Source organism: Plectropomus leopardus, chromosome 11 (genome assembly GCF_008729295.1).
Source record: "Plectropomus leopardus isolate mb chromosome 11, YSFRI_Pleo_2.0, whole genome shotgun sequence".
Lineage (NCBI taxonomy): Eukaryota > Metazoa > Chordata > Actinopteri > Perciformes > Serranidae > Plectropomus > Plectropomus leopardus.
Genome location: NC_056473.1, coordinates 15,616,054 through 15,894,475, shown reverse-complemented (window position 1 = coordinate 15,894,475; position 278,422 = coordinate 15,616,054). Strand labels below are relative to the sequence as shown.

The 278,422-nt window shown below is 39.3% G+C and overlaps 7 protein-coding genes across 15 annotated transcripts; 3 read left to right on the top strand and 4 right to left on the bottom strand.

The window, feature by feature from the left end:
• Positions 1-61,798: 61,798 nt before the first annotated feature.
• alx1 (ALX homeobox 1) lies at positions 61,799-67,836 on the bottom strand. The gene is made up of 4 exons (XM_042495471.1): positions 67,632-67,836; positions 66,908-67,212; positions 66,385-66,513; positions 61,799-62,140 (listed from the first exon to the last, which is right to left on the bottom strand). Exons 1-4 carry the CDS (start codon positions 67,819-67,821, stop codon positions 61,799-61,801), a joined length of 966 nt encoding a protein of 321 aa, XP_042351405.1. The 5' UTR covers positions 67,822-67,836.
• A 5,648-nt stretch (positions 67,837-73,484) lies between these two features.
• On the bottom strand, positions 73,485-114,445 carry lrriq1 (leucine-rich repeats and IQ motif containing 1). Its single transcript, XM_042496379.1, has 20 exons — positions 112,939-114,445; positions 111,604-111,756; positions 110,428-110,578; positions 109,732-109,925; positions 108,277-108,404; positions 107,944-108,017; positions 107,418-107,511; positions 101,061-101,240; positions 96,803-97,258; positions 96,118-96,301; positions 92,732-92,857; positions 91,431-91,520; positions 90,373-90,506; positions 89,437-89,508; positions 89,224-89,312; positions 88,171-88,272; positions 81,194-81,308; positions 79,460-79,520; positions 78,768-78,888; positions 73,485-74,502 (listed from the first exon to the last, which is right to left on the bottom strand). Exons 1-20 carry the CDS (start codon positions 114,436-114,438, stop codon positions 74,369-74,371), a joined length of 4,158 nt encoding a protein of 1,385 aa, XP_042352313.1. The 5' UTR covers positions 114,439-114,445; the 3' UTR covers positions 73,485-74,368.
• A 49-nt stretch (positions 114,446-114,494) lies between these two features.
• Positions 114,495-118,390, bottom strand: LOC121950131 (capping protein inhibiting regulator of actin dynamics-like). The gene is made up of 8 exons (XM_042496051.1): positions 118,143-118,390; positions 117,303-117,396; positions 116,982-117,064; positions 116,755-116,875; positions 115,600-115,751; positions 115,403-115,477; positions 114,853-115,002; positions 114,495-114,521 (listed from the first exon to the last, which is right to left on the bottom strand). Exons 1-8 carry the CDS (start codon positions 118,242-118,244, stop codon positions 114,495-114,497), a joined length of 804 nt encoding a protein of 267 aa, XP_042351985.1. The 5' UTR covers positions 118,245-118,390.
• A 17,248-nt stretch (positions 118,391-135,638) lies between these two features.
• Positions 135,639-162,207, top strand: slc6a15 (solute carrier family 6 member 15). Its single transcript, XM_042495826.1, has 12 exons — positions 135,639-135,777; positions 138,508-139,030; positions 145,919-146,076; positions 147,649-147,775; positions 147,913-148,094; positions 152,847-152,957; positions 154,733-154,974; positions 155,542-155,740; positions 156,983-157,175; positions 157,663-157,822; positions 158,631-158,793; positions 160,854-162,207. The coding sequence occupies exons 2-12, from the start codon at positions 138,730-138,732 to the stop codon at positions 161,232-161,234; spliced, it is 2,217 nt and encodes a 738-aa protein (XP_042351760.1). The 5' UTR covers positions 135,639-135,777; positions 138,508-138,729; the 3' UTR covers positions 161,235-162,207.
• A 335-nt stretch (positions 162,208-162,542) lies between these two features.
• On the bottom strand, positions 162,543-199,113 carry lrrk2 (leucine-rich repeat kinase 2; the record flags this gene model as incomplete). Its single annotated transcript, XM_042496050.1, has 52 exons — positions 162,543-163,222; positions 164,879-165,011; positions 165,118-165,186; positions 166,715-166,941; positions 167,452-167,604; positions 168,027-168,217; positions 168,389-168,461; positions 168,865-169,058; positions 169,622-169,834; positions 170,030-170,130; positions 171,159-171,329; positions 171,439-171,599; positions 171,993-172,183; positions 172,597-172,709; positions 172,910-173,056; positions 173,254-173,445; positions 173,536-173,682; positions 173,795-173,949; positions 174,055-174,242; positions 174,551-174,639; positions 174,967-175,168; positions 175,257-175,475; positions 176,219-176,346; positions 177,100-177,323; positions 177,543-177,724; positions 177,859-178,045; positions 178,183-178,276; positions 178,738-178,886; positions 179,812-180,062; positions 180,167-180,363; positions 180,461-180,533; positions 180,762-180,877; positions 182,192-182,380; positions 182,537-182,801; positions 182,998-183,168; positions 183,726-183,854; positions 184,494-184,633; positions 185,068-185,212; positions 186,163-186,290; positions 187,571-187,695; positions 187,913-188,042; positions 188,682-188,788; positions 188,992-189,071; positions 189,165-189,325; positions 190,165-190,284; positions 191,364-191,495; positions 192,835-192,969; positions 193,187-193,324; positions 194,461-194,549; positions 196,218-196,327; positions 197,120-197,205; positions 198,990-199,113. Coding segments are annotated over 51 exons (7,626 nt in total), but the record flags the coding sequence as incomplete, so codon positions are not given.
• A 1,839-nt stretch (positions 199,114-200,952) lies between these two features.
• Positions 200,953-210,749, top strand: LOC121950659 (proton myo-inositol cotransporter-like). Of its 3 annotated transcripts, none has more exons than XM_042496735.1 (11): positions 200,953-201,006; positions 202,783-203,255; positions 204,432-204,591; positions 205,144-205,352; positions 205,507-205,615; positions 205,789-205,952; positions 206,264-206,378; positions 207,302-207,427; positions 207,805-207,923; positions 208,309-208,461; positions 209,406-210,749. In XM_042496735.1, exons 2-11 carry the CDS (start codon positions 202,811-202,813, stop codon positions 209,630-209,632), a joined length of 1,827 nt encoding a protein of 608 aa, XP_042352669.1. In that variant the 5' UTR covers positions 200,953-201,006; positions 202,783-202,810; the 3' UTR covers positions 209,633-210,749. The 3 variants fall into 3 exon arrangements, with proteins under 3 accessions (XP_042352669.1, XP_042352670.1, XP_042352668.1); XM_042496736.1 differs by having other exon boundaries at positions 200,959-201,006; positions 202,786-203,255; XM_042496734.1 differs by lacking the exon at positions 200,953-201,006 and having other exon boundaries at positions 202,404-203,255.
• A 4,568-nt stretch (positions 210,750-215,317) lies between these two features.
• kif21a (kinesin family member 21A) lies at positions 215,318-275,830 on the top strand. 7 transcript variants are annotated; one of them, XM_042495775.1, is made up of 35 exons: positions 215,318-215,704; positions 237,255-237,477; positions 240,953-241,135; positions 242,292-242,432; positions 242,711-242,842; positions 242,955-243,125; positions 244,149-244,264; positions 244,770-244,965; positions 245,054-245,243; positions 245,454-245,520; positions 247,322-247,525; positions 248,162-248,233; positions 250,576-250,663; positions 251,452-251,566; positions 252,835-253,023; positions 253,650-253,849; positions 254,455-254,562; positions 254,697-254,765; positions 254,896-255,035; positions 255,400-255,544; positions 255,918-256,112; positions 256,358-256,459; positions 257,510-257,675; positions 258,333-258,353; positions 259,078-259,135; positions 260,286-260,340; positions 260,433-260,635; positions 261,289-261,402; positions 266,129-266,265; positions 267,793-267,967; positions 268,637-268,801; positions 269,909-270,026; positions 271,087-271,257; positions 271,660-271,859; positions 272,523-275,830. In XM_042495775.1, the coding sequence occupies exons 1-35, from the start codon at positions 215,661-215,663 to the stop codon at positions 272,611-272,613; spliced, it is 4,764 nt and encodes a 1,587-aa protein (XP_042351709.1). In that variant the 5' UTR covers positions 215,318-215,660; the 3' UTR covers positions 272,614-275,830. The 7 variants fall into 7 exon arrangements, with proteins under 7 accessions (XP_042351709.1, XP_042351708.1, XP_042351711.1 ...); XM_042495774.1 differs by having other exon boundaries at positions 261,277-261,402; XM_042495777.1 differs by lacking the exon at positions 248,162-248,233 and having other exon boundaries at positions 261,277-261,402.
• Positions 275,831-278,422: the final 2,592 nt, after the last annotated feature.

Sequence of the window (278,422 nt, the reverse complement as noted above, 5' to 3'; positions counted from 1 at the left end):
TAATATGTGTATGATCTCTAAACTGGTAAAACTTTTTTTTAAAGCTGTGGATACCAATACAGGGAATCATTTGTGTGGACTCACACAAAATTCCAATCAATAGCAACATGCCCTCCAGGTTTATAGGTTAACTATTTAGCACTGTTAACCTTTAAAGGTCTCTCTTGCTATGCCATCACTATTTACGTAATATATTTAGCTGTCTTACTGATAAAAAGGTAATGTAATTGCCATGGCGCCAAGGTGGAGCACGGCGGGGAGCGCTTACCCTGCATGAACCTTCGCATTGTCCACATACAGTTTGTAAAGACAAAAGGGGTACACTGACAACCTAAACTGGGTAAAGAGCCTGTTATTATTTAGTACTCTTCTTTTCCAATGTCTGTCCTGCATAAGACTAGTTCCTAGACTCTCACACAGAATTAGATATAAAGTTCAGTTGGGAATATCGGCTGATAACTTTCACTAGAATCACAATAAACATTATTTCTTCTTCTGCTTCATATAAGTTTACTTACATTTACAATAGGGACAAATGACTTGTATGAAATGATGGATAAAAACAATGTCTACCTCCTTGCCTCTATACACCAAATTACACCTTTCACTCATACAGTCAGCCTTTCTGAGATTCTCAAAGGGAACGTCAGCTTTACATGAATTTAATTGCGTTTATATGTCATGGGGCAACATACTTCCTGGTCAGCCTGCATTTACTCCACTATATTACAATGTTTAACTCTCCATCCCAAACCAATTCTCCTCTGTGACTTTTTCTGTCTTTTAAAACTTCTTGAGTTATGATGATAGTATATTAACCCATGGACATGTACTTGTTCTGCACTCATGGATAAAAATAGTTGAAAAAAAAAAAGAAATTTCATAAGCCTTGGTTACAAGTAGGAGGTTTGGAGTTTGAAAGGCATGGGCGTCAAGCAGGCAGGGAGGGTCTTTCTACTGTTCACAACATGTGTTTATGTGTAAGATCTCGACTCATATTTTGGAAACTCTGCTCCATTAATTTTGATTAATTGCACGCCTCATCACATTAAAAATTATTCCATTTTACTTTACCATTTTAATTCAATCAGCACAAAAGCTAGCATCAACATAAAGAAGTAAGGAACAACCTAGTCTACCTCCCAACTCATTAAGTACCGATACTTGGTCAGCAGCCTGTCGGCATCAGACACTAAAGCACAGAGGCGGCAGTATGAGATGACTCGGGTGGTGGCATTTGCTCACAATCCAGGCAAATACCATAGTATAAAGAGCGAGAACGTCAACGGTGGACAGGAGTCGAGGTGAACATAATTCACACACAATTCACATAATTTCTGTACTTTCACTTTGGAGCATGCTGTTCAATGTGAAACCAAAGGTCAGTCTAGTTATTTTAATAACAGCGTAGTGTGTATGTTTAGCTAATGCTAGTGACATACGTCATGTTGCTAACAGATATAACATTAGCTACAAGGGTAGTTATTTTAAGCAAAACCCTGATGTTTCTTCTACATCTAACCATGTTTTTGTGTTGGCTAAACCCATTTTCTTATTTTTTTAATAAGACTGTATTCTAAGTTTATGTTCATTTAAATATTTTTTTGGAAAGACATAATGTAGGTAACAAGTGTAAAGCGTAAACCTGAGCATCCAAAACTGTCACGGGAGGGGTACCTAGCACATAATATTTTGATGGCACCTGCTACTGACCAACCGTCCATATTGACGAGTGAGTGGTGACTATGTGTTGGGTAGAAAGGAAAATCTCGTCAAATAAACCAAGAAAATGTATGCAAAAAAATACAAGGAGAGTAAAATGATTCAGACTGCAGTCCACAGTCCAACCTCTTTTAATTTTCCATGAAACACACAGGTACCCTTAAGTCTTTTTCATGCACAGCAGGCTGCATGAACATGATGGTATTTAAAAATAGCTGCTGTCCCTGAAGACGACAAAGACCCGACCGTTACCTCCCACTTCTCTCCAATTGCCTGACTGTGACGCTCTGATTAGCTACTTAAGTAAACATGGAATTTTATTTTTTATCTCCTCACCCAACGCATTCTCATCCCAGCTAATCACACAGCACGTTCTCAAATGACACAGTCCAGCATCATTCTATGTTGACACGAAAAGTGGCTTTTGGCATTGCATATTTACACCGAAATCACTAAAAGAACAGAAGTACTGGACGAGTTTGGAATAAGAACAGGCTCCCTCACCTCCTCATAAACCTGCCCCCTGATCTCTACCTCCTCAACACTTGTTCTGTGGTTTTCTCCACCCTCATCAACATTCTCCAGAGTGCCTGATTATGCCTGTTTTATTGTGTTGAAGACTTTGTCATGTTGAAGACCACGTTTAAATTCACTTGGGGCACAATCCACCACCTGTAAGAGGAGGGTAAAACTGTCACATGCACATAGATTACACATGAAATCTGTCAGTTGCTTGAGTGTATGTCCATGATGCAACTTGTGCCCTCTGGCAGATATTGGATTTTGTACTCAAAGGGTGATATAAAACTAGCATAACCTCTTTTCCTTTCAAATCTTTCCTCTTTTGGAAACTGCTGTAAGGAGTCTACTCTATTTTTTATCATTCATGTTAGTTTTAGATGACAGCATCATTTGGTCATTTGAATTTGAAGAGTCTGTGCAGTCAGGATAATCTGGCTAATTAGATCAATGCAGTAAGTCTAGTCTATTTCCTGGTCATTTATTTAAAAAGCAGATCCTCAAAAGACAAAGAAAATAATGAATTGCCTGCAAGATCAACTCTAGAAATAGTTTGACCAAAATTACCAAAACACCAAAATTATAGCGCAAGAGTTAAATTGGCATTTTACATCAAATTCTTGACTAGTCATTAACTGTCTTTGGCGCCACTTTTGCTGTTGGGTATTGAAGCCTGAGTTTTTTTATTCACAGGGATAACTTTAATTAGTTTAGTTCATTATCTGAAACTTTGGCCATGTTTAATAAGAACATCTATCAATGTAATATCATATAAACTTATACAACAGAAAATAAAGAAAAGCACAAAAAGGTCCCCTTTAATGATTTTACTTCAACTCTTGTCTCCAAACTAAATTCTCCTCATGAAACAAAGTCAGACAATAAAAAATTCAAAGTTATACTGAGTTCATGTGCAGAGGGCAACTGGAGACACTATTCAGAACATTCTTCATGAATGTTCTGAATAGTGTAATGTTTTCTTAAAATTTTGGCCCTTTTGGACTTTTATTTCTTCATCTTCTGCACATCCGCTATGCTCCCACAGCAATATGAGCAAAGACACTCTTTTCTTATTCTAGAAAATAAGATGCGGAAAAAAAAACTAAACATCTTAATGGCAACTTGGCCACAAAAATGCTCCAAGCACTGCTAGTCTTAAGCTCAGCAACACCGAGATATTTCCGTCATTGCATCTCTCAGGAGAAAGGAGACTTTAAAGAATAAGCTTGGCTCTGAGAAGGTTTGAAGTGGCAGACTACTGACGACCAATATGCTCTGTGTTAGATCTGCCGTGCCTTTGATGGTGGGCAAGAGGCTCTCTTGTTTCCTGTGCCATGTCGAGGCTAGATGACAACACTAATCTAAGGCACACTTCCCCCTCCCCAGAGCTGGCACTTTGAAGACCCCGGACTGTTTGTGAGATTAATGTGATTTGGGGGAAATTTCCTGGGACGGGTCCTGTTATTGTCGCAAACACACCCAAATAACCTATGCATACTGTATGGTACTGTACACACATGCATATACTTAATGCACAAGCAATCCACTGCATAAGTAAACACAAACACACACACACACACACACACACACACACACACACACACACATTTTTACAACCCTCAACCCACAGCCGCTGTTTCTTTTACTGTGCATTGCCATGGGAACTGAAAGCACACTCAGCTTCTTGGCAGTTGTTCCCATTTCTGTATTTTAAAACGGTGCAAAGGTCCCCATGGAAAAATCTCAGCAAACTCTTGTTACATTCACTGCAGCCAAAGTTTCTCCGTGCTCCCCACTGTCAATCATAAGTTAGAAATTGGCCCTGAAATATAGCCCTGTTTATCATAAAGAAGCAATATTTTCTAGAGTGAATTTCTCAGAGATGAGATGTGCTGGAATTCATCTCAATTTCAAGTCCAGATAATCTGTTTTGTTTTGCTTTTCTGTCTCTTTATCTTGACAGGCAGGGAGGCTACATTGGATTTACAGCAGAAATTGACGTTGTGTTGACTCTGACACAAAGAGCTGCATTCCTCTGGCTCTGGACGTATGACTGAGCAGGGGCCCGGCGCAGCCTGGTGGGCTAGGCTCTCTTTCCAGTTGCTCCTGTGCAGTCATGGGCAGTGGTTTCTTGTGATGCTCCCAGTCAAAAAGGGCTTATGGGGAAGCAGCTATAGACTTGTGGGAGGAATGTAAAAGATACCAAATGAGTTAGCTTGAGACCTCACAGGTATTTATACAGAGTCATTTTTATGGCTTGTTATTGTCTGGAGATGTGCACAACCTCTGGGAATATGCAGTGAATGTCTGAGAGGAGTAAAGTTTTATCTATTACTCAAACAAAAGGTTTTCACTGTTTTACCCGGGAAGCACGGAAAGATGGTGACCGACATTCCTATTTGCAATAGCACAGTTGCACTGAGCATTTGAAAATACAGAAAGACCAAAGAAAAACACCACTTTATAACAGTTATTACGACAAATTAAGAGCGATTTGGACTCTGTCATTTTTGCCAACTGGGTGTAGTTGGTCTCTCAGATATAAAGCAATACATGTACAGTTATTTAACATTGTAGTTTGACCATCAGGTAGAGGAAGTGGTTTATTTTAGTTAAATGTCAGAGTCACCCTCCATTGCATTTCTTGTTGAAAGCATAATTCATATCGGTTTCAAATTTTGTTGTAATACAGTCAGTAGGTGGCACTTGAAGAAAATTCAGGGGATTACCAAAATCAGAGGGATTCATCCAGTGGCGGTCGTGAATCTACAAATTTCATGGCAGTCCATGGTTGGTGAGGTATTTAGTCTGTATGAAAATTTAAAAACAAACTGCAATTTTTCTGTGCAGCCGTATTCTGTTTCAGAGTTGGTGGGCAAACTCCTCCTGGCTGGTAGCAGGCAGCACAGGAAATGAGGGAAGTGGTGTGTTTGTGCAGGGAAAGAGGTCATTGCTTACAATGGATCCTGGCTGTATGTTGTCTGGAGTTGGGGAGGGGGGCACTGTAAATCAGCAGTTGCTATAGAGACACTCACATACAGACATACAGTTTACACACACAAACTTACACTTAGACTTTTTTTTCTGTGAAACCATAAAACTTTTTCCCAGAGAAAGTGTGATATAGAGTGGTCATGTGTTTCTGCCCAAAGCAATTAGACAGACACTGTGAAGCAGTGATCTGTTGTATTTTTAGTGCTCCCTCACACAAACACACACACACACACACACACACAACTTTCACTGAATGGTCTAAATAGCCTCTCAAGTGTCTCACGCCACGTGACAAATTTTGTAAATGCACAGTTCGGTTTAGACTAAACCGTTGGGTACAGGATGTATCCGCCAGAGGTAAAACTTCATTTTAGTTCACTTATTTAAAATGTAAACTAAAACTATTTGTAAAGTGGCTTTGCTCTCAAAATATATCTTGACATGTGTGTCGAAAGAATGTTCATAAAAAAATGAAAACCTACTTAACTGGAGGGATCCTGCCCCGAAAAGTAGAGTGTAGAGTATGATCAACAGCATTCACACATAATGAAACTCCATGTTTGATCATAATACAGTGCAGCTAATAATGCACTCACTTGTAGGTACCTAATGGCTTTTTTTCCAGATTAGATACATGTCATGCAAATCCACACATGGCCTTTTTTTAGCTTATATTCATTTTTTTTTTCATATTAAAAGTAGGGCTTCCCTGAGTGTCAGATAATTCACTAAAAGTAAAAAGCTTTTAAATCAATGATTCATATTTACTGACAACAGATACTGATGCAGACTGAGTGTAGTCACCAGCAGGAAGAATGGACGTTAACCTTTTAAGTGCTGTGCATGCCATTATACAGGTCACGTCATTTCATCTCTCAGTCTGGCATGAATTAGATTAGTGATCACATGCTTGAGCACCATTCCACTATGTTCTCATATGCAGAACTGCCTTTGTCTGCGCTCCCCATTATATCATCATTAACCTCATTAGGAAATGTCTTAAAAGGCAGTGGGGAGATGAGAAGTAGGTTAATTTGTTAAGATGACCACATCTTTCAGAGTCTCTCTTCCCACTGTATCACTGTCAATATACAAGGCACACTTTGTGGCCTGTAGTGCGCTCCTACAGCAAATCACCTGATTCTATTGCTGTGGAAATCCCCTAAATAACCTTCTCATCCATGGTTTAGAAATATTCTTTCGTTAAACTGGAAATAATTAGGTGTACAATGAGATGGCCAGATTTTAAAAAAGTCCCCAAAGATTCAACAATAATCAAGAATAGAGACTTCTAAGACTCATCCTCATCAACCAAGTTATTCTGATACGTCCATTAAATTTCGTGATGATTCGCAGTAGCTACACATTTACTCTATTTGGTTATGGAGGAAATGGGACGCTGTAAAAATCCCCCTTAATGTTAACCTATTTCAGTCAGGCATTTCCTGCAACAGGCCTGTGACATTTCTCTCTGACACAATAGGCTGGACTGCACATTACCTTGGTACAGCAGGGAATTACCTCAGAACAAGAAGTTCAACTTTGAAAAGCTGGAAAATGAGAGATAAGCGGCTCAGGGTGGAGTTAAAGCTAAAAATAGTAGACCAAGGTAGAGATGTCATGCACTAGTGCCTAGTGCACGTCCTTTCCACTAGCCAACAGTTTTTCAAGCTTGATGTATCTTTCATCATTGAGCAGGATGACACAAAAGATCAGGATGAGCTTTTTGAGTCTCTGCAAGAGTTTCGGACACTGCCATCAAGACCTGGCACACCTTCACGTAGTACATCATATATTGCTTTCGGTCTCAAGTGATTAAATGAAAGAACAGTCCCAACAGCTGCTGACGAATCTCTTTCACCTGCCCCATCAATGGCCAGCAGGAAGACACAGAAGAGTCAAGTGCAAGGTAATGTCAGAATCAGATGAAAATACAAAATCTTGTTGTTTTGCCGCAGGTGGCAGGAACATCATGAATATGACCTATGGCACTCAGGAGACTAAAAGTAATCGATCCATCCCACCACATGCACTGAACACATTCCATACAAACAGGCCACAAATACAGTCCTTCCCTTAGTACATGTCGCGTCAAGGCTCTCGACCTCACAGCTTTTTCCAAACACAACTACTATCAAAGTGAAAGCCACTGAAAATCTATACTTCAGTTACATTAAGGATTATCAGCAAAAACAGCAGAAAGTCTTACAAGTTCCTCACTGAAGGTGAAAGTTCCTCACTGAAGGTGTAGGTTGTGTAAGTTCAGCCAGTTTTCATTCTGAAGTCATCATATATCACAGTTTTTGCAGTGATTTCAGCAAAAAAGCCACCTTTCGCGGCTGTATAATACACTGCCGGGCAGCATCAGCTGAGAACACGGCTGGACAGAACTATTCGGCAGTGTTATAATACGCCACCAGATGGCCAGATGGCACATGCTGGGGCAGCATGATACGTACATGGGTGGTGTCAGGTGATAACCTGTCACAACATACCCCTTGATGGCGTCAGGTTGACACGCTGCCAGTAACAACATGAGATTAGGAGCACAATGTTCCCTATAGGGCGGGTGGGAGGAGTGGTGGATGGTTCCAACAAACAATTTTTAAAAGACCAATTAGCAATTCAAAACTACTTTATGTCTTTCAAGGGACAATTGTCATGATTGTGTTATAAGACTTTCATCGCCCTCATGACCATGACACCTGGTAAAAATCATTGCTGTATTCCTGGAAACTCTCTGCAGGAATGTAAGGTTTTTTTCCTTTTAAAAATGTAGTAATGTCCTCAGTGTTTCCATTAGCTCTGAGCATCCCATTAGCTCTCTCCAGGGAGACCTGGTATGTCGTAAACATCACCCCCTGCATGACCGATGATATCACCGTCTTTCTTATCTGTCCATTCCCTCCCTTGGACTTCAGTCAAAACCTCACATCTTAATTATTACTTTGCTGAAGCCATTTCACAGTGGAGATGAACACCCCCTGCAGACAGTAAACAAACAAGTGGGCTACTTCAATGATGCATCATCACAAAAGTTGATTGCTCCACAAAATTGGTCGCTGCCAACAGTAAACAGCAATTACTGCACCCACGGCTTTTTATCTCCTTCATACATATAATTCAAGAACTCCTTCCCCACAAAAGCTTCATTTCTATTAATGTGTCTGTAAATAGGAGTCTCAAGGGCCTTTGAGTAGTTTATTATTGATTTGATATTATTTTAGAATCATCATACCACTAAAGTGTCTTGGAGTTGTATAAACAGATCCGGAAAAGTAAGAAAAACCATCTATGGGAGACAAAGCCAACTGTCTAGGACATGTAAACACTTCCTCTGATGGCCTGTACAGAACACAAAGAGGGAATTTTAACTTTGGACAGACAATGCACAAACCTTTGACGGTAGAACAATACGAGCCAGCTGCCTACTGGTGAACAATAGCTTTAAAACGTAACCCTTTCCTGTTGCCAAAAAATCTGCTTACAGTCCCCTGAAACCTGTTTGTCACAATAAGAGAGCAAGGAACTAAAGCTGGAATGTAATCGCCCTCTCTGATAACGTGAGAAGGAAACAGATTAATCTAAAGGAACTCTCTGTCGCAGAATTTGTACAGAGAAGTTTGGTTTCAGGGTATAAACATTTGCTTTGTCACCATAACAGAATAATTCAAGAGACACAAACTGCATATATTGAGCATATGGCCATTGTGCAATGCTTTCTAGAACAAATGGCAGTTGAAGTTAGCCACAAACTACAAACATTTGGCAACCTTTAAAGGAAATACAGAATATCAAAATATATTAAAATTGTAGGCAAAATATGTAAGAGGATCTGGACGAAAAAAATTCAAAATGATGGATGATGTATTTAGGTGTAAAAGGAGAGGGGATTTATGGATGCCTTTTCTCCACCAAAATTAGTGCATGTACAGGATTCGTATAATAACAAATGAATTAGCGCCCCATGAAACCTCATGCTATGTACTCAACGTAAAGCTACATAGCTTTGGTTTAGGTATGCAAAGCTGTGATTTAGATAATAACAGTTTCTTTGCTTAGGTTTAGAGAAAGACACGTGGTTAGGTGTCTTTATTTTTGGGCAAGTAAAGTTACATAGGTTAGGTTTAGGAAAAGAAACATGTTGATGACATACTATAAAATAACAATCACTTGGTTTCACACGGTTCTGAACACCAGTCTCTTGGAGGTAAGTCCTGTGTTGTTTGACCCATCCACCACCCCAACATGGCTCCTTAGACTTTTGGGCCTACTTCCTTCTTTTCTCCAGTCAGCTCATTGGTCACATGAACAAAGCAATCCAGATTATGTGGGTTATATGCACAAATATATACTGGCTCATGATAATGTGGGTTATTTATGTCATGCATTACTTTTCTGAGCCATATAAATACAGAAAGGGGGATCCGCTCTTACAAAAATTTTAATTTTATGACATATCAAACTGACTAATTAACTGACTGATTAATCTGTAAAGTCTTAGCCTTACTAAAACTGTTTTGGTAAAATAGAATTCACATTTTTTTAACATTTCATAAGACACCAGATAATGGGATGTCCATATTTACTCTCCTGAGTTTATAATAGAGGAACACGATCTCTTACTGGTAAGAGAAAGCATTGATGTTGGACAGATGCCAAAATACAGGGGATCTCTACATGCTCTCCGCTTTAATAGCTCAAAAAGTGTTGGCACTCTGCCTGCAAAATCATACTGCTAATGAGATTGTACACCACATGTGTGTTTTCACCTCTCACTCTCGCATTGTCTTTGCTCTGCTTTATTTGGCTGGAGTGCTGGGATATGACGTCATGGCAGACATAGGGAGCACCTGCCGATTTACGTACCAAGCCAGGGAGCGAGCTGATAGATTCATGACCCCTATCAGCCCTTATGTGGAAGCATCTGGATGCTGAGACGATCCTGCTGCCTCTTTAGGTACACACAACCCCTCCACGTAACCACTGTGGCGGTGTAAAGCACTTCTGTGCAGTGTTTGTCAATATATGAGTGGAGCTTCTGCAGTCCTCCTGCAGTCTATTTCACGCACTCAAACACTGCAGATACACTCCCTCAGCAATCAGAGGAAGCTGGTAGCAGAGGTGCTTTGATTCCAACAGGAAACACCCTCCATTGTTCTTCACTGGTAGCTGACCCACACCCACAGACTGGCCTCACATTAAAATGTCAGTTTTACACCATCTTTCATTATTATGACAGGCTCCAATGTTCTAATATAGCCTTCGTTTTCCCGTTTCACATTCCATTTCCATTCTGGGCATATAGCTATAAAACAGACAAGCTTTACAGAGATTGTACAGTACAAGTTTGGTGTCTTGGGACATTCAAAAATGTCTGCAGATTTGGCTGTGGTGGAATTAATATCTAAAACGTTTTTAGTTCAGACACATTATCCACAAATAGCAAATTGCAGTTTTTATTATTAATATGGTTTTTAAATGGGCTATAACGTTTATATTGTTCTTTTTCTTATCAAGTTATGCCCTTTAATGTTCATGTTGTAGTGACAGCAGAGGATGGAAAAGAAAAGAAAAAATTCTGTTCCTCACAGAATTGTGGTGGTGAAAGCTTGGTGACAGTGATGTATGGGTGTAGTTTGCAAGCTACAAGTGAACTGTAAATGTTCTTGCACGAGCCAACCACAAGAGCCTGCTGAGCCAAAGGTGTCTATTGTTAACAATGTTGCTACTTCAAAGACTTTCTCACTGCCTTTGGCCTCTTGTTTAGCAACAAAAATCCAAATGCCAACTTAGAACCAATCATTAATCCCGATTGTTTTTCCGAGAAGCAAATTTGTGAATCCAAGGATAATGAAGGGAAGACCAGCCCTACTCGCCCTTATGAGTGGCTAGTACTCATTGCCTTTATTGGTTGAATTGGTAAAGTTTAGGCAAGAGGAATAGGGTTGGTTAGGGTAAGAACACTTTAGATCCACAGTCTACACATCAGTTTTTAATTTTTTTTTAATGAGGTAAATTTAGATGCTTGTTGATATTGATGAAAGCTGCTTGAAAATTATTGTAGCTCATTATAAAGCTAGCTGGAGTCAATTAGCCTTTAGCTAAATTCATATAAACAGATATCTGCATATTTATGCAGCATATGTAGCCAACTGTACAAGACTTTGGTATCCGAAGTGTTCCATTTGAAGTTCAAGTAACTATTGACCAATCACATTTGAGCGGGCCTTTGGTTGCTTACAGGCAAACTGTGACAATGCAATGCAATCTTGGAACCATAGATTATATATGACATCACCCACTGGTTTGTAGACTCCCATTTTGAAGCCTCAAAGTTTGGAATTGCAGCCAATGCCATCTTGTTGGGGTTTTGTTGGGTTTTTCTGGAGCCAAAAGTGACCATATATGGTAAGAGGTTGGAGCTGCGGAGCAAGGTGTGGATGTGACTGAGAAGTCAACTTCAGCCACAAAGGTTGCAACTCGCCTTGAACCTATTAACTAACGTCTGTCTACAATTTATTTTTATTGGATTTCGTTCTAATTTGTTTGCATTTAGATATGCATATATAAAGAACACCTGAAATGTTGTCTGGAAGTGTCTCAAGTCGCCAATCATGCTATAAACTATCTTTAACTTATATTTCAAAAAATCTTGTAGTTATATGTAATGAATTGAGTAATGACTCCACATAGGCCTGTATGTATGTTAGCACATATTAGCAACTCTTCAAGCAAGCTTTAGCTACTTTATTTTGAAAGCAGTTGGCATGCCTTACTGTCAGTTAACTACTACTAAGCAGCAGTTTACTGCTACTTGTGTCACTAAGTGGCCAGGTTGTTAACCATTTGTTTGAAGACATATTTGTACTATTGATTCCAGTCTCAAAAAAGGCTGCCAACCATGCCTCTTTAACGGCACAGTTTATTCTCCAGCAAAGCAAGATAACATGAAATTAATGTTGCAATACAGCCAAAATGAATGCTTTACTTTGGACTCCCTGTGCATCCCAAATTTTACTGACTGTTTGCATTTGGTCAACAGACAAATTCAGTGTTTCAAAAATAATTAATTTTCACAAGCTAAGCATGATTTAGACTAATTTGCCTCTTCAGGAAGATACAATTTTTGCACAAAGAGATCACAATAAGAAGATGCTAACTGATTTCAGTAGAAGACTTTGCTACAAATGTAGTTGTAACAATATGTATTTTTTGTGTTGGGGATATATTGTGTGTATTTTATAATGTTTAGCATAAAAAATATATAAAGAATACAGCGACATCACTCCAAGATTTCATTTTAAATAAATCAGGTAGCTGCCTTTATGCAAAAACACTACAATATTTCTCCAAATTTAATATATAGTAAAATGAATGTAGTCTTGCAAACACAGCACGTTCTCATTTGCATTCCACCCTTGTCTTTAGGCTAAGAATCAGTCATCTACATCTTGACAACATCCTTCAGAGGTATGGCCAATCAAGCAGCTTAACTCATCACGCTTAGATTGCAAGGGACAGAGTGCGTATGCTAGGCATTGATTGCCTACAAAAACCCTCTACAGTACATATACTGTAAGTGGGTAAGTACGCTTCATGGAGATTCTGCATTAGTAAAATCTTAATCCACTGGAGGTGGCAGTAGATTTAAAGAAGAAGACTTGATGATGATGCTCCTGGTTAACAGCTTTATTATTCAGTTTTGCCTTTTTGTCTTTAATTAGTTTTAAGCTTGTCAAGTCAACGTGGAGTTTTTGACAGTTGGACAAGTTAATTTTGCAAGAGAAAACGCCAAACTGACCGCTTGGATCAAAAAGGTAATGTCATCAAAGCAGAAATGCAAAGATGTGAAATTTTCTTCATGCCTAAAAAATCCTAATAGCTGCACAGTGGAATCCAAGTTGGGAGGTCGAACCATTTCATTGACGGTCAAATAGTACTTGGTGCAATACAGCGAGACAGTTATGGCTATCAGACTTTCTTTGCAAATAGGATTAGAGAGATTCAGAACTGCGCAAGGATCCAGGACTGGTGGCTGACTCCTTGTCCGCAAAATATTGCTGATGTCATCACCACAGGAGCCAACCATCAAGACCTGGGAGAGGATTCAGAGTGCCAAAATGAGCCAAAATTCTTGAGGTTACCAGTGAATGAGTGGCCAGTAAAATCAGCCAAGGACCTTGCTGCTACCCGCGTCAGTAAGTTGAAAAAGAAGTCATCCATTGCTCCACTGTCAATGGCAAAGGCAAAGAACCAAGAACCAGAACAAAATCACAGCTAAGTCCAAATATAGCAAAGAAGACCCCCTGCTGGATCAAATGTCAGAGGCCTTCTGGATGTCAAGCTGCTCAGTGCTCTAACCCATCTTGTCAGTTGCATTGATCTGGAGAGTGGCAAAAAGTTCAGTGGACAAAATCAAGCCATGAACAGTCCAAAGGCAGTCTCTTCAGCAGGAGTCATTTCAGTAAGAGAACAAGAAGATGCCCATAAGAGACATTTTCCACGCATAAATACACGAGAGCAACCTTCTCCAGCATGACCACAGACAGGCTGTTGGTTTGTGATGGCCGAGTGCCAATCTTCAAAAGAAGATCAGGGTGGTGTCCCTATCTTGACCTATGACGCCTGGGTGTCCACACTGTGAGCTCAAGAGGCCCACAGAGTCATGAGGGAGTGGTAACAAGGGGAAGAGGAATTGCTCAAAAAGTGATTGATGGTTGCATGGCCTGCAGGAAAGCAAAAGCAAAGACATGTCATGTAATGGGTAACTTACTTACATGACAGTAGTACTCTTTGGACCTTACCAAGTAAAAGATGACATCAAGAGTTGAGTGACACTAAAAATCTGGGGAGTCATCTTTTACTGTATAGCCAGTAGAGCCACCTTCACAGAGTTGGTAAACGTCGGTCAACTGAAAGTTTCTTGATGACCTATCAAAGGTTTAAAGCCCTACAGGGACATCTGGGGAAAAACTGATCTGATCCAGGCATCAATTTCATTAGAGTAGAGTAAAACCTGTGTGGAGGAGCTGTACAGATTCCTGGATGGCCTTAACAAAGCAGCCCTGAGGGAGACAACTGCCAAAAATAGGATGAGGTAGATGTGAAAAATGCACCCAGTTGATTCTCCACACAGGAACGGAGCTGCAGAAGCTGCTGTGGGCATGAAAAGAGAGCACAGAATCTGAGCTCAGCTACAACGAGTTTCAAACAACTCTTCACATAGCAGCCAACCTTGCAAATGAGCACCCAATTGATGCCAGAGTTCAGAGCCGAGAAGACTGTATTCAGTATGTTACACCTAACAGTCTTCTACTCGGAATCTCAACATCTCAAACTGGAGATTTCAAAACCTTTAACTTTTCTAGCTACCTCTACAAAAGACTTCAAGCAATGCAATCAGAGGTGACCAAGTTCTGGAGACAATGTGGCCAACTTGCCGGTCCTAACCTGTTTGTAAGGCTACAACTTAACATTGTCTGGTTACGCGACCAGAATGCACTGCGAGGACAATTCAAGCTTGGCAGAGTTGTCAATATCAACCCAGATAACAAAGGCAAAGTGAAGGACGTCAGCGTCAGAATCTTCCCAAGCTACTGTGTTCCTCCGACAAAAGCCCTGACAGTGAAAGAAAGCTGTTCATGCTCTGATGTGAAATGAAACAGGATCCAGGCGACTATCCTTCACAGGGAGGCTGGTTGTCTTACTACCTGCTGAGGAACAGATCAGTCAAGTCATTGACACATCTTAAGGTGACTGAGAACTGGGACCACCAAGTTTGCCTTGAAAACTGATAATCTCTCCCCAATATTTCCATGGGAAGATCGAGTGGGAGTTGTCAAGTCAAACAGGAGTTTCTGAATGCTGGATGAATTAATGGTGCAAGAGGAAAAGAGAAAAGGACATTCAGCGATCAGACCGGAACTCCAGAACCAATCAGTGCTGCCCGGAGCATTTAAAAGCAACAGACAGGAAAACTGTCCCAAAGCTAACAGCAGCAGTAACAATAACACTCCAGGAGAACATGCCATTTCTCACTGGTTGTGACCAGCTGATGAATCTACAAAGACTAGCTTGGCAGTGGGTTTTTCACATGCCAATTACCTGCTAACAACTTACTGCTAACTATAGCCAACTGCTGAAGCTGCTACCTATAACAAGCTGATGACTAAAACATAAGTGAAGAGATGGAACTAATTGTCTACTAACTGAATGGTCAACTTAAAACTGCTAAACCGGAGAAAAAAATCAAAGAAGAAAAAAGGAAAAGCCGTTTTAGTGGAACCCAGCTAAAAACTCTGGGTAGATGGACCTTTCAAGTGAAGAATCTGTACAAAATTTCAAAAATAACTCAACAAAACTTGTCAAGCTTTAAAAAAAAGCATCTTACAGTATTATACAAATTCTGTATCTTGTTTTAGTTTTTCATTGATAGTACGGAATATTCAAAACAAAGAGTAATTTTGGTGTTGTACCACTGCATCAAATGGAAATATTGAGTAATTTTGTCCCATTTCCCAAAAATTCAATGAAAAATGTTTGGCATCGTTGGAAACTCTGAGATGTCCCATAAAACGTAAGACGTGTCTAAGGTGGTGATGAACATCTGAGTGCACAGGATGAGATTGAATAATGACTGACGCACAGACAGGTAGGGGATTTTTATCATTCACCTACACACCACATGATGTGCAGAAGGGGAATAAATTTGACCAAGGACTGCTGTGCTGTGAAAATGCTTTCCACACTCAAAGCTTCCTAACTGACGTGCCCTTGATCAACACATCAAAGGCCAATCCAAGCTAACTTTATTTGGGCAGTAAGAGTAAGCGCTTTTAGTTTTAGTGTTGAGGTTGCCCTTATGTTGACCTTCCAGCAAATTACTTTTTAAAGCAATTTCACTATTGCAGACAAATTTCAAATGTTAGGAGGTCCACAACAAGAGAAATGAGGGGGTGGCCAGAACTTTGCTCAAACGGGAGAAAAAAGGCATGGGTCATAAGGGGAACAGGAATTGCTCAAAAAGTGGTTGATGGTTGGATGGCCTGCAGGAAAGCAAAAGCAAAAACCTGTCATCAAGTAATGGGTGATTTACCTACATGACAGTAGATCAGGAGAGTCTGTTTTTAAATTGGCATGTATCTGGCCTACCAAAAAGCACTTATTTTAGTCTTCCATTAAAATGGTGCAGCTAACCAAAAGAAGCTGGTAGTGAACTCAAGACAACAAAATATAAAATGTAAAGTTTTTATGCAAATATATTTTTTTATGGATTGTACTGATGCTGAACTGACAAGATTACTGTCAACATATAATTCCTTGTGTGTGTTAGTCTTGTGTTTCTAGAGTTATGTGTTTTGTGGACAGATAAGGAAATTTTTTGAAGGGAGTTTGTCTTAATATTATCCGCCAGGAGCAGGCTGGGCAATAACCTCTAGAGGAGTTAGTGTTGCAGATTTTGACCCTTTAAGATCCCCAGTATTTGTACATGCTAATCTTATAGTTGGTGGCTAAAAATGCACACTGTCTTTAAATGTGAAAAGACATCAGACTTTAGTCTTTTTGAATTTGTTTAGTGTATGGTAGGCATAAGTCGACTTCGTGAAAAAAAAAAATACACCATAAAGTCATGGACTTTAGCTTCTGTCCTCTGACTTCTGTCAGTGCAAACAGAACTGTGGTCATGGGTCTCTTTTATAACCTTCTACCACTGATTGGCTCATAAGCCACACCTGGAAAACCCCTTGGAGTTAAGTTACTGCCACACTAGGTTAATTGGAGCTGCAGGAGGAGTAAAACATTAGAAAGTAAGGCGGTGGAACCGAGAGAGATGAAAAAAGTATAGATACCGAGAGAAAAACATACAACATTGTTTTTAAAAGATATATTTACAACAAATGCTTCCTTGGTGGCTTTCAACACAGGCTGTTCCACCTTCATTCTACATTTCCTATACCTCAACCTTGATTTTTTTTTAGTTTTGTTTCTCAAAAACAAAATAAACAGCATGCAGTTGAATACTGTCATTTGTTGAACAACACCTGTCTCTTGATTGAGATTAAAGAGCTGTATGTTTATCTCTGGTCGGCATGATCACTGTCGGATTTTTAGATGGCAATATAAAACATGAAGAAATGACTCGCATTAAATCTTGTTTTTTTTTATTCAAGATTGTAGAACATGAAGTTGCTGTGTCTGTTTGGCATGAAAGAGAAGTAAAGTTGTGTATTTGTTTTTGTATTGGCACAGTGGATGGACCAGTGGGTGGTTTGTCAAAATTATGTAATTATGCATTGTCAACCCTTTAACACCTGGATCAATATCAGTTTTCTTGTGCTGCAGTCAGGCACCTTTCACAAGTCTCTGAAACCTGAGAAAATTGTTTGATTTCTTTATTTTAAAAAAGACAAAAAAACATACTGAGCAATTTGGCAGGAAATTAACTGCAAACTGCAAAAGATTTGTAAAAGTTGACAAGGAATTTATCTGAAAATTAGCTGAGGCTGATTACTAGATATTATCAAAAACAAGAGAATAATGTTCAACTGTAGTTATAATTTTCTTAAAAATATATTTCAAATTATGTTCCAGATAAAAATATTATTTTCAAGTAATTTTCTGGTAACCTTTAATTAATTTCTTGCAATTTTTTGGGCCATTTCTTGCATAAAAGATAACTCAGCATATTTATTATTCTTTTTGTTTGAGAGGACTTCCAAAATGCCAAACATCTCAGGCATTTGCCCAAAATTAAGAAACTCCAAAGAAACCTCCCCGACATGCCTGAAGGCCATGCCTGGTGCCAAAGCAGGCTGTGTGATAGTTTTGTCTAAAGAAGTCTCTGTTCCTAATCTCAGCACGGCTGAAGAGTATCTGGTGTCTGGTTCAAGGCCACAGCGTCTATAGGGGTGAAAAGGGAGGTCTTGTTTTGACACTGTGGGACAGCTTGCTTTGTTCTTACTTATCTCTCCCTTCTGTAGCTAACACCCCCTACATAGGCTTTCCCTGTGATGTCTGCTTGTAAGATAGAGCATTTTCAAAACACACTCTGTTCATCTGAGGGGGTTCCTCTGGGTAGTGATTTGTAAAAAAAAAAAAAAAAAAAGCTGCTTGGTGTTTGTACCTGTTGGTCACCTCTAAGCTTTTTCACAGTCAGTGTTAAATGTGCCACTAATACAAAAAAAAGAAAAATATCCAACAGGAGGAGGAAAATGACCATAGATATATTCCAAGATATTTTGTTTTGCTTTGAATGTGCAAGAGAATCCTTGCACATTCAAAGTCCTAAAACCCAGAAATCAGTTAGCATTTTCCCTTGTCTTAAATTGTGGTTGATTTACCCTAAAAAGGAACAGATGCCCGAGAGTCAAATCAGCTGGAGAAAAGCTATCTTAAGTTGCAAACCCAAGAAAATTGTCAAAAAAATGACACTCATAAACCACAGGCTAATTTGCTATATCATATTCAGCTGAAACTACTGTACATACATTTTTATGGTCTGTTGTCAGAAAGAGCTGCTTTCAGTAGCATTTGCAGGAAGCCATTACCCTGTAACAAATTCCACTTGATCCATGAGTATACAATCCTTCCTTCCATTTCAAGGCTAATATGACAGATTTGATATATTGTTTCAATCCTGAAATTGTCAAAAACCTTGCATGTATCTATTACAGTCCATACCATCCACTTTATCTTATTAGCATTGGTCCCTCCACCTTCTCCCCTACATACAGTACCAAGGTGTATTGTTTCCCAAAGAGCCCAAGTGATTTGCTGTTCAGAGCTCAAGATTATATTTCAGCCTGAGGCTTTGGAGCAGCCATACGTCTTGGGAGAGCGAGAACTGGCTCCACGGGAGGACGGCCAAACAAGTAACCACTGACCGGTTCACCTTCTAATCCTATTGAATGGCAGTAAGAGGTGAGAAACTCTATCGCACATAAAAAGACAGAGGCCTCATTTTACACACTCTGCACCGAGATCCCAGCTTCCCACAGCCCGTCGACAACAGGAATTAATGGGTTTTGTAGCTTTGTGCAACAATGTTTGGCCACAACACCCTGAGACTTGCATGAAAGCCTTTAGTCAGAGAGATGGAGAGCACGACTTTGTACCCAATTTCCCTTGGCTGCGCCGAGCAGAGGATTAGTTCAGCACCTACTTTTATAATGGAGTTTGATACAGTTTGCTAGGCTTGACTCACAACAGCCACAACAATGTTCAAAGCTATGTCCCAATTCATTACTACATCATTCAAATGTGGTTTAGCTATACTGTGTTGTCAACTGACAAAATTAAGTATAAAGTTGCCTGATTTTTGAGTCTGCTGTTGATTGATATTTGTGCACATTGGAGAGGGAGGAGAGGCTCACAGCTGCAGTGAATTAAAAGTAATCATAGAAAGCAGTGAGACCTCCCAAGGATCATCTGACAACAAAAGAAATCAATTTAGACTAATTTTATTTCCTAAAAAGTACTGATTTGGTGATTTGCAGGTCAAAAGACATCTGCATATCTTCAAGTCAAAGCTTGGCCCAATTTGGCATAGTACACCTTTTAATCAGTCCATGGTGAAATGTAAGTTTTGCCTCATTACCTGGAGTTTGTTGATACTAAGTGACTGTGAGAGCTCCACACAGCGTCTCCATGATGCACGGGTGGCATGAATACTAAAATGGTATCAGGAGCTAAGTTTGTTTGATTTGAGTGTGCTATTAATGGACATTTTTCTTGCAACTACTCTCAGCTGCAAACATTTAATTAATTGTGGGAACAGGTGCAACAGTTCAAGGAACATCTAAAAAAAAAAAAACATTTGGAGAGCTTTTTGAAAATTATTTTGGTTCCAAGAAACACATAATATAAGGAGTGAGAGAGCGCCTATAGGGCAGTGGATGGATCCAACAAATGCCAGACTTTTATGCGGTCCGGTGTTTGCTTACCGTCTAACAGGGGGTTTTTTTCTACACCTTAACATGTGCCACCCTCCGCTAATCCTAACCATCAGTGCCAGCAAGGGCATCACAGTAGCGGCATCCCAGAACATAAAGACAGATGTAGAAGGATATCTAGAACATAATGTGTTGACGTGAAGTCCAAGTAGCCTCACTATTAAATATGTACAACTTTGGGCCATTTAATATTTTAAACGGGTTGGTAATATATAAAATCCCCCTGATGAGAATCCATTGAACAAATTGCAAAAAAAATTAAAATCTGAACATCTCCAAATTCAAGATATCATGAAGTAGACACAAAGACTTCAGATTGGCTACTTAATTAACTTTGTGTTGAGGCTGTTTTGCTCAACTACAGTTCTGTACATTAGGAATTTCCTTTCAATCTCAACAAAATGGCCCAGGAGTTAATGAAGGGCTCACAAATCTACAATTCAAGGACAACAGAGCAAATCAATCATCTGATGATGGTTTGGAACAGCTCCTAAATGGACCTTGTGACAAGGCAGTTCATTTCAGGATTAGTGTGGTATTGGTACATGTTATTGTGACAGGTAAGTGGTCATACTAAGTGTATTGTTGATGTAGCTCTACATAACTCCCAAACTTTACTGTTAATGTTAACATTTGTTTTGAACCTGGACTGCCTGAAATGACATAATTTCCTTGACTTTCACTGAGATTTGAACACATTACAACAATCATCATCCTACAATGGCTGAGCATCTCGAACTCCACTGAAAGGCACTGAGAACTGTCTTTCTCCTATATATCTCTTCACGCTCAAAGATCAGTGTGTTTTTCTAATTAGTCGACTGCGCAATATAAGTTTTAAAATTGCCTCTGCAAGTGGAGTTCTCAACTGCAGTCACTCTCTGTGCTTCTCAGAGATGTGATGCAGTGTGTCTTTATAACGCACGACTGGCACGCCAAAACTGTATCCAGGAGCTTATTATTTCCACCTTATTAGCAACCTGAGAAAGCGCAAGCAATTCTTGTAGGAGAAAATTGATACTAAGTGGTGGGATTAACTCGGTGTTATGGTGACAAATTAGTTTTGGCTTTGTCTTTATTCAACTCCATCCTCTCCGAATGAAGCCTGAGAAGCAGAAAATATGTTGGAGCTGTGTGAATGTGTGAAATGGGCATTGCCTTTGAAGCACATTGTGTGCTTTCCGATGTGAACATGCGTTGTGAATCAGCTGAGAATCGGCCCAAGCACATCATACAACTGGTGTACAGGTGCGGACATATTCAAGGATTCTGATTTGCCTTTGGGGAGTTGAACTAGTTGTTTATCACCGATGCCAACCAAGAGAGAATTTCTTCATTGCACTGCTCCACACAGCAGCTTTCAGGTCTTTCAAGGTTTACATCTCTTCTGACTGGCATGTGGTTTTTTAACTTTTTAACACCATACATCACCAACTGACATTCAGTCTGCCTGCAAGCAAGTGTCACAAACTGCTCAGACCTTAAAGGAATAGTTCGGATTTTTTTAAAATCTGGTTTGTATGAGGTACTTATCAACAGCTGGAACAACAACAATGTATTATCAACACGTTCTCATCCCAAATCTTCAAGTACGGCCACTTCGCAGTGGACTTCTGCATCTACGTTATGCTTTGGGTATCCTTTTGCGTCTGCTATTGACATTCCTTGATGCCACTACCATGGTGTCAACACAAGCACATAGTAGGATTACCCTCCATGCAGTTATGTTTAGACAACAAAAGCACACGGCAACCAATGCTGGGACATCAACAAAGTCCATGCCTAGGTAACGCTAAGTAACAAGGGCACAGATCATTAGGTTTAGGCAAAAGTGGCACATGATAAAGTGTTGAAAAAACATCATATTCAGACAGGAAGCTAACACCAGACTCCTACATGAAAGTCCGGGCTTGATGGATCCATTCATCGCTCCTCTCGTCCATCTCATAGGTGCCCTTGTGCTCCTTATATATTGTTGTTGCTGGCAGCATTTCAACCTGAAGCCAACCTGTGGCATATCATGCAGATATAACAGGTTACAGGTAACAGGTTCTGGATGCTGTCTCAAGTGATGCCATTCATCTGGGTATCGTGCTGCTTGAGAAGGTGCAGTCCAGACATCCGTCGGTGTATAATAACACCGCAAACAGCTCTGTCAGGCTACGCTCTCAGCTAACGCCGTCCAGCAGCATATTGTGCATATGCAAAAGGTGGCTTCTGGCATTAGGATCTCACGCAGAAAGCATTGCAAAAGAGGCAGTAGTTGATGACTTCATAATGAGAACAGGCTGGTATTACACTATGGTATTACACTCATTAGATGTCATTTGGCTCGCCCCCATTTTGGAGAAGCAGGCTGGAAGCTAAGCAATCAACTGTTGTGGATGGGTCAGCAACATAATGTATTTTAGCTACCGAATAAAAGCCCCTAAAAAAATCAGTGTTCAAAATTATGTGTGTAGATAATGATTCACGATGGAAAAGGGGTAAGCTATAATTGAGTTCTCCTGCTCGTTGAGGGGTGCTGGCAGCGCTTACATTTACCAGGACGCACAGCAATACATTTCTAAGCTTCCCTGTTGGATTCCTGTCTGCTTTTCCAAACTGAGGGGCATAACGACTACCATCTACTGTATGTAATACACTGACTATGGATAAGTACCCGATATAAACCCCCTTCAAAAAACACAAACTACCCCTTTACCTGCCCATGTTTGCATGTGTTTGCAATGTACTGCACACATTTGTGGTTAATGGGTGTTGGTTGCAGAGACTGGAAGCCTGTAATTTGTTGCTGAGCACGACTGTGACTCAAAGAGCAACAGTGAGTACTCAATCCAAATGGCATTGTAATAGAATATGTTTTCATGCCCTTTGTATTGTCCTAAGCTGTTAGCCTAAATGCCCACCTTTGTTATCTGAACAAAGGCTCAAGGTCTGATCATAAAAAAGGCTCAAATGACTCACTTTCTTCCCTGTGGATAAATGACAGTAATTTTTAATTTGTTTTTAGCTTGAATTTAGGAAGTTTTAGAGCACCAAGAAGCAAATCTGTCATGTATATAACAAAAGGTCTTTCTTTCTGGAAAGTAAGCTCTGCCCATGTCAAGTCAAGTTTCACTGAGAGGTGACTGACTACCAACAACAACCTCCACATTAAATCTAATCAAAAGACTGTCACCTGTGAGCAATCAACCTAAAGCACCAGGGGTAAACAATTAATGGGGGTGTTTTGTTTTTTAAGCTTCAGTGTCAGCTTCAGCTACACATGACTGCACATTTCTTTCAGTGGTTACTTGGAGCTGTCTATGCATTAAATCACTGCAGTCCTGACCTGCATATTGTGCATTTTAGAAGTGCAGTTGGAATTCAGAAGTTAAAGGCACTTTCCTGGTGTTCTTCATTTGGGTTTGTTCAATCATTTACTCTAAATTAATTTTAGTGGGACCTGTATTTTTAATTCCCATCAGGAAGCATGACATCTTGCTATAATCTTTAATCAGTGTGGTCCCACGTAAAGAAGTATTTTACTGATATAAAGAGACTCCTCACATAAAACTAGGCCATCTATGCAGTAGACAGATGCAAACAGTTGAGAAATTGGTGCTAATGGGGTGCCCAGTAGCTCGCCTGGTAGAGAGGCTGTTTGACCCCACCCTGCGGTGCTTTGCTACATGGCGTCCTCTTTCTCTCCCTTTTTCACACTTAAGCTGTCTTATCTAAAGTAAAGGCAGAAGCGCGCCAGCAGCGTATCATACTGACACGAAAGGAAGCTTTTGGCATTGGGATCTTGCTCTGAAATCACTGCAAAATCAGCTGTATTTGACACCTTTGGAATGAGAAGAGGTTGTATCTTTAAAATGCTGAAGGTTTCCAGCACACCTCTGTCCAAGTGAGGAATAAAACTTTCATGCATAGTAACCTAAACATGTGCTCCCTCAAGGCAACAGCATCCAACAAAAAAACGCTCACGCTGACATTCACTGTAGCAGAATGATTCAGTTTCTATTGGCATCAGAGGGCAGTTAGACCAATGGCACCAACAGTCACTGTGTCTCTTGGCAGCTTAAGTGCTGAAGAGTTCCCACAGGCCATTTCCCCTTGCACAGCTTGGGCAGCCGCAGCCGTGGCTTCTTTCTGCTGCATTTCTTATAGGCCTTGTCTTGCTTGAAAATATATATACGGCTGATATCTGTGTCAGCCAAAACACTGTAAAATGTATCCTCGTCCATAACATCCTCTACACTCATATTTTGGGGTGCCATCTTTGCTGTTGGAAATGTAATTAGTTTGCAATACAAGCGAAGATAACAAGAAAGTTCGAGTTTTGAGTGGCATCTAGACAACACTGCCTGGCTACCTGCAGACTAGAAATACAACATTATATAGCTTTTAGTTCTTCCTTGCCTCTGACTACCTCACTGTCACATATAATGGCAATGCTGATTGTGAGAAAAAGAACAGATTTTGCAGCTGCAAACTTATCTTCTCTGTCAATACAGCATTTACGGAGGACTTCATTACCTAAAGTGACTACATTTACTATAATACTGATTGCACATTCTCATAATTGTGGCATTTTTTCTCTTTTTTACTGAATTAGACTGTTTTATTCAAGGTTCTTTCTTTCTCAAGCAAATCCAGGAAATGTGCTTATTTCACCAAATTATATGAGATGAGCTGATGAATCACTATGAGTCAAGCTTAGTGCCTCTAAGCAGCTGCATAAAGACAACTGTTGGCAGTGGCCAACAAAAAGGCACATTTATTGTGATACCATTAACATCAGCAGCGATTGACATCTAAAACCAAAGTTGACTGGCAGTTTATTTTTTGTTTATTTAAAGATATTTGGGGAGAAAATATTCATGTTTTGGCCATAGGGAAATCTGTGGTCAGTTTGTCATAATCGGAGACAGGAGAAAGGAAACTATTTTGGTTGTTTATTTAAAAGCTGAGATTGACTTGGCGGTGAGGGATGTGTGCCTAATCAAATCCTAATTATGTAAATAGATTTAACAGGCCATCTCAAATCGATTGGAGGTTTTTAACAAAGAGCTTCAGAGCTCGCAGGTTTCTGTCCATGCTCATAATGGCCGTGAGTAAATCAGAGCAGCAATCAGGCAATGTGTTTCGACAGATATTAGGTTAATCAAAGCACACAGATGTGCGTTATGCAAAGCATTTCTGCTAATTAATTTAATTGTTTGCTGAGTAGTAAAGGCAGGGGAGGAAACACTTTATGTAATTACGTTGTAATTTTCAGTGTGTGTCAAGACTGAAAGTGTGATAATTCAAAGCTTGGTTACCATCATCGTTTCATCTCCTCTGCAGGAGCCTGTGTGTCATATAAGTCCTACTCAAAGAAGGGTTTTCACCAACAGTCCAAGTGCATGCACTCATGTCAAATCACCAGCATACCACTCCAACACAAACTAAAACTTGCCTTGGTGTTTTAATGCATAACAGTGAGAGAAAATAAAATATCAATGCAAGAACCAGGAAGCCACCAGCGTGGGCGAGTGACAGCAGAAGTCCTGGCCAATGAATGAGCCTGAAGGCGGGATTTCAGTGGAAAGTACAAGCAGAGTTTCAACATGTGGGCTACCATTGTTTATGCAATAGTGTTTTAAATAGTAATATTTTCGTGACAGTGCATGTGTTTGGAAAGTACTGAGCAAATGACTGGATAAATGAGATTCAGATAATACTGCACGAGTTGTTCAAAAGTCTAAAAAAAAAAACATGTTTTGATATAGTTTCGCAACACATTCTCATCCCAAGATGTCACATATTGCCATTTTGCAGTGCATTTACATGTCTCTATATTATGCTCTAGGTATCCTTCTGCATCTGCTGTTTACATTCTGGGATGGTGCTACCATGATGTCAACAAAAGCACATGGTTTGATTTTGCTGCAAATTCTTATGTTTAGGCAGCAAAAGCACATGGCACATAGGGATGTCAACAAAAGAAGCACATGGTAAAGTGTAGAAAAAAAAACCCATCACATTCAGATGGTAAACAACAGACTTCCTATAAGGACCTTTTTGCCTCTGTATGTCGTTACCAGCATTGTTTCAACCTGACGCTATCTAGTGGCATTTCATGCACATGTGACAGGTTCAAGCTGTCTGGTGGTGTGTAGTAACACTGCGGAGGGTTCTGTCCGGCCGCAATTTCAACAATCATCATCTGGAGAATCATGCAAACGTGAAATGTGGCTTTTGGCATCGGGATCTTATGCCAAAAGCACTGCAACGGCAGCATTATTTGACAACTTGAAAACGGGCTGAGTTTTGCTGCTGTTAAACGTGGCCCCTTTTCACTCCAATTCAACAAGAAGTTTCTCAGTTTTGGGATGCCCTACTATCTGAGGATTTCATTTGGTAATACTGGTTTAAAATACAATAATTACCTTGATCTCACAGTGTAAAAGTGTTTCCATTACAAACTCAACTCAGTCTAACTGTTGTCTTTAAGACGGCTTTGTAGGTTTTACAGTCTCTGTAAAGCATGAATTCAACTGCAGTTGGATATAGACTTCTTCTCACTCCAACATCCACTCTTTAAGATGCAATTGATATGTTTTGAAAACAGCGAGGTCAGCCAGAGGATCCTGAGATGAGATATAAACTACATAAACCCTTACACTCTCTCTCTCTCTCTCTCTCTCTCTCTCTCTCTCTCTCTCTCTCTCTCTCTCTCTCTCTGCCATCAGGTTTCAAAAGCTGCTCCTGAATGATTTCCAAGAGGTTTATAAAGCAGCTCTATAAATCTGTCACAGAGTGAAAGCACCGCTGAAGCAGCTGTGCAACAACGGCCACATTTATATTTTATTTTTCATGCTGGCATTCATTCGAGCCTGTCTGCTCCAACGTGGAGGTTACCATAAATCTTTTTAAATGCACTATTATCTATCTGCACAGAGGCTCCCGTGTAGAGTAAATTTAAACAATATAATTAAAGCTGATAACATAAGATTTCTGATGATTTTAGTCATTTGAATTTAAAGAAAAATTCCTCTTGTCAACAAATTCCACAAAAGACCCAAAACAACAGTCAGACTCTTTCCTTTTAGAAGTTAAATCAGAACTACGTCATTTAAAATCGTTGATATAATACTTTTAAAATGTAAATGTAATGTAGCCTTGGTGTGCAACATATAATGCCAAATTCTTCCTCTGGTGACTGGACTCATATTAGTTATGTATGTTGAATTGATGCAAAGCAAACTGTGTTGTGGTAGTTAAGGAACATGCCGTGTATGGCATCACAGACTGGAGCCCAACGTCACAGAGGAACACAAGCAAAACATAGTTGCTTTCATCTTTTTTGTGGCTTTGGAGGTGACCTTATAAATATACTGTGTGAGCTGTAAACATATTCAGATATTCAACATCAGAAAGAAGGCTGCCGCTGTCAGCCTCTAAGAGCTCAAATTGTATAAAAATGTATATGTGACTGTGGATGAAGGGATATGAAATGCAGTGAAAATTCACTGTATTTATCATCCCTCAGTAGCATCTAAACCACAGGTTCCTCTGGACCAGTCAGTATTCATTAAAGCTGAATAAAGAAATTGCACAGCGTCAGCGAGCTCTCAGATAAAAAGATTACTACCAGCTGTCATATGGAGCTGATGATGAGCCCATTATGGGCGGCAAACAAATACGATAATTGTCTGACACAGAAATACTAGAAAACTGAGAGTCATTTTATTTTCAATAGAAATGCTAATTTCCACAGAAAAATCATCATGAAACAGATGGACAAGATTGAAAAAAAACTATTTCAATTTTTATGGTTGTCAGAGCTGTCATTCAGCGAAACCATTCAGTTGTGCTGACTGGCAGACAGCATGTGTTGTGTGATAATACACTCTGGACTTAAAACCTGCAGATGGTCTCATTGTAGTCACATTGAAAGAGAAGTTTATGTTTTGACCAAGTTTTTGCAATGATAACACACATGTTGGTAATAACTGCTAAATAGAATAAAACAGCTTTTTTTTAAAAATCACAAGCTGTTACTTGAAAATCTCTCTCTCTCTTTCTCGTGGTGATCAAATATAATTTAAGATTACACGACTGCACCATCTATTTCTCTCCTAAAATGTTTTCAGAAACCTATTGTAATGCCCTGTTTTGCTGTAATGCAGAAAGTTTGCAAACAGGAAGTGGCTGTCACACTGCGTCCTGCACATTAAAAACAGAGGCCAAAAAAACGGAGATCAAACATTAAAACTAAGCCCCGCTGATCAAAACCAAGATTATGTGACTGAGTTGCATGTTTGTTTTCAGAAACAATGATTTAGCTTACCATTTAACTGTAATACCAGATCTGGCCGGCCCCATTGTTTCACACGGGCCAGTCCACATTACGTCACCCACCAGCAGGAACACTTATTGGTCTGATAAGGTGCATAGCATTCTGGTAGTTGTAGGTTTTCTATCTCTTTAGAAAAAGTACCCTTTTTCTCTGTTTTCTCTGGTCATGCAGCACCAGTTCAACATCATTTGCGTCTTTCTACTGCTAATTTATGTAAGGGCCTTCTTTAAATGGGTGGAATACTTCTTTAAGAGGGTCGCTTTATAGTATTTGTGTTTTATATATAGATCTTTGTATCTTTAGTTTGCCATTGCCAGACCATCCTTTATACCTTTTGATGGCTAATAAGTGAATATAATGAGAATTATATTATATAATTTTAATTATATAAGTGAATATAATCAGCATTTGAACCATACAGCAGCAAAATATTTTTAGGACCATGACTTTGTTTGATCGAGTCCAATTCATGACTGACTTTTCTGCTCTGCTGTACTCTAGACAGTGGCTGCAACTGTGAATCATGCTCCCTGTGATCTTTTTCTGAGTAAAGTGGATCTATGAATCATCACAAATAGTGACGTCCACCAGTGACGGCAGGTCCATCTCAACGATGTCTCCCCCCATCCCCACCTCTATGTTTATGGCCACAAAATGTAGACTCACCTACACTAGAAAACAAACATCAGTGTTTTATAACACATTGTCACAGTCAGCATTATCATTTGTACAGTTATGTAATGTACAAGTAATACTCAGGTAAAGTGCAAACTCCTCAAAATTAATAATTTGAGGTAAAAAAAAAATCACCAGTTTATATAATGTGATACATTGTTGTAGATTAAATACATTGATAAATTATAATAAATTACATTTAACACAATAATATATTATTATATACTAGAAAATAGTTATACTAGAAAATTTAGTTATAGGTTTTTGATATACTACAAATTGTATTGTATTAACAGTATTTTTTAAAATAAAATATTAGTATAATATTGGGTAATACATCTGCATTTTATGCATTTTTTGCATTGAGCTCTTAAATATATTTTAATAAACCTTTATCAATCCTATGTCCAATTTGACCTAATCCCCACTCATCATATTTTGTCGCTTGGCAAAAGCCCTAAAATTACTAAAATGATACCTTTTGTGTTGTATCGTAACACAGAAGGGGTTGCCAATTAAGTTTGGGCCACAAAACTACTTTGTTATGGTTAGAAAAAAGATCACTGATGTTGTTACAAAACACCCCAGCTTTGAGCTGCACAAATGTTGCATTCGGTGTTAAAATCTGTTGGTCTGGAACACTGTTCTCCGGGTTAACGTCCAGTGTTTCTTCGACTCATCCAGCTCCACCCCCAGTTTCCAAGCTGCAGTGTAAATAGCTGTGTATCTTTGTTCAGTAAAGTAATACTGGTCCTCTTTTTTACGCAAGCAAGACCGCAAGCAACAACTCGTTACCTGAGGGGTCGGCCTCAGACAAGAATGGAGCTTTTCAAGGATCACTGCAAAGCCACTCAGATCAAGAAAGGCAACACAGCTACAGTAATTGTTGGAGGCTTTGAGTGTATCAAACACTGTTTCCTCAAGCAGTGAGAGGGGAGATTTCTTATAATGGGCTTTTTCTAAGCATTTGAGTCTGCATGTGAAGAGCAGAAGCAAATTTTAACTTTCCAAAGACAAGCCTTTAGTGTTAAAACAACAGGTTGAGCTCCTGAGCCTTTTGATGCATTGTATAAAAGTTCAAGTTCATTAAAAGTTAGTGCTCTGCTCTCTGACATGTCGATGCACATCGTGCTTTTATTTTCCGTGTTTGGCATGCAACATCCCAACTGTCTCCTCAGTTATAAGTCTATAAATCATTTATTTGCATTGAATCGCAACTTGCCGAATTTTAAGAAGTATAACACTTTTTTCCCATCAAAAGATTTCTTTTTAAATGATTTTGGACCAATCCCAATAACGCCCTTGCCCTTAACACTTAGCCTTTAGCCCTCCATTTTGCAGATTCACATCTAGCCTAAGGGTTGATGTGAAATTGTAAGGGCTATGGCCCTCCAAACAGATGTTTTTCAGATGCATATTTTAAACCAAGTTCATGAGAAATCATCAGCAAGATGGCTGCACAACAGCAAAAGAAGCCTACAAATATGTTTGCATAATTAATAAAGACTTAAAACTCAACAAGCACAACAAAAGAAACTGCTAGTATAAAGATTCCTTGGAAGCTAGTTGATGTTACATCGTTATTGCTGACTTGTGCATGACAGTCCCGCATATTGCAGTGTTATTATACACCGCTCGATGGCCGGACAGCACCTGCCGTAACAGCATGATACGCAGATGGGCAGCATCAGGTGATAACGTGGCTGGATGGATCCTGTCACATCTGCATGATACACCACTGGACTGAGTGAAGTTGAAACGCTGCCAGTAATGACGTCATATAAGAAGCACAAGGGTGACTATATGGTGGGTGAGTAGGGTTGGGGGATGGGATGAGTTTACAACTTCATGCACATGACTTCACATGTTGTGAACATGATCTAACAGGCTCCATTTGAATCCTGCAATATTCATAATGTCCGGCAATATTCATCCCATATGTTAACACAAATGCCATCATACCGATGATAAATCAGGGTCTTGAAGGGTTGAAATTATCAACCATCAACTTTAACTCTGCTCTGAAGAGCTGGGTAGCACTCGAAAACAAGGGCTAGGGGTAAAAACATGAAATGGGATCAGGTCTTTTTCTCATTAATCTGGACTTTTGCTTGCTTTCTTTCTTTCACTTTTCCTTAAACCCTGTTTAGTTATTGGGTATTTCTACTTTAGACTTTGAAAGAAACACAATCAGTGCTGTTAGACTATCCAAGTTAATATCTCAACCCAGTCATAACACTGTGCTGTATCTCTGCTGCTCTCAGTAGCACTGTTTAAGTAACACATTCTGGGCATGCCATTTAAAAGTCAATTACTGTTCTCTCAAGTGTTGACGTATGGGAACAGTGAAATCAAAAGAAGGACATCTAATCTCTCACCTCTCACTTGAGGTTTCTGTTAACACGTCTAGTACCGGTTCCTGCATATCTCAAATTCCACAGACCTCAAAAGCCTCAGAACTATTTACCTCTGACCATTTTAGTGGCTAAATATTACCTCATTTTGGTAATCTTAACTGTGCTTTGACTGACAAAGATTTAAACAGGCACTTGTAGGTACATTTCTTTGCTTCAGAGGGACCTTCTCTGTAATGGAACATTTTGATTGACTGCATGAAGAGAATATTTCTAGTTTTGAGATGACTGCAAGGTCAGCTCATCCTTGCAGACCTACTCAGTGCATCTAAGTGTGTTTTTTTCTTCTCTATAGCGTGAGAGCATTTAGTGGGTATTGAAGAGCTCATTCATTTCTTCCTGTGGCAACTAAGCTCACTCCTTACAAACTGAAAAGAAGCACTGAATGTGGTGGGAGAATGTTCAAGTGTTTATACCCACACATCCCCCCCCGGGCCTTCTTACAGTTCTTACCGCTAAATCTATTTCAAAAGCTTACGTAAGCCAAGCCGTAGCCACAGTGCCAAGTCCCATCAAACCTGTGGGGGTGCCTGGTGTGTGAATAAAATTTCAGAGAGGAGACGGTGAATATGTTTGACCTTTTGTGAGGCGCACGGTGAGGGACTGCCTTCTGAGCTCTCCAGGGCATTAACCTTATCTCAGAGACACATAATAGCCTATTGACTGCTGCCCGTATCTATCCTGTGGCCTCAAGTTCAATGCCTGCTGATGTCTTTTTCTCTGGGAGGACTTTTTTTGGTACAGAGTGGTATCAACACCACCAAGATTGAGAGTTTATTTCTTGCCGGGGACACCACATTTTTGCATTTCATGATACTAAAATGAGCTGCAATTTGTTCTACTATGAAACGTGTTTTAATTTTCACTTCTGGTATTTGAACCTAAATAAAACATTCTCTCTCTTACAAAATAAACCTGGAATACTGGATTCAAAACACTGCAAGGGTTTGCAGATATAACCTTACTGGTGCGGCATGGTCACACATGTAGTAAACAACAACTCTAAACTAAACTCAACAAATACTGACACCTGGTCAGTAGCCCTAAAAGTCAGACTGTGATGCTCTAGGTTTACTTCCTCAGGTTTAGGCAAACCATGTAGGTAACTGGCTTAAAATAAATACATTTGTTAGTGATGTTATGTAGCCTACTATACACGTGAGATGCCTCACTAGCAGAGTATGCTACATATACTTTCACACTGTTGTCATGAAAATAACTCAATTAACTTTTGGTTTTACATGACACACGAACAGCGGGCTCCCGAGTGAAAGTCCAGAGTTTTGTGTGCCAGTATCTGATACTGAGGGCCACTGACAAGGCATCAGTATTTGCATGTTGGGAGTGAGACCTGGTTGTATTTGTATTAGATACCACCCATTTGTACATGTGCATTTGTGTTTCTTTTTTGAGCCTTGTCTGGGTTATCCTTGCAGCCCATACCTGTAGTAGTTTGGATGTCATCATGCACTTTAATATTGAGAATGTCTTCAAAAGTAAGACCATATAGGTCGCTTTTACAAGGAAAATTACTAGCCATATTTAGCTTTTTTTGTTAAGTGGCGACCTCTAGCAGCTGTAGTAAATAAACATGAGCAAAATAGGCAGTCAAGCGGGGTAGTATAGAGAGGCACATGGGAGGGCTCTCTGCCAAAAGGGGAAAAATGCATTCATTCCAACCTAAATTACAAGCTTTTTTAAATCTAACCAAGAAAAGGATTCCCAGCAGAAAGCCATAAAGGCAAACTTTTCCCAACAGCTATGATGAGCAACAGGTCAGTTTGGATTGGATGGGTCAAACAAACACAGGACCAGGAAACTGGCGAGTGTGTCCCGTGTGCATCAAAAAGTCAAGAGTTACTTGACTTACGTGACATAACTTTAGTAACCAGTGAAATCAAGATGTTTTTAAACCCAACCAAGGAGTTCTGTTGTCGAAACTTAACAACCATTTCACAATGTTAACCATGTGTTCAAAACTGAAACCCTTAGCGGGCTTATACGAGGTATTCTGTTGTATATCTGTAGATGTGCTGAACTTGGGAAAGAATACTGTGGGTTGTATTCAGAGGAACATAGGGCCTATGTGGTCATATGGGCTGGAGGGCTTTTTTGTTCCTCTAGACTCAGTGAAGGTTTTGGGGAAGTAGATGCAATACCACTGTGGGTTATTGAAGCTAACTGGCAGCAGCTGAGTGGTGACGCTGTATTTATCCAGCTCTCATACATCCATGGGTATGACCAGTAAAGACAGATTTGGTTATGTAACTGACATCATCGTCAGTTTGTGCTCCATGCTACTGTCCTGATATGTCAGTTCCCAGGTGATTGAGGAAATCAGCTGGCTTAAGACTTTGCACATTTGACTGCCTCAACTTTCTGTGAAATTTACATTAAAGGTATATCACAAGCCCTTTTGTTATCTTAATTGTGTATGTGAAAATGCTCTAAGATCCATATATTATCAGGCCTTTTTGAAAATCAAAACATTCAAGACATTGCTTTTTGCACATTTCTGTCCTCCTGTCAGTGCCATAAAGAGTGCCCATCATGAGTTTGATGTTTTTTGTCAGCCAGTGTAATTTATCTTCCTTTTGATCAACTCATCTTCCCATGTGACATCTTCTGACATTTTCCTGGCTGCTCCTCATGTAATGTTATCTGCTCTACAACATAAGAAAGTGCCACTTGAGCATAATAGTATGTTTATCTTTAATTGTGTTATAAAAGAGTGTAAATCCCAGAACCTGTTTGGGCCAATTTAGTTTGCCTCATGGCTACTGAACAATTTACCCCATAAAAACCATAAATACCCAATAATTGCCTGATCTTGCTCATGGGCTCATCTTTGCTCCACTACAGCAAAATGGCTTGGATTAAGGTTTCATTTGAGGTTTAATTCTTCACAGGCAGTGTCATTTCTAAGGCAGAGAAACATTCACATACAGTAGCCTATTCCCCCATATCTGATGATATATCAGTTAAAATGTTGCATCATGAAGAGTTAAATGCTGGTCAATGGGCAGCTTTGAGTCCATTGAAGTCATATTATTCTAAAGTTTTACATGACACCGCCGCTTGTCTTAATTTAAGATTCACGTTAACACCTTAATCCCAAAAGGCTTTCAATCCAAGAGAATAAAAAGGAAAGGGAAGCCTTGCTGCCATGAATCATGGGAAAGAAACTTTTTCAATTTGCTCAGGATACAATCTGAATGTATTAAATTGTTTGTGAAGATTCTTTTTAGTTGTACTGGGATTTACCTCATTCCCTACAGACATGCACAAACCTGTACCAGCTCAGGCAAATAAATATTTGAGATGTGTGAAGAAGTATTCTCTTTGTTTCACAGATTTAAAAAAAAACTGTAAAAACTAGGAAAAAACAATGTGGTTCACATGGGGTCAGGTTTAGGTACAAAAAATACCTAGCTATGGTTAGGAAAAAAAACATGGTTTGGCTTCAGCACAATCCAGGGTGGTAACACAGTAATTTGTTGGTAAAATCAAACAGCTTTTCATGACACTATCCCAGCAGGGAACGGAGCAATGTGTCAGCAAAATCCCTTTTCATGGCACTTTGTCCAGTGTAAAAACTTTGATGGGCCACTAAAAAACACCCACATTTGGTGGCTAAAATGTTGCTTAAAAAGGAGAATTTGGTCAATAAAATATAACCCAGTTGCAGTTTGGTAGGCTTCTGGCCTAGATGTCACACCATTCACCATCTTCTTCACCTCGTGATGACAGCCAGCTCATATACTGCATCACTTTAGAAATGTTGATGTTGTAGGTATGAAATGTAGAGATATAATGTAACTGTGGTTTGAAGAAAGCTACAATGCCAACATTTTATTTTGTCGACTGGGCTGCTGACGGATGATAGCTGTCTTTGCCATAATCATGGACATGAATTATTCTGACTGAATTGAATTTGAACTGACGCCATCCATGTGCTTTTTTCCCCCAAACACTTTATACTACTGCATTGCTAATGATCAATAATGTGTTGACATAATTGGGGGAGCTGACTGATCGTTTGTGAATCTCATGTTGAATCTTAATGGGCTGCTTTCTGCTGCTGTGGGTCCATGCAGAGGGGGATCCTCTGGAGACCAGCGCTCCAGCTGAGACCCAGCAGGCCTGGCATGGAATCAGTGCATATGAACATGTTTCAGGAAACAATCTTTGTGAAACAGCAGCCTTTAAGAGATGATCCACAACATCTTTTTCGTAAACTGATCATCAGTTGGAGTGCAGCTCAAGGGAAAAAACAATTCAAACAAAAGCCTTGTATGTCTTTGCTGGGAAAAACTATCTAGCGCACTGAAACTGATGATGAATGGTGTGCTGGGTTACAAAGCATGGGATTAAATGTGGAAAAATGAATGAAATGAAATTAAGAAAAAAATAAATGGCCCTATATAGTGCGTATGTATATTCACTTGGATTTTCTTTATTATTTCCAACAAAAAATCACATTTGTTGCAGTCAGACTTTTTTTTATACAATTAAAAGACAAACTGATACATTGATTGCAAGTGTTTGCCCAACTGTTGTCAATATTTATAACAGGCAACTTTTGCAGTTAGCAAATTCTACATCACTGTTAAATGAGTGTATGTAAGCTGGTATAGTATAAGTAATAATAATTCACTGGCAGTACTGTTAACAAACAGTACTGGACAATTCCTACATAGTGTACCTTTAAAAAAAACACAGATAAAAAATAAATAAAGAAATTAAGAACACAGAAGAGAAAACATTTCAAATCAGATTCAGAAAATGGATCAACAGTTGTTTTGGGGATTTTTGTTTGGTTGGGGTTTTTTTGCCTCTCAGATCTTGTATATGTTGGAGTCAACCTAACAAGGATGACACATATTAACACTTCCCATATCCTATGTGAAATCGTTACTGCTACAAAGAAGGTTTGCAGCTAAGGTTTATAAACTGTCATTACTCATTACATAACTCCTTAAAATATACCTCCACTCCAGTGATTACATATGGTCATATTCTACAAGAGAAATACCTGTAAATGCCCATTATCTATAGCATTTGGGTAGAAAAATTGAGAACTTTCTGTGACTACCAGACACAGCTCCAAATGTGAAAAGTTATCCATCTTTCTGCTCCAGCTTGAAACAGAATACGATACTATGAGAGCTTAAACTGCCTCCTTACCGGAAAGAGTGCAGCCTTTATTAGCTTTAAGAAAAATGACACTTGTTATGCTATAAGCCTCCCGGCTGCTTTAAAATGTCATTTATGAATCATCAAACCGTATGATTGGCATGTTCCCTGTATCAGTCAAGTATCCTGCGTCAATTTAATAAGCAGACAGGTTTAGGAATAAGTTTGCGTGCCACACAAGAGTTACAAGCTTCAGTATGTAGAGCTGTTTGATAAAAAGGGATGCACATTGACACCTGATAAAACCTGATTCTTCTGTATAAAGCTTTTTGTTCTGAAACATGATAGGAAGCAGATGTAGGCTACAGTACATGTTGTAAATAAGCATCCCAGGAAAATGTAGTAGGGAATGTAGACTATTGTTGTACGACATAAGATACAGCCCTGAGGATAAATCCTTTACTTCCTATTTGCAGTTCACACAGACGTGTTAGCATCCATATGGGACTGTGAGGTGATACCCTGACACCACTCTGTTGTGGACCACAAACCCGCTGGGAATGTTTCACATATAAAGGAGTGTTGGACAATGTACTTCAAGATTGTTCTCCACATGGGTGATAAGTGCTGCCCCTGTCCACAATGGAACAAGAAGTCCGTCTATCAAAATGACAAAATACATCATTTCTCATCCAAAACAAACCATACCACTGTTACAAAAACAATTTATGTAAAGATTGTGCCAGCACTATAGTTTTACAACAGCCTTCCATCCACTAAAGTTTTGTGACTCTACATTGCACTACTACTTTAGTCGATAAAATGTAGATATATATATAGAGAGAGAGATCAATAAAAATGCTTAAGCAGTTTTCCAGAGCCTAAAGTTGAGATTTTTTTAAAATGCCTTTTTAACCCTTTTAGATCACATCCCCAACCGCACTGTGCACATTTTTTTTTTACAATATATGCCAAAAATAAATTTAAAAAATAATAAAAAGTTTCTTTGTTTTCTTATTTTAAAATCCAATCATGTCCTCTTCTTGTAAAACAAAATGTGACATGTGCTTATGAAACCCGTACTAATCAGTTTGAACCAATAACATAACTACATCCACACAACAATCAATCTGCAACTTTTTGCCAAACAAAGTTAAGCTTACGTTATCTAGCTACATAGGTGTGTATTCATTTCCCAAAAGCACCATAGATATGAGCCGGCTGGCTAGAAACTTTTTACTTTGAGGATCTGCAACAAATTCTCATCCAAAGTCTTCACCCACTGCCACTTTGCAATGGACTTCCTTGCCCACAAATTACGCTCTAGGTATCTTTCTGCGTCTGCTCTTTATGTTCTGCGATGCTGCTATTGTGATGTCAACAAAGGCATACACTGATTACACGGATTAAACTGCACGTGGTTATGTTTAGGCAACAAAAGAACATGGCAACCAACACCGTGGCTTCAACAAAAGCACATTATGGCACAGATGGTTAGGATTAGGTAAAAGAAGCACATGGGAAGGTGCACATGTTAAGCTTCCACTTTTGGACAAAGAAGCAAAGGGAGCTGATAGTGCACGGATGTTGGGCGAGTCATGTAGCTGGTGGGTGGGTTATGTAGCTGACTAGCTGCAGCTGTACCTACTTGTTTCATCTGGACAGCCTCACATGTCTTGTTCTGCCCAACCAACAATCCAAAACCAAAGATCTTTCATTTAAAACCACAAAAAAATGACGCATAGAGATGCCCGGTGGCTCAGTGGATGGAGCAAGCGTCTAACTTTTCATTGAGTATTCATTGAGTATTTGTTTCCATCATCTCATGCTTCAGGTTATTTTTATTCCTCCCCGGAGATCAGTTAATGTTTTCATCCCCCTTTGTTCATCTAAGCTGAAGATGCATTATGAAGGAGCCGCTCATCCAAGAAATGTACATCGATGATTCATCTTAACCTATTTTGCTGTACATCTCGGCTGCAAGCATGAAAACTAAATTCTTCAACAGAACAGAAGCAAAATACGAAGATGCCAAAGTGATTCAGTCAAATATGTCACACCATAAATAATACCCTGTGCACAGCTCCGTTTGTCATTTTCCTAGATGTTTTATATTATATAATTATTTGGCACTTGTACTCTTCACTGTTGGCTGCTTCCATAATGGAAATCTAGGAAATGCAACTTTTTGTGACTCTAGCAGTATAATAAAGAAGAAATTAGTGCATCTTTCTCAACAGGAAGTCAAGGTGCCCTGACCAACAACAGCCAGAATGAAGACGGTCTGGTTGGAGCCATGCAAGACCCATAATGAATAATAATTGGAACAAATACCATTTTTGGGGGCCAATACTGGGCCCAAAGATGAGTTTAGCCCACTTCCAAACCTGACCAGATTCTTCAAAATTTACCTACCCAGACAGCTTTAGCAAGAAAACTATCTTTGGCCCTGTTTGCACCTGGTATAAACATGCAACCGACTGGGTCACATATGGAAAGCTCAGGTGCACAGGCATGAATGCATCCAATCAGTGCGTCTTGAGATATGACATCTCAGACCACATTTGAAGGTGGTCTAGGCAGCATATGGTTACATTTTATATATATTGATGCTTCCTGGGCAATATTGAAAGGCTGACACCCTTGCTTATCCAATTTCTGACCGAATTGCTGTTGCTGCTGTCACACAGGTTAACCTCCTGGGCCTGGAACAACTGCCTGGTTAGCACAAGCTAACACAGCAGCAGCAGTTGTTCAACAGTCCCAAACAAACTGACACTACCACAAAAAGGGCTCCATTCTGACATTAAACCTGTTACCAACTGTTGGGTAACATTAGCCATGTGATACTGTATGTGCCCGTATTTGTTTTCTGAAATCTTATGAATATGGACAAAACTAAGCAGTCCCATCTTAAGTTGTAGGGGCAATGTGACATGGTTAAAGCAAAACACAGCAGTAGGACATGGCAAAGATATTTTTAAAATGGCGGTACAGAATGAACCAATAAGGGGCTATACACACGCCACGCTTTTTGCGCGCTGATCTCTGTTGTGTTCAATAGAAACACACAGCAGACACGCTCATGAGCCACGCGGGGATGCACATGTGATCCTCAGCACCTATTTTTCAGGGCACAACAGCTATGCCCTGAGATAAATAGAGTTCAACTTTTGTAAAACAGCAGTGTTGACCGCATGTCATGTGACAAGGAACAACCAATCACAGCCCACAGATGTCTTTCCTGCCTCCCTAAATATCAGTCTGTGATAAATACAGAAGAGAAGTTGATCATGCAGAGATAACCTGAGCTTTACAGCAGACCAACAGACTATATTTTAGGCCAAATACACACTAAAAAACAGCTGGGAGAAGATTCGCTCTGCACTCAGTATTTCTGGTAAGAGGACTCTGATATGCTGCTAGTTATGGTCACTTAGCACCCTCAGGCGCAACCTGCCTCCGCGCTCATGAAAGTTGGCACAAAACAAGCACAAGAGCAGCATCCAGTGAACTGCCCTCAAGTTTTCCAGGCGATTAAAGACACAGCATGTGTACGGCCCTAAAAGAATTCTCCATCCGCATGTATTTAATGGCCCCAGAGACCACTGCCATCTACAATGCTGCCTCCATTAAGAGCTTCATTATTACAACCTCCTGCAATGTCGCCATGTTTGTTGTGCCCTCTTGTGGATGTATTTGCCAACATAAAGAACACATAGAATTATGAGGGAAGTGAAAATTACAATGTTTAAAATAAACTCATCTGTTTTTGCACATAAAGGAATATAAATTAGCCTAAACAAATGCAAACATTTTAAAGCACACTAATAAATGTCCAAGTATTTATGATTTATGATTTGATTGATTACCACAGGCTTTAGAGAATCATATTGTAGTGGAGTGGTATTTTTTAGGCCCTATTACTGCTTCTTGTTGTATATTTATTGCTTTCAGGTTTAAATATTACTTTATGTCAAAATTCCCTATGTGGGACCTGTAACTTTATTTTTTTATTACCTGTTTATCTTTCTTTTTACATTGGTACATACTTTTCTGTTTAGCTTTACTCAAGAGGAAAATATAAGAAGTTTTGTTTTGTTTTGGGGGTTTTTAATTCTCCTGACACAACCTCACGGCTGAGGTAGATTTGTTTGCTCTCAGGGAGCAATGTGTTGTGAAGAAAAACTGCTAATTTGCCACCCAGTCTAACCTGGTGGTGAACATGCAGAACGGAGAGCTACAGAGGCTGTTAATTTGTCCCATCATTAGCCTTGTTTATTTATAGTAATTAATCTGATGCTTCTTCAAAACTAAATGTTGTTCATGAGTAATTGGTGTCCAATTGCTACATTATACCATTTAAGTCAATCAGGACAAGGTGGTCAAGACTAAAACATAAAGTGAACCATATACACTTCAAGCTGACCACTTTTCTGGGGGGGGGGGGGGGTGGGGGGTTGCATGTCAGACTGAAACTGGTGGCGTCACGCCAGGTGAGATTTTCACACGTTTAACAAGGCAACAGGACGAGGGCTGCATGGACGTACTGGTTTTCTCACCTCAGAATGATGAAGTGTCACACCTTCTATAGATCTAATTCTCATCTCAGCAAGTCGACCCAACAGTCCTGAAGCCCCTCTCTTACTTAATAATGTCTGAATCATACACTTCCTGATACAAATATTTTATAGAGTACTAACTTTTGGGGGAAATGACAGAAAAAGTTTCACCTAATTTAACCTGACACATGATAGAGACAGTTTAATCAGACATCTTTCTCATAAATCACAACTTTGGCTCATATTTGGTCTTGAGGTAAAACAAAATATGTGCAGAAGAAGCTTATAAAAAAGTGTCTCCAGCAAGCTTCCCTCTCCATCTGATTTAATTTTCTTTTCTGGCAAGTATAGTTTTCCTAAAACATCAATATTTTACTGGAGTCCTTCGTCTTCTTTCTTAAGTAAAATATATGATTTATCTTGTACAATATTTCTGCAGTTTTGCAAGGCTCTGCGGAAAGAGCATAACATTGAAACCGTCAGGGTTTTAAAATCCCCTGAACATCTCCTTATATTAAAGATGTTTGCACTTTAAGCAGAAACATAAATCAATAAAAACATGTACCAGAAAATCCACTCAGTGTCACAATATTGAACTTAAGTGAGGAAAAGCCTGTGTTGCAGGATACGTGAAGTGCATTGTCAGTTTTCACCATTTTTCGGGCCAGGGGTAAAAGTATTTTGTGATACAACAAATATGAAATAAGTAAAACTGATCCTAAATCAAATGTTTATTCATGATATACTTGTTTCCTTTTTTTATAGCTGCTTTAAATAATTTTCACAATAGGTTTATTGGACTGGCGGTTGGCTGGTTGGGTCAACACATTTCCTTACTGTTTGGCAGCCACAGTTTTTGATCTAGGACGCTGAAATTTGGCATTGAGGTTAACTGTATCTCTCTCTCTTTGTATGTGTGTGTGTGTGTGTGTGTGTGCTTAACTTGCAAATGGATTCAAAGACAGATTGATTATGAACCAAAGGACTTGAAATTCGCAAGTGTTTTTTAGCCATTGAAGGGCAGCAAAACAAGCTAATACCACAACTTCTACAGACACAGATGCTCAGATGACAATATTCACTTTTGCTCACATCGGCGTAGGCCACTTGCAAAGGCTGTGCAGAGCCTATGGACAACTATAAATCAGCCTTTAGTTTGTTGAAGAGCCATCATTATCCTCCAAAACAGCTTTAAGACTCCTTAGACTTTGCATAGACTTTCGAAGTCTCTGTAACTTTAAAAGAGGGATGAATACCCCTCTTCCAAAAGATATTCCTTAATTTAGTGTTTTGATGATGGTGCCTGAGAGGTGTTCACTTTGGTTCATACATATGATTTTCTATAATCATTAAGCATCTGTGTTTGCCATTTTCCACACTTACATACAGGTGTATTTTAATATCTGTCTATGTTGTTACTGACAGTCTGACCTGTTTCTGATTATCTTGCCTACAAAAAAAACAAGTGATTTGGATAAAATGAGGTGAAGTGAGATTTCTCCTAAATCTCTAAACTGACAGATTTATTACCTTGAAGGGAGATCCTCTTAAGTGTCCCTGAGCAAGACACTGAGTCCCAACCAGCCCAGAGGTTCCTGTCTTTAGACAACCATGACCTGTGGAGACGAGCAGGAGAAAAGAGAATTGTCCAACATAAATGAATAATGTATTCCCTTGAAAGCGTTTATGATTTTAGTTCAGGTCTGCTAGCATCTCAGTGTATCCTAAAGGCAGGATGATACACTGCATGGCTGATAAATACCATCTCTGTCTTGTGTTTCACCTCCCAGCCATTACTGCCACTCTTTCCTGTCGCCAAGTGTTGGCTATGAAGTGCATTCATCTTTCCTTTAATGTTTTGGCTCCGCCGACTAAGTGCCCCATCGTAACCCCTGTGCGCTGCCATCTTCCATCTTCACTGATGAAAAAGGTGAGAGTGCAGTCCCACCTGATGCCCCCCCCCTTTGTCTTTAAGTGGTTTTAGAGCCACCTGTGCCATGTTTTAAAAGAAATATCACTCTGGCAGAAGAAAAAGGATGACAGTCCTGTTGTGTCCATCCTGAAGTCAACTGACATTTCTCACTTTAAAGCTACAAGGCAAGCATGCATGGCTGCATCTGTTGTACCCATGTTGGAAAAACAAGAAAAAACATCTATACTGATATTTTAACTTCTTGAAACTGATTTACCCTGAGTTTTCTGGGTAATGGCAGTATTTACATACAATATAATGTACATTCTGTGTTATTTCCAAATGTGTATGCAGATTTGTGATACTTTAATGTAATCAGTAACACTTTGTCTGTTTGTCAAAATATTAAGTCAATAATTAATTAATAATAAAATTCACCCTTGTTACATGGATTGTCTCTTTTTAAGATAAAGTTCATTTTTCACAGGAAATGAACAGTTTATGCTTGTTCAATGTAAAAAGTAGTTTTTAAAATAAACTTACAACATAGATATAAAAAATTAAATCACTTTGAGGTTTACCTCTACTTAGTTTTAGGTAAGGTTTAGAAAAAAAACACCATGGTTTGGCTTAAGCATGTTTGCAACTGATGTAATTCAATATCACATGACAAACATCACGACATACACGGCATGACATACATGATATACATTGCTAGCTAACAAACATTACCTCTGACCCACTCTACGCAGTCATTTTTTGTCTTTGTACTACAGTAGTTGCGCAAAGCATCAACAAATGCTGTCACCCGTTGCATCCCATATCTCTGCTAGAGGGTGCCAAGTGTTAGTATTTGGCAAACTGGAAGTGATACTGGGTTGCCTTTTCACCCTGCCATTATTGTTTTGGTGGCTCCGTTTTGGCAGTGCACTTTCTTCAGTGAGGGGTCAGCCTGGCAGTGTGAGCCTGTAAGCCTCTCCTTCAAGTGGAATTGATGAATTTGTGTGCCCCAGTAGCTCAACTGGTAGAGCACGTAGCATTAAGGCTCAGTCCTTAACACAATGGCCTGGGTTTGATTCCAGCTTGGGCCCTTTGCTGCATGTCATTCCTCCTCTCCCTTCCCATCTCTCTTTCCTTTTTCTCCTCAACTCCTCAACCTTAATAATCAAATAAAGGACCCCCCCAAAAAAAGGAAAAGGTAGAACTGATGATTAGTCTGTTTTTCCAGCAGCTCTTGTAGCTGCAGTGAATACTTTGTATATAGATAAATATACCTCGGAAAACTTATTTATACTTATTTATATAGCCCATTTCATACCCAAAGGCAACCCAAAGTGCTTTGGGTATCCACAAAGGGTACCCATTACATAATGATTAAGGTATAGCAAATTTGCATATATTATTGCTTCATTAATACATGCAGTAGATAGCCAAAAATGAGCCCTGACCTTAGACCCATTTAGCACCCTCAAGGTGACCTGAAACAGCAACTGTGATAACGTCTCTGCAGCCACATCCAAAATCTTGTGGAAAGCCTTGATGGTTTTGGAGTGAGATATTTAACAGCCAATAGCTTTGACCATTTATTGTGCAGGGTACCATCACCCCTGAGTTTCAGTGTTAATTGCTAATTATCACCTTTGTTACGTGTCACATGTACAGCATGCCAGTTAAGATTCCTAAGGGTGTATGATCCATACATGTGCAGCTTCTGTTATTTTCAAAGCATGTGTTTGTCTGAATGTGAAAGAAGTTGTCCAATTTTGATAGAAAGGTACTTTTTCTCAAGACTATTTTGCACTTTAACCAGCAGATGGCCAATGATCCAGCTCTTTTTATTCCTAATTTCCATTCCTCTGTAGAAAGTCTTCATACACAGAATATGTGGACTCACAACCAGCATTACATACATTTTAAAAGGTGTTGATGGGGTCAGGTTCAGCCCACTGTGCTGGCAAATCAAGTTCTTCTAAAGCAAACTTGTTTAAAGCTGGATTCACATCATTGTCTACAGTATATTTTTATGCCATAGCATTTAGAGCTCCCACAGCGTAGACAGCGGTCTCCACATGCACTTGTGATATCTTATTTTAGCAGGAACAAGGATTTTTAATGTAATGCATAAAAAGATTTGAGTTTTATTTTGATTGAGTCATTATATGTGATAAATAAGTAAAGCATGTCTGTGCCTAAGTGTATTCTGTTTTCTCATTCTGAAGTAAATGGTATTGAGCCTGTACTGCCATCTAGTGGACCAATGCAGAATTCCCTATTTTTAAATGTCTGGGTTTTTTATTTTATTTTACTAGATTATACTGAATAGAAGAAGAAGAGGAAGAAAAGCACAAGTATAAAACAGCACAGTACAAAAATACAAATTCATACATTAATAATTAAAATGTGGATGAGATAATTAAGTTCATTTATGCAAATAAAATTACAGTAAAAGAATAAGAAGCAAATATAGGAGATGATGTCATATAAGCGAGTAGAATGCCAATGAAAGACAAAACTTTTGAATTTAAAGCAGAAACGATGCAAAATATATGGAAGTGCATATGAACATAGCAGTATGGGGACACTGAAACAAGTGTCAAACCACTATAAAATGTAATGACAATAAGGTGAAAATATAACACCATTAAATAATAATGAAAAAGGTAGAATAATAATATTAAGGATGGGCCTTCTTGTAAAAGTGTGTTTTAGGGAGGCACTTAAAATCTCAGTGGAGTCTGGCGATCTCACACTGAGGGGAAGGCTGTTCCAAAGGCGAGAGGCCATCACCGAAAACACACCGTCACCCCTGGTTACGACTTCTTTAATATAATCTGGAGCCAAACCGTGGATGGTCATGTAGGTAATAAAATGTTGAAATGGATTCTAGATTTAATGGGACACCAGTGCAGTGATGCTAAAATTAAAGCGATGTGACAGAACTTTAGTTCACAATCTAGCTGCTGAGTTCTGCATAAGTTGTATTTAAACCTTTGAACCCTGAGAGAATTGTTGCAATTTCTTTCAAAAAACTGAGAAAAGGGAAATGAGCAGCTTGGTATAAAATGTTGTAGATCTAGAATTTAAAAAAAAAAAAAAAAAAAAAAGACAGGGAAAAACTATTTATTATCATCATAATTCTATATTTAAAATCATTTTACAGAATTATTTTAATTTTCTAAGCATTTTTTTCAAGTCTTGTTTGCCTTGGAGTTTGTTTTTATACTTTATTTTCTTATTTTTGTTGTTGTTTGTTTGTTTGTTATTTTAGGAGTTTGAAGTGAGAGCAGGCTGGATCTCCCCATTATTTTATGTGAAAGTTAGAAATTACATGATTTATACATATTTTTTCTGTACAAGTCAGAAACAAGATTTTATTTTCATCCAAGTACCCCCTCCAAACCCCCACCCCCCTCCCTTAGCCTATGTGCATGTGCTCCCATGTATATTTATGGCGTATATGAACTACCTGGAGGTGTAAGCCAAACATCGTCTTGTCAGATATATGGCTCACTGCAGGGCCCGCCGGGGAGCCGGGGAGCCGGGAAGTGGGGCTGCAGTTTGGATTGGCCACCACGCAGCAGGAGCCATCTCCCCTCCTGTCAGCTCTCGTGTGGAGGAGACATTCATCTCTGAGGAGGGAACAGGATTACAGCACGATGAATACTGTCTCTCTGCGGTCCCATCATGGGGCTGAAAAAATCTAGCTTTTCATATGTCAGGCTGCTTTTATGAGATTGTTCTTTGATGTCTAAGTGGATGCGACACCTTTGAAAAGCTGATTGTTTGGTCCAGGACAAAACAATTTGTGAGACATTTCAATGCAGACAAGTGTGCTATTGTCCTTTGACTTTATGTGAAACGGAGTCACAGTTTCATTATTTCTTGCTTTCATAAAAAGTCAATACAACTGAAATAGAAAACCTTTGATTGAACTTTTGATAATTTGAGACAAGCTAATTTGACTCAGTTTTAACCACTGATTTTGAAATTGCTCAAAAATCTTCACATCAGCATTGATTGATTTGCTTGTGCAATACTTTTTAAATAAGACATTTTAAAGTCCTGGTGTGTAGAATTTGGGGGGATTTATTGGTGGAAATGGACTAATGTGATTTATATCATATAAACACTGAATGAAGCAGTTTCACATTCAAAAAAAAAAAAACATCTGTGTTTTTCCAATGCTTGTCGCTGAGGGGCAGCTAATGAAAATGCAAATGGCCCTTGAGCCAGTGTTTAGTTTGTCTGTTCTGGGCTACTATGGAAACACGGTGGTGCAACATGGTGATTTTCAAAGACAAGATCACACTCGTATGTTGATATAAAGGGCTCATTCTAAGGTAACAAACGCACAACAATCCTTATTTTCATGAGCTTAGAAACTAAAGAAAACATCATATTATATTCCATCTAAACCAATTTATCCTCCTAAATCCTACACCAGGACCTTTAAGCCAAAAACAAGATAAACATTTAAGACAGTTAATCAGAGATACTCAACCTGCTTTGCTTGGGGGCCACTCTTGCAAAATAACAGGAGGCCAGGGGCCAGTCATAGCAGCCCCATACATGTTTCTGGGAGTTCATGATGTTTCTGCAATTTTAGGACGTCTCTTGTACTGTAGCACATGTAGGATTTGGAGACAATTATCAGATTTAAGGAAGTTTACAAATTTCAGGGACGTTTCTCAAAATTTAGAAATTTTCTTGTACATTTCTCGGATATTTCTAGGATTTTAGGGCATTAGGGGCTTAGCTAGGACTTCAGAGTGTGTATAGGATCTTCCCCCTGGCACTTTTTTTGACACGCTCTATTTTGATGCTCTTTTATGCACTCTGTCACCCTACGTATACTAAAAGAACAAAGCAATTCCCGGGGTGAATCGCTTTATTTTTATTGTGAACTAGAAAATGTCTGGGGGGGCCACCCTGCACTCTATCTGTGACCAGATTTGGCCTGCAGGATGTAAGTTGAGTATCACTGTGTTAAATGCTTAAATTTGGCTAAAATAAAAATGCCATTCCACATTGCTATCTCTACCTAAACACTTATCCATAGTGATTTATATTTTCCCCCTGAGCCTCTGGGTAGAACTGAATGAAAAACAAGAAGAGAGTATCTATGTGGAGGTAATAACTGAGTACAATACTTAAGGTCTGCTTTGGAGAGTTCAAGACACTTATTTAAACTGCAGTATCCAAGTAGTTACTTTACTTAGTTACCTGCATACACTCACCTTAAGAGAGGGGTTCATTTTCAACATTCATTATGTCTTAATATTTAGTAGGTTTAAATCGCCAAACCAGAACTAGCTCCTTTCTTCACTTTTATCTTTGTTTGAGTTTCCACAAACACTTAAACACTAAAATCAGGCTGCATCTGATGCAGAGATGGGCAGAGCTGAAATGGTTACTGGAAACCAGGTCTCTCTATTATATTTTAGGATGTGTCGACAAGCAAGGTCAAACTAACCATTCCACTATCAGTCACATTAGTGTTGTCTGATGGCTTTGTTTGTTTGTAGCTAAAAACTGGCAAAATCCAGTCTGTGTAAACATCATTATTCTGCAGGGGTTCTGTCTCATCTGACTATTCATGAATGAAGCATCTGTCAGAGCCAACATGAGGCTTTTTTACAGACAGATGCCCCGCTGTGGGAGTGTGTGTAAGCATGTTTGTGTTTTTATTTTTAATAATACATGTATCATTTGGCACCTTTTCTGTAACTATACATATCCTTTTAAGATAATACAAATGTCATGAATTGGAGATGGAAATGGGGATTTACTGACCCTGCAGTGGTTTAAGAGCAATAATCGTTTAGATATTTAATTATTTGTTATTGATTTTTATTATTGATTATAACAGTTAGCCTCATATTATCAGATCACTCATTCAACTTTTCGCAATTACTGTGACAAAGACGGTTTCACTGACTAATAGCCGGACTGCACCCCACTGGGTGACACAAAAGCCTAAGACTTTGAACAAATACATTAACTTTCCTGCTAAAGTTTCCTTCTAATTTGACTTACAAGCATGAACACATGCCTTGTACTGCACTTTATCTCGCTGAATAAACACTCAGCAGGAAAAAGTACACTGCTATTGTCTGTTTGCAGGCTAGTCCACTAATTATCTGCTCAGCTGCAGCACATTGAACATCATGTAAACATACCTGCAAATGTTACTTTCCCTTCAGATGCTGGTGTGGTCCTTACTCCTTAATATCACCACCAAAACCACCTTGTCTTTACATGGCTTGTGCACTACAGCAAGTTTCTTTGTCTCTGGTTCCCCTGCTGAGGCTCAGCCAGCCAGCTGCTGTCAATTAAAGCACAGACACAAAACAGCTGGCTGAGAAGAAAAGGAGGAATTTGTGATATTTGTCCAAAGACCTTTTTTGCTCCATTTCATGATAAAAAACTGTATTAACAGTGCATTAAAAAACCATGGTGACATTATATAACCAAATAACTGTCTAGCACAGCATCCATAGTAGCTAGTGATAATTCCAGTTAACCACTGAGTGCACCCAGTTTGCTCTGCATTTAACAAACGTAGCCTACTCTCTTACAGCTTAAAATTCACCTTCAGACATTGTTAAAGTTTGTAAAAATACTAATTCATTTATTAATTGTTGTATTTGATATGTCAGGAATGTATGTTAATCAAATGATCACAAAAAATGTTGGTTTTTTTTGTTGTTGTTGTTTTTTTTAATCTCTATATATACACACATTTTTCATTGCAATTGGAACACTTCAGCTGTTTTTTGTCATTTTTTCCCTAACAGGAACCTTTTAACCACCTTTTAGTGCATTGCTGGGGCAAAAAGAACAATTTTTTTTTTCTTATTCAGGCAAAGATGAACTTCATATTTCCCACAGAGGACATTAATAGGAAAGCCATCCATCATCTGTATGCCCAAGGTATACAGATGATGGATGGCTGTAAAGTTTCATGAGGCTGTAATTATCCTAGAGGTCACGATAGGTCATTTTATACAATGAGGTCAAGTTTTTTAAAAATGGTCTAGCTACAATTAAGTAGCTTCTATGGGGGCTAACATCATCACAAATGAACAAAATTTGGCTGTTTTAACCCACAAGAGTCTCAGCTTTCCAGTCAAATAGAATTTATGCATTTCTGAGGCTGTTTAGAGACGAGAGTATGTTTAAATAACACAAAATAACACATTCATACTGCATGCAAATAACAGTATGTTTTTTGCCTAAATCTGCATGGGATTGGCTTAAAGTGGGCATGCATGTAAAACAGAGACTCAGTACATAGAGAACCAATTTTTACTCAGATATCCTATCCTGAGGTCAGAAGGCACCACTGTGAAATGATCATGCAATTTTTCTCTCACCAAAGCTTAGACTAACTATGGGGCGTTTTTTCACCTCCTCAAGCTAGCATGACATGATTGCTTGAGATTGTCTTGTTTCATATGATACTACTGCATTAACTCTAGTTTTTTTCACACATTAATGTCACCAGCTGTCCCACTGATCTCTTAAGATAAAATCTCTGGAGTATCACATTTGATACATATGTTTTCAATCCAATTTTACCATATAATAAGCTACAAAATATTGGGTAATTGTGAGTTCCTTCAATTATTAAATATCCGTAGTAAAGTACAAGTAACAACATAAAAGTTATTCTTACCATAACCTTTTCAAAATGAGCTAAGATTTCCTTACATGAGCCTTGAAGGTCAGAGAAGGGGGGCAGCCATGTTTGTTTGTGGTATTTAAAGGGCCTGCACTGCCTGCAGTGCATCTATAGTCCATCAGGGAGCAGATGACATGTATCACATACCATACAACAGGCTTTCAGGAAAGTTTTGTTAATATGGATGACATGGAGATAACAGGAAGTAGTTGTGTATTGAATTTGATACAAGTGGTGTTATAGGGTTAGGCCTACTTTTTCTCCTCCAATGATAAATTCCAGATATGACCTTCGTTCTGCCCACCACTGCTGCCTGCCGTAGGTTTTAGTTTCTGCTTTCTTTAAGGATGTCACAGTGCTAAAATGAAGTGGGGAGAAAGTTCTAGACATATGCAAGTCTGGTAAGAGCAATACAGCAGTGTGTATCAGGATGGCCAGTGTGGTCTCAGTTAAACCCAGACTCAGAGGTTGAGTCTGTTGTGAACTAAAATCATATCAGAATATCAAGTGTGGTTAGCATCTTTTATTTGTTTATGTTGTTTCTTAGCTTGTCGGCTAACTGGACGTGGCTGACACAGCCTAAGTGGATTTGAAACATACAATATTTGCTAAAATGTTACAATGTGTTCACACTGATCCACTTTGCATCCAAAAACTGTACACATTACCATGTTTGACGTCCAAACTTTCACTATACTAATGCTAACTCTGCTCTTTGTACTGACAAGTCCTCTCTGTGCTTTGCAGGAGGTTTCAGGTGTCACTGCTAGTGCTGTTTCAAAGTCTCAGGCCACATATTGACCAACCTGTATTATCCAGAACTGTCTGCAGCACACAGGGAGTAAGTGGGAGAGGATGACAGTGTATTACAAAGACAGAGAGATGGTATTTGACTCCGGTAAAATGCTCTATCAAATAGGGGTGACAATGAAGTCCCATCTCAAGGATCCAGAGTCAGATCATTTCACCTCAGCTGGAGCTGTGTGTCCATCAGTAGAGCTTTATTACAAATCCACTTCAACTGCAATGTGAGAAACAAGTGAAGGAAAATAGTGAGGAACCCTTACCGTAAAGTGACATCAACAAAGAATGCAGTGGTGAATAATGATGAAAGCAGAGAAGAGGAGGAGAAGTACAGCAGCAAGGACAGTGTTACTGGCAATCCAGCATCTGATCATTTCTAGATGTTTTGTACCGTCTGCCTTCAGCCTGCTTAACCCAGGTCAACATTTCACCACAGATTCTAATTGGTCGAGGTACAGCCGCACACATTACAAATGAAAATTTGGAGAGAAAAATATAATAATTTCTCAATACAAACATGGTAACCTTTTATGCAAAACAGCCGCAATCTGCCCTTGGGATTTGGGCTCCTAACTCTGCACATCCCAGATGAGTTTGCTTTCGGGAAATACTCCTGTGGATTCTCCACTCTTACTAAATTGTCAGTACTTAATGGGGAGAGAACTGCTTTGAAAGGAAATTTGAGGAGCCATTGTGATTGGCTTGTTACCAGCCTCTACCGTGCCCATTATCTGTGTCTAATTATAGATTTTTTTCCACATTCACTCCTTTGTTTCAGGTACATAATCTTAGAATTGAACAGTTGTTATTAGGATCCGCAATGCAGACATCAGAAACAGGTGGTAGTTTAAAAGATTTAATGCTCAGTTTGTGATATTAAAACAGGTAGCAACAGGGGTTTCCAAAAACAAGGCAAAATCCAAAATCTTCACAAACACATTGATAAAGACAAAGGTCAAGGTGTTACCACCAAAGGGTTCACAATGAACTGGTGAAAACTGAATGGGAAGGTCGGGCTTAAATCAGGTAGCTGGCAATCAGAGTAAATGATCAGCAGGTGTGTGAGGAGCAGCAGGTGTGTGAGGAGTTCAGCTGGGGAGCAGAGTGCCATGCCCCGACAGGGGTAACAAACTGGGGACAACATTCAATAAGAATGGAGGTGAGAACACTGGAGAAACACAGGAAAAATAGTCAAAGTACTACAGATCCTAACACATAATGCCCCTGCAGCCCTAAAAATAACAACAAAAAGTTTGTTGGGGCCCCCTTACTGAGCCGAACATGGATCTTTACAAGTGAGTTATGGCATTGATGTCATAGTGAAGTTGTCCTTGGATATAAATGTTGTCACCACATCATTTTATCCTATTAGACATTTTTGTAAAATTCATGGTCAAAATCAAGTTTTGTGAAATCAGTGTGACCTTGACGTTTCACCACCAAAATCTAATCAGTTCAACCTTGAGTCTGAGTAGACATTTGTGCCAAATTTAAGCAAATTCCCTGAGATATCATGTTATGAGAACAATATGGATGTGAGGTCACACTGACTTCTACCTTCGACCACCAAAATCCAATTAGATGATCCTTGAGACCAAGTGGATGTTTGTGCCAAATTTGGGCAAACTCCCTCAAGGTGTTCCTAAGATATATCACATTTACTTGAATGAGGCCAATGTAAGGTCATATTGGCCTTGACCTTTGACATTCAACCACCAAAATCAAATTACTTCATCCATGAGATCAAGTGGATGTTTGTGCCAAATTTGAGCAAATCACTCAGTCCAATGTTGAGTTTTAAAAAGGAGGCTGTCACATGGTTAATAGTTCAGTGAGTGATACTGTAACAGCAGTCGCTCTCTGACTTATTGACACTACTTAAGAGTGGCAGCCTCCAAGTGATGTCAGTCACAGCTCATATACAGCAGGGAGATGACATCAGTGATTAGGTAATAGTCAGTTAGATTCTCCATTGGTTACGGTGGATTGGACTACATTTACCAAGGGACCCAGCCTGCAGCTTTCTCATAGTAACACTGCTTACATATGCCCTGAACATGTTTGGGTATACACACACACTACTTAGAGTATTCGGTATGCAAACAAACACATGATGCACATTAAGACACTCCAGACAGACAGCACACAAACCCAGCACCTTCACACACACACACACACACACACACACACACACACACACACACACACACACACACACACACACACATATTTCACTCTGACATTACTGGTAACTGGACACCTGCTCTCTCCTGCTCTGACTGACAGGCAGCAGTAGAATCCAGATTTGGTCCCAGCTCTTCCTAATTGGATTTGTGAGGCATCCTGCCACAGGCCTCTAATAGCCTCTTGCAAGCCGCCTCGGGCCTGGTGCGGACCACTTCCTCCCCGCGCTGAGAATAAGGGACCTCCTGAAAGGCATTTTTGGCTGCACACACTGATTCCTCAGAGCTATTAGGCACTTGTAGATTTTGAGGGGTTTTGACAACAATGTCGGAACAACAGAACATATGGTCGAGAAAAGGAAACAAAAAGGGGTACAATGCTGTAGCATTAGGAAGGGCCGAGCCACTGCCAGCTGATTATCGTTTTGAATTTTGGAATTGTACCTCAGTTGCTCCAGGACATTTCTTTAACTGACTTCCTGTACAAGTCAGAGTTTAACCTTTAAACCCACACAGCATCCTGTGCATTCACCTTGGAAACATTGTGAAGTCTTTTAGAGGCACAACCCAATCTCCAAAAAAATGTTGCCACTGTATGTTATCTGCAAACCATGGATATATTACATTTGTATGTTATTTAGCAGATATGTTGAAACTTTATGTTTCTTTATGTTTCAGTAAGTCTGTGGTTAACATATGGTTAGTTTAAGGCACAAAAAACACGTGGTTTTGATTAATAAAAATCATGTTCTGACTTAAAATACACATGTTTCATGGCACTATCCTGGCAGGAAACACAGCATTGTCTGTAAAAAAACAACCGCTTGTCTTGGCACTATCCTGGGAGAAAATGCAGCAATTCCATGTAAAAAGACAATCACTTTTACTGGCACTATCACTGCGCAAAACAGCAACAGGGCACTAAAAAATACCCATGTTCAGGGGCTACAAAGCTGCTGGAAAAACAACAAATAGTGGTCTGCAGTGGTCAGCTTGGCAGGCATCTCACCGAGGTGACACACCATCCACCATTCTCTCCACCTCCAAATGACAAAGTCAGCTTATTTACTACATCACTTTAGAAACGCTGATATGATATGCATGAAACACACAAATGTAATTTGTAATTTTCAGATCTCCCATTTTAGTTTTAGTATGTTTTTTTAAAAGAGCATTGCAAAACTTCTGGTTTACTTGGACTCAGTTCACTGATACTGTGTCGTTTGTTTCAAACATGATGAGGTAATAAATTATGACTCATGTTATAAAAAGTGATTAATTTTCAATCCAAGGGAATTTTCTAAAAGAGAGGAGAAGCATGAATATATTTCAGAAAAATAATTTCTGCTGTTGAACATGAGGTTTTCACATAACTCTGGCCAAAAATAATGAAAAAAAGGCTTTCATAATACTGATAAAATATCTTATAAATATGAGGAAACTTTGTATAACAGAGGGTGTACAGCGGTAAGCAGGGAGGGAGACGAGATGCACTCTGACTGATTTAATCAAAGCAGCATGCATCAACTCTTCCACCTGCACTGCAACTAACCACTAGAGGGCTGTGAAGAGCAAACTATCTACATGTTTGGACTTCTACTTTAAATTAGTAAAGAGATACATTATACATTTAGTTAGAGTAGTTTTAAATCCTTGGAGGCTAAAGTTTGAAAACATCATAAACTGCAAGTTCAGATGAAGTCCTTTGTGTCTCACAAACAGCAGTTATATTGGAGTTGAACATTTTCCTTTCAGCCCTTTCATAAAAATACAAAAGGCCGAGCAGCTCCATGTACAGATGCCATTAATAACATTCTTCAGTGATGCAAAAAGAAAAAAATAACATCTGTAACTAAAATAATCTTGCACATAAATGTAGTGCGTTTTGCAGCAAATACAATGAGCTGCACAGAGGCAAGTATTAATGTTCCCAAAACACCCCAAACAAGAGCAAAAACATGAAATTCTTTGTTTTATTACAGTCATTGATTTTCTTCTGAGTCATTGGCCTAATAATTGAATACACAAGGTGGGCCTGCTCTGACTTATTTATATTCTATTCATTCCTGCAGTTGAAAACTGATCATGTTCCTATTTTCAGGCCTTAAACTTGTACAGAAGACAAGATCAAGTCCTCACTTCTGACACTGAATTCTGACTTTTTCTCCATTTTAGTGATTTCAATAAACAGAACGCTTTATATACAAGCATCCACCAACTTTGTGTGCAGTATTTGTAGGAATAGCACATGTTCATCCTTAATTCATGTAGTCAGCCATCACCACAGTCTGACAGGAATGTCTTATGTTAAATTACCTCTGTAAGGAAACACGAATCATTCTCAGAATATTACACCGAGCCAGGGAGAGGGCTTATGAGAAATAACCGCCCCTATAGAAAAAAAAAAAAGATGGAGCGGTGGTGAGCTGGTTTATCCATTCCAGAGGAGAAGAAGAAGAAGTAGAACATCAGTGTTGAGTGATGAGAATAACAACAGTGGGCAGACAAGTGTAGATCTCTGCTGTGGAACATACGTGACCGCCAACTCCATTTTTCAGCCGCCCGCCGCCAAAGTGTTTGATCTAGCTCTATTTCTTCATGTCAACAGCTGTGTGTGCATTTGTGTGTGTTTCTCTTTCTCTCTCTCTCTCTCAGACACACACACACACACACACACAGAGGCCTGTCCTCCCCCACGTGAGGTAGTGCGGGAAGTAGGGAGGAAGGGGAGGGAAGCTCTTATATTAATGGCTGCGGTTAACCTGAGAGGGTCAAACCCATTGGAGCTGTTGATGGATCTGGTCTGCAGGAGCTTTCTCTCTCTCACTCTTTCTCTCTGCATCACACACACACACACACACACACACACACACACTCACAAACACTCACACTTGTAAATATGTGTGCAGGCCTGGTTGCATGACCATCAGGGTCTGGTTGTGGACTCACAGCGTGATGATTACTGCCATACAGAGAGATGATGGGGCGGAGGGGGCGGCAGGGATGTAGAGATGGTGGAAAAATGTGACAGATATGAAAGATATTGGAGATCTAGTTACAGGTATGTTCATCAAAGGCTCACTGAATGAGGTAAACATCTGTGGATGGAGTCACAAAAAGTGTTTTATGTTGGTGAGCTGGAATGATAAGGGTATAATAATGATAATGATAATGGTCAACACAGAAACTTTTTTTTTCTTTTTTATGAATCCATGGCCATGTTATTTTAGCATACCTACAGTATACAACTAAAGGTTATAACTAGTGAATGGTCAGCAAGTGTAATACCCAGAGGTGTGGACTCTGGTCACCAGACATGAACTTGAGTTGAACTCAAATCACAAACTTGATGACTTTAGACTCAACTTGACTAAAAACAAAAGACTTGCCACTAAATTTGACTTTAAATAATAACGACTAATGACTTCACTTGAGCCCTTTGACTTAATACTTGATATCTTCCCCAATTGTTTTAAAAAGTGCGACAGGAATCAGTTAATTTCGCTTGATCTGAACCAATCCCACAGAATGCAGTTAAGTGACAGGCAAGAACTGTGAGGAACTAACTTTTTGATTGTCAACTAAAACCAAATTGCTGAATGCAAAATGTGGCGGTTGGAAATTAAATGGAGACGCAACAACTTCCAAATTCATTCCACATTTACTTACCAAGTGGTCTTGTGCCAAAACATAACAACCCACAGCGTTAGAAACGTAGAGTTTAACTGTATCCGCTACGCAATAACGTACATATGTAACATATCTATGCTTTGCAAAAACATACAATACCTGCGTTTTTTTCTGGTGACTGAGTCAGCGTGTTTAACAGCTGGATTACAGACCCGGCAAAATTGGGCCCAAAGGTCACACAATCAATGCATGTAGGGGAATTTGCACTACTACAGCACAATATCAATTCAAGTGGGTCCCACAATATCAACTAATACTGTCCTTGTCTTGTAAAAATACCCTGTAGCAGATTTTTAAAGACCTTTAATATTTTAACACTGTACATGGTCCCTTTTAAATAAAACAACTAAGTACAATTTTGGTTTATACTGAGCTCTTAACATTATCAGTGACTGTTGAACTTGCAGTCTCTCATTATTTCAGTTTAATCCATAATGTGTAAAAAGTTTAATAAAGATATGTGTCAAAAAAACTAATTGCTCACAGGAAATGAAAAGACAAGTTTATTCTCACCCACTGCGTAGATAGATATTAAAGTTAGCACAGAATTTTACACCATATACACACACATAATACACAGTTTGTCTGTGTTAAATAAGACAAAGAAACACCTCACTGCAGCATCAGGGAACAAATTCAACCCCGTTTCTATGGACACTTCAGGATCAAAGCTTCCATGTTATGATGCGTGCAGATAACATACTCGGGTTTGTACTTTTGAATGGCAGTAACCAGGAAGTACCCCAAGGAAACAACACTTGTTTCCAAATCGAAGCATCTGACACAAGTTAAGTCCTAATTGAATCAAGCCTACCGTTCCTATAGACAGGGTTTCCCTGAGATGCTATCCGCCGTCGACTATGATCTCAGAACAAAACAAAAGGATGATGTCAGAGAGGAAAAAGAAGACAGCGTAGAAGATATGCTCCCAATTACGGGACAGTGTGATAGATTAAAGAACGAGTACTGCATGTTTTAAGAGAAACATGGAGTGTTGGGGCATCATGGAAATGACCACTATTGATGAATGAATAGATTAACTGTGTTTAATGAGCTGGCTTGACTGTTTCCAAACTGCAAAGGTGACGTCTAATTTTGGATGGAGTTGAAAGGATAAGGTTGATTATAATGTACCATTTTCTTGTTGTCAAAAAATTCCATGTAAAGACGGAGTTGAACAAGGAATTGATTCTTCTTACCAATAGTGTGTGTGTATCTAAAACCTGACATATCTTGTTCCTCTGCCATAGACTGCCATTGTTGTCCAAAAACTATTAAAAACACATTAGTGAGCCACACTGTTACACTAGCTGACATGTTCCTTGATTACCATGAACACACACTGTAGGTTACTTTTTAATCAATCCCACATATACCACATGGCTGTAAAATTTCACTAGAGAACCAAATGTGTATTATTACGCAACAAAAGCATGTGGTTAGATTTAGAAAAAAAAAAACATCCTGGTTTGGCTTAAAATAAGTATAGTTGTGACATGCGCCACTAGAGTATCATGCTATGCATACACTGCATTGCTTTTAAAATAATTCCACTGGCTTTTGAACATCATTAATGTGTTTTTAATAATCCTGGGACACTAATGTAGCTCTATGGTACAGAGAAAACAGATATTTTACACTTTAGATACTCATTTAAACCTACTGGTAGGATGCTTTCATTGTTAGTTTTGCACTTTCATGAGGTTTGTTGACAAGAAAAATACACAGTTTTACCAGACTGTACTTTACACATTGTCATTTTTCAATTAAAAAACTACAGCCATGCCGGAATCAAGTGACATCCATTTATTATACTTCCAACAGATAAATTTACAACACAAACCATTTTAAAACCTGCCTCCTCTGTCTGCATCGTGTACCTGTGACACACAACAGAGGCAGACGACAGAGATTACAGAGCTTTGCTGCAAAGCACACAGACATGTCAGTACGTCAAGTTAGTTTGTCTCCACGCTGCTCATCTTCGGTCCTGAGCTGGAACGAGGGAGGAGGAGGAAAGGCGTAGGTAACAAAGCTTATTCACAGTGCTTAGAAAATGCTGTAGTGGTTTGGGACCCCTCCCTCTGGATCCAAATGTACCCACACTGGGATCAAATCCCATCGGAACCCGGAGTTTTTCTTGCTTCACCTCCATCTCTCACTTCTGTCCGTCTTGATAAAGAGGAAACACTGAGGACTCCCTGACCTCCATTAAAAAACAACAACAAAGAAAGCTTATTCACATCACAGCTCTCACCTCCACAGTTTGACAACTATCTGGTCTGACCAGAAAGGACTGCGGGCTGGAAAAAAATGCACTGGACAAAACCCTGAAAGCCTGAATGATATGAATGTATTGCTTTAGTTACATGAATGTTTAGACCATCTCCACCTTTACGGGACAGTTCACCCCAAAATCAAAAACACATATTTTTTTCTCTTACCTGTAGTGCTATTTATCAATTGAGATTGTTTTGGTGTGAGTGCAGAGATGTCTGCCTTCTCTCAGTTATAACTGAACTACGTGACACTCAGCTTTTGGTGCTAAAAGCACCGAGATATATATATATATATATATACATACTGTATATATTCGAAAAACTCAACACTGGGTCACTGAAGATAATCCACAGACCTTGTTGTGAGCAGTTTCATGTAGGAACTATTTTCTTTCCACTGAACTTCACCCGCCAACATCACCACCACACAGAAAGAAGCGTGTATCGACTCATTAGCCCATCTAACACCACGGAGCCAGCTAACGTTGTAACTCAGCCCAGAAGGATGCTATAATGTTTACATTCCAGTCTGTCTTATATACAAGCCTCTCCTCCAGTGTTAATTTATTTGGAAAAAATTATGACAAGAAACATTTGTCAACAACCCTTTTTTCCATGACAAAAAAAAATTATAGTGACAAGCTAAAAACAGATCTTTGATAACAATAAAAATGTGACAAAATGTACGTTTTGTTTTTTGAGAGAGGAGTAGAGGGAGGAGTAGATAAATTATTACCTGCCAAGTATTTTTAAAATGTTTTTAACTACGAAGCCGAGAACAGCCATGCTTGCAATTATATTCTCCTGCCATATGAACAGTATCAGACTGGAGCGATGACGGGCTGCACTAGCCTGCAAAAAAACACTCAGTCCAATGCAGGCCATTAGCACAAGTTGTGAGCTATGAGCTGCTGTAGAGGTGGCTGTTAGCAGCCCCTGACTTCTTATGTGTTGATTCCCATAGGAGTCTACTTAGATAAATAAAAAACAACCTGATGACTAAAAATAATGACTAAAAGTTGACTGAAATGTTATGACTTTTTTATCAACTAAATCTGGACCAAAACATTTTGAGTTGCTAACTAAATTTATGAAAGATAAACGTAACTAAAATATGACTAAAACTAACATGCATTTTGTTTAAAACTAAGACTTTATCAAAAATTAGCCGCCAAAAATAACTTACTGCTCTTGCCCATGAGTAGATGCACTCTTCCTTCTGCACGGAGACATAGTTTGCAGGTGTAGTGAAATAGAGAGAAAGTAGTTCCAAGATGAAACAGCTCACAACAAGATTTGTGGATTATCTTGACTATTTTCTGATAATGATTTCTGGAAAGAGACATTGCAGTTGAGTTTTAAAATGTATTGTTTTGGCACTTTGAGCACCACAAGCTGAGCGACATCTAGTTCCATTATATTGGAGAGAAGGCAGACATCTCTACGGCTAGTATCTCCAACACTTAGCAACTCACTGATTTTGTGGTGAACTGTCCCTTTAAGTGCCTTTGACAACTTGTCTGTCACACAATAATATGGCTATTTATATATTTTTGTTTCAAGCTTGAGCTTTTTGACTTGCAGATTTTAGAATATGCAGAGAACCATAAATCCTGACTCATTTCCTGTTTACGTAGGTTATCAATACCATATTTTTTTGACCCCGTTGAGCAAATTTTGGTAGGCGTTACATATGTTGCAGATCTAAATAGCAGGGCAATGTGGTGATGAAAATTGTCCATAGCTGATTCTCATTCACAATACCAAATAAGTTACATCTACATCTGTAGATGAAATATTGATGAGTGACAAACAGCTTGTTTTCAATATGAATTCTGACTCTTTGATCAATCTGCACACTTTGTACAAACTGAAAATTCTTCAAAAATATTTTTCCATACATTATGCAGACTTTCCAGACATGCACAAGAACCCTGATCACATGGCCCACGAGATGTTGGCCGTGTGCTCCTTGGCCTTCATGCGCAGCACGGCTATGCTGGACGAGCGCCTCTCAAACTCAGGCTTGGTCTCGAAGGCGTGGTGACCATTGGCGGCCGGCGTGAGGAGGGAATCTGCACTGAAGAAGTTGTTGAGGGAAACATGGCCAAACTGATTCTGCTGGTTGGGGAAGCCCACGTAGCCATGTTCAGCAGCACTGGCAGCTGAACGGGGGGAGTGGGAGTAGGAAGTGACGCAGGGAGGAGAGCCTCGGGGCAGCATGCAGGAGGAGACCACAGAGCCACCGGGAGCAGGGCTCGGCCACAGGTTGTTGGGAATCTGCTGGATGAAAAAAAGTTTTAGATGCGAGGGAGATTAATTTCATGAAGATGCATCGGAGCGCTTACACCAAAATTAATGTTAAGGGATTGAAAATTAGTATATACAAAGATTTAAATACAAAGGTGAATTGAATTCATACTCTGCCTTAATGTACTAGTGGGTGTCATGATATACCGGTATTGGTGAAGTATGTGACATTTTTTAAAAGATGTCATATTGATATCATGTCAGTAATACACATATGATGGTATCTTGTAAATAATCCAGGGCCTCTTAAATCATTTAAACACAACTAAACACATAATATAAAAATAAAATAAAAATAAAGATGAATTTGGCTCGACAATTTGACAATTTTTGACTTTTTTGCTCTCAAATTTTCAATAAATATCCAGGTAATATTGTTATCATGTTCCAGCCCTAACATGTGCAGTGTTAACACTTCACTAAATGGCACCTGTATCATTCCATTCCATTTGATATCATTGTGAATATCAAATATGCCTTTTGATTTGAGATCATTTTTATAGGAACATCCTGCATAAAGACAAATAAATGTATGTACTAAATCTCTACAGAAATATTGCTGTAACTTCAGATCTAAAAAATAATGCTGTAAAAAGCAGAGCATGAATTCAATCACTTTTTTTTCCGTTATAGTTTCGTCTCCCCTTCCCAACCACAGATGTTTACAGATTCTGGCTCCACCTCCCTACACTCGTATTTTGAGGTGCCAAAAAATAAAGAAAGAAAGAAAGAAAGAAATATTAAAGATGAATTTGACATTTAAATATTTTTTTGATTTTATTTTATTGGTTTTTAGTTTTTTTCTATAAATATCCAGATAATATAATAATAGCTTGGCCAATCATGCACTGAAAATCTGACACGTGCCAACCTTAACATGTGCAGTATAAACACTTCACTTAATGACACCTGTTTCATTCCCTTCACTGATAATAGCTGTGAGATGCAATTGAAATCCCGGAAACAATAGTAAGCGTTTAGTTTGAGATTTTTTTGTCACACAGTATAGATGTTGTTTATCAGAATATCCTGCATAAAAATATAGAAATTTAGGCAGTAAATCTCTACAGAAATATTACTGTAACTACAGCTTTAAAAACTAATAATAATTCTCTGGTGTAGTTGAGTTTGGTCAACGGTGAGTTGTTCAAGCAATGTAGCTGTTAAAGGGGTGTAAAGTTAAATGATCAAATAAGTGGGCAGAAACACTAATTTCTTACAGATATAGTGAAAACGGTTATGGGATGTCTCACCAGCTTTACAAAAAAATATATTTTCTAACTTAACTTTAGTGGGGTCTAGATATCTGTCTTTTCATACACACACATAAACACAGTATTCACTAGAACTACTTTCTACTGAGGAAATAGCGCCTGTGAGCACAGGTATACATTTCGGGAGGGAGGGACGCAGGGGACACCTCCCCCTCAGTATTTAGAATATGTGCATTTGTCCCCCTCCCAATAAAAACATAAATGTAGCAGAGGATTTTTATTGTGACAAGATTAAAACCTTTATGCTGTAAATCGATCCATAAAAGGCAAATTGGTGTACAACAATTCACCAGAATGCAGGAAATTAAGTGTTTGATGCTCAAAGTTTTCTGGCAGAGGACCCCAGGTTCATAAGTACCCCCCCACCCCAAATATTAAAAACAAACCCAGGGGTAATGAGCCCCATTTGTCATAACCAGTCTCTTAAGCTGAACAAAAAGAGGGAGACACATGGGTAAAATTAACCAATAAAATAATATATTAAAAAGTCAAACAAACTGCACAGATAGGTAGAAGAAATCTGTATTCAGTAGTAGAGGGGTGAAAATGAGCTATAGGGGTGTTGTGCTGCAAAAACAAATACAGCAAAGGTGTGGTGAGGAGGTCTGCAGGCCAAAGAATGACTGCTGCTCGTATGTGCTCGGCTCACCCCGGGCCCAGGTGTGACCCATGACAATGATTTTAGTCATCAAGTCTGCTGCTCTGAAATAAGATAACAATCTGCAGTAGCAGAGGAACCAAGCAGACGGTCGTCACCTAACGCCGCTGGCAGGAAAAAATGGCGCCTGTGACAGCAATGTAAGTGGATTATCCAGATTACCACAGACACTGTTTGTGGAAAGAGAAGCATTTTTGTGTCAAAGCATTGAGCAAAAAAAAAAAGAAGGAATTTCACCTCTTTTGTATTAGGGTGCAGGCAAAAATCTTACAGATACTGCATTACAACAAAACTATCAGCATGGCTGTAACACTGGAAGTGAATGAGAAAATGTATTTTTAGAGGGATAAAGTGACCCTTTAATGTATCAAACGTTGTCTGAATGCACACGGATCCAAACAACTCCAAAGACACAGAGCATCTTATGATTATATAATATATTTTGAAAATTCATCACGAAAGTGACACGCGGCCTCTGTTGGCATTTTATAAGAGTATCAGAGAACAAAGCGGACAGAGAGGAGATATAATCCCATCTGGTCAGCATACAGCAAACATCACATGACTGACTTTATAGACGGGAGCTCCAGCTTCCAGAACATCATGTTCATCTGTCTTTAACGTGCAATGCCGACTGAACTGACAGCTCGATCACAACCAAATGACTTCATTCACTCTGAGGCAGTTCAGTTGGTTTCATTCGCCAAGATTTCAATCAAACTGAGAGGTTAAGCCAGCGTAAGTAAGTAGCATGTGAAGAGCATGCAAATTCATTTGTTCCTTAATTCTATCTTGTCAAAATGAAGTAACTGAAATGCGCCACTGGCGCTTTCTCCCGCACAGTTTAAATTTATAATTATATTTCTGGAAAAAATAAAAACTAACTAAATAATTTTAAATAAATAGATAAGTGTACAAAAATTGAATTTCAGCATTTTGAAGAAAAAAAACGAGCAAAAAAACCTGCAAAACTCTAAACTGACTATTGCTCAATGCAGGACAAACGCCTTTCACCGACATAATTTTTGTAAGAAAAACCACAAACCAATGCAGTAAAAATCCACTTTGACAGTAAGATAAACTTCTTTTGTAGCACTGAAATACAGCTTTAGCTCGAGATTCGGCTTTGCCAACACGTTCCTGACAACATGTGCCATCGATAAGCAGGACCTCAGCCTTTAGCCAAGAATAACAAAAACCCTCATAGTCAACAAAACAAAACCAAACTCTTTAAAACCCACAAGAATGCAATCCATGTCCACTGTGTTTAGGGAGACAAAAACACCCACTGCCAGCACAGTTACATGTAGGACAGTTCATTTAATGACAGTAATCTGGATCAGCTGGGAGAAGAGGGTATGGCTGGTATCCAGGGGTATCTATCAGAAACATGTGCGGGGAAAATACGAGAACAGATTTCTGACCTGGTCTTGAGCCAGGGCAAAGAGGACCAGGGCAAACAATTCTACCTCTTTGAATTGTATGCATAGACTGCTTTCTATAAGCTCAAAATGTCAACACACACACAGACACCCATCTGAGCAGCTGCCGCCTCCATCTGAAAAACCTGAGGCCCAATCTGATAGACAACACCCACCAAAAGGACAAACTGACAGTCTGCGTCTCCTCTCACCTCATCTTGTACCTGACCTTTGTCCAAGCAGCAAGACAAATGTGCAGCGAACATGAAATCTGATATAAGGCCATTCATTCAGCCGTGACACCTCACAGAGGCTCTAATCAGTGTCCAGCCTCTTATCTGAAGATGGGCTCTATAATAAGTGATTAATAAAGCTGCAATGACATGCATTGATTTATGCAGATAACAGTGCTCATTCAATCGCCAAAGTTTATTTTTAAATACTCTTAAACTGGTTATATTCTGCCTGGAATGAAAAAATGAAAAACACTTAATTTTCTGCATCCTGGTGAATGTTGTGCACCAACTTGTGCATTTTTTGTATGAAATCATGGTGAACATTTAATTTCGTCCTGTTACTTTAATTTTTTTTATTGAGGGGGACAAATACTTAATATTGAGAGGGGCTTGTCCCCTGTTCCCCTCCGCGAAATATACACACATCCATTCATTTGTTCTGATTTTTTTTTAAATGACTATTTTAGACGAAGGGGCTTACAGAAAAGTAGAACGAAGATCACAGGCCGCTGTGAACAGTATGCACCAGCGTCCTTTTGACAAATAGATGAAAACTCCCATCAGAGGTTGATTTGACATCAAAAATAAAAACCTTAATTGTTAGAAAACGTTGAACACAACTCGCCTGTGTGTAGCTGTCGGTCCGCGGTAACACTGATAAATCGTAGGTGGCTGCGAAGTGAGTTTTGGCTTGTTGGATCTGCCCGTAGCGCTCCCTTTTCCTCCACTTTGCTCTTCTATTCTGAAACCAAACCTAATTGGGAAAAAAAACAAAATGTGAAAATAAAATAAGGTGAGACGAAACCGAGTTAGTTCAAATAAAATGTGACAATACATCATGTAGCATTCGTTTAGAAAGTAAGTCTTGTCAAATTCTGGCAAACTAATTTCTTTTTTCTTTCTTTTTTTTTTTTAACTGCAGCCTGAAATTTAAATTAATCCTTCTGAACTATTTTAGTAAACAAAAAGTGTGTATTAATCAATACATTTAAATAATTAAACATATTTTTTTTATCCGAGCTATGTTTACGCAAAACGGCGTTGCTCCATATTTATGTTTAGTCTTTTTTTATTTTATATTTTATTTATGGCTTCTTTTTTTCCAAACCTTAAAGTGAACAAAATAAGAGTGCGGTGATAAACTGTACCTGCACTCTGGCCTCAGTTAATTCCGTCCTCATGGCCAGCTGTTCCCTCACATAAACATCTGGATAGTGAGTTTTCTGAAACACTTTCTCCAGCTCCTCCAGCTGCGCGCTGGTGAAGGTCGTCCGGTGTCTCCTCTTCTTGCTGCTGGACACATTACTGTCGCACTTGTCTCCCATGTCGTCCAAATCCGTTTTCTCCTGTCCGGTCGTCACCGGGGACGCCCGCAGGGTGCAACAATTATCTATCGATCTCCCGAGGTCCGAGTGCAAAGTGTCGTCGTCTGTTTTTGGCACCACGTAAGTGGCTGGAACGAGAAAGTGATTTATTAGCAAATTTTTACGCATTAAATATGCATATTTACGCATTATATTGTACCTAAACATGATAAATAAATATGGACAGTACAAATTACGTTTTACGTACACTAAGCTATTAAACAAAACTCAAATTTATCACTTATCTTTGATCCTCTGTTTCCTATTAAAGTAATATACGAGGGGAAAAATAGAAATACACAGCCTACAACAATTTTCAAATTAAAAAAAAAATGGCAAAAACTTTTTTTTTTAAAGTAAGCCACATCTAATGATGACAACTGAACAATAAAACCTTTTAGAGAAAATAAATAAATAAAGTATGCTGAATGTTACAGCTGCAGATCGACTCATATGAGAACTTGCTGTGTCGATGCACAAAAAGTTACATAAACAAGTTTTTACGCACCACTTTGGTCTCCGCAGGGCGAGGAGCGGTGTTCTCCGCTCTGAAGCCCGAAGGCCTGCACGCATTTCGGGGAGGACTTGGTGAAGTACTGCGCGCTGTCCAGGCTCTCCATGACTTGGTCCATGTAGTAATCGCTGGCCTTCATCGCTTGGCTTTTCAACGCAAACTTATCCTCCATGTACTCCATCATCTTAACCGAAATCCGCTCGCTTTAATCATTAAAAAAAGAAACCGTCGCGCACCGATGAGCGGAGCCTTGTAATGCAATAATTCGCCAATGGAGTTAATTTGCTCTGTCTTGAAGGCACAACGTCTTTATAGCCCCAAAGAGAATGAGCTCCTTAAAGAGCTCCCCTCCTCTCTGAATATGAAACAGCACCCAACTCCTCCCACGCCCTGAATCCAAACCAAACAGCAGTTTAAAGTGATTCTCGAGCCACACAAGGACTCTGAGAGGAAACAATCAAAACTGACTTTAATTTACAACATGTTTAGACATCCAAAATGAGGCAATGATTTATCTGCAGCTACGAGCTGTGACTTCAAATGGGATTTAATCAGATTCTTTGGATACTCAAGGTCGCTGCTGTTCATGCATTTCGTTTTTGGGCAGTTTAAACTACAGGATCAGGATAAAGTGATCAGCAAAATGCTCTATATTTTTCTTTAGATGCATGTGAGGGGTGGGGGCAAGTATTTATGTAATTTTATTTGAATTGGGTTAATTGATTTGAGGCCTTATATTTTTAATAGCCTTATTAGGCCCTGCCATGTTTGTTGAACCTCATATTTCACGTCTATAAACGCGTTGTCACTATTTTACATTTACAAATTTGTATAAGAAAGCAATGCATTCTAACGTTTATTAAAGTTTATTTTAAAGTTCAGTTAAAGCATGTGCAGCTTGCACAAAATGTGTTGAGTGCAAAGAAAATACGGCTCTGTTGTTCTGTTTTCTTTCGAAACGGTAGTCCTAAATTACTCGATTTAATCGCTATTGACACGTGCACGCATGCTTCAAATTTAAATCGCAGTCCAACTAGGATTTTAATTGAGGGATTTTTTAAATACTGACATTTTGATAAACAAGGACAAAAATATAGTCTATAATTTTGCAGGTTGCACGAATTTTAATATGACCTGTGGCTTCAAACCGAGATCTATTTTTCGCTCATATCCAGTACACCCTGAACTATTAATTTAAATTCCGAGTTGCACCGAAGAGTTTCTTCAAAATGTTTAATTTTATTTTGACTTATTTAGTGTGCATCTAATGTCTACGACGGTCAATAGTTAGGCGCATGTATACATGTAAGATTTGCAGTGAGTACTGTTTATGAAATTCGCGTTTTGGGTCACATGTTTGCAAAATTATTGTCACGATTTTGCCATGATATCAAAGTAGGCTACCAGTGATTTTTTTAAAAAGAATTTTTCAGTCGCGACAAAAGCATGTACACATTTAAAAAAAAGACCACAGCCTTTTGCTCAGTGAACAGTGACCATGTATTTCTCTGAAGGAATGCAATTTCACTTGTGTGAAAATTTAGTAGGCTAACAATAACACTGAATTAGAATTTAATTCGACATGCAAAAGTCATGTAAATGAAGTATTGACCTTTTCTTGCTTGACTTTAAGAGCAAACATCCTCATGCAGGAAAGTTCCACTGAGCCCATGCAGCTGCCCTCAGGAGCAGACACACAAGGCTCAACAGGGAGTTCTGCAAAGAGGACAGGAAGAGCTGTTCTTCTATTTCTTCTTATTGGAGGAATTATGTTACCACTAACCAAAGTCTATCTCCCACCTCCACATCTCCACCCATGAGCCACACCACCTGTAATGCACACCATGCGTAGCTTTGGTTCGCTATGGGGTCAGTGGCAGTTACCTGGAGCTTCACAGTGCCACGGGAGAAAAAATAAAAATAAATAGAGGTGCTCTTAAGTAGCAGGGGGGTGCCTTATTGAGGTTCTAAGATGACCTCGCACACTGGCTCACGCTGAGGAGAAAATGTGAAAAGTTCACTGTGGTTTGGTGGGTCTTCGGATGGAAATTCCTGCCACAATAGATGCTGCGTGGGCTTGTAAAGTTGGGCGGCTTGGTCGCTTTAAGCCCGACCGCTCAGACTAATTCTGCAGTGAATGTGTCATGTGAGCCACCTGGAAAGATCTCCACCTTCATTTTTAATAAAAAACATAAACTGCCAGTTTGTTAAAACATTACTCATCATGGTCAAAATATGAGTGACTTGAACTACTTATCATTCATTTCTGTCTTGATGTGACTGATCACAGTCCAACACAACCAAACCAGGACCCAAGAGGCCAAAACGTGCCACTTCAGAAGGCAAAAACATGACATCATGATGCCCAAAGCTACCCTTGGGTCTAATTCAATCTATTGAAATGTCTTCAAACTCTGGCTGGCCACAAAACACAGAAACGACCAGAGTTTATTTTCTCCAAAAGCACAAATTTTGGGAATGTCTTTTGAGTCTGCAGAACATTTGGCTCATAATATCAAAAAGTGAAAGCAGCACATTCGTGCTTTAAACGTTTGTTTCCATTTTGTTTGTTTATCATTTGTTTTTTGTTCAGGAGTCGGGCATTCCTGAGCACTGACAAAGCTCTCAGTCACTTGACTCAAAGTCATCTGGGTTCAAGTTGACATGTTCTACAAGTCACCTATGACTGAAACCAGAACTAACCAGGCAGCATGGTCAGTGAGACTAAACCCAGATGCTGTGATACAAGACTAACACCAATTTTTGATCACGAGAAGATTTTTTTCATATAACCGCTTTAAAAAGTGTTCTAAAGAATTTTTATCAATAGAGCATACAGCAACAAGCTAGAAAGGCAAGGTGAGCCTGCACATTAGCACTTTTAAAATTACCGTTAACATTAAAATGTTTTCTTAATATTTTGCATCTTAAAATAAATAAGAGATTTAGGTCAATCCAGAACATAGATGGAAACAGCCAGAGGTCTCTATGACTGTTCGATTTTATCTTTGATATTTTAAATTATATTATTAATTTCATTTTAAAAACAGAATTAGTCAAAATAACTTTCATCAAGAGATGCACAAGCACATAAAGTACCTACAACAAAATTACAAGCAGTTGAAGTATAAACATCTTTTTATGTTTTTAGTCTAGTAGCAAAAAGAAAATGCTGTAGACAACTTGGAAGTCCTTGAGCTGCAGATACAAGAGGCCCATAAACTCAGCTCTCATGAGCAGAATTTATTTTTAAAATGCAATTCAAAGTTTGGATTATCATTGAACTGCAGATATCAAAAAGATGTGTTACTAAACATAGATTATTGACACTTTTTATAATGTAAACTCAAGTTGTGTACATTTTTTATCATATTTAAAATATGCAAGAGATATGTAGTCTCATGCAATACACACTGTATGCATGCACTTCTTTACATAACTGTCCTCTGTATCTTTGTCAAAGACACCAGAGACACGCTGTCCAACATCTGATACATTTAAATGATTCACCTCTACCTTAATAAATATACAAACCTCTAACAGTAATTTTCTAAAGGCCTGCTACCTGTGACATCAGTGCTACCCTCAACTTTTATGAAGAGGCTAGGACCTGTTTTCATCTATGTGATATTTAAAGCCAGCAGTTGTCATTCAGGGAATAAATTAACTTTGACTTTTACCAGGATCCAGTGCAGAAAAGTTTCTGCTTGTGTGACTTTATTCCCATTTTCGTTATAAATTGGTTTCACATTTCCAGGAGAGCTTGCACATTCCTCAAAGTTTATGTCCATTTCCTATTTCTTTACTTTGGCTAAAGGAGCTTCTTAATTGTGTCATGAGGCAGAAATAAATAAGAAAAGATCGTTTATGCCATTTTCCTTCATCAGTAAGTGTTTGTGGGATTTGGAGTTAAGGTTATTTTACATTTTTAAGTGTTTTGCCGTGTTGAGACTTACCAAAGCCATATATCTCTGAAAAATTACATCACTATAAATTTCTGTTTAAAGAAAATCCCTCCAACCAAAACCATGGCATTAGTGTATTTATGATTTATGAATTACCTGATAATAAATATAAGAGCACATTCAAATCAGCTTTACTCCTGCCACGGTACAACCACATTGCAGTTTGTGTATAATGCTGCTCGCACACACATGTAATGTAGATGGTCTAACGTGTGTCCAGCACTGTGTTTTAGCACCAGAGGATGGTGACCCTGGGGGTCAAAACAAAACATTTCACAAAATGTTGTTGTTTTTTTTTATAGTGCTGTTAATATAATGAAGTGTTTTGTGAAATGCTGTCATGTTTTATCAAAAGATGCATTGTTTTACGATATGTAGTGTTTTGTGAAATGCTGTTGTGTTTTATGACATGTTGCAGCGTTTTATGAAATTTAGTGGTTTGTGAAATTTTGTTGTGTTTTGTATTAGTGTTTTATGAAATGTTAGATTTTTTAAAATGAATTTTTCTGAAATGTTTTGTAAAAAGCATTTTTTTTATTCAATGATGCAGTTTTTGTGAAATGCTGTTGTGTTTTGTGAAATGCTGATGTGATTTGTGAGATGCACTTTTTGGAAATGCTGTTGTGTTCTCTACAATGTTGTGTTTTGTAAAACATTGAAATGTTGAAGCTTTCTCAAATGCCTTAGTGTTTTCTGAAATTAGGATTTTTCTGAAATATTGTGATGTGTTAAATGTTGAGCCTCAGGGCCTCCGTACCAGAGGCAATCGCCTCATCATAATGTGCCTCAGTACTGAACTGCCAGTATTCTTTTTACACTTTACATAGGTGCATTACCATGCAATGATAATATCACATTGTCAAAAATAACACAGACTTGATGTTCACTGTGATTAACTACACAACTTGAGCAAGTTCCACACGTCTGCTGGTGTATTTTAAACAGAAATGAACTGAAACCAATGGCTAAAATTGTTTACAAAAATCTAAAACTGTGCAGCATGCCTTTAAAAATGGTCAGCAAAAATGATAGTATGCAAAAATGAAAGCATACAAAAACTTGCAAGCAAACTGTTATGGTTCTCTAATGCACTTGAAGAGAGCACTTGGAGAGATTTGGATACCAAACCTCTCTCAACCAGGCTGTATCTGACAACATTTACTGACTTGAGGTCAGGCTGGCAGGGCAGTTCGGGCTTAGAGGGACATTTTTCATGTTATCTAAATGTGCGGTGGAGCACTCATTTCAACAGGCAATGGATTTTGGATGTCTTAAGTTACATATAATTTACCCATAACCCAAAAGAAAACAAATCTAATGAAGACTGGTGGACGATGGTTTAACAATATAATTTCAGAAGCAGTGGTTGTAGGGAAGAGCTCTGAAAGCCAGAGCTAATCTTAACTTTTTTAAAAAACACCAGTTTCAGTACTTTTCATTGGACTTTTATGTCACTTGTCTGCTCATGTTATATGTGCAATAAAAAATCTGAATTCTCCATCATCACAGTTGTGGAATGACAGCTTGATGTACCGCCTTGACATCCCCCAGAGAGCCTGAAGAGTCCGTCTCCCCCTGTCGGAGAACTCCGCTCTTGGTTTTCACAACAGCCCCCGACTGGGCAGGACCACTACATCTCTGGCATATGCCACTCTCCAAGACAAAAATCCCCCCATCAGCTTGTGTACAGTCAAAACACATCCTCCAGACATGTGCAAGTGAAAGATAGGAGGAAAATAAATAGACAGACGTGCATTTCCTGCCAGGGAGCCACTCTGCAGCCCTGACTATTTGTTTTGACATTCATTAAGTTATCATTTCCAGGCGGCGGACCAGTGAGGAACCTCCAAGCCTGAGGTTCACCGCCTCCGGTTGGGCAGTGTTTGCGGATGGACGCCTTAGCTCTCCAAATTCAAATACACAGACAAGGCCATTATAATCCACGACTGGAAATAAAGAAAACATCATTCTAATTCTAACACCAATGTTTGTGCTCGGCTCATAAAAGCAGTAATTTCAAGCCCACTGTTGGTGAGAGGGAGCTAAATATAGTCACATAATGGGGAAATTGCACTTAAATCTCTGGGCTTTATTAAACTTTACTCTTAAGAGAGCACAGGAGAAGTGGAAAAAGCATGTCTGTTCCCATGGCTACAAACTAAAAATACTGTTTTTTAGTAAAGAGCACAGAAACAACAGTTCAGCATCCAAAGAGACACAAATCCACAGGTATTAAAGGTCCTGGTTCTTATTTCCTATCATCATTTGCATATGAAGCGTGCCATTTTCGTTCCATGTGTTTTGGTGCTGGTTGGCTGCGATCATATTCAGGCAGTGATACTCGAGCTGAATCAACATAATGGAAGTGCCTGAAGATATTTGGGCTGGTCCAGGTCCTATTGGTCCTAATTAATTTTCAGGACAGGGAGCTCGAGTTTTCGGCTGAAAAGAACAGCTGCAGGGGGATTCAGAGCGGCCTATAAAATAGCACTAAAAATGAAAATACAGAAAGTCTTCTTCACGGAGGGAAAATTGTGAGAATGAGATCCATTGGTTTAAATCCTGGGTCACAACATTCTAGTGCATGATAATTCCTCATGAATAAATGTGCTTTCCTGAACTAGATGACCATATGAGAAAGCTGCATTCTTTGTGGGATATGTATCAGACGACGCAAAAACATTAAACGTATCTGCCTGAAAGATACTCTGGGTGTCGGGTGAGGACAGTAGAGAAAGGTGGTGTGGTTGTAGAAGAGTTTGTGTTTTACTTGTACACTTTGTCCCTCTTCTTGCCCCCGCCCCAGCCACCACTCAGCTGGACAGGGTTGTCCCGGAAGGAGATGCGCTCCTTTTTAAGCGGAGCAGACGAGACTCGCTGTGGAGATGGAACTTCTTTTCCTGGAGACATAGAAGGAAAATGAATCAATGTCTCTTATGTAAATCAAGCAGCGTGAAATTAATCCATCATAGATTCCAAATGGTAATTCACAGTTTAGGCTATTTAAATGACATGTATATGATGTAAATGACATTTAAATTTTGACAAAATCCCTCTGGGAAAAAGTCCTCAGATGTACAAGAGTTAACCCTGTGACAAATGTAGAGACTTTGTTTTGCAAGCCATAGGTAGTCCTTCCTAGAACAACCTTTTTATGATATTGATTATTGATAAACCATGTTATCATCGACTACAAAAATGACCAAAAGAAAGACAAAAAGAGCACACGTGGTTTGCAAGAATCTAGCAAAATCACGTTTGATATGCAGGCACACCACGGCAGTGAGTGCTCAAAGCTGCTGTGGGTAACTTTTGTCAGTTACTGCTCATGAAACCTGGCAGCACTGATCAAAGATGAAGAAGATTCTGTTACTGCATTCTCGCCTGAAATGTTCTCAGAAACATATTTTAGTGTACTGTCTAGTTATGAAACGAGAAAGTTTGTGACCCAACAGACATGTTGAACAAAGCTGGTTCAAAACTAAGCTCTGCCCACCGGCTGGGTCACAAACTTTCTCATTTTACAGCTAAACAGTACACTAAAATATGTCTCTGAAAACCTTTAAGGTGAGAAGTAGGCAATGCAGTGACAGAATCTTGATCCATATTTGATAGGGCTGCCCCTTGAAATACAGAGATTTGAATCATCAGTTGGAGACCCCTCAGTCGAATGAGATTGCTTTAAGTCAAGCAGTTATTTTTTAGAGAGACTTTTGCTAGTCAGTGTGCTGTGTACTTCGGGGACGTTTTGGTCCCCAGATTTTGCTGACGAGCTCACTTCACTTTGGTACAAGCAGCTGTGATGCAGGCAGCCACAAAGAGGGAAAGAGACTACACCCTAAAGTGAAGAAGTGGGAAATTCACAGCTCACAGAAAGTTCATACAACACAGTCTCTGGGTTTTGTTTGATATCTAGTGTCAGCAAAAATGTTGTTGCACATCTGCGATCTGTCATTTGGACCGTTAGCTTCTTAACTATACTAAATGAATGCCGCTGTAACACTGAATGTCCCTCAGAGCCCCGTTCAAACTTTTGAAAAAAAAAAAAAAGAATTATAAACTATTCATATTAAACTGCTGAATCTGATTTGACTTGCATAAATCTGAGTCTGCTACAGTCTTAATATTTTATCAATTCTGCCAATTTTTGACAGTGTGACCACAGTTCACGAGCAGTGATTGACAGCTCTCATTGGTTGTTTTCCGTGAGACGCAGAAGATTCTTGCAAATGCAGCTAGGAGGAGGGGAAACATGATTTTTTTCACAGACTATCTGTCTCATGTGTTACTGTGGATGTAGTGACACTCTAAGCAAATATGACAAAAAGTTATTTTCATAAAAGTTGCCAAGTGTAGCTTTAAGCACTCGCTAGCTCTGCATATTGTATTCACATATCAGTTATGACAGGTCTGCTCTTTTTGTCTTCATTTTAAAAACATAAATGCTTAATATCATAGAGAACTTTCTAAAGGAAGGATGCCCTGTGCCTTAGCTTACAAACAAGTAATGTATCAATGCTTGTACACATTTTTGCTTGAGCTTTGTCAAAATGTGGTTTCATGTTGTCTTTCATGGAATTTACAAGTGTACCAACTTTCTACCATGAACAGTAGCCTATAGGGATTTATCTTTACCATGCATGTCTGATTTTGTGCAACATGCAATTCAACAAAACCATCTTTTGTGGTAAATGAAACACTTTGAAAAGAAATTTGCTCTTACAATTGCACTTGCTAACCAGCTGCTTGATATTTCATTAATCAAGGCATTAGGTACTATATGCTACAGGACATTGCCTCCTGTTTGGTATGCTTTTCTATTGATTTCAAGCAAACAGCTAATACAGAGATTGTTGCTTAAATGTAACAAAGAATTTGCAACTTTTGACCTTAGCTTGGTGTCTGTCTCAAGAGACTCACGATAACACAATATTAAATCTCATTGTAAAGACTTAAGTCTGAGCAGGTGAGTTTTGTGTTTGTGTGCTCCGACTCCCAGGAGCGCTGTGTGCTGTGTCAGAGGCCCTTCAAATTTCACCTGGGGATCAGTACAAAGCTTTTCAAACACGCAGTACAAAGGCAGTGCTTCTACCAGGCATGATGCATTCCACGTGTAGGACCCGGGACTGCAGTCTCCACAGCCGCCCCACACAGGGAGCTGAACAGCGGGGAGGGCTCTGAGGGAGGTGGGGGGCCTGGGACGCATCACAGATACTGACCCAGCTCCAAATATCTGCACAGCTGGCACACTGTATAGAATATCCATTCTCTCACAAGTCATACCTGATGCTACCTCACTAGTTTTTATTTTACTTTCGTCCGAAGTGTTCCTCCTCCTCATGGTTTATGGAATGTAGTCTCAAGATTAACCACCACACCCTTTTGTGTTTTTTTCAGATACTTTAGACCAGCTTTGGTGGCTGAATTTACTTTATTAAAGACTTTTGTCCAATTATCTGTTCTAAATCAAAACCAGAAAACCTAACGCACATGTTGCCAATTTCAGTGCAGGTTGTACAGTCATGCTGTTAAACATACAGAGATAACAAAATGGCCACTTATTTGACCTGACCACTATGACCAAATAAATTGTTTTCCATCATTTTGCTCCTATTACAGTTGAACAGCGGACAAAATTGAGGGAGCAGATATGCAACTTAAGTGGTTTCCTCTACAAAATATTTTGTGGGCCTGGAGACGCATTTTATGGCACTATCCCAGCGAGTGGTGGGTATCGCATTGCAATAGGTTATAGAGTTGGTTATAGAGTATTTATGTAGTCTTTACTGCAATGGCAAACTAAGTGAACCTTCTCACTTTAAACCTTAACTTTGATGTATGCCTGCCACTTCAGAGGCAAATATACAACAATTTAAAAAATAAACTTTTGCTTTTTTAGTTACTGACTCTTAAGGTCTGACTTTAAAAAGATGAGTCCAAGATTCTGCATTCTTCCTATTTTCCTGATTTGCTGATTTCACCTTATTTCCTCTGATATGACAGGTTTTTGATAATGCAGCCCAGAGACCATTAGATACCCTTTCCGTGTTTATAAAATATGTAATTGGCGTTTTTAAAATTGCTCTTGCCTTACACATACATTCATATTCCAATTTGCCCCACACAATCTTTATAAGTGGTGTTTTTATCAGAGCAGACAAAGAGTCTTTCTTTGTCCAGGCCCAGAACAACAGTCTGCCTGCTTCGCACGACACTCGCTCCTACTGCTGCTGCACCTCGTGGACATCATTTTAAAATCATCACCGGAATCCAATTTGGCTTCGTTAACAGGGACAGGGGCTCTTCTTCACTCGGATTCCTGGGCTTGTTTAATGTGGTCATCTGCCGTCAGCCTGTCAGTAGCATCTTTGTCACTCAAACTCCTGAGCCCCACGTCTCCTGACAGAAGGGCCAGTCATTCTACACTGAAAGGACTTCTTTTTTTTTTCCCTTTTTCTGCCCATTTCCTGTCAAAGGAGAAATTCACGGCACTCTGTCCCCGGCCCGACCTTATGGCTCCCCTCCCTCCCCTCCCTAAAGCAGCCGACCGGTGGACTCAGTCTGGGCTGAATAAGCAGCAGCCTTTATCCCTGGCTCGGCGGACTCAGGTCTGTGTGACCCAAGACCCGTGGGTGCAAGTGTGCAAACATGGAAACATCTGTCCACAGACGTGCTTAATATGCAGGTATATACACACATGTGCACACAATGAAATGCATCAAATCACAATCTATGATTTCGGAGGTTGAAGTATAACTTCCGCCAACAAATTTGATAATCAATTAATCACTTTGGGTAATATTTAAGACAGAAAAGATCAAAATTCTTTGATTTCAGCTGTTTAAATGTGAATACTTTGGTTTCTTTACCCCTCTATGAAAGTAAACTGAATATCTTTGGGTTGTGACAAATCAAAACATCAGTACTTTCAATGTTCTGAGTGGACACTGATCAGTATGACTGATTAGTACAGTTATCTCAGTAAGCTTTAAATCTCCATGTATCTGTATTACTAGTTATTGTGTGAGTAGGTTAAAAACAGAAATAGTGTACTTAAAGATTGATTTCTATGATTTTTTTCAGATTCTGTTCAAAGTTGAGTTAAAAATCCCCACTAACAAGGGGATTTCTGTAGAAAAATTGTTGTGAAGTTAACAAGACTCACTTGTATGACCCAAAGAGTTTCTGCGAGAATAATTGTTCTCTTTGCAAGGCTGGGCAGCTAAACTGTTGTTGGCCCACAATCCTCTGGCGTGATGCAGACGGTCTGTGTATCCCGGGTCGGCCTGCACGCACCACACACAGAAACACACAAACACACGCACACATAATTGAGACCCAACATGACACGTCTCACGCAAGCAGTCCAGCATTTTGAAAAACATTCAACAAGCGGCGGCTCTGCAGTCTGAACATATCTAAGAAACAGGAGGAAGGGGGCGGCTCCTCTTGCCAGTGATCATAACTCAAACTGCTCTATAACGGCACAGTGAGACCTGCAGTTTCTGACTTCAAAGACCTCATGAGCATCAGTTTCGTTCACAAGTCCAGGCAAACTGCTACGAAGTGACACTGGGATTTCTGCAAGTAAAATGAAGAAATTGCAGCCAGTTGATCCAATTGAAAGTGTCACTGTGGAGCTAAACCTCAGACCAACCTCCCCCCTGCCTCCTTTAAATCGAAGCTGATGAGACAGGCTCCAGGAGAGGGAACGTACAGCGCGGGACATGACTCTGACTGGTGAATGTAAATACTGCATACCGATACATACATGCAACTGCCCCCCAGAAAAGATTCAAATCAAGATTCACTGTCATTCTGTGAAGTGAATGAACTGCAGGAGGGGAGGTTACTTACCACGAGCTGCACTCTGCCTCCATTCAGAACGTCTGAGCTGATCTCTGGTAAGAAATGCGCACTGAGAATAATAAAAAATGAATAAATAAATAAAAAGCCAAACATTAAAGCCATTAGCACTCTGCATATTTCAAGTCATTCAGCAGTTTCTCCTTTTCAGTTCTATCCAATTACTTCTGACATATCATAAAATAAATACAGATGTCATGTATGATAATCTTAATGTCTATTAGGTAGAGCCTAAATGCTTATTGCCTCTTTTACAAACACTACTTGTGTTTCGATACAGTGGTTATACTGAAGTGTAAGTTTCTTTAAGATACCTAAGCCCTAATCTTTTTTTTTTTTTTCAAAAATCAGTACTGCACAAATAATTCAATTTTATCGCTTAAGAATATATTAGCTAATTAAAGGGTAATTTTGGTGTTTTTGAAACGGAACCCTATTTCCCATGTTTTTGTGTCAAAGAAACTAATGGGAACAACAAGTTTTTAAATTTGTCCAGCACTGAGGAAAAGGGTTGCACACACCACCGCAAAACAGACTGCAATGTAATCACTGAGGGCAAGTGTGCCCTGTCAATGTATGTCCACTGTTTTTTTTTTGTTTGTTTTTTTGTCACTGACAGGCCTAGATTGTTATTCTTAGTGTCTCAAAACATTATGGAAAGGATTACAACAGAGATAGACCTTTTGTCAAAGAGAAAGATCCTTTTTGTTTAACCAGAAACAGACCCAAAATCACTATTGCCAAACCCACCAAACTCCTTTTAATAAACAATAATTTTATCATAGTAAAGCACTCTCCATACAAAGTTGACAAAGACAAAATAAAACTCACAGAAATCATCTCTGTTCATCTTTGTTCTGTTACAAAAATCACCAACTCTGGATTTGTTAAAATAAACCCCAATCCCCCCAGTTAGATGAGAAAATGTGCCTGCTCTAAACACGCTAAAATCACTGTTTATTTAAATGGACCCTGGTGAGGTTGGCAATGTCGATTTTGGGACCGTTTCTAAATAAGCAGAAAGGATCCTATTCTTTGGAAAAAAGCCTATCTCTGCAGGGATCCTTTCCATAATGTTGTCACACTTTGAATAATAATCTGAGCCTATCAGTGGCAAAAACAAGCACTTTTACTGGACGTACATTGATGGTGCACAAATGTAGTATGTCTATATGTATCTTATGTCTACCAGTTAAAATATTAGAATAAAAATTTATTTTTAATTACTTTTTTGGAGGTAACTGAACTTTTTGTGGAAAAAACTGAAATGAAAAAGAACAAGCAAAACATATCTAGAGGAAGTATCTGATAATATATGCTTATAATGATATCAGATAATTAAAAGATCAATTCACACAAATTATAGAAAATATATCACCCCTGGTGGCATCTAGCCATGCAAATAGTTCTAGCTTTATTTGCTGAGGATTTGAGAAATCCGTCTCTAAGATTTCTGCTGCCTCCCCAGTACAACAGAGGTGAATTTTTGAGGCCCATAGTATTGAAATGTTTCATTTTGATAAAACTGAACAGAAACAACGTCTACATACCTTGCTGTAAAATCACACAGACAAATAATTCAAAACTTCAACAGATACAAGCAAAACCGATAAATATTACCAAGATAAAATTATCAAATACACCTTTCTTTGGTGATTTCTTTGGCAATTTCAGTTACACAACACACAGCCAACACCATCTTATGCCCCACATTAAGTGCCTCACCTCTCTGAGTCCCTGTCAGACTGAGCAGCCTGGGTATGCAGCCACTGCTGAGCTCGTCCCTGCTTCACTCGCTCCACCTTCTCCGCCTGCCGAAGGCCCAGCTCAGCCTCGCGAACTGCACTCAACAAAAAAAAATCAAATAAACGCCACAGCTGATTATTTTTTCTCCCACTCCTCTTGTCAGTTAGTAACAGTCTTGATGACAATAGTAGCAAAGAATGACTGTGTTGCCTAATCAGCGAATGTTGTGGTGAGGGTGGCATGTTTCTAAATGACAGGAGGTGTAATCGATACTGCAGCGAAGGAGCTGTGTTAACAGATGCTCACCAAAGTACAAGCTCAACAAATAAACAGCTCATGGACCTGATATGTAGCAACATTTGCCATGTTTCACTGTAATTACAGCCAGCCAGGGTTCTCAGCGCTGGGGGATATCAGTGGTCAGAGCTCCAAGCGTTTATGTTTGGGCTTAAGGTGGTGTATTTGTTTGGAGGACTCAGGGGCATTACTATAATATGTTTACATTTTCTGAAAGACAGAAGAGAATCTGCCTTTTTATTTCAACAATTGTGGTTCTTTGTTAAATTTAATCTAAGCAATGTTCCAACAGTTTGTTAAAGGAAGAAATCTGAAAGGCTGCTGATTTATGAGTTATGCTGAAATCCCATAATTATGTTGTAATTCAAAGTAAACATTTATGTTGCGCTGACAGTAATGCTGCCGTAGATGGGTGTAAACTGATAATGAATTTTGACAGCCCAATGCTGGAACTAATGATGCATTTATTTAAGCCATTTACTCGCCTTTGCTGGGTTGTAAAAGGGGAGAAAAAAGCTTTACAGTTTTCATGGGTTAATTGAGGAGCTGCACTAAAAATGTCAAGTGATAGATGCTTCCCCCCCAGGGCAGCAAAGGGCAGGAAATGGCTACTCGCACTTCCCAAAGCTGAAAATGCACAGGAAGGGACAGGACACAGGCTATCCAGTAAAACACTCTAAGAAATATGTTTTCTAAACAGCAACTTGCTCATATACTGAACTTAATTTAGCACTCCAAACAAAGAGTTCTCTGCTGCCCTCATTCAATGTCATAGAATCCTATGATGAGATCAAAAGTTGCAAGAAAGACAGACAGTGAATTTGACATCCACAAAAGTGAATGTATGAATACTGGAATGTGGCAATCATATGTTTAGTGTGATACAAGATGAGCACTATGAAAAGTGTTCCCATTTATGTAGCTCCAGTAGCATGGGGGGGTTCTCCTCTCTCTTTTCCCCTCTAAATCCCCCTCCTGACCCCATCCAACCTCCTGAATCCCCCTCTAGTACTCCTCCAGGACATCAGGAGGGGGCCTGTAGGAGTCATGCCTGTTAAGAGAGGCTCTTAAGCACATTAAGCGATCTCGTCTCTACTGAGGAAAGGGCGAGCTCAGACTTAATATCCAAGAGCTAGGGAGGAGGAAGATGGGGGTTTTGGCCCCACAGCAAACCAGAGCTGAAGGAGAGACACAATGATTTGGAGCTTCCTCCTTTCCAACCTGACAGCAAAGACAAACAACGCGAGATCAGGACCAGTGCAGACCCCAGAAACAGTGAAACGGTGCCATGACTGAGTTGTGTGGTTGTAAGGGAATACACTGGACACTTCTGGTTAAAGTCATTGCTGAGATATGGGGGCAAGAATCACAAGCAGTCAGACAAACTAATTGTAAACAAACCAAAAAAATGTAGCTATATTATCCAAAACAATTTCTCTTAAGTAAAACAGAGAATGAGCATACCTGTGATGTTAACCATAAATTTGCTTTGCATAGTAAGACTGTGTACATTTACAACTAAAGTAAGAATGGCAAATCAGCAAGTGAGGTAACTCAAGTTTTAAAGGGACAGTTCACCCCAAAGTAAAAATAAAAAAATAAACATATTTTTTCCTCTCACCTGTAATGCTGTTTGTCAATCCAGATTGTTTTGGTGAGAGTTGCTGAGTGTTGGAGATATCAGCTGTGGAGATGTCTGCCTTATTTCCAATATTATGGAACTAAATGGCACTCTGTGGTGCTCAAAGCGCCAAAGACAATCATTTGAAAAACTCAGCAGCAATGTCTCCTTCTAGAAATCATGATCCACACAGACTTTTTTGTGAGCAGCTTCATGTAGGAACTATTTTCTTTCTACCAAACTACACTCGCCAACCATATCACTCCTCAGAAAGAAGCCTGCATCTTTCATGGATGAGAGGTAATGGTGTCCTCTTCAGCTCAAATGAAAGAAATTGTTCCTAAACAAAACTGCTCACAAGAAGGTCTGTGAATTATCTTGAACAACAGGGTTATGATTTATGGAAACAGACATTGCTGTTGCGTTTTTTAGAATTTAAGCGTCACAAGCCAATGGTGTCCTCTTCAGCTGAAATGAAAGAAATTGTTCCTAAACAAAAGTGCTCACAACAAGGTCTGTGAATTATCTTGAACAACAAGGTTATGATTTATGGAAACAGACATTGCTGTTGCGTTTTTTAGAATTTAAGCGTCACAAGCCAAGTGCCACCATTATATTGGAAAGAAGGCAGACATCTTTCAACTAATATCTAAATAACTCAGCAACTCACATCAAAACAGCCTGTTCTGATAAATTACACCTCAGCTCAGAGGGAAAATATGTATGTTAGATTTTTGGGATGAACTGTCTATTTAAGGTCTGCTTAAACTAAAACAAACTGATGTGACATGTCGTCTAACCATGTGTAAAGCCAAAAGAGTTTGTGTAATTCAGAAGGAGAGACCAAAAAGCCCACAGTTGTTAGCCACATTTACACTGCCTGTTAATTGCAAAGCCCTATAGCACAATCTCTATGTAAAAGTGGCTATAGAAAGAGAGGAGACGCAAGAGATCTAACAAATTGGGAACACACATCTTGATTGGACAGTGTCTTCTTAAAAGCATTGTAGTGTTATACTCAGTTGTATAATCAAAGTGACAGAAGTGGTTTGTAAAGAATGAAAAAGGGAGCCTAAAAGAGAAGTTCAAACCACACCTACTTTCCCCCCTCTGCGCACCTGGCCAATCTGGAGAGTTAAAAACAAAAATTGTTGTGCGTCCCCAAATTTGCTGACTAAGGAGTTTGATATCCTGTTAGATGACTATTCTTTAAACTATATACTATACTATTCTACGGACAGTCTGACACAATCCTGATTCGATTCATACTGAGGTCTTTACCATTACCATTTGCTCTCTCTTGGAAATAAGTTTCACAGAGCTTTTGGTCTGTTTAAACTTCAATAGAAAGGGCAGTGCACACCTTCAAAAATTATGGGACAAGTGCACAGGAGAAAAAACACAAAAGAAGAGGGGTCCTGCACACGGTCGTGTACTTGCAAAAAAAACCAATTTTAATAAATACTTAGTACAACGTTTTGGTCCAATGGACCCAAGTACAGGATGATTTGTTTAAACTAAAAACACTTGCAACTTCGCTTGCTATATGAAGCCTAAACCTGCTCTAAAGAGCATTAGATTTGTCTTTAGACTCTCTCTGACAGACTTGAAATTTACCCCATAAGACTTAAAAACAGCTAAGCTAAGGCTAGCCTTACCTTGTTTTGTGTTGCGTCATTAAAACCTTTTTAGGAGCCCTGTTTTCATGGCATATGCCTTCTGGGAGAGGAATCAGAGCATGTCTGAAATTTAAGGATCCTAACACTGTTTAAGTTAGGTGTCTGTCTCTGTGAGTGACTGCTGCGCAACTGTGCCTTGGCTCTGTGTGTCTCTACCTTAAGTGTGCCACTGCATCTCAAACATATACTATGAGGAGAGAGCTCCACTGCCTGAGATAAATAGAAGCGGTGAGATGAAATTGAATGCATATGAATGGTGGTAAATACTCTGACATAAAGTTATTTTGGATGATGGATGATAAACAAGATGATTGTGTTTCACTTGGACTTTGTAGATGACTTGAAGTGTGAAATTGAGTTAAGTGCTCAGGAGGTAGGGGTTCCAAGCTGAAATAAAAATATATACCCTCGTGTCCCTCTGACATGAGGACGGATGTTTGGTGGGGTTGGATCGCAGTTTTGATGGTTTGACGGGTATGTGTGCCTTGGGGGGGGGGGGGGGTGTTGAGTGGAAGGCGTTGGTAGAAAGTAAGAGGAGAAACACTTGGAGGCATACAACATCTTTACCATCTGCAGCACCCAGACACTTGATGATAAAAACCATGAACAAAAAAAAAGAAAAGAAGAAGGGAAGGAAAGTGTATTTCTGTTTTTTGCCTTAAAAAGAAAATGTCTTGTGGCTCTGCTCCATTCTCTCCCTCTCTATCTTCCTCTCTGGGTATGTAAGCTGATACCCATTTCAAGTGGGTTACTCATGTCCAGCACATCCACACAAAGAGCCCGGATAAAATAAACACGCCGCGTCGGATATCTTGGAAAGAATCTGTCATGGGTTTGGGGCTAATCACCTCCAGAAGGGGCTTGACTCAAAGCCTGAAACGTTAGCCCCTGTCAGGGAGCGCTGGCTGGGCCGGGCTGGCTTGCTAGTCCCCGGGCACTGGGGATGGATCCTGAAGAGGGGGTGCTTCCCACAGGTCAGGACCAGGGGAGCAAGAGGGGAGGCTGGCTTGGGCCCGTTTAAAGAGACCCACGACACGCCGCCTCTGCTGCCGCCACAGCCTTACAGTCACCGGCGGCAGGAGTCGTCTTCTTCAGAATCGAGCTGACTGGAGTTGCGCATTTAACAGGAACGGTCTCAGCTGAATTAGAAAACTGATCAAGAGGTGCGTGATGATCTAACCAGTGACCCCCGTTTCTCTATCAGCTGATGTAGCTGCTTCACTTCATTGCTCGAGAACACTTCTCCCGTTTGATGAATTATCAAGACAAGGGTGGAGAGGAGAGATAAGGTTATTGGAAAGAAACAGAGCTGGAAATATTGTTGTAACGTAATAGGTCATTTGGATGGAACCAGTCCTGAACTGCCAGTTGGCTGAGAGCTTATCCACAGCTATATTGTGTTCAGACACGATTTCAGTGTCAGTAATCACAGTGTTGGAAAGTTGACATAATACACCTGCAGTTCAAAATAAACAGTTGATAACATAATGATGTTGTCATACTCAAACTCAGTTTTTTATGTTACAGATGAGTTATCCGACAAAGAGTTATTATTGGGAATAAAATCAGCTGCCAATTCTGATCTGATTCTGATCGTATCTACTGCCAAAGATAAGTTTGGTCATCATTGTCTAATGAAAGTGTAAGTTTGGCAATTCACTAGCTGCTGACAAAAATAAAAAAAATATAGAATCTTAAGAATCTTTGAAAACAATTAATTAAGTTGTTGCTTGATCTTTGTCTGCACAGCAGTAAATCAGTTTTAGGGAAAACAAGGCGACTCCTTCTCAACTATTTAACAAACAAATTACTAAAGCGGTCCACCCAAAAAGAGATAAAGTGGAACAAAAAACATCTCAAAGTTGAAGGTACGATTTGTTCCTTTTTTTCTAAACTGTATCATAAAATGACGAACATGCTGGATTTCTCCATAACTAATTAAGGGGTATTTCATGCTTATGGCAGCATTGGACTTGGACCAGAGTCACTTCACTGCCTGCTGGCAAATGCTGTCGCGTCCCTCTGACTGCTGGATGACCGCGAGCATCGTGCTCTTTGGATGTGAGGCCTTGACCCCGGTGGGTGGGGGTGGCGTCAGGGAGCGGAGGAAAGATGGAGACAGGCATGATAAAAGCCAACTTCTCCCGTGTCCTCCCTGCTGCCCTCCCTTCAGCTCTTCCCTCCCTTTTAAGTCCGGCTGTGGCCGTCACAGTGCCAAATAGTCTCTCCAGCTCGGGGCAGGAGGCCACAGCAGGAAAGATGGAGGGAGAAATTTGCGTCTTCCCAGACTATCCAACTACTTTACACCAGTCTACCTGTTCACCCTTTTAAAGACTGTTTTACTATCTATAACAATAAAAAGTAAGCCTTAAGGAAGTAATGCATGTTTGTACAAAGTTGTGGGTTTTTTGGCCTTTACATACCAAGTCTGTATCTTTCATCTGATATTGTCGCAAATATGAGGACGACCTAACCTAACTAATTTCTTAAATAACGTTAACATACTGGCTGTTTGTCCATCAATTAAGTTTTTGAAACAAGTTTGATTTTCTGCATTTTTTTCAGATCTGTCAAAAGCCTTTAGAAAGTTTTTTTGACAAAGAAGTAGTTGAAAAAATGTGATACAACCTGCAGGACACGGTGGACAGGGGGCAAGCAAGAAAAAGAAGTGAAATTATAATGAATGTCTTTCTTGATAGCTTCCGCAACAAATAGAAAGTAACATGAGCCAAAACAGAAATGCTTACGGCAGAGTGCAATTTAACAGCCACATGGGATTATTTAATTACTCAGGTAGCCGCAGTGCCATGTGCAAGATGCAGTCAGAGATTGGGGACAGCTAGGGAGGGAACTCCAGTGGAGAGAATCAAGGGAGAAAATGTGTCTCTCCATTTTGCCTCATATTGCAAATTTTCACAACAATTAAATGTATAAACTCATCCACACTTGGTATGCAAAGGCCTTTAGCTTTTGGGGGCAACAGTCAATATTTTGGGAGTCCTGGCATAACCAGTGGTTGTTCACACTCAAACTAGCAATTTAGGACAGTCCATACGAAATTTCAGCTAATCTCTATAAATAGATATATGGATATGAATGCAGATAAATAAGTTTAAAAAGCTAATAAAGAGTGAATAATTGTCAGACTATTGCTGATGGGATGCACCAAATGAGTTTATGAATTGCTTATGTACTAAGGGGATAAGATATTTCCTATCTTTGAAACTTAAGGTAAGATAGGACAAGTAAGTAGGATTTTTTTTTTAAATTGAGGCCCTTTTCTGTAGATGTTCATGTCAGACTAAGTATTAACTGGTGTTACTAGAATTACAAAATGTGTTGCAGGTCTGAGTTCCTACCTTTTCTATAATTCCTGTTGTGTTGTGCAGGCCTGTTTTGTGCCTCCGCTGGACCCAGCTGGTAACTGCAGTTTTTGAACAAGGCAAGACAAACGGAGGGATCTAGAAGAGTAAGAGAGAGACAAGAGAGAGAAAGGGGTCAACGAAGGACATGTCAGGCCTAAAACCAGAAGCAGAAAACCAGGACCTAACATTCGGAAAATTTTAGAACAGCGCTCTGGTTCCACTGAGGCAGATGCCATTAGGAGTTAGTGCAGACATAGACCGGTGTGTTGGTGGAGCAAGATGACAAGAGCCCCGCTATTAGAATCATGCATTTGTAATTCTGATCAAAGAGCAGCCTTCTTCTAACATGACCGTGGCATGATAATCGTGGCAGGACTACCGTTTCTTGGTGCAGAGCGGAGGTGAGGTCACCTTTCACTGCAGCCGCACTCAACCACTACAATGAATTGGAATAAAAGTCATCACGGGATGACTTGTCAAGAGGTTTCTTGGCAATCGTTATTTCCTATGCAGGCTCTCAAATAAGGCCCAATAAGAGGCGACAGGTCCTGGCTTCTGCTGTCTGTTATGGCTTGTTAACATACCCGGGGTGGAAAGGTTCGCTACTGAAGCACGGCTGAAGGAACAAAGACGAGAATGAAAAGAGGCAAAAATGAGTGTGGATTTTTTCCCTTTTAGAAAATGGATTTATGTCCAAACAGCACATCTTTCCATAACATGAGAGATATTTGGTATTAAAAGATTAGGAATGAGGAGACAGAAAGACACATAAATTCAGGTGTGGAAGATATATTAGACAAAGGAAGCTTTGTATTTAAGGTGATTTAGAAAGAAAACCATGACAGCCTTTTATGTGCCTTCTTTAAAATTTCTTCATTTTCATATGGCATTTTGCTAATAATATTTTATCACAAATCTGTTAAACCTAAAATATGACACACAAGCACACACACGAGAAAAAAATGCACATATCCTTAATGCAAAGTGTTGATTCTGTTATTAAGCCTACAAATAACCTTATAATTCTTCTATTCTACAAACACTCACCCCTACGTTTGTTTTGCTGTTGCTTTGTTGGCTTCATCTTCTGAGCTCTCTTGAGCATTAGCAGAGCTGTGTGGCTGTCGGTGAAGCCCCTGGAGACAGCAAGAGCAGACGAGTCACACACTGAATCCCATTTAGTGAAATTACAACACACACATTGACAAGGACAAAAACAATCAAAACTTAACCATGAAAACACAATGTATAATGATTTACCATTCTTGCAGAATCTTGTCTGATCTTTCAGAGAGACCACTGAGCACTGAGGGTGAAGCAGGAGATTTGCCTCTGAAATCATAAAGAGATTATTGCTCTTTGAAAGATAACATGACATGCAGAATTTTACAAATTCATATTTTATAATATGACCACACATATTTATTTGTTTTAATTTAAAAGATTATTATGTTGGCTTTTTGCCTTTATTCGGATAGGCCAGCTTGATGCAGCAAAGGGCCACAGGTCGGAGTTGAACTGGCAGCTGCTGTGGCGAGAACACAGCCTCTGTACATGGTGCACCCACTCTACCAAGTGAGCTACTGGGTGTCCCACCACACATATATAGGCACCATTATATTTATAATATATCAACTGAAAACAGCCAAACAATTGACAACATAATCTTATGACGAAAAAAGATCAGCACAGAAAGTTTCTTATTGTCTCCTTATGTAACCCACTTGCTGAGGTTAACTGTCACAGTGAGGTTTGTTGCGAAGGAACAATTTTCTTTTTACCAAACTTCATCCACCAACCATATCACCACACAGAAGGAAGCGTGAATCTACTGCTAGCTCACCAAGCACCATTGAGCTAGCTAAAATCACAGCTCGGTTGAAGAGGACACCATTAATGTTTATATCACAAACAACTAGCCTCTTATCCATAAGTACATGCACTTTTACTTCTGCATGGTGATACAGTTGGTGGGTGTAAATGGGTTTTTTTGGTGCTTGGAGCACCAAAATATCTCCAACACTTGGCAACTAACAACAAAACAATCTAAACTGATGTGTAAATGTGTTGTTGTTGTTTTATTTAGGGGTTCACTGATCCTTCAAGATACCTGTCTAACACCTACAGCATATTCACCAGCTTAATGTGACTGTGTTTCTACTATATACAGACTCAGCCTCACGCTGTGGGTTCTACCTGTTGAAGTTTTCTGGAGAAACTCTCTGTCCTGCAGAGTCCACAGGTTCTCCAGGCATCCAGGCCTCTTTTGGCCTCCAAACGATTGGTGGTGGGAGTACATACTGGGAGAATTCAGGAAAGTGCACAGGAGGCTGAAACAGATGCATGAATCAGTGTCAGCATTTACAGTTATTTTCACTTAGATCAGTAGATATTAACAGCTTGCTTTTTGGACAAACATATGCGTTACAGCCAATCGTTACATTAGCTTCAAAATGTGTAATTTGTAAAGTTTTTACAATTAGATTTTAATTGGAGGAAACTTCCGTCAAAGTAAAAACATAATTTAAGGTGTGTTCAGAAATGTGTAATACTGAGGCTCTAAATGTAAAAATAGAGTTTCAGTTCTGTCTAGACAACACAAAGTCCTCAGTGTATGTTGAATATGGGGAAATGAAATATACTGTATACAAGAATATCCATTAAACTCAAGTGCATGTTTTCTTTTGATGCATTTGGCTGACATAGTTTCACACTTGAGGAATGCTCACAAGTAAGTCAAACTAACAGCTTAATTACTCTCCAGATCCAATTTACTCTTTGTGGAAGCGCTAAATTGTTCATCTCCGCCTTTGATGTGTACCTCAGCGTCAACACATTGAGGCCTGGCCACGACGGCAGCTGCACCGCATCAGCTGGCCTAAACCGGCCACCATGATGTACAGCACTGAGCACGCTCCAAAGAAAAGATCCAACGAGAGGTAAATGAAGGGAAAAAAACAGGACGACAGTTCGCCAGTGTGAAAAACGACATCTGCTTGTGCAGAGCAACCTTCAGCCCTCCAGGAAATAATCTTTTTTTTCAAGAGAGTAAATTTAAAGATCAATCAGGGAGAGTGAGACAAATCCTAGGGGGGTGACGACCAAGATGAGAAAGGGACAGGGCAAGAAAATAACTCTTCTACCAACATCACACAGGGGCTGGTAATTCCCTAAATTCACTGGTTGCTTTTACTATAATACCAGCATGACAGCTTCTAAGAATATTACAGAATGGATCAGGACAGTTGCTTTACCTTGAAGGACTGTTGCTGCTCTGACACTGGGAAACGTCTAGGAGGTAAGTCCTCAGATAGCGTCAGTGTCCAGTGTTTCACCAGTGCTGCCTTTAAAAAAACAAAAAAAATAAATATATATGTGTGTGTGTGTGTGTGTGGGTGTGTGTAAGAATATATTTATATGGACTGTTACAAGCAGAGAAGCAGACTGGCAACTCCCAGGTCAAGTCCAAATTCCTAAACTTTGAGTTTCAAGACCTAAATGAGCCACACTCTTTACCAAATGTAATAACAGTTTAACAACAGTGAAATATTTTTATTAATTTGTTAAAACAAGTTTGTCAAAAAGTTTCTGAGCTGTTAAATAATATAGCTGAGCATTAGCTTGTCAGCTATTTTAATATTATCTTCAACTTACTGTTCTTTGTGCAACTTAGGATGTTGAATTAAGGTGGAACTTGTTGCATCTGTGTCTGTAATTCTCCACGCAGAGATTTTGCATAGTCAATTTACTTTTTTGTTGACCACCACTTTATTACACAAAATACAATATTTTTGGTATATTTTTTTGATACTGGCGCAGTATTAGTTCTTTATGCTTCTCCCCTGCAAATTGACTGGCTGCTGTCGAATTGTTTCAAACAAAGTGAGTCTGGAATTATCAGTCGACTTGCTGGTAATAATGTTAACGTTTATATATGACATCAATTTTTGTGCCTGGGGGAGAGTTTCAAGTATTTTAAAGTCAAAAGGCTCAAGTCCAAGTGAAGTCACCAGTCACTGGTGTTTAAGTCCAAGTCACGTTGCAAGTCTTTTTTAATTTTTACAAGTCAAGTCCAAGTCATCAAATTTGTGATTCGAGTCTGACTCGAGTCAAAGTCAAGTAATTTGAGTACACACTGATAACAGGTGACAACAACAAAAAGTATCCTTAGAACCAAACATGTAATACTGTATATAATATAGTGGTAGTAACAACAGTGAAGGGAGCTCTAGTGTCAGAAACAGGTTAAAATAATAGCTCATAAAGATTTATGGATGTGTGTTGTGTGTGCTATTTTGCATGTGCCCAAATTTGTATGTCTGTGCATTTAAACCTGTATGTTTCTGTCTTTTTCAAGCATACACAGGTTTATGTGCATGTGTGTGCACATTTTTGTCTGTCTGTGTATGGAGTGAATGTTGGGTAACTACATGTGCGTATGCATTAATGCATTTTTGTACAGTTCTCTGTGCGGGTTGGTTTGTCTGATAGGGCGTGGTGGAGTAAGAAATTATTGACCCATGAACATGAGGAACACATGAACTTGTGTGCATACCTCATCAAAGACAAATTCATCCACGTCCACCTCCTCCAAGGTGTCATCCTCTCCGCTGTCGGAGCATGTGACAGCAGCCAGAGCAGATGCGAGCCTCCTCCTCAGAGTGAAGCCCCTCCAACACGCCTGGAGGTACCCAAAACGAAATGGTTGAAAACCCTCCATGAATCACGAGGCAAACGTAAATATTGTGCGTTATCCCATTAGAGAGATAAAACATGTTAACCCCTCTTTTAATTGCTGAGCGTTCTGCTGTCTGAACTTTGTGTGACTCCGGGCTGTTCCGAGACAAATGGAGCTCCAATGCGCCTCTAAATCCTCCAATTCCCAATGGGCTGCGGGGGGCACACTTCACTACAAGTTGAGTCGAGCAGGAATCCTAGAACTCTTACTACCGCACTTCTCTGGAATCTGATTAATCACTCATGCCCCCCCCCAAACACACACTATTCTACTACATCACCACCCCCACCCTCTCTCTTAGAAAGCCCTAAAGGACTCATCAAACACTTTTTGTGTAGAGAAGGGATTTGGGAGAAGTGTTGAGTAGCATGTTTTTCAGAACGGCAGCTTATATGTAGAGGATTAGCCGAATAACCCTCTGCAGCACGTATGAGACCTGATGATGGATGTTCAATGGTAAAAATTGACTTTTTCAAATATTCACTGTGTGAAAGTGACTTTAGCCTTCAGCCACAAAACTGGAGAATTCTAGTTGTAGCAGTAAGGTCCTTTATGACACACTGACTGGCTAACAAGCAGCCTCTAGTCTTTGCTAATAAATAATAAAGCTATGGAAACTAGCGAGCATATTGACAGATTGACCAGACAGGTTTCATGGCATTTGGTGCTGAAACAATAAATTGATGAGATTAAGAGAAAACACATAGTCAACACATTAATATAATGGATTCATCATTTTACTCATTTGACATTTAGTGATTCCAGCATCTTAAATGTGAGGATTTGCTGCTGTTCTCTGTTAAAGATCATTGTATATGAAGAAATTCCTTCAAGGCACTCTTCAGATATCTATAAGCTCAGAAAGTTACAAAAGTGCTTTCAACTGGCAATCATAAAATCAATCTGGGCACAAAGCCAAAATGTGTTCATACATAGAGATACATAAAGGAGGAGGCCTTCTCTCTGGCCTCTCATGCTCTCTGGGTGTGTTTCGTTGAGCATATAGTTTACATACTCAACTCCAACTGCTGTACTACACACAAGATGCCTTATTAAATCCTGCTGTACAGGTATCGAACAGTGTCCTTTCAAATAGCATCAGAGGAAAACTGGTTTCGTGGAGGATAACACCCATAAACTACGTAGGTATACTTTTATGTGACAAACACAGTAAATTGTTGCCCCTTAAGGGTCCCACGCTGTAAAGTAAGGTTTTTATGTCTTCTACATTAATATACAGCATGTATAGGTGCTTTATTAATACTGTAACAATATAAAAACACTCAATCCATGTTACAATGTACACAGTCTGAATTCAGAAACGGTGCCTTTAAACAAGCCTTCAGGACTTCCTTGAAGTTGTGATGTCACAATTATATAAAGGTAGAAACTGCTGCCACAGTGCAGTTACAGTAATTCCCCAACTGCAATGAGGGTGCAGACTCAGTGAGAACATTGATGAGTAAGACCTGGAAATACTGACCAGTCAGAGCAGACTTGAGGTTTTTAGGAGGGGGTCTTTAAGTGACAGGTGCTAAAACCACGTGTTCTGACAGAGGATGAATACAGGTTTTCCAGCACAGACAGTATAAGTAGAGTAGAATAAGTTGTTCTTGGCCATTAAGGCATGTAAACATGTTCTAGCAGAAACCCATATACCAGCATGAACCTAAAAATTAGCATTATATAGGACCTTTAATTATAGCCTGACTCTACGTGTTGGTCCTATGGTGGTTCAAGTCCTACCTCACAGGCAGATCCTTCAGAGTGTCATGGCGAGGAGAGGTGTCTAGGTCACATGGCCTATCAACAGGGGTTCCTCAGGGGTCGGTGCTTGGTCCCCTACTCTTCTCTCTGTACACCACCTCACTCGGTGCAGTGATCCGCTCCCATGGTTTCTCCTACCACTGCTATGCTGATGACACTTAGCTCTTCCTCTCCTTTCCACCTGATGACAGAACGGTCTCAGCTTGGATATCAGCGTGTCTGGCTGATATCTCCACATGGATGAAGGAACGCCACCTTCAGCTAAATCTGTCTAAGACCGAACTCATGGTCTTTCCAGCTTGTCCATCTGTTCAGCCTCGGATCAGTGTCCAACTTGACTCGAGCTTACTTGTGCCCACAAACTCAGCCAGAAACCTGGGTGTCATGATTGATGACCAGCTGACCTTTAAGGTTCATGTGGCCTCAGTTTCTCGGTCTTGTCGTTATGCCCTCTACAACATCAGGAAGATCAGACCCTTCCTGACCCAACAGGCCACACAGCTTCTGGTTCAGGCTCTTGTGATCTCACGCATTGACTACTGCAACTCTCTTCTGGCAGGCCTCCCTGCATGCTCATTCAAACCTCTTCAGATGATCCAGAATGCAGCAGCACGTCTGGTCTTCAACCAGCCCAAAAGAGCACATGTCACACCGCTGCTAATTTCTCTTCACTGGCTTCCAGTGGCAGCCAGAATCAAATTCAAAGCACTTCTCTTGGCTTACAAAACAATCACAAGACCTGCTCCAGTCTACCTGGAATCCCTGATCCAGGTCTACTCTCCTTCTCGCCCACTACGCTCTGCAAGCGAAAGACGCCTGGTGCTTCCAGCCCAGCACGGCTCTAAATCTCTAGCTAGACTCTTCTCTTCTGTTGTTCCCAAATGGTGGAACAAACTTCCAAACTCTGTGCGTTCTGCTGAGTCCCTTTCTACTTTTAAGAGACAATTGAAAACTCAATTGTTCCGAGAACACCTAGGCTCTTCTCCTCTTCGCCCTTTGGGGTAGATTAAGTCAGATGGTCCAAAACCCAGCACCTAATGATTATCTAGCACTGACAAAGTTGTGTGATGTTGTATGTTGACTGTCATCATAAGTAGTGACACTGAGATTGATTAATCTCAGATGCTGAGATCGCTACTGGTTATTACTTTGGTTTCAAAAAAAAAAAAAAAAAAAAAGTGGGGGTGGCGGCGGGGGGGGGGAGGGGCTGTGCGGCACTTCTTCTGCCACTAGACGGCAATACCTGTGACCAATCGCACCTGAAGCATTTTTTGCACTTACTAAGGGTTTTTTCCTTAAGTCTAAATTCTTGCTTGTGTTGTACGTCGCTTTGGATAAAAGCGTCTGCTAAATGAAATTGTAGACTTGTTGTAGGTCTTAACCTCCTGGACAGTAAGTCAAACAAGAATGTCTGAAAAAAACTCCAACAGTTTTACCTGGATGACAGTTGCTGCATGATCCTTGCCAACAACGCTCCCGTTAATATAGGAAGGTCCTGACTCTGGCTCTCCTCCATCGCCTCCTCTTCCTCCTCCCTTCTCAGCTGTGGATGGGCTGCTGGAGTTCCCACATTTCTGTCTATATTTCCTCCACTGCTGCTGAATCACGACTGCTGCTTTGCTGCTCCAAAAAGGACACACACATACACACACAGACAATACAAAGTGAGGGATATACTATATATGATGTCATAGCACCTTCATCTTTCAAAACATAAATTTATTTCTGAACAGACATCTGGAGAGCAGGACTCTGGAGAGTTTCAGCCTGTCCAGAGCCACCCTTCATATCAAAGATCTATCGTCCCTCTAAAGATAGTGCAGTGTTAATGATGAAGCTGCGTGTTAAATTGAGTAAGATGTTCAACATCTTCTGCTGTAAATCACATAGAGGAGGCTCCAATGATGACAAATGCTCTGCAGCAGAAACTAATAAAATGCTGAGCTGCTATAAAAAGAAGTAGATTAAAAAAAAGTGTTTGCTCTATGTCAGCAGTGTCCATGTGTGGAGCATAAAAGAATTTGGAGGCCATATCAGCTGGCCGGTTGTTGACAGTGTAGTGTTGTCTGGAATGGATACTCAGAATTGGACACTTTTGACACAGAGCATTCAGTGAATTACTTTTGGAGGTCAAGGTCTTGATGGTTGGACACAGGTGCCTTCTTAAGATAGGAGGAAGACATTTTTCCCTTTGTTGCAGAGGAGTGGACACTGCCAGAGCTAGCTTTGCTAACTGTCGGCCTAGTCTTTGGATCTGTTGTATCAGCGTTGAATGCATTAAACCGACTCTCTGCAGCTGATTCCTCAAAGGTCCAGTGGCTACATCTGTTCCTGTGTGGGACGACTGGTGGAACTTTTCTATTGGACTCCATTTCCGGGCCCTCAGTGCACTTTGTGGCATCGGTACTATCCATGTCAAGTGTTTTCTCTGGTGTTGTTTGGCCTGCAGCCCTGTGTTTCTCAGCCACAGTGATGTCGCCATATTCATGGGCAAATCTCTGGTCCTCTGCCAGCTGCAGACCCTCTGTGAAGTGTCGGCAGGAGGTCTTTAAAGCATCCAGGGAAGATGAAGCATTACTGTGAGAAGACAAACACACACTGTTTGAGTGAGGATTCACACCACTCTTTACAGAAGGTCTGCATGTAGTGTAGTTGAGCAGTAGCTCCAGTAAGGCTGTGACAAACACCACCTCACATACATATTTCAGAAATTGCTGACAACTAAAAGGCACTTCTCAAATATTAAAAATAGGCTTGGTATAACAGTAAACCAGAGGTTTTTTACAAAAAAAAAAAAAACTGACAGTATGATCTTCTGCTGTGCCAAAAAATACAGTGGTCTTTCTATTAAACTGATGTAGAGATGCTGTATTGAGACGATGTTGCACACAGCACGTGCTACCATGAGTCAGTCTCTATTGGTAACGGTGAGTGGTGAGAACAGTATTACAGGAAAAGCCATCCAGCAACAGCAGAGAAAGAAGGCAGGGAAAAACAGCATATTTCACATCTAACTTATTGAGTTAAAGGTTTATTTCATTCAAAGTAGAGTTGGTGATTTTTGGGACTGCCATTAGGTTTACATGAACAGTTCATGAGAGCTACTAGCTATTTATTGACGAAAGTATGTCTAACTCCTCCATGGTTGGTAACAATATGCCCCCTTTCAGTTAGATGCTATTGGACCTTCCTTCAATTGACCTATGTTGTCAAATACCAAACAAGGATAACCAAGAAACATGGATAACCTTTTGGTGTTGTACATTTCATATGTACTATTTTTGCTTTTTGTACAAATGAGATGCACGTACACTTCTTCTTTTGTTGTTTCCCGGCTTTCTTCTACAAATTTATGCTGTTCGACTTCTGAGTCTAAGCTCAGTTTTCCAAAGCTTTTATTTATTGTAAGGATGTGGATGTTAGTTTTGATTAGATTTTGACTTGATTTCTGTAGCACTGTGATTAGTTTTAAACTGTGATTAGTTTTAAACTGGCAAATTTATTGGGACTGAGCAATAATATTCTTAATAATCTCAGACCTGATGATCACTGGATCTAGGAAACAGTCTTGTTGAGGTGGATTCTGTACAGTTCAGATTGAATCACCGTACCTACAATACAAAAACCTTTTTTTCTAAATGTCCACTTTTTAGAGAAAATCATAGCTAAAGGGGCAATATTTCTGAGTAAATATCAATTTCTAAAAAATCTGTGATCTAGTATTATGAATTGTAATCATTCACACAAACACATGAAGTTTAAAGTAATTTAGTTTGGGGCTTACTGTTCTGAAAATGTAATAGATATACTTAATTCAGCATTCTAAAATTCTTGAGAAGTTCAATTAATTTTTTAGCACAGAAAAATGTAATAATACATTAACAGTATATCTGATTTCTATGCTTGACCAGTTTGTCCAAGGCAAAGTCAATGAACTGTGTGTGTGTGTGTGTGTGTGTGTGTGTGTGTGCGTGTTTGCTTGCATGCTTGCATGCTTGCATGCCTGCGTGCGTGTGTGTGTCCTAATACCATATAATGTCTCTTTCATTGAGGGGATAAACTGACTACAAAGCCACCTCAATGGAAACTTAATTAATCTATTAGCAGTGCTTGGCTCTGCTCCCCTCCTTGTCCTCGACCCTGAGGGGGCAGAGTTGCTTCAGTGCCCAGCCAGTCTGCAGGGCCAGTAGCCTTAGGTAGTACAGCTTCTTCTCTACAAAGACCTAGCTCTTCATTCTCAGTGAGACAAGAGAGAGTGGAGTCAGGAGGTCCAAAAGGATTGTGACCCTGGTGACCCCCCCCCCCCCCCGTACCTGCTGGTTCACTACAGGGTCACCGTCAACATGTACACCACTGATATCAGAAAGCAGGGCTGATCAAGATACATCTTTCACTGCTAAACCTGCTATATAAAATTTCTGACAGGTAAAATAACTACAAGACAAAAAGACAACACCCAAAATCCACTACTGTTTACTTGTCTTTTCAGTTATATTTCAGGACATTTAGGGACTTCGCTGTGGTTGTCTTTTGGGTGCTCTATATTTGTGTCTTTAATTTGTCATGCCCCCAATATGTAAAGGCCTTAAAGCTGAAGGGAACATTTAAGATCAATTCTATTATAATGCATTCAAGGGAAACGTTCTGATTTTCAACCAGCTCTGTTTCTTCGAAGTGTGTGCAATAAACAGGTGAGGCTTAACTCACGTGCCGCCAGCACCCAGAGCTAAGCCAAACATCGGTCATCTGAACACATGACACAGAGCTGGTTGAAAATCGTAAGTTTCCCTTTAACCCTTTAGAGACTTTTGCATGCTTTGGTAGTAAAGGAAATGCAAGGAAAATATAGAACAAAGCCAGGAGAAGAAGAAAAGAAGCAGCAGTATTGTTTCTTCCAGTAAAACAACTTCTCATTTTCATGGATGTTTTTATGGATTTCTCTTTAATACAAGACCTCCAGTGTACAGAAGTATTGTTTCTCTTAAACTTCTGTGTTTGTATTTGAAGATTTTCGTTGCTATGCAAAATCCATAAAAAAGCACATTGAAGGTAGAAAACAGAAGCATTTTGTATGAAACAGAGGATTCAGCCTCCACTCTACACCCTGCAGAGAACAGTTGTGAAACCTAACCCCTGATAAACCCCATGGTTCCCAACCTTACAGTCACCAGTGGACTGGCGTGTGGCACTCCGCTCACCTCCTCTAAACCTCAGTCAGACATAAGGTCAGGCCAGGGGTTAAATGGCTGTGTTGGTCCTTGCAAAGCCCGCAGAATGGCTCATTGTCCAGTGGCCAGGGGGGTAGAGGGTACACAGTGAGGGGTGAAGCAATGGGAGCGCCACGCTACCCCCCCAAGCCATAGGAGTCCTCGGTGTAACCCGCACGGGTAGTCACAGCCACGTTTCATCTTTTGTGCTGTGTAATTTGGAAAGGTCATGAAGATAAGCAGAAAGCTGACCACTGTTTTAAGTGTTGGTGGTCCGTCTCGCAGAGGAGTGTCAATGTGAGCAGAGGCCAGTGACACTGAAGGACTTGTGAAAATAGATGGACGTTGTCTTTAGGCCCACTACGCCCTGTGTATCAGACATAACAAGAGGATAGCTGACATTCCTGACTGCTTCGTGCTGTCCGTCTGACAAGGCCGATCAGCACAAGATAAAATGTGCAATATGACCTCTTGTAAATGGGTTTGCAGTCATTTTTATTGTCTTACCCTGTTAAATTTTACTTCCATTTCTCTTCTCAAGTGTGATGTAATCCACTAAGGGTGTCACCTCTTGCCTGCATGTTTCATTGCTTTTTCTTCTCTTTTTGTCTTAATATTACTGTTGATTGAATATAGAGAACTGATTGAAAAAGTTTCTTTTTGTTGAGTTTAGTTGCAATTTCGTGGTATGTTTTTAGGTAATTTGGCCTGGAATTAATGAGAGTTAAGTGACAAGTTGCCTAAAAGGGTATGCTACCCGTGACATTGCAACAACAGTACATGGTGTGTTCTTTATCCCTTTTTCTATTAGGACAGCTTGAAACTGAGTTTGAATGAACAAATCTGAGCTGAGAATTTCCCTCTTTCTTTTCCATAAGATGCTTCCAAGCTGCTGAAGAAATTAGTCCTTTACCAACACAGATGATGTATGTGTATTATCTAATTAAGTGGAAAATCAGAGCTATATAAAGTTGATCCTCAATGTCAGTTTTAAAGAAAATGGTCGTGACAAAAATGATCTTATCCAAGTTAACAATACGCACCTTGGTCATGCATTTTTTTTTTTCGTACTTGATGGGCCCATCTAGAAAGGGCTAACCTGCACTCATTCACACTAGACACACAGCAGCACACTGTCCATCTACACAAGCAGTCAGTCATTTGTCTCTTACCTGAGCTCCCTGCTGTGCTGCTGCAGTAAATCATGAGTCTGCTGAAGCTGAGTCTGGCAGAACATCAGGTAGCTGCCTGAGGCCGAGCTGACCTGCTGAACAGCAGGGGGCATTAGAGAAAAGTCTGTCTCCTTGTCATCTATGGCCCTCAGGCCAGGCACCGCTTTCTGCAGAGTGTATCTGAAAAAGAGAGCAAACTGGTTAAAATATCAGAGGCCTTTACAGCTATGTTTTTGACTGCCTGTATTTTTTTCATTACTATAATATAAAGTACAACACTAATAGCACAAGTGGCCTATTTAAATGGGGAAAAAACATGTTTTTCTTTAAGAAGTAATAAGCAACTAACAAGAGCAACGTGGTTCATATTACTTATACATTTCTTTAATTATTAAAGGAACTGCACACGATATTCAGAGAACTAATACAGCAGCAAACAACTTTGTGCTAAATAAAGATATAGTGAGGAACGCCATCATGAGTGAATCTGTTCAGCTCCTCGCTGCTATACAATGTGCCCTCATGGCTGCTACCACTGATAACGTCACCCTGACCCACAGCATTGCTGCTGAAGTGTAGTGCAAACCCACCAGTTCAGCCCTTGGATAACACTGCTCTTTCTGTCAGCATTGTTGACACTGCTGCACCTGTTAGCACCGTTAGCTACTAACTAGGTTCAGTCAGGAGCACTCAGTCAAGAAAAACACTTCTTAGCAGCTTTTAGATTTAGCTTATTGCAGTTATTAGTATTTGGCAGTATGGCTCTGTTCTGGGGACCCCCTGCCCTTCCACGTGCTTACTTGCTCAGTCTCCGATCTCTACTGATGGAACACACAGCTGAGATGAAAGACACCTTGACACCTTGTGGTGGAGGGATAAGTTACAAGACTGTAAACATCCGGCGGCCAGCAGAGAGAGACCATGGGGAATAACAGCATGTTTTTATATCTAACTTGGTGAATTAAGGATTTATTTTAACGGAAGTAGAACTGGTGATTGTTGGAACAGCGGACTCACTAACCAAAATTACTAGAAAGAGTTATTAAGACAGTTTTTGTGAGTTTTATTGTGTTGCTATCAAGTCTGAATGAAGTGTGTTTTATGATGAGTTAACAAGGGAATAAAGCCTTGTCAACCTTCCATGACAGAGAGAAAGTTGAATTTAAAAGATGTTAAGTTGTATTTCTCTGTTTAATAAAGAAAATAGGTGTGAGAGTATTACTTTTCTTGATGTTTTGTGGGTTTCTAAGGTGAATTTATTAGTCTGAAAAGCTGATAGTAAGAAGCGTACTCACTGTTAGGGGGTGTTTGTGCCGCACACTTATACCTACATACTGTATATTCTAGTGGAATTAAAGGAAGGTATGAGGGTAAGAAATATAACATACTGCCCCAGCATACTACTAGCTGGCTCAGCCACCTCCATGTTAAGAACTATGTGCAGACAACATGAATCAGACTCTGAATGACAGAAATGCTCTGAATGTCAAATATAGCTCCTTTAAAATAAAAATTTAAAAAATGGATCTCAGCTGCGGCAGAGGTGGCAGAACTGAACAATACCATAGCATTTGTTTAAAAATGTAGACCATTAAATGTACTAGTAATACATCTAAATATATCATCTATTAAAAATTCTGTCTTTTTAAATAACTGTACTATTGTTTCTATAATAGCGCAGCATTTTGAAAATGAAAAACTTTTCATCACTGCAGGGAATACAAACAGCTTGTTGAGTTTGTATGAACAACAAAAAATATAAAGATAATGCAGGCCTTGTTATTCGACATGAACAGATTTTTTTTTAAAAAGTGGATGAAACTAGTAACTTTCAAAATGAAACTCATTTTCAGAGAGAGGGATCTTACTTTGTCTCACTGTAAACCCATATTTCTGTATGTTTCTCTATTACTTAAGGGTTAGAGCAGCCACTCTGTGTTTAGTTTGACAAATAAGAGTTTGAGAAGATTGTTTCAAGTCCCACTGCCGCGACTAATCGTACATGGTGTTCTGTATGCTGAGTACACTGCACATTTTGTCCTTTGGGCTAATCTATTTACAGTGAATACATTTTGAGACGGTTAATATAATTGTTAACTTTATATTGTTTTCTAAAAGTGTAATTTCACAGCCACACTGGATAAAAACTCTATCCATGGCGTATGTTAGGTAGAATCAGCCTTCAAACTGGAGGGGAGTCCTGAGTGGCTGTGAGTCTGGGGGAGAGGTAACTGCTGCCTGAGGCTAAGGATGTACAAGCAGAGGAATCCCAACTATCTGCCAGAGAAACAGACTCAGAGCATCAACTAGTGGAGGCCAAATGTGGTCTGTGTTCAGTGGGAAAATGTGGAGCTGGAAACTCTACAGGACACAAGGGAACAGCAACAATAAAACCCGTTAAAATACAAGCCTTCAGGCTACAAAGTCGCTTTTTTAAAACAGTTTTTAAACAACTGGGTTTCGCAAAATTGATTCCCAGAGCACCATATGCTCTTAAATCTTGTCTACTATGTCACCAGAGGAGGATAAAACATATGCTGAGGGTAAAGCCTTTATTTCACCAGCTCATAATGTGGGTTTTTGTGAATATTGAGCATTTCATAATGTAACTTTACGTGGATATCTCAAGATGTTTTACTAATCTAAGGCTATAATAGATTTTTAAGGATAGATCTTGCTGGATTATTTAAAACATAGCTATATTTTACTATAAAAAATATTTCAATAGTTTCATACTGTCTATGTATCATAATTACAGACTGTAAAAAGAAAATAAAGATAGGGCAAAGTACTCAATCAAGCTGATGGTGGCATACTGTTGTTGGTTTAACCCTTTTCTTCAGACCATTCCAGTGAATTTATCCCACGTAAACGGTTCATACTGTGCGATGGGAGCATGCAGTTTTACTCAGCCTACTGCCATCCTGAGACACAGACATGACCGCAAAGGACAGGATCTGTGTATTGTCAGAGGGATACGGTTTTGATGTGGACCACTTGGTCTCTCCGACACACATCAGGATTAGATTCCAACCCTTTGGGTATGTTGTTCGGCTGGTGGTCTTCAAATGTAGCTTTAAACCCAAATAGAACCTTTTGATGGTTACATGAGCTCATTGAGGTAGGGAAAGTAATCTAATTCAAGAATGGATGCTACTTAGACACACTTGGGAGGACACAAAATAGACTTACATACAAATAATTGGATGCCATCAGTTGTGGATGTTTACAATTGATGATTCTCATTAAATGACTGGGAGGTTTTGCTGGTTTCAGAAAGATTACTCTCTCTACTGTCATGACTTCTGCACTACACTCAACATATGGTTCCTACAGCTTAAGGCAAATTGGATTTCAGACTTTTAAGGCCTTTATGATGCCATTCAGAAAAAAAAAAAAAACAATTTTACAATTACCAAAATGGAAGAAAAAAAAACATGAACCAACATCAATTATGTAGAGTTAGGGAAAATTCTATCCGAACATTTATTTAATGCAAAACATAACTTTTTCATCATGTGGTGGAGACAAGGTTAGAACCTTACTGCGAAACACCTGTTTGACGTGTGTTGGAGAGTTTTCTAGGTAATTTGTTTTTCTCACTCGCCATGTGGAATTTCACTACCTTGATTCCAATCAAATTCCAAAATCTTTTTGCATAAAGTACATCGCGACTCGTTTTTATTGTCTTGTGCCAGTTTCAGCCTTGGCGCAAAATATTGTTTAGATAATCCATGAAACTATACTTCCCATGTTTTTGAATGTTTAAGGCTTCTGAAAGTCAGTTTTAATACATAGTACTAATTAATGGCTTATTTACATATTATTGAATTCAATGTCTTTTAAGACTTTGTAAGGATCTGCAGGAAACTTTTTTTTCAGCATAATGCTTTTTTGTTGTGCTTGTCAGTCTGTCGGTTTGTCTGTATACATTCAACCAAATAAATGAAAGTTGTTTTTTTAAGAAGGCCAGAGATTCACGATTTATATGCTATAGCTATTTCTCTCCTTACAACTTTATCTACATCGACCATACTTGGACTTCAACCTGACCCTTTCCTAAATTGATATAAATTTCATCCTCCTTTCTGAGGGAAACACTGTTCTTGGCTCACATTCCTTCATCCTCCTTCTTCAGCCCGCATGAGCACAAGCCCGTATTTCATTTAGTGAAGACTTCCTCCGAACCACATGCTCTTAAAGTGGCCCTGATTAATCAGGCCCAGTGTTTTCTTCTTTCACGTCTCCTGGATCAGGGGGCTGCCTACAGGGAGGGTAATTCTTAGTGCTTGCCTTTTGGTGCTTTAATTTAGCCGGTGTTATCACTGGCTCGGGATGAAAGGGCCAGGCCATGAGAGCAGAAATACAGAGGGTTAATTCCACTGTTGGCATAGGAGGTTAGGTAAAGTTCAATGAAATATTAAGGTAATGTTTCAGTTAAGGCTTAGGAGGGGAAAAATGTCTACAGGTAACCCATGTTTTTAGGATGTTTTTTGGACAGAGAATAACCCACCAAGCTAGAAAATCCACAAAACCAACTGGCCAGTGGTACAAAAGGCAGGAATGTTTTACATATGCAACTGACATTCAAATGAAAAAAATATATATTTAAATTCATATTAAAAAATAATTTTCTGACTTGAAACATGCAGGGCTATTTGGAGGGGCAAGCAAAGTATAGTTTTTCATGTTTTGGTGTTGCTAAATGGGTGTGAGTTGCTCTGAGGAACCAAATAACTATGCAAACCTGTAACAGTTGACATCATAGCCTATTACAAGCCAATAGAAGCATGAAGAATATGAGTGGTCATTGCATATTTTTCATATAAACTCACTGCAACTGTCTTAACTTGGGTAGAATATTTAGGCACGATAATGGCATGAGCAAATTGACACTGAAAAGATAATTGATTTTTCTGTTGTACAAATATTTGGGGAATTACGCGCACTTAGAGCAGGCGTACGTAAGCGCAGATGTCGGTGGCACGTCGCGGTAATCTAATAGCGGACGCGGATCACAGTGCTAATCCTGGGAAGTGGACAGAGAGGCCTGTGTTCTGCTGGAATGTTTGGACTACCTGAGCCAGTAGACCGAATTTGTGATAAAGAAATACTAGCTTTTCACTGGTATGTTCTTTTGAACATCGATCACGGCGATTGATATTTCACAGCAAAGGAAGCTGAAACTGAAACTTTTATCCAAAGTATTTCTAAAAAGAACAACGGAAATTTCTGATTACACTAGCTTGATTTGAAACTGTGCGGCAGGTACTACAGAGGAGAAAATGGTTAGAGGTGAACAGGCATCCAGAAAATTAGACAATACAGGGCAAGTCAAATCATCTGGAAGGGACATTTCACCCCAAAATTTAAAAAGAAAATATATTTTTTCTCTCACCTGTAGTGTTATTTATCAATCTAGATTGTTCTGGTGTGAGTTGCCAAGATGTCTGCCTCTCTCTCCATTTTAATGTAACTAGATGCCACTCAGCTTGTGGTGCTCAATGTGCACAAACAATACATTTTAAAAACTCAACAGCAATGTCTCTTTCCAGAAATCATGACCAGGTTACTCGAGATAACCCAAAGGCCTTGTTGTGAGCAGTTTTGTTCAAGACCTATTTTCTTTAGAATTAACTACTACGTATCACCATGCCGACGGAAGCCTGCATCTACACATGGACAAGAAGCTCGTGCTCATGACAGCATGAGATGTGTAAATAAGATCCTAACCAATACGGGATTGTGGCTTATTGGTGCATATTCGGATACCAATATTGGAGAGTAAAATGTTTTTGTAAAATACCCTGCCTTTATTACATATCTTTGTCACAATGTTAACCTCAGATATGGTTAACATTGTGACAAAGATATGTAATAAAGGCAGGGTATTTTACAATTTAACAATAAACATTATTGTATTATTGTCAAAAGGACATCAGCGCAATCAAACAGGAAACTTCAACCAGGAATTTGATCATTCTTAATTTCTCTATGAATCTTTTTCTGTATTATGTTCCATCAAAAATTAACTTTTCATACCGTGCATATCAGGACATCATAAAGGCAGATACAGATGTACCTATGATGGGCCAATATCAGGCGATAACATTGGCTGACTGATATACTGGTCAGGCTCTAATGTAAACATTAATGCCGTCGTGCTCGGCTGAGCTGTAACATTAGCTAGTTCAGTGATGCTCGGTGAGCTAGCAGTAGATGCATGCTATCTAGCTTAGTTCAGCAGAAAAAAATAGTTCCTACATGAAACTGCTCACAACAAGATCTGTGGGTTATCTTGAGTAAACAAGGTCACGATTTCTGGAAAGAAATATTGCTGTTAAGCCCTCGCCTTACCTCCACCTACTCTCCTGCTGAAGAGGATTCCCCGTGAGGCGGACCTCCTGCAGGAAGTGACATCCCTCCACACTCTCACACACGTTCTGGATCTCTGAGAGAGAAGAAAACAACTCTGCCTTGTCATTGTCTATTTCTTACTCTATTCCTCACTTTCACTAGTGTCTGATTTAGTTATGCAGTTCTACATCAACTGAATGAAAGAAACAGAGATATGTTCCAGAGACTTGTGGGCTAATGCATCTTCTTTCCATAGAGTCAAATGCTGCACTTAGACAGCCAGCATAGAGCCAGTATAAACGATGCAGCATCATATAAAAATATGGAATCCTAAGTGTTTATGCCTAAAGGTTTGGTGTGTGTTAATTTATAGCTATTGTAACTTCTTTTAAGTGAAATGACGTCAGCAAAAATAAGCTGAAACAACACCAGGTTTTGAATTTGTCCACATTACATGCACAGTAAAGGTTGGTGTTCCTTTATCGTGAGGAAATGGGATTTTTAAAGTCTGTTTATTCATTGCTACCTGACAAGCAGTTGAATCGAAGATCCAGATTTGCAAGGGACACATAATCGGACATGGAGGGCAGCTGGGTAATTCTAGGACACAAATCACAAAACACAAACATTATTTTGAAAGCTGCCCTGCATCTGCTTAATAATCATGTTGCTGTTAAACACAGAAACTTTCTGAAATTATGTGACTGGTTTTTAAGTTGTCTAGGTTGCATGAGTCACCTAAAAAAAATAAATGGAATATAAATTTCAAATTACCCAAAAAAAGGAATTGCAATATGTGCTTCTATCACATACGAGCCCTAATGCAAAGATAGATATCAAGTACAACAGAGGAATGTACCTGTTTTGGGCCACAGAGAGATGTTGCAAGAGAGGAAGCCAGCACTCAGTGAGGCCCTGCAAGGAGGAGACGCTGTTGTCATCTAAATGCAGCTCTCTGAGAAGGACCTGGTTGTTCAGACTGGGGGGCTAATGGGAGACAAGGTAAAGTTGTCAGTTAGTACTGGTCATACTGTGGGGTTAGACTAACTTTCTGCAGCTGCTGGTCCAGCAACACCTAAATGACCTCATCCATCATTGTCAGTTATTTTAGTCCTGCTGTGTTTACAACCATCAGCGTCAGCCACACGTTAAGCTCTGCTGCGATCAAGGGGTGGTGAAAGTTGTATACAACACCACACTAACCTCTTTTGTTTGTTCGTCATGTACTTTTATTTTGCATGTTTTCTTTTTCTTGACTTAACCTCATCAAGCAATTACAAGTAAGTTATGTTACCAAAGAAAGGCAAACATAAGCTTCAGGAAATTGACCCTCTTTCCAACTATGGTGTATTCTTAAGGAAATACATTTTGACTAATACAATTTTAATGTAACTTACACAATCAATGAATGGCTTTCATTAAGGAGTGCCACTCAGTGACAAGGTTCTTTCATTATGCATTCTGACTCTCTAAAACTGATAAATTCAAGAATGCTGTTCATGCTTAGTTTAAAATGTACTATTACACTATGTATCATCACTTTCAGATGTTAATTGAGCTTGTTCCATCACATCCGTCTTTGGTCCAATGTAGCAATTGTTTTGGACGGAAGGAAAATGTGTGAATCCTGTGAAAAATATTGTATGTTGTTTTGTTATTTTGCCACCAGTGGGATGAACCGAGCCATGACATTTAGTCGTAGAGTCTCTTGGAAAACGGTGCAATGTGTAGTGTCCAACAGCAGTGTGTGGTTTTGTTCAATCATGATCTGTTCAAGGCGATGACATGAGCCCCCAAAATTGCTTCATCTCATGAGTTGATTTTAATAAATCAGCTCTAAACAAGTAATTGATTTGTAAAACCTCTGGGCTTTTGTTGTGAATATTTGAGAAACATCTCAGATTTTTAAAAATCATTATTATTTGTTTCATGCACATGAGTAAGCTTCTGTCTTGGGCCATAAAGATAACACACTCGAATTCTTCACTTAGGTGACCTCCCTTTTAAAATCTTCAGTTTTCTGCATATAAAAAAAATATTTGTTAGACATTGGGTTTTTGCTAATTCCTACTTCCAAATTACTTGCATCCCTACACAATGAAGTGTTACAAACTGAATAATTTGGGGGTAATTCTATACAAACTGTTGAGTGTCAAGTCCCTTATCATGCGGAAACATACAAATCAGTTTCTATACAGATCTCACAAAATTGCAACACAGGAGAGTGACAACAGGACTGGTTCTTTCAGTGATTAGCTGTAGCCATTTGTTATTTAGTTTTTTGTTTGTTTGTTTGTTTGTTTGTTTGTTTTACCTCAGTTAGGCTGTTGGCTCTGAGGTCCAGCGTGTTGAGCAGAGCACTGTTCTCCAGACCCTCCACACTTGCCAGATGGTTGTGTGAGCAGTTCAGGTGGAGGAGAGTGTATACGTCCCTCAGTCCTTTGGTATTGATCAACTGGTTGTGATCGACTGACAACTTCTGCAGTCTCCTCACAGACTCCAGACCAGCTGGGGATGAGATGCAAAAATCAGAGGATTCAGATTGGAAAACAGCACAGGTTGAGCCTGCATATAAGCAGTAAACAAAGTATTAGAATGTCTTAAAGAAATGTAATTTGAAATGAGACGGTCCAAAAAGCCCCATAAAGGGTGAGTCAGATCACAATATTGCAGTAGCTGAATATACAATTCAGTGTGTTTAACCTCTTGCCTGGCCAATATCTATTTATGACTTTAGCCTCAGGGCTCAAGTTCACTTCAGTAAATAAATCACTTCTCAATGCATATTATAAAAGGGAATGAAGTCCACGGCTGAAAAGAAGAGAGATGCTGCCCTCTTGTGTGAGTATTACAGACTTAAACTCCAAAACAACTACCAACCTCAGATGTGACACAATCACATTTTATAATGCCAACAATCTATGATCTATTACTACATTTCTTACAAGAAATATTTTAGACATCAAAGTTAATGTTTTATAAGGTAAATTTTACATTTTTCAGTTCTCACCAATTCGGGTGATGGAGTTGTGTGAGAGGTCTAGAACGTCCAAATTTTCAGCTCCAGTTAAGCCATGGATAGACGTCAGCTTGTTGTGGGCAAGTTTTAGAACCCTTAAACTAGTCATATTTTCACAGTCGAGGAATGAGATATAATTTTCCTGTGACAAAACAAATGATGTTAGGACACAACAAAATATTACTGTTCTGACTTTTATTTCCAGAATCAAAGATAATGATATCTAACTGACAATAATCAAGATCTGCACTATCGAACAGCACAAAATAAAGGTATGTAAAGATCTTGGATCACTCAATGTCACTTGAAAAACAGTGAAAATCCAGACCATTAACTCATTGGGTTCTATTTATGAAATGTACTAACAAAATCTACACCTGCTTCTGACTGCTCGTAGTGCGTGTTGTTTAACTAAGAAATGCACATAAAAATTTTAATATGGAGAAACACATATGTTAAACATGACAAAAGATTAAAAATATATCACATTAAAGCTACAATAGTTGGCAATTAGCAGATTTAAGCTTCAGATTTGGTTTCTTAAAAATGTGGTTTATTCAAATAGAGTTAATACATGTGCTTCTGAGTTTGTCGCTGTCTATCCAATGATGCAAGCAATTCGCTTTTCTGCAGCAGACAGCTATGACTGGAAAGAGCCTCCTCGTGTAGCTGTTGTGGGTTTTTATTGCATTTTTTTTAATAGTTTCATATTAAACCCCTTTCATTGAATTTCTTAGATGGTTTTAACAACAGAGAATATAAAAAAAATAGAAGAAAATAAAATATTTTTTCTCAACTCCACTTCACTCAAAATAACTTCAATCTCAGCGTCAGAAAACTTTTTCCCTCTCTCTTTTTTTCTTTGCAGCATGTTCGTTGGTCGACGGGATGCACCTATCCATAGTCATTTTCACCTCCTTATATGGTGGTCACTGGCAATTCATGGACGGGGTGTATGTTAATTGCTGACTATTGGGAGCACACTGTCAATTTACAATTGATTTACATTCATGAACAGACACACATGCCTATGATCAAATATAAGTTTCCTGCAGTGTTCAGAAATCCAGTGTAGATATTTAATACCAAAGTTGTACATGCAAATATACTCAAAGATTTACTAACATTTCATAAATGAGACCCATTATGTATTGAGTGAAAATTCACCTGTGCATCGATGTAGCAGAGCTGTGGTAAAAACTTGATGCCCTCCAGGGATTTGAGGCCACAGCGTCTGAGGGTGAGGGATCGTAGCTCACTACACTGAGCGAGAGTAGACAAGTTACAGCCAGGCAAGTTCTCCAGGGTCACTGTCATCACCTAGAAAAGAGGCAAAGATCCGTCAGGGCTCACAGTTGCGCGCAGCATGACACAGAGAAATTTCACTATTATATCAAAGAAATAAGGACCCTTCAGAAATGATTTAATGGTGCATGATATGGTGCATCCTCTTTAAAGTTTAAGTGCAGTGCGTTTGTCTTCCCCCTCTGACAGCAGTTAGAGTAATTACACAACATTGTCCTTGCATTTCTGGTGTGAAAAGTTATGGATTTTACCAACAGAATCATTCTTTACCGTCCCTATTTTTCGTCACCCCTCTGCTTGAAGTACCTAGCACAGAGATCCAGCACTAAAAGGTGGAGGTAGAAAGACTGCAGTCCATTGATTGGTCAGTAGAGAATCAACACTGTGCTCATGATGAGCTGTGGCTGGTCTACCCACTGTTTATATTGTGAGTTTTTCATACATTAGTAAACTATAAATATAAAATGAAGTAATGTTTTGCAGCAGCTGTAGACTGAGAAAAAATCATTTTAATCACTGGGCCAACTGCAACTTTTAAGGTTGAACATTTACTTGTAATTTAACTTAATGCATGAGTTGAAGACGTGAATCCATCAACACACCCTAAATTTCAATATAATTTCAACTTTGACCATTCCATCCGTTTTTATTGTCTCTCTTGGATGACATACACTTTCAGTAAAGTGGATCTTTAAGCTTATATGTATATTAATTGCAACCAGATTAGGTGAACTGCATATATTCTATCCTCACTTGGAGAAAAAAACATGGCAAAGCGTTGTTCCTGAGCGCTCCGGTAGCACTTAAACCCCGCTCTTGCCTGATGGAGTCAATGCACAAACCTGCTATTTTTTAAAATTCCACTGAGAGAGCCTTTCACTCCAGCCTGCTCTTTTTTGTTCAAAAATGTATCTACAGTCTGTGGATGATAAACGGGATGTAGATTTCACTCTCTCGTATGTAAATAAGGAAATACAGCACCAACAACCCCACCCACATGTAAAAGTACTGTCTGGAGTGGAAATGCTACACAGATCTAGGGTCTAGGTACCTGTCTGTAGGTGTTTTGGTTCCAAAGATACTATATTGAAAGCTTTTGATGGAATCACAGCTTTACAGTGTTCAAACAACTTTATCCTTTATAAATGGTATTGTCAATGTGTCTGTATCTTGGCAGAGCATTTGTAAAAATCCTACCTCCTGCAGGGATTTCCAGGCTGTCGACTGCAGCAGAAAGTCTGGGCAGAGAGGTGGCAGACTGCTGGCCTCTGCAGCCCTCCTCAGCCCTCTCGGACCCCAGACAGAACCTTTCTGCTTCCTCCCTTTGCGGAGGGAGAGTTTGGACCAGGGGATACACTCTCTTATCCATGACAGTCTCTTCTTCTCTGTGTGCTCTGGGAGGCACACAGGTAAAAAAACAGACACAGTGGAAGGCTTTGCTGCTTTATTTTTCTCAAAGTCCACAGTTTCACCTGCAGAGATCTGACTGATGTTTTCCTCTGGGTCATGTTGTTGTGGTCTGGGTTCTGTACCTGTGGGACTGATTGTAGACTCACTGTGTGAAGGAGCTGTGGTTGAGGAAGTCCAGGTGGGGCTGTCTTCTAGGTGTGAGGCGATGGTGTTTTCTGTTTCATCTGGATTGTTGTTCTTATTTTGACCCATCATGCTGTTATTTTGTCTTTTCTCTTGCAGCTCATCCACCACTCTTGTCTCCTTTTCCCTACCCCGAACCACTCTACGTTTGCTGTCCACCTTCTCTTTAAGTCTCACTCCTTCTGTCTTTCTGGTGACCTCTTTCTCGTTTTCTTCCACTTCTTCTTTCTTCAGTCCCCTCTCTGCCTCCTCTCTTTTACTCTCCTCTTCCTTTGCGTGCTTTTTCTCCACATCGTCCTGCTTCTTCTCTTTGTCCTCTGTTTGGCCCTCATGTTCCATCTTCCTGTTGTCCATATCATATCCTTTAAAGGCCTTCTTAGCGTCCTTGAGCGTTATTTCATCTTCTGATTTTCTGTAATCCTCATCGTCTTCTTGTCTCTTGTCCTCCTTCTGCCTTCTCACCTGTTGTTCCTCTTTTGTTTTCTTTTCATATTCCTTTTTCCTCCTCTCGTCCTCTTCAATGGGTCTTGGTTCTCCTTTCATTGTTCCATTTCCAGTTTCCTTTTCTCTCACCACTTCCTTCAACTCCTTCTTTTCCTCCATCTTTTTTCTTTCCTTCTCCCTCTTCCTTAGCCCCTTCTCCTCCTCGGCCCTCTCCTTAAGTGTTACTTCTTCATCTACATGTCCATGTTCTCTTCCTTCCGTCTTCCTCGTCTTTCTATCCTTCTTTTCCAGAGCCTCCTTCTCTCTCTGCTCTTTCCTCATCTCCTCCTGCTTCCTCTTCTCCTCAATCTCTTTAGTTATTTTCACCTCTTCCGCTATGCTCATATTTTCCTCTTCCTTCTTTTTTCTCTCCTCCTCCTCCTTCAAGCTCACTTCTATCTCAATCTTCCTCTTCTCCTTTTCCATCTTCTTCCTGGCATCTTCAAGCTGTTTTCTTTCATCCCCCCTTTTCAGCTCCTCTTCTTTCTTTAAACTCTTTAATTCCTCTTTCTTTTTCCTCTCTACTTCCTCCTTAATTTTGATTTCATCCTCCAGTCTCCTGTTCTCCAAATCTACCCTGCTTCTTTCTTCCTCTCTCTTCATGTTTTCCTCCCTCTCCATCTTCCTGTTTTTCTCTTCCTCTTCTTTAACTTTAATCTCTTTCTCTTTCTTCCTCCTCACCTCTTCCTCCATTCTTTTTCTCTCTGTCTCAATCTTAATTTTCTCCCCATCCCTTTTCCTCTTGTCGTTCTCATCCTTCATTCTTCTCTCCTCCTCTTTCCTCATCCTCTTTTCCTCTTCCTCTTTTTTAAGTTTCATTTCTTCTATCTTTCTTTTTTCCTCTTTCTTCCTCATCATCTCGTCCTCTATTCTTCTCTTCTCTGCCTCTATCTTAATTTTCTCCTCTTCCCCTCTCCTCTTGTCCTCCTCATCTTTAATTCTCTTCTGCTCCTCTTCTCTCTTCCTCCTTTCCTCCTCCTCTTTTTTAAGTTTAATTTCTTCTGTCCTTCTCTCCTCCTCTTTCTTCCTCCTCACTTTTTGCTCAGTTCTTTTCCTCTCTGCCTCCATCTTTGTTTTCTCCTCTTCCCTTCTCCTCTTGTCCTCTTCATCCTTTATCCTCTTCTGCTCCTCTTCTCTCATCCTTCTCTCCTCCACCACTCGTCTCTTTAAGTTGCTGATCAGTTCCTAATGGGCAAAAATAAAGCACGTTGTCCCAGTTCATTAGAAAAATTTAATTAATTTTAATTTTAAGTACATAAAACAATAAACATGTAAATTGCAAACAGTCAAAAGCCTAAAAACCTGAAGAGAAATACGGAACTATAAACACTGAATGTAGTTTATAATAATCTGGTATTTAAAGTCAATGGACCTCTGATTTGAGGAGTGGAACATCCCCCTAAAATAGCTCATGTTTTCTTCATACTCTCATTGTCATTGAAATAACAATGAATTCAGATAATTAACTTTGCTTAGGAGTGTCAGTGTTGAACTGAATAAATAACCAGGGACAGTTTCCACACCCAGTGGTGTTTCTCTAGGTTGAACATCTGGTGAAAACTGCAACAGGCCGATATCTGCATACCTGCTGAAGCAGCAGCTCCTGTTCAAGTTTCTCCTGAGCTCTCTTCCCCATCAATTCAAGTTCCCTCTGATGGAGCTGGATACAGAGAGCAGTAATATAGAAATAGTGATAGTGACATACATTATAACATTTTACAATTTTCTGTGCACATCATATTTGTCACATTGTCACATTGACTTGCCATCTGAGTGACTCACCTTTTCTGTCTCCATTATCTTCTTCAGCTCCTCCTGGAAGTCTCTTTCTATTTGTCTCCTTTGCTCTTCTCTTTTCATCTCCTCACAGTGTCGTTGCTCTCTCTCTGTCTCGTATTCCAATGCCAACTGCTTCTCGCTGTCCGTATACTCATCTGTGACAAGTACAAATTTTAAGTCCAGTAAGCAAGGAGGAAAATCATGCACTTGTGCCATTGTAGGTTTTAATCTAGCTCATTTTAAGCATGTCTTCTCTGTCACCCTTCAGGTCACACAATGCAGTGAAAAAACTTTCTTAAAGATAATGCAATCTCAAAACTTCAAATGAGTGCAGCACTTGGGCAATTCAGAAAGAATATACTGAATGTCATTCTTTCAAATTTCTTTAAAACTAAACTGGTGGTGCAGCAGCTATAGTCTGTTAACATGTTAAATCTGTAATTCTAGTCAGTGCATTTTCATCTGCTTAAAGACATATTTATAAACACAATGCCAAAAAGGTTCATTAGCATCATCAAAGTTTTAACCACTTCAGGAAATTATAAATTTAAGGCTTGCCTTTTTTAAAAATGTAATACTATAGTCTGTTCAAAATATGGTATTGTGTACGTCTTCACCATTACTGTACCACATTGCAGTCATTAGTGAGAACAAAAATAAGTCAACAGTGACCTCTTGTGGATAGCTGATATATTACCAATGATGTTTCAGTAAATTGTCAGACCTGCAAGGCCTCAACGGTGCAATAAAAAACAAACAGAGAGGAAGGAGTTGTAATTTAGTGTCAACGTCCATCACACCTGTGCAGTTAACTACAGTATTCGGCATGTCGTGCTAAGTTTGTTCACTTTGAATTCATATTGTGCTGTCACTCTGACATAAGATCATGCGTACCAAAACAATAATGTTCTTCATGAAATATTCTTTTTATAGTTTACAAGAGTTGCCCAAAAAGTCATACTTTCACCTGGGAAATATGCACACTAAAATGATTATTTAAAGATAACTAATATAATAATCTACTGTGTCTAAAATATAGCAGCAGCATATTTTTTTCAGTTTACAAAATTTCATTAGATTTAGTTTGAATATGAGACTTAGGTTTAAACAGTGCTGAAACAAGCATTTCCTCTTTAGTTTTCAAAACATATACCGTACCCTCACTGTTGGGACACACTGACACACTGAGAGTGAAAAGTGCTTCTGTCTCTGTGGGTGCAGGAAGAAGGAAGGTGTCAGTGGATGTGTTGTTCTCCTTGTTTTCTGTGTCACAAATGACCTGTATCAGGAAAAACATAACTTTAGAGTGTTTTGCCGTAACTTATGTTCTTTGGATGCATCACATAGTAAAGACTAGAGACTAGATTGTAAGGAGAGATGTTTACCCGGTCATTCCCTTTTATCACGTCCTTATCCAGTTCAAATGGCAAGTTCATCATGTCCTCTGTGTGATGTGATGCAGGGAACTCTGTGATGCATTTAAAAGAAAACACATCAACCATGGAAAACAGTCTTAGCCCTAACATAATTTGGAGATCTACCAAGAAATACAGAATAGTAAACTAAGATAATTATTAAAGTGGCCCAGTTAGTTTGGAAATTAAGCAACCATTTTCCCAACCTTAAGAGCTGATTCCATGCCCTTTTTGCTACAGAGAAGTAGTGCCTCTCTAAACATAATGTTGCATTGTGCTTATGCAATTTACCTTCAAATTCGTCAAGGATGAGCTTCTCACAAACTTCTGCTCTACTTTTAGAGGTTTCAAAGTAGCTGCGCAGAGATGGGGGAATATCTGAGTCCTGTTGACAGAAAGTTGGTTTGTTAGTTTGTTCTCAAAACAAAATCTGCATTTTATTGTTGATTTAATTTTAAGGTTAATGTTAAGTCTTGTAGGCTAAGTGTCCAAATGTGTATTTTTATCAAATTTGTGAAAACAAAGTGAAGCACCTTTTTAAGGTAATTTTCTTGTTTGTTTTGTATTTTACTTTTTTTCTCATTTATTATTATCGGGTAATTTTCTTAAAAATTTTGAGTAATTTGTTGCTAGTTTTTGGGCCATTTCTTGTTACGTTGCTTATTGCTTTCTTTCCACGTTTTCAAGGAAATCAAGCCAATTTGCTCGGGTATTAACGGGATAATTTTTGTCTTCCGGATTAATCTTATTGATTGTTTAGGGGTTCATTTATACATATACATACCAAAAATTTATAGCAAGCATGCAGCTACGACAGCTTCCGCGTGAGGAAGTTAGCTTTCAACTTTCACCTTTCACCTGTGACTTTTTGGCCCTCAGCCAGGTGAAACGCTGAATACCCAAATACTTGAACATAAAACATTTTTTTTAAACAAAAACATAAAGCATACCATGGAAATATGTTAAAAATAGCCTAAAAGCCGACGTTCAGCCCTGTGAGAGTTGACAGCAAGTAAGCTAGCTGTTATTAGCTACGTTTAGCTTGCTGTCAGTATCACCTGTTTAATTCACAGTTCATTAAATCATGTATTTGCAGCGTCTTGGCCTCACCAGGACGTTGACGTTACTCACCTCTTTTTCGTGAAAAGAAAAAGTCTCCTGTTCATCGTTTGTTTCATCTGAGATGACTTGATTGTTTGGCTCCACCATAATTGTGTCAAATATCTCATCCATTTTAAAACGTCAGCGACTCACTGGCATTTAACTTTTGGATTTACTTGCCACCATTCGTCGTCAAAAAGTTATCTTAAGTTGTTAGTTGTCGAAAATACCCATATTTGACGTTTATCTCAACTATATGTAGTTAAATACAACATGCTCTAACATACAACACAAGTCACATTCGCGTCTACAAGGTACTTGAATCTCTATGGCAACGCCACTGCCAAGTACGGAATCTCTCGAGGGACAAACCGTACAAAAGGCGAAACAAAAATTTAAGTGTTCTTGCAACGTATTTCAGCAAAATATTAACATTTATTTCAGTTACATTTTATTTAAACTTATGGATATTCTTTTTTACATGTTTTTAGTTCTTGCATTTGTACGTTAAAGTCATTAATGAAATAAAACTTTGCTATAGTTATATTTCGTGTTTATATGATATTCTACAATCAGTGTTGTTGAATTGTTCTCTGTTTTGTTGTTGGTTCATTATTGATTGGATGAGTGGAAAGGGAAATATTCAAGCTCTTTAGTTGTTCCCGGATCACGCCCAGGGGGAGAGAGGATCATAAAATGAAACCCGCTAAGATGAATCAAGATAATTCAAGTATAGGCAAAAGCATGGGTGGATTATGAGACAATGGATCCCTGGTCTCATTTATGCAAAGGGACCTACCATCTCTGCTGCATGGGAGAGACAGAAACTGTGTTTGATTTGCGTGTCCTTGTAGTTTTTATGCACCTTTTTAAGGCTTTGTTTCACTTTGGGGTTATTTTGTGACTCCTAGTGATAGTTTTGTGTTTCTTTGTGGTAATTTTGTGCCTTTTTTAGTCGTTTTGTGTCGTTTTGTAGTCTCTTTTCATGTCCTTGTTTTTGGGTCTTTTTGTGGTCATTTGGGTCTCTTTGAGATAATTCTGTGTTATCAAGGTAATTTTATGTATTTTTATGGTCTTTTTGTTGCTTTGTAATCGTTTTGTGTCTTCCTAGATACAGTTTATGTCTTTTTTCTTTGTGTTTATGTTCTTTTGACAGTTATTTTGCTCATCTCTGTGGTCATTTTGTGTCTCTTTGTAAAAAAAAAATGGCTCTTCCTAGTCTGCGTGTGTTCATTTGAGTGACTTTTGCTGTTTGAAACAGTTGGCCCCCCAGGTAGGCCCCCAGGTGCATTTAGTAATCCATCCATGGGTAAAAGCTACTAATATATTACCAACTGAAAAATACAATTGCAAAAGGCTACAAGGATTTCAACTGAAAATAATAAGGAGGGCTAATTAGCAAATTAGTTGTAAATAATACAAAGATTACAGGTGGACATCCTATACAGCCCAATTTATCAAACACAGTACCAGTTAGATCTTTACAAATGAAAAGATAGCCATTATTCTCCTACCAACATTATATAAATTTCCACACTTAGCCACTAGTGGCACATTTTTGGAATAATGAGCAACTTGAGAACAGTAAAGTCGTTTGGTTACAATGCTGCGTAGTGTAAATGAAATGTGGTGTCACTGACTTGTGTGGGCATTTTGGGCATCCAGCGAGAAGGGGTCAGTGAGCCTAAGACCTTGTAGGTGAATCACAGGACCAGAAGAACAAAAAACGTGTTCGACTGTGAACAATGCACACTTTTTCCATGGCATTTCTGATCACAAAGCCCAGTTCCTCTCTCCCGTGGTGAAGTCTCTCTTGCTGTACTCCTTCCCTTTGAGGAGATTCCAGTGGCCCACACAGGTTTTCCCATACACATTCCCCAGGGCTTTCTAAAATGAACCCAGTCTCCTTCCTCAAAGTTTCAAAGAAGAACAGCATGTTCTCCATCCCAAACTGTTTGCTCCGGAGACACACTAAGGCCTGTTCTCATCTCTCGTGACGCTCCAGGACGAAAACAAAACAACAGAATGGCGCCACATCAGACTAATTTTTTCCTTCAAAGGCTAAAACTGAATTCCACAACGACAATGAAAGGCACCACATCTACAACACTTATGTGGCCGACAAGGTCAACACCATCAGAATCTTCTCAGGTCCGGCACAGCAATGCTTTCATAAAGGTCATTACGGGTCAGAGCACAACTTCAGTTCTGAGGCTGTCGGGCAGAAACAGGACACTTTGGTGCTGCCCCCGTTGTTGGAGTCAAACTGCCTGTCCCTTATGTTTCATTAGGTCCTCTAAGAATCATTGACCAAGTTCAATTGCTCAAAAAGGCTCCATCAGCAAGCCTTGTCCACTCCGATTAGGGCCAGGCCCTTTGTCAGTGGGCAAGGTGTCCGTCGCTTTTGTCCAAGTGCACAAAACCCAGACAGCAGCCAGACAGGGCCAAGCTGCAGATTTATACAGCAGATTACGCCAGTCAATGGCGGCTCCGGCCCAAACGCAGCAGCGGTTTGGATAGTGGCCGTGTGTTTACACTGTCAAGGGTTTTCTGTTACTCGTCTGTAGCCATTATCTTGGCAGCCAATGGGCCTATCAAGCCTATCATTTCCATCTGGGGGCTTTGACGAAAGAAGGGATTGGAGGGAAAAATTACCACCATCCTAAACTGCCCTTTGACTTTCTCTTACTGGCCATTTTGAATGCACAGGTTTCAAGTCACAGCTTTCTCAAATATGAGATATTAAATATGCATCATATGATTTACAAAATTTTGCATGTGCTGTTGAAGTTAATTTGTCTGATGTGTAGACCTTTATTAATCCATTTACCGTATATAGACAACATGGATTTAACTCCTTCAGAGCCTTATTATGTTCCAAACACAAAAAGGCTGGGGTGGTATCACAGTATTACGGTACACCTATATCAGGGTATTTAGAAATCTCTAAGGTATGTTTTTCAATACAGTCACAAATACAGGTGCTCCTTTCTGTTAAATACATTGTATGGAGTGCACAGCACGCACCACCACAGCAAAGCCTCTGGTCTCTACTGGTGGAACAGGCAGCTGAGTTGAAAAACACTGCGACACCCAGTGGTGAAGGCAAAAGTTACAGGCCTGTAAAAAGCCAGCGTCCTACAACGGCAGTGAGAGAGACCGTAAGAATAATGGCATGTTTTTTCTATCTAACTTGGTGAATTAATGATTTACTTTGACCAAACCAGTGCTGGTGATTGCTGAAACAGTGAACTTACTAACTGGATGACTAGCGAGAGATTCAAATTATTTTGTTTCTGTCGAGTTTGAATGAGGCAATTGAGCCTCATCCATCCTCTGTGATCAAGAGAAAGTTAAACTCTTTACTCTAACTCTAACTTTTTGTGGGTTTCTATTGTGTATTTATTAGTCTTTGAAGCTTAAAGTAAATAGTGCACTCGTGGTCAGAGGTTAGCACCACACACTTATATCATTTACCCCTGTGAAATTTCAGTAAGATATGAACGTGTAAAATATTACATACCACCCATTCCTTTTGCAATGTATGAAGGCAGTGTCCTAATTAACTCGGTGCATTTGGGTGGAGTCAAATGACAGTAATCATAATTGTAGACATCCTAGAAAAGTTACATCCAGTGGAATGTAAAGGGGATAAATGGGTTGTCACAGGAAGCTAAAATGAAAATAACATCTAGAAATATCAATCAAAATACAAAATTGAAGACATATACACCATAAAACTGATGCAAAAAGAGCATAAGATTGGTGCATAAGATTTCACCAGAATGCAGAGAGTTAAGTGTTTGATACTCAAACCCCCCCGGCGCTGGAAAATGGATGATTCCTCTCAATGCACTGAGCCAGATTATAGGCTTCTGAGAGTAAGGCAACTTGTATGTAGACCTGATGGCAGTTAAAACATACGAGTGGCACGTGAGGAGGGGAATTTTTAAGCGAGATAATCCCATACAAATGCTTTTGTAAGCCTAATCACTCTCATGTTGCATTCTTGCAGTCATCTGCTGTCAAATCAAATTAATGCTTGTAAAACCAATATCTGACGTTCTTCATGAAGTCGCTAAGATTTACCTGCACAACATTGTCTCAAATTAGTGAAGTTCAACCAGTTCATCCTAACCGAGATTATTTCTCCTTCAGTGCCGATTCAACAGCAGTGAATCAGTCGGACTTGGACACAGATTTGGACTGCCTTTCAAAGTTATCATTATGCTGCCATTGTGACCTTAGTGCACCTAAATCTGCTTCAAATGACTATGGGATTACTGTAATCAGAATCCCCCATAACAAGCTGGGATAACGGGCTGGGAGTAGTTTGCTCCAGTGACTTACAGTAACACGTCCATAGTTTTTATTCATCACTGAGACACTTCTTTGCAGTTATTTGTTTTGTAAACTCTGTATTAAAAGTTTTACACATCATTTTTAAGATCTAATCTGCGCATTTGCACACATCTTCTTTAACAGTCACATGCTGAGAACAGCATTTCCCTACAGGGCTATCAATGGCAACATTGATAACCACGGGCAAAATGAAGTGTGAGCTCCTTTGTTAACTTCACGAAGGAACCGAAGACTGTATATGTATACAGAATATCTCAAACTGAACTCAATGAGCTGAGCCATAGTTTATGTGAATACACCCACTGTGTTGCACATAATGGCTCTCTGTAAACAAACTTGAGAACACTCACTGCTGGCTTTCTCCGAATAGTTAATGTGACACTTGCTTTTTGACAAAATATGCATAAAAGAGGAAAAATGACATGACATTACGTTGTTTTCCTTTCTAGATGAAGCTCTGATCACTACATGTAGTTTGTAGCATTAAGTTAATCTTTGTAAAAACAGGGGAACTATTGACTCTGAAACAGTGCAGCCATTCATAAGTGTGTGTCTGTTTACTTAGTATTTTCACACACTGTAACATGATGTATACCAAAACGTCAATTTGGTAAATTAGGTACTTGGTATGAAATACTGTCACATAAATATGCCAGTATTAAGCAAGACAGCGTGTGGGAATTTCCACTCTTATTAACTTCTGTATATTAACTTGACATCATCACTGCTAGATGGTTGCTCTTCTGCAACTAACAGCCTTATTTGTAGGTAGAACGTTATCTTAGTTTATGATAAAGGTTTCATATGTTCCAAATCCAGATAAATTTTTTGGGAGATTATATATAATATTTTGTAAATGAATATAATTCTACCCAATGTTGCTTGTTATTAATCAGGAAAACCATGATTGACACGTGTGTAATTCAGCCATTATGTTTCTTCAGGTTGATTCATATCACTGTAGATGCCCATTCTGTTAGCAACATAGGGCTCTGATTTCACTGACTGGTCATTAAATTTACTACATGTGATATAAAAGTAATTGCTACTCTGTTGCTGCTGCTACACAGCAGGGTGGGCAGAGAGCTGATCGCTAGTGATCTGCGCGTTGGAATTATTTTTATGCCAACTCTTTAAGAGCCAACATTGCGCATTACAGTGTAAAAAATGTTCAAATTTAGAGAAGAATAGAGACAGGACTGCTCACTGCATTGCTTTCCAAGGTGTGTGTCTGTTTGAGAGAGCAAGAGTAAGAGGGAAAGCAAGAGGGAGAGAGAGAGACAGAGAAAGAGAGAGAGGAAGAGCGGGTGGAAGGTGCAATATTGTACACAGTGTTTTTGTAAATTATTGATCATTCTCAACGCTGCTTTTTCACTCTTTGACACTGTACAGTGCAAGGAAGTGGAAATATATTTTAATAATTAATATGTGCCATTTTTTTTAATCAATGGCAACAAATATTGGATTAGAAAATACAATATTTACCTGAATTAATATGACTTCTATTATAAACCATATCCACTTCCGGTCTTCTATTCACATACAGATACAGAGAAAGCTAATTTTCTAGACTGAACAAATACAGAGACAGACATGGATCATTTTTGTGGGTGAAACAGATAAAGACAATGACATCTCAGCACAGCTCTATTTCATATACAGTGTTTGAGGTTTTTTCAATATGTTTTAAATGCAGTCTTGAAATTAAAGTATAGCTATAATGAAAGTTGGAGTGACCTGCATCTCTCTAAAGTACCTCAGGATGAAATTTTCAACATTCAAATCAGTGAAATTACTGTCTCATACTGACATCTGATAAGTCATTATGATTTCCAACATTCATTATGCTATCATGCATGGAAACACCCACCCACGTGGTGCGTAAGAGGGATAAAACAGACCATATAGAGAGCAGCTGGCCCAGGTCTGGTGTTGGAGCCGTGATGTACTCTGTTGGGTCCCATGACTTGTTCTTGGCCTCGTGTCAGGACAGTTCCTAGTGAGAGAGGAGAGGAGGCTTTGCTGCAGTTAATCCTCTCTTTGATAAAGCATCTCCACCTCCAGCCAGTGAGCACCAGAGGTGAGCCTGAGCCACATTACTGCCATTACGTTGTTGAAAATGAGCCAGGCGCATGTGGACTTGGAAGTCACTACATATCACATCGTGTCCTGGTGGCTGTAGAGCTTGGCAACAATTTAGTATCATAGTTTATTGCTTCTCTGTCATGCAGTAAAATTTTCATACAAAAGATATATGGCTCGCACTTCATGTCCTAATGACTGGGTCCAAATTAAATTTACCCAGATCTGTCAGAGAGTGGGAACTGAAAATTATAAGAAACTGGTATAATTTTTGCAATATAACAGAACTTTGTCCTGTTAAACAACGTGATTTGAGTATAATATATTAACTTTGCCCTGCGAACCAGTCAGTGCATACAATTAAAGGGACAGTCCACCCCCAAATCAAAAATACACAAAAACGCATATATTTCCTCCTGACTGTTACGCTGTTTATCAATCGAGATTGTTTTGGTGTGAGTTATCGAGTGTTGGCAGTTAGATGGCACTCAGTTGGTGGTTCTGTGAAACACCATTTTACTGGCCTCAGTGCTTGCATGATTGGCAGTTAGTTTTAACATCATTGGTCCACAGTGTGACATAAGAGCACAGGGACACATGTCTTAGCAGCAGTAGATCAGTAACCACCAGAACATGACCTGTGCCAGGATTAGTGCCCAACAGTTGCACTAACTGTATGGTACATGAGGTGGCAGGATGTTACCTGCAGCTCTTTGATCAGGTGTTTCACAAAAGAAAAGGAAACGCTTGGAAGCAAAGGCCACAAAAATACCCTTTGGTGAGAGAAAACCCATCCTTGAGTAACCCACAGGACACTCTGACTCAGAAAAGACACAACATGGTGGAAGCAGATAGCATTTATCACTATCTGGTGTTCCCATTCTTATTTCACCCATCCAAACTCCGGTCTTAAGCACTTCTCATGGCCTCGCAGCCTCACTTTGACCCTCATCTTCACCAGAAAAAAAGCACAAAACTGAATCAAGGCTGTTAGTGTGAATGTCACCGCAGCCTCACCGCTGACTGTTTTCTTTTGTTTTATCAGAGCTGGTTTGAGCTGCACTTTGCCTATCAAGCTTTTTCTGTTTTTCAAAGCAGCTCCCAGACAGCACAAGAAATACACATTGTTTCCCCTGGGTGAAAACAGAGCTTTTCAAGACAATAGCATGCAGTCAAGGTCTGTAAGTTAAAGAGTCTAAGATGTTATAAATAGCTAATCAAAATAAAGTTACATCATAGGATTGGATAACAGTTGCAGGATGTTACCTATGTGAGAGTAAATACTGTCTAGTATCAAGAGTAGGGGAGAACAGGGTTGGTTGACACACTTTGTAGTTTAATTTGAATCCCAAAAAACAGTGTTGAAAGGGTACAAAATGTACCCTTTCAATGTGTAATGGTAGCGTAAAGTGCCAGGTCAGGATGGAGTGACCTTACTCTCCTTAAGCTTGTTCTGTTCAAAATATATGGACTGTTAAATACATATTCTGACAACCATCCCCATCATGGGGTTTATTAACTTTTTCATATGTAAAATTATTCATATTTCAAATACAAATTTAATTTTTGGTTGCCTGCTATGAGTGATCAAATCAACTGCTTTTTCAGTCCATTAAATACATTTTGCTGCAATATAACCACTGAAGTGGTGGTGTCAGGATGTTACATTGAGAGCACTGCAAAAGCGGCAGTATTTGGCAACTTATAGAGATAGTTGTATAGTTACTTGGTAACCTTTGACAACATAGGGGTAATTTTGGAGTATACAGTTGGTGATGTTGTTGAACTGTATTGCACTAAAGAGAAATGTTACCGGCCTTGGAATATAAATGGGGTGAAAAAATAGTAATAACAAACACTTATAAGTTTAACATAATACAATTAAACGGAACCACAAACTGCAGCACCAAAATTTACCATAATCAGCACAGCAAAGCAGTCTCAACAAAAACTAAACATTATAACCTTCATAAAGGCAGGGTTTACTGCAGGACTTTTGCATGAGCCTTCATGGGTTTTAGGCATCCAATAAACTGGAAACTGAATGTTTTATTTTCTTAATATCCACATTAACACAATAACAATTTCCTCCATGGAAATATGTGGATGACAGATGTTTCCTCAGAATTATTTTTTCCAAAGGCGCAGGTGTGAAGAATCAGGTGCAGCATCAAATCCCTGATTCATCCTTTCATGCCAGCTCTAATTGAGTCCCATTGGCTGACAGTGAAAACCAATATGCCTTAACTTTCCATCAGAGGTCTGGCAGGGGTAAACTTGTGACGGCCGGATGGCGTCATGTTACTAAAGTCAGGGTCAGTTCATGAAGAATTCAACAGGTAGGCAAGGTAAGCCGCCATCTGTGACCGGCTCCGTGTTTACCATCGCAAAATCAAAACAGCAGCACAGAGTGCAGAACGGCAGGTACTTAGCAGTCAAAATAAAAATCAATCGTTCGTTTCATTCCTTTTTCAAAACAAGGGCCAAAAAAGTTATATTGGTTATCGTTCAAAACAAACATCCACTTCACAATGTGGAGAAATATTTCGGTTTATGAGACACAAAATGAGGAAATGAGAAAAATAACATTTCTACTTGCCATCACTTGCTTCTCTTTTTTTTTAATATGTAACATTAGGTTCTTATGCCACAGTGTGCACTCATGTAATGCACAAGCTCCATCTGAGACAGCTGTTTTGTAGATGGTTGGAAAAGAACTGCTAATTAATAATTGTAATAAAGAAAATGAGGAGGCCATACTGGAGATGAGTCAGAGAAACGGTCACATTGTAGTGAGGGTAACAAAGGACTCATTAAAACGTTTAAATGAATATATCAAGACAATTAATTTGAGATGTGGAGACAATGAAATCCATATGATTCGCATTCTTGTCATAAAGAGGGTCATTCAGAATGAGTCTGTGCTGTTTGGAATGTCCCTTCTGTCTGTGGGGACAAATGGACACAAACCATGCATAGCGTTAGTCACTCTTAGATCTTTTCCTCTGGCCATTTTGATGTAAAATCATCATTAATTCAGCATTTTGATTCAGGTCACAGATGATAACATCATAAATGTTATTGCTTAATATTGGCTGATTTTTTAGTCTGGCAGTCCACTGCTGCCACATGAACATAACATATAGTCTGATCAGTAATCCCATAAATAAATTTACCCCAGACAATCCTCAAGGTCCTTCCAGTGAAGTGATCTTATCCAACTTCACACATGGCTGTCATGCAACACGCCACACAGTCTGTCTCATGAGCATAGTCAGCTTATCATACTCCATGAAGAAGGGCGTATTCTTCTGGACAGACAGTGACATATCACTTCCTCGAAAAATGAGCTGATTCATATACAGACACAGAAACATACGTCATCTTATTACCAGGAAAATCACTTACATAATACATGCTTGTCGTATTATCATAGCAACTATTATCAAATCTGTAAGAGTGTAACCCTCAGAAAACTAAAACAAGAGACATTTAAACTCACTGATTTGAAGTATTACATCAGTAAATGTAAATTTCATTTGGTTGGTCTACTGATGACAGAAACACAGTAAAAAAGAAAGAGATTATGAGCCCAACCATTAAGTTGAGATCATCAGATTTAGTCCTGGAAATAAACTTCTGGCATGCTTTCGTACTGCATACTGCAAAGCGAACAGTTAGAAATAAGTGGTGGAGCTCTGGTGAGACCTACACAAACATTTTTACTCCTTTCTGTGTTTTAAAACCTTAAACTGTCTCATTCTTTCAGCCTCAAAACAATAGCTTGACAAGAAGTTTTAAATATAAGTCAGAAACAAAAAACTACTTCATTGTGTTCATACCTCTGTTACTCAATGCAAACAGTAAAAGAAAAAGCGACAAACACCATGCATATACTCCATCGATTCAGCCACCAGAAGAAAATGTTGGTTGTGTACATTTCTGCAGACCACAAATGCATGACATTTGCGCACTTTTTACATAAAATATTTACATAAGGTGAAAGAATATATGTATAGGGAGGAGATAGAGAGGATGATGGATGGTGCTGACAATTCAGTTGTGTTTTAGTGTGTCATTGCTGTGTTTCCATCAACTATTTGGGCTCCAAATGTGGGTGTCCTAACCATGTGTTAGCTACAGTGTTGTCAAAACATAAAGTTTCAACGTATCTGCTACATAGTAACGTGTAAATGTATCAGTGGTTTGCAGAAATGTACAATGCAAACAGTTTTTCTGGCAGTTAGGTTGACTCCACATTCGAAAACAGATTCAAATTGACTTTGAGTATTCCTTGCAAAGGCTTTTTTTGCTAATTTTCAGAGGTTAACCACAACCATCCCTCTTTACTTGCAGCTTTCATCATCAGACATCAGCACACTGTTATCACCTTTCTTATCAGTGACAGTTATTAACTATTTTTGTCTGCAGAACATTGAGCCCCAGCTGATACTGTTAATTTCTTGCAGATTAGACTACAGTAGTTTAGATACAGCAGTGGATTTCAGAACAATCATATAAAATATAATCAGCATAATCATCATCATTTGCTAAATTTTACAGGGTATAACCTTTCATATGCAGTTCAAGTAAGAGATAACAGGAAATAAACTGGGAGAAAGAGATGGAGAATGACATGCAACAAAGGTCCCGGCCAGTTGGGAACCAGGTACGTTAAACGATATGAAATGGTTCTTCACTGGCTGCACAGATTGAGCTGTAAACTGTTCTCTGCCTCTGAAGCCACTCTGCCATCGAGAAATGTTCATAATCATCCAGAGCCGCTACTATCCTATTAGCTAAAGCTGCTGGCTGCTCTTTTCAGCCGCTGCTTTATGACTTGACAAAATCCCTGATCACAAAAACCCTGAATAACTCACAATCACCATAATACATAATGCCATAAATCCTCTGCATCCAACTCCCAGTGGGTCACCAGCTTTGTTGTTCAGCCTCAGCTGCCGATTGATTTCTGTGTGACTCGTCCACTTTAATGAATATACAGAGAGGACAGCCTGCCAGGTGTTCAATTAGCAGCACAGTTACCAGTTATAGGTTTTGGGCTGGTGTAGAAAGTCTCTATTGTGACATTAAGCTACAGACAGGAGCGCACCATCAGGAGAGGCAAACAAGGCAAATGTTTGCCCCCCCCCCCAAAAAAGTGAAAAAAGTGCCCTAATGGGAACTCATATTAGCACATTTTGCAAAAACAACTATAAACCCCCTTAAACTTCACACGAGGGCACTATACAGTGCACCACCACCTCCCCCAAAACATCCTAGATGGGTCTCCTTTGAGTCCGACAGCTGAATACCTTAAGCGCCTCTTCTTCTAAATCACAGCCTCAGTGATGGCTGATCTTGAGTCTCCCAAGGCTAGCTATGGATACCATATCCTCAAAAAAGACAAGAAAAAGGGAATTTAATAGTGCATGAACGGATTTGTTTTCTTTCTTTGTACCAAATATTCATAAATAGCCCTCTGCAGAGTAAGCCATCTTGTGATTAAACATATTATTATATGCTTTTTTGGACTTATTGATAATGTTTAGGCTAATTTAGACTCAGTAGGCTGTGTTACCTTCATTATAAGTCTCAAATATTTTTTGCAGCTTCAGACACATTTTTTAGCTCTTTTGATAGTACAGGCTGCTGACCTCTGCTCCTCCGCCAACATCCTCTTTCATTTCCCTTTTCCCTCTTTCATTTCCCTTTTCCTTGCCTCATTTCACTGAAATGTATTTTTTTCCTTCTCTGTCATACAAAAGTGGATTGTAGTAAATGGAGTCAGAATGTATTAGCCTTTCAATTGTAACAAGCAATTAATGTAAATGTGGTGATTAAGAAGTAGGTATATGGATGTTTTTAGCCATCTAGCTGCATGACTCTGGGGACAGGGCACTGTTGGTCAGTCTGTCGGTTCTTCTCTTTAGTCCAGACTGAAATATCTAAACAACTTTTGGATTGCCTTGAAAATCCAAAAATGTGTCAGATACAGACACAATTCACCCTTTAGCATGGATATAAGATGCACTGCGTTTTCAACCAACTCTAAAGCAAACCCAGCAAAGACATTAGTAGATTTTCAGGACAGCAGATGAAGTGCAGAGAGCACGAAAGTCCCACTTAGGGGAATGGGTCCAACAAGCACAGAACTTTGACCCAAGAGACCAGTGTTTGTGTCTCATGTAAAACTAAAAGTCAACATAGAGTTATTTTGCCATGTCAGTTGTTAGTCACAAGAGTCAACCAATGTAACTAGTGTCCATTAGGATCTTTTCTAACACTAACCAAGTAAATTTGTTGCCTAAACCTGACTGCTCATCCCTTGCTTAAAATATACTAACAAAAGGCTACTGCAGGGGATTCTACCCAAACATCAATATACGTAGTAGGAGTAGGAGCGCCGAGTAGCTCAATTGGTAGAGTGGGTGCCCCCTGCACAGAGGCTATGTCCTTGCTGCAGCGGCCGTGGGTTTGATTCCGGTCTTGTGCTGCGTGACATCCCCCCTCTCTCCCTCTTTCATGCTTCAGCCGTCCTGTCCATTAAAGGCTAAAAGCCCCAAAAAATAATCTTTAAAAAAATATGATGAGTGAGTGCGATCATGTTGAACATTCATGGACAAATCTAAAGGCCCAACCACACCACACCCACATCAAGGCACCAACGAAAGCTGACCGTTACATCACCTCAAATTACCTGTGACTGGGACAAAAAGTTGCACATGAACACAAAGACAAAGACTGCAAATGAAGGCCAACCAGCATATATGTTCTTCACCTGGGTGAGAGGAAATAACTATCTATACCAGCAGACAGCGGCCGTTTGTATTCATTATTCAAAAAGGTATAACAGAAGACTGTCATGATGCTGGTTAGCCAGTTAGCACATTGATGACACAATCCAATATTGAAAGAACAAAGCTTGTTAATTGTGCGCCAGTAAACAAAAACACAAACCATCAGGAAACGTTTCTGCTGAAAAGCTCAGTGGCTAAAGAGAAATAATCTCACCTTATATGACAGGTTTGTTTCGATCTCACACCCTTTTGACTTTAGTTATTTGTTTACTTTCCTAACTTCCATATTTCTTCTCGTGTGCAGAGCTGAACTGCCAATGAGCGTGATTTCATTCACTGCTGGGCTTCGCCATCACGAACGCTCACTCAACATGCTGAATTGGCTTAAAAGAAGCAGACAAGGGCCAACATGGGCCAATGGTGCGGGACACACTGCAGCCGCTACGGTGTAACTGACTTTAATGAACCCCTGACTTTTCCTCTTGTGCCATCATCAGGTCAATGTTTTTATATGCCCAGTACTTCAATTTATGATCAAATACCTACAAGACTAATGGCATTCCCTAAGTTGTACTTTATATTGAGTGCCAGTTGGCAAATGTCAATATGCTAAACTAAGATGGCGATAAAGTGTACATTATACCTTCTAAACAGCAGCATGTTAGCATTCTGATTGTTAGCATATTTGGCTTCAGACTCTTATCTTCTTATCTCTTATACATCTCATACAGGTTGTCTAAACACATGTCACCACTGCACACACACACACACACCTACTGCTGATACTATATGACACATATTCCAAGGAGCTTACCACAGAGCGTGACCTGCTAAAACACACTCTGAAAGAGGCAAAGGGCATGGAAAACTACATTTTTACGGTGTTTCTGGTTTTCAACATTAATCCACAGTGCTGCTCCCTGAACAGATGGCGATTATGCAATAATAATACCTCTCTCTGTTTTGATTGGGTGATGGCATGTACCTAAATCTTTCATAAGTAAACAAGCAGCATCAGCCAAACAACATACATATGCATGGATAGAAATGAACATGAGCACTGGTTTTCTATCACTGCTCTCAGGGTTGGTGTGCTGCCCTGCTGATGAGATGGAGGCTATTAGCAGCAATCAATAAGTGCATGACTGAGGCTGGTCTCCCTGAGCTCCTGTACGGAGGAGAAAAATGCATCAAGCAATAAATATCCTGGACATTTTGTACAGTGAGGACAACGGGCTGTGTTCATGTCAGGAGTGCGGAGATATAACGACACAGTCTCAGAGGTACTCCTCATCCTTCAACAGAGGAGAGTTATAAAGAGCAGTGATAAGAGCTATGAACTGGAAGTAATAGGATTTGTGTGAGCATCAAATACACACTCTCACACGCACATTTTGGCCCTGAATAGACCTCCTGACAACTTCTGTGAGAGTTCTATGATGTTGTCCTCAAAGCACCTGAAACACTGTGGGTGGAGATCATAACAGACTCTGGGGCAACTCAGGACAGAAACATGAGTGGGTTTGGTCTCTTCTGACTACACTTGACTTACACCTCAATAATTAGACCAGAAAAAAAGTTCAGGTTTCCAGAGGAAAAAAAGAAGGAATGGTTAATCTGCTCCTCAATGGAAATTGGATTCATCAAAATAAGCAACAAAAGGTTATCCGATTCTCTTATTTTCTGGGAAATCATGCCCTCGTTATTCTACTCGGAAAACATCACTATTTCCGTTACAAAAATTACAGAACAGGCCCAGGTAAAGTATCAAAGGGGTCCCTGGCCTTCAAATGTGCAAAGGGTCACTCAGTTTAATACATAGCTACCAGGTACAAGAGATACAAAGGAACTGCAAAGAAACACAAACTAACTACAAAAATGTGCAAAACAACCAAAAAGGACACAAAGCAACCACAAGGAGATACATGACTACAAAGTGACACAAATAAAACAAAACAGACATCAAATTTAACAACCAAATATGCAAAATTGAGTCAGAGGCACAAAATTACATCAAAGACACAAAATGGATGCAAGGAGACACAAAGTGGCAGGCTAATTACCACACAGTGACAAAAAACAACCAAAGGGAGACACAAAATCACCTCAAAGAGAAACAAAACAAGACACAAAACAAACAAAAAGATGCTCAATTAACTCAAAAGAGAAACAAAACAACCAAAATGAGACACCAAATGACCGCAAGGAGTAAGAAAACCACAAACAGATGCCCAACAAGTACAAAGAGAGGCAAAACCACCATGGTCTGTGTGTCTTGTTTTATACTAGTTTAAGCTATTGCCTTCTTTTGGTAACCAATAACATTTTACAGAGATAAAATGTCTGCGGCTTCCTATTACTTTGCAACATGTTGCTGTTATTAAGGATTTTCAGTTAATGCAAAGAACTAGCAAGAAACTACACTGCGCATCACACCCACTCCAGCACCACCAGTGGACCATAGACCTTTACAAGGGGCCCCCCATGTTCTTGGGCCTGGGTTCAGCTGTACCCTTTGACCCCCGCCCCCTGGCAGCAGGCCTGTGGTTTGCTCCCACATAGGTCCTGGTAGCCCAGGAGCCCATTGTCTCATAATCTGCCCTAACCTTAAAAATTAGGTTGTTTTCGTTGGCAAACTTTTCACTCCCCAAAGAAGAAAACTAATGGTTCAGATTACAGAGTAACAGAGTACTGTTACAAAATCTAGTAGGTGGGAGAACTTATTCCCTAACGTTCACACGAAAAGTAGGTCATCTAAGTTGTGCTCATTTTAACAGAGAGAATTTGGATTCATAGTCCCACTATTGATTCTATCATACTGTTTGTTTTTAATATAATATCAGTCTTTATAATGTCCACACTGCAAGATGAAAGTAGTTAAATCATTGATTCTACAAGCACTGAAACTATGTCTTTGATACTCTATAGTAATTTGTGTTTAATATTACTTTTAATGCTATAATGTTTCAACGAAGTGCCAGCTGCAGTGCTGAAGGAACAGTCAGAGGCGTTACTATAAGTAATAATTCCATGTTTTAAAATATCTCAATATAAGTAAAGGTGCAGAATAATTATCAAAAAAATGCACTTAAAGCATCAAAGTTGAAGTTATTGCTATATTAATAAATAAGATAATATTATTAAGCTATTGATGTAGTAAATACATGTAGGCTGGGCCTAAGTACAAATTACCTCAGAGAAGTAGTAAAGTATAAGTACCAAAGTACAATATATACAATACAATAGTATAATACCATATAGAGCACATAAACATAAACAATACACTTTAGATATTAAAGTGCCTCATAATTTCCCTGATGTTATTTTATAAAATACAAATGGTATAAGGGGCAAGTGGTCTGCCACCTGTGTTCTTTTTTTTAACTATTTATAGATAACTTTTTGGGCCTATAAGATATTTTAGTTATTACGAGTGTTTTTTTTTTAATTGTATATTGTTTAATCTATGTATATGTAGGCTATATCAGTGTAGTATATGTGCTGCATCGCCCTCTGAGAACAAAATTTGCATTGTATGAATCGTCTTTTTTCATTTCAACACAATGCAATTGTTAAAGTAAGGAGAATATTTTATATCTAATTTAATGTCAGATTTTTCACTGACACAAATGTCCACTGCATTACCTAAATATATTTGACATTAACTGTATGGTCTAAGAATAAATTCATGTTTCTTTCTTTCTTTCTTTCTTATGGATTTAGAAAAAAAAGGATTTCCGTCTCCTCTGGGCTGTATGTTAATTTCAACCTCTTTTTTTTTTTTTTTTTTTAATCTCAATATCCACGTTGCGCCGGCGCATTACGCGGAAAACCTCGACCTTGACCAAAACCTCTATTATTACACAAAAGTCCTAAATACAGTCTGTATTCCGGTATGAAAATACATTACGGAGATAAATCTGTGTAATGTACGATTGTATGAATATCCAGTAAAGGAAACGAGCGTTTATAAACAGAGGCACACTGCATTCATCCACGAGCCAGCACCTTTCGGTGTAGTAGTGGCGCGTACCAAGTAGCTAGAACAACAGGGGGGGGTTGGAGAAAACAAAAACACAAATCTGACTTTAAATATTACTTATTTCATCACGTATAATATGCGATGTCATAAAGCTGTGATATAAATCTACACGGAGTGTGATATGTTGCGAATAAAGCGCGTAAAAATGGTCCGCGATAGGTGCGTTGGAGGCGGAACCCCCTCTCTGAGCGCGCCGTGTTTCTGGCTGAAAGCTAGAGGAGTCACGGCAGCGAGGACAGCGGCAGCACTCACCGGCAGGACTGCTTAACATAGAAGAGCATATAACACAAGTGAATATGTCTCCTCCGTGCATGTGCTCTCACAATTTCATTCCTTGAGACGCGCCATTTCAGAAAAGGACGACTGTTATTCCACACTGGTGAGTAGCCACCACAGCATCCTCCATTTATTAGGCTAATGATAGAGGCATGGCACAATGTGAGTGTGTGTGTGTGTGTGTGTGTGAGGATGACTGAGGTACCAGTGCATGATGAAACACTCCACATGGATGTCATGAAGGCTGGGCGGGAGTAAGGACATTAATTTATGCGCATTCTCTACAGAACAAATTGTGCCTGGGTGAAACAACGAGCCACATGGCACCGGTGTGACTTGTGTGGTTGATTATTTATTTGTATCCCTTTCTCCATCCGCATTTTTCTCTACTGTCGGCCTTATTGACTCGTCATCCCTGAGTCATGTGCAGACAGACAAAAAAAATACCCTTTCTATTTTATGCGCTCTCCAGCCTAAAACATTAATTTTAATGCAGTAATTGCTACTTCTTATTCCCGCCTCTATAATAACTGCAATGAAGGTTACTCAGCATCCCTTTTGGCTGCTTTGTTGCGTTATCTGGATTATGAAACGACGGCCTTTGCCTCATACAAACCAGGCTAATCTGGAAGCGGTAAAGGAAATCTATTAATCACTTAATCCGCTGCTTGGTGAAAGGGGGGAGACATTTTTTTTTTTTGCAACATCGTCGCGTTGAATTTTACGCGCCTGTGATGCGTTTTTATGGAAATATTTAAGGTTAAAAAACGCATAAAAATGAAAAACAAGACGCTATGGGATGCTGATTTAAGAGACAGTGATGTTGCGCACCTTAACCCGCCGCAGGGCGCATATTTGTCCACACCCTTGAATCTTTTCCAATGCTATTTATAGTGAAGTTTATACCGCAGGTGAATAAATGATGATTGCATATTTTACAGGATAAAATTAGACATGTAAACCCCCATCTATCCTCCACCCTTTTTGTGTGGGAGCCGGCGCATGTCTGCTCACGTTTCTTTTTGTATTTTGGAAGTTGATACCCTTCTATTTTTGAGGGCTTTCCCATCAAATCCCAGAGAGCTGCGGAGAAAAGGAGTGTTTGGGTTCCTATGCAAATGGACTCCTCCCTTCAATTATTCAGGAGGCTGGAAACGTGATCGTCTCCGTACCTCGACCTGTCACTGTCCCATGTCAGAGTCTACAACCAGTGCCCCCTGGTCTTATTTTATTTTTTTCTCTTCAGAACAATGACTTGTAATAAAATGATCCCCATTAATTGATTGTGCTGCTCCAGCCAGCCATGTGATTTCCATGTGAGTAATGACTCCGCATCCCCCGGATAAAGCAATAATTCTCTGTATGGACTTTTCCCCACTCAGATTGGGTGTTAAATCTTTTCTTTGAAGCAAAATTATTATTCAAATCATACTGAAAATCTTTCCACAGTTTGGGTTGTTAAATTTAGATTTTAAAAGTTGTTAAATTACTGTCTTTTTCATCTGTCTTGTGTGTAGTGGTGGAAAAAGAAGCCAAATCCTTAACTTCAGTAAAAGTGCCACTACCACATTGTGAAAAATACACTGTTACAAGTAATGGTTCTGCAATAAATTTGTTACTTAAAGTGATAGTTCTGATTTTTTGAAGTGGGGTTGTATGGGGTCTTCATCCTTAGATAGTATATTACATACAGTTAATGTCAGTTGGCACATGCCCAGTTTGGAGAAGTCTGACATGGAAGCTAAGCAGCTATCTACTAATGTGGAGGGGACTCAGAAACAAATTGTCCCATAGAAATATACATTTAAATGTGCACCATATTTAGAATATTTTTATAACTTTATCTTAAAGTCAGACTGATTTCAAACAAGAAAATAAAGATGTATCACTCTTGTCAAGGCCAGACTCCATTGAGAAAAACAGTGATTTAGCATTACTGAACACAGGAGTAGCTGGTCTACTGCTGCCTCCACCAGTCAGTGTTATTTTATGACAAAGGTATTTTAAAGGGTTAAGTTTGATTTGCCAAAGTCACACAACTACACACATTAACTAGCTGATCAAGGCAGCAGAAACCAGCAGCTCCAGTGTGCAGAGAGCTAAAATTACTGTTTTTATCAGTGGAGTCTGGTGGCTTTAATGAAAGCATAGATGATGACCTAAAGCTGTTAACTGCTTCCCTGTCAGAACAGGCTGAAGGAAAAGTAAAGTGGTGACATATTCACGATATATCATATGCTTACTGATACTGATTTTTTTTTTAAGGTGAGATTTATTTAGGTGGTTAAAACATGTCTCGTTGCTGACCCCTCTGCAGCAGTTGATTGCATATCTTCTGTGTTGGTTGGTAAAGTAACAACAGCTATCAGATAAATGCAGTGAAGTAAAATGTACAATATTTTCCTCTAAAATGTTGTGAAAGTTTGTAGAAAGTGCCATGAAAAGACAAGATTCGTGTAAGTCCAAGTACCCTAAATTTGTACCTAAGTACAGTACTTAAGTTAATGTACTTACATTCCTCCACTGCTTGTGTTAAGTTTGAGGTCTTAAAATCAAGGTTTACAAAGAGTCAATTCTTGTCCTCATTTGCTAAAGTTAACATGTTTTGGTTATTCAAAGTTAATTCTGGCTAAAAACCAGTCAGACTACAATTTATGAATGAAAATTAGAGACTGAATGTGAAGACACAGAACTCAAACTAAACTGATGACTAGACTCTCAGTAGCAACTCAAATGTGTTTTCTTAGTGACAAAGTATTGATGCAACCTCTCTCAGAAATTTCACTTTTTTTTGCTGCTTACTCACTGCAATGTTTCCTCTCCTGCCCTGCAGACATTTGGTGATAATGAAGACATAGGCTAAACCACTTCCTCATCACTCAACCTTCACAAACTGTCTCAAACCACGTGGGCGCTTGAACTCAAACACCTTCAAACTTGCAGCTTTGCACAGTCAAAGTTTAAAATAGTGACTTTTTCCCAGCCGCCGGCCCTGCCCTTCCAACCTGCCAACTACTAAAGACGTTCCACCCCTCGCCCTTGTTTGCTTTATCAAATGCCCAAAAACAGCAAGGCCGTCAAGAGAGAGCTTGACGACGATGTCACAGAGTCTGTCAAAGACCTGCTTTCCAACGAGGACGCCTGTGACGATTCCTTCAAGAAGACCTCGCTGATCGTCAACAACCATGAAGGGGAAGGGAAAGAGTGCGATGTGGAGGAAGGGGGCTCAGACGGAGAGGAAGAGGAACGCCCGGCCTGGAACAGCAAGCTCCAATACATCCTGGCCCAGGTTGGCTTCTCTGTAGGCCTGGGCAACGTCTGGAGGTTCCCCTACCTGTGTCAGAAGAACGGAGGGGGTGAGTTACTGTCAGCAGCCCTTGATTCACTGTGGCTGACTAACATACACAGTAAGAGGGGGCAATATGGAAAAACATAACTGTGATGATAATCTTAATAAATTGTTCCAACATTATTCACTAACTTTAAAAAAGTATCATTAAAAAAAAACTGTTCACAAATATATGAAATTTCTGAATGAACCGAACAAACTTTCTACAAAGGATGTTCTTCACAATTGCACCTCAGTATGACTCAACTGTGTACGACTCAAAGAACAATTCTGGTTACTACAATGTGGGTCTTATTTTCGTAGTCGCCACTCATCATTTGAATCATTTTACTCACCAGATTAGTTGCTGAAATCTGGGAATGGGACAAAATATGCATTAAGATGATAAAACAGGTTTTAAATAAGGCAACAGATTTGCCAAATTTCATTAGGCGGTAAAACAGAAAGTGAGAACACCCAAACTTTTAGTAAAAATGACTCAATGCACAGAAAAACTGTGCAACTACGGTAAAGAGATTGAGTCAAAGATGCATCAGGATATTCTGTAAACTGTATTGACTACACTGACTACTTGAGTTTCTTGCCCAGTTTGACTTCTTTAAAGCAACATTGTCAGATTTTAGGAATTAACTTGGTGAATACAATGTTATTACCAATAGAAACCCCAGCCAAAACTATGACACTACGATTCAGGTAAAGCGGAGTATCCTTAAAAGTGAGTACAGCAGTAGAAGAAACTTCATTTAGGCCACTAAATCAACATTAGAATGAACCTGCAGGGGGCTCGATGGAAATGTTTGGCTACCATTTTTAGGAGTTGGCAACCAATTCTTAACAAATAAAAAACAGGCACAGCAAACCTGTATCTCAGACTAGGCGCATTTTAAATATTTGATGCATTAGTGATATTTAAATATTGCTGCTACAGTCAGAACAGGGACCAGACCAGGCTCTGTGCTGGTGTGTTTACTTGTGTGAGAACATTATACTATTTGACTGTGGGATGAAAAGCTGGACTAACCTGTCATTATAGACATTCCTTTATGATACATTTTCATTATTAAGCTGACATATAACTGCATAGTATCCAGAGTCTGAAATTAGCACCTGCCACCAGTCAAATGCAGGTGAATCGTTGGCAGTGGGAGGTAAAATCATCATGCAATCTGCCACTTTTGCGGACAGAGAAAACAGAAAGAATACAGAAAGACACAATTAGTAAGAAAGCTTATGATTGGGCAGAGCTACACATTTGAAAGTCACTTACATCTGTTTTGGAAAAGAAACATTATAAGTCATAGAAACTTTCATGTTTTGTCTGTCGCAGTTTACTGAATTCTAACCGACAACCATCAATAAAAAGACCTGAAGTCACATACATACCCACTCAGTCGTTACTGTACCAACTTGAGGTTTAGCTCAGTGCTGTTATACAAGTTTTGCAAGTGTGTGGTTGAGAGAGAGAAAGAAAGAGAGAGAGAGAGAGAGAGAGAGAGGCTTTTTGCCTGGTTGCAAGCCTGGCAACCACTTTTTTAACAGTTAGTGTTGAGCCCTGTGCAGTGTGTTTCACTTATACTGACACACAGACAAAACACTGTCAAACTAAACACAAAAATGCTATAATGTGACACGAGGGCCAGATGCAAATTTGGATTAAAACAACAACAAAAGACTGCAAAGATTGCATCAGGACTTCACTGTTGGGAGCAGGGATCAAATAGTTTTTCAAAAAGTACAAAGACAACCACTATAGAGTGCTTCTAGTTTCTGAATGTAGAGATCCAAGTCTGGACGCATCTGTGTGTTGTATATATTGCTACAGAGGACAAATGAGGACAGAATGAATTATGGATGTGATTCACTTCCGTGGCTTTGTGGAGGAATAGAGCCGGACTGCATCAGTTTATATATTTATTTATTTTTTGGTCACACAAATGTATCTGCAATTGGGTTTCTATACTTTCAGATACCACAAGCATAGCCTTCCATTTTTCACACCTGTATGTGGGACCAAAATTGTGGGGTGCTGTAACATCTAAGCAATTCTAAAGCAAATGCATTTCCAAAAGTGTTATGTTAAACACTTTTAAGAAAGATCATCCAATTTCCTCCAAAAAGCTTTAAATGTGGAATCTGGTTTTAACTTTTGGACACAAAAAAGGCTCCTTACGATTAGTGCTTTGATGCGTATCTAGACTCAGCATGCACCAAACAGATGCAGGTATGATGTGCACTGTGTCCAGTACTGCCTGTGTAAGTGTGTGCAATGATGGAGTCCTTCCTTTTTTGTACTTGTCTGTTAAAACCAGACTGCTCAGTGACCTTCGGAGTCAACACGAGAGTCATGTGACCATCTGGGTGTCTGTCAGCGTTCAATCTGCAACTTTTCACTGACAAACAACGACCGAACCAAATCTATATAACACTGTGCTGGTGCTCATGATTGTAATAAAATCATCGAACCCTGCTGCAATCAAAACAATATTGCCGACAATTCCCTACTTCACTCGCTTCTTACAGAGTTGTCATGTTACAACGATTGCCCGCTGCAGGGTTAATACTCTAATGTGTGTGTAGGTGTGTATGTGTCCTGGGAAGGTGATAAGGTGCTGCACTTCCCACCTGGAGATTATGTAAAGCCATTGACTGCCTCAAGAAAGCTGATTAAATGAAACTGTCTCAGACAGGTTGTCCAGACATGATATAATCTCTCAATCCAAGTCAAGTTTATTTGTATGGCTTGTCATCATTACCTTCACCAAGGTGTGGTTTGTCTGTTGGTTTGTTCGTTGGCAAGATTACTGAAAAACTGCAGTCCTAGTTTTCATGACATTTGGTGGAAGGGTGTAGCATGGGCAGAGAGAGAACCCATTAAATTTTGGAGAGGATCTGAATCACGGGGCAGAGCCATGAATTGTTTTTCACTATTTTAACATTGCAGGATAGGGCTTTTGGTTTGGTTTACAATGTGTCTGTGGGCTATTACTGAACCACAACAGCAATGGTTCAAGTTATAGTCCAACTCTCTAAAAAGACAAGGAAAAGTCCCCAGAATACCATCAGCATGTAAGGAAAACAATGAAAGAAATCTCAGTAAAGAAAATTAAAGACCAGGAACAGGCTAAGATTGTGGTATGCAGCAGGAGTGGGAATCACCTGAGGCCCCACAAGGCCATATTGTCACTTAAGTTCCAACACTTAATATTACATTTAATATGATTGCTACTTTCGAAATGTTCCAAAATGCTGCATATTGCGATAAAACATTGTGATTTAATACCTTTTTTCATTTGCAAACTATGTCCCCAAAACTCTGTCAAAATCTGTTTCATTTGGGCCATCCAGTAGCTCACTTGGTGGAGTGGGGGCCCCACATACAAAAGGCAATGTCATATTATTTGTTGATATTATTGAAAAAATGATACTTTGCAACCATGTGATGACACTATATTGCCACACAAAATATTGCGATAATATGCTGTAGTATGCAGTAGGGCTGGACTAATATTGATATGGTCATTTGATGACTTTCAGTACAATGTCAAGATTGTTGATGTTTTTTTTAAGGTAGCTGAAAGTGAGTAGCATTTCAAAACTTCACTTATAATGTAACTGTTGTGCTGTTTTAAATGAATGCCTTCTGTGTTTAGTTCAACATTCAATTTGTTCAAAAAAGAAATTTGGAAATAATTTCCTTTTTAATTTTATTTTAATTCAGCAAGAATTTGTTGCATTTTAGTGCTAAACTGAAAGCAGTAGAAAGGCAGAACTATCTATCTATCTAAATCTAATCTAAATATTAAGTCTTCACATCGTTCAAAGTTAACAGTGGTGGGTAGGTGAGGTCAGTGCTCGTTGGGGGGGCTTTGGTTGATGTAAAATGTGATGTATGAAGTCAGGGTGAGCAGCTTGAGAGATTGAAGAGGCATAGCTCTATGTGTGCGTAACCAAAGTGAATCATGTTCTTACAAGTGTGTTGATGCAGCATCCATCTGGTAGTAACTGTTATTGTGTGTGTGTGTGTGTGTGTGTGTGTGTGTGTGTGTGTGTGTGTGTGTGTGTTCAGCTGCAGTCACGACCTCTCGCTAACTCCTGTCATGTTTTCAGGTCTGTTTTAAACAGCTCTGGTCACCCTGCTGTGTTCAACTGTAATTAGATTAAAATGAGGCAGATCTGTGTGTGTGTGTGTGTTTGTGTGTGTGTGTGTGTGAGTGAGTGACAGAGAGAGTATGTTTCTGTAAGTGTGTGTGCTTTATCTTCATCTTTTATCTACCCACACCAGGAACCTATGTGTATCATGTGTTGTGTTCATGTGTGTGTATGTCTGTTATTGCCTTTCATGTACTTATTGTGCACTTTATTTCCTTTTATGGCTGTGTGGCGAGTTCAGAGGGGCCTTTTGTGCTCCAAGTGCTGGATCCAATGATTATTTTCAATATCAATAAATCGTTTTATGTCTGAAATGTCAGAAATCAGAAAAATTGCCAGTTTAAATCTCCCAGAAAGAAAAACATTGAATCTTCTCATTTAAAAATAGGTCAGTCAGTCATTTTCTGTAACTGCTTGTTCTCGTAAGGATTGCGGGGGGGCTGGAGCCAATCCCGGCTGTCATCGGGCAGAAGGCAGGGTACACCCTAGACAGGTCGCCAGACTATCGCAGGGCCGACACATATAGACAGACAACCACACACACTCACAGTCACACCTAAGGGCAATTTAGAGTCACCAATCAACCTGAGCTGCATGTCTTTGGACTGTGGGAGGAAGCTGGAGACCCCGCAGAGAACCCACGCAGACACGGGGAGAACACGCAAACTCCGCACAGAAGGGTCCCCACCCACGGACCGTACCCCAGGTTTCGAACCAGGGACCCTCTTGCTGTGAGGCAGCAGTGCTAACCACGATGCCACTGTGCTGCCTTTTAAAAATAGGTGCCAATTCATTTTCTGTTTGTCAAATAACTCATCGTTTCAGCATTTAACCAATTTAAAAGTCCCCTCCTTGATCTTTCCCCATGCCCCTGAAAGAGTTTAAGCATGTCAGTGACAGTGTACCCATTTTTATTTTTGATATGCCTTCTGTCAACACCTCTGAAACCTTCAAGCAACACTTTGAGGCCAAAACCAGTCGTATAAAATATTTTTTTCAGAAACACAGTGAAACTCGGTAACACATCAAGTCATAAACTTTTGGGAGCTGGCCCATGTTTTGTTTCTCCATTAATTTCTTCAATCACACATTAACTCAAGTAGTATTTCAGGGTTTGTTGATAATAGTAAGCCCTCCTCGTTGTTTATACTACAGGTATGCAAATCACTGACACCTACTCTCGCTGCACATGTAGTGCTGCCAAAAAACACAGAAATGTTTCGGGACAATGCTCAGACCGGATAAACCAGCTACTTACTGTAAGGGATCTGTGTTACAAAGAGTGAAGAGAGCCTGGAAACTATTTTAAGAAAAGATGAAATGCACTCTTATCAGGCTGTTTGCTTTCTCAAAGTGCCATCAAAGTGTTTGCGAGTCCAGGGGAGACTGTCGAGGGTTTTTAAAAGACAATGGAAAACCAGAGGGGTTTTTGATGCTGGCTGATGTCAAAGCCTCTTCCCAGAACGATCTGTGTACTCAGTGAACCAGAATTAGACATTTTAATATTAGAAACCACTTAGTATACAAACACACTCTTAAAACAACACACACACATATACTTCCTTGTCTGTGACCACTCCCATCTAACCCAAACCTTGCAGGATTCAGGAAAGGATGTGAATGAACGTCCTGCCAGATGGAACAATAAACACTGTTGATGCAGGGATGAAACCAATCTGAAAAACAATACACTCCTGACGGACGTTTTGACGCCGTCATCCGTGACTCACAGCAAACATTACAGTACATCGACCCGCCAATGTAAACATTTGATGTTGCCACAAAAGGGGATTTTCAGATCATCGCTGTTGTCAGACCAAAAGTCTAAATTCAAACAGAGCGTTTCTTTAAGAAAAGGCTGTTTTTAACATCAGTGGCTGTGCAGTTTCGAGATGATGCAATGGCTTCTAACACATTTCTGTGGTTAAGTCTCGACGTCTTAACACAGGAAATTCACTTGTGGAAACGAAAAACCTCCCCACGTCATCATGCACACCTTTCATTGCCCTTCATCTAACAAGAAAATAAAGGGCTCATTATTTTAAAATCTGGTCTGATTGATCACAACTAACCACCGGCCATTTCTTCTTAACAAAGACTTTTAGGTTCTCTCGTTCTCCTTCAGCCATCATGTGCCTGGCAGTCTTACCCCTCACGAGTACTCTTGACTGTCACAAGAGATGTGCCCCCCTGTATTTTATTGCACCACACTATTACAGCCTGACTTAATGTTAGTCATTCACCCTGAAACCTTAATTCTAGAGAGGCATGCCGTCTCTGCAATGGGCCTCAAAGTAATCTCACTGTAATTTAGGTAATTTTAGACCTTAGTATATTTCCTGGTTTCTAGAATTATTTGATGCAGCACACACCATGGGGGAGGTATTAGGAGGAGACACACACAGATGCAGCTCAGCAGATACATATTTTTGTGTGTGTGTGTGTGTGTGACAGATACTGATATCAGATAAAGAGTCTGCTGTGTGTTTTTATGTGCTTTTATGCAAATGCATCGCCGTCAGAGAGACATTATGTAGAAGGATAGTTAAAGATGAGGAGGCCACTGTGTTTGTGTGTGTGAGTTTGAATATAAGACGTGGCAGTTAGAGATGTGTGTGAGCATGCGTGTGCCGCCCATGTGCTTTCAGGAACTTAAGAGGTGTCACCTCAGGCTCATAGGTGTCTAATGAGTTTCCATTCTTTGCATGTGTTTCCTGAAAATTGTCTGTGTTGTTTTGACTGGCAGGAGCATACCTGGTGCCCTATCTCATCCTGCTGGTATTGATTGGCATCCCACTGTTCTTCTTGGAGCTTGCGGTGGGGCAGCGGATCCGCAGGGGCAGCATTGGGGTGTGGAACTACATCAGCCCTCGGCTGGGGGGCATCGGCTTCGCCAGCTGCGTGGTGAGTCATAAAGTAAAAGTATAGCAAAAGCATGAAGAACTGACAATAGCAGCATGGAAACAAAGTAGTGAATAATCGGATTAAGTCGAATACTTGCATGAGACAACTATCTGGTACAGATAATGTACTTTTTAAGCATGTCAGCTGAGAAAAAGTGATCAATATCTGCACTTGTAAGGAAGGAAAATCCTCATTTGGATAGCTGGGCTCAATCCCTTGTGATCAAAAATGATTTGGAGCTAAATCCTGATACTGCTCTGTTGATGTGTTTCCAATAAATAATAAATATCACAACTTCTGATCAACCCATGTCAATTCCAGGCTTAAAACATCAATTTCTGGCTAGGTCGCACCCATTTCGTGTTTAATCCCCACCCACTTCCAGTTAAACTCTGTCCACTCAGAGTACAGAGTTGGGTACTGAAAATTGAGTTGGGTGAACAGATACAACTACAAATACAGATAATGGTGCACCCACTCATCCCTAGTAAATAATAACTATGCTCCTGTAATAAATGAAATTTAAGTACCAGTACCTGTAAAATAAAAGATTTCATTACAAACTGTTTTCAGAATCTCTCATGAAAAACATTTTAGACTAGAAGTAAATAATGCAATATTTTAAGAAGTTCTATATGATATTGAGAGCAAATCTATGATTCATTGATTGTCTGCATGTTGAGGTGGCTGAGTCAACAGTGCTATCACTTCGAACGGTGCTAACAACGACATGTTAACCGTGGGGTGAACCTGAGGGTGGGGGCTATGCTTTGTCTTGATATTAGCAAAAAACACCGCATGAGTGCTGTGCAGAGCATCATGCAGAGTGATGGAAATTAGTTAGCCAATAGGATACGCACACAGTGACTCACATGCATGCACAGCCACAACAAAGAAGATAAGATTACAACACACACAGATGTAGCTTGACTTCATTCTCTGCTCAGGACGCCTTTACTCTCTTATATTTTTTCATAGCAAGTAGTTGGCAGCTGCTTTATTAATGCTTTAAATATCATGTAGAGCTTCTCAATCAAAAGATATATGAACAATATTCTACTTCTTAAAAAGAAGCCATTTTTGATCTTAACATGATTAGGGTTTTTTCTTTTTTTCACGTTCAATGAACTGTGTCAATTGGAAACATTTGGAACATACACAGTGTGTTACAAAATAAGACAACCTAAATTTAACCTGAAACCACTTAATGGCAGTTCTGGTATAAATCATAAATCTAGCCTTGGAAAAATTATCTGCAGTAGAGGAAGTGATGTGGTGTGTTTTCAGCAGCAGCAGCAACAGCTTTGGGTCAGCAACACTGACGAACAAAACAAAAACATGATGCTAGGGCACCTCTAAAGAATGCAGGAACCGAAGTAGTGACACCTTACTGAGAAAATAAAGTCACATCCCTTTATTAAGAAATAGAAAAATCAAAGCTCTGACTACATGTAGACCAATGTCATGTTTGTAACCATTTCTGATGATTTAAAACATCTTAAAATAAAAAAATATCTATTCACTGTTTTTGGTTTGATGTGTCTGAAGTTACCTCGCCTCTCTTGCCTGCAGGTGTGCTTCTTCGTGGCTCTCTACTACAATGTCATCATCAGCTGGAGTCTCTTCTACTTCTCCCAGTCCTTCCAGCAACCTCTGCCATGGCATGAGTGTCCACTCATCAAGAACAAGACCAGTACATGTAAGACACCATCCTATTATATTTTAGAATAAGAAGCCTTTTATGGTGCTCGTTCTGTAAACCACAGGCAACACAGTTAATCTGATAAGAGGTATTCACAACATAAGGGCTGTAACTTCTTACCTTTTTGTCCATAGATGTGGTGCCAGAGTGTGAGAAGAGCTCGGCCACCACCTACTACTGGTACCGTGAGGCCCTGGACATCTCTGACAACATCTCTGAGGGTGGAGGACTCAACTGGAAGATGACCGTGTGCCTGCTGGCTGCCTGGTCTATGGTTTGCCTCGCCATGATCAAGGGAATCCAGTCTTCTGGGAAGGTGAGGAGGATATACTACTCTGTTAGCATTATTAGTTCTGGGGAAAAGACACAAGTTTGAACAGTTCATAAATGGCTTACTACAGCTGCCCTGCAATCCTGGCAGCTTGGCCTGTATAACTACTCCGATATAACTCTTGTACCCTGGAAAATGTGAAACTGTGACAGAAACAAAAGGCCATTTCTTGCCAAGTGTTTTGGAAAATCCTCTCACACATAATTAGCTCGCTTTAAGGTAGAGGCTTATAGAGTGCAAATTGCATTGATGCCCGGTCTAAAGACGCTGCTAAATGACTACTGTAATGTGACTTGACAAATTTTTCTAATGATACAGTCTCAGATATGACCCCTGGAGCTCATGTGATCTTGTGTGGGATTTCTGGCTTAGCTTACTTTATCTTAGTGTAGCTAAAGCTGACAGTAGCGTGACTGGTATCCGGAAGGATTAGCCAACTGGGTAAACGTTTGCTTGCAAACTCACCCCGCTCCTTCTCACTTTTTACAGGTGATCTTCATCATTCCACACCTTCTCATATCATATGACATGTATTAGCTGGTGCACTTCCAAGGTTACAGTCAAGCTTGTGCTAATTGGAAGAATCTTCCCAGAATAAGCTTTGATGGGGAAGTCATTTGATTCTGGTATTATCCCCACTTCTTATCTCAAGTCTGGGCTTGGTTACAACAAAGTGTGCGGTCAAAATTAATACATTGTATTTCAGGGATCACATTTTGTTGGCTGCGATAGAGTAAGGTCTTACAGAATTTGAATCAACTTAACTTCGTGAAATGAGTCTTTGTAATAGTGCCAAAATCATGGATACTTAACAGATCTGCAGCTCTATTTTAAGTCTGTTTTAGCTCATTATTTTTGGTTTTACAGCACATTTACTGTATAGGTCTGTCCCAGCTGCATTCATCAACTGCTGTAAACAACAGTTTTTTACACAGAGTCACTGACAAACCCACTTATTCAACCTGCCTAACACCAAACGGTGGAGAAAGTGGAACATCTGGCCAGATGTATTGTACAATACTGACTGGTAAGACACAGCAGCAATCAGCATTTCCTATATTTTTGCTCATTTGTAAATCTACAGCCAGGGATGCTTAATTAGGGTCTATCACACATACTTCTTTGCTATTGGTTGAGGCTGCAACGTCGCTGGTCAAAGTTCACCTGAGCTGAATTCCACAAGATGCAAAGATGCAAATTTGCTTGGTCCCTGGGGGCAAATGCTTTACCCACCCCTTCACTTGCATTGAATGAAAGTGAACAGGAGGCAAAAATTCAACAATGTTCATTTCATGCATGTGTGACTATGCCCTTAAAACTGGGCTAAAAAATTTAGGTAAAAAGTACTTCAGCTTTGCAGAAAGTAACAGTCTCATATGTGCAGACCTTTATTACACAGTAACTATTTTTTGTAACTGAGTGGGAAACACTGGTGTCACCAGCAAAATGAGTTTTCCCACCTTTGAACCAGACATTGTCCTTAACTCAGGTCTTATCCAGACAGCTGTCTGCTGTTTGCTTGGCTCCACTGAGCCCTCGTCTTTTGCCTCCCATTCAACATGCTGCAGACAAAACAGCAGAGGTGCTTTAATCTCAGCCTGTGCAACGGTGGTTTTGCAGCGCGAGACAGTCTCATTTCCCTCCGTCTGCCTGGCAAGAAATGTCACTGATAACCACATTCACTGTCACAATCACGAACACAACTGCCACTCTAATAATTTTCAAGTCCCTCACAGCCATGAAGAAAATAAAATGAAGTGCAAAGATGAACAGTTATGAAAAAGAAACAAACGTCGTATAATTGTGAGGAGCCAATGAGAACCACCCAAGCTGCTGGTTTAATTGTACAGTTTGAGCCAGATGGTCGTCCTCCAACTACCTGGTTTGTCTGGATGGCCTTTTCAGTTGGCCAGAGTAGAAATGGCCATGAACTTTCCCTTGAAGGGGCCAGTTGGAAAGTGTCTTTGAAGTTTAATCAGCACTGTGTGGCACAAAAGAATATTAATGCCCTCTCTCCACACATGCTCACAAAAGCCTTTTCCAAGGAATATCCCTACCGCGATCTGCATTTCTCTCCCTGTGTGTGGGTGGGCGTGAAAGGGATCAGGCCATTTTTGGTTGCCATGGTTATACGCGCTCTTTTGGCTTGGCTTGATTGTCAAGAGTGTGGCCAAAGGAAAGAGAGGGAGGAGGCACGATTGGTTTATGATGGGGAAGAGAAGGGGCTCGCTAAAATGATGATTAAATTCTTCAGGATTTTTAAGTTGCTGAACATCATTCAAAGTAACCATTTTTATGCCAAACAATATATTACATTATGTAATCTTTAAAACGTAAAATTATCTTCAGATTACTACTTATTACTAAGAATCTCGATAACTGCGTTATGGGAAAAAAAAATCTTTTTGTATCAGTTTATGAAGATAACAGTGCAGTTCTCAGAGCATGACCTTTGTAAGAAGCACATGCTATCTGCCATGACACATAATATTTCAAAATAAAAGTCTCCTTTTTGATATAACGTTGGAGTGAGGTTACAAATGAGCAGATTATCTGTTTATCACACAAAAAAGCAGCCTGTTTGGCTTTGCGCTGACCAAGGTCACGGCTGTATTCTTAAACAAGAGCACAATGCTGGGAGGGTTTTATCAGAAAAGTAGCTGACAAGACCTGCAGCTGTCAAAATCTTAGATAAGAATTGCTTTCCAACTAGAATAATTTGCTTTATATTTGTGATTAATGTTGGTTTTGGTGATCCTTGAAAAAAAAAAGAGCTGCAATGTACCATTTCACAATTAATAACCAACTGTGCTGTCGTCAAGAGAGCAAGCTTTAAAACATTTTGTTGATAATGGAAAAAAGGATGAACTTTGTGGTTACTACATGCCCAGTGTGGTTTCCTTTGGAAGTAGAACCTGTCATGTTCCAAAAAACGCTTCATTATCAGCTAACAAAGGGCGTAGAGTCATATAGTAGACATAGAGAATAAGAAAAACTAGTGTTTCAGAGAATAACAGATTACTAACAAGCCATTTTCTGCCTCCAGCCACTGGGAGAAACTCATTAAACTACACAATTCCTCACTGAACTTTCACATATATGAATGGATCCTGCTTTAGGTTTCCCTCTAAGATGACACATTACACAGTCTCTCTCAGAGCTACATATGGACCACCATGTAGGAGACGCAGCGTCTCTGAATCACTAACTTTGCGTATGACTCAACCTTAAACCATCCCCCACTGACTGCACCCACACTCTACCGCCGGTCGTGTAAATCGACGTGTCACAGAGTAGCAGCTGAGTCAGGCCTCTCACTCTTTAAGTAGTCTTCACAGACAGAGAAAAAAAAGACAAGAGGCCCGCTGTCTAATTAGCGCAGAAATTGGACAAAGGGACTTGCACAAGCTCAGCAGCTACCAGCTCTGGCCTGGGACCCTGCTGGTATCACTTACACTTTCATGGTACATGAAGTCATCGCTACTTTAAGATGTCTTGCCATTGTCAAAAATACCGAACAGAAAAGGTTCAAGAAAATATGTCCCACTTTAAACATAAATAAGAAACAAAAGAAATAAATTAAATCTTACTTTCACCAATAATGAAATGCCATCAACTTTAGAACTGCTCAGGTTTCACTCGCTTTTCTGCATAAGTTCATGTTTCTGTGAAATGATCACGAGCAACACTGCATAGATAGTCCGGCAGTAAGTTCACACCACATTCATTTTTACAAGTTTCTAAAGACACACACTATCGTCTGGTGTGTTTTTTTCTCACAGGAACTGAAGAGCCGTTATTGTCATCTCATTGCCATGATTTTTTATCGCTACTCAGTATCACATCTGTACTAGATTGGGTTAAACTTAATGTGACTTATTTTGAAACTAGTGAATTGGCATCAGCCAAAGACAAAAAAAATAAAAATAAATGCAGCTTATTTTGATTTTCAGCATATTGTGACTGTGAGAAACATATTTTGTACTGAAAGTTTCACATATTTGACTGTTCCAATTATGCATCCATCTAAGACCTGCACTCAGAGGAGGCGTAAGACATCTAAAACCCAGTCAGAGTACAGGCTGAGCAGCGCATGATGTACACTTTACAAAAACTTGCTCAAAGTTTAGTTCACACAAATAATTAAGTAGATCATGTTCATATTTCATGACTTGAATTTCAAGCTTAAGTTGTAATTGTTCCAACTGGTTTAAACCTGTGAAACCCTTAGAAAACTGGCTTTGAAAAAATGGCAACGAGCGAATGAACATAAGCAGGAAATGACCTGGAAGAAGTGATAAAATAAAGTAAAAATTATAAATGATAATAATGTAGCCTTTTTTTTCTCTAACCTTAATTTAAATGTATAATTACGTGAATTCTAAATATGTCTCTTGATATTTTTCCCTAGTTATTTTACAGTTTTCTCTCTCTGTATCTTTTTAGTGTTAAATTTCAGGTCATTTAAGTTGCTTTTTCCCATGTTTCTGAAAAATATTAAATCTATGTGGTTTTAAAGTTGTTGCTAATTTAGCTGTTATTCTGACTTGCATTTTCAGAACTGGGAGACATAGTTTGCATATAAATGTAAGATTTTTTTTTTTGCAGCATCAGTAGCTGTATTGTTGTTTTGTTCACTGTTCACCAAAAACATATGCACTTTCAATGAAAGTTCATGCACAGCACCGAGGCTGACTGCAGAAATTTGAACTAACAGGATGTTTGGTCTGCTTACAGGTGATGTACTTCAGCTCACTGTTCCCGTACGTTGTGTTGATTTGCTTCCTGGTTCGGGCTCTGCTCCTGAAGGGCTCCATTGATGGGATTCGACACATGTTCACACCCAAGGTAATGCACGTCTCAAGCCAGCATTTGTGTAAGCTGTTGGAGAAGAAGTTCAGAGACATGATGCCACTTGCAAGGGGGGGGGGGGGATAAAACTGGTGTTTTACTTTGGGGTCATGATTTGCAGTTGAAAAAAGGTAAATAATCACAAAATATCTCAATAGATTTTTTCTCAACACCCAGCATATTGTAACAGGTTTAAACTCACAATAATAATAATATCGAGTCCCACCCCTAGAGTCCAAGGTAAAGTCTTTAAATGTTTTGTTTTGCCCGACCATGAGTCCAAATTTAAAGATATTATTTATCATCATATATGACAAAGAAAGCATGAAATCCAATCAATTATTTGTCTGGACCTCCCAAATGCAGCAACACTACTGTCATTTCCTTTTCCTGAATATCCTCAACTGAACATAAGGATTTTACACGAAGCAGCCACTGTTGAACTGAATCCAGTGTTTAAAAAAAAAGGTGAACTCAAAATTTAAATCTGAGCTGTAATAGGCCGGCTCCTCGGCAGCAACAGGCCAATGGCACCTCGGGCTGTGGAATCATGTCACCATGGAAACAGGAGTTACTGAGGCTTTATGTAACCGAGCAGCCGGAGAGGCTCGTCCGCAGCAGACTCTGTCTGTCTCATGTGTCTGCTCTGTCTCCTCAGCTGACATCTTACAGCTTCAAACAACACGTTCTGCTGCCTCCATCTTCAGTCAGGGACATCAAAGTCCTGCGTCTGTGCTCACAACAGTTTGAGACCTTTGTAATAGAAAACTACGACATCAAAACTGACAGGATGCCAGGTGTCGTTTGGCAAGAGTCCTCAAAATATATAAAAAAAATACATGTTAATATGCTTTATTTTTTAGATAAGAGTAATGGATATAATGGAGTTAATGGTTTATGATGGGTATGCCTTTTAAAGCAACTTAACATGAACACATAAAAATTCTTGCACCAAAATTTGAACTTTTGAACTTACAGCTTTAATTTTAATTTTCCTAAAGAGACTTTTTCTTGCAGCCATGTAAAACGCTGAATGGAGGCCTTTGCTTTAAGCATATAACATAAATATGTAAGAAACGCTCAAAATTGCTCACGCTAGCTCAAATGAAACACCCAGTCATAATTGCCTTACCTGCAGTTGAATAAGTATAGCTCAGATATCTGCCATAATTTACAACATGATTTTTTTATTTTAAAATGTCAAAAAATACAAACGAGCTCCATATGAGAAAAATACCAGACGACCAAAAAATATTCAATTGGGACATACAATACTTGTGTATGGCAAAATAATCCCAATGCAAGGTCAATTTATTTGCGTTTTCTGCACTTTCTATCACATGTTGTAGTCCATCTGTGGTTGGAACTGGCGTACGTGTCATTGTGCCCCTCACAGATGTGACCCTCTTAGATATTAACACAACTAGAGACCCTCTTGCAATTGGATCACTCCAGCGGCAATACAGCCAGGGGCATAAAGTGGAGGTGCCAATGGCCTCTTCCCTATTTTCTACCCCGCTACTTCCGGTGCCTTTGCTTGGACCACACCCATCTGCAGATGCGACCTTCCTTTTAATCTCAGCTACAAGTTTCTCCAAATTTTGAGTGGGAAGTTATCATGTTGACATGCTCATTTGGTGTCACTAGGACCACATTTTGCCTCAAAAAGACCCACGAAGGGAAAACAGTACCAGCCGTTGTGACGCTGTTCAATTCTTTAAAGTAAACTGTGTTTCTAGACTAGCCCAACTCTGCCTGTGTTGTGTTTTCAGTTGGAGATCATGTTGGAGGCCAAGGTGTGGCGAGAGGCGGCCACGCAGGTCTTCTTCGCCCTGGGCCTCGGCTTTGGTGGCGTCATCGCCTTCTCCAGCTACAACAAGCGGGACAACAACTGCCACTTTGATGCCGTCTTGGTGTCTTTTATCAATTTCTTCACCTCCGTGTTGGCCACGCTGGTGGTGTTCGCAGTGCTGGGCTTCAAAGCCAACATCATGAACGGCAAATGTGTCGCACAGTGAGTAACACGAGCTTCCTCTCACACTGAGGTGCTGCATTTCTTGTAGACCATCAGAGAGCCAATCTGCAAGTTCAGTTGTGAATGTAACTCACAGTCAAATGGTGATTTTTTTTGTTATTTGAAAGGCAAAGCTGCTTCGTATTATTTTCACTCTTTAGACGTTGAAAAGCAGAGCAGGATACAGTTTGGGGAGATAGTTTAGAAAGAAGCTCTTGCAGAATTTAATCCAATGATATTTTACTCTTTTAGACCCCTATTCAGTCTCTGTTCATTTTTTCTCTAAAGTATTTTGATGTATAAAGTTCAATTTATCAATTACCATACCACCAAAAACCAATTGCTGTAGCAACTGTAACTGAGCATGGATGCATGTTTGTCAAACTTTAGACTGTGCCCATGCTGAAGAATCTTTCCAAAAAAACAAAAATGCAACAACAAAAGATAAAAGATTGTTGGAACAAGAGTGCTTAACTGCCCTAACACGAGCTGCAGTTGTAACCATGTTACTAGCAAATTAACTATACACTATTCATTGTTTGTTTGTTTTTTGGTGATGTTTTTTAGGAACACCCACAAGATTGTGGCGTTGTTGGGGAACGGCATTGAAGAAAGCCTGATCCCCCACCACATCAACCTCACTCAGGTCAACCAGGTCAGTGTGGAGGACTACCATAAGATGATAGAGATTATCAGAGGGGTGAAGGAGGACCAGTACAATACTCTGGGACTGGAATCCTGCAGCATTGAGGACGAGCTCAATAAGGTATATGCACATGTTAACACATCCAAATATCCATTTTAAGTGTTGCTTTTCTTACATGAATATGGTAAAACACAAAAATCAGTACAAAAGATAAACATGTAGCCTGATGGAAACATTGGCATGACCACTTTTATCAGCTGCTATGGCTTATGCTGGACTGTTTTCATGGAAATGACAGCATGATAATCCAAACAAACATTAAAAATAAACAAAATGTTTGTTCATCAAATTTGTAGAATTCAATGTAGTGTGCTACAAGGAATTGTATATCATTGTGTGAATACACTGTTTGCTTTTTGTGCAAAAACGTAGATAAGAAGATATCTCATATTTGTATCGTAAACATGAGGTCACCACTAGCAGCCGGTTAGCTTAGCATACTGTGGTTTAGCACAAAAACTAAGTTGGAAATGCCTCAAAAGCGAAAAAATAACACTAAATTTCATTATTGTTCTGTACAAAAATTAACATGGAAAAAACGACACACTGTGTTGAAAGAGGAGTTTTGTGCCAGACTATTTCTTGGCTGGCTGCAGTGACTTCCTGGAGTCTTGTTGTCGCTGTAAGCTAGCAGGTTACTTGCAGTGCCTTCATTTCCTCTCACCATAAAAGTGAAAAAACAGAGACCTGAGGTTTTGTTTTAAAATTGGCAGGGACACTTATGAAATGGGGGGTTAGAGATCATCCACCAGAAAACTATGGGTGTAAAAACACTTAATTTCCTGCAGTCTGGTGATTTTTAATTCACAAATTGATGATGGAAATGCCTTTAATTTTGTCAAAAAAAAGTCCTCTGCTAAGTTTATGTTTTTTTGGAAGGTCAAATGCACATTCTAAATATTTAGGGGGCTGTCCCACCTACACCCCCCAAAATCTACGCCTATGGAAGAAACTATTCTTTTTATACATTCACTAGATCAGCACATCATACTCACTTTTCCACTACTTAAATTTTATGACGTTAAGCTGCTGTTAAAATCTAATGCTTTCTTCAAGTGTTTCACAATAAAAGCTCTCCAGGAAAGGGAAGGGATTATGCCTACTGAACTGCTCAGAGGGTTTTAATGTGAAACAGATGAGAGAGTTGAGTTTTCAGTATACTTAGAAATCAAGGGAATTAGAAATAAAGGTTTATAAGGTTCCCAAAAGTCACCCATCTCAAATATAGATCACTTAGATAAAATAAAGTCCCTAAGTCTGACTATGGATTTATAACTTCTTTTTCTCTCTCCCCTTTATCAGGCGGTCCAAGGCACAGGCTTGGCCTTCATTGCCTTCACAGAGGCCATGACTCACTTCCCAGCCTCACCCTTCTGGTCCGTCATGTTCTTCCTCATGCTGGTTAACCTCGGCCTGGGCAGCATGTTCGGCACCATCGAAGGAATCCTCACTCCGCTGATAGACACTTTCAAAGTGCGCAAGGAATTTCTCACAGGTGAGGGACACCTCCAAGTATCTCTCCTCTCAAAATGCGAGGATCAGATTAATTCTGAATGATGACTATACCACACACATTAACTCGCTCTGTAAAGTTGGGGTGACTTTACTATTTTTTATAATTAGAGGAAGTCAAACAGCTTTGGTGTCCTAACCTGCAATTTGAAGGTATTTTGTGGAGTTCTGGAAAGAGATTGTGATCCCTGTGTCCCCACAAATGTTGTGGGTGCAGGATTTATGGAGGCGGTAATGGCAGGAAATCTTGCAAACTTGGGCAGATGCAAGATTGCAAGAGGTTTTTTTACTTTTTTTTAACAAAAGAAAAGAAAAACAGCTTTTGTTTGTCAGTGCAACAGTAAAGTAAAGTTTTATCGCACAAAGTTGGAACAATGGCAGCATCCTTATCTAACACTAAAAATGAACCTTAAGAGTTTCTCTTGTGTGTCTGCATGTACTGTAATTACCAACCTGCTCCTCTCCTGCAGTGGGATGCTGCGTGTTGGCCTTCTCCATTGGTCTCCTGTTTGTTCAGCGCTCAGGGAACTACTTCGTGGCCATGTTCGACGACTACTCGGCTACTCTGCCTCTGCTCATAGTGGTCGTACTGGAGAACGTGGCAGTCGCTTGGATCTACGGGATTGATAAGTAAGTGCAGGGTGTCAACAGGTAGCAGACACTGAAATTGTGTGCTTTTCAGGGACTTCTCAAGATCATTTATAACCAAATTTAGGACTGATTGTTGGTCAAAGGAGCTTTTTCTCATTCAAGCTTTGCAGATAAGTATGACAAAGCAATTAAAAAATAAATTAATTAAATCAGATAAAATGTTTGCAACCCTTAAGAGGGTTGCAGGTAATTCCCAGTAATTCCCCAATGAATGAATTATTAATAGAAAATAAGGAATGTATAACAGTCTAAAATGTGTGCATTACTAAGTAAGGCATAAAGAGAGACGTTAAGATGTTAATGTAATGTATTATATGTATTCTATCAAATTCCAATGAAATATCTGTTAAAATAAATGGTAATGGCCACAACAATTGTATTTCTGTAGTTTTGTTTCAAATATTTCTGTAAAACAATCATTAAAACCTAAAATCGTACATTTATATCTATATATTTTAACAGAAAGCTGAGTTTCTACCTGATATGAAGTAATGAATAGCTGTAAAAAGTTACAGTTTGTTCTCATGTCAGGTTTCTGGGGTTTTTTTTCTACATGCTGTGAATCATTCCTGTAAAAACAAACTGTGACTGAGAGTTGCGACCTGAGATGTTTAACATAAACCCTTTGCCTACCAAACACTATTTCTGGAGGCCACTATTTCTGGAACCATGTACGCAGCATGTAAAGGCCATCAGGTTTATAATACCATCATATCATGAAACTATTGTTAACTCTTTACCACAGACATCTGATCTCACCTCCTGCTGCGTCGCTGTTTTCTCTCAGATTCTTTGAAGACCTGAAGGACATGCTGGGCTTTACGCCGTACCGCTTCTACTACTACATGTGGAAGTACATCACACCCATCCTGCTGCTGGTTCTCCTGTGCGCCAGCTTCATCCAGCTGACCATGACACCGCCCGGCTACAGTGCGTGGAAACAGGAAGAGGTGAGTCAACATCTCCGGCTCGTCTCTCCTGGGACGAGGGTTCAATGGGAGTGGAAGTTCTCCCAAACCTGGAACGAGTAAAAAGACAATTAAAGGGTTCAAAGTAAATGAGGCAGCGGCTAAAAATGGGGGGAAAAGGCAAAGTTTTTACATGTTCAGGCGTCCTTAAACTCTCAAACAATCAACAGGATGTGCAGTCGACCACAGAGACATTCAAGCACCTGTTTGATCACATCAAGAGAAAACTAGTCATTTCAAAAGCCTCAGGCCAAATGGGACAAAGTGTCCCTGTGTGCACTCCTTAATTATCTCAGCTCATCAAAGCAGCTAATTAGACTCACCTGCTGAACTGAGCCTCACCGTGAGATGGATTTACCTTACCTGAGTGAGCAGTGATTGGTCATCATTGAGTGCAGACTCCTAATGCAATCAAGCAGACACCTGGAATGAAGTGGTGAGAGCAGGGCTACAACTACCAGGAATATTCCTAAAGACAGAGAAATCTATCTTTATCGTTAAATGTTTTACAAAAAGGTGTGTAAAATGCCCCTCGTAATTTCCCCAGAGACCAATGTGACATCTCCATATTGACTGGTTTGTCCAACCAGCACTCTACAAGTCAAATATATTCAATTTATAATGATATGGATACACAGAAAGCAGCACATCCTCACTTTTGAAAATTTTAAGCTCATGAATGTTTGGCATTTTCCCCGCATACAATAATTTTCTGTTGACTTTTTCTCATTTCATAACTCAGTATCTTTTAACAAGGCCTGAAATAGAGACTACCTTTGCTAAAATAATAAAACATTTATAGACTGAAAAAAAATATAACATCGGTCTTCAGGGAAAAAAGCAGAGGAGCCATTTGAAACAATAAAATCCATGTATGTAATATTTATTTACTGTTTGGCCATCACCTGCTGAGTAAAATGATAAGGAGATGAGGTATGTCACAACCTGGATGGCTTTTTGAACTAAACACTGGGTATGTATTTCTGTCATTTAAAGTTTTGTTTGGCAGAATCTGGAAAAAAGAAGTATAATAATAATAATAGAAATACAACCTGCAGTTCTCCTCTCTCTGTGCCAAGCCATGTATCCCATGCACAGATTTAATTCATTTTATTTTATTGTAGAGTTGCACGGCAAATTTGTTCAGCCCCTCCATGCCCAAGTCTCTCTCTCTGTTAATCAGACCACAAATGTGATAAGAATTAGCTAGCTTGCCATCCTGCAGTCACTCTGCCTCGCACCCTGCTGCAGTGGACCCCTACAGACGGCAGATATACTGGTTTGAATTTGGCCAGCACAAACTTCCCCAATACTGGGTGTAACAGTCAGCTGGTGGCCAGTGGAGGCGCCGGGACTAAGCATGTAACAGCAGCAACAGAAAGTTTGCTTTTCCCACTCGCCTCCTGGTTAGGTCGTCTGTGGGGGCAGAGAGTGAGGCAGAGAACACATTGTGTGTCTTCAAGACTCTAGTTAATGTTTGTACATTAAAGTGAACGTGAAGCTGCAGCTGGGATCCTTTGGCTCTTGTTTGCAGAACGCTCACATGCTGATACTGACACATTTTTGTCAGACCCTCTTTGAGACTCTTTTTTTGATAGGTCAGGCTTCCTTTTTTGGGTGGCTGTGCAGTGTAGGTCGTTGCTGCCAGTGCTGGAATAGAAATTCTTGCTGCAGGATTCTCCACCACTGAATCAGGCTTTTACAGAAGCAAGATGCATGCGCATCTGCACTTGTAGAACAGCCAATAGGAAGGCCTTCTCTCTTAAATAACCTGTGATTGGCCCAAGTCTCCTGTCATGGGCTAGATGTAGAAGATCTGAAGCGAAGATCTGAAGCGAAGATCTGAAGCGATGAGAAAAGTCTCTTTTTTTTTTTTAGTCCTTGAATCGCAATATGCCCAACGTGTATTCTGAAATCCATAATGAAACTGACTACTCCAGCTTTAAACTTTAAGGTATAATCACTGTGAAATTCCAAAATGACAGTTCAACATTTGACAACAGTTAACAACTTGCTGTTTCTCTCATGTCTGTGTCCTTCAGGCCAAAGAGCTGACCTTGCGCTTCCCTACATGGGGCATCGTTGTCTGCATCTCCCTGGTGGTGTTGGCCATCATGCCGGTCCCCGTGGTCTTTGCCCTGCGTTACTTCAACATCATCGACGAGAACACTAGCGGCATCTCTACCGTCTCCTACAAAAAGGGTCGCATCATCAAGGAGACTGCCCGGCCGGGGGAGGATGATGACACCAGCCTGATCCAAGGCAAATCACCCAGCGAGGCGCCCTCGCCGATGCCCGGCAACAGCATTTACCGCAAGCAGAGCGGCAGCGGTGGTCCAGATGCGGACACCGCACCAAACGGTCGTTATGGTATCGGTTACTTGATGGCCGACATGCCGGACATGCCCGAGTCGGACTTATAGACTGACTATAGTAAGCCCTGCCCGGCCATACCGGCTGGCCACTCCTCCCCTCCACCCCTCCGCGTGCGTTTAGTTGGTATCATACATGTATATTTCAATTGTACTGTATATTCTTTGTAGATATCTTAGCTGCTGTCTTATTTGTCGTCTCTGAACCTTATATGACTGTCCACCTTTAAAAAACTAAGGTGTGGGAATAAATGTCATCCTTGTCTAACCTTTCACCCATCTGCTGCGTCCCAAACTCATCTCTAGCTCCTGCTCCCTCCCCCTTGCGGGCTCCTCCTTGTAGATGCTACAGGAGAGAATATGTGTGAGCAATAAGGTGGACGCTCCACCAGGCCTACTTGAACAAGAATCTGCAAAGAGGAGTCTGCAAAGGGGAGTCTGCAGAGGAGCGGGTTAGAGGGGTCATCTTGGGACTGCACCTGTGTCTGTGGGCAGTGTACATCAAGCCAGCTTCAAGTCCTGCTGTAAAAAATGGTTGTGTACATTATGATCCCTAACTGCTGACCAATATGTCCTGAAATGAGTAGCAGTTTAGCCGCTCCGGATGGCGAAACGATGCAAGATTCAACAGGTTTGTCATGTTGAAAGTTCAGGTCAACCCGATCAAGCAGTGAGAGGATGGCCTTTGAAAACCACTCCCATGATTGTTTGAGACAAAAGTGTGCCTACGTAATTTATATTTGTTTATAGAATACATGATGGACGTTGTATATTTAAGGTATTCTGTAAATATAATATAAATATTATAAATATATTTATCTTGATAGTTTGGATATCAGAACACCATGTTTTTAAGGTTCAGAAGTACTTCAAATCCTTAACCTTTGTGTCTTTGTTTTTTACTAATGTGCTGTCAATGTTTGTGAGGACCGAGTCCTCCTTGTAAATATTTTTTTTTCCATGAAATGGCTTCAAATGCATCTTTTTTTCCCCAGTCAAAATTAAAGATCAAATATGGTCCATACCCTGAAAGCAATGTGATTTTTTTTTTGTCTGTCTTTTGTCTCTTTAAATGGCAGTTTTTGTACAGGCCAGATAACAGGTGGTTAACAATGCATGTCACAACTGTGTCATTAAATGAAGAAAAATATCTTAACATAAATAACAAAAATGCCACAGTATTAAACATACAATATCCAACCACAAAAAGCTAACTGTTAAGAAATGTACACTGGAAAATCAAACTAAAAAAAAAGCTATTTGTATTTCTCTAAAATCTGTAAATCAAATAACTAAAAATTGAATTTGAGTACTTTTGTAAAATAATGCTCTGAAAGCACCATGAATAGAGCCATCACAGTACATAAATCATCATTTACTGACAGTTTGACACCAACAAAGTGACTTTTTTTTAAGTAACATGACATAAAAACTGTGTACAACTGGCAGCATTTAAAAATTCTTGTTTCATAATGTGGAGTGAATTAGCTCACAGGTAAACACTCACACAGGCACACAGACACACAGACAGACAGACAGACAGACAGACACACACACACACACACACACACACACAAACACAAACACATAGATAGAAGAATAAATAATCAAGTATACACTTTTAAGGGCTTTTTTTCCTTTGGCTTTCTCTCCAGTTTCAGTTTTTTTAATCATAATACAGGTGAACAAACATCTCTATACGTGAGGAGCTTCCTGGACATCTGCGCTGCTCTCAGCCCCGATGGCAACACATATTAGACCATCTGTGTCCCTTTAAGAAAAGCTTATGTCTTCGCAAAGCTTATTTCTTCACCAAGATTGTCTTCTTCTGTTAAAACATGGCACAGAATTTCATGGCAAGTGTGCATCTTTAAAAAAGGAAGTTTTGGTTTCATTGCAATGTGCCCCCTCCTCTTCAGTTGTTGGTCAGTGCACTGGGATGAAAGTATGGCTGTCAGAAAATGAGGTAAAACATCTTCTTTAATGTGTGCTGCTGACACATCGATCAGTGGAGAGTTGATCCCTTTTCCATGAATATTCTGTGAAAAATATTCAAAACTAGTTGGTATTACTGCCACCACTGCCAATACTACTGCTGCTGATACTGCTGCTGCTGCTGCTGCTACTACTACTACTATTATTACTACTTCTGCTACTACTACTACTACTACTACTACTACTACTACTACTACTACTACTACTACTAGTACTAATACTACTTCTGCTACTACTACTTTTGTTACTATTTTGCTGCTGCTGCTGCTGCTACTACTACTACTTCTACTACTATTAACACTACTTCTGCTACTACTACTACTACCACTACTATTAATACTACTTCTGCTACTACTACTACTATAAATACTACTACCACTACTATTAATACTACTTCTGTTACTACTACTACTTCTACTACTATTAACACTACTTCTGCTACTACTACTACCACCACTATTAATACTACTTCTGCTACTACTACTACTACTACTACTACTAGTTCTGCTACAACTACTACTACTCCTACTTCTGCTACTACTAATACTCCTACTTCTGCTACTACTAATACTACTACTTCTGCTACTACTACTAGTATTTCTGCTGCTACTACTACTACTACGACTAATAGTATTTCTGCTGCTACTACTACTACTACTACTTCTGCTACTACTGCTACCTCTGCTACTACTACAACTACTACTACTACTACTACTACTACTACTACTACTGCTAATAGTATTTCTGCTACTACTACTACTACTACTACTACTACTACTTCTGCTACTACTACTACTACTACTACTACTACTACTACTACTACTACTACTACTACTTCTGTTCTAAACATAAATTATCGTATGAAAATTCAACAACGTCCTTTTCTAATCCCTTATAGTTAGTAAGGTTCATATTGACTTTAAATACTAATACAAGCACTTACAGCATATCAGTCTGGCGTTCAAGCACAAGCGAAAACAGAAATGATCATACTTTCAGTATATTCTTAATGCATTTGGTTAAACACTCACTTTTGGATGAAAGTCTGAAAAACAAGAGTGCAACGCTTTTTAAGCCTTGGAAGTAGACATGGAAAGTTATCTAAAGAAGATAACTGCAACAATTAAAACACAATTCCATGACTTTTCCAAAATTTATAATGGTTTTTACTAATTCCACTACTTTTTCAGGCATGGAAAATGAGATTTTGAAATCACATGACTTTTCCATGACCGTGGAAACCCTGTCTATATAACTTATATAAGCAAACAAGACCATTAGCAAGAAGATGAGCCAATTTTATATCGTAACAGCCCGTTCTCAAATACTGCCGCTTTGTCACCACCCTCTGCATGTAATCCATGCCAAAGGCAACCTTTCGCAATGTGCTTTCAAGTAACTCAAATGTAAACCCATCTGCGGCAATACTTGGCCCTGAGAGCAACTGATGTAGTATAAAGAGTGAGCGAGTGTGCGTAGGGAGGTTGGACACCAGACTTCCATCCAGGAAACCGCAGTTTGTGACTCATATGAAACCACAGGTCAATGTTGTTTTAATGCAACATTGCCCAATTTACGTGCAGTTGTCCGAAAAGTTTGTCAGAATGAAAGTTCCTAGTAGTAGTAGTTGCTTTAAATCAAAATAAACAGCAATTAATTGAAACGCCCGCTGCAAAGGGAATAAAATGCAAAATACATACATGTCTGCTCAGTCATGATGGAGCTGCTCTCTCATTTTGGCTGCAATCTGCTCTCTTTTCTGACAGTGTTTGTTCAAGTCTTTGACCTCCATCGGCAGAGTGCTGTTCCAAACCATCAGCACGGACTCCTCATCTGAGAGCGGAGACAAACTCGCACTTTACAACCCCAACAGAGAGACACTCACAGCGAGACAACTGTTTTCATCAGTGTGTGACAAGCAATGAACCATCAGACTCACCAAAGTGATTTGTGTCTTGTGGCAATCTTCTGCCCAAAACCAGCACAACATTCTTCCAGTTTAGTGTTTCTGTTCATGAAAAAATGATCTGTTGTCACTATCGAAAACGCACAGAGGCTTCACAGAAAGGTTTGTTTCGATGCAGCGTTTTAACAAGAAAATAATGACATAGAACAGAGAGGACTGACATATTGAGTTTACCACGCAGGCAAAGTGTGGGCAGCATGCTGGGTTGTTACACACATTTTCTTACACAAAAAGCCCTGACAGACCATGACTCACTATCAAGGAAGACAAAAGAAAAACACAGTTATGGTATTATGTGTTTTTTTTTGTTGCTAATTCAGCTTCCTTACTTTTTTCTCCATCCTACTCGCTAAGTGTTTCCATTGCGGTATTATTAATGATTTAAATTTACTCAAACACTTCTCCATTTGAACATCTTAAAAACAAAATTTTTATGTATTTTGTTGAGTTTTGTGTTTACAGTATTTTTAACATTTCAAACAAAGTTCAAACCCTGAAATATCTGTACTTTTAATCAAGAACACAGTCTGTGTCGTCATTTTGTTGCGGTCTCCTGCCAGTGGCATTATATGCCTCTTTAACATGTGACAGAGATGTGGTTGTCTGCCATAAACTGTCATTTTTTTTTAAAATTTAAGATGCATTTTATGATATACTTTTTAGATCTTGGTCATTTTTAACTATATATTCCAAACTGATTAAGGTAGTTTGGATCTTACATTATCAGAAAAACAAGCAAACTTTAGCGGCAGCTCAGCTCCAGCCCCTGCGGTGCCAAACAGCGTCCAAGAAGCATTGATTTTTAACATGAAACTGCTTTATTTAGTGTTTTTTAATCAAATGGTCTTTTTGTTTAGGAGAGGAAGAGACCTCTATGGATAATTTGGCTCCTGGTAAAAAAAAAAAAAAAAAACTTTCTGAGCAATAAATACTGAAGGAATTCCAACCAGGAGAAACTGTTTTGATCTAGGGAACTCTAGCAATAAAAGTAACATTGTTTAAAAAAAACAAAATCTGTTACTTCTTTACAAGCCCAGTAGAAAAATTTAATTAAAACACAGTTAATCTCAAAGCTGAGGAAAAAAATGCAAATAAAATAGCAAATGAGTGCATGCAGGAAAACCATCTCTTCTATTGAGTGTGAAGTTCTCCAGAGGAGCCAGAGATGATCACAATCTCATTTAAAACATACACACTTATGCTAACTAGATCAATCATAAGGGCAAGGACTGTATTAGTTAACAAATTGCTCTATATTAACATATATTATATAACAGGTCCCAGTATGGACTCCTGACCCACAGAGGGAGCTGTTATAGTTTCCACAAAGTATTTTTTCATTGTTAAAATGCAAATTTAGTCAACATGTTGCCTCAAAATCCAACAAGGTCATTAAGTATCAGTATGAGGCTTCTGTCAAATAAAGATTAGAGTGCGTCCTCACAAAGACACCATGAATACACATCACAATTACTTGCAGATGTGGTACTATGCTGGCATCACATAATAATACTAATCGCATGAAAAGTATATACATGGTTGAACCAACAGATGAAAGTTAAGCTCCTACCTATGAGTGCAGAGGCCATGCAGCGGATGGAGCGGCAGCAGGGGCCGATGACCTGCAGCACCTGGTGTTTGGAGAGCTCCAGCAGCAGCAGATGGCCCCCTCTGGTGCTGATCCAGAGAGTTGCAGCGCTCTGCACCAGCAGGGCCTTCACTCTGGCCCAGGAGGGAGCCGCTTCAGTGGGCACCTCCACCTCGCTGCCCTGCCTGCCTCTGCAGCCAGATTCGTGTCTGCGACGAGAGGAAATACAGCTACAGTCATACAAACAGCTGAATCTCTAAAATGTCTCAGAGGCTGTAAGACTGTGACAGATAAAACAGATAATAGACTGTATTAGAAAAGAATGCATGAATACCACCCCTGTTGGTTCTGGACAATCCAAACACTTTCTGTTGAGGATATTCACATTTTTCTACACAATTCTCGTTCTCTACTGTCTCTATTCAGCCACAGTGGCTGTTTTTGTCATGTTCAGTACACTAATCTGCTATTTTTTCAGGGCAGGAAACTGATGTGAAAATGCAAAACACATCACCTGCGTGATTTGATGACATGATGCCTGTTCTGCTTTTCAAGATACACTATAATTAACAAAAGACATTTAAATCCAACAAAAAGGAAGACATTGGGCAATACAACTTGGAGTGCAACTGCGGATAAAACTTGCACTATTTCTGTGTGTGTAAGAGTGTTTGTGTGTGTGTGTGTGTGTGTGTGTGTGTGTGTGTGTGTGTGCATACCTGATGATCTGTGCACAGTCGATGCAATCCACCATCCTCTCGCTCCTCTTATCCCAAACTTCGACAGTTGGAGTTCCGGTTTTGCTCAGGTAAACATATTTATCCACAACCATCCGAGACACACACGCTTCACCTGCCAACAGCCGCTGCTGCCTGAGGGGCACACACACAAAACTGTACTGTCAAACCCAATAAGATAAGGTCTGACTTTAACTTTAAACTCAAGTCTTCACTCTAATCTAATTCTCATTGTTTTCTTTTTTTACTTTAATCCTGTCAAACATGCAGGAATAATAGTTAGAAAAGCTTTCCTCCAAACAACAAAATTAAATTTCACGCCAATTAGGAACATACTGAATGCCAAGTTTTCTTACATTTAAAGCCTCTGTTGAGGTTTTCAAATGAAAGTCTGAATGTATATCATCATATTTTTTAATTTTTTGTTGAAACAGCAAACAGCACCTTTCTTTAGTGACTAAATGTAATTTATGGTGCTTTTTAGATAGCTGGTAGACTGTCGCATTAATACAAGGATGTGCCTCCCTTCGTCTGCAGAAAGGGGACAACTGACTCACTGGAAGATGAGATTTGGTCTCGTGTCGATGCTCTTGCAGATGTCGTATTCAGCAGTGAAGGAGAGGATCTTGGTCCCACAGCCAGCCCACACGGACCTGCTGTCCAGAGAATGCACCGACTGGCCCAGACACATGACGGGTGTGTTGACGTTTCCCACAGTGAGAGTTTTAACCGGCTGTCCGTTGTTCTGCTACAGGGAGGAGAAACAAACTCACACTGAATATCATACATTTACATTGTGGGAAGACGGGGTAGAAATATCTGAGCAAAATCTCAGAAATCAATCAAATAATGAAAAAAATGTCAACCTTTGAGAACAAACACACTGGATCTTTTACTTTATTCAATATGTAATATTTACCTTGAGAACAGAGTCTTCATAAACAGTGAGAACGCCATCGGCTGTCCCAATCAGCAAGTAATTCTTTCTTTGGCTGAGGAGAAATGAAAACCATCTAGAACATTTGAAAAGTTATATTGAGCATAATTATTTTGTTTTGCATGTGCACACCCTTCAAGGTCTTTTTATCAGAATTTAAAGACCTACAAGTAAATTATTGTGTGTCGTCTGCTCCCAGAAAATATCTCATCTGCAAATTTTCCAGACTGACACAAAATATAAACTTCCTGGACTTGTGCACATTTTCTTCAATAGACAGATATCTCAAACTATTTGTTGAATTAAAATGTGGCCAGATCTTCCATTTCTTGTACTAGAAATATCAAAATCTTACAGGGAGATTACCATGAACTGTACTCAGCACTTCATCTGAAGCAGCAGGAAGTTAAATTCTCCACTAGCATTTCATCAGATTTAATGTTTTAACAGACACTTACCTGCGGCGAGGGTGCACATGGAAGTACAGTGAGGTGACTGCATCTGTGACACTCTGCAGGTGATGCCAAGTCGAGGTGTCCTGAGTGCTGATGACCACTAGGGAGCCAGACTGGGTGCCTGCCACCAGCCAATCACAGGCCTCGGTCGGGATTTGGACAGTCACAAGACACAACACGGGACTGGTGTCGATCTCCTGTAGGAGCAAGAGCGGCCATATGGACAAACACTCAAAAAGAGAAATGAATAATCAAAAAATAAAAACATCAAAAGACACTATTTTATAAAAAAAAAAGTAGATTAAGTATAATTATCATGTGCTCATACTGTTGTATCTGCACTTTTACACGGCTGCTATGTTCACAGAATAAATGCTTATTAATTTTTCAGTCACAACAAACTTGTCTGAGGCAGTTTATGTATAAAATTCTTTTGGTGGATCATTTGTGCATGTAATTTGATCACACTAAATGCCACAGAGACATGCAAAATGATTGACTATCTTGATCCTCCTCAAATGAAAGTGAAAGATGTTTCTTTGGTCGAGGAATGAGAAGGTAATCCAACCACATGTCACCTAATGCTTCCTCATATTTAGAGAGCTAAGCATAACAAAATGAAACTAAAACTGACACTGGACTGATGCTAATGTTAAGATATGATTTTAATTTTGAAGCATTACAAAAAAAAGTCTGTCAAATAAAAGAGCTCCTTTAGTATTTGTTTCACTTCAAAATAAAACCAAACAGTTGCTGGTACCTGTGTACTGACTGTGCTGGTGTCCAGATCCACGGCTGTGATGGAGCCGAATCTCTGGGTGCTGCTGCCTCCACCCAGCCAGGCCCTGTGGCTGTTTGAGGGGCCGTCCCCGCTGCCACAGCTCACTGTGAAGCACTCGGCGTTAAACGCCCGGGGAACCACCAGCTCCCTCATTAGGCACAACATCTCCCCTGAATTCAGCTGATCAAACACCTGCACACAGCACCGAAACCACAAACACTTACTTCTGTTTTAATCATGAAACTACATGTGTTGATGCAATGCTGTCTGCCACACTGTCCTTACTTTCTTAACATCACTAAGGGTGCTGCCTTGTTGCATCTGCAGCATTAACAGTAAAAACAAAAGCAGCCTCTAAACAAAGTTACACAGTGTTCAGTTCCTAACCTGAGCAGAAGTGGGTCGGCTCTGAGGACTTTCCCTCAAACAGTTCTTCATCAGCGCCTGGAAGCCAGGCCAAGGTGAGCAACCGTAGTGTTTTACTGGATCTGTCAACAAGACATTAAAGATGTCAGTGAATTTTCTCTGTCTTTGTCTTTTATCTATGAATCAATGCATGCCCCATCTATGGCAGTTTGAATATGACCTTTTTTCTCAGACAATATCAGAAAAAGTTAAAGGTAGGATTTGGGGGAAAGTAATAGTCATAGAAACTAAGAATGGTTGTGTTTTTTGTTTACATATTCAAATGTGTAAAAACAGCAGAAAACAGACCAATAGTTTCAATTATGAGCAGAAATGGGTTGATCATCTTGTATGTATGACCTGATATGCTTTTGAGCCCAGCAGTTTCAGAATGGATCAATCCAGAATTCAGTTTATTAATTGCTGAATATCATAATGTATGTAGAAACAACAATTTTTGTTTAAAATAAGTAAATAAATAAATAAAAGTTTAAACTTATAATATCGCCTAAGGAGTTATCTCTTACAAGAACATTATATGAGCAGCATCCTTTGCACAAAACAGCACTAGCACAGAAAAGCACTTTAAGTAACAGACTTATTACTGTGCATTGCAGCAGGGAACACCTTAGGAAGTCCTTTCTTCCACTTTTTAATTCCTTGCAATTTGCACATAATTAGGCCAGTTTGCGCAGGAATGAGTCTTTTTCACTGTGGAGTTTTTCTCTACTACTGACCCTCTGCCTTGTTGTTAATTTTGTTTTCAAAAATCTGTTTGTTGTTTTTATCTGTTGTTTTTCTTGTCTTGTGTAATTTTTTTTTACTGTGAGCTGCTTGATGTTTCAATTCGCTTCAGGATTAATAAAGTTAATCTAATCTAATCTTATTCATAAACATCTGCACAGTAGCAAGATAGTGGCTTACATCAGATCAGACTTACATAAACACCATTAACAATGTAGGACAGAGCTTATCATTATTACCTGGCAGTTTTACCTGAACTGCAACCTTTATCAAACTCACAGTGGCACTTCAAAGAATGGTAGCTAATATCACTTCAGACTTACATCAACACATGAAACAATGAACAAGAGAAGTGTCTAATTATTACCTGGCAGTTTTCCCTGCACTACAACCTCATCAAACTCACTGGGGAACTTCATGCCGTCAGAGATGCGCTCACCACAGGTCAGGAGGTCATAGAGCAGCAGGCCGAACGAGAACACATCGGCCTGCTGGTTATAGATCACGTTACCTCGGGCAACCTCTGGTGCTCGGAAACCTGCCAAATATGCAGTTATCCATTTCAAAAGAAATACAACCACAGGCCAGATTTTCAGGTCAGATATAATACGGACGTATATAAAGTCGGAGGAGGCGCGGCGTCTAACCTGGCGTGCCCTCTGAGCTCCTCACTCCCATGCTGCAGCAATACTGAGCGATGCCGTAGTCTGTAATCTTGGCAATGATCTCAGAGTCTGTCTTCAGGTTGAACAGAAGGACATTGTGAGGCTTGAGATCCCGATAGATGATCATGGCTGAGTGAAGGTACCTGATCACACAGATTAAACAATTACCTGATGATTTTCTTCTCTAATTCTCACATTTTTACGCAATATTTTTCAACATTTGAATATGATTTTAAAGATCTATTTAGTATAACAAAGTCATAATCCTAGTAATTATTTTGATTAATAATTATGTCAAGATTTTTTTTTAACAACGTGTCATATTTTGTGAAATGAGTTCTGCGCTACATGAGAATTACACTGTGCTGTATCATATTTGATTTGGACTACACAAGACTTCTATTACACTTTCCAAAACTTGTGAGCAATCCTCAAACTTTTTAAGGGAACAATACCTCCATGTATTTTAAAGACAAATAAAAGTTGACAGGTTGAACAAAACAAGGAATGAAATGCCATCATCCCTTACTCTGTACCTGAGTCCGTCAGCCACCTGCAGGGCGATCCTGTGCTGGAGCTTTCTGTTGAGGCTGCCGTTCTCGTGTTCAAAAAGGGAGTCCAGCGAGCCACGCAGAGCCAGCTCCATCACCAGGACCTGAGGAGCTGCACCAGCTGCCAGCAGACCCACCAGGCTGGGGTGACGGAGACGACCCAACACCGCCAACTCCTGGAGAAAACCGGTGAAAAGAAGTGTATATATAAAGTATGTGAAAAGGGTGGCAGTAAACTACAGTTAAGCAAAAACTGCTGTCCAGAGAAAGTTGCCTGATTTTACAAACGAGCAGACTTTGTTGAGTTGGTGCTTTTTTCCTTGAAATTTGTATTTATACAAGTGACTAGATAAATTTTTTATTTTGGCTATTTTAATTTGCCTTTATTGTTGCTACTCCATACTTAATTGTCCTGTAGCCTACAAACAAAGTGAATACTGTTCAAAGTCTAGTCAAAAACAGCAGAAACGGCTGTGTTTCAGTGATTAAAAACATTTGCTGGAATTGCAAGATGTATCTAGAGTGGCTGCGAGCCGAAGATCTGCCCTCTACCCAGAGCACTCTTCTAGTTTTAAATCGTCAGTGTTACCTGTCTGAGGAGTCTGTAGATGTAAAGCTCAGATGCATGCTTGTTGAATATTTTAACAGCTACTTCTTCATTTTTGTAGGTACTTCGATAGACAGTTCCAAAGCCACCATCCCCTGTGAACAAAATATATTTCTGTGTTTCATTTAACTTTTTAAGGCAATATGACAAAAAAAACAGAAAATGGTAAGTTTTTAAGCAAGTGGAGAAAACAATGGAAATCATTGTCTTGTACATTTTTACCAATACTTTCGGTTTAAATAATGAGCTGAAAACTAACTGAAATTATTATGCGTGGAAAACGAGATATGCATACCCAGTCGGTTCTCGTTAGACATGTCTACATGCAGCTCTCCACTGTCCAGTATCGTTCCTGCAGGCTGGTCACTCAGCACCAAGTCAGGAGCGATCTGGGAGATGGGGAGTGTGCAGCGGGGATCCTCGGCTTTCACCAGCAGAAAATCTATGATCAATAATGTAATCATCAACATAACAGATTTTAAATATTTGGAACCATGCACGTGTAATGATTGGGTTTTTTTTCTGACCACTTGTACAAACCAAACAATGTTTTATGCCTATATCTCATGGATTTAAAAAAAGAACATTGTTGAATTAACGCTGACAAAAGAGGTACCGGTTTTTGTGTGATTTATGTACCATTCTCGAAATAGGCAAAGAGATCCTCAAGCAGAATCTTGCTCCACTCCTGGCCGTCCTCAAAGCTGTACAGAGCCCACTTCTTCAGCAGAGCCTCCCCACTGCCGTGCATGTCAGTGTTCAGCAGGCCAGGAAACCACTCCTCCAGCAAGGAGTCGATGTGATCCACCACCTGACCCAGCAGCACCCGGCCTGAGGGGGAAGAGAGACAGTTTACTCTCTTTATGTCATAGATATGTTCAGTGTCCTGCAAGGCTTGTATTTTTTTTAAAGCAATGGCACCTTTGCGTGAGGAGGGCACAGTTACTCTGACGAAACTGGAGGGGCTCTCCTCCACTGAGGCGGCCTCCACCAGACAGTAGGCCTCCGGAGACCAGCTCAGGTAAACCCCTGTCCTCCAGTATATCCGATTGGGTCTCACCATTTTTTCTGGAAAACAAACAGCAAGATAATTGCAAAAATTACTAAGTTGCTTTGTTTTTAATGGCATTTGCAGAGTAGCCCCCCTGACGAAAGATAGTCTACTATGTGTTTATTTTACCTCTTCCACACAGCAAGTAAGAAGAAACCTCCAAGAGGCGGCTGATCTGGCGAGGCCAGTAATCCATGGGGAAGTACGGCATCTCATACAGACGCACAATCACCTCTGAGTTCTCACAGTGAGGCAGCTCTATCACCGGTCTGTGTTTGGACAAACTGTAGAGGAAAAGATGAGTGGTGGGATATGTGAATTTATCTGGTCTCTGAGAAATGCACAATCCAAACCAACAGACATTTGTAGCTGCAGAATAAAAAACATACCTGCTGGGTACCAGCAGCTGGTCCTCCCCGAAGGGCAAAGCGATCTGAAACTTCTCCAGCAGTTTGAAGAACTGCGTCAGGTGGCTCTTGGGGAAACATTTGGTCTCAAACAGAAACTTTTCCACCACTGAGCGCTGAACGAGTCCTTTAGGATGCTCCCAGAAGCTACAGCTCTTTAATGTCAGTTTCTACACAGGGAACAGACGACACACAATAATTATACTTGTAGGTCTTTAAATTCCGATAAAAAGACCTTGAACAAAAACATTCAATGACTGAAGTTGAATTCAGTTGAATACAACAACAATCTGGTAATAAATAGTGTAGATATAATAACTAGGCTTGAGTAGATTTGTTTCTTTGCTTAAAAAAACTGTAAAGATGCTGTCTTATTTTCAGCATCAGATTTAAGCCCAAAACAAGATGTGAAGTCAGCTCAGTTAGCCTGAAGGGTGTTTGATTGTCTGAGTGTGTGTGTGTGTTTAAATGAAGCTACCTGGGAGATGATGTTGCACAGCCACTGTGGGTCGATAAAGTAGAGCTCTTGAAGCTGAAGCGCAGGATCATCAAAGTGCAGTAAAACCCCTTCAGTGACAGAGAGGACGGAAAAAACAATCAGAATGGTATCTTGTTGATCCTTGAGACAATATGCAAAACATGACAGTGATCATTAAAGGTCAGTGTGTTAGAACAGCTACATCTCTCTGTGGATTACCATTTCTCCTCATAGCAGTGTCTAAGAGAATTAAAGGGCATTCGGGTAATACTGCAGGTTACTATCATGAAATGATGATGCCAAAATGAGGGAGAGATGAGGGATATTGATGCATTTGCCCACTTCATTATTTAAAATGTCTTTCTAAAAAAGTTAAAGTTGATGTTTCCTTTAAAGCGACCCTGACTCTGACTAACCAGCTTCACTGAGGAAATGGACAGCGTGGTACAGCTCAGCTTCCTCCAGCTGCAGCTGACTCTCCTGGATGAGCTGCAGCAGCTCCCGGTGCATGAGAACGGGGAACTCAGGGGGAACTGTGGTTCTCTCCTGCAGAACCCGGCGCTCCAGTTCCACGTAACTGTCAGGAACCAGCTGGCCCATCACAGGTTGCCCCTGGATCTGTGGAAGGGGGATGAGATGAGGTGAGGGCAAAAGAGAGCGAAAGAAAGATAAGGAAATGTTTAATCTGCTGTTTGTGTCCTTTTACCTTGAAGCTGGTGACCTCCCTGGTGATGGCCTTGCGCAGCTTGGCCATGGCGTCCGAGTCCTCACAGACAGAGACCATGTGGTAGTCTCTGATGGCAGGGAAGCCCTGGTGGGTCAGCAGCTCCTCTTTGATCTTGGTCATGCAAGCCTGAAGTTGCAGCTCGTCACTCACATCTGTGTGAGTTCCTACCAGGATGACCGGGGACAGCGGAGCTACGGCCTGAAGTGCAGAACAGAGCAAGGATTTTTCAAAACAAGGAAATATTTGTACCTAATTTGAACCTGATTCACACAACTGACATTTTAACCTAAGCTCTAATTTATGTAACAACTTCATGATGCCTTTTAAAAAAATGTTGAAATGTGTAAGTATATTTTCAAATGAAGCAGTTTCCTCAACTCTTATGGTGATACAGAAAAATAAAAAAGTTGAATTGAGTCATTTGTAAGTGAACACATTTTTTAACTTTTGCATACCAGTGACTGTACAAATCATGACTTCATCCCCAAGGATCAATTAAGCATTTGAGATTGTGATAATTAATAATCTTTATGTAATAATTCATATTTATTGATATTTTTATAATAACTAATATTGTTCCTATTGATAGAACTTTAATTAGTTTTGAAAAAAGTGTCATTTTGAATTAAAATTGTATACAAAATTATTTTGTACAGTGGATACTTTTCCAATGTGGTCAATATTTAGTGTAATATACAGTATGTCAGGCGCAGGGAGAAGTTTTTTTTGTGATGTCCTGTCTTATATTCATTGGTTTATTTTAACAGCATGGGTGGTGCAAACCATACTAGCAGGTAGCAACTGCCATCATAACAAAAAACAAAATTTTCTTTTTTTAAATTGCTCACCAGCATTAATAAACTAAATTGGGTATTCAACGCTCCCCTCTCATCTCAACAGTTATTCATCAGCACTACCTGAATCTGTGAATCATGACTCACTTTGATGTTGAAGAGCCAGGGTTTGAGGGCATCCACCTGACTGGCTCCTTTGCTGAGGTTGTAAACCACCAGGTAGAGCGCTCTGGAAGTCAGGAAGTGAGGGTGAGAGCCGCTGAACTCCTCTCTACCTGAGGGGTAAGGAAGAGGCAGGGAGTGAAATTAAAATCACAACAGCTAAATAGGACATCTCTCTTGCAAATGTGTACATATTTTAATCTTGCTTCATTCATCCTAATATTAACTGCCTTTTGTTGATTACTTTTGAGATAAGATACAGTTCAAGTTGCAGTACAAGGGTCATCACAAAGGTTATAAATCCAGGTTTCCTACAACTTAAGGCAAGCTGGATTTAAGACTTTTAACTCTTTTAATGCCACTTGAACTGAGATTTAAGACATTTTTTTCAGTAGCCAGCATTGAAGGAAAAACAACATGTATCAACGTCACTTACTTGAGGTTATAGGGGAAATTTATTATAAAATAAAACATGACTCTTTGGTGGTGTTAATGCAAGAGGACTTTGATAAATTATTTTTTTTTTTAAAGTTACCCCTTATTTTGAGATTCTGCAATGCCTTACTTTAAGAATAATGAATTCAGTGCATTGTGAGATTTTTTTAACGAGTTTATCTGTTTTTTTTCTTGGCCCTGTGAAAAACTGTTACAGTTTCATGTAGATCTGTTTAATACTGTTGCTTTTCCACCAAGAATTTGCTGCAGTAACAGTAATTTTATGTTTATTATTTTGTATACGTTTTGTTTTTAAGCGACAGTATATTCTCACATCTAACTGGGTGAATTAAGTTGTATGTTTTTAAGTCGCCCCCTTAAACAATGTCAACAATAAAGGTGTGCTTTGAACTCTTCATATGTTGGCCAACCTGAGAAGTCCCAGACATTCAGCACCATCTTCTTTCTGTCGCGCTCCCTGATGGTCCAGTCTCGGACGTCAATGCCAGCAGCGGTCTGCTTTGAGTTTAGCTGGGAGCGCTTCAGCTTCATCAGCTGCTGGATAAGAGTTGTCTTCCCGCTGCCTGCGTTCCCGACCACGATGAGCTTCATCCGGTAGTACGGCACTGCCTTCTTCAGCCGCTGCTGCAGAAACCTGGGAGACAGCGTGGAGGAAGAGGTATTTACTATGATATTTATTCCATTCTATTTTTCTTCTACAGATTGAGGTGACCATAAATAGCACAACTGGGAACTGACATCACAAGAGGGTGGTATTTAACATGTCATCACTTGAGAACGATAAGGTTCTAGCTGCAGAACCTTATAATTCTAAGGTGGTGAATTGTGTAATATTGTTTGTAAGATCCCTGACCTGACAATGTCTTTGGTCTTGCTTCCAATAAGTTTGAGGTCAAGCTGGAGTCGAAGGCCGTCGAGCGGCAGGTCCCACAGTCGGCCCAGTTTCCCCATCTCATCAGGGAAGGACCGCAAGTTAGCATTACGACTCACATCCAGAGAGGTCAGACCTTCCAACAGGCCGATCTGTGGAGGGATCTGAACAGAGACAACATGATTCAATCATCTTTAACACCTTCATTCAGTAGTTTGATGCTAATTAGTTACAGTGTAAGAAGGATGAAATAAGGACTCATGATAGCAAAGACAAAGTTTTTTTAATTAGTCTTTACCTCAGTGAGCTTATTGTCACTCAGGTGGAGTTTCTCCAGTCTGGTCCATTTGTAGATCGGTCCACTCAGATCCAGAGCTGTGATGCAGTTCTGACTGAACATCAGCTCTCTGAGGTTGCTGGACTCCCACAGTCCCGGGCCTGGCAGATCAGCAATTTTGTTGGTTCTCATATCCACTGACCGCAAGCTGGACACACAGAAGTATGGGAATGAATGTTTTTACTAGAAGAAGAAGGATGCATTAAATTTTCATTGTACAGGTAAAAATAACACTTGAAAATAATAACTTTGAGAATGTGAAATCCATATGACTATTTGACTTACTTCGGGAGACTGAGGATAGCCTGAGGAACACATGTGAAGCTGCTGTTTGCTAGTTTCAGTGTTGTGATCTTAGACGGCAGGTGTGACAGGGAACCTGGAGAGGACAGTAGAAATCTTTCTGTGTCTCCACTAATAAAACATGAATGTCATTGCAAGAGATATATTTACAATTGGGATAAAATCAAAATATTCCCTTAAATTCAGGATTATATGGATTCATTCTTCAAAATAAATCTATTGGCCAATGAAGACAATCTCTAATATCTCTGAATGCCAATTTTGATAAAAGCTCTTCATTTTGAGTGTGTTACACTGTTATATGGTCTAATCTGGTGGGGTTTTAATTACTGAATTATTTAATCAGGGTTTTTTAGGTTTAAAATGTATTTACATTTAAGCCAACTGTCTGATTCTGGTGTGTTTGGAGAGACATCTGTTTTATTAAAATATCCTATAATATATTGAGTTCTAAACACACAGTAGACAGACAATGCAAGCCCACAGTGCTTTTCAATGGAAGATTTTTCGATCTAATAGTCAGTGATTAACACTCACTGATTTGGTTCATGGAAGCACTGAAAGTTTCCAGTTTGGGGCAGCCAGTCAGGAAGTCTGGAGAAATGTTTTCCACGCTGTTCTTGCTCACGTCGAGCAGCTTGATCTCCGGTAGACACAGAGGCACACAAAGCTTAGTTATACTGTTCCTGAAAAGAAAAAAGAGGAAAATGATTTGACATGAAAAATACAAAATTTGTTATTACCAAATTCATAACCAGTTGTTGGGCATATTAAAATGATGCGTATGACTGTGCAGAGGGGAATAATATCTAATTACTATGTTTTTATTTTCTGTTTAGTAGGGAGCAGAATACCTTTAAGAAATGTTTATTTTATTTCTTAACGTTGTGAAATGGGGCATTCTTAAACATCTTTCAAATTAATGCATTTACTTGAAAACAACAATTGTTAACATGTATCCCATGATCAACATTGAATCAAACATTTTCTACAGTAAAATAAAGAGGACTGTACAGCATTGGTGGTAACTTGTTTAAAAAGGTTTCTGAGAAATCTGACCCAGAATGAAAATGTTGGTGTTTACTATAATTTGGATTCACAGTACAACCAACTACTTGCATTCATAAAATATTTAATAATATTATATATTATTGAATTATATATTTCTGTACTGACATAAAAGTTCAGCTCAGAAGCTTTGATTTAATCCATTGCACACAACAGAAGTAATTTTATAGCCCATTAATATGTTTCCCCATTTCAGGAAATACCCCATAACCTCAGGAGACATCAGATTTCTGCTATGAAATCAATTGTTCAAATCAAATTTTATTATTTCTAAATGCCCACATTTTCCTCTCCCTAAAATGCAAAAGTTCTGAGAACATTTTATTGTGTGGCTTTGATGTTGTCATAGTAACACTGAGAGTCACATCCATGTGACTGTGTAATCATTTCCTATCTGCCCAACTGAAGACAGTTGCTTCTCAAAACTTCACACCTACAACTAAAAAAACACTACAACACCACACTTCAGTATCATGCAGCTACGTAAAAGTACAAAAGAACAAACACTCTCTGCTCATGTGAGGATTTAAACCAGCAGCGTACCCTTCCATAAAGAGCTCCTCCAGGTGACCCATGGCACGGCCCAGCTCCTGAGGGAACTCTGTGATTTTGTTGAAGGAAAGATTGAGTTGGCGCAGTGATGGGCAGGTGACAGCAGGGTCAAAGGTCAGGAGGGGACCCACACAGTTACGAGAGACATTCAGCATGTTCAGTGAGAGCAGAGACAGCAGCTCTACCGGCAGTGACTGGAGCTGGTTACCCTGCAGGTCCAGTCGAGTCAGACTCTTCAAACTCTGCCACGAAATAAAAATAAACAAACTTCAGCGTACATTTCTTAAAAGATACATTATTTATTTACTGTAATTGTTTGAATTATTCAGTACAGATCGGATACTACCTGGCAAAGAGCTGAGGGAAACTCAAGCAGATTGTTGTGGCTCAGGTCCAGGCGAAGGAGATGCCCCAGCTGCTGTTGGACGAAGCCGTCATCCATCAGACAGGACAGAGAGTCCAGCTCGTTACCGGACAGGTCCAGCAGACGGATCCTCTCCTTCTCTTTGGACAGAGCAGCAGAGCTCTCACCAGATCCAAACACTGAGGAGGACATAAGTCATTAACAACGATCTGATCTGAGTTAAGTGTTTGACAGAATGGGATTAAAGTTATACAGAATTAATTCTGTTGGAGAAACCTTTGTGGCTTGAGCCAGTCTTTCCATATCTCCTGTGGAAATGTTCGCAGTGTTCATTTTCAGTTTGACCACTCTGGAAAAAAAATATTTACATCACTAGAGAGAAAAGACAGTGGTGAGATAACAGGTGTGTATATTAGCAGGGTTTAAATATGTAATACTAAGAAAGGGACTGAAAGGAAAGCAAATAATCAACTTTTAAGTATTTAAATCTTTGCTTTCTGATATTAATTTCACCCAGTCCAAAAAAAACAATGTCCTGACAACTGTGCTAAACACAATACGTTAATAAAGGTTTTACCTCTGCACTGGCATGTCTGCGGCGCCCCTGCTTCCTTTTAATGGACGCCCCTGTCAATTCTTCTGATGAATTATTATGCGGTTTTGGAGACAGAACCCCTGACAGGGAATCACTCCCTAAAAAAGCAGAAGCATGTAGTGAGAGTTGAGGACATTACCACAAAAAGGTGAACAACAACTGTCAGAAAGCAGCTCAAATGTTTTGTTACTGTTACTACCCCAGCATGTTATGCCTCCTAGATTGAGGTTCAGGTATGTTAGAAATAATGTTTGTTACTGCTCCATGTTTCATATAACCTAATTTTTTAATTTTGAAAAATGTGGGGAACTCAGAGGCCACATTGTTTTCTGTTATTCTCCTATTCAAAAAGATATTTTTTTTGTACCCTGAGACCACTGAACAAAGTGCCCAGGTTGTGGTTGTCTTTAAGAATCTGTAAAAAAGAGACACACATCCCAGTGTCCAATGGACTGGGTGCTGGACCAAAGAAACGTGGCAAAGTGGAAAAGCCACACACCAAGCAGCTTCTATCTACATTGTTGCAGTGTAACGTTTCCAAACACTTCTGAGGAAGAGCCCCACAGGCTAAAACATTACACTACATTAAAATCCTTTTAAGATCTTGATGGTTTTTAACTATGTATTTCAACCGTATGAAGAATTTTAATTCATCAGAAGTTCCGTAAATGTTAGCAGCAACTTGACCCCAGCCACTGTTGTGCTCCAAACACTTTTGGAGAAACTGCGATTTATGAAGTGAAACTGCTTTATTTAATGTTTTTACCTGTTTAAATCACCTGTTTTTTTTGTTTTGGAAGAGGAAGAGACCTCTTTGGTTAGTACAGCTCCTGCTAAAAACTTTCTGAACCATCAACACTAAAGGAATTCTAATGGAGACAAACAGACTGCAAAGATGGCATTACTCCATCTTTTATTTCTTTTAGTGCGAGACCTCGAGCAGCAGAAATGACATGCTGTACCTTTAACTTGCCTTGTCACACGACAACAAGTAAAATGAGCTATTGGTGAAACATTACTACACTGTAAGAATAGATTGGGAATTACTACAAGTTAAAAACATCTTTAACTAATCAATGTGACTTCTTTGATGAGCTGAGTGCAGATGGATGACATAATGTTAATCACTGAAGTGGAAAAATACAGGATGTTACTGCTTTCACTGTAGGAGCACATCAGAGATACAGTTTAACAGATTATCTCACTTGGAAATTACATTGATCAAATGGCACTGCTTTGATATGGCCATATAAATTTAATAAAGCTCTGCTTCAAGGCCGAACGACAGTTGCTGCCTGTACTGGAACTGCACAACAAATCATGATAATTTATAGGTCGAAGAGTTACTACTAACAAAATTAAACCCGATTGCACTCTGTGTCGTTGAAATGTCTGATGTCTGTGTTCTTTACCATCACTCTCCATGTCGTCGTTCAAAAACAAGCTGTCGTCCATGGAGACAAAGCTGAAGCTGGAGTCGTCACTCTCATCAGAAATGTAGCCAGAGGTCAGACAGGGGTCGGTCACAGATCTAGGAGGACCGCTGACACTCTTGGACTTCTGCAAAGACTGAATGTATCTCGCCAAACTCATACCTTTACCTGAAAGACAGAACACAGCACAAAGACAGTCAGACTAGGCTGCAAATATTTCATGATATGCCAATCATAACATCTTTAAATTAAATGTTTTGTCCAAAATCCAAAGACAATCTTTAACAATGTTTTAAAACAGAGAAAGCATCAACTCCTCCTCACTGTTGTTGTAGCGCAGACTGTGCGCTCTGCCTCTTTCGGCGAGCAGCGGGCTGAGCCAGGCGGCGTCCAGGCGGCCCAGCCTGAAGCCCCCAAGGCAGAGGGCGTTGTTGTTGAGGTCCAAACCCAGACGGCCCAGCAGCTGAATGACTGTGGGTCCTTCGCCTCGCTTCACACTCACAGCCAGAGCCCTGCGGAGGTGCTGCTCGTGGGCGCCTCGGCTGAGCAGGAGCTCTACCAGCTCCAGAGGTCCGCCTCTCTCACACACCTGAAAAAGACCGCACACAGGGCATGACTGACATTTAAATTAATATTATTATAAATACTCATGAATCCATCTATTAGCAGGGCTAAGTGTTGAAACGTTAAGAACACAGACCGACAGGAGTGAAAACATAACTTCCCACAACAAATTTGACATTCTGATTTGATATATGAAATACTGGATTTTTGTGACCTCTGACCTGGTAGATGAGAGATTCTGTTTTGGTCTTTCTATTGATGTCGGCGCCCAGCTCGATCAGACATTCAGCCACTGTCGTGTCTCCGTCCTCGCAGGCCTTTTCCAGCATGCTGTAGTGTAGCTGTGGGTCGCACCACATCTTAGACAGAGCCAGGCACACCGACTTACGCAGCTGACAGCAGACAGACAGGGAGAGGAGAAAGTTAAACATGTTTCTGTATAAATCTGTTTATTAAATTATGATGAAGGTATAAAGTCTTTCTAACAAAGATCATTTCTATAAAACTTTACAAAAAGAAGACAAGTGGCCAGCAGGCTTAATCTCAACAGTATTCAAGCATGTCTGGTATGTCCTGCATGCATTTGTAGTGTACGTCCCTGTGTGTTTACAGTAGGGCCTGTGTGTCAACATGTCTGCATGCTGATATAAAGAGACTGAAACTCTCATATCACCCCCCCCCTCCGTACAAAAAAAGAAAAAAAAGAAAAGTGCATTTTCTGACAGAACATCAACATGGAAAAGTCAGGGAGAAAATGCTGCCATAGTTCTTCTGGAAACAAATACTGATCACAACTTAGTTATAACTTTATAAACTTAATTTGAAACTTGATCTGTAAATTCAGTTTCCAAGAGAGCAAAGAACAGGATAACAGAGTGTAATGAGAAGAGAAAGCCAAAAACATAACGAGAGACAGAATACTGTGGTCAGATCTAACTGTCTAACTCACCGGGTTGTTGCTCTGGTCAGGAGTCTCGTCTCTGAGATGTTGGAAGATCTGTCTGTCAAAGTTTTCTCTCTGCAGTTCAGCAGCTGCTCCTGAACAGGCGTCTAGCATCCTCAAAGACACCTGAAAACACTGAGGGACACACAAACAGAGACAGCCCATGAGTTTACAAGTCAACAGTCAAGCCTTGAGTCGACAGTCAAGAAAACAACCCAAAAAACCACAATGTACAAATCTGCCACAAACGGCTTTACTATCTATACTGCATACAATAAAGTTGACCCTTGATTTAAACATGCTGGAACTCTGTCTTCAGACTACTAGCAATACTTTACATCAACATTTATCATCACAAGATGACTGCTTGTTGGACTACAACTGTAAATGTAAGAAGTAGGGTGCATGTCTAATAATATGTAAACACAATTTATTGGCTGGTTTGTAATTCTGAGACAAATATATAGTTTAAAGCATTGCTGTATGATGTGGTATTGACAGGTATGTGGTAGGTATTTACATGACACTGTGACCTAATTTAATGTTAATGCACACATTAGTTGGTCATTCAAAAACAATGTAATGTTTATAAACAAGCTGTGAAGGATGAAATTTCAGGATAAGCACTTATGAAAAAAGATGAGAACAAACTATTTAACATGTATTGTGTCCAAACAGAATAAATACAACTGCAAAATGAAATTCTCTGCAGCATTCAATACTGTGATGTTCAATTTATCAACATGTTTAAGCATATTTTAAAACTTAAGTCACCTTCAGGAGCATCTCAGAGTCTTCTCTGTACTGGATGAGTGAGGCGACCACAACAGAAGCCAGAACAGGTACAATCATCCTCGACAGCTTCTTCTTGGATACGAGGTAGTTGAGCAGGGTAAGACCCCAGTAGTGTATCTCTGGAAGAAGTAGGGAAAGTTAGTGAGAGCCTGATTAGACATCTTTAACAAAATAACATTTTAGCAAATGTATAAATAGGGGAATACTTTGAATTCTGTTATCCTACAACTGTACAAAGGTTATGCACAATTTAATCAATGAAAGATTTTAATTTTCTTCTGGAATTCTTCCTGGATCTAATTAGGGGTTACAAACCTGCTTTTATTGAACTAACCTCAAGAAAGGGGAAATATTGTTATGCCAGTGAAATAACATATTAGCCATACTATGACTATCACTGTGGAGGAAACACTATGCTGCCCTCCTATGAATCCTTCTGAAGTTACAAACCAATGTTCTGGCAAGTTATACCTAATATTTCCTCTCAAATGAATTGCTAAATCTGATTAATATCTCATTTTTATTGTTTATAAATGACAATTGCATACTATACCTCGTTCCTGTGGGAACATCTGTAGTGTGTGCAGCACTGTGTCTATCGCCCCCTGCTGGCAGAGCAGGTCCACTGCACCAGAGCAGTCAGCTAGAGCGGACAGCACCTTCAGACCACACTTCTGTATGAAGGAGCTGCTGATGAACTGCACACAGACAAACAGTGACTCACTTTTCTACTAATACTAAAGAAACATTGCAAGATGTGTAAAATGCATAATGTTTTATTGGAAAAATCAAGATGGCAGTTAGATTGCCTCTCTCACCTTTTACTTATTTTTAAAACCCTAATGTTGTACCATTCATTGATAACAATACGCAAATAATGTAAAGCAACACAAAACCTTACCATCTATAATACACTATGTGAGTTATGTAGATGATATAACCATGGTGACTAGCAACAGTATTGTTTCATTTATTTGCCACATAAAGAACATAGAAAGAATTAAAAATAAAGAAGCAAAAAAACAAAAAAATTGTTGGTTTTTTTTCTCTCATACATTGTCTAAACTACATTTGTAAACCAAACTTTTCGATGGCAAAACATGTTAAAAGTTGTGGTTTGGTAATTATTGGCTGTTGACTTCCCCACTGACATGCAATGCCTTTTTCCCAGTTTTTGTCAGTGTTTACCAACGTGCCCTCAGGCCAAAGGGTTCTAAACAACCACACGGCTACAAAAAAACATGCTCACCATTCATTCATACCAGTAAATCAACTGGCAAATTCTTTTTGGAAATGTAATTACACCCTTCAAATGTTCTGGTTGCAGAACAACCTACTGTATAATTTCTCCAATGAATGGATGAACTGTTGTTTAATCTATGTAATGACTGAGAACTATATGTGCTGGCTGAGTATTTGTACACTGTTTCTATTTATGTGCAAACCAAAATCCCATTAGGATGGTTTTCAAGCTCGACCTCCCTGTCTTCTTTCTGGTTTTTGTGATATCTGTGCCATTTTACTACACTATATCAGACCAGATTTAAAAAAAGAAAAAGAAGCTTGCAAGGACAAAAAAGTGTGGAAAGACTGTAAGAAAATGTAGCGTGTTAGTGAGATATTTTGGGGTTAGTCATTGTGTTCATACCCTGTTGAGAACCTCCAGGTAGAGAGTGTGAGCTCCTTCCACCACACACTGGTTTTTCAGGACCTTCAGCGACACGTCCGCCATGTCGGGATCTGCGACCGAGACGCCATGCTCCCTTAAACTCCTGTCTGGGAATTAAAACACAGGAAACAAGTGAAGGCAAAGAGGCAAGCAAACATACACAAACGCACACAACCGCTCTGTTATCAATCACTAATCTAATTCAGAGTGCAGTACTGGGAGCAGAGGAAGAGTACACTATGACCTCTTTGTAATAGACATTAAAACAAAACAAGCTGCTCCACTGTAACACAATATTGTAAATGTACATTTGCATTCTTGACCTTCCTGAAAAGTAGCTGGAACTTTCAGATCCCTGAACATTCCCACATGATTGCCTGGATTGCAATTTATTGTCTATTATTTCAGCTGTATTGATAGAATTTGGCAGGGAGCTGCAGATTTCTACAACAGATTAAAAGAATTTAAGCATATAAAGAAATAACATATTACTGAAAAGCAGCATTTTTTCTGGATTTGAATCTGAGTCCATCCTCCATTTAAATCCAGACACCTCTTTCTGTTTCTCAACCTGCTGGATGTTCCAAGTTCTTATTATCCAACAGAAAGTTGGATAATAAAACTTTCTGTTGCTGCCGTTGTAGTTAGTCACACACACAACTGACATGGCATTTAAGGATCATCTCCGGAGCTGCTGACCTCCCGGCGAACAGTCAGTTCAATGTCTGCGAAATTAGGACTAGTTAACACAGCAGCAGCTGTCAAACAGTACCAACAAACTCTATCCAACACTGGAACACCTTGACGCTGTCATTTAACTTGTTAATAAGTGTTAGCTGTGTGATGTTAGTGACAGTTAGCCCTGTCACTATGTGTGTATGCGGGCAGAATCTCAACAACTTTTTCCCAGCACGTTGGGCTGCATAGTTAATCAAAATATAATCAAAATTGCAATGTGACTGTGTAGAGACAAATTCTTACGCCAGGTGTGAACAGAAAGAGTTAGAGCTGTCTACATGTGATCAGATCACCCAGGACCCATGTTGATACCATGTGTAAACAAGCCTGCTGATGAAAATCCAAAACAGTGAGCTAAAAGAGGCTAAAAGGCTCAAGAGAGCTGCGACACTGATGCACTGCTGTTGATTAATCCCTCATTTCTTATTACACAGTAATATGGCTATATGGAAAATGCTGATTGATGACATAAACCTTTTATTTAGTGTGGATAGAAACAGCAACCTGGGAGTAACAAAAAAATAAAGGTACCACAGACATCATCAACAACAACAAAACAACCAAAAGGATTAATCTTCAACAAACATTTGATTGGCAGGTCACCTCTGGGCCGTGCACACACATAACAGAAAGAGCACTTCTATGTTACCTGGGCAGAGGAAGACCAGACTGGCCTGCAGAGCCTCCAGCTGGACCTCTGGCTGGAAGTTGTGAACCTTCATGGTGCTGAGGATCTGAGTCATGGCCATGTTCAACTCATCTAGACTGGCTGTCCTACAAATTTACAGAGACAGATTCAACTATGTCAAACACAATCAAATATGAATATAAATGTGCTGATAGATAAGAAAACAAAACTCACATACACAAATGTAAATGATTTGTGAAAAACAAGGCTTTTTTCCATGCTGAAATTCTTTAATTTTCTTTACCTGCTTTTCGAAAACCAACAAGGACATCATACAACAGAACCAAATGTGTTTGTGCCCACCTTCCCTGAAAGAGCAGGCTGAGCAGTCTGCAGGCGCTGATTGAAACTTCAGGCGATGCTGAATGTCTCTTCATCATCTCCACTAGGTTGACGTGGAGGCCACTGGACAGCAGCAGAGAGCGCATTTTGCCTGCAGATGGAGCAGAGCAGTTGCTCACTGTACGAGCCAACACAACAACTGATCCTTGAATTTCAAACTGCAATAACTGATTTCTTACCACCACATGGCGGCAGTACAAAACAAGTTGTAAACACAACATTGACATACGACCTTTAGGTTGATGTGGCGAATTTGTTGGCAAACATATGCTCATTTACACGTCCAGCTGTTACGGAGCAACATTATTGTTCAATTGCAGTCGTGTTTCTGGCCACCTTGTGAACACAAATCCAATATTTACCTTCTATTAGCTCTGTGTTTTTGGTCTCCGTCTCTGGCTCTTTAGCTGTTAAATGCTTCACTTTCTTCATGCTTCACTTTGTTCACCAGCTAATTACTGACTTTGTCCATCTGCTGATTGGTACAATGTTTTCTTTGGGCCTTTTCCACTGAAACTGCTGCTTGATCCAATCAAAAAAACAACACTAGGAAAGCTTCGAGAGTGAACCAAAACAGTAAAATTACTGACAAACAGCTAAACTATTACTATTAAATCCACTATAAAGCTTTGTAAAGTCAAGCCAGACTGCAGATTCAGGTGATAATTCTCTGTAGGTTCACCCCCACGTTTAACCCTCCTCACATTGTCATACTGTCACTGTCACTCACTGTTGTGTGTGAGGAGTGTAGCAATGGCACTGGTAGCAGCTTGAAACACACTGGGAGAGGAGGAGTGGAGCAGCATGGCGGCCATTAACTGTCTGTGAACAGGAGTTCTGGAAACAACCACATAACATCCAATAAACTACATGATAACAGTCCCTCATCAGACATTTTTATGCATCTCTTCAACATCCCTCGTGACTTGCACAACTCTAAATTATGCTGACCATTAATAACTGATGTCCTGCATTTTCTTGATGAATGGAGGTCACAGATAACTGTTCATCATCAAACATCTACTGAAGGCAGCGTGTACCTCTCATCCTGCTCCTCTTCTGAATGGTTCACTCCAGCCCCGTGCAGTAACAGATTATGAATGGCCCAACTTGCAGCTTCCTGAGGTAACAAAAGTTATGTACTTTTGATTTTTAAAATGATCCTCTGTTATATAGTGGCTGTGATCGAGGTCCAGAAGAACTTGGTACTGACCTGAACGGCTGGCTCCTCAGCATGCAGCTCTAGTGCCGTACAGCAGGCCTCCATCCAGCCCAGGCCCATGTCCTCCACCTGCTCCCTCCCCCTGTTCTCCTCCTCCTCTCCTTCCTCCAGACCCTGCTCGGCCACTGCTTTGTTCTGCACAATGGTTGCGGCTAAAGGAAAAAGACAGCACAGTACAATAACTGCACTGTACAGGATCTAATCAAACCATCTTCTGTTCGTATTAACAGTGACTGACAACATTTGACAGCGTTTTTAAAAACATACAACTTGTCCTTTTCAACACTGCTGGACACAGACATTAACTGTTCTTTTTTCTACTGAGAGCTCATTGTTAATGTAGTGACGCATGTAACTGAGTGTGTCTGTCAGCTTGTGTTGCTAATTAGCAGATCATATCATGGCCAACGAAGCTTACTACATTTTGTTGGTTGCAAACAAAGACAAAGACAAGCAGTTTGTTTAGTTTAATTGGGTTAAGACTTCAGGATACAAGTCAAATGATTTGGTTTAGAGACTATGGACTGTTAACCTGTTTATAATGAGTCGGTAACCTTCCCAGCTACTGTGGCTATCAGTGCTAACAGTGTTTACTACAGATCTGATAGCACTGACTGAAACTCTAGGAAATAAACAATTAAACTATCTCACTAGCTCTGTAGAGCCAATCCAAAGCCTTGTTTCAAATGAACGAAACGCTTTCTAACAAGATCTACAAATACATGTCTATTGCACAGCCTGGAAACTGTCAGCTCTTCGTGTCCATATTTAGCACCCTGGAAAACACAAGCTTGTGATTCATAGTGAATCGACCAGCTCAGTCACAACATATAGAGAAAGTGTTGTTGTGAACGAATCAAATTTATATTCTGGTGTTTCACGCTGCTTTGGGTTGATGCTGACACAAAGGCATTGTTCTGTAGTCTCCATCCCTAATCCATCTGTGTGGATATGAATACATGAGTTAAATATAGCATGTGTGCATCCTCACTGAGGTCAGCCAGGCAGGAGAGGGCGGCGGATTGCAGTTTGGCATTGTCGGGAAAAGTCTGACAGGCTCTCACTGCGACCCTCTGGACGCCGTTCAGTACGAGGATGTTGTAGTAACTCTCTACAAAATGACATAAAACAAGCACACCCTGGATTAAACCGATGCTTCTATTGACTTAATATGTCAGATTGCAAAAACATTAGGTTATCAGGAGGAATGCAATCCAAACACTGCTTTATTGTTGGTGAGCATTCAGTGATTGAGCAAACAGTGTTATCATTACTGACTGTCAACAAGCGAGGAGATGATCCAGAGTTATTCATTTACAGAGTACACTTTTTCATTGGTTCATGTGAAGTGAACTGAAGAAATATGAAACCAAAACATGTGACTCTGTAAGAAGCTGTTACATATCAGAGTTCCTACAGCTTAAGGCATGTTAGATTTAAGACTTTAATGCCATGTGGAATGAAATTTAAGACCAAATTTTGCAATAACCAAAACTGATGACAAAGAAAATGTGAATGAACATCAGTTATTTAGGGTTAGGGACAATGTTTCCCTAATTATTTATTGCAACACAAAACATGACATTTCTATGACCTTAATGCAAGTGGAATGTGTTAATTTCATGTATTTAAAAATGATAATAACTGAAAAAAGTAAAAGATGTTGCTAATTTTTCTGAAATTTTACAGTGCAACGACAGAAAAAAAAGATTCTGAAAATCTTTCTTCCCATGTCTTAGAATTTGTGAGACTCAAAAAACTGAATTAAGACATTTTAATACCAGTTTAGGCCTTAATTGTAGATTATTGAATTAAATGCCTTTTACAACTTTAAGAATCTGTGGGAACCCTGCATATATAACAAAAAAAAAAAAAGAACAGAGGCCGCCAGACCACACAATCCTACACAAACTGTTGCTTACACAAGATTTTAGTACATCTTGAAGTATTTGTTAAATGAAAAAATAGAAGGAGATTAAAAGAAGCAAGAGGAAAGTTTCTTATAAAAACACACACAAATGTATTGACAAAACTTTTCAGAGAATACTCAATTTATCCACAAATGAAACCAACTAAAATTATCATTGGAGGAGGAACTGGAGATATAAAAATGAGACTTAATTATTAATATACATTACTAAAATCTGTCTCTATGTTCCAAATTTTGAACATTCAATGCCTCAGTCTGACCTGATGTAAACCTCCGGAACAAGCAGCAGGCAGTCTCCTGCAGCTCCTCTACCTCGGGGAAGGCGTCCATGGCAGCAATGATTATGCTGTAGCACCGAGCGCCTCCTGACATCAACATCTCCACATTACTGCCTGGAAATGTAAATAAAAATGTACGTACATGTCACAATATGTAAAACAAGAATAGTCTGTAGTTCTAAAAAGAAAAGCACGAATAATAATAGTGTGTTAGGCACTTATTGGCAGTCACAACTGCACTTTTCCTGGATTCCTAAACCAACAAAGAATAGATGCTATGACAAATTCACAATGAAAAAACAGCAAATAAGGATGGAAAGGGAAAAAAACAACCTGGGGGGAGAAAACTAGTCCTTAACAAATAACATAGAGGAGTATTGGTATCTCCAAACAGCCTGGAATCCCCCATGACCGTGGTAAATCGTACATCTGCGAAAAACACAGACTGTAGTGTAAAAAATGTTCATGACCAAAACCACTTTTCCACTTTTTCTTCATGTTCAGCCCCACTTTTCATGCAGAAATTATCCAGCTAATTAGAATTTCATTGTAGAACAATGTCTGAAATAAAAGTGTTATGTCACTAGGAAATTCATGATATCATGTCTGTCACATGGCAAGCTTAATACAGACAAAAAACCTACTGTAGACCCTAAACCATATTCCAAGAACAGTTTTTATGATCATTTTTGATCATAGAATAAATAATCCATTGTAATCGCAAAAATATTGAAAAGCGAATAAACTGTCTGCTCAAAACAAGAAGCACTGCTCTTTTGCACTGTGAAAGCTAAACAATTTTAAAAACTGTTAATGGAAAAACAATATTGCAGTGCAGAAATAAATAATGAGGTAAATCATAAACAGTGTTACATTTACATAATCTGTCCTCCACAGAAAAGTGTTAATTTTAGGACTAAAACGTCCCCATTAACAATAGATCATGTTGTCTTTAATGACCAAATAGAGGTGATCCTCATCAAACATGCTTGCTACTTATATTTGGGATTAACCTTAAAATCCAGCGGTAATTGTTATCAGAGCCGAAGAAACTTTGCTGAAAAAGAAGTACAAAATCTGCAGTAAATGCCCAAAATCTGTCCTGGCCTTCTTTAATTTCAAAAAAAGATCTAGAAGTATGGGACAAACTCTTATTTGTCTTTCTTAGTAGTGTTTCTCACCATGGGGAAAATTCCATGAAGATTTGACTATTTTAACAAACACTGCTCTCCTGTCCTAAAACAGCTGTTGTTAATATGTTGTGTAACGCATCAACCATTAAGATTATAGAGTGAAAGCACACGTTCCTAAAGTTCTCCACCTAATGAGAGCTACACTGAATCCAATCAATCAATCTGACATCAATGTATGGTAAGATTCACTAGTAAAATAAGTACTCCTCATTCGCCCTGCTGGACCTTGTAGATATTAAGGGGATAAAATGAGGTCTTACCAGGACGAGCCAGTGGGAGCAGAACCTTCATGGCCTGCAGCAGCAGCTCGGGGCTGTCAGGGAACCTCTGCAGAGCTGCCAGAACCACAACATGATCCTGGTTTTCCACAAACTCCACCAGGTGGTCATCACTTACTGGAAACACAGACACAACAAAGATAATCAGCTCACAGGAGACCGTTAAGCCACAGTGCTACGATATATTTATCAGGACAAAAATTAGACAAGTGTCAATATGTCAACATGTAAAATACACTTCGTTAGTACATGGTAGATACCTGCCATAGAATATTAAGACAAAGAAAATACATATTCAAGTATACTGGAGGTTAGAGAGTGTGTGTCAGCTCACCGCTCTCCAGGAGTAACTGCAGAGCTCCACAGCCTTGAAGTTGAAGCTCTTCACTGGTAGGAAACGTCTTCATCGCCTGCACCACCAAGCCGAACACATCCTCCTCCTCCTCCTCAAGCACCAGCAGAGGAATCATGTCTAGAAAAACATTAAATTAACAAGCATTAAAAAAACTGTCCGCCACCTTAATGGGAACACAAATTTGGGAAAAAGCTGAAGCAAAACTTAGTCCTAGAGAACTGAGAACTTAAAGGGCAAGAATCAATTAACTCTTGAAACAAAACAAAAGTTTCACAATTCGTCGTGTTATAAGTAGTGAATATCTCAACAATTCCGATAGGAGTTTTATTTTTGTAAATATCTGAATATCCTCTAAATAACTGTTTGTCAGAGTTAGAGGCAGGACTTCTTGCTTGTTTATTATCCTTGGTAGTGCAGCCACTGACATTTTACTGTCACAAAGGACTAAAGGCTGGTTTGCACACAACATCACACGTCTTAATTTAACCTCTGCTTTCTCAGAAACTTCAAATCACACAAAAAAGAATGAAACGTCTCTCATTGTCCATTAGAAGCATAACCAGAGAAATCATCTAAAGATAGAGATGACAGTGTTGCTCTAAAAATAAAGTACAAAAAGAACAATGAGTCTTATTGTAGTAGCCCTTCATACCAGATATGGAAAAAAATGCAACATACGCAGATTTATAGGCAGATAATTAGTTGTTGGCTGAAACAACTAGCTGTCTGAGTTTTTGTTTTTACATTTTTAATCCTTTTCCTTAACCATTTGAAACCTCAGCAAAGTGGCTTGATTTCTTTCAACACATGGGAAGAAGGCAATTAGCAACGTAACAAGAAATGGCCCAAAAATAAGCAAAAAAAATGTGTAAAAGGTACAAGTAAATAACCTGAAAATTTAAATAAACAAATGAATCAAAAAATGTAAAAAATAAAAAAAAAAACATTTAAAAAAACAAACAAGGAAATTATCTGAAAAAAGTGCTTTAAATGTTATAATAATTCTGTAACTTTTTTTTTCGCTAGCTTTTTAAAAATAATTTTCTAAATCTACTTTTTTAAGAAATCCCACTAATTCGGTTCAGAGGTTTAAATATTTGGCTTTTGGATTCATTTACTGTCAAGTTTTCTTTTGTGTTGATCTGACGACAACAGTGCATCATAACTAAGCCACTGCGTGGCTTTGCTGTCCAGGTAAAGCTATTGCAATTGCATGTAGAGTCACAATTGAAAAGAAAAACTGCCAAATGCACCTGATCTGAGCAGGAGAGCAAGAGCTCTAAGTCCAACCATGGTCACTCTGCAGTCTGTGCTGTACTGAGATAGGACCTTCAGGATCTGCCTGAAAAAAAAGCACATCAAGACAGGCAAAATTAACCAGAGCTGCCAAGACAAAGAATTAACTCAGCTAAATCATTTTACCTGCAAAGGCCTCACTTTTGCAAACCTAAAGAGAGCTGGTTAATATATTGCCTATTTTAAATTAGATTCTGATTTATACATCAGGTCAAAACATGTTTCCAATAACCTCTTATTGTCTTAGCACACGTATGCACTCAGAACTAAAGAAAATCAAACAGCTTGGTGAAACACAAAGTGATTTAAAGGAAATATTACACAGCAATATAAAAGAACTGAAAAGATCACTTGGGAAAAAAACGGGCGGGTAAAACTGACATTGCGTGATACTGTAATAGAACCGCAGGCAGTTTCCTGCAATTAACAGGATCTAGAAACTGAAGATGATGCTAATATTTTAAAAAAAATCTATTGACTTCAGTAAAGTGGATATAGGTAGAATTAAGTGGTCTAAATTAATTCACACTTTGCCCAACACCTCCAGGCTCAGATGTGGAACGATGCATTTACATCAAGACAATCACAGTGTTGGTATTGATTAACAGACTCAGCTGTGTATATATTTGCTCTCACACGTATCCAAATAAATCTTCAAATCAAGAACTCAACATCACAAAGAAGCAAGCCAACAAAAATCTGTATCGTGCTTTTCATTAATGTCACATGAAATCTCTGTAAACTAACACATTATTCTTTTCATCTGATGGGTTCCAAAATTGTGCAACATGTAATGTGAAATGTTAGGCAACTCTCAAAATTTGAACTATTTTCACTTCTTTCAGTGTTTTCACTTATTTTGGGGCAAGTTGCATGTCAGGATGTGATTGTCATTGAAACCTGGAAGTAACAAGACTTAGACTTATGTTTATGGCCATGATAATAGCTCTGCGAGGTTATACAGTGTAGGGTTGCAATGGTATCAGCCTTTCACGATACAATAACCATCTCAGAAAATATCGCTGTGTCACACTATAACATAATAATAATAAATAATAATAATTATTATTATCATTATTATTATTATTATTATTACAATGACCTTAAATGTTTTTTTTAGTTAAACATTATATTACTATGATTAAAACTTGAAATCATTTTTTTTTTATTAATGTATGCGTAAAAAAAACCTCTCCCTTCTAAAAATAACAGGGAAAAAAAGGTGAGATTCCTGGTCACGTCGCATTTTTTTCAACACCGTAGCTTAGCAAATAAACACAGTATGATAACCATCAATTTTCATACCACGGATTACCTTGAGGCATGTATAACACTACAACCCCTATGCAGAGGTACTGCAGCTAGATGCTACCATCAATACTCTAACATGCTGTCATTTAGCTGCAATAATGTTGACATGTTCACCATCATTATTTAACATGTCAGCATTTGCTAACTAGCACTAAAACACAAACTACACTGAAGCTGATGTGGATGTCATTAGTTTTGCAGGTATTTGTGCATAAATCAAAGCACAAATTCAAATGTCATGGCTTCTTTTGAAAATAAGTGCTATGTGATATGATCGTCTATGCTGGTATGATTATGTCGTGTTCTACCATGTGACATGAGCTACTGGGGTGTATATTCACTCTTGCAAAACTAATTCATTACGGTTCCAGATAATGCACCCAGGAAGCACATCTTTACTTACTGGTGTACTCCCAGTACCTCCCAGTCCTTGGCTGCCTGCAGAGGTCTGGTCAGCTGGTCCAGCGTATTGGGGCATATTTCGATCAGCCGACACAGCAATGACCAACCAACCTGTAGCAAAATGAGCACACCATCACCCACTTAGGCTACAAGTGAATAAGCATGTGAAACTATCAAAGTAAAACTAAAGAAACTCTGAATTTTTATCTGAAATAAAAATAAAATTTGCTTTGGCAATTTGAGGAGTCAATGTCTATTTTACATGTGGGTTGCTCGAGCAGTTTTGCAGCTGTTTTAAATGTGTCTGACTCCACTGCAGAGGAGCCAAAAGCATTTAGCCAGTGTCCCCGTCTCCAGCTTCATATGAACAACAGCTGGATCATGTGACTGTGAAATATGTGAATCCAACTGCTCAACAAAATATGCTTGAGATGAAAGTCCACATCTATAGGCTTTATGTAATTTACAGCATCATACAGTTGCCTTCAACTCATAAGCACACATTTTTAAATACTTCAAATCTGATTTTGTTTTTTTAACCTTCATATGAATCTGTTATGACTGACTGACTCACAATCTGACTTTCAGTTTGCTGCAATATGCTGATATGCTGCAGTCACGCAACGTTATAAACATGCATAAACAGGCATAGGCATGTCAGTTGTGAGTGAATTTTAAGCTTAACAGATGATGCTGTTTTACACAAATTAACATCTGTCCGTCCAATTTAAGGTGGCACGCATTTCTGTTTCTTTCTAAACACAGATGCCAGGACATTTGTCATTGAGACAAGATGCGTTTAAAACCATGACATTTCGTTTTTTCTTTCTGTTTCCAAGCAAAGTTGAAGATGGTCGAATGACACACCGCTGGTGATGAGGATTGTGAGGTGTCTTGCAGTACCTGCTGGACTCCTTTGCTGCTGATGTAAGATGACAGCACCACCATGAGGGGGGCATGGACATCTTTGTCTACAAACAGTCCAGCTGCTGCAACAGACGAGAAAGCACAATATGGCAAATTAGCTTTGTTTGAAGGGACGCAGTCTTTCAAAATCGCTTCTATTTTTAAATGTGCTTAGCAAGGCTCAGGAAAGAGTCGCATTATTATTCAACTAATTGTTTAAGTCCTACATGCAATTCTTAAGTTAAAGATTTCAAATACCCAAAGTACATTATTATTATCAAGAAAGTGTACCTGAAAAGAAAAAGTAAATTATGTATTATGACAAATTAAGGTTTTCACTTCATACCAAACTACAGCAATGTCCTGTGTCCCTATATGTCATATCTTTATCGACAAAATAGCAACCACTATTATGTGTTGAATGTAGCACAGCAAAAGTAAAAGTACCTTAGTACCTTAGTAAAAATAAAAATGCAGAAAATAACAACAATACAAGTCCCTTAAAAATTGGTGAACTCCTAATCTGTGCATAAGGATCCCAAACTAAACATGTAAATCTCTTTTTCAAAAGAAACAAGGTCTCTCTAAAGTAGTGGTGGAAAGTACATTAACAAAGTACATTCAGTAAACAGTACTCAAGTACATGTTTAAGGTAGTTTGAGCGTTTCCATTTTCTTCTGCTTTCTGCTTTTATTGCACAACAATTAACAAGAACATCATCTCTTCTCCTTTGCATTTACAGATAAAGATTTTACAAACAACTACATATGATCAATTTGTAAAATATAACTGTGGTAGAAAATAATCCATCCTAAATTATGTTAGTAGTAATTTTTGCTTACAGCTTAAATTATTAATATTACAAGTATATTACTCTCTGAAAGGCACCCTTCTGACCAACAAGTACCTTTAATTTTATACTTAACATTTTTACTGTTAATAGCCAATACTTTTGTGGAATCTTAAATATAATAAAATATATTCTGTCATTTTTATTACAGCCAACTAGTCCAGTGTACTGGAAAAGCCAGTTGATTTTATTATTCTAGTGGGCTACCAAAAGTTTAATTTGAATTTGTAATAAATGTATATAATAATAAAAAATTAAACTTGGCATCCTTGAATTGATACAATATTGCCACACAAAAAATATCGCAATATGCCGTATTGATTTTTCCCCCACCCTTATTAATAATATCCCAATGACATAACTTACTGAAAGGGACTATTCTTCATTCTACCCAGCAAGTATTTTTAATTACAAGTAGATTTTTGTTGTTGATAGTCACTACTCTGGTACTTTTACGTCAGTGAAACCTTGAATGAAGTTAAATATATTATTCCACCACTAACAGCACAGAAAGATAATAAAATACGATCACAAACTGCAATATTAAAGTATGTTAACATGTTAATGCATCAGAAATAGAAATCATATAATAATAATAGAATATATAACTATATAACATTAACATGGAGCCAAATACTGCATGATGAGTACTTTTTGGTCTTAAGTAGCTAAATTTTGCTGGGAATAGATAGATAGATAGATAGATAGATAGATAGATAGAGAACAACACCAAAACAACAACAACAGGGCACCTCATCCATATTAAATACCTATTCACCATATATTAAATTGCTCTACATATCAGAAGGTGCTGCATCATCTCTCAGAGGTTCAGTTATTTTTCACAGTCTGATCACACACACTTGTGAATACATGACTTTTAATGGAGTATTTTTAAACTTGAGGATGTGAGCACTAGTCCTCTCAGTGCTCATAAATCAAACATGGTAAAAGGAAACATTGCCTGATTATGAACAGCAGCGTGATGCACATGCTGGAAAAAAATGTGTTTCCTACCATTGTCGGTGTGCGCCAGGAAAAGCAGATCCTGGATGATTTGGATCAGTGTGCACAGTTGTCTGTCTTCTTGCGGGATCTTAAGCCTCACCAGAAGTTTCTTCAACCTTTCTTCCAACTCCTCTGGTTAACCATGGTCTTCCAAATGCTGTTTTCCAGCTGACGAGTTGACATGCATTTATGTTAAACAGTACATACCTCCAGCACTGAGATTTGAGCGGCCACGCTGCTGCAGCATGACAGTAGCATTGGAAGAAACTAATAAAGTGCCATTAAAACCAGTACGGTACATTACCAAATATTAGCTGTGTTTCATCGTACTACGTTAGCTAGCTAGCACTGCGGCTAAGTGGTTGTCAGGGCTGGAGAAGCTGTCAGTGTGACGGAGTTTCGGTTCAGACGTTGACATCACCGTCCGCGGCTAACTTTCCCCTGGCAGAGAAACATGTTCCTCTTTGTGGAGTTTGACACTATCTGTTGTTTTTGTGGAGAAAAAAAAACGTGTCCTCTCTCTAGCAGCAGCCGCGGTCCCTCTTCCTTACAGTCACATCATATGACTCATGTCAGAAAAAAAACTTCCCGTTTGTCAAACTGGACGCAAACACAGCGCAGCCCGAGGGGGGGGGGGGGGGGGGGGTGGTCACGGAGAATCATTTATCTATGACACAGACAAACCGCCTTTCACTCCCGGTAAAGTTTGTACGTAGATATTGATCGTTTCTCGACATAAATAAGATTAGCTATGATTAACAGCTACACTTTCAGGTCGAATGGCATCCATGCTCTCCACGAGCTACCTCCCACCCCGGTGTCTGATGTCAGTTACTGATTTACCGATTATAAAATAGTGAGACTTGGCAGTGATTTGCGACGTATTTCATTCAAATAATTCAAATTTTAAGGTTTGTTTGCAAATGGGTAAAGCAGCTTAGTTCTTAGAGCAAATTTTAAAACGTTTTACAATCAAATGAAAGGTATTAATGAACTCGGTATGCATCACTTAAGACAAAAGTGCAAAAATTCAACAAAATCTAAACTTTTTGCTGACGGTGCTTCTATCGTCACCATCATCTTTGTTTTGTACTGCGCGCATAGCAGCGTTATTACGGTATTTGCACTCAGTAAAGGGTCGTTTTATTTTTATGTTTTCTTATTCACTTATTTATTTGTTTGTTTGTTTGTTTATTGATAATAGTACTTTTACCACGTCTCCAGCTTTATTTTATATATTATTATTAGTGTTATTATACATCTATGGTACAGATTAGTCAGTTTGGCACTCATTAATGAACAAAAAAATAATATTTCTTATTTTTTTTTATTACATATTACTTTTATTCATTATTACCAATGTTTTAACAAAAAATGTATTACAAAATAATGTCACGTTTTTTATTAATATACATTTCACTTGGTTAATGTTATTCTTTAAATGAAAGCAAGTTGCACTGGTCAAAAATTGAATTTGCAAGCCTCTGTTTTTTGGGTAAAAATGCAAACATATTAAAAATAAAATAAGCCACAACTGCGTATAGAAAGACAACTCACCCGAACTCCTTATGAAAAAAGCGGGGAAACATATTTCTTCTGTTGCCTTAACTTGCTAAATAAAATCCAAATTCATTAGTCATTTTTAGTCTTCAAAGGCAGCTGATGTGAAATATCTGTTGTGATAGTTTGCTCATGCTGTATCTGTAGGCCTAGGTTTATAATGGTATATGCTTATTTTTTTTTTTATATCTGTGTTCTGCGGAGTACTTTGGAAATTTATTTGTGCCCGATCGTACTAAGGCTGCCACTTCAATCAGTGCCACTTTCTACTGTTAGACAAGGCTGATAAAGACAGCTGCCTATGTGAGGATCTCTGGAGTCGCAGGTAAGTTATGCATTACAATGTAAATGGGCGTGTTCTTCTTTTGTTGCAACAACATCACATGATCCAGAGCCATCAGACTAACTTCCCGTTTGTTAAAGAGGACACCAGCTGCAGCAGTGCTCCACATTAAACCTCCCACAGGTATAGTTTCGAGTTTATTTGCAAAGATAACATCTGTTTAAGGAAGTGTTTTTGTGTGGTGGAAGCTTATATTTCATCCATGAGTAATATTTAATTTGACCAACATAGCCTAACCTCTCAGCTATTCAGTGTCAAACGATTCTGAAACAGCTGCAATACTGAAACGTTACACCTCTTATGGGCATATATTTGATGACTACATTTAAATAGTAGTTTGAGCTTGTGTGCTGTTAGGCTGTGTTTGTTTTTCTACCTTTAATGGTCGAAATGTAGTTTATTGCTTCATTTTGAGTTTACATATAGCCTAAAGCAATACTATACTATTACATTCTCAAATACTAGAGCTGGCTTTTCTGACAACAGCATGTGTAGAATTGGAAATAGACTTTGCTATGATAGCAACCAGGACAATTACTGATCGTGTATATGGTGTAAATGATATAATTGTTAGGGACTGTTCATTATTTATGTGGGGAAGAGTTGGTTTTAAAATAAGGGAGGCAAAGGGTTTTTTTTTTTAAATAGTGGGTAGGGACCTGTTTATTTTGGAGTTTGTTGGGTTTTTTTTTTTTTTTTTTTTTTTTAATTTGGCATAGGGGAGGGACGTACAACTTTAAATGGTTGTATTTATTTTAAAAATCATCTGGACCCCAAAACCTGCCGGTGGGTTTGAAAGGCATTTGTTTCTTAAAGATTGCCAAACTACCACTTATCATAGCCAGAAACTGTAGGCTAAAAACTAAAATTATCATTGATGTTTGTTTTGGTAATGCGTTTTATTCTCATGCTGTTTGTTTGTTGCATTGGTTCCAATACATAAATTTGGCGTGAATATAAAAAATATAAAAAAAACAAAAACATTCATGGTTGAGGGAGGGCTGAGTGACAAGGGGAACTAGTCCCTCAGGGAGGCTCAAGGAAAAAAAGTTGTAGCTTCAGAGTGGGTCAAGATAAACATTTTTAAAAGGTCGCACTATAGCCACCAGCCAGTCCCTTAATAATTAACATCACAAATAACCATTTTTTTAAAAGACTGTAAAAATTGGTCGTCCACATATATGCCGAATTAACAGAAAGACCAATAAATGGTCTGAACTTCTGTTTAAAGCTATACATTTGCCAATAAACCAATACTTACTAAAGTTATACATGTTTTGAATGGAGTTTGGTGCTGCGTTCTAGAGATAGTGTCCAAAATAAATAACAGAAAACGACATTTTCCTCTCATGACAAATGTTATTTGAGTTGTATGAAAGTTGAAAAGTTACGTCTTTTTAACATTAAAAGTAGGTTATTCGGGGTTTTTTGGGGGGGTGTGTGTGTGTTTTTTTTTTGGCTGCGAGCAGTCAGGTGACAGACACGTGTGCACTATTAAACATGGCCACTTACAGCGTGAGAAGCAGCACGGACAGTGGTAAACAATCGTTTTTTAAGCCATTAAAGTGCGCGATTTGGGCAAATTCTGACATGACATGGCAGTGAAATCTGCTGCACTTACATAACCGTCTGTTTAGTACCACAGCGGTTGATCGCAAAACGTTTATTTTGGCTAAAGCTCGCAAATTTAGCTGTCAAAATCTCGACGTCTCGGTTTCTTTCTTGTTCATTTTCTGTAGTCTGACTGCAAGATAGTGTCAGCTGGAGATTATTTGGCCGTCTGGTATTGAAAGGAAAGCAGCATCATTATCGCCATTTGTTTGAAGCCCACTTTTTTCTCTACGCATGTTTTGATGGAGTTTTTATGCGCTAAATGACCGTGGTTTCACCTATGTCCAGCAGCCCTGATGAGTACAGCCTGACGCACATGAACAGCTCTATGGGCACCAGGAGACAGAAAGCAGGGGATGATGGGGAACAGAGTCTCATCGGGCCTCCATCGTCTGCCACTGGTGGGGATCGCTTGGACCAACAAGATCCCTCCACACCGGGGTTCGTCTATGTGTTGGCGTTTTTCTCTGCGCTGGGAGGATTTCTCTTCGGGTATGATACCGGAGTGGTGTCCGGAGCTATGCTGCTCCTGAAGAAGGAGATGAACCTGAGTGCTCTGTGGCAGGAGCTACTGGTTTCCAGTACCGTCGGGGCAGCAGCGCTCTCTGCCCTGAGTGGAGGCTACTTGAATGGGTGGCTGGGGCGCAGGATCTGCATCCTTTTGGCCAGTTTCATCTTCACCGCTGGGGGCATTATCTTGAGTGTAGCCCCGGATAAGGTGGTTCTTCTTGTGGGCAGAATCACAGTTGGTGTGGGCATAGGTGAGTTGGTGTTTGGGGATAATGAAAAAAGTGTAATTTATCCAGGTAATGGGTGAGGTAATTAGGTTCTTTATAAGCAACACCTAGTTTCACATTGATATATTTCCACACGGTCACAATCAGGGGAGTACAGATTATCCGCCTGGCCTATTATTGGGGCCGATATTTCGTATTTTGCTGATTATCTGTATTGGCGTTATGCTTTTAGGATCACCAATAATATTATTTTGTGAAAAAGTGTGCATATCACACTCAACCAACACCAAAAGGCTATCTGCAATACCATGCAAAGAAAGTGCCAACATGAGAGGAACTTTTACTCTGTAAAACCTCAGGGAGATATTTTTATGTGGTAGGTGATTTAAAATGTCACAGGCTACAAAAGCAGGAGCACCCCCATGACGCCACACTGTCAGACGAACGGAACACATTTTAGGCTCACTTTGACCTCCTCAATAAGGACTCAGCTGTTAAGTCCACTCCGCCTCCAGAGGAGTTGGATCTCCATGGCAGCTGAGATTGTTTTGAATTTTTTTTTATAACACTGGTCCACAGAGTGGTTTTCCAATTCTTTTTCTTTTTTTAAGTTGTTTTTTTTTTTTTTTTTTTGCATTTTTGCATTTTTGCATTTTTGTCTTTATCAGATAGGACAGGAGAGTGCTAGCGTGAAAGTGGGAGAAAGAGGGGATGACATACAGCAAAGGGCCGCAAGCCAGAATTGAACCCGAGGTCGCTGCAGCAAGGACACTGCCTTAATATGTGGGCTGCCTGCTGTATCCACTGATCCAACCGACGCCACAGGTTTCCAAGTCTAGTTCAGTTGAAAAAAAGGTTCAAACATATTTACATTCCCCATTCTAAGGTATCAAAAATGTTTTGATGCCATTCAGAAACTCTTATTTTCACAGGATGTTCAGCCTACAAGCACTCTTAGTTGTCACGTTTTTAGTTTGCACAGGAATTCAGACCAGCAGCCACACACTGACTGCACCCACCTGACCTGTTTTTCCAGTATTATCATTGCCTGTAGCATACAGTAGGACTGTAGGACTGGGGAATAACTTCTGTTACATAACAGAAGTTATTCCCCCAGAATTTCCATCACCAAAAATGCATATATGAAATGTGTTAGTTCTCTATGTGTACATCAGAATGAAGGCCTTTTTTTTCCATTAGGTATTGCATCCATGACAGTTCCTGTATACATTGCCGAAGTTTCCCCTCCTCACAAGAGAGGTCAGCTGGTGATTATCAACAACCTCTTTCTCACTGGTGGCCAGTTTATTGCCAGTGTGATCGATGGCGCTTTCAGCTACCTGAAGCACAGTGGCTGGAGGTACGCACTGGTTCTACCACTTCTCTCTTCACTGCTAGTAACTTTAAACGGTTTTTATTTAAGCTTTGTTTATCCCACTCTTTCTTTGTAAAGAGTGTGGCTGATACATCTGCATTGCCAATTTTCTTCTTCCAGATGTATTGCTATTGCTTCTACATGAATGCCAAAGATTTGTTTGATGTAATTTAGCATCAGTTCACAAATATATAATTTGTCCATCAGAGACAAGTTTATCCTTCAGCTGTGAGACATCTTAGTTACAACTCTTTTTGCTGATGCCTGGGTTAGACTAATGTTGCAGTCTGGCTTTACCTTTGTCAGGAGACAAAAATATTTAAATACTTTTGACAAAAGTCCAGATGGATCAAACATAAGTAAACCAATAAATTGCAATGGTTAGCATGCTGGATCTCTTTTCAGGATGCAAGAATTGGAGCTTAAAATATTGGCTGAGATTTAAATCCAGTTGAAGAGATCAGCTCTGGATAACCTCAAGTGTCTCTACTGCATTAATTAATAATTTAGGTCCTCCTCATTCTCTCCACACTGCAGGTACATGCTGGGTTTGTCCGTTGTCCCTGCAGTGCTGCAGTTCGTCGGTTTCTTCTTTCTGCCAGAGAGCCCCCGCTGGCTTCTCCAAAAGGGCCGGAGCCAAGAGGCCCGACAAATTCTCAGTCGTATCAGAGGAGGACGGAGCATTGAGGAGGAGTACGACACTATCAGAACCACCATCGAGGAAGAGGAGAAAGAGGCGGGTGGAGGTGAAAAATTACTGTTAAAACAGAAAAAAAAAGCTGTGACAAAATGAAATGTCTCGCTGTGACACTGCCGCATTGCTAGCCAAACATGAAAATGAGAGCAAACATACATGAGTTTACTTTCAATATTTATTCAAGATTTTTGTTTGCTTTGAAGGAGCCGTTGTTATTTTACGGATCCTCAGCCACAGTCCGACTCGCAGGGCTCTCATCGTTGGTTGCGGCCTCCAGATGTTTCAGCAGCTGGCTGGGATAAACACCGTCATGTGGGTCATCTATTTATGTTGTGATAGCTTTAGTATATCCCAAATAAGATGTGCCACCATTGTAAAGCGTCTTTTTACTCTCCCGCCCTATTGAAAAGCAAGAATTGATCAGAGATTTGGTTGTGGGTTGAAATGTAAATTAATTCTCACTAAATCTCTTTGCTCATATCCAGGTACTACAGTGCAACCATAATGCAGATGGCGGGAGTGCGGGATGATAAACAGGCAATCTGGTTGGCTGCTGCAACGTCTGCCACCAACTTTGTGTTCACCTTGATCGGGTTCTGGCTGGTGGATAGAGTGGGCCGCAGGAAGCTGACCCTGGGCAGCCTTTTAGGTTTGTGATGTGGATGTTTTTTTTTTACCCAATTGATTAGTTAATTGAAACACATGAGATAAATCAGCACAGAATACTACATTTTTAAAATAGAACAAATATTGCTTGTAGTTATTCAATATTTTGTTCAGACAGTATGTTTAGGTAATAGTTTTGTGTCATGTTACCTTGGCATTTAGATTTTATCATATTTAGACATACATGGACCGGGGAGGTCTGAAGGATACAATGTCTTTTTGTAGACTTATGCAGAGGTCTAAGCAGGATTTATGCATTCAAAATGAATTTGGTGTGTTTATTTTCTCCTTCAGGTACTGGTTTTAGTCTGACTCTGCTGGCTGTCGGGTTCTTGCTGTCTGCTCAGCATTCTCCACCCATCACCCTCCAACCAGTCCACTCTCAAAACTCGAGCTGCAGATTATATGGGTAAGAGACATGAGAGTCATTTTAATATTACAACCAACCATTCATGTTAAATTTCAAACCTAAGTTTGCTTTTTTTTTTTTTTTTTTTTTACACATTCAGCAAGACAGTGGTGGGTAGAGTACTGAAAATCTAGTCTCAAATAAAGGTAAAATTGCTCCCATAAAAATGACTTAAATGAAAGTGAAAAAGTACCCGGTCAATAAATAACTCAAAATTACAAGCTACTTTTCATCATAACACTTTTACAGGATTTTGTATCATAAAGGCTAAAGTTGTGCTATATTTAAATGTTGGACATGACTCACATTTTCCTCACAGTAAAATTCTCACCACACTAGCATGATCACTCTCTTTGCCTACACAGGACCAAGATCTGAATGTATAAAGTCTAGGCACCTTTTTAGGAGGAGTTAAACAGTATTCCAGGAAATGTAAGAAATTATTACAAAAAATGCAGCATCATTATAGTTACAGTCTTGAGGAAAAGAAGCTCCTGTAATGACTTAAAGATCAGAGAGATACTATGGTTGTATAACAGGCATCATACTGTGAAGTTGTAATATTAATATCAGTAAAAAGCTACTCCTTGGAAAACTTTCTGAATCACAAAATCCCTAGTGGGAGAGTCAAGAAGTATATTGCCATCTCTACACAAGTCCTGTTTCTACCACACAAATGTTGGAACATCAAAAGGGCTTTTGAAACCACCCATGTGATCAAAATACTTTAATGTGTTTAAAATAAACTTAAGTCCTGTTCTTCCTGCATCCAGAAATAATGTTTTCAGCAGCAGTTAAAGTTTCACTATCTTTGTTGTTACCAAAAGTTTGAGTTATCTCTGCTGACAGAGCAGCATGTATGCCTCTGTTTCTCAGCATTGTATTAGTAAGCCAGACATTTTACATTCGGCTCTGTCCTCTAGATCCTGTGAACTCTGCATGTTGGATCCGAAATGTGGATTTTGTTATCAGGAAAATGGCACCACGGTGTCCGACTCCTCCTGCGTTCCTGTCAACCAAGTGTCCACAGATCACGCCGCCTGGGGAAGGTCAGACACCGGTTCTCTCTGTGCTTGTGTGAAAAAGAGTAAATGATACGTTTATTATCACATGTTTGCTCACAGTAAAAGCCCTTGTGATCAGCATATAGTTAAACTGCTTTGCACATAATATAGTATCAAAAATAGCAGCTATTAAAAGATAAGAAGACAAATGCACTCTTTTTTTAGCATCTGTTTCAGACTAATTGAGTAGCTTCTTCTTTGTGCTACTGTTCTTTCAAAATACCAAAATAAAATACAGCTCACAGAAAAGCAGGCAAACCACATTTATTCTGCTGTATTAATAATGTTGAATAACATTAGATATATCAGCAAAATTGTTGAGAAATGTTGGTTTCAGTTTCTTGGATTTTTCTTCTATCCAGGTGTTACAACCAGACAGAGGGAACTGACAGCCCAATCTGGGCCTACAACTACTGTCCAACATCCTACTCCTGGGTCGTCCTTGTCGGCCTCATCCTCTACCTTGCATTTTTTGCTCCAGGTCTGAACTGTCTTTCTCATTGCCCGGTCTTCCTGTGAATTCAAGTTTTTATCTGGTTGTTCTGACCTAGCTTCCATAATTAAAAAAAGATGATAGTTGCTTAAAAGAAATCGAATATATACAATACGTATAAAGCTCGGAAAGCCACAGAAATAACACACACTTACTGTGACACATACCCTTGTGGCTGACTGATACAGGAAGCTAATATCAGATAAAGAGGCTATCCTAATGCTATAATTTAATGTGAAATTATAACGACAACTGTTATCTGTATGATAGGGATAGTGAATACCTAATGTATTGCTACACACCTGATATCAAGAAATGATACATGTAATGCGTATTATCCTTGTCAATATTAACGAGTGTCTCTTTGTGTTAGGTATGGGCACCATGCCTTGGATAGTGAACTCAGAGATTTACCCACTGTGGGCCCGCAGTACCGGCAACGCTTGTTCATCTGGGGTCAACTGGATCTTCAACGTCCTGGTGTCTCTGACCTTCCTTCATGTTGCTCAGTATCTGACCTATTATGGTAAGATGGCGGTAAATACATTGTCACATCACAGACTGCTTTTACATGTCAGGTTAGACCTTATTAGAAAATAGTGTATTGTCTGTTGTTAAATGCTCATGGTATTGTCTCCATCTCAAACTCAACTATAAATCATTATGTGTTTGTAATATTTTAAGTGTTGTCTTTCCTGTTTTTAAAGGCTGCGTTACAGTTAAATGATGTAATTATCTGAACTTACCGGACTGTTGTAGCTGTTCTGTTATTTGCCTTTACCCACTTGGTCATTATATCCACATTACTAGTACAATTAATCAAAAAAAAATCTCACTGTGTAAATATTTTGTGAAGACACCAATAATCAACCCCACAATATTATCACAATATCAATATCAAGGTTTTTGATAAAAAGAAATATTGTGATTTTTGATCATCTCCACATCGCCTAGCCCTAATGTTGAGCAATTGTTGGGTAAGTTTGATAGAGTTCACAAAATAAGCTTGGGAAATTTCTGCCAATTCAATGTCATTTTCATCTAGCATGAGTTAGCATCATGACTTGAAATAAACTGAGATGCAAAGATTTTCAAATGAAAATGTGAAGCCATTTCATCTTAAATCATGTTATACTCCAAATGGTTATTCTTTGGAGGACAATGAAATACATTACAAGCACATAATGTGAAACTAAATTGGTTTTGTGACAAATTATGCATAAACACAAATAGCAAGAAAAAGGAGGACCATGCACAAAAAACATCAATCTCAAAATGAGAAAAGATTATTTATGCCAGATTTAGCCACTATCCAAACTTTTTACACACGAAAAACATTAATTTACATTCAACACCATTATATTTTCTCTGACTCACAATTATACGGACAAATCTATGAGGTATAAATCAAGAAAAAAATGGCAGCCATAGCTCAGAATCTGACATTGAAAATGTGAATCTCTCTTCCAGGGGCGTACTTCATGTACGCAGGCCTGGTGGTGTTGGCTGTCCTCTTTGTCTATGGCTGCCTTCCCGAGACTCAGGGCCTGCAGCTGGAGGACATTGATAACCTGTTCACAGGTCCGCTCTGCTCCTGTGGGGCTTCCTCCCCCAATGACAACGGCCACATCCAGTACATCCGGGTAAAAGGAAACAACTACCCCTCCTCTGACAATGATACCTCTGATTTAGACTAGACCGGGAGGATTTTCTCTGTCCTTTGGTTTGGTGACGTGGGGAGGAAAGGCAATCCTGTCGCCCTCTGGTGGCCTAAATCAAACATGAGCAAAAAAAGGCTTGAGCTCTCCAGTGGTCGGCTGTAACGGCCCATTTCCTCGCTCATCATCTCTGTGTTTTTTTCTGTCTGCCTTTGCCTCACCTGGGAGTCGGTCTGCCTTTTATTTTGTGTGTTCTTGTTTCCCATCATTCCCCTCTGTTGTCATGAACTGGAATACTAGAGCAAGACTTTTCCAGGATTATGGCCAGCAGGTTTCATTGGAACAGTGCAGCTGGGATAATGGATATCCCAGAAAAACTTTTAAAAATGATGTGCCAAATCTGAAACTGAGGCAGGTTATAGTTCTACTATGGAAAGTCCTTGTTCAACAAACTGAATGTTAAGAATATTGAAGATGAACTTTGGGGAATTTCTTTTGTTTTCCCACCTGATAGCATTTGAGAAACAAGTCTTTGATGCTTTTTTCATTGAGTTCATAGACCAAGTGACCTATTTACTGACTCACCGTTTTTATAGCCATTCTGTAGCATCAGTGATTTTCATGATTCCAGTCCATCTTTTATAGGCACTGTCAAGACTTCAAAACTGATATACCAGCAAGAATGTGTCTGTATTTTGGCTTTAATGATGCAACGTTTTAAATTCATGAATATATCAGATCCTCAATGTGGAAAAGACACAAACACTATCATTGATTTGTGTTTTATTTGGACATTTGCTCATCTGTTCATTCTGTAGAACTCTTTCATCTCATTCCTGTTAAAACCACTAACGTGGGTTCGATCTTTTAATCTGTGCTGGTGTGAATCTTATCAGTTGATTGTGGGTTGCCGCTATTGTTTGCACAGTGGGAGAGCTTGCACTTTATGAAATTATAAGGTGTCTTTTTTTACAAAGAGTTTACTATGCCAGATTGCTAGAAGAAGTTACTCAAATCTTCAATTTTCTAGCAAAGTTTGGAAATCAGCCCAGCACACGATGGAATGGTTGGGTCAGACAGTGGCATAGCCTATATAACTGTAAGTATCAAGGTACTAAGTGCACCAATAACTTTTTTTCTGCTATGCTACAGTAGTACTCTATAGGTCTTTTTTAATGTTCAATTTGAATGTCCTTGTTTTCGCAGCTCAAATAACGACGACCAAGTTAACCTGAACGACTTTATTCAGAGCTGCTTTGTTCATAGACGTTCTGTTCGCACAGGCACACTTTGATATATTACAGTTCACATTTTACAATCTAAAAACGGAACATTTCTTAAAAAACACTTTCAAATGCAGTGTTGTTTTTAGCCAGAAATTTCCATTTCTGTGAAATGGATGTGTTCCCTCTAATTGTTTTATTTGAGATCAATCTTCACTTTGCTTTTAGTGATCTACAAATATCTATTTATCTACATATTTATGGAAACCAACATTGTCCAATATTTTTAACTACATCTTTTGTGTTAACAGGACTGTTGTCCTTTCACATGCCATAAGTGTTGTGAAAACTATATAAGCAATATAATAGCTGTGCAGTCATGCAGCTGCTAGTCATGTAAATCTCAGTGATGACAAGCCTGTGTGAGAAATTAAAAAGGGAAAAAATATTGCACTTTGTATTGTAAAATTTAAATACTCACACTATTTTGTATTTTGTAACAGACTTAATTAATCCTCAGGAGGACAGTAACGATGAGTGTACTGACATTAAGAATCAACAGTTTATCGGCCATAAATCCATTTAAACTGTTGGCAAATGAGGTGTGTTCAGTTTGGTACTAAAGTGTTATTTAGATTTTATATATGAAATGCTTGTGCTGTGTGTGCAATTACATTCCATGTCTCTGTGATGATGATCTGTTAATCAATATGATCTTTGAGAAATAAACATGCACACACATTGAAGCAGTCTGAGACATTGTGCCTGTCAGTATTCATGCAAGGTTTCACTATTTGATTCAGTGTTTACATTTCAGTAGTCAGTAGATGTGCTGTATATTACCGAGTGCACTCAGAAGTACATAGTGTAGGAACAAACAGTAATGAAAGAAAATGATTCCCTTTGTTAACTATGTTTAAAGGTTCAGTTCACACAAATAGCAAAAAATATTGCGACAGAAACAAACTTTTTGTCTTATGAATTTATTTGCTATTATTCTACATTAAAAGATGAATGTTACATAATGTTGTCTATGAAATGTCAGAGCATTGTGGAAAATGCCCATAATCATTTTCTAGAGCCCAAGGTGATGCATTCATATTGCTTTTTTTTCTTCAACAATCAGTGCAATATTCAGTCCACTTGCTTTACTGTCATGCATATCAAAGAAAAGCATTGAATATGCACATTTTAGATGCTGGGACGAGCAAATATATTGTGTTTGTGCTTCAAAATTAATCTAGAACTTTTTACTATTTGTTTAAATTATAACTCAGTCAATTAATCTATATGTATATATTTTTGTCCTGGTGTAGAGATAGCCATCTTTAATATCTATGTTGCCACCCAAATACAACATGCAATTAGTGTCTCCGTTAGCCAAGATAATCCACAAATTTTGATGTGCATACTTTTTATCAGGACTAAGTGCAAGAGACGTTCCAATGAAAAACTGTTGGAAAAAAAAGTAATTTTTCAATGTTTTAAGAATAACAAATTAGGCTTTAGTGGAAGCAGAATTCTCAGAAGCAATATATCGCAACTTGGAAAAGTAAAACTAAAACTCTACACAGCTAGATACCACCAGCTTTGTATACGTTTTAAATATAATTGGAGTGAAACAGCCTTTTAAAATATTGTTTCAAGGTTCAAGCTAACCATGTTTGTTGTTCCACCATTGTGTAATCTCAGCTCTAGCTAAGGAGAGTTAACTGCATACGATTTGAGGTGTAAACTAACATAATCACGACACATTTATCACATTATCAAGTAACCAACTGATAACTAACTCAGACTGCAATGGTATTCCTCCCGTCATGGAGATCCTGATCTACTAAGTGCAGGTTAGCTGTGAATGGAAGAGAATTGTGTAAAAAGTCATATTATTTGGGTTAATTTCTGTTTTATAAAGTCAAACTTGTTTGGATTTAACTTTTCACTGAGTTTTACTAAAGATGAGTCAGCCTTTCAGTCTCTGTAGAACAGCCAACATGCAGTCTTTGGTTTGGCTTCGGTATCATATGCACTGACATGTGTCCAGTCAATGGCGAGCCTGTAGATTGCAATGCCCTCCCTGTCCCAGTAATTTGATAGGCTTGTAATGGGACTCCAGCGTTCATGGTGTTATTGCCCAGCAGGAAGCGGCAGGGTGGAGTGCCAGAGGCTTTTACACACAAACCAAATTTACAAAAATGTGCTATGGTTTTTCTTAAATTTGTTTTATTTTTTCTTTTTAACACATATACACAAACATGGACAGCTCAAACAATACACAATGGCAAGAAAAAACTAAATATCTGACTGAGATGCAAGACATACAGTATGTACATAACAGAAATAAATGCACACTCATTAATATGTTGTGGAAGTGTATATATGAAAATATCATAGCATATATGTACACAGAAACACTGAGTCCCATTACAGCTGAAAGAAATGCAACACATAAATGTCTGGAGAGAAATAAAATAAAATAAATTATGTCTAAAAAATTTACACACAAATTTTGAGGAGAAAAAAAACAAGAAATATAACACTTTAAATTCACAATTTTCATTGTTACAATCTATAATTTATTTTATTTCTGTATTTATTTTATAAACTGTATTTTAGGATGGATGTCCAAGCCTTAGAGAAAATCACCCATTTTATTTTGTTGAGTCATGTCCAGCAGTTTTATCCTGGTTGTAAAGGTTAGACTTAAATATGAGACCTAATTTCAGGTATAATGAGGTCTGTGTAATCAGAGCAACAGGGTTCTTGTGTTGACAATAAGCTGCCAAAAGTCCAGTATCTAAATCATGTTACATTTATGTTTTGTGGTAAAGTTGAACCTCTCTGACAGAAAACTATCTGATCTAATGCACCATAAGCACCCTTGGAAACAATGTAGGCTATGTAATCAAAAAGGTATCAGCAGCACCAAAGAAACTTTATAAAAATGTAGTGGTATTCTTCCTTCTCAATTGTCCCATCACTTCCTCTTTAGATCTCTCCAGTGGTCTTGCAAAGTGTCATGATGGTTCATATCCACTTGGTGGCACTGAAAGTTTCCTTAGATAAAGAAATTGTGCACTAGCTTCATGTGTACAGACCATTACCTCAGAGATGGCACTAACCTGCAGGAGTGTATTTCACGGATTCCAGAGCACTTTCTAATGTTTCATATGGACTTCATAACAAAGTAATTATATTCTATTGTTTGTTGCCAAGACACAAACACCAACAAACACTACAATAATTACTTGCAGAAAAAATAGACAGATACCACAAGGAATGCATAGTCTCCCTCTAATTTAGTTGTAGAAGGAAGAAAGAAAGGCATGCTCACTGGTTACTAGTCAGTCATACAAAAAACCTTCACATAGTCTTTGTGCAGTTGATTAGTTCTTATTTTTAGTAATTTAATGTGTAGATGTGTGAAATAAGGAATGTAAATTTGTGTTGCATGTTGTTTTAAGTTAATTTTTTCTTAAAAAAACAAATGCACATTTCGGTACGTGTAAATGAAACCAGTTTAGATCCATGTTGGTGTTACAAAGATACAAGCTCATCATGATGAAAGTATTACACAAATGTCATGATGTGTTTATGTGACTTAATGCCATGCTACAAAATATATAGCCTGAAAGACTATAAGACTATTTAAAACAATAACCCCAACATTAAGTTATGTGTAAACTGTTGATGACACAGCATGTACAAAAAAAATCAATATTAATTATAAACATAAAGTTAGTAAGAATTTGTTGTCAAATTTCTTTTGTTCAGTTACAGCAAGAAAAACAATCCGACAGGAATTGCAATCAATACCAGAATAGCTACAAGAAATGACAAAATATACAATAACACTAAAATAAATAAAAAATACGCAGCCGTCTCTCCCCGGAGAGGGCGTGGCTAACCAGGAAAGTCCTTACTGATATTTCAAAATGACACGCCTTTACTCCTATAATGAATATGGAGACTTTATATTATGTGGTAGGATGTTATATAGTTTAATTAATAATTTCTTGGTTTTGCTTGCTTATAATTAACCAGGAAAGTCCTTACTGATATTTCAAAATGACACGCCTTTACTCCTATAATGAATATGGAGACTTTATATTATGTGGTAGGTCAATTTTAATGTGTTTTAGAAACTGTTTTGTAGTTAAATTTTAACATTTTGATTTATATATGTGGAACTTATTTGATCATGTAGACAATTAGCACATATATTTTGGGGCTAATTAAACAGAGTACAATTGGTTGTATGAAATAATTTAAATCACATAATTATTCTTTTAACTCGTACAAAATTAAAGAGTGTTTTTGACTGTTATTTCCACAAAAATGTGCACAACACCCTTGTTATGACGTCATCTCGCAGCCGTCTCTCCCCGGAGAGGGCGTGGCTTGCTGACGCATTGCGGCTCCCTCCCCGGTGCGTAATCGGGGAGCACAGGCACATCGGCGCGTGCGTATGTACTTTTATATGTGCTAAAGTGTGCGCGCGCGGCTGTGGCTCACCTAGCAGCAGCAGCAGCGGCAGCGGTCTGCATGTGGGCACGAGCCGGAGCTGAAGCAGCTGGGCCGAACTGCGCAGAGATGCGGCGCACGTAGACGCGACATGCGGACACACCGCCTCACCTCCCCGCTAATATCATGGTTTAAAACACTGTTAAGATAATTTGTGTGTTTGTTTTTGACATGGCGGCGCTGAAGTCGAGGTGAGGAGCAGCTCCGTTGCTCGGTCCGCTCGCCTGCCGGGGAGTGCGCACTTTTTTCTCGCTCTTTTGCTAAGGCAAGGAGCCAACACAGATAAATCCGCTGTTTTTGCTCTCTTTATCGTGTAAGGAATCATGTCGACGGGGCAGGATGAAAGCTCAGTCCGTGTGGCACTGAGGTAAGTCACTAACATTTCTTTTAATTGTCCATCAGCCGCTAAATGCGTAGCTGTGTCTTAATTGCCCGGTGCCACCTGTCAGTCAGTGCCACGGGCCTAGCAAACACCTGCAGGTCAGCAGCATCTGCTGATACACACACACACACACACTGTATCTATAAATGATCAGCCTCATTTCATTTTAGCACGGTGACCCACTTCCAGAAGGGTCCCTCTTGATGCTGCAACCGGCTTTATCGGACAGATTTTCGGCCTGTTTTGTGGTCCACCTCAGCTAAAATTGACACCCTTCCCAAAGTGTGATGCCTATGTTTTGCTAAAAAAAAAATATAAAGCATTACACCCATTGCACAGGTGCACACACATGGCTCTGTCTCTAGCACACTCTGGCATGCTTGAAGAGGGATGATATCATCTATTGAGCTGAAGAAAGACAGAGAGGGTGAGTGAGAGACAATCAGGCTGTGTGTCCTGAAGCCTGGCCTCTCCTCAAAGCCTCCTGCAGAGAGACAGTTAATCAATGAAAGAAGAGCTTCACTGACATCCAGGTTTTAGGAGAAGGACAGTGGACCGTTCAGTGCAGCTACACCTTCCAGTCTGCTCTTTGTTTGTGGAAAGCCCAGTCATGACTGTAGTGATTCAAGCCTGTTCAAATCTCAGACATGTTTGCTTTATCAGTAAATAAGCTTCTTTTCCTCAGAGTACAAACACCTAATGTGCTATTGTGCTGAACTAGGCCGCTCCCACCCAGCTGGTGAGGTGGCACAGTGACAGTGGCATAATGAAAAACCAGTCTCCCCCTCTGTCTCACTAATTCAGGTCCACTCAGACACCATCTGACCATTATGAAATGATAAATAATGGCTGTACTGTTGCGTTCATCTCATCTCTTTCTTCTGCATCCGTCCATCTTCTCCATGCTTGGATTTGCCCATCCAAGCATGGACATCATGTGCTCTTATCCACAAAAGTGCATCATCATCTTGTGTGCGTGGAGCATGTGTGTTCAAAGCTTCCTAATTCCATTTCCCATTTTTTAAGGGGAAAATCCACATTTTCTTGCTGTTCAACAACAGCTATTGGGAATGCAGCTGACATCATGTGACTGCTTTTGTTTTATTCTTAGATACGCTGCTTGTAAAACACCTTTGATGTGACGTCATGTTATGTTGTGTATGTCATGTTCTTCAGCAGAGCTTTGTTTTAGCACAAAACATTTAAGTTGCAATGGCCGATTTCTAGAGATGCCATTTTTGTAGAAATACTTAACAGTCTTATAGGTAGAAATCCACTGTAAAAGAGAGATGGAGAGACAATGTCAATAGATGTGGTTTTGTTTTGAGGAAAGTGGCAAAAGTCATTCAGGGAGTTGTATGAAATCACTAGGCTGCCTAGCTGAACAGGGCTAGAACATAAAATTGTTGAGGGAAAGTTAGTAAACCAAGGTGAATTACAGCACTTAATTACTAAACATTTCCTGCAAGCGATCAGCAAGTCACAGATCAATTACCAGTGTGACCAGTATTACAGCGTGCCGTGTCCCGCTCTGGCGCCTGTGTTGCGGTCAGATTGCTCCAGCAGGTGATCTCCTTGAGCCTTTCTGTTTATGAAGCCGCACAGTTAGTAGAAAAAGACGTCTGCTTGTCACAGAAAAATAACAATACTTGTACTGCTGTAATGCTATACAGTACAATGACCTTGCAGTGAATACCAGACTGTGAAAGTTTAGTTTATATTGAGAACACTGTGGTGTTTTTAACCCAATTCTGTGGGACAACATGAGGCTGCAGTTTGTAGGGGCGGGAAAAATGGATGCACTTATGTATTGCTATTTTTTAATTGATTGTTTAATGCCTGCGTGATGTCATGTCTATCTTGAGAAAAACAAAGGGGAAGTGATAAAGCAGAAAATAGCAGACAATCCAAGAACAGTGACCTTACGAGGGTAGAAAGTCAAATTTAGCCAGCCCAGCACAAACTTCTCGCTTGATCGGCAAACTTTATGTTGCTGCTGTACACAGATTAGACGCAACCTGCTGTAAACCCCGATGCTGGAGTTTGCGCCAGCTGAATTTGAGTTCTTTTCTAATTTGTGCTCTGAAAGCAGGGTAAGGGGGCGAGCGAATCAGTGTGCTGTGCACACCTCTATGATGGAATAAGATTTTACCCAATAATGAAAGAAAATCAGTAGATGATCAGACGGTGTTGATATTGTAGCGGTTGCCTTAAATAAATCAGTGTATTGGAAACATTGCAGGGACCGTCAAGGGCAGCAGTTTAATTCAAAAAGCCTAAATATTATTCATTCTATTGTACATGTAATGTTTATTTTAGCAAATAAGTTAAATTTATTTAATTTAGCAACTTTTACAGAGCAAGGTCGCAGAGATTCAGTAATATGGCTTGTAACATCCGGTCCAATTGATAAATATTTGCCACTTTTTAGCACAGTATATGATGCTGCTGAAATAATAGTCAGACAGACGGACTGACATCAGATGTGCATTGTTTTTGGAAATATGCCTCACGATTGACAGTCACTAGAAGTGTATGATTCAACTTTTTTCCCATGGTCTAGTGTTAAAAAGTAAATAAAAAATGCCATAAATTGTAATTTTCAATAGCAATGCTTGTAGAATAACAATTTTTAAAGATCACAATACATGTCGAATTGGCACCCAAGTATCAAATTGTATCAAATCTTGAGGTAAGCATGTCATCCCAGCCTTAGTGTTGCTGTACTGCACCAGATCTTAGAATACAGATTAAAAACCAAAAGCTAAATTAACGACAGAGCTGAATCAACACCTGTAGTCTACAGAGTCTCCAATTTCAAAAGTATAAGCCAGTTTCCTGTATATGAACGTAATTTGCAAACCAAATCATGACCACTAACTAAAAAATAGCACACAAAATAGATGCTTGTCCAAACTGGGTTATAAGTATGTGTTCAAAATGACTTGCATTTTCTAAGAGTTGTTTCTAAGAGCATGCAAATTGCAGTGAATCCAGTAAGATGTGGATATTTTATGTTCTAGTTCCAGGAACTGAAATTACAGCCCAGATTTTAGCACGCTGCATTTCACTCCAAACAGTTCTTTTTCTAAGACATACCCAGAACAGCACAGTTAAGGTTTTCTTAATTAAGTATTTTAGGCAGTTTCAGATTTTAGACCTCAACTAATAATCTACAATTTTGAAGCATACAGGACATAATGATGCCTGTGAAACCAGTGTTGTAATTAGCACAATGGGGTTTACACATACAGTGGCTTTTCTTCCTGTGTTAGACCCAGCCAGCTGTATTGATGGCTTTGCGGTGGCATGTTTTAACTGCTACCAACTGGCAAAATAGATTGTCGGGACTGGTAACAAGTCTCACCGTGCACGTGCACAACCAGTTCAAATTGGGTGTGACAGCTCTTTCTCTCAGCTGCTTAAAATCCAAATAAACCCAACGAGCTCCGACATAGTTGGGAATGTTCACTCTTCACAGGAGTAGGTCTGTGTCAACAAACTGAAAATGTAATAGAAAGAGTGTGCACTTATCTTTGCATCCAGGGATTTCAACGTGCAGTTTAAGCCTTAATGCTCGATCCTGGATTGGATACTACCTTAGACAGGATTGCTCAAGGAATCAGGGGTCCGCTTGAGGTAGTTTAATCGGTTTAAGACCCTCTCAACAGAGGTCGTGCTGTTCTTTCAAACTTCCACAAAGCAACACAAAGCTCAAAACATTTGCTTTCAGCACGCATTTGAGTCCATAGTATGTGTTTACTCATGCACAGAAAGGGCGAATGGTGCATTGAGAAAGTTCCCTAGCTACAGTGTAAAGACTGTAGTGTAGTGGGCTTATTTGCACAGTACAAGACGTCACAGTAGTTTGTCTTGGGTGTACATTGAGGGGAAGGGCTCAGGTGGAACTGAGGACTTGTTGAACCTGCCTGCTGGGGCGATTACTGCAATACAACAAACATAAAGCAGCAGCTACTATTTATTCCCAAAGCTGTGACACATGAGCAGTGCAGATCATAGTTAGAGGGAGTGACTCGGACTCTCTTTGTATCTGTTGTAACAACTTTGTGTGCTGCAGTTTGGCTGCTGTTGCCAAGCTCATTAACCGCTCGATAACATGAAGTAGCCAAGAAAATCAAAAGACGCATTACATCATGAAAATTCAGTCTCATTCTTTTTGTTTTCCCCCTGTAATAACCTGATTTTGATGCTCAGCTGAGGAGCATAACAATAAAGATAATGGAATTAAATGGGTCCCTAAACCTCTTAAGGCTTATGTTACAGGCCTACTTTAATGTAATGACACGGAGGCATGCAGCAACTGGTGTAAGAGGGTAAGTCTAAGCCCCAGGTTGTAGCTCACAAGCCAGCTGTAGAGATTGGGTTAACGGTGGTAGAAAAAGCTTGTTAAAATGAGCTGCACGATTAGAGCAGATATCTGCTATTACGTTAATGACCAGAACTGGCCTTAACTCAAGATGACAAGAGACAGCAGCTGACAATAGCTGTGGGGGTTTACAGTGCAAACAGAGGCGAGGGGCCTCTCAACTGAGAAGACAAGTGCGGTGCAGAATGACTGAAGAAATTGAGAGAACTCATTCCTTTTCCTAAATGTTTTCAAACTGTCTTAGTAAAGCCTAAATATGCTTATTTTAGTCTTATATTAAAAAAATAGTGCCTGTAAACAACAGACCAAGTTATTTTTGTTAGAAAAATAACCATTTTTAAGCTTTTTGATATAAATCCTGACAAGATACAAGAGCAGGATACTTATTTGAGCAGAAACAGTACCAGTAACACAGGCAGGGCCTGTAGAGGATTGGCAGAGGACCAGTGGGACCTCGGATTCGGGACGTTCAGATGCGTGTTCGTTACCCATGGCATCACCATGCAAACACAAAAGCCCCGACGGGTCTAAAGCCTCTCCAGACCTCATGCTTTGTTCACATCCACTGAACTGAGCCAGTCTGTCAGGAGTTAGCTGCTGACCCATGGTCCTGTGAATCTGTGTGTGTCTGTGTTTGTGTGTGTAGTTTGTGTAATGTGTGTTGGTCTCGAGCTGTTCTCTATTTCCCCCCATTGTTGTTTGGTGTAATACTTATACCGCTGTGTGCAGTTACAGTAAATGTCCACTCTTGGAGCTTCTTTAAAATGAATTCCTTGCGTTAACCACCTGCTGATGGTAAAAGGGGGAATGTGTACTCTGACAGTCCATATGAAACACAATACACACAGTGACAGAGACGGTGACAGAATAATGTAGTCATAAAAATTCAGTGTGAACTGAATCCCTTTATCATATATCGTATATATGTAACTCGTATATATGTAAAAAATAAAAACAAAAAAGCCTCTATTTCTTAGAAGAGCAGTGCTCTTGTGTTGGTGTAGAGTATCAGTTTGGATAACAAACGCAACAATCGCTGTCTATAGTTTTTCCAAATCTACTGTAGTTTAAATCGTCTGCATTCCCTGCTTTGGGTCTAACCTTTGTAATGGCAGGAAATTGAAAAACAACGGAATATATCATACATTTGAAGATGAATATGCATCTGATAATAATAATATGATAAAACCAGAATTAATCAACAACTTTTCTGATCATCACCTTCTAGATGTAGTCATTTTTCAAGCAAAAATTCAAAACAATATTTGCGTTTAGCTTTTCAAATGTCTGGTTTTGCTGCTTTTCATGTCTTCTGCAATATCAAAAACAATCTCTGGGGTTTTTTGTAGGTAAGACAAAACAAGCATTTAGAGGACACCCCCTTTGGCTTTAGGAAACTGAGATATAAAATTTTCTGACATTTTATAGATCAATTAAATTTTTAATTACAGAAAATAATTGGCTGATGAACTGATAATGAAAATAACCTGCGGCCCTATACAGCAGGTGGTAAAAAAAAGAAAATGAGATTCCTCAAATTTAAACATGTAGACAAATGATGCCATTCTTTCTCTATTCTCTATTTTACTGTTAACCAAGATTAGTATTTTCCAATGTCGGGCTGCCCCCTGAAAGTCTGTGACTTCTGGGTACAGTGTGATGATGGCAGGGGATCAGTTGCGATATTCAGTTATTAATAAAAAGAAAAAGAAATAATAAATAGCAGGAACCAGAGTTCATGGTTGTTTTATGTTAGCTGACAACCCTGAATATTTCGAACAACAGTCCAAAGTGCAAAATGAGATTCAACTTGGAACATTCAGCTTTGGGTATAGCCAGAGTATATGATCAATAGTAGTGGATTTTGCACTGTTTCAATGTTCTGTACTGCCACTGGGGAGTCTGGCTTTATTCTTTGTTGCTTTGTCTGGTGCAGAGAGTGTTGGCTCTGACTTTTGTGGTTTGCAACCAGCTCTGCATCCTCACGCTCTCATCAAGATTCTTTTATTAGAGAAATGCCTAGGGGGGAGCTCTCCACATCGCACTGTATTATTTTTCTACACATGCCGCTCGTCTTTTAAGTGTTAGCCAAAGTGTTAAAGTGTTAGCCAAGTTAGCCAGACTGAAGCTATGAATAACACCTACTTTGCCCGCAGTGCTAGTTGAAGGAGAAGTGTGTTTCCAACAAGTGAGCTGGAGCTCAACAGAGGCCAGCTGTGAAAATACTTGGCTCATTACCGTGGAAGATAAACTGACCTTACATCACTTTTTTATGGTACCAGCAGCAGTGCTCTCAAGCTGCCAGACAATATTATTTTATAGTGTGATCATTACCTCAAGTGCAGCAGTTAACTAAGCTTACAGTCCTTCTCTAGTCTATTAATGTAAAAAAAATAGTGACAACTATTTGTTTACAAGTAGCCAGAGCTTGAGGTTTTGTCCAACCAACAGTAAAAAACCCATAGATATTCATTTTACAGTGATACAAAACAGAAAAAGCATCACATTCTCATATTTGAGAGGCTGTTTTTTATCTAAAAATAAAAATAAATAAATAAACCAGTTGTTACTGGTAAATGGGTGTTTGGCTACTAAAAGCAAAATCAATCAAAACTGTACCGTAGTTTTGACAGTAAAAAAAAAGCAATTTTAATCACATTGAACTGTTGAAAAATTAAACAGGCATTTTGCACTATTTTTTTTTTCTTTTTATATCACTTTTTGATAGATGAAATGATTCATTATAATGAAAGTACGTGTTGGTCTCTGTCCTATCTCAGACATTACATTTAACTTCAACAGTTTAATCATACCAACTATATTAGGCCAATAATACATTTCTAATAATCTGTCTTGAAGACAGTTTAAAAATGCAAAATCTTAATTGGACTGGCGATATCGCAGATACCTCAGATATGCTCTCTAATATCACGTTTAATGGGCGCACAGACTCAGCCTGACTCATGAAAAGCTCTCTCCCTATTAACTGCAGAGACAGCCTCCTGACATAAATAACAAGGTGGCAGCTCACAATGCAAACAGAGCTATTTGTGACTGTCTGAGGCCTATTTGTGATGTTCTGCTGGCAGTTTGATGATGGAAGTTAGGTTACATCCACATCCTATTTGTGGCATCAGATCCACATTTAGACCCTCATCCATTTTAGCCGAGCCCCTTAACTGGACAGATCTGTACAGTGAGGAAAAAGGCTGAGCACACAACCTGAGCTGTGCTGGGAGTAAAAACTGAAGCAAAGAAGGAGAAAATGACAAAAAAAAGCACAGTGGGGAAAGGCAGAGGCAGCAGAATAACATATTTGAATGGGCGTGGCGTACATGTAAGCCTCTCTATAATTACTTCCAATTTATTTTGCATGACCAGCATGTGTCCCAAGTGCTACATAATGGGGGGAGGAGAAACAGGAGGAGGAGGGAGGTAATTTATTCTGTGACATAAACGTGTCCACAGGCAGTGTGTGCAGCTCCACAGTTTAAAGCTCTCTGCATTGGTGCAAATGCGTCTGGCAGAAATGCGCTAACTCCTTAGAGGTTGGGATATAGATAACTGAGGTCTTCCAGCAATGCCGCGGCCAGTCGTGAGTCTATTTTGGGGCAAGTTGAGTTTAAGTGTAGGCTATGCTTAGCATCGTCTTGGAATGAAGAGCCTTCTGTCTAGAAAGAGGGTCATGGCGGCTAAACACTGGAAAAGTATCTGGGTTTCACTCAAATTACTGTGTTGCAGGGCAGCCTGTCACCATGACAGAAGTCAGTTACTTAAGATAACTTGAATATCTGATAATTAGAGTCTTGCTGCAGGGAAACTCTACAGAGAAGGCTATAATCCTGCAACAGAACTTGTTCCAACTTTGTTTTGGATGTTTGTGGGGCTATTTTTTTTCCCCTTATGATTTCATTTAATCATTTAGCCTATCAAAAGTTTCCCGGAGACAGAGGAAACATCTTCAAAATACTTGAAAATAATAACATATAGAAGAAAAAAAAAACAGAGAAAAGGCAAGTCTTCACATTTGAGAAGCAAGAGCCAGAAATTGCTCACCATCTTTTATTCAGAACTTTTTTCTGATGATTGAATTATCAATAAATTGACTACTTAACACTTGTAAATCTGGGAATCAAGGGATTGGAGCTAAAACAGGGAGTTAACTAAACCGTACCATTTAAACAAAAAAATGAATGAGGTGATGCTTCTCAGTATTAACTGACTCACCTCCTTGCATCGTTTGAGGAGGACAACGTGTTGACATCATGATGTGTGTGCAGGCAGACACTTGAACAATACAACAACATCTTCACACACTGCTCACACCTTTTGTACAGTGAGGCTGTCAGACACACCTTCCTGTGTCAGGCAGTGTTGCACCTATAATGCAGGCGTGGATTAAACAGTGCTGAAGGCGCTGTATGTAAGTGCCCTGCTTCACCACCTGCTGGCATCATGTCGCAGCTGTGTGAATCTGCATATTCATGAGATGGTGGTAATTTGAATTGTGCTGCAGGTGTGAACACTCAATGTGGGTGGTGTCTTTATTAAATGGCTTGGTGTTGATTGGCCACCCACCGGCAAATAATGGCAAAGATATAAGATCATACATCGGACAGAGATGCGAATGGTTAACTGTGGAGCCGATCTGACTTCCACTTGACCTCGACTGCTGTGTTTACCTAACCTATTATCTGCTATCTGGCTGCCTTGAAAGCTACAGATGGCAGCTGGCTGATGTGTCCCTCACACACACACACACACACACACACACACACACGCACACATGCATAAACACACACATAAAAACAAACAGTCTTTCCACATTTTCAGGCCAAGCTTTTGTGTCGCTGGCCTGTGGTTGACACAGAGATGGGACTACTGTGTCAACACTACATGGTTGAATGACATTGCAGTCCAGGGCTGACTCTGCAGAGCGGGCAGTGAGATGGAATTTGAGTTCATACATGCATTCAAATACATCACACTGTTATTAATTCTGGTATCCTATTATATTTTTAGTGATAGATTTATTTATGTCTGTACTAGTGCTCTGTGCTGACTGTAGGACTGCATGATATACATCATATTGAGATTATTTTTTTACAAATATTGTGATTGTGATGAGTTGCAATTTTAGTGGGAATGGTAATGATGCAATTTTTTTTTGTCTGTACCAAACAAGCATGCTCCCTTATGTCTGGAATATGATTTGTAATGCGAGGCATCACTGCTTTATTCATATGTGACACATTTTACCCTTATTAAAAAGCTGCAGCTCCTGCGATTTGGAAAGTTTCTGCTCCTGTCCATTTCATATCAGATACATTAGGCTTTTAAATGCTGTAGTGATGTAAAGAAAAAAGTGATTAAAAAAAAGTGGTAAAAGGGTTTGACCATAACTCAACCCCATTCAGCCGAGGACCATGGTGACATGTTCCAAATCTGTCTCCCCACTTATTTATTGCAATCTCTCTAGTTTGGGCTACATAATAAAATGCATAAAATGGCCAAAAACTGAAATAAATGTATGTGTAAAAAACACTAAAATAATGAAAAGGCCTATGAAGATTGTGTGTTTGTATCTGTTTTCAGAGAGGAATTCCGGTACTGATATTGTTATTAAATGATACAGCTGGCTAATATTTGAAATGACATTAACACTCGATGCTAGTCTGGTATATAGACAGAAATTCAGCAGCAAGTATAAGTTGCCTGTTATTTGATGTTGTTGACTGGTTTCATTGCTAACGAGTGCTACCTGCTGTTTTTAGACTCTACTGTCATATATATCCTTAGTGCCAGATAACCGTACACAGTAAGAGTTTATTTGTTGTGCTAGATGATCCAAATCTAATTAAACACCTCTCATATTAGGTTTAACAAGTGTGTGTGTGTGTGTGTGTGTGCGTGCATGCGTGTATGTTTGGGTGAGTGTTTCCACTCCTGAAAAGGAAGCATCACTCATAGCACACTGATGTGTCCACAAATAAAGTGCATCAACTGGACTTTTTTTAAATTATGGAAATTATTAATATTACAAATACAGATTAAACTGTTGGTAGCCCGCTCAAATAGCTTTTTCAGTCCACTAGATACATGTTTCTGCAATAACAAATAATTTAAAGTGAGATGAACAAACTGGAAACTTTATATTGTTGGATAAAGAAAATGCATATCATAAAGCGTTGAAAATTGAAGTATAATGATATTATCATGGGGTCTCCCACCACTATATGATAATAGTAATCATAATTTAAAATGAAAGGTCTGTGGCCATGTTCACACTAGGCATTGTTAAGATCAAATTCTGGGACATTTTACACTTCAGTCAGATTTCTTGCAGCAGGTATGAACAGGTGAAGTAAATGTATCAGTACTTGGCGTGACAGGAGATTTTGGGTCGTGGCCCTCATCCAGGCAAACGGCAGGGAAATTGTGTCCAACTTTAATGTTAATTTTGACGATTTTTGTTGGACAGTCAGTGTGAATACACTGTAAAAGGAAAAAAAAGGGGGGGGGGGTGCCTTTGTGACCAAAATATACTCAGTGAGTATAATTAAACACTAAATTTAGGTTTTCAGTGACATTTTAAAATGTTATCATCAGTACTTTTTCTACTTCATTTTCAGTATTTTGAGAAGTCAGCACATTTAACCAGAAATAACAGCTGTTTTGGGGCATACAAGCTGGCTTTATCAAAATTCAAAATTAGATATAAACACCTTTTTCACTGTTTGTATTAAAAATGATGCCTGCGTGCATACAACATGCAGCTAAGAGGAAGACTGAGCCCAGCCCACCTATCAGTTTCCCCTGTCCATGTTGTCAGCTACAGATGATCCCTCCCTGACACCTCCTGTTGCCTCACCCTTCCCCTCCTCCCTGGTAATAATTATAGTGGTCTGCTCCCTGACCCTTGACCTGCAGGAAGCAGTAAAGCCGTTATCGGCGTGCCACAGGGAATTGGCGCAACCTTGTTTGTTTTTGAAAGCACATTTTCGAAAAGACTCACAAGCTCAAGGATCAGTGGGATATCCATGTATATCCAAAGCTTTATTAGAGGAAGATGAACCAGTAAGCTCCAGGAGCAGCAGCAGGGCAGTGTCGGCCTCCACGAACCCGGTGTGCAGATTACAAAACACAGGCCGTGTACCCTGGCAGAGGCCTCGCGCTGTGTCTGCAAACAGGATTCAGTAATCAGGTGGTGGATAACTGAGCTGATGAGACCTGTGTTTACAGCTTTGATTGTTCACTGTCCGACTTGTACTTCCGCAGGACAGGATGACAAAGCACTTATTACTTAGGACATGGACATTTTCTGATACAAGCCCAAGTATGATATCTGAATTTTGCTAAAGAATACTTTTTTGATATCTTGCTGATGAACTTCAGCATGTTTTTCAACAAACAAATCCAATTTTCTTAAGAGTTCAAAAACCAGCTCAATACTTTTCAAATAAAATACAGTCTAATTACAAATTACTGATTACAAATCTGACAACGCCCTTGATGCCATTTTTAATTGCTGAAATATCTTTTGATCCTCTGTCCAACAGACCATATTTGAGTCACTCAGTACATAAAGGTATTCAAGTTTGATACCCTGCCCTATTCATGTTATACAGAGCTGTCTCTTGGAGCAGGTCTGTGGGACTAAGGTCAAGTCACACGGCTTTAAAAAGCACATTGCAATTCAAGATTCAGGTCTTTCATATGACCATTAAATAATACGATTTTAATGTTTTCCTTTCAACACTGTTTTCATACTGCTATTGTTATTTGTGCTTAATGATTACCTTCTTGGGTTACCTTTCTGTCACTACTGGATTTGTCAATTATTCTTTTTTTGTACCTTTTTATAAGTCAAAACTTGAGAATTAAACATTTTCTGTAGGGAGGAAAGTCTTTAGTAAGTCAAGTCTCACTGCAGTCAAGTCCAAGTCAAGTCTCAAGTCCTTATTCTGGTCACTCAAGTCTTCACCTCTGTTTAGGAAATGTTTGGTAGCATGTTTTGATATGAGAACATAAAATATTGGAATTCTCTTTGTAGTTGTGAGCTGTCATTTTTGGGTGTCTGGTAATAAGGGTATTAATGATATGCCCTTTATGACATTTCTGTGCAGGACTGTTCTAGTTTCAGTCATTTACGGTTGTTAAACGTTGTAGGAAGGATTTGCAGAGTTGGGTTTTGGTTTCCTCTCGCTCTCTGTCTGTCAGACGGACACAAGCTTTTACCTGTTTAAAGAAAAAGGCCATGCACTGATGTCAGATTTTAAAGTCTGTTGCCAAAACAACCTCTGTTTATGTTGAAGTGATTAGAAAAATATTTCTGGACTTCTAGGTTTGTGTTACTGGATTACACAGAACCATCTTACTTTCCTAAGGGTTGTGGCATGAAGACGTTTGACGGTTTAAGAGGCATATTTATTTTTTCTCTTTTTTTCTGAATTGAGGACCTAGGGGTTCGGAGTTTTGTATATTTTTTAAGTACCTTCACACCTTCATTTGGGTTAGTTTGATTTCAGATCTGCATATTGGGCTTATTTCTAGCATTTGTTATTTGGTCATTGCTATTATTTGAAGAGATTCTGACAATTTTTATTTTATTCATAGATTGAGTGCAAGTGCAGACACTGAAGACGGACTTTACTATTGACCCAGGGGTAACTATTTTCCAACTCAGCTTTGGGCTACTTAATATTTCATATCCTCTAAATGTAAGCTTTTTAACCCAGAAAAATTTGGCAGCTTTTTGCAAGGAAGGCCTGGCTAAGTGGTTACACTCTATAAAAGTTAAAATTATCCCAGTGGGTAAAGAATAATTATATGATAAACCCCTTTTGATGCTTCAGTCACAGGAATGGAGGCACAGAGAAAATGCTGAGCCTGATTCAGCGGTTGGGTTACCGTGAATTAACCTCATCCTGAAGTCTGTGACGGGTGGCAGGATGCTGAGCGAGTTCGTCTCTCTCTGATGCCCCTCCTCCTGGCATCTTTTAGTCGGCCAGACCAGCTTTATATCCTGCTGGGATCGGATTATGACTTTAATTCTCCGCTTCCATTACCGGTCACCATGGCAACCCCATCCTTTATGTCACGCACAGTACGGAGTATTTGTGCTGCACAGACATGAAAACGTATTAGGAAATATTGAATCTCAACAGATATGAAGTTACAAGGTTTTATCAGTGATGGATGTGTTTCTCACTGAGGCACAGATTGCGTGTGCTTGTGGTTTTTCCTGCAGCTCGTCTGTGGTCTGGAGTTCAGTTTAAAGTAGACGGTGCTCTGAGCTCTTTGTCTGCTGCTGTAGGTGGTCCTGTCTGGCTGAATGGGCAGAGCATGAAACCACTTCTAGCAGTGTCTAAAAATGTACCTTCTCATTGGACTGCAAGGCACTTTAAAAGCATCCACTGAAGCCTCACAGGACCGTTGTTTTGCATTTATCCTGCATTGTAATAAGTTCTATTTGGGCCAAAGATTCCTTTATTTCTTGATTTTTTTTTGCCAGGGAGTAAAATTTGAGGCTGTAGCCAAACTGCAGTAGTCAGCAAACTTGTTGTGAAAGCCATGACTTTTTATTAATGTCCATTTCTGTATATTAATACCCAGCTTCTGCACAGTGAGGTGCCTCACTCGTCTCAAAACACACACACACACACGCTTTAAGTCTTTCACTGTGTGGTGAAACCCAAATATCTCTCCAGCTCCCACAGTGTTAAGTAGTTCTCTGCACACAAGCCCCCATTGACATACACACCAGCTGAGTACTGCCACACTAATCCCTGTACTGCTTAGGTGATTCCTTGCATATAATTGTATATGCAATACAACTGCCAGCATGCAGTGTCTTGATATGATGACAGAACAAACAGTATAGTATATTATAGTACTCTTCAATTATGATGCTAATCATTAGTTTGTTCATTTTGTGTAAATGCTGTGGCAATGTTTAAACTTAATAACAAAGTTGCAATGAAATGCTATTAAAAAATATGATTTATAAAGCCAGACCTCACCAGAATAGTCTGTCATACTTATTCCTGTGTTTCCTGCCTGCTTTTAATATGGCTGTAGCCTTTAGAAGTTTTTGCCAAACTTTTTCATGAGAAAGACCAGTAAAACCTGTCTTATACGGCAAGTGAGCACTGACACAATCTGTAGATACTTCCTCCCCACTACCTTTCCAATTAACGCAGCTTTTGCAGTAATTTCACAGACGTAACAAAGTCTTTTTGGAACTATGACCTTGCTTTTGTTGTTCTGAAAGTCCTTGTCTGGGGTTGCATTTATCACCTGAGTTAACTTGTATTTACTTCAGTGGTTTCCAAAAGGCCCTGAGGCTTGCATGTTTGCCATCTTAAGGATAGTGATTGACAGGAAGAGTAACACAAATGAAAGCAAAGGGCTGCAAAGACAATTAAGTACATGTTTCTGTAATTTGCAACTTACCTGACCAGTTCTGAATTGTCCTGGTGTAGTAAACTGAAAAGGTTTAAACCCCACCCTTCTGTCACATGATGTCTTGTTAAAAATGATTTTATGACATGCTCACTGGTGAATGAAAGGTGAGAACCAGTGAAAGCTGACAGCCTTGGAGCGATCACCTGCCCTCTCCCCTCTGCCTCACTACAACAACTGCAAGGAGACATGTTGTATATGCCGACCTGCAGTGTCAGGCAATGAGCCAAGTGTGTGACAATACACACACACTTTTTCTCATTCTCTCTCTCTCTCCCTTTCTCTCTCTCTCTCTCCTTCTCTCTTTCTCTTTCTCTTTCTCTCTGTCCTTCACATGGGCTTAATTGTCTCCTCTGTAAAGGACAGTGAGACGTTATGGTTAAAAGTCGAGTGGGCAGCCCAGTGGCAGGTGACATCATCCCAAGTAGCCGCACTGCTGCTCTCAGCAAAATCTCTCACATAAAGATCTGGCCTGTTTACTCTCCAGCCTGCAGGACACCACTGGGAGTGGAGCTTTAGCTTTTGTGTGCGTGGCTTTGATTTTTGGCTGTGTGTGCATGAACAAAGGTTGCTCTGAATCTTTTTTCTCCTCCTTTCTATCTAAGCAGTAGCCAGGTTCTCTGCAGTACGGCTCTATTCTTCTGCAGACACCGATGAAGTTTGTGCACAAACAAAAGCACTGTGAAAGAATCAGAGAAGTGGATTTTTTTAATGCAGTGCAATAAAAAGCAATAGAGATACATATATTTCCAAAATATTGACATAATTCAGTGTTAGAGGCACAATTTCTTTGTCTTTGTCCTTACATTGAAACATGAAATATATCATCAGAGCTGATAAGAATGAGAGTTTATTGGCTAAAAAAATGTGTTTTCTTTGTCTTGTATGCAAGAATACCATTTATTTAGTTCTGTCTATCTGTTCCACACCCTTAAATCTCTTATTTTTTGCAACATTTAGATAATTAACTTACTGAATAAGAACTGTAGCTGCAGAGGAAGCTGGAGGGAGTTCACAGACTCAATCTCAGATAGGCACACTCTCACACATCAATATATCCTTCACCCTGATGATTTATTGAGTGCAGTGAGGAGGAGGTTTGAGGGGGGTCAGAGGGATTGGGGGGTGAGGCAGAAGGTTTGGACATGCTCCAGTGTTAAGCTATAAATTAAAGCAAAGCATCTATAACTACAGGTAAGAGGAGAAATAAGTATTTTTTATTTTTTGGGTGAACCGTCCCTTTAAAATAGAGCCTCAAATGTCTGTTTTTGTTGATTTGGATCCTGGTATTTGTATGTGAATCGGTTACTGATGGTCATACATCATGTCTCCGATTCAGAGATGCCATGACCCTTGACCCTCACGTTCACCTGAACTCCGACCTCAGCTCCTCCACTATAACACTCAAAATCCAGACTCCTTAAATAGATGAGTCACCACAACTGTTTTCATAGCTCTTGTGTGGATAAAGTAGAGTTCAGTTTACTGTTACTGTTTTTTAAATTTTTTAAAAAAAATTTTAATATCAAAATGTTCCCGTTTTCCCCACACACATAAATCCAAAACCACAGAATGCTTACGTTAGATTTTTTGCCATTTGTTTCCCTTTGTAACATAGTATTATTCACCTGTGCTTTTTAAAGAAAATCTTGTTAACTAATAATAACTAGACATGGAGGAATAGCAAGAATATCTTAGTATTAATAATTTCATTTGAACAACAAAAATGTAAACGCAATATATTCTTTTGATTATTTTAGACTAAAACCCTCTAATATTAATGTTTGCATCAATGAGAAACAAATCTACACTCAAGCCCTGCTGGTACAGCCAGAAGTCTCACTGTACATGCAGATGAAAAAAGAGCAAAATAAGAAAAATCCATCAGAGTCCCGGGTGTGAAAGTGCTGTGGGAGAGAAACAGACAGGATTACACACCCAATTAGTGAGCTAAATGGTCTGAAACAAAGACCCCCCTCTTGTGGTTACTGGAAAGGATTAGATTTCTGAAACACTTTCAGTCCATGAAAACATGGAATTGGTTAAAAAATAAGATAATTGATTTCCTGACTGGGGTCACATTTACTGTACATTTCAACAACATTATGAGATCCAAACAATAAAACATAAGCTCTGTGGACCAACTGAGAAGGATTAAAGAGATTTGTTTCTTTGTCTACTCTTGTTTACCGCAAGATTGTATGACTTTCTTTTGAAAATCACATCCAAACAGCTACTTTCACTCATGCCTGAAGGCTAGTTAGTTATACTGAGGACATATCACAGATATGTCTGATTGTCCAGGCTTTTTTTGGCTGAAATGATAATCCACTACAAAAAAATCTTGTCTTGTGATCACAAGACAGTCAGTCATTATGGCATTTGTTGGTGGTTTTTGTGTCAGGAGCTGTTAAACACAATGGAAAACACTGTTGTGTCAATAACCAGATTAGTTAAATTAATAAAAATTTAAGTCACATGAATCATGTAACATGACTTTGGTGAGATGTGCACCTAATTTACATAATCCTACATTTTATTTCCTTGTTGTTCTAAAGATAGTTTTGAAAACAGAATTGATGCAAATCTTTCATGTCTAAAAGTGCAGCAAAGGCTTCAGCTCCAGGTCTGACCACTTCACTTGTGTAAAGCTGCTGAAAATGTCCAAATGTATGTTTAAAAAAACTACCAGCTGCTACTTTATAATGAGGTTTCAATGAATACTGACAAAGCGTCTTGACGTGCTGAGCTTCCCATTCTTGGTATTCAGCAGTGCTTTGTCTCACATGATTTACTATGCTCATATGTTTACATTTTTCAATGCAATTTTTAGGCGGCCAATAAATGCCTTATAGCTCTTTTCCATACTCTTGTGCTGGCTTGGCTTGATGTGGTTTGACTTGTCACGTCAGCCTAGCACAAGAGAGATTTACGTCTCCATGCAGCGGGGCTACCCACTTGAAAGTGTGTCTTAAACTACAGTTGTGTTTATGAACCTACAGAATGTTTTTCTGTAAGACAAACACTCCTACAAGCATGAAGTTGGTTGGAACAATACTTACAGCAAACAAAGCTAAACGAACAATCAATTCCAAGGTGCAGGTCACTGTCACTGATATTAACATATATGCCTACATACATATGATCGTACAAACATATCGTATATGTCTCACATGTCTCATATCACACATTTACCTATAGACACATTTTTTTCTTGTGTGTGCGTGTGTGTTTGTGTCTGTCTGTGTGCGTGTGCGGTTGCATCAGATATACATCTGCTGTATAGTAATATAAGATTGCTTAAGGACAATGAAAAAGTTAACAAAAATATTATTTTAAAGACAGAAAAATATGTAAAGAGAATACTGGCAGTTTGCATTATCAGGTTGAAATTCATATACATTTTTAAGTACTTGTAGATCCAGACATCACGTAAGTGTACGCCATGCAGAAGAAACAAATGGAATGGTCAAAGCTGACACACTGACATTTTAGATGATTGATTGCTGATTGATTTACAACATTAACTCATGAGTAACACGCACAAAAACTTTCCAACTTAGCTGGTGGTCTTTTAAACAGCACAGTGAATAGGATTATTGCAACAGAGGTATAGGGCTGTTTCTGATGTTGGTCATCAAAGGAATTTGAAGTCAGGTACCCTGAAAATGAATGTTACAACACTGTGTCATGAAAAACAGCTAGTAGAAAAATAAAGAATAGTTTGCATTTTAAGGTTGTATCTTTCACCTTCACCCACTCAGGGACTTATTTTGTGTAGTTATTTGCGGACATGTCATGACCTCCAGGCAGGACGTTACCTCTCCTCCCTCGCCTCCGTCCAGCCGTGTAATCCTGCAGTCATGGCGTTGGTGTCAGCGCTGGGATCCAGTGTCACCCAGACAAACACAATGGCCGCACTGTGCTCCCCTCACAGCATTGTTCTCCCCCTGAACATGGAGGCACAATGAGGCCCTTATACACACAGGACAGAGAGGCTGGCAGGCCCGCTGTCAGGTGCTTTTCTTCCAAGCTTGTTTGTGAGCTGAACCCATGAGGAGTGTTTGTTTGAAACGACAGAGCGATACTTTCTGAAAAATTGGCCCACTTGGTCACAATTAACCACAGTGTGAGGAGCACATAGATGCTGATGTGATGCTGCTGTGTTACCCATGAACATTTGACGTTTACAGTTATCCTGGCATTGCATTAATCAGTTATTTTGTTCAGTTGTGGTGCTTGAGGTTTAGGATTGATAACGACTACATTAGAGTATATTTAATAAAGAATGGGGTTAAAAGAAGAAGAGCTCAGTTTCTTGTACCAAAGTAGATTTCCACACCCGGAGCCTGGAAGACACTGAATCAGTACATCAAACTAACGCTTTACTCCCTACAGACCTTTTCCAGAAAATGAGTCCTCATGTTCTCATCATTTCTAACCAAGTCGCACTCCACGGAACGTCTGGAGGGACTGAAACATTATTTGATGTACTGATTCAATAATGTCTTCAGTGTAACAGTGTAGGGAGTCTCCTTTTGTACAAGATACTGAGATTCTCCCCAGTGTGCATAGTAATGGATTTTTTTCCTGCTAAAAGGACAAAGAGAGGCTTCTCTTCTCTTAAACTTAACAATGTTAATTTGAAAAATTGAAATGAAGATATATATCACAATATCGCACAGTTTGGTAAAATCTCATTACTTATTGTTGCAATGAACTGTATGTATCTTTTGTTATGCTTTACATCGATCAGAACTCATTTTTAGTTTTTAATTGCAGTTTGCATGAAATCATTAACTTTTTTTATAGGAAATTTATAGGAAAACAATCATTTTGTCATATGACATAGCATAGACTGTATATAAAGACACAACACGACCCTCGTGTCTAGATTTAGCTGCACACTGACTGGCATTAAAATAAAAAGAGACTGCTCAACTAGAAGCATGAGGGGTCACCGACTGATATTTTGAATCTTTGAGTTTCAGGGGGCAAGGAGGTTATTTTCAACCTGTAAGATGTTAAAAATTGATTTGGCTTGATTTAGTCAGTGAAGACAGGACCATTGGGTGATGCTGTGCTTTCATTTTGATTGTCTCTGTCCTTGAATGCAGCTTGTGTGTGTGTGTGTGTGTGTGTGTGTGTGTGTGTGTGTGTGTGCGTGTGTGCGTGTGCATGTGTGTGTGTGTGTGTGTGTGTGCGTGTGTGTGTGTGTGTGTGTTGTTACAGTTGGATACACCATCTCTCATAAATGGTCACTTTCATTGTAGAATGAACCCAGACAGACAGACAGACAGACAAAATCAGTACGTATTAACCCAGCTGGCAGGTTTTATGGGACAAAGTATTGGGTCAGATTACGATGTTGACCCTGCAGTCTTAGCTGCACAAAAACCGAACATCTGCAGCAGATGAAAATGTTGAGAATTACAAAACAAGTTCAGTATGTTCCTGTGATTTAGGACGGTCAAAGTAACACGGATTTTGGTGTAATAGTTTCAACATTAACATCTAAAAGGAGGGTAACTGAATGTGTTTCTGTTGGCCAAGTGTCAAAAATATGCACATGCAGTGCTATAAGTACCATGTGTGAATAAAATCTGTCTCCAAAACTTAATGAAGAAGCTCCATGATTGTGCCAAACTATGCAGCAGCATGGCTAGAAATGTTGTAGTGTGAGTCACAGGATTGATCCCCATAGCAACCACCGTACAGTCAGTTGCTACAGTAACTGTGCATCCTCTGGGTCCAACTTAGGCATGTGTAGAGAGCAAATGAGTTGCATTTGTAGTTGTTAGTAAGACCTGCGTGTATTCAGACTCAGCTTTAAAACTATTGCAGCATATGAACATATTGGCACAGTTTTCTTGTAAATTATTAATGCTCCATGGGAATCCCTACAAAGTTTTCAAAAGATATTGAGGTGTTTCTAAGGTTTTGAACACCCAATTTGCAAATATAAGGGTAGAGGGACATTAGAAAGAAATTTAATATATTGCAGTCAAGTACAAAATCACCACCAGGGTCCAACTGTAATGTTTTTCCTTGTCTGAAATCTACTTGCCCAAAGTCAAAATTTACTTAATACATTTTTAAAAGTTTATTACCAGTTTTCAAGTAACAACAAAAACTAAGGACTAAACAGCCTTATTATGGCTCTCTGGCAACATTTTCTGAAACTTGACCTGCCTTTGAAAATCAGTCCTGTTTTATCCACTTTGTTCTCAAACTTACTGCGAATTGGGCATTATATAGTTGTTGAGTTTTGTCCACATCCTTTTTCCCTTTTTCCAATATTCTATTCATTTTGAAGGAAGCACGAGGGGGATCCTCAGCTCCCGAGAAGAGCAGTCTGTTTCCTTCTTTCTTGCCATTGCCTGATTGGGCCAGTGAGTTTAGTATAATAGCCCGATGCTGCATTTCATTTGCCCTGGGGCAATCCGACAATCCTTATTGTCTAGTCCCGATCACTATGACCTCAGTAATAAATATTTAGTTGAATTAAAACTTCTTAGAAAGCTTAAACAAAAACTGCCGATTAAAAGTACCATGGAGGTAGTATATGTGCATATTCGTTGTACTGGCTGTTATCAGACTGTACAGGTTTCCCTAATAAGTGTACTTTCTCATTGTATACGCCAACAAACTCTCATCTCTGTTTTTTTGCTATGTTTGTTGCAGGATTCGTCCTCAGCTGGCCAGGGAGAAGATAGAGGGATGTCACATCTGTACGTATGTGATGCCCGGGGAGCCTCAGGTGATCCTGGGGAAGGACAAGTCCTTCACCTACGACTACATGTTTGACATGGACTCCCAGCAGGACAACATCTACACCACCTGCACGGAGAAGCTGATCGAGGGCTGCTTTGAGGGCTACAACGCCACCGTCTTTGCATACGGACAGGCAAGTCTTTGTCCTCGGTGTCACAGCTGCAGTGCTGACGGTGCTTTATAGCCTGGTGGATGTAGGGAAATGGGCGCTGTGTGTTTGTGTGTGTGAGGACAGAAAGAGAAGGGGGTGTTTGAGAGGTGGAGAGCGTTGACATCTGGGTAAAAGCAGATGAGAGAGGACTCCTGTCGTGGGATTTTAATGTATTTGTCCAACCACAGTTGTAACAGATTGGTTCAACATTTTGTGAAATACATTTATTTGCTTCTTGCTCTATGATAAATCAGAGGATCAATGCTATCCTGATACTAGTACACTTAATATGAGGCTGCAGTGACGGTGACAATCAGCTTTGCATAAAAACTAGAAACCGGTGGAAACAGCTAGCCTGGCTCTGTCTGTGGATTTAAAAAAATACATGTTAATTAATCAACTTTAAGGCCCAAATACACCAAACTGTTGCACTGCCTCATGTCACCTGTGTCAGCGACAGATGCTCACCAGTGGCCAAACCTCGACCGATTGCCTGCAGTTGTTGTGTCAGGGCCTTAACAGATAAGAGACTGGTATTCAAACTCTCTGAATTAGAAAACCATTAAGTCTATGTCCCAAAACTATTCCTTTCAATAAGAATGTCTTCAGATTTCAGTATGTACAATTATATGGCAGTATGTCAGGTGAGTTTTATCCATAATCCCAAAACTCACACTTAAATCTCAGAGGACTTTGCAGTCAATGCAATACCCTCTGTTCTTAGACCCTCTGAGCAATGAAAGGAAGGAGAGGCCTCGGGAGGAGCAACAAAGGAGAGTCCCACTTTCATGGTGAATAAACATGCAAGAAGAGTTCACAGAGGCAGCAGTTGTACAACACAGCAATGATTTCCAACCTGGGGTACACTTACAGTGTCTATGTGTGTGGCTCAGTTCTGCTAATTTGGTAATACGGAAATATGATTGTGAAAAAATAGCCTAATGGGGAAAAAAACACAAATGGGATTACAAATTGGTATTATTCTAGTGACACTTTAAGTGTATAAATGTATTAGTTTATTGACATTATATTAAGTTGCAAAAAGTTTGGTATATTTTGGTTATCTGAATCCTATCCAAACAAAAATGCCCATAACTTTTAGACTCCATTATGTAACATTTCTTTGTCTTATATGATTGTCAATCAAAATGTCACCTTATGGCTGTAATGGTATATGGGGGATGGGCATGGCATGCCCGCAGTAAAATGCCTTCACTATAATCAACTGAAGCTGCTACACTGACCATGTGACTAGCCTGCACCGGGCTTTGCACTGCTTATCTCTATTTCTATGTGGCTGGCTTTTCTGTGCATTGCAGGTAAAATGAGAACTGTGTAATAAAACAAGTACAATGTGTTTATTAATACCTCAATGTAACAGAGGCAATGTGATGCAGCAGAGCAACCTTGAGGGTGTTTTTACATCTCACATTAAAATCAATTTATCAAATCAACATATTCTGTAGTTAAAACAATCCAGTTGATTAATTCAGTTGCAGGTAAAATAGCCCACACTTCCAAACCCTCCATGATTAACTGCATTCTTACTTAAGAAGCACACAGTGAAGCTGTACAAAGACAGAGGCTGCATAGCAGGTAAAACAATGTGTCTGTGCCCCATGTATTAAGGCTGTTGCATTTTTACTATTTGCAGATGTTTATTAGATTAATTAATTCATTTAGGAAGGAATCTTTGGACTAATGGATCACAAGTTGCTATTTCTTCAGTCACTTTCCCCTCCCTCTTTGTTTCACCAAGTTCACCACAATAACATGCAAGTTTGGGCCTCATAACCTCCCCTCCTCCTTTATCTCCCCTACAGCTTCGGTTGCCGTGGCGACAGAGCTCCTGCTGTATGGCACTCGCACGATTCAAAGTGCAGGCATGCGCCCGCACACACACACACCTTTTAGACAGCTATACATCTTTAATGTGTGTCCATATTAACCCATCTCTCCCCAGTAACTGTCTCCGTCATTGCTGGCCTACTTCTGACACACACAGAGCACACACTGCTGTTGGTTTGGCCCAGATCAGACCTGTTTGCCTCTGTGGCTTTACAGGGACTAATCTAGATTTAGACCGACCCATTCGGCTGCATCACAGGAGCTCTGCCCGGTTGGGTTGCAGATATAAACAGACATTAAATGATGCTGAGAGTAGAGAGGGAGTTTGGTATCTGGTGTGTATCATTTTAATACTGCCCACACTTTTGTAATAGTGTAAAATCAAACATCATCACAATAAAAACTGGAGAGGCAAGATTATTCCTTCTGGATACAATTATGATGTGAGGTTGTGATATTTTATAACTCATCTGTACTTCCAGCTGAAAAATGGGGTAAATAACAAACAGAAAAAGGTAGATGTTATTGAGTATTGAAACAACAAAAATACAGAATCCTCCAGGAAAAATAGTCCTAACATAAAGAATACTTTTATCTTGCTAGTAGGTGATTTAAGAAAAACCACAAACCTTTTTCTGCTCATAAAAGTTACCCAAATTTCAGGACCTTTTGACAGAGTACTGCAATCTTATAACATTTCTAGATTCACAATAAACATTTTTTATCCAATGTTTGACAAAACCAGGTACCTGCATTGCCACTATGTAACTCAACTGGTGTTTTTTTTTTAAATTCTTGTGTGTTACGCTAATAGTGGCAAATGTAGCTTTGAGCTACTAGCCTCAAGCTGAGATGAGTAGCGGTCAGCAGAGGTCTGTTGACACAGCTGTGTATGTCCTGATGTATATTGGTTGATGTCACATATTATCAGTAGGTAAATGAGAAAACCCAGTGGCAGACATTCTCACTCACATATACCAGCTAACGTTTATTAATTTGTGGCTCACGACACGACACATTCCTTGACTGAGCAGTGAAACATAACATGACAGACAAGCCGAAGGGTGACAAATCAGGAGCATTTCCTCCTTTCTAATACAGACTGCTTTGTTTTAATCGTCTTACCTGTAACATTTAAGTCGCGTAGATTTGCACCAAATTGATTCTTAAAAATATTGAACAATGCAAGGATCACTTGTCTTGTGCTGTGTTCAGATGCCTTTTACAAGCTATTTGACTCTTGGAAAGCTGTGCAAATTGGTTTGACTTCCTTTGAATAACATGGTGAAATAAGGCAATGACCAACTTGACAAGTTATGTCCCACAAATTGCAAGCAAATGTAATGTAAGAATAATGTCATGTAATGAAATAATGTAACAATATTTTGTTTGTTTGTTTGTCTGTTTTTTACTTTTTTGTGTGCATATTATCCAGTAATATTCTTGTACTTTTTTTTACTAGTTTACTGCTTACTTTTGAGCCATGTCTTTTTATGTTGCTCATTTCCTTCTCCCAGTGTTTTTGTAAGACAATTAATCAATTTTCTCAGGTTTTAATGGGTTAACAGCATGGTTTTGGTTGTTGTTTTTTTTTCTCCTCCCAATCCAGACGGGCTCAGGAAAGACCTACACGATGGGGACGGGTTTCGATGTCAACATCACAGATGAGGAGCTGGGTATCATTCCCCGTGCAGTCCACCATCTCTTCAAGGGCATTGAGGAGCGCCGACAGGCCGCCCAGGAGCAGGGACGCCCCGTACCTGAATTTAAGATCAACGCCCAATTCCTCGAGGTACACACGCACTATCGCTGCCTCATAAAATTATATCTTTTTTTCCATCTTTAAGCTAAAAATCATGAACTAAACAAAACAAACAACATGTAATCTGTGTCTCTCTCACAGTAGGCTTTACAGAGATGTCACGGGTCAGGCTTATATTGTTGACACTGCTCGTTTAACAAGCTTTGACACCAGCGCTCCATCACTTGAAAATATCCACACTGACAATTGAACTGCAGCAGCTGTCATCGGGGGGTTAGGAGGTGTGGGGGGGGGTTGATGGTGTCTCAGTCTGGACAGGAAGAGTTAACAGGAATAATGTGAGGAGGCAGTTGTGCCGGTCCGTCAGACTGTGACAGTGTTACAGTGTTCAGATTCCTTAAGAAAACCTGGAACTGGAGACGTGGATAAGTGGTGGCTAAGAAATATGGGTATGCACAGAAATCAAAAACAAGTCAGATGGTGAGAGTTTTCGACATGAGTCTACATCAGTTAGTGTTCACATTCTTTAAATTTTGCCTTCTTTTCTACACTGCAGTTGTTCATATCGCCCCCAGTTTTATTTGTCAAGATGCATAAAGCTTCATGGAAACAGCATCCAAATCATTTCATTTCCAGGTGTCTACTTTCAATTTCAGAAATTTCCCCAGCCCTTTTAAAAAAAAAAAAAACTACAGTTGTTGGTCTTGCTTCGTTCTTTTGGGTCTTGTATTGGTCCTAAATGTAATTCAAGTTACAAACCTTTTGTTGACGCTAGCTTGCTACCTTAATTCACTTCTTTAATGTAGCTTCTATTGTTCTGTGTGTTTTTATGTAAATGTTACGCATGAAACTGTTACTGGTTTCACAATAAACTACAGAAAAATTCTTGAGGGTTAGTTTTATCGTTCCAAATGTCACCTAGCATAATAACACTGTTTTATGACCATGCTCTGAAGAACTCAGGATTAACACTGTCCAGTATCAACCAAAGTTAGTTAAAATCTCTCAGACACAGGTGCGCAGGGACAGTCTTTAATGCTAATGCACATTTGATATGGAAAGTAGACAATAAAGTGATTCATATTCTATTCTACAGTATATTTGGTGAATTTTTATAGTTTAAAGCGATGTATCTGCCTCATTAAAAACATTTCACTTTGTGTGTGTGTCTTTTGTCTCCTTGTAGCTTTACAACGAGGAAGTTCTGGACCTGTTTGACTCCGCACGAGACATGAAGCAGAAATCTCACATCAAGATCCATGAAGATGCAAATGGGGGAATCTACACAGTGGGAGTGACCACACGGACCGTATCCTCCGAGGCTGAGGTAACGAAGCATGTGTTTGTGTAATAAACATCTCACCCATAGTAACTGCCATTGTTAATGACTAAATTCATGTTTATTAATGGATCTGCACTGTTAAATGTGAACCTCTTTGCCACCACAAGGCCTCTACAAATACGCTCATTATTACTCATATATTATTAATTCCTGCACTGATGTTTACTTTTATAAATCCCAGGGAGTATTTTGTTCCTCTGCTGTGTCAAAGTGAGTTCAACCACTGTGTGTTAATATTTAAAGCTCTTTCTCTGCTTGTTCAGATGATGCAGTGCCTGAAGCTCGGGGCTCTGTCTCGCACCACAGCCAGCACTCAGATGAACGTCCAGAGCTCTCGATCCCACGCCATCTTCACCATCCACCTGTGCCAAGTTCGCGTCTGTGCCTCCGACAATGTTAGTACAGTCTTTTGAAATTTTTTTATGACAGATACGGATCTTATGCTACAAAGGGATTAAAAATGGTTCTCTTTAGCTAACAGTGTTTGTTTGTGTCTTTGTCACTCAGCAAGAAAGTGAGACTGACAACAGAGTCTCCAACGGAAACTCTGAGATGGATGAGTATGAGACGCTGACAGCCAAGTTCCACTTTGTGGATCTGGCTGGTTCTGAGAGGCTGAAGAGAACTGGAGCGACAGGCGATCGAGCCAAAGAGGGCATCTCCATCAACTGTGGACTGGTGAGCTGCTTCTCCATCCTCTGTGTCACTCAGGATTTATAAAGTCACTCTACGAGGCAGATAAGCCAGAGCCAGTGACATAACTGGAGTTTGACCGCCATCTAGTGGCTGAATTTCTTAAATGGCCCACCTGCACTTAAAGATTATCAGCTTCATATCAGATAAAACACCACAGAGGAAGGACAAATACATAACATTTTATCATTAAAGCTAGAAGTCGCACCCTTTTTAAATATGACTTTGGCAAAACAGACGATTTTCATTGCTGATAAACTTGCTCAATGAAGCACTTTGGTCTATAATATGTCAGAAAATCATGAGAAATGGCGATCAGTGTTTTTCAAAGACAATGATGACATCATAGAGGAGTAACAAAAGCAGAAAATATTCACATTTAAGGAGCTGGAAACAGAGATGTTTTCTTAGAGAATTACTCAAAATCATACATCGACTGTGAAATTAGTTGCTTTACATTTAATAGCTGAGAACATATCTATTAACTAATGTGACTGGAGCTATGAAAGACTAAATGAGCTATTGCTACAGTTGTAAGATTCATTTTTCTTGAGGGAAGGGCACATTTTAGGTAATTCAAATAATAGGTAGGATTTTATTTGCTACTTTCCTCATCATTACAGGGCTCTCTCTGTTAACTTAGCTTCCTGTATTAATTTGAGATGTGTTTTCCAGGTGGAAAAATAAGCACAACTGATAAATTTAGTGGTAAAGCCAGGAACAACAGCAGCACTTTACAAATGGATCACCAGGAAAATATAAAATTATATGTATTTTTTTATTTTTTTTGCACACATTTATTGCATGTAAGGTGTATTTTTAGCTCTTTTACGCTGTACAGCTCATCACATGCCCTAAAGAGATGAAAACCAAGATTGCTTAACAAACAAACTTTGGTCTATGATCCAAAAGGATAGTCATGGAATTAAATGTAGCAGTTAGAAACCCTGTTTAGTAACTGTTGCATCACCTTTCTTCTCCTCTGTGCTTTCCTCTCTGCTGCTGCAGCTCGCTCTGGGGAATGTAATCAGTGCTTTGGGTGACCGCAGCAAGCGGTCCTCACATGTGCCTTACAGAGACTCCAAACTCACCCGGCTTTTACAGGACTCATTAGGAGGAAACAGGTCAGTGGAAAATTAATTTCACAATTTTCCTACCATCTATTTTATGTTAGTGTGGACCCAGAGGAGTCTTTGTGTTCTGTTTTTAATCAGAAAAAATGGACTTCCTCCTTTTATCGAAAGAAATTAAGAATTCAACCCCACAACTTTGATATGAATGATGTTAATGCAAAAATGAATTGCAGAATTAAGTGACATAAAAAGTAGTTTCAATATAAAGTTTAAAATGTTTCTTTCTTATCATAAATGAAGAAATACAGATTGCAGTAGCACTGTTAGTAAAACAAAACTAGGGGGGGATATACAGAGAACATCGCATGCATTCAGACCTTTTAAGATAGCTGAAGGCTTTTAAGATAGCTGAAATCAAAATATTATCCCCAATACTTCCACATTGCAAAAGCCTGCAGTGAATGAAAAGAAATTAAACTTTCTTACTTTTCGGAGCAAATACTTTTTTCTTTTCTTTTTTTTTTTTTTTTAAATATCTGCCTCCATATTGTCTCAGCCAAACAGTGATGATTGCCTGCATCAGCCCGTCTGACCGGGACTTCATGGAAACGCTGAACACGTTAAAATACGCCAACCGAGCAAGAAACATCAAGAACAAGGTGATGGTGAACCAGGACAAGGCCAGCCAGCAGATCAGCGCTCTGAGGACAGAGATTGCTCGACTACAGATGGAGCTGATGGAGTACAAAACGGTGAGGAGTTTAAAAAAATCAACCAGGGAATAGTGCATGTCAAAGGGAGGTTTTCTTTTTCTGATCTGCCTCCTCCTCTCTCTTGCAGGGTAAACGCTTGATGGGTGAGGATGGCGTGGAGAGCTTTAGCGACATGTTCCATGAGAACTCCATGCTGCAGACGGAGAACAGCAACCTGAGGGTGAGAGTGAAGGCCATGCAGGAGACCATCGATGCCCAAAGGGCGCGGCTCACCCAGATGCTCAGTGACCAGGCCAACCAGGTCATCGCCAGGGCAGGTAGGCTGAAACCTGCAGACTCATACTCTTTTGAGTATATACAAATATGTTTTCCACATTTTACTTTTTTTTTCATTCAGTCATCTTCATCTCTGGTGTGGATCGCTTGATTCTGCTCATGGCACAGTCAGAGTGAATACAGGATTGACAGATTCATTTTGGTTTTTCTCTTCCTCTGTGTCTTGTAAAATTGTCTTGATTCTCCTCCAGGTGAAGGTGGAACTGAAGAAATTGGGAACATGATTCAGGGTTACATCAAAGAGATTGAAGACCTCAGGTACACAACTCTAATTAGATTATGTAAATACTAATTGTGCCCCAATTTTACATATTTGTTCCATAGTGTCAAATAGTAACACTTTATAATTACATCGCGGTGGTTAGTTTGTTCAGAAGACATTGTACTATTTTGTATCATTTATTACTAACAAAAAAAGATCAACTGATGCATGTCAATCAAAGTAGGTCTATTGAATTTTACTGCAAACAGTTTTCTAGAGCTGCACCTTACTCAGTATTATGCCATGTCGAATCAGATATGGCTGTTAAGTATGACTACTCAGCGAGTTTTTTGTTTGTTTGTTTGTTTTTTTCATCTGAATTTTTAATGTTTAATCGAGGCTCAGCGGGACGTTCAGTGTGACAGTGACAATCCTGTAATATAGTAAACAAACTGATGATGGATTGGCAATGTGCAAAAACATTTGTCGCCGATACTAGATATCAAACAAAAGCTAGAGACTGTGTCGTATTAAATTGCTGTGAGCTGTAAAATCACCATTTCTAAGCAGGAGAGAGAAGATAATGTTATTGTGAAGACGTATAGTGCGATCTCTCTCCCTCTCTGTGCTGCTGCCTGGATGTTTGCAGCTGCCTGTACCAAAGAGTAGAATGAAAGTTAAGAGCACTCACTTTGCAGCTAAATCTGGGGACCAAAGTGTCCCCAGAAGTACACAGCACGCTGACTAGCAAAAAAGAAATAATTGCTTGATTTGTAGCAATCTCAGTCACCTGATAGGTCTCCGACTGATGATTCCAGTCTCTGACATTCAGTGGGCAGCCCTACAATATTCCTAAAAAATAAAGATAAATAACACTTCATGTTTTTTTATTTAAACTGTACTGATTACCAAAATAAGTGGGACAGGAAAAAACATAAAACATGCATCATACTTCAGTCTCAGGATGGACTCTAAAAGTCAAAGATATTCACTTCACTGTAAGACATGACAAAAATGTAAGCATGAAAGAATGCATGAAACAAATTGAAAAGAATTGAGCCAGATGGCTGCCAGCTACCAGGAACCGCAATTATGTCCACTGAAAGTGATTGTTTTTTGGCACTGACAGGCTCAGATTATTATTCTAAATGTCTGGCAAAGATATACCTTTTAGTTAAAGAGTAAGATTTTTTTTCTTTAACCAGAAACAGCCTCGAAATCATCAGACTCCATTTATATAAACAGTAATTTTATCCTTGTAAAAAACTCTTAATTCAAAGTCGACTGAAACAAAATAATACCCACAAACTTGGTTTGTCTCTCCACTGTTCCAACAATTACCAACTCTGGTTTGTTTGAAAGTAACCCCTGATTTACACAGTTGGATGTTAAAATATAATCTATACACGCTAAAATTATTTTTTATTTAAATGGAGTCTAGTGGGTTTGGTGAAAGTGATTTCGGGATGTTTCTGGTTAAATAAAAATGATCTTACTCGTTATTATAAAGTTATATCTCTATAGGGATCCCTTACATAAGTTGTTAGAAAATAAGAATAATGATCTGTACGTCACTGGCAAAAACAAGCGCTTTTTGAGGATGTAAATTGACAGTCCATAATTGCCTCAAGAGATTAATACTCGCTCAATACTAGATCAGTTTCAAAAATAATAGTTCTGTTAGTCATTTGCTATAGACACAAATACATAGGAAAATAGGGTCCACATTGAAAAATACTGAAGTTGCCCTTTAAAATTTGGTGCAAAAAACAGACAACATAACTTTGTATACTGTCACTCTGCTTAATATGTGTATTCCTCCTCTTCATGACTCTGGATTTCTCATTTCCTCGTCAGAGCCAAACTCCTGGAGAGTGAAGCTGTGAACGAGAATCTGAGAAAGAATCTGTCTCGTGCCTCCAACCGTCAGTCATTGTACGGAGGGCCCAGCTCCTTTTCCTCCACGCTGCTGGCCCCCGAGAAGGAGACTTCTGACATCATTGAACTCGCCAAGAAAGACCTGGAGAAACTGAAGAAACGGGAAAAGAAGAAAAAGAAAAGGTAACAAGACTGATGTGAACAGAAAAATAGATCTGGCATCAGCTATTTATGATTTGACGTGCTGTTACAGGTGTGCATACACTCTTTGTTAAGTTTCAAACTGGAAGCTTATTTTGGGATTTTTATTTTAAAACATTCAACATTTGTCAAATCACTGAATCCTTCACCCAGATATCAGTTTGACTTGTTGTATATTTTAATATGAAATATGGTAACAGTTAATCATTTTGTTCATTGGAGCAGGCATATTTGAAGGGCTGTAGACTCTCAGTCATGATGGAAACTGAGAGGCGGCACAGCTAATGGATGCTTAAATATTTTATGTGCTTCATTTACAGCCATGAAACAATTAATTACATCCACATTTACTGCTTGTAACATAGACTGATGTTGTGACAGTATTCCAGTGCTGATACACATACGAATTTCACTGGAGGGAGTTATTCATGATAAGAACCCTACGACAGCATCAGAGGCTGATGAGAGGCAGCAGGTTGTGCCGCTGGGCACTTTAAGGGTGGGGGGTGGAAAATGTGTTGGTGCAGAGCTTCCTCTGATCATTCTTCCCTCCATTCTTTCTTCCTTCGTTCATCTCTTGCTTCCTTCTGTCGTTTGACCCTTCACCCCTCCCTGAAGACTCCAGCAGCTGTTGGAGGAGAGAGAGAGGGAGGAAAGGGAGGAGGTGGTGGATGAGGTTGATGACGTCAGGTTTGTCAGAGCTTCCACCCTCCTGTTGCCACTCCCATCCTCCGCTTTCCTTAATTCGGCATTTTATTTTGCATTTATTTTGCACAGGTATTTCCCAACTGGAGCAAGACTAGCTGCCATTAAAGCACTTCCCTCCCATTAAGCATTTTTTTTTACTATATAACGAGCTCTTGTCTCTCTTTAGATCCTCTGTGTGAACCCTCCACCCCACCAGCCCATTCTTTGACCCATCACACCACATCAAAGCTTTCTTTGCATCTTCATTTATGTTTTCACCGACTTTGCATAGCCTTTCACGATGACTTGTAACAAGGAAGTGTCTATTTTCATATTTTCAAGATTTTTAACATAAGATCAGGGCTCATAACTCTAGTTCTTGTTTTAATTTATTTACATTAAAGATTTGTTTTGGCATTTTGCCTTTACTGAACAGTTTGACTGTGAGGAAAAAAAACAGCAAATGGGTTCAAAAAGGGGGGATGATATGCAACAAAGATCACTGCAGGATTTTGACTATTCACATGTCCTGGAAGATTTCAATGTCCTTAACAAATGGGAAAAATTCTGATCAGATATTATCTGTTTGTTTATCTTAAAAACAATTGATAGGCAGGGTATTTAAAAATGACATGTAGGCATGTAGATTGATAATATTTGTATTGAAAAGAAGGCTACTTTTGCTTTTATTTAATTACAATTATATTCATAATAAAACAAGTATTGCCAACAGACTGTCAACAGACAACATGCATAATAATGCCATTTAAAGAATAGATATTGCACTAGTCTACATTGGGACAATGTATTGATAACCTATTGCTGGGTTATATCATTGTTCTTAAGCTTTTTCATAGCAGTAAAGCATGCAACTGCTAACCCCCCCCCCCCTGTTGCCAGCACCTGGAGTGCCCCACCCATCCTTCAGCAAAAGTCCACCAGATGATAACAGCAACAGGTTTCACATCACCCAGTGACCTCAAATGGGCAGTGAGCGCCAGGCGCTGGCGGCACAAGGGAAAGCGGGGTGCTGTTCAGCTGTACTCACTGCACAGTGCTCTGCAATGACACAGAGCTTGTTGAAAATCAGCAAAGTGTCTCTTTAAACTCAAAGGTGCCAAGAAAATGTGATTTCCACCACAGATTATAATCTGAGAGATTAAACTATGTAAGACTTCAACAAATTTCCCTTAAAAAAAGGTAAATACCTGATAAGAGAAACCCAGGGTTACTGGCTGGAATTAAAATGGCAATGTTGCGCTGTAACCATTTGGCTATCAAGCCGCTCCATAATTTTACTTTATAACATCAACCTGGTCAGGGAATGCAGAGGAGCTCATTTCAATTTAGAACTTGAATAAGAACGTTTTTTGTCTTTTTTTTTCCACTTTTTTTTCTTTTGACCAAATGTATTAGGTAGTTAGACATGCAGTTATTTTACCTAATAGGTGAAATGTGGCAACATTATTTTTTCATGGCATGCGGCCACCAAGACAGTACATTTTTCTGTTCAGATAATTAGTGTTGAAAATTTCCTAAAATGAGCTGAACGTTTGGGGACACAGGTTTATCTTAATTTTGTCATTACACACTGTGGTAGTCAGCCATTTCAAATATGTAACGATGGACGATAAAACATCTTTTCACTTCCCTGTGTTTATCTTTCATTTTTAGTTTTGTTAAGCTTATTCAGATAATTTTGTGCATAACACCACCTAAACATTGCTAACCCTCTGTGTTTGGATAAGACATTTATCCAACAGACCTGCTTCATTGACTTGACTCACAATTATTTTTTTTAATATTCCCTCCATGTTTGTTTGGGGTTTTTTTTCTTTTCCTGGTTTTGTTCAGACTTTAATGAGATTCTTCCCTCTTTTGTTAAATTTACATGCTGTCTTTTCCACAAACAAACTAATGAAAACAGAGCAGCATTCTGTGTTTATAGTTCACCACAGCATGAGATAAAGCATAAGGCTCTCTGTATATGTATTTTTTACGCTACATAAACAATGCATTGTCTCACACAATGTAAGTTTCAAATATGCCAAGTCCTCATCAGTCACCAGTTTTATTGCTACGTAGTGGTGAAGTCCATAAAAAAAGTTTGTTTGCCAAAAAGACAGTGCTTCTGTCCATTATTATGTAATTTACAAACTTGTGCTGCACCAACTAAAAAATCTTACTCAGTGTCTTTATTACCTGCAGATGATTTGTTAGAAATAGTTATTTTTGTTAACGTGAGTTACAGTAGCTGTGGAGGTGTACCATGTGTACCAGATGTTCTGCTCAGTCACAGAGGATAAATCATGTCTCTGACTCTCAGCCACGTCTGAATCTTTCAGTGCCAACAAGGAGGAAGTCCCTGACAACGAGCAAGAAAAGGGCACAGAGAAGGAAATGACAGAGCGAGTCAACGAGGAAGCAGAAATGGTACGATTGACCTCTTCTTGTGTCATTTTACTTGGAATCTACATTGAAATTCACAGCCTGACTCAAGGAGTGACCCTGAGTAGTCGACTATTTGATAATTCTATCATACATCTATCATCAAATTGTCACAGTACCAGGAAATGTGTTTATTAAACAAAGGATCATTCCATTTTGGCAATAGAAGTGTGCTGAATTTCTAATTTTAAATAGAATTGCTTGGTTTCTCTCAAAAAATCATCATATAGTGGAGGCTAAATAATGACAACATAAGCCTACTGTTTCAAAATCAAAGCACGCATTTATCAATCAGAGCAGTCACATAAGAATGTAGTAGTAGCAGAGACTGCTAAATATTTTTTATGAGTCCAAACAGCTGCTTGCAGCTTGCATCTCTGTGTTTCTCTCTCTCAGGCAGAACTATGCACACATTTGAGCAATACTCAACCTCCCGCCAGGTTGCCAGCACCTGGAGTTCCTCCCTCATCTACCATTAAAGGTCACATCATCTGGCAGATTAAAGTCAGACAACAGTGTACCAGCAGATGAGCTGGGAGCGCCAGGCACTGGCAGCTTAACACAGTTTATCTGAACACAGTGCAGTGACACAGTGCTGGTTGACAAATGCCCAGTTTTCCATTAAGTCCCCATGGGCAAAAAAAATTAAAAATACGATGGTTCCTCTACAATCAGCAAGTATCGACCAATTAGATTCAACTATGTCGGTCTTCTCTGAGACAGCCCAAGAAGAGTGCCCTCAGATATTAAATCAATGCTATGTCAACTTGCAGGAGGTCCAGGAAGGCAGTGACCATGACGAAGGAGAGGAGGAAGAGGAGGAGGAGGAGGAGGAGATGGACGTGGAGGAGAGCTCAGATGATTCTGACTCAGAGTCGGACGAAAAAGGTATAAATGACGGTTTGGTCTCCTTTATGCATTTACTTTAAAGGGCTGCTTATTCTCCACAAGGGGGAGCTGTTCAATCACTGACAGACACACACAACCAGCACCACACACAGCTGTGTTTTGGGCAATGATGGGAGTGCATTTACTCAAGAACTTTGCTTAAGTACAGATTTAGGGTACTAGAAAGTACCCTAAATCTGCAATTAACTCCAAATTTACCAGCTGCAACATTAAAGCAATAAATACATAAATGCATCAATAATTATAATCCAATAATATAATACACAGAAGTCTGAGTCATTCTAGATAATGTCTATTTTCACTTTAGGAACTTTAAGTATTTTGTTGCTAATACTTTAGTACTTTTACATAAGTAGCATTGTTTTGATACAGGTTGTGCTACTTTTACTTAAGTGGAGGATTTGAATACTTCTTACCCCACTGGTTTTAAGGATATTCTTGCCCACATTTAGAGCTGAACACTTGTGATAATTTCCCCCAAGATGCCTTAAAGATGCAGGAATACTGCTAAGTGCCACATAAGAAGCGACGACTGTGACTGTTGCATTTACTCGCAGTTTAAGTACACTGCCTTATTTCTTTTTGTACCATTTACTCTATAAAGTACTATGAAATGAAGACATATGATACAGATGTAATTTCCTCCTTAAAAAAATAATAGTTGTCTAGCTTACGTGCAACTCTGCCACTGTGGGGTATGATGGGTTCCGGTGCCTTGCTAAGGAGCACTTTCACAGTTGTTAAGATGGTTTTACAACACGGAGGCACTTGTCAGGGGAAGAAAGCAACATTATGCTGATGTAATGGACAGAAGTAAAGCAGTTCATTTTTTAAATGGTGATGAGATGTTTACAAACTTTAATTAAATAGTTTCAAATTCAACAATTACAAGTACTGAGGGAGGAAACAAAGAGACAAAGGGCCAGCGGCTGAAGCCAAATAATCAAAATAATCTATTCTTGTGATCACGGAGAATTGTTAACTCTTGTCTTACAACAGGGAGCCCTTCAAATGTTGCATCTGCAATTTGAAGAAAACAACCAGCTTGTGTTTATATCATTATTTGCTGTGTGTTTCATACAAACATACAAGAACAACAGAAAGGAAGTAATTAATGAGACAAAAGAAAAAAAAAACTTTAAGTAAGGTAACATAATTTAATGGGGTATCTTCTGTAAAGGCAGCAAAAAATACAGTAGATTTGCCACAAACACATGACCATGTATCCGATCATGTGTGTCCCACAGAGAACTTCCAGGCCGATCTGGCCAACATCACCTGCGAGATCGCCATCAAGCAGAAGCTGATCGACGAGTTGGAGAACAGCCAGCGGCGTCTGCACACGCTCAAACAGCAGTACGAGCAGAAGCTGATGATGCTGCAGTGCAAGATCAGGGACACCCAGCTGGAGAGGGACCGCGTCCTCCAAAACATGAGTAAGACAAGGACGCTAGGGGGGGGTCACGCATCGCTCCGAGGGGAGAGAATTGTGCTAATACACTGTGCATCCTGAGGCAGATAAAAACATCCACCAAAATGTGGATTTGGCTTTTAATGTCGGTGCCTTTTGATGAGTTTATTTCAGTCTTTAAGCGGAGTATATTTAAGTTCTTGCTCATCCCACTTGCATTGGAAGAATTTATATTTTTCCCTGCATGTTTGATGTCAGTATTTGTTCTTCAGCAATGAAAAAACGCTGCAGACTTTATGTACTTCAGAGAGTCCTTTAAAGCTTTGCACCAGCAGCCAGGCGATGACAGCGACATTTATATTTATCAGCACTAATGGATCAAAGCAGTGTCCCATGCAGATTTTAAAAGCATGGAGGAGTTTTTGGCTTGTCTAATTAAAAAGAAAAAACACACACAAAAGAGACTTTCTGTCAACCAGAGATCAAAGTTTCTGACTCTTTAAAACATTACAGAGAATATGTCTGTGGCGCACTGTGGGCGCTACATTCGAAACTCTTTCAAACAGAAGTGATTGTGTTGTATCATGTTAAGCATTCCGTGTTTTTAAGGAAGATCAGTTTCCCATGATTGTTTGTGTTGGAAACTTTTAGACACAGTCGAAAGCGGCACAGACGACAAGGCTCGCAAGATAAAGGCTGAATACGAAAAGAAGCTGAGCGTCATGAACAAGGAGCTTCAGAAGCTTCAGTCAGCTCAGAAGGAGCACGCCCGCCTGCTGAAGAACCAGTCGCAGTACGAGAAACAACTGAGGAAGCTTCAGATGGACGTGGCGGAAATGAAGAAGACAAAGGTGGGCTCAGTTGCAGTTGTTGTCCACTTTAAAGGTCCAGTGTGTAAGATTTAGGGAGTTTGTGGTATCTGTTGGTGAGAATTGCAGATTGTAACCAACTGGAACTTCTCCAGCCGAATTCCTTCAGTGTTTATTGTACAAAGAGGTTTTTACTGGGAGCCAGTTTTCTCTGATAACTTTAGATTGGGCTGTCGACTACAGATTGAAATAAAAGTTGACATAATTCTTATAAATCAAGTTAGGGTGGGATCAGATACATGCTGTCTAGTTGGATCAGAAGGCTTAAGAGCTCATACTTTACTCAGTTTATCTTCAGATGTCATATCTGGTGTGTCTTTGAACTATCTCTCCTGTAAATCACCATTTGACAATTTTTCCTCACTTTGTTTTGAATGAGAAATTACTCAGAATTAATGAAAATGTACAGATGGCCAGAGTCATTGCAGACTGTAGTCAAAGGATGAAGAAAAAGTAAAAAAGAATGATTCAAGATAAATAAATCCATAAATCCATTTTTTTAGCTTTCAAATCAGAATATTGACTTACTTTCATGCTTTTTGTGTATGCCATATGAAAATTTCTGTTTTTTTATTTGTTTGTTGCAGGTCCGTCTCATGAAGCAGATGAAGGAGCAGCAGGAAAAAAACAGGATGAACGAGTCTCGCCGAAACCGAGAAATTGCTTCCCTAAAGAAAGACCAGCGCAAGCAAGAGGTTAGCATTGGGGCTGCCTTTTACATCCTCTTTTTTTTTTTTTGCTTCATCTGGCTTTAATTACGTCTTTATTAATCTTAGCCACGAGCATTCATTCATCATTAACAGTTTTTGATACTTTAATTATGTTACAGCACCAACTGAAGTTACTTGAGGCTCAGAAAAGGCAGCAGGAGCTGATTCTGAGGAGAAAGACTGAGGAGGTGAGCAGCAGAACTCAGATTGTACCTTTACATAATGTATGCAGAAATACTCATGATACATTATGGATGCAGAAATGCATGTGGTGTGCTTTTTGCGCTCACGTTTCTGTTCGGCGTGTGTGTGTGTCAGGTGACGGCTCTAAGGAGGCAGGCCAGGCCGACCTCAGGTAAGGTCGTCAGGAAGATCAATCTGCCAGAACCGATGCAGGACCACAGACCTCCATCTGGACGCTTGTACTCCTCCGGCAACACTGCTCCCAATGGCACTCGGTGAGTCTGTGTGTGTGCACTCTATAGTTTCCAGAGAGGCAAAATAAGGAAGGCTACAAAATATAAATGCTCTTTTAAAAAAACAAAATAGGCCGGGTTTTATCCTGGCAGCATTAAACTACTGTGCATGGAAAACATTTAACATTTGACTCTGCACCATCAAAAGTCATCCTGGAATGTAAAAACCCCTAAAATAAAACACAGATCTCTCTTTGCACATGAATATGTTGTTATTATTATGTTGGACTGTAATGCTTAATTTTGTATCAGGAACCTACATTTGAAACAGGTTTATGAACTCATTTACTTTATCAGCATGCTTTAAAATCTTCAATCCATTACTGACTTGATACTGTTTGTGCAGATTTTCCTACAGGCGTACAGTAGGTATTTACTCCACCAGGATCGCACGCAATAAATGGCAATCTCTGGAGCGCCGGATCACTGACGTCATCATGCAGAGGATGACCATCTCCAACATGGAAGCAGACATGAATCGCCTCCTCAAGGTAAAGCTTTGGTAGTAAGATTTTGAAAACATGGGGAAAAAGGGAGCAGGTAATTTGGCAAGATATGCAAGAAATCATTACAATAAATTAGTCAAAGTAACAAGAAGATGACCTTAAAATGATTTTATGTATTTATTTTATCTTTTTGAACACCAGGAAAACTCTCCAGAAAATTGTTTTCATTATAATTATATATTTTAAATTATGTTACAAGAAAAAAATGCATACATAATATAGATATAGATTTAAAAATATCTTTTTCCCTCCCCCATACCTCTAAAACATTTACCATGTGCGCATTTAGAAATGGCTCCATGGACTGAAATCTGTTTGTCTATGTGGGGTTTTTTTGTTTTTTTTTTTTTGTTCATAGCAACGTGAGGAGCTGACGAAGCGTAAAGAGAAGGTCATCCGGAAGAGGGACCGGCTGGTCAGGGAGGGACCAGAGGCAGAGAAGGCCGTGCTTCCCCTCAACGAGGAAGTAGATGCGTTGACGGCAAACATCGATTACATAAATGACAGCATTGCAGACTGTCAGGCCAACATCATGCAGATGGAGGAAACCAAGGTGTGACAAGCTGTTCTGACTGGTTAGATAGATTGATTCAGTGAAACCGAAAGAGAACGTGAAATAGCTTTACATCATTACGAACTGCTTTTGAGCTGTGACCAGCTCAAATAGAGTTTCTAATGGGCCACATTTTTATTTGATGAAAGGTTCTTGCAGATACTCACTGAGAAATAGAGTTTTCTTATAATGCTTTTTTAGTTGAAGTTTATGTACTCATACTTTTTTTGGTTTTTTTTTTACAGGAGGAAGGCGACACAGTGGACATCTCTGCAGTGATTGGTTCCTGCACCCTGACAGAAGCCCGTTTTCTGTTAGATCACTTTATGTCAATGGCTATCAATAAGGTACCAGCCCTAATAATATTATAAGAAGGTCAAGGTTTAAGGAATTCCACGTGGTCAGGGACTGCAGAAGAAAATTTTGCTAATTCTAACACATTTACACCAGAATGATATAATTTCACAAGTACGGTCCCTAATTAATTATTTGATCTTGCTTTGATCTTATTTTTCAAAATAAAATTCAATTTAGATCACAGACAAGAAACTGAAAGCTTTTTGTTTTGGTTTTTTTCTGTCAGGGGGCAATAACTGTGGCTAGAGGAAGTACGTTTTCAGATTGTTTGTACGTCGGTAGAAACTTCTGTTCATCTATCCATCCATGTGTCTGTCCCATAAATTCTTGTGAACACGACATCTCAAGAACGCCTCAAGGGACTTTCTTCAGATTTGACACAATTGTCCACTTGGACTCAACCATGAACTGATTGAATTTTGGTGGTCAGAAGTCAAGGTCAGTGTGACCTTGCCATCTCATTCTCGTGAACACATTATTTCGAGAGCACCTTCAGGGAATTTCTACAAATTTAGCACAAACGTCCACTTGGACTCAAGAATGAACTGGTTAGAATTTGGTCAAAGTTAAAAGGTTAAGGTCACTGTGACAAAGCTAAAACATTTTTATTTACAACTGAAATGACAGTGAAACTCATCTTTGCTGCTCTAAATGCCAGACTCAGATACTGAGTAGTACTAAAAATACAGCTAGAAAAGACTTTGATCATACTGCACCACTTGTGGGACAGTTTGTAAACCAATGTTTTGATATGGTCCCCAATCATAAATCAGTATGTTTTCTTCACAAATTCGAGGTGGCAAGAATAATTGATTCACTAATGATTATTCTGGAGTGAAGACCACAGACATCTTCTGCAATCATTACAAATTACTAGATGTCCCTGGGTAATACTCGTCCTGCATGAACAAGGCTTATGTTTGATACGTAGTTACACATGCAGTTATTTTACCATACAGCACAGATGTGGCTGTTGACATGACATGGCCAGTGAAAAACACTGTAAACATTGTGTAACGTATTCGGTCTGACTTTTCCAGGGTCTTCAGGCAGCCCAGAGGGAGTCCCAAGTGAAGGTGATGGAGGGCCGGCTGAAGCAGACAGAAATCACCAGCGCCACACAGAACCAGCTGCTCTTTCACATGCTGAAGGAGAAGGCCGAGTTCAACCCAGAGCTGGACGCGCTGCTGGGAAACGCCCTTCAAGGTAACAACAGCGTTTGTTTTGGGTTGACTTTAAAGTGAAGATGAGGACCCCAAAAAACAGACCAGACCCCTAATTTAACCCGGTCCACCTTCCTGGAAGTATCATGTCAAGTAAAACTGGGATTCAGGTTGTCATCCAGGATGATGATCATGAGTCTCTTCAACGAATTAACTTTGTTAAAGAATGTAAATTTGCCCTCAGCATGTCTGTTAAAAGCATTTGGGCTTTCAGGAAGTGGTCAGGGTTACTGGTCAGTGGCATGATTGGGATTATTGACTTGCTCTTGCCTGTTGCCTTCTACTGAATAGAAGCTGGCCTAATTATCATACAATTGGCACATAATACCACTAATTGAGTCTGTTGCAAAGATTATGGTGTTGTGATACAAATTCCTGAAAATGTTTGTTTTTTTTAGGTTTCAGAGTTTATTTTACAGGAATTTTTGCAACAAAATTTTAAATAAAATTGTTTGCATTTGAAGTGTATTTTTGCCAACTTCTGCTCAGCAGGATGCTCTTTTGACAGTAGCTGCACTTTATTTTCTTTTATTTTGTTTTATTTTTTAGAATTTCGGGGGACAGTGTTTTTGATTTGTGCATTGCCTTTTTTCTGTTCCCCCACGTTTTCCTTTTTTTTGTTTTCTTATGTTTTTTACAGAGCTAGGTAACATTCCAGCTGGTAAGTGAAACCATATTAGACTCTTATCTGTGTTATGAATGCATGGTTCCTTCCCTTTGCACTCTGAAAACTAACTAAAACATAATATGGAGCAGGTGCATGAGGTGCAATGCAACCAAGGCTTCCCTCCATCTGTCTGCTGATCTCTCCCCTCCCCTTCCCCTCATCCGGACACACAGACCTCCTCCTAGCTCGCCATGTGCTACAGCCTCCATGCTTTAGCACCCTGCTAACCCAAGACAACTTCCACAGGAACCATACAACATGGATGTTTTAGCTCTGTCGGACCCTGTAGGTCGGCTGACCCCATACGGAGCAACGGACTAATGATTCCTCTCACTCCTCCACCCTGTTGTCTTTGCCCCCACACCTCCCTTCATAACCCTCCCCACCTGGCCGCTCTCTGACCTCTCACCCTTTTCCATTTGATCCCATTGAGCTCAGTGAGGACCAAGTTTCTGTTTGTCGATAAAACAGCATGGCGCTGTGCTGACATCGCCCTCATCTGCTTCCCTTGTTCATCTTTTCTACATTTATTTTGGGCAGCTAAAACAAAGAAAAGAATATTGCTTTACCCTTTAGTGAAATTAATAAATGATGTAGTCATAGGCAAATAATACTTGCTAAGAACCAGTTTTAGAAAGTCATAAGCAGTCATATCAGTCTCATCGACCAACAGGGTTTTCCTCTAAACTCTAATATTATTCATTGATCTTATTAACAGAAAACGGAGATGACAGCAGCAGTGATGAGTCTGCACAGAGCCCTTCTGCAGAGGGAAAGTAAGTTTATGTTCATGCATCTTATATGTTTATATGTTTTTATGATATGTTACATTATTTATGTTTATGGTATGTGTTCGTCATTTTATTGTGTTGTTTATGTCTTTGTTGTGTTTTTGTTGATGCTAAAGTCATATGAAGTTATTTTTTATTTATGTCATTGTTATGTTGTTATTTTTTAATTTTATTTTAACATTACATTCATGTTATACATTTATGTTTCGTGTTGCATTATTATATGTATCTTAAATGTTCTTTTTTATTACGTTTTTTTGTGTATGTTGCATTTGTAATGTGTTCATGTTACAATGTGTATGTCATTCATGTTTTTATTTATGTTTAACAGGGTTCACATTTCTTTTATTTTGTGGACATGTACAGGCATGTAACTGCAAAAAATAGTGAATTTTATTTTTTTTATTTCGCACTTGTGCCACAGCTACAGATAGATCTAACCAAAATTACAGTAACATACAGTGAAATTACCTCACAATTTAGTCATAAGAACATTTGAGCTGCGTCTCAGCAATAAGGAAACTTTCTTTGTCTCATGTTAGGACTTCTTGATGACTTCTTTTCTTCAATATGAAAATTTGTTGATATTAATTAATTAATTAGTAAATAAATATTACTGAGTGTATATGACCTTTACACTTTAATTACTAACTTCTCATGATTTCAACAGACTCTGCTGCAGTTCAGTTTGTTAATATGAATTAAACTAAATGTGACACTGGAAGTTATTGGGATTTTTTTCCCCCCATAAAATAAATAATTAAATTAAGTGTGCTTAATGGGACCTTTTAAGAATTTAAATAAAAAAATTAGATATGCACATTTTTGTGTCTGGGGTACATTATATGGAAGGTATTGGAAAAAACTGCTAGAATTTTTGATAAAATATTTATGTAAAATAAATGAACCACTCATTAATAATTAGAATAAGTGTGCTACATGGGACCACTTTAGTATAATTTCTGTACTCATATTAGCAAGTGTACCCTACACAAGCACTTGTTATTTAGAGCCCTGCTTATGTTACATGATGTAATATTGTGTTTTGTGTTTTTTGTTGTCATTTGTACAGTGTTTTTACAGAAGGCTACATGTTCATCAATACTCACATTTAAAACTCATGTATTCCCTCCAGCACCTTGACATCAGATCTCATGAAACTCTGTGGAGATACCAAAACAAGAAATAAGGTATTACAACCCGTTTTTGCCTCCGTCTCTGCATGCACAAGTATGTCCTAGATTACCTCCTGTCTTAATGTTCTTGTATCTGTGCTCTGCAGGCTCGTAGGAGGACCACCACTCAGATGGAGTTGCTATACGCAAACAGTGACTCCGCCCCCGATGCACCCACTGCAGACTTCTCCGGTCCAATGCTGCCGTTAGCTGAAACACCAGATGGGGGAGGAGACATGGACGCGTCAGGCTCATCAGTCAGGGACTACACAGCTCTTTCCCCCGGCTTTTCCTCTAAAATGGGCAGCATGTAAGTCCAATGCCCGGCACGCTGTCGCTAACACAGTAATGACTACTTTTTTCCTTTCTTCCTTCCTGCATGTTTGATGTTGCTGCTTACATCCTCTGCTTCATTTTGTTTACCATTATTCATGCGCAGCATCCTTACATCAAAAGGCCATACCTTCTGCATAAATCCTTTGAGGTAAAGCGTGTAGGGAGGAGCACATATTAACATATGTATGGCTGCTTTATTGCTCTCCTCTGCAGAAAGTTCTAAGTCCTTATTACACCTCTGAAAGCAAAAATACTAACCAGACCACTTTAACTGGCTTGTCCATGCTTCAAACCAATGTGCTTATTTACTTGTATATTAAAAAGAGCCTTGGCTGACAGTGATCCATCTGCAAATAAAGTAATAGAAATATATTGTAGTGCAGCACAAAATCAACACAGTCCTCAGTAATTAAACATGAACTTGGCGAAGAAACACCACTGTTGGGACTTTAAATATCAGGTAACGTGTTTCTGTGTGTACTGCATGCTCTCATCTCTTCATTGTTGCCATTATTTTATATTGGTTTCACATCCTTCTGTTGTTTTATCATTATTTTTTCTGTACACTGTCTCTGTGTTGTTTGTGGATAACTTTATGAAACTGAAAACAATCAGTTCTGGCTCCAGACCTTCGTCAGGGGTGGAAAAACGAGCACCGGAGCCTTCGCCGCTCTCTCGCAGGAAGACCTATGACAAGGCACAAGCAGCGGCCGACAAGGCAAAGGTCAAGGATATTAAACAGTAAGAGCTTGTTGCCGACATTGTGGCTAGAAAACCACAAAAAAACAAAAAAGAAAATATAACTTCACTTCAACTTTACTAATACTTCTTCTCTCGGTTTCCTGCTTTGGAGAAGCATGTGGTCTCGACTAAATCAAAAATGCTTTGCGCCTGGTGTGATAACCTTTGACCTGCCAAGTTCTACGCTGAATTTAAAGTCATAACGTTTCTACTTAACTTAGATGTCTCTTTTTTGAACAGTTTTGACTCAAATTCAGTGTTCAACTTGCTAATCAACCCCTGCTGCTGATCTACTGTAATACGCATTTTTATAAATTGGGAAAATCACTTTCTCTTCCCTTTCTTTGTCTCATCAGTAAATGATCCTGAGACTGAAACAGAAGAATGTGCAGATAGAAGTGTTATGATAAAATTAGCTCTGTGTCTGCTTAAAATGATAATGTAAAGACTTGAATTTGCATGCTCAAAATCTCTCAAGTTCCTGCCATCCTGTCTCAAAATACACATTACTGGAGTAGATAAGATTACTTTATATGCTGACGATAACTGACTTATTTCAGTGTAATTCATTATTAATTATTTAGATAAGTCTTAGTATTTTGGGGATTCCTTTGGCATGACTTGTGCACACATTTACCTCTAGACTTTGTGCACTTCAACTCTTTGCCAACTTGAAAAACTTCTAAATTCTCCCTCTGACACGAATGGTCAGTGTGTGAGAGCATGGAGTTGAATATTGCTGCATTCATGTCATATGGCAAGAAAAAGTGTTATTCTTAAATTTCTAGTGGTTAAACATGAGTCAGGTTGTCTGACTTGTTGCATTAAGAGGTCTCGGCTTCAGTGTTAATGTGTGCTTTATGACAGCATTTTGTGACTGCATGGATACAGAGGACAAACCTTTTATCCCTTTTCAAAGATTTTTTTGTTTATGTTTGGAGTTTTAGTCTTCATTAATAGCAGATAGAAAAGACAAACAGGAACCACAAAAAGAGAGGATTTTTATCCTTTTTTGGATTATTTTTTTTCCCAAAAGAAATAAAGATGTATGCATTTAAATTAAATCAACATAGTCTTAAAAGGTACTTTGAACATGGAATACGATTCCCTGACCAGAAATGAACCAGGGACGCTGTAACTACAAGTTATACTGTACATTTTGACCACTTTGCTACCAGGACACCCCAGAGGTATTCAATCCCCCTCCGGCTTTGATAGATAAGAAATCTTTTCATTTTTCATCATTCCCACAGTTAAGGTTTCTGCTGTGTATGCATTACAGCCTCATACTAGCTTGGCTTTAGTTAGATTTAAGCTCCTGATAGAAGGTACTTTGATATGGTGCATTATGCCTGTATTAAATTTATCTTAATATCATTCACACCAAAAATGTTTTTTTTCTTTTCTCTTGTTACAATGAAGAGCTTCCAAAGCAGATGAGTGTCGTTGACAATTGATTTTTCATTTCTTTATAGATAAAGTTGATCCCTAAGGTAAGAAATTTTAAATAAACTGCTGTAGAATGTACAAAGAAACGTTTTTAGTCGAGGTTTGGTGAGGGAGGAACTTTATCTCCAAACATAGTAAATGTCATTGAACAGAAAACCTCCCTGATGTCTTCTTCCTGGCTTTAGATAAATTTGAACACTTTTCCTGTCAAGTTGCCCTGACAGTTGCTCCCGTATGACGTGAATGCAGCATATGCCTCTCCCTTCAGTCTCCATGCAGTCCTCCCACACTCCTGCCAGCACAGTGTAAACAGCTTTGCACACACTTTAATTATACTGCAGCGTAATTGGCAGCCCTACTGTCTTCCTCCACACCCCAGTCATCAGGAACCTGAAGAGCAGCCCACCACTTCCTCTTTCCCCCATTGCTCGTCCCAGTAACCACATCACCGCCTTTAGTTGTATGACAGGGTGTCTGTGGCATGCTGAGAACATCATGCAGGATAAGGAAGAAGCAGAGATGAGTAAAATTCTACCGAGCCTTCCAGAGAGTCAGATTAGAGCTGTGGAAAGATGCAGAGAATGAGCGGGAGCATTGCACTCCAAAATCTGTCAGTTCAGCAAATGCTGCTTTATTTCTTTGTTCTAGTAGATATCTCCTGTTAATGTAGACACGAGGCACACATTTAGATTTTGGAGAATAATGCAGTGTTAAATAAAATAACTAGCCTTCTCAAAGTAGTGTTGTTATCACTATGATTGTCATTTTGTAGTCCAAGTCATTTAGTTTTAGAAGTCTACAGCTGCGGTCTCTGTACAAAGTGTCTTAAAACCTCTTGAAATCATATTAGTTGTATTCTCAATGAATATACATTACTGATCATTTTGCAAAAAGTACTCTAGGATTAAAGATTTTTTCCCATGTAGCCATTACATTCCTCTCATGTCAGCTGTATTTAATTTAATGAAACTGAATTAATTTAAACCAACTTGCTGGTGACTGTAAATCTATCATAGTAAACACCTTGTTTTCTTGTTATTTTTTCAGTTACATTGTGGCTTGGTAAAGCAATTTTAAGCAAGGATTGTTTCCTTATTGGTGCATTCAAGTACAGCAAAAGTCAGCTGCCAGAAGGCATCCATTTCTACACAACCACAATACAGATACTGCACCTTGTTTGTAGCTGTTTTGTAGTCACTGCAACTGGTAACTGGTGTTAATGACAATATGGTTGTATTTGAGTATTGAGTTCAAATATCAACAATCTTTGTCCAAAATCGCAGACTGCACCTTTAACTAAATGGTTACCATATGTGTTGTTTTTGTAGTAAAGTATAGTTGGTAGTACACTGAGATTTCAAACACTTATCATCATTATTTTTTGTGCCATGACTGAGGGGCACAGTGTTATGTAACTGTAATTTGCATGCCTATTCAGTTGAAATCATTGCATTGTGGGATTTCTAGCAAAAAAATCAAGTGTATTAAATTAGATTGCCATTGCACAGAGGACATGAAATGAACAAAAACAAAATATGCAGCTTAGCATTTAAACAGAAGTGCAAAAAGCAGTATGTGCAGAACAATGGTATTGTATTTTTATTGGTAATGCAAATACTAATAAACAGTAAGGAACAGATATTGATGCTATTTTCATCCCATTGTGGAAAATTTTGAGGGTGCTCTATAGTGCAGATATTCTGAATTTAGAATTTAGGCACTCAAATACATAAATAAATAAAAGAGGGTAAATTTAGCACACTATTGGAAATAGGAAATTATTTTGGACACAGCCCATGTGACAAAAAATGAACTTTTGACAGAAAAAATACTGTCTAACTAAATGCTCACTGTGATAAAACATATTTTTCATTGAATTTTAACCCTCAACACGATGATCAAACTTAACTTATATGACCTAAAAGCAATGGATGCGTGGAAGGTAGAGAATATTTATTTCTAAGGCATGCAAAACCACTAGCATAGTTCTTAGTGCTCATTATATACCAGCAGGGACATTTAGTGAAACTAAAGTTGCATTATTATTATGTGTTTACAGTACCGTCCCATTTATGAGTTAGCTGTTCTTGAAGTTAAGTTGTACCCAATACAGAATAATTATGAAAAATTAAGTACTTGATCAGAACAGGAAGTAATTCAAGTCAAAGTCAGTAGCTTCTCAGGAATACTGGATACTCTCTTTCCCTCCAGGACAAATGGCTGCGTCCACCTGACCTGCAACCGCATCATGCGTTCTGATTCTCCTCCTCTCTCCGATCCACCCAAGTACAACATTTTGCCTTTTTCATTTGTGACATGGTTCACCAAGATTTCACGTTTGGTATACTTGGCAAAGGTGAATCTGAAACACAAGCACACTTGGTGGGTTTTCTTTTCTCTTCATGACCTTCGCTGTTGGCGTAAACAAATCCTAAGCATGACTGTAGGGAGGCAAGACCTTTCATCAGATTCTCCCAGTGGTTTCATCCCACTCTGCTGTGACGTCCTTGCATAAAACACTAGATTAACCAGACATAAGAGGTCAAAAACAATGGATGTTCGTCTATTCTGGGATCAGTAGATAATTGCAAAAAACCCCAACAGTGTCATCTTGTTAAGCTTATTACTGCTTTTGAGCCTGAACCCTCAATAATCCGTCTCATTTAATGAGTCTTTTGTCATTTCACTGAGTCTTTTGTTCTCCACACAGCAGGCTTTTTCAAGCTCATTCATTCAAAAATCCTGAATATCGGCGTCTCAGTCTGTTTTACACCATCAGCTCATCCTGCTGCTCCACTGATGCTAATAGCTACAACTGTTAGAGCGTAGTAATTGTACAAGTACACAATCAGATGCCAATTTGTCCACACGAACAGCCAATTAGTGATCGATGTGTGTTTCTGTGATGCTATTTAACCTGCCATCTCTGATGATTTGACACCACTGGTTTCCAATGATCTTCTGTCTTTGTCTCTTTGGGTGCCTTAAATCAATTCTGGGCTGGAAAAGAGAAACTCCCAGTGGTGCACCAGCAACCTTGGCTTTTCTTCAGCACAGTAAACGTGGCTCTGTCTCTGTCTCCTCATTTTTCCTCTTAGTGCTCTTGTCATCTCTTTCTATTTTTGATTTGCAGCATTGTGCAATCAGCCACGAGAGCCTCATACTGTGCATGACTCTGGTTGTGAGGGTGTGATTTATATCCGTGCTGCACTCACATTATTAGACTGTGTTATGTCCAGGCGGCAGCAGTTGATAGTGATATGTGCGTGTTTTCCAGGGGCATCATTAACCCAGTGCCGGCCACTAAAAGCAGTCGGTCAGCGACGTTGCAGTGCGTCCACGTGGCGGAGGGACACAGTAAGGCTGTTCTGTGTGTCGACTGCACTGATGACCTTCTCTTCACCGGATCCAAAGGTCTATACCCATAGTCCCCTTCCCTTCCTATCTCTCTCATCTGTATTCCTTGCTTGTCTGCCTGTTACTGCTAATTTATCACATTTTGACAAGCTGATATGCTTATATATAACAGCAAATAAAACCTGACAGGGATTAATTAAGATTGTCATATGCATAGTGTGTGGATAAATGAGGTGATGGAATAAAATGACATTGTACATACAGTAAAAGTCTTGGGTGGCGGAGCTTTTTATAATGATTAATGAAGGTAAATAGACTGCCAGTCAACAAGATTGAGGTTCTTAAAGAGCTTCTTACTCTGTTACCTGATATAAAAATTGCTCTGTCTAACATCTACTTTGTTTTGCTATGATTAAAGGGATGGTATTTTTTTGAAGTGGGGTTGTATGAGGTACTTATGTATAGTCAGTGTATTAGCTGCAGTTGATGGCAGCTTGGCATGCCACCCATTTGGAGAAGCACGCAGGAGTACCAACACATACTCTAAGCAATGTACTGCTGTGGAGGGGGCAAAGTCAATTTCAGTTTAAGCATTTTGCTATATATAGAATATTTTCACTGCTTTACCTTGCCATCACACAGCCATTTCTGACGGGGGAACTGAAGCCCTTGTATCCATTTAAGCTCTCTTCAAGGCCACCACAGTCCTTTGACGAAAACAGTAATTTTACCTCGCAGAACACAGGAGTTGCTGATCTACCTCTGCCTCATTTGGTTAGCTTGTTTTGTTATTGTCTGACTTTGGTGTTTTAAAGGGTTAGTTCAGATTCACCAAAGTCACACAAACATACAAAAAAATTCACTGATCATGGCAACAGTAGACCAGTAACTCCCATGTTCAGTAAGCTAAAATTACTGTGTTTTCTCAATAGAGTTTGGCTGCTAGGGAGAGAGTGATGTAATAACTTTAGTTCCCCTTCAAAAATCATTATCTGATGGCAAAGTGGTGATAATATTCTTAGTCTATTCTTAGGAGTTATCCTTGATGCAAAATGAGCATATCATAATCTTTAAGATACACCTTTAGTTTTAAAGATTTCTACAGCATGTTTCCATCCAAGCGCCAGGTAGCCAAAAAAAAGACAATGTGGATATTTACTGATATTGTGTCATTTTGATCATAGGCTCTTGATTTAATTGAATCAATGTTGTGTCATGGCAGACGTCATATTAGCAAATATTGTATTGTTGTCCAAAGAATAGATATTTTAGTGTATTGAGATGAAACTTGTGGTTTTGTGTCGGTACTTCCGACTACTTCTCCAAACTAAAGGTTTAACAACCACAATCTACTGTCAGTATTAAACTGACTGTTGTTAAGTAACTCATATAACCCTGCTTCAAAGGATCCAAACTATCCCCCAATGCGCAAGGTTTGTTATTTATGCCTCACTGCAGGATGCATTTCCTGTCGGTCTTTCTGTTGCTCCCTCTTTGACATCCTCTTCTCAGTCTACTTCTCCTACATTCCTAAATATATCATGAATGGAGATGAATGGTGACAGATTGTGTGTCTCCTTGCAGACCGGACCTGTAAGGTGTGGAACCTGGTGACGGGTCAGGAGATAATGTCCCTGGCTGGTCACCCCAACAACGTGGTCTCAGTCCGCTACAGCTCCAGTTTGGTCTTCACCGTCTCCACCTCCTACATCAAAGTCTGGGACATCCGGGACTCGGCCAAGTGCATCCGCGTACTTACGTGAGTCCATACAAAGAAACTGCAGTGTGAAATGCCCTTTTTTCTTTTTGCTCAGCAGATTTTTTGTTGTTTAAGTAACTGTTGAAATTGAAAAACCTTTTTTTAAAAAAAAAAAACAAAAAAAAAACATTATTCTTAATTTTGTTACTTTTGAAATATCTTCCTCTTTGGTAGAGCTTGTGTTTGATATCATGGATTATGCATTACTGTCATTTTGCACACTGTTTGCACCAATTTGTTTTTCAAAGAAATATTATCTTAAAAGAAGTTTATTCCTAACTGTGATTTCAGTTATAGCTGTATGCTTTAGCTCCACCTCCACATCTTTCATAAGATTGTTTTAAGCAACAATTCCTTGACAAGATCACAAGTAAACAAGTGTGAATTTGCAATAGCTGCATTCTCCCTGCCAAACTTCAGTCTCCAAGATCAAAAACTGTGGACAGCAATGGATGGAGAAACTTTTATGAACCAACCTTCTAAGAGTGCACGCTATTAAGCTGCTGGTCGCAGCTCAACATCTTACTAATGTCATGTCTCGACCAAATAATGTTGTATTTTATACCCTTAAAGTGTTTCACACCTACATGCATAATACCTGTATGAATGTGGGAATACCTCCATTTTTCTAGACCCCTAATTACTTATGTGTCATCCATACGTCTTCAGGTCATCTGGTCAGGTTAATGTTGGGGACATCGGTGCGTCCAACACCAGCCGGACAGTCACCATCCCAGCAGGAGAGAACCAAATCAACCAGATCGCTCTCAACCCCAATGGGACGGTTCTGTACGCTGCTGCCGGAAACTCAGTCAGAGTCTGGGATCTGCGAAGGTAAGCAAAGGGGCTGTGATATGAGAAAATTGTGAACAGGAAGTGAGCACCATACTGTTTTTTTATTGTAAAAACAGAGACTGAAAATACTGAGATTAACAGAAAAACTAAGCAGTGCTGAGGAAATATGAATCAAGATTCTCATGCTGCATTGTCTTTTTCTCACCTCAAATGTTTTCAGAAACATATTTTAGCTGTCATTTAACTGTAATTCAAGATTGTTTGTTTACAGCCAGCAGCCATATTGTTTTCTGTGGAATTTCTGCTGTATAGGCAGCCTAGTTTTATGAGAGGACCATCTTTCCAGCAGTGAAATACTTCTTTAATGATCACAATCCTGTCAACCTACAATGTACTTTGAGAAAAACGCCAAGATTCTAATTGTAAATGGAAAAAAAAATTCTTTATTTGACATTCAAAATGTATTAATTTATAAGTAATTCTTTTAACAATGCTTCACTTTGCTTGATCAAAGAACATCATAAAGTTATTTGTGAGTTGCTCTCAACTGTAAATCATTTCTTATAGATACTGGACTTTATTGCAGAAAAAATATCTACAAATTCAATACAAAAGTCATTTTTTTACTGGATGACAATATGTTTCAGGAAACGGTTCCATATCTGAGTATTGTGTATTAAAATCCATTGTTACAAGTTACAATTCCAGTAGTCTTATTATTATCATCTGCATTTTTACTACATTCTCATTCTGATGCCGCCACACTACTTTGACGTGCATAACACACACTATGAGTTAACTCAGAGCCCAATTTCTTTTCCTATTCAATGTGAAACTTGACAGGCATCCAATCCAAAGCTGTCATCCATCATTTACCTGCAGCCAGTATACATTTTGATGAATTGTTCCCCTTAGAAAGAAAAAAAACAGACTATAATCAGCCGCCTGGATGATTGAAATAACTTTGAATCAATATGAACTGAGATTGAATGCTCTGAGCTCAATTCATTAAAACTTTGTTTATCCACATGACACTTTTTAACACAAGTGAATTATTTATAAAGTAAAACAGTGTTGGCAGCCCAAGCATCATGCAATAAAGACTAAAACTGTTATTTTATTTAATGTATTTTGTCTCTGTGACAGATTTGCATCCACAGGGAAACTTACCGGTCACCTGGGTCCAGTGATGTGTCTGACTGTGGATCAGTCCGGAAACAACCAAGACCTGGTGATCACCGGGTCCAAAGACCATTACATCAAGGTGAGCTTCCAGTGCTTCCAGCACCATTTTATCACCTGTTTTACATCCTGCACTTGCTTAATGTGTCCTCTTCGGTCTTTCCAAGAAAGCCAAAGATTAAACATGTGATTACAATATTATTGAAGAATTCAGGAAGGCAATATATATATATTTGTTAACGGGAACCTATTAATTCTTTTTCCTTATTTTTCTGTTATGTCTTGTCTGATGTATTAAATGTGGCCAAAACGATGAGGAAAACAAATGTAAAAGTAATCTCTGTGATTTACAGCCCGTTACATACACTGCTATATGTGGCTACAGGCTGACGTCAGGGAACCATGTAATCTTGGTTGCCTATGTTGCTAATTTCCCCCAGATTTTGGATTATATTCTTACTGGAACATGTCCAGTTGTGTTTAGAAGCTTTTATTGGTGATATTTCATGCCAGAAAATGTCGCAGTCTTTTCCAACACTGCTAACACACATATAGCCACAAGTTAATGTCAGGTAAATGTAATTTTTTTGGTTGCCGATGTTGCCAGTTTATCCCAGATTTCAGATATTTCTAATCAAACGTCTGTTTGGATTTGGAAGCTTTTATTAGTGATATTAAATGGTTGAAAGTGCTGCTGTTCTCCATGACGGTCATTCCTCAGCTGCAGAAACAGTACAAAGACTCTGAGATATGGAAGACCCGGAAACGCTGACCAATCAGAGCAGACTGGGCTTTTTCAGAAGGGGGCTCAAAGAGACGAGCACTAAAAGACAGTATCTCAGACAGAGGGTGAATACAGGTGTTTCAGCACAGACAGTACAAGAGAAATCAAGTGTTTTGAACATTAAAGCATAGTGGAAACCAAAAAAATAAGTATGAACCTGGAAAAAAAACATAAAAGGTCATCTTAAAGCTGAATCATGCAAGATTACAATAGCATGGTTACCTTGAGTATAATAAAATAATGAAAAAACATTTTTTTAGTTTAGTTTAAGTGTTGTGTGTGTAATGTGATTTCACAATAAAAGGCAAAGCACTGTATCTGTAACACGCGTTTAACATTGAGTGTTTGACTCTTGCAGCTGTTTGATGTGACTGAAGGCTCTCTGGGGAGCATCGGCCCCACACACAACTTTGAACCTCCCCATTACGACGGCATCGAGTCCTTGGTGATCCAGGGGGACATTTTCTTCAGTGGCTCTCGAGACAACGGCATCAAAAAGTGGGACCTGGACCGGAAAGACCTGTTGCAGGTAATGGATGAGTGAGATGGTAGATGTAGAGATAAAATACAAAGATAGATTGAGGAGGGATACAATTAAATATTTAGGTGTTTGCTTTGTTGCACAGTTCTGGATTGAGGCTAGGTGGGTTTATTTGTGCATCATCAAAAAGTGTAAAGAAAATATATTATAATAATAAATGAACTCAAATTCCAATCAATAAAACAGAGTAAACAGAAATTTAAAAAGTGAGAGGTGTGAAATGAATAATGCATATTGAATTTAATAAAAAGCAGTTGCAAACAAAAAAAGTTTTCAGCCAAAACAACTGAGAGTTTGAGAAAACCTTATTGATTTTTTGCTTGTTTTTAGTTTAGAGGTGATATATTGGTGAGATACTTCTTATAACTTTTCAAACTTTCTCTTCAACAGCAAGTCCCGAATGCGCACCGTGACTGGGTTTGTGCGCTAGGCGTCGTCCCCGGGTCCCCGGCCCTGCTGAGCGGCTGCAGAGGCGGGGTGCTTAAGCTGTGGCACACAGACACACTGGGGACTCTGGGGGAACTGAAGGGCCATGAGAGCCCCATAAACGCCATCTCCACCAACAGCAGCCATCTGTTCACTGCCTCCGAGTGAGTGTGACACCGACACACACTCTCTGTGGCTTTCAGCAGGGCTCTCCCCTCAAATTTAATGAACAATAATCTGTCAGTGAACCCTCAGTGGACTTGAAATTCTTTAAGTCAACTGAAGAATACACTACTTCACTGAGAGGAGAACGGCAGTGTTGGGTCTGATCTGGTGGGGAGTTGCAGCAGTCCAGGATCAGACCCGTGGTACTGGAGTTTGACCTGTGAATGTTATTGACAGTGCAGGATTTAAGAGGCTTATGCAAAATCTGGAGCCAGGGTACAAAGTCCTTTGACAAAAAAAAAAAAAAAAAGGGAACGAGCAGTCGAATCCTCATATTGGACAGTCAAATCCAATTTGCATCTAAAAAATCTGATTTGGGTACAGCCCTAGCTTTTAGTTAGACTTAGTATACATTTTAAGATTCTTGTGCTTTTCTATACATGTCCTGCCTTACATGTCATTAGTCGTGTGATTATTCTAGTTTTAAAACAAGCTCAGTCACAGTGCTTCAAACCCGACTGCATCTGGATAGTGAAACAGGTGCTAAAGCTCCACAGTTCGATGTAACATCATGATGGTCTGTATATTATGTAGCATCTTGCTGTCTGACTGCATCTAGATTTTTTTTCGGTTTCTTACTGTTTGGTGTTCCTGTCTTCCAGTGACCGGACTGTGAAGATCTGGCGTGCACGTGGTGGACTGGACAGCACTTTAGAGGCGGTTGACAATGTGGACGAGGTGGCCAGTAACTGAACACACTGAAAGGACACTAACAGCATCTTATGATGCTGCTGCCCTGCACTTTGACCCTTAACTTTTCAAGCCTAACGCTGACTCCTAAAACATATACCTTCCATGCCATGTAACCTTTGTGACTGAGCCAACAGGAAAGTAATCTCATCTCAGCAGAACTAGCACAATCACTCTTTCGTTAGACTCTGTTTGCTCAGAGCGTCGTGCTAATCAGTTTTACTTCATTGTATTGGTAATGACTCTTTGCAGCATCTTTTTCTCCTCCGCGCTGTAGATGATACGTCACCGTGAGTGAAGATAGGAACTTGTACCTGTAAGACGTTCATTTAAGAGTTGAACACAAAAAACAGACTCATAGAGAGTATTTCAGCTGCAGAGCTCTTTTCAGCTCTGTGCCAGGATAAAGTACACCTGCAGACACACGCTTAACCAAGAAAAGGTTAGCAGTGTTAGATTAGAAGAAAATAGACAAGACGTAGAGTGTTAGAGTAGAAATGTGTGGCAGAGCTAACGGGTTGGTAGCTGGTCTTCACAACCCCAGTTCTCCAGTTTCTTGGGATTGTTTGGATTGTTTCTCTGTACTTGAAGCAGAGCCATTGCCCCTGTGCTCCACCCCCATCCCCCACCCCCCACACACAATTAAAAAAGTGGCTTTACTGTATGTGAAAAAGACAAATCACTTTTCCCCTTAACTTCCCTCTCCTGCTTTTGTGCTCTGAATTTTACTGCTGTTTAAGATCAGCAACTAAAATTGTGCAAACTCTCATCTTTGTTGTCCTGCATTGCACTCGTAAACAGAACACACTGTACGGTAACAGTTCCACTTTAAAGCAAAAGATTGACATCTTTTGGAAATTAAAATTGTTTGCTTTCTTTCTGGAAGTTGGAAGACACCAAGCTCATATCTGTCTGTTCAACATAAGGCCTGCAGCTCCTTAGCTTAGCATACAGACTGGAAACCAGGGGAAACAGCTTGCCTGGCTCTGTCCAATAGTAATTAATGCTGACAACCAGCACCTCTTAAGCTCATTAATTATGCCACATCTTGGTTGTTTAATCTGCACAGAAAAAAGGTGAAAATGTTAAAATGACAAATCCTTTAACTCCATTTGTACACTTTGATTTTGGTATGGGTGAAAGTGGAAGTTGACACGTTTTTTGCTTTAGGTTGTAATGAGGTGTTAATTATACATTGCAGTGACGACAGAATAACGATATCATAAGTGTTAAGACTATAGCCTTGCTTTTACTATGCAATTCTCTCTGCCACTGGTTACTGTCTTTGGGGAAAATGAATGTTCGATTCACGACACAAAGGAGGTGCGTCAACCATTGTGTCAGGAAAAAAACAAACTACAAAGAGGATAGCGCTTTTGTTTTCAGTGATCGCTATCGGTGGCTATCTCGATTGAATTGCTCAGTGGTGCATGAAGCTAAATAATAACACAAAATCTATTTAATCATGCGGCCCTTCTGTGTTATTGACCTGATGACGAACGAGTCAGTTTGCGGGGTTGCGACATGCCAAAAAATGTATCCACTGATTAACAGACGTCTCTTTCACACTGTAAGTCTATGGGGAAAAGTCTTTTTTGGCCCAGTGGCATCAAATGACGGAGTGGGAAGTGCCACTATGTTCCTAAATTGCTATCTCCAGTCACCAAAGAGTATCAGTGTGAGGTATTTGCTGTTACTTTCCCCAGTTAACAAAATTGGTGGACAAAAAGGAAATGCAGTGTACCCTGTGTTGTTTGTAGTTGCTAGGCTCTAAGGACAACAGAGAGCTTTTTGCAACGGATGCACCAGCAATCAAACCACTGGCGGGGGAGGGTTAAAAAGTTTTCTGTTTCCACTGAAAACAAACACGAATAAATGACCTAATTAGGAACTCTGGAGGAGCCGCCAGGCAAATTTTGTTACTTTCAGCCCACTTTAACAATGCATCAGCTAAGTCTCGGGGGGGCGAGGGCTAAGATTTTGTGCTGATCTGTTTTAGCCACAAATGGCCAAGACTTCCTCTACTGTGCTAAAGTCATTTTAGCTAATCTCTGTAAACTGCATATGAATGCAGTTACATAAATATAATATATCATTGTCAGACTAAAGCTGATTAGTTTCGTGTTTGCATTTAGGCCACTGTGATATGTTACATCGCCCCACCATGATTGGTCAAAAGTCCTTGGACTATGAATAGAAACTTCCAAAATTAGAATCTGCACACATATGCAGAATCTGTTCATAAAGTTTAGCCAGAGCCAAGCTAGCAGTCGCAGTTTTTTATGCTAAGCTAAACTAACTGGCTGCAGCTGATCTCATCTAATTCAGAAAGCAAGTAAGCGTATTTCCCAAAAATGTCGAACTATTCCTGAAACTCTTGAGCACTTGTGAAAACTGACACAATTAGTCTTTGAAAAACACTTAATCCTTTGTAAATGTGAGCAGGTTCAGCGTTTGACGATATTCTACACATGTTCATGTTTCATCGTATGTAAAAGCATTTGTTCACTCTTCACATGTTGCAGTTTACGCTCACTGAACCCACACTACTGAGTCTTTGTCGAATTCCCATGCTGCTAAGTCGTGTGCTCACCTTCTTCAACCCTATAAGAGGGCTTCTCGTCATGGACTCCGGGTGAGGTCCGCTCAGCACCGAGCAATGTGTATGTATATATATGTAATGGTATCTTTTTTGTTTCTGGAGAGGAGAGGCCTTCAGACTCTGCCTGTGTTGTGACCGACGTCTGTCTCCCAGTTCTGATCCTTGTGGGGCCTTCCTGGAGACGCTCGTGGTCTCCCTGATGTTACTGACGTGTCTGTCGCGATTGTGTGCTGTCACTTTTGAATGTTTGGTGAAACAGCAGTTGTAAGCATTATTCAAGTACATATCTAATGTATGTAAACCATGTATTTAAGAGAAGAAATCTGACTGAATGTTAGTTTCGTGGGACCACAGATCTCAGCGCAGTCTCACACGAGAGCCAAGAGGACCAGAATTGGCGTTAAGACTAACGAGCTTTAAAGCTTAGGACGGAGCTTTTCCTCCAATGAGGAGGCAGATTGTGTTTAGTGGCCTACGGTTAGTTTTTTTCTCTATGTTTTGTTTGTTATGCTGTCCCTGTTTCACATATCCTGGGCGTTCCCACACTGCAGTTTTAGCAGCCATTCCCAAGTGGCGGACTCTGTAGCGATTCTAATGTCAGATGCCTTGGTGAGAATAAACGCCATCTGTCAAAAACAACCAACTCTGTGTTTTACTTCCTGGTTCTGTCCGTCATTTAAAGACTTGGTAGTTATGTAAATATATCTATAGGTTACTTAATATATCTACATTGTTTGGTATTGCAATACAAATACAACAACAGTCTCAGTAATGTAGAAATCCCAGTCTCCATAAACATGGACCAATGCCTCCTCATGCTTGTTGTGTCGACAAATTAGAGCAAACTGAGAGTGACTAAAGACATTTTCTGCATTATTTTACTTTATATTAGTTAGTTTTGTAGGCACAAATTGTTTGGTTTTTTTTCTTGAGTCTAGATCTTATTTTATTTCTAAAAGGTCTTTTGACACCTAATTTTAGTTCTTAGTTTAGTTTAAGTTAACTATAATCATCATTTTGGAAACACTTTAAGATGCCATTTTACATTTATAAACAGTATAGAAATTTAATAGTTATAACACACTAATTGATAAGGACATTTTAAACGGTTACTGATGTATAGTTATAGTGTGTCAACAATTATAACTTCTACATTATTACAACTGTGTTTGAATTATTATAATTACTATTGTTAATAAAGTAGCATTGGTGGCTGCAAAGATAGCACACTTCTAGTGTCCCTTTGTTTTTGTTCTTTGTTTTTTTTAATTACCATATTTTCTGATTTTAAACCTCCAGCACTGCTTTTGAAAGTTTTTCATTCCCTTTTAATATTTCCTGCTCTAATTCCCAGAGTTTTTGTGTTTCTTTCCCCGGGTGCAGGTGAAGCTGCTCTCAGTAAAGCAGATGGTGGTTTAAGGAAGGAATCGAAAGTTGCTTCCAGATGTTTGAAACGGCGACCACAAGGTGGCAGTAACAGCGCCTACAGGACTGACCAGAGACAGTGGAAGTCATCCTCAGAGCTGTCCAAAAACACCCTCACTGACACATATGGTAAGAGGCAGAGGAATATTTCAGATTCCTATACTTTTGATCCCCAGATGAACCCACTAGTTGACAACCTAGAGCGTATCATTATGGCTGAAGATCTGCGTTAGTGCTATGGGCCTGTTTTCCAACATATTTAGAATACCCAGGAAGGCACTCCAAGCACCCCAAAAATACTGAAATCAAGGAAGGGGAATATTAAAAAGCCTTAATTGTTGTAGCTAAATCATTGAAAGAGCCAGCATGTTTTGACCACTGCAGGTCTTTGTCAGGGCTTTAATGTGCCTGTGAGCTAGCAGTAGATGCACAGTTCCTTCTGCCCGTGATACATTTGGGGGTAGATTGGTCGAAAGAAAATACTTAATACTACTACTGCAACTCACACCAAAACAGTCTAGACTGATAGGTAGCACTACAGGTAAGAGGAAAAATATGTACTTTTGATTTGAGGATGAACTCTTGCCTTCAACTAAACCAGAATTTAAAAATGGCAGGTGTTTAATGTGATTTGCACATATAAATGCCAGATTTTTGGCTGTATATATTTAAAAAAAAAAAAAAAAAATCGACCAATATCTTACAAGTCTAACACAAAGATGTGATGTTGTCACAATCCAGCAAGAACACTTACACTGACACTTTGTTCAGATGCTTAATGAACGACTCAGGGGGGCCATCAGGGTCTGCCGTCATAAATCTGTAGGACCGTCTGACAGGCAGCGCCAATCACCGGCCACCTGATGTGAGCGTTATACTGTGACATGAGGTTATGTCGGGTTGATTTTGACCCAGAGCTCTTCAGAAGATGTGTATTTTTGCGCCATGAGTCTCTGAACACCAACAGAAAGTCTTTAAATCACTTCCACTGTACTCAGACGCACCGCTTGTTTAACAAAGCTGTCACCATTACAGCTACTCCTGCTGACTTTTTCACAAACCGCAGATGTGTTCATTGGTCAGTCGCCACTTTCTTTGATGTGAGTCTATTAATCCTCATTTAAAAACAGCACAACCAGCTGTTTCTCAAGATGCAGAGATATGCACATTTTTACCCGAGCACTGCTGCTCGCTGCCAAGCACATCTCCGGCCCTTAGAGAGAGATTTTGACCTGCATCAGCACAAAGTAGTTCTGAAAAACCCTTTTATACTGAACAATGTCAAATCTCACCAGGTGATTTTTACTGTTCTTTCTTAAAATAACTCATTAATGTGGCTGTGCCATTTAACCTGCATTCATATACTGTATGACAAAAAAAAACATCATTACCATTGCATGAGGTCTGAAAGCCATTCTAGTTTTGTCTTTCTCTTCTGTTGTTAGTTGGTAAAGTAAGAAATTGTGGAAAAACAAATTTTCTCTCAATTACTTTCCCTTACATTGGAAACAAACATAGTAGAGAACGCAGTTTGAACATTTCAGCTTCTCAGATGTGATAATGTGCTGCTTTATGTTATCTTATACTACGACAAATTTTATATCTTTGGGTTTTGGACTGTTGGTTGGACAAAATAAGACAGTTGATGACATGGCCTTGGGCTCTCAGATATTGTGATGGCCATTCTTTCTGTTTTGGAGACCAAATGATATCTATTAAGGTATCGTAAGAAAATAATCATTAGATCAGTTTGTAATGAAAATAAATGTTAGTTGCAGCCCTGCT

Bases quoted from the DNA above. Each gene is read 5' to 3' on its own strand.
- slc6a15 (XM_042495826.1), top strand. From the start codon at position 138,730: ATGCCCAAAAACAGCAAGGCCGTCAAGAGAGAGCTTGACGACGATGTC. The intron at 139,031-145,918 runs GTGAGTTACTGT...TTTGACTGGCAG, and splicing joins GTGTCAGAAGAACGGAGGGG to GAGCATACCTGGTGCCCTAT. The intron at 157,176-157,662 runs GTGAGGGACACC...CCTCTCCTGCAG, and splicing joins GCGCAAGGAATTTCTCACAG to TGGGATGCTGCGTGTTGGCC.
- lrriq1 (XM_042496379.1), bottom strand. From the start codon at position 114,438: ATGGAGAGGGAGGAAAACATGAAGAGAGAGGAAGAAAGAAGCAGGGTA. The intron at 109,926-110,427 runs GTGAGAACTGAA...TCTCATCCCCAG, and splicing joins CAACTCCATCACCCGAATTG to CTGGTCTGGAGTCTGTGAGG. The intron at 79,521-81,193 runs GTGAGGCACTTA...TATTATTCTCAG, and splicing joins TCTGACAGGGACTCAGAGAG to TGCGCATTTCTTACCAGAGA.
- alx1 (XM_042495471.1), bottom strand. From the start codon at position 67,821: ATGATGGAGTACATGGAGGATAAGTTTGCGTTGAAAAGCCAAGCGATG. The intron at 66,514-66,907 runs GTACAGTTTATC...TTTCCCAATTAG, and splicing joins TAACTGAGGCCAGAGTGCAG to GTTTGGTTTCAGAATAGAAG. The intron at 62,141-66,384 runs GCGAGTTGTGTT...TTCATCCAGCAG, and splicing joins GGACCGACAGCTACACACAG to ATTCCCAACAACCTGTGGCC.
- LOC121950131 (XM_042496051.1), bottom strand. From the start codon at position 118,244: ATGGATGAGATATTTGACACAATTATGGTGGAGCCAAACAATCAAGTC. The intron at 116,876-116,981 runs GTAAACATCTCT...TTCCTGATACAG, and splicing joins TGATAAAAGGGAATGACCGG to GTCATTTGTGACACAGAAAA. The intron at 115,003-115,402 runs GTATGCAGATAT...TTTGCCCATTAG, and splicing joins AGGAGCTGCTGCTTCAGCAG to GAACTGATCAGCAACTTAAA.
- kif21a (XM_042495774.1), top strand. From the start codon at position 215,661: ATGTCGACGGGGCAGGATGAAAGCTCAGTCCGTGTGGCACTGAG. The intron at 257,676-258,332 runs GTAACAACAGCG...TGTTTTTTACAG, and splicing joins GCTGGGAAACGCCCTTCAAG to AGCTAGGTAACATTCCAGCT. The intron at 259,136-260,285 runs GTAAGTTTATGT...TATTCCCTCCAG, and splicing joins AGCCCTTCTGCAGAGGGAAA to CACCTTGACATCAGATCTCA.
- LOC121950659 (XM_042496734.1), top strand. From the start codon at position 202,757: ATGACCGTGGTTTCACCTATGTCCAGCAGCCCTGATGAGTACAGCCTG. The intron at 204,592-205,143 runs GTACGCACTGGT...TCCACACTGCAG, and splicing joins CTGAAGCACAGTGGCTGGAG to GTACATGCTGGGTTTGTCCG. The intron at 207,428-207,804 runs GTCAGACACCGG...TCTTCTATCCAG, and splicing joins GATCACGCCGCCTGGGGAAG to GTGTTACAACCAGACAGAGG.